Raw genomic sequence first — 283,000 nt, 5'->3', positions numbered from 1 at the left:
TTTGAAATCCCGGGGGCTTCAACCGCTGAACTCTGCTGTGATGCTGTCCTCACAATCCCAGCTTTGATTCGACTAGGTGTCACAGACTCCAAGGAGAAGGCTCCAATGCAGAACAAGGTCCCCCCCAGGAGGGAGGGGGCTCAGCAGGTGAGATCAGGGTGCCTGACTGTAGATTCCCATCCATGTATCTTTCCTGCAGAGCACCATGCCCCAGGGAAGCTTCCATAGACTCTCGAGCACCCCGGAAAAGACCAAAAACTTTATTCAGTCTTTTGGAAATGTATTGAAACCCAATTTCTCCCCAAATTTCCTTTTTTTGGGGGGAGGTGGGTAAGGGGTTTGAGTGTGGGTTGTGGGTATGAGGCCTACAGGAAAGATTCTGAAGTTGCAAAGGACTGAGGTTGGGCACTCCAAAGTGAAGTGTTCGTGTAGAGTTTTATTTGGGGATGGCTACACCCAGCTGGGCTTTTCCAGGCTTGGTGCTGAGGTCCCACTGTGCTGAGGCCTCTAGTCTGGGCTCAGGCTGCTGGGCCATTTCCAGGTCCTCTTGTTAATATGGGCTGCGCAGGCTGTGCAGTGCTAGAGTCTGGGCTGTGCATGGCTTCAGGAGGTTTCTGCTTTGCACACACCCTGGCTCAAACCAGCTATCTTCCCTGATCTGGGCTTCGAATGGCTGGACCTGCCCTTGCACCCCCATTTCTTGGGCCAACCCCTCTGGACCCTCAGCTCAACCCCACTGGTCCAAGCTCCAGCCTGTCCATTCCAGCTGCAAGCTGCAGGCGTCCCACCTGCCCGAGGAGCCTCAGATAGCCCCAGCCACCGGGATTTCAAAACCTCCTCTTAACTTCAGAACTGCTTCAAATATTCTTTATAAGAGAGCAACTTCATTTCCTTCCTTTCCTCAATGTCTCAATTTCCTCAATGTCTTTCCCCTCTTCCTGGTGCCGTGGGCCCCATATGCCCTGCCCACCCCCCACCCCCCGTTTTGCCTTGCAGGATAGCACAATCCTCCAGAATTCCTTTTCCCACATGCTTCAAATCTATCCTCAGATCCTGCCCCTCCCAGAAGCCCCCCTTCCCTGCCCAATGCTCCAAGAGCCTGTAATTGGCATTTCCTTCTGTTTCCTTCAGTCCCCAATGCTCCCCCCACTTTTTTGCATTCATGGCAATGGCAGGATTAGACACTCCGTACATGTGTATAGAATCTGGCCCCTGTGCAGGAGGCCATACACAGGCTGGTGAAGCTGCAAGGCCTTTCTCCACCCAAACCCCTCACCACCAAGGGTGGCTTGCTAGGCCAGGACACAGCTGATGGGGAGGCATTTGTACTGTCCATGCCAGGCCCCCCTGGGGCCACACCCAGGGCTGCACCCAAGTGCTTCTGGCTGCTGGGCTATATACATGGAAGGTTGGAGGCCTGGAAAGGCCTGGCCAGGTCCCTTGCCTCACACTGTACCCCACGCAGGGAATAACTTTTGCAACCACAAAGGTAGAGGTGACAAAAGAGGACGAAAAGTTGGACAAAGTACCCCCTGCCTGCTTTATACTTCCCATCACTGTTTCTTTGGAAATGGATGTGCCATATGGGATGAATCATCCCCCCCCACTGCTGTCCTAGCTGCCTCTGGGGGGGGGTCTTAAGGGTCATCCTGTCCCCATAGCCCCCAAACTACCCACTCAGGAGACCCCCATTCAGGAGCACAGAGGGGTCAGTGTCATCCAACATGCCCCGGCTTTGGCAGCTCTGAAAGTTTTTCTGCTTTGTGTCCTGACCTAGTGTCAGACAGTTCTTGACCCACAGACAGAGCTTTGCTTCCAAAGGTGGCTCCTCCACTCACTCTGACTTGGCAGACCCCAGTCCCAGCTCACAAGGCTTGACTTGAAGCTTCCTCCTCTGGGAGGGTCAACAGAGAGCAGCGGGGACCCTCTTAGACCAAGCCTGCAGGGTCAGAACTGGGAGTGGGCAGGGAGTAGAGGTGCAGTGGGGCCCCCCGGGGTCTGGAGGCTGTGCCCAGATGTACAGGTTTGGCTCCATTGTAGAATCTTCTTATCCATCATCAGACACGTTATCCATTGCATCACATGACTATGTGGTATGTATCTGCCCCATCTTGCAGGAGGCAGAACTTTCATCTACGAAACTGGGAGGGAGGCATAGCACCAGCGGGCCATATGCCCCTTGGGACAGGTGCAAGGATGCCGGCCATCAAGAAGATTTTTTTTTTTTTGGTGTTTTAGGGCCACACCCAAGTGGTGCTCAAGGGTTACCCCTGGCTCTGTGCTCAGAAATTGATTTTGGCTCAGGGTACCATATGGGATGTCAGGGGATCAAACCCATGTTCTTCCTGGGTCAGCCATATGTAAGGCAAATACCCTACCCCTGTGCTACCACTCTAGCCCATCAAGAAGATCTTGAAGTGCTAAGTCCACTACCCAGATCTGGTGGCTAGTGGGACTGACTGGCATTTAACCACAATCAAACAATCAAAGGATACTACAAAGAAATTTGATCAGGTGTCTAAAGTTAAAAGAGGAAGAAAACATCTCAGAAGTCCAATTTAGTTACAAAGTTTGGTCCCCAAAGGAATGGGGGATCTGTTCTCCTTTGGGGGGGTCTCTGATACACTCCCCCCCACCCCCTGCACACCTGTGCAGGGCTCTGTTTTCTCTGAGTCTCCTTTTATGTCATATGGTCCAGTCAGCTTCCACGCAGGGGGACTCACACAACAGGCACCTGGTAGACACAGTAGAGAAATGTTTGTCTATTTTCTTTTGGTTTTCTTTTGACACATAAGGGGACCAGAGCAGGCCGGGGAACTGATTGTGCAACCCTTTCCTGAGGCCTGAGCATGGACCCACCCCCAGGACTTATATATCTGGCCCCCTTTGTTTGGACCTTACTCAACTAGAAACATTTCTTGTGCTCTGGGCCTGATCCTGGAGGGAGTGTGACTTCTCTCAGGTCTCTCTTTCTCAGGGTGTCCTTTTTCTTCTATTTGAATCTCAAGTAAAAAAATCCCAAGGTGCAGTTCTATGAGGTGGGCACTCTCCATGCTGCATACATGCAACTGATGATTGAGGAACCCAAAATTTCCACTTGGAACTTTCAACTTAAAGCTTTAAGTGCCTCCTGCCTCCTGCGCTAAGGCTGTGCTGCCATCCAGGAGCTGGGTGGGCTTCCTTCAGGTTCCCTGCCATTCCTTCTCAAATAAAGAATGTTTCTGTACTGAGGTCTTAGTAGGGTAGTGCTATGCCACCTCTCTTGGGCTTGACTCCAAAATTTGCTCTCTGGTGGCATGGAATCTAACCCGTCGATCCTTGTTATCGCTAGTCCTCAAAGATCTCATCTTGTTCCCAGATTTCCTATTCTTGTGTCTACTTATCATTCTCAAGAATTTGAGGCTACTGGAATACAAGTCCCTTATAGAGCTCTAAGACAGGCAGGACAAGCCCACCAGACAGAACCCTAGGCCAAGCCACACAGTCAAAAAGGCCTGGCTGGCCCATGGGCCATTTGACCCAGAGTTCTGCCCCTGAACTCCTCCTTACTTCCAAGATCTTCAACCTTTGGTTTACTCTTTGTTTTTTCCTCCTAGGTAATTTTGAATGCTGAATTCCAGAGAAGCTAAAAAGCAAATGCATTCCGTAACGGAAGCGTGGGACTATTTAGCAGGAAGTAGGCTGCTGTCTCTGCTGCTCCCAGGTGGTCTCAGGCTTTGCTATTGATCTTCCAATCCCTGTAAGGATTTTTTTTTTTAATTCCTCCCCTTTTTGTCTTTTTTCGGTTTTGTGTTTGCTTTTTGGCTTTTATGCTTTTCTTTTTTCATCCCTCCCTTTTTCCCCTCCTTGCCAGTTGGAGGCTCAGCTTTCTTAAGCTGAGGCTGCGAGGAGGGGCAGGCAGGACCCAGGAGAAGGCAGCCGAGGTGCAGCAGCTGCCGGTCACATGGCCCCGGCGCTCCTCCGCCTTTGCTCACTGTCTCCCCTTTTCAGCAACTCTCAGGACATGCACCCGGCTTGTCCATCCTCTCCCTGGCAAAGCCCTGAGCCTGTGGAGGGCAACACAATCCATCTGGGCCTCCAAATGGTAAAGTTGTAGAACATAGGACCTAGCAGAGGCCCAGAGGGGCGAGGCGAGGAAATTGTCTGTTCCACCAAGCAGTGGGGACTTGCCCCTGGCTCCTCCTCATGTCCCCACACGTTTTCCTTTTGCTCCAAATGACCTGCCAGTTCTCCGGCCTAACACCCCGTGGAATCCTGTCTTCTCCCGGCCCCTTGGATCCGCACTGCTGGCCTTGGTTCCTCTGCACTGACTCCAAGGAGGCCCAGCTGCCTTGGGAGCTCCTGCCAGCCCCAGATTTTTTGCTGGTTTTGCTGTGCACATAGTGGATTGGGGTCTGGGACAGGTGGAAACAGGAGTGAGGGCTCCTGTCTCCGTGTGACAGCAAGATAATGTTGTCCAGCAGCTGCGCCCAACCCAAAGCTAATTCCCCACCCCCTTCCAGAATGTCTTCGACAGCTTTATGTCCAAGACTCGGTCTGCACTGACGTGGATCCTGAGCAGTAACAAGAATGCAGACATGGGGCTGGAGAGATAGCATGGAGGTAAGGTGTTTGCTTTTCATGCAGAAGGTCGGTGGTTCAAATCCCAGCATCCCATATGGTCCCCGGGGCCTGCCAGGAGCGATTTCTAAGCATAGAGCCAGGAGTAACCCCTGAGTGCTGCTGGGTGTGACCCAAAACAAACAAACAAACAAGGATGCAGGCATCTGGTGAGTATGGTCCCGGGGCCCTGGGGTGGCCAAGGGCCTTACCCATCAGCCTTGCCCATGCTCCTGGGGAGGCGACTTGGGGCCCTCAGCCAAGTAGTGGTGGGTGGCCTGAAGCAGGCCGGGAAGGAAAGTACATGCCACATGAGGATGGCCCTGAGACCAGAGTCCAGGTGTTGGGTTGTAGCATTAAATAATTAACGATGGATCTGGATGGTGAAGGATTTCTCTCTGCCATCCCAGGCCACGTGGCTCTGCAACCCCCATTCAGCCGGCGGGTCTGGGGTCCAGGAAAGCGACGGGAATTGAACTCACTCACAGGCAGGCATCAGGAAGCATCAGCTTTATTCATGCCCTATTCACCACATGTGTGTGGCCTACTTATAACCTTTCAAGCACTAGTTATTCTTGGCCCTGCATCTTAACTCCTTTCAGCCATCTTCCTTTGACCTCCATCCTGGTCAGAGACCAAGAGAGGCAAAGAATCTAAAGCCAGTTAGCCCAGCAGGGAAGACCCTAATCCCCTGGCTCCAGGGTTTATCTACCTATTCCAAGACCCCTCCCAGCAATGGGCGGGGTCTTGCAGGTAAGGCCACACCTAATATTCAGTTCCCAAGACCCCTCCCAGAAATGGGCGGGTCTCAGATAGGTACACCTAAATCCAGGGTGGAGTTACATTGGGTGGTCCCATTTGGCAAGTGGCTGTAGCCCCCCCCCCCCCCCCCCCCAGCAAGCACTGCTGGAGGAGGCAGTTCCCGCACTTCCTTCGGGCACTGCTGTTTGTCAATGAACGATTCTGTATGCAGCTTTCACTTAACATGGAAATTGCTAAGGAAATAGAGGGTTTTCTTCTGACTGGGCAGTTCTGCCTCATTCCTGGCTTTGTTAGCAGAGAACCCACCTAACTGCTGAGCTTAGAGAGTCTGCAGGGGAGAGTTCACCCACACCCTTCCTCTCCCTCTGTGTCTCTCTCTTTCTCAATCCCTGTTTCCCTCTCTCCCTCCCTCTCTTCTCCTCCCCCCTCCCTCCCTCCTCCCTCCCTCTCTCCCTCTCTCTCTCTCTCTCTCTCTCACTCACTCTCATACATACACATATACTTCGTGGAATCTGCTCTCTTGCAGATACACACAGATACATCAACAGCCTGAAGTCTGTCTCTACAAAGACACATGCGTGCACACCTCTCAGGCCTTGTTGGCTCTGTCCAGGGCGCACCCCCCCCCCCCCCGCCCCGCAAGCCCAGGGCAGGCAGCAGGTGCCCGAGTGCTCAGTAGGTGCGAGGTGGGAAAGGCACTGGGACCGCAGAGAGTGCCCTCCCTGAAGCTGCCCGCTCATGCCCAGGGATGGTGCCATACACTTTGCCATGGGGGGGGGCAGCCCAGAGGGGAGCCGGGCCGTGCCTATGTTTCCAGTGTGCTTCATGAAGACTAGGGATGCTTGGGGACCAGCCACACATGCCAGCAGCCAGGGAGAGTGGGAGCTGGTGGCATCCCTAGAAGGAAGCAGGGACCGCCATGTCCCCAGAGTCCTGGAACCTCCTCACGAGGGACCGGGGACCCAGAGACCCTGGTGGGTTTGGTCCCCTGAGCCCTCCACACCCAGCTCTTTCCACGGAAACAGCTTCTGCGTCGCCTGCTACCCTGACCCCGTCCTTGCGCTCGCGCCCCGAGACTCAGTAAACGTTTCCGTTTTTCTGCTGGGAGGTGGGAATCCAATTTACAGTTTAATCTTCCACACGCTGAGAGGGGCTGGCAAAGGCCCGGCAGAGGGGGATGTCACTTGGCGAGGTGGGGTCCGAGCCTGCTGCTGCCACTATAGCTTGATTCTTCCTAAGTAGCAAACTTAGGGAATTTGTGCCAGAGCCTCGGGACAGGCTGTTGAAGGAGCAGGGAGACGCCTCGGGATCCTGCCTTCCCCACCCTCTACTGCTCAGCAGGGCACTGGTGCCAGCCTCCTGGGAGTCCCCACCAGGCCCTCACAGCCCGTGTCCTGCTGCAGGCCGAAAGGGGAGGACCCATCAGAGCAGGTGAGCAGCTTGGACAAGGTTGTCTGCCTGGAGTCGGCCTGACCATGCTTGCATGGGTGTGGGCTGCCACCTGAGTCACGCCCTGCTCACTGCCATCACCCACATGCTCATCTTCTGCTGTATGAGTCCCTGCATCCATGGACCCACCTCCCCACCGCCCCACCTGTCACCTCCCCTCATATCAAATGCCCCCCTCCTGCCTCATGCCACCCTACCCCTACCCCATGGGTCCCCCGGCCTTGCCCCCAAGTGACACCCTTGCAGCACTGTGCAATCTGGACACATGGGCTGGAGGGGTCATTCATTTTCGGGTGGGCCCTAGATGTAGCCAGCCAAGGCCACTTTTGGAGATGCTGGAGGAGGTGCCCTGGGCCCAAGTACTCTCAGCCTGGGTAAACATCAGCCAGAGTCTTTCCCTGGGCTCATCTCCCAGACACATGGGCATAGTCCTGGAGGAGGGGGTGATGCTCCAGCATACGGGGATAGTCACAGACAGGTATTATGGGCACAGACAGTAGCACAGAGGACTGCATGGATACATGGATGGGGATGAAAGAATGAAGCAGGAGAGGGGCTCTTTGGGGCCTCAGCCTCCCTTGCCTCTCCTGGCACCCCAGCACACACGGGGACTCCAACCTAGCTCAGCATGTGTCCCTTGGTGCGCCCCAGAGAGAGGGCCATGGGGGGCTCACGGCACGGTGCTCCCTCCCAGGCCTGGCCTTTCTGTGGGGACTCCTGATCCTCCTGATATGTCGGCGTTGGAAGCTGGAGGAGGAAGAACAGGCCATGTATGTTTTGGTACAAATCATAACAGGTGAGTGTCCCAGGGCGAGGGTGAGGATCTCACCGAGAGTGCCTCTGATTGCTCCCTCTCCTGCAGATGTGTTCCACGACCACCATAGGAACTGGGAGGATGGGTTAGAGCTCTGTGGTGTACCCCAAGACCCACCCATATCTGGGAGGAGTTTTGGGAACCGGATAATAGGTGTAACTACCTGCAAGACCTCCCATTTCTGGGAGGGGTCTGGAAAAGGATAGATAAACCTCTGAGCCAGGGGATTCGGCCCTTTTGCCGTTTCTCTCTTGGCCCAGCTTGGCTTCCTGGCTTTTGGATCTTTGGGCCGCATGGAGCCCAAAGGGAAGATGGCTAACGGGAGATAAGATGCAGGGCTAGCAAAATATAGCTGTGCTTGAAAGGTTGACATAGGCCACACACCTGTGGTGGCAAGGGCATGAATAAAGATGATTCTTCCTGATGGCTGCGTGTGAGTGAGTGATTTTACCTGGGCCTGGAACTCGCCGGCTGCATGGAGGTTGCAGAGCCATGTGGGCTGGATGGCATCCTCCACCATCCAGCCCCATCGTTAATTATTTAATTCTACAGAGCTCCACCCCTATGTGGTTATTCTTCATGTTCGGGACACCCTGATCCCCCCAGAGAACCGGTGAGTGCCACAGACGAAGCTCCAATCCCAGGAACAGGATGGCTCCAACCTCCCACCTCCTCCAGCCCTACTGGGCTGCATAGTTGGGACTCACCTCATGCGCTGGGAAGGGTCTGAGAAAGACTCGCCTAAGCTATGAATGCACGTGCCCACGTGCCTGCCCTTGCCCACAAGCTGCCTTTGGTTGGAAGCTTCAGAAGCTGAGAATGTTGAGGGATCATTCCTCCGTGGCCGAAAATGTCTCAGTGCAGGGTCCCTAGCTAAGGGGTGTCCAAACTGCCCCCTCCCCAATCCGCCTCACGACTCCTGGCCTTTGTCCCTCTCCTGCAGGAGGCACATGAAGCGGGTCTGGAACCAGGCCGTGGAGTTCCTGGCGTCCAACGAGTCTCGGATCCAGACAGAATACCACAGGGTTTTGGACCAGGACATGCTGGTGTGGAGATGGACTAAGCCTAAGATCCCAGGGGCTGGTTCCCAAGTGCTGCTCACTGGCCCGGACGCACCTTCCTGGACGTGCCTCCAACTTGACCAGACTCCAGCTTCCTCAGGGGATGGATGCCCAGTGGGCGCTGGTTGGATCTGCCCTTCCCGCAAGAAGCAGCAGAAGGAAGGGCTGGGTTTTTCCGAGTGGGAAAGGTGGAGCCTTGCAGCCCTGCAGAACAAACGTGTGAGCCTCTGGGCTGAGCTGGCCCCCAGGGAGTGCTGGCAGGGCCGTGTTCTGCGGGTGGAGGGGCGGGAGCAGCTTGTCCATGTGCCTTCAGAGGTTGTGGCCCGGGAGCTGGGGGGTAAGGGAGAAAGCCTGCCTGTACTCTGGCGGGACTGGGGGCCTCGTGTTTCCTGAAGGGGGAGAGGTGCTTATTAAAATCATCCCTGGAGGAGAACTTTCTAGAAACATCTGTCTCTGGCAAGCAGGTCCCTGCAGCCGGAGCTGTGGGGTGGAGCAATTTAGAGTAAGCCCAGGATAGAACAGAGTCCAGGTCCTGCTCAGGGGCCGGGGCTTGCCTTCCCCCCACACAAACACATCCCCTGGCCAGAGGGACAGGAGAAAGTCCAGAGTGGGCCTCAAGAACAAGGCAAGAGCTGAAGGAGAGGGGGAGGATGAAGGAGAGGGGGAGGATGGAGGAGAGGGGTGATTCCAGCTCAACCTCTAAGCTGCTTCTGTTTCTTGCTTCTCCCAGACAGCCTGAGAGGGCCAAACTCCAGAGCTGAGCTCCAGAGAAGTGACCTACATCATTAAGAAGGGGCCCCCAGGGTGTCGGGACTCAGCCCTGCATCCTTGCTGGACCAGGCTATGAGTACCAGGAAACAATAACCCAAAGAGTAACCACCATGGACAGGTGAGGTCCAGGTGAGGTCCAGTTGGAGCCACTGAATGCAGCCACTCTCTGTGCACTCCTTGTGCACATTTCTTCCATAAGAACCACTCCTCTTCTTAGCCAGCACATGCGCAGCCCCCACTCCGACCCAATGCCCCTCCTTCCTCTCTGGCTTCTTCCCTCATTTCCTGACCATTCTATTTCCTTTCTTGGGGACACTTCTGCTTCCACTTCCTCTTGGAGCTCAGTGACCCGGCACCTCACAGCCCTCTTCCTATCTTTATCAATCAGAAGTTTCCCTCTTTCCCCGCACCAAGCAAGCTTGGACGAGTGCCTGACACATAGTAGGTGCTCAAAAAAATTTGTTCAATGAATGAATTACAGCTTTTCCACCTCATGCTCCCTGGTCTGATCTTTGCCCAATCAGCCAGAGTCAGGGAAAGCAGAGCTGCAGGGAAAGGAGTCCTGCCACAGGCTGAAAGGGGAGGATCCATCAAAGCAGGTGAGCAGCAGCTTGGACAACGTCACCTGGTGTTGGCCCCGGCCACACGAGGGCGTGGGCTACAGCTTGAGCCACACCCTGCTCTCTTCTGTTACCACGGTCATCATCTTCTGCTATATGTGTCCCCCCACCCATGGACCCGCCTCCCCACCGCCCCACCTGTCACCTCCCCTCATATCAAATGCCACCCTCCTGCCTCATGCCACCCTACCCCTACCCCTTGGGTCCCCCGGCCTTGCCCCCAAGTGACACCCTTGCAGCACTGTGCAATCTGGACACATGGGCTGGAGGGGTCATTCATTTTCGGGTGGGCCCTAGATGTAGCCAGCCAAGGCCACTTTTGGAGATGCTGGAGGAGGTGCCCTGGGCCCAAGTACTCTCAGCCTGGGTAAACATCAGCCAGAGTCTTTCCCTGGGCTCATCTCCCAGAGTCATGGGCATAGTCCTGGAGGAGGGGGTGATGCTCCAGCATACGGGGATAGTCACAGACAGGTATTATGGGCACAGACAGTAGCACAGAGGACTGCATGGATATACATGGATGGGGATGAAAGAATGAAGCAGGAGAGGGGCTCTTTGGGGCCTCAGCCTCCCTTGCCTCTCCTGGCACCCCAGCACACACGGGGACTCCAACCTAGCTCAGCATGTGTCCCTTGGTGCGCCCCAGAGAGAGGGCCATGGGGGGCTCACGGCACGGTACTCCCTCCCAGGCCTGGCCTTTCTGTGGGGACTCCTGTTCCTCCTGAAATGTCGGCATTGGAAGCTGGAGGAGGAAGAACAGGCCATGTATGTTACGGTACAAATCATAATAGGTGAGTGTCCCAGGGCGAGGGTGAGGATGTCACCGAGAGTGCCTCTGATTGCTCCCTCTCCTGCGGATGTGGTCCAGGGACACTACATGGACTGGGAACACGACTTAGAAGTCCTGTCCTACCGAGAGTCACTTTCTACACCACCATTCCATTCCCCAGTTTTTCAGGGTAATCATATGTCCAAGAGCACATGTAGCTAAATAAGACCTGAAAACCTCACCCCAGCTGACAGCTGGGACCCCCGACGAGAAGTCCTGGTGTGTATCCCCTCTTCCCTTGACTTTCATGACAGCCACTTGAACCTCATGCATGCCTCGGAGTTCTCGTTTATCCATTCATCCATTCAACAAATATACATTGAGTGTCCAGCAAGGTCAGGCCCATTCTAGAAACTGAAGGAACAGCTATAGTCAGAAATGAAGGGGATACTGGCATTTCTGGGAGGGGGAAAAAGCACCCGCTTGGAAAGAGAGACAGACAACCAACAAGGAAACAGATGGACGAGATACATCCAGATAATGATAAGTGCTATGAAGAAAACAGAGGCCAAAAAGAGGGATGCGGGTGAGAACAGGAGAGGCAGCTGCACAGAAGAAAAAGGTGCTTAAGGACAAGCAGGAGGATTTCTCCTGCACGAAGTGATGAGAGACAGAGCCAGGGAGACAGAGGCTATGGTAGAGGCAGCCCAGAGCCTTGCAGAGGCATGGCAGTGCCCAGAAGGAGGACGTGAGAAACAGCAGAAATAGAGCCAGGTAGCAGCCCCTCCAGACTCTAAAAAGATATCAGAGGCTGCCACTGGTCCTGCCATAAACCAGGAGGTAAAAAACAAGGGCCAGTGAGTGACACAACCCTAGTGTCCTCACACCCTCTTCTCTCATCTGCACCTTCGCCTTTCCTAGATGAATCCCTGCCACAATAGGGAAATATTTGCTGTGTAAAATTAGGGAGAACTCAAGGCAAAGAAAAGACAACAGGGGAGGAGCAGGGCCAGGAAGACTTGCCTTCCTCCTGTCGTCACATCCTGGCTTTGTAAAGTGCCAATCGAGAGGGCTGGTAGAAGCAGTTAGGGAAAAGATAAAATAAATGAGCAGGAGACAGTGGGAAAGTGCCTGGACATCTTATAGTATTGTCCACCAATGGTAAATCAACAAAAGTTTGTTTGAAAAAGGTCAGAAGTAGCTAAAGAGAGAATGATGTATCCAACCTTACATGGGTCAGAGAAATGGATCACTGAAGGTAGCATTCCAAAGCAAAACAGGACACATAATGCTTCCAAACAAAGGAGGGCTCTTGCCAGCAGTGACCTCAGGATCTGAACAAGGCCTGTGAGATGAAAACTGGGGACACCCACTGGGGGGTGAGCTCTGAGAAGTATGACTGAGCAAGACTTCTGGCAGACCTGTACTGAGAGCGCTATGTGGGGGAAGCTTGTAAATCAAGCTTGTAAAGCTTGAGATCCTTGGGCAGGTAGGGTCCTAGGCACCGAGCAAACAAGAATCTCTTTTGACCTGCCCCAGGGACTCCACCCAGACAACTAGCTCAAGTACTCTGTTCACACAAGCTCAAGCAAGATGTTTCGGGATAGGTACGGGTGTTTTCTAGTTCAAAAGTGGGTCTAGATGGAAGGGGGTCTGTCCCTTCCTCAAAGCTAGGTCAGCAGCTCACTGCTCCCTTGTGAGCACAAGGGGGGCTCTTGGCTGCAGTGAGTAAAGCGGGCTGTTTTCTTTTGGGGTTTCCTCCGTGGAAAAAGAAATTGAAGTCTGCTATAGAGGCATTAAGAGCCTGAGCAAACCCTACAATAGTTCTAGGGCAGAGAGTGCCAGGGTTGGGCCAAGGGTCTGTGGTGTCCCAACACGGTGGCCCAGGTGGGATGAGCTGTGGCCTGCAGCTGGGCACCGGCCAGAGTCTTTCCACAGCTTGAGCTAAACCCAAGGCTTGGAAGTGTACACGGAGTGGGCCAGGGATGGTCAGGGGGACAGGCAGTGAGGGAGCTCTGACCGCAAGCACCACACCTACAACTTGGGGTGTTCCAGGTCCAGAGGTCTAAGAACATGTTTTTAATGTCTAAGCACGTTTACAAGGTGGGGCTATCACACCCCTCAGTCCCTCAGTTACCCCCCTTCCCCGAACATCATGCCTTGTCTAAGCCCCTCGGTTTGAGTCGTCCCGCCCACAGACAGTGGAACCAGCAGATTCTGCTGTGTCAGAAGCATGGCAGACATCTTGGGCCTTTTCTCTGCTCTGCTTTGGCCTGGGATTTTAAGCCCCTTGGCTAAGCATAGTCCTGCCAAATGTGAGTTTTTTTCTCGTAGATTTGACTGCTGTTCCTCACATATGGGACCCTGCAGACCCAGACCTGGAGGGTTAAGACCTGAAGGATAAGGTGCATTTCCAAGCTCCCTCCTCTCTGCCCCCCTCCTTTGCCACCCTCTCTTCCTTCCCCTCCCACCCCAACCTCCTTGCTTTTCTTTTTCCAACATCCAGAAAAAGGGGTCGTGGGCACCATGAGATCACCAGACCACTTCCTTCCTAGACTTGCCTGCGCTCCCAGTGACTTGGAGGGCAAAGGAGAGGGAAGAGAGTCCCCTTAATAGGCAGTGGATTTCCCTGTGTGTGTATGGGGTGGCATATGCCCTAGACCCGTCTCCTCTTCGGTAGCTCCCCTCTTTCAGCACTCTTGACCTCTCCTGGGGGATCCCTTGCCCTCTCTCTCCTGGACTTTGTTTCTTTCCTAGTGCTGGAGCTGATCTGGCCTGTCTTGCTTCTCCCAGACGGCCTGAGAGGGCCAAACTCCAGAGCTGAGCTCAGAGAAGTGAGCCTACATCATCAAGAAGGGGCCCCGAGGGTGTCGGGACTCAGCCCGGCATCCTTGCTGGACCAGGCTATGAGTACCAGGAAACAATAACCCAAAGAGTAACCACCATGGACAGGTGAGGTGATTTCAGTTGGAGCCACTGAATGCAGCCACTCTCTGTGCACTCCTTGTGCACACTTCTTCCATAAGAGCCACTCCTCCTCTTAGCCAGCACATGCGCAGCCCCCACTCTGACCCCAATGCCCCTCCGTCCTCTCTGGCTTCTTCCCTCATTTCCTGACCATTCTATTTCCTTTCTTGGGGACACTTCTGTTTCCACTTCCTCTTGAAGCTCAGTGACCCGGCACCTCACAGCCCTCTTCCTATCTTTATCAGAAATTTCCCTCTTTCCCCGAGTCAAGCAAGCTTGGACGAGTGCCTGACACATAGTAGGTGCTCAATAAATATTTGTTGAATGAATGAATTACAGTTTTTCCACCTCATGCTCCCTGGTCTGATCTTTGCCCAATCTCCCTTTGTATCACCCGTAAAGAACCCTGTCCCATACCCTTCCCCATTCTACTTTTGAAAACCCAACCCCACAGCCAAGCCTTACAGTATTTCTGCAGAGGCTCTTAGTTCATTATTCTAGAATTAGATTACATAGAAATAAGACAATGATATAATATGTAAGGTTATATATTATAATAATCCCATTATTCCCTTTTCCGAAAATGCCATGGCAGCTTGTCCCAATTTGTAGATCACTAATTCTATGCCACGCATGGCTCTACCCTCTGCTACCCCGCCTTATGCTCAATTTCAAATAAACTCTGTGAGCCCCCCTACCCTTGATGCTGGACTGGCTTCTGGATTTATCAGGCTCAGCCTAGCTCAACCTGTGGCCTTGGTTTTTTATGTTTTGTTTGTATCTAGTCCTGCACTTGAGCTAGAAAAAGGTTGCTCCATTATAAAAGACTCAAATCCAGCTGGGTACTTCTCTTTGCAGCCAGTCAGCTGCTCCTTCACTGGCTCTTTCTTCCTTTGGAAGGTATAACTTGTACCCTTTAGCCATACCACCACCCTCCCACACTGTATCACACCTGCCAATGAAAAACTTGGGCCACCATTAGCTCTTAAGTTTCCTCCCTGGCACTCCCACCCCATGCTATCTTGTTTATATTCCACTCCCAACCAACAAATGTGCCTTCTTCCTTTGAAAACACTCTCCTCCACTTGGGCCTGGGGCTCCCCTCCACCCCAGTACATTGCTAACTTATTATCCCCTGCCTCTCCCGAAAGCCTGCCAATGAGCTGACCCTTTTCATGATACATGAACCTTCCCTACAATGTGACCCTTTTTAAGGATCAATCAGAAATATTGATTGTTCTCTGCACAAGAACTGTTCTGGAAGGATCTTTTCAGATCTACAACGGCCTGCCCATGAACCCTCCTGGTTTCTGTCCACTCTTCCCAGAGCAACTGGCTTCTGGCTCCCATCAGTCTTCTCAATCCTAGTTCCCAGACATAGGATTCCTTCTGCAACCTGTTTCTTTTTCTCACACGAAGAAAAGAAACATATCCAGTCCTATAACAGAGACGCCAGTCTGGAGGGCTTGAATACCCCCCCCCCTTCTTTACCCAACTCGGAATTGGGTTCTCCAGATGAAAGAATGTAGAGTGTGCTTTCTTCCAGTCTTTCCCAGATGAACCTATCTGCAGTTTCATGACCATACATCTGTCTTGAAAACATAAATGGCATCTGAGACCATGGGCAGCCAGGACCATTGTCACTGCGGTCAACCATGCTATAACCCATCTCTCCTCGTCCATTCCCATGTTCCATCACACGCAGGCAAGACTACATACATCCCACTTGGGGCTGCTCTGGTGTTTCAGGGATTCTACTGTTTCACCCCACCCACCGCCACTTCCAGGACTGTCCTTATGTGGACAACTTCACATACAAGGATGTCTGTGTTAACAGTTCTCAGAAACTGCTTTGAAAGGTTAAATACTTGATATTGCTAAATGCATTGCCAAAATACAATTCCAGCACCCCCTCCCAACACAGAAGTGTAGGACAGGGAAGAAACCTTTCTAGCCCCAAAATCAATGGTCCTAGCCCCCCCCCACTTGCACGTTTAAACTATTAGATGACTTCTTCCCTCTTCTCAAACCTTCCTCCAGCTTCCTCTACCTTTACCGTTACAGAGGACATCCACCCACTCACAGCCACGTCCTAGCCCCTCTTTCCCTATGACACCCTTGGAGCCCTTGGCCAAGCTACCTGAGTGGAGATCAGTTTCATGGCAAGTATGAGGAAAGGGAGAACTAATAGGACCCCCCTCCACTCATACTTTCCACAAATAATTATTGAGTTTTTAGTGTGTACCAGGACTAGGCAAGAAAGGCTGAACACAGGTGAGCTCAATCTGAAATATTAGTCTTGGACAAGACCCCCCTCCACTCATCTTTCCACAAATATTTATTGAGTTTCTAGTGTGTACCAGGACTGGGCAAGAAAAGCAGGAAATGGGTGAGCTGAATCTGCAAAATCAATCTTGGACAGGAGAGATACATAATCCCCCAAATTAAGTGGCTTCACACTACTAAAGGGACTGCAAAATGGGGTTCACACAGCCACTCGACAGCTGCCCCTGGTGCAGGTAGCCTGGAGGTGTCCCCAACCCCAGAGAATGACACTGACTCTGAACCTTGAACCATGGACATGTTTCCAACAAACAAACCCCCTCCTGCTGGGGAACAGAGACTTGGCCAGAGTTCAGGAAGGTGCCAAGTGGAGTGGCCATACAGCCAAGGGCTTGGGTGTGTACAGATGTGGTTTTATGATTGCTTTCATTTCTAGCAACATAAAAAAACCAAGGAGGTTGTTCCCTCATTTTATCTCTCTTGAGCCAGGACATGGGAATTCTAGGATGTGCCAGGGGAAAGGAAGCAGAGACCCACCACTGCTTTTCTGGTGGCCTTCCTGGATTTCCACCATTTACAAATGGAAACTTTCCCTTTGGCACTCAAACTTTTCCTCCAAGTCAGTTGGACAGAAAAGGAGCAGCAGGGCACCCTGAGGGTAGGCAGAGGCCAGAGTGGTCCAGCTATGACCTGTCAGTCCACTCTCTAAATTGCAGTTCACTCTCTCTAGATGCCAGAGTCTTAGGATATAACCTATAAACCCTTGTTCATTAAATTAGGTTTCCAGTAAAACCTTTTGTCAGAGTCTTGCCTGCTCGGCCTCTGGCAGGCAAAGGCCTTTGGCATCAGAGCCAGGCTCATGCCACCTCCTTGCCCACCAAACCTTCCTTCCTCCCTGGAGGCCTGGGGAAGGTTTCTTAGCTTTCCATTCACTGATTATCTTTTCTTGTAATCTGAGCACTTTTAAGCGAGGCTTAGAAAGGATGATCCTGAGGCCAGAACAAAGCCACTGAGGCTTGGCCACTGGCAATAGGCCCATCTTTTGTCTCTCATAAATTACTCATGTGTAACAGGTAACAAGGGCCAGAGTTCTGGCCAAGCCAGCCCTGGATCTTCCAACCAAATTCGCTCACTGCCCAGAAAGAATCACTGACCTTCAATCAGGGACTTCCCTATTCCACCTGCTTAGAAGGGTTTCCCTGTCTCCTGGCATCATCCTGCCCCTCCCCCTGTCCATTTGCTGAAGTCTGAGATCCATCAGGTGCCCTTCTCTTTATAGCACCCATCAATTCTCTATTGGAGGCCCTTCAAAAAATAATTTAAGGTCCCCACAAACTTCCTCTGAATCCCACCCCCATTGGGGATCCAGTTCCCCTTGATTTCTAACCTGAGCTCTGTGGTGTGAGGATAGAAATGTTCAATAAATAAACCTATTGAGCAATCCCCCCTCCAAAAAACATTGGTCGTCATTCTGACGTTTCCCTTTAGCCTTTCACCCTGATTACCAATACTAAGCTTTTGTCTCTCAAGAGCCTCAGGTACTCGCCCAAGCCTGGTGCCCAAAACTTTGCATGTGTAGTGAAGAAGTTCTCACTAGTCAACTTGTCTGGGACACCCCCACACCACCGAAGGACTTCAATTTGGAAAGTCTACAAATACTCTCCTTCCTAACTCCTTCAGAGAACCTTTAACAGAAAAGAGCCAACCTGCCTTGGAGGAGAGCCCAGCTTTCAGACACTAAACAAACACCCTTCAGTCAACTGATGATGATGATGGGTTGGGGGGGGGGGGGAAGACTTCTGGATCTTTTCTCCTGGACAAGCCTGTAGCTCCAGCCCTGTGTGTACCCTTCTGAGGAGTCAGCAAGGGGTCCTTCCTGGTGCAGGCTGATGCAGCCCTACGGCATAAATGGGCAGAAGTGCCAATGGAGATAGTGAACAAGGTATTTGGTGACCCTGTTCAACCAGCAACTTGGGAGTCTCCCTCACCCCTTCTTCCTGCAGGAAGGCAACGACCTAGAAACAGCTGAATGGATTGGGACGGGCGGGGGGGGGGGGTGTGTGGGTGGGAGAAGAGGGTGGGAAACACCTTCCAGTAGTCCCCAGCACTACAATGCTAAAGTCACTATTGAATGAAGAAGCCCTTTTCCTGTGCATCTTCTCAACTCCCAGCCTGCCTCAGAGAGGTGCAAAAAGTTTTCTGAGACGATAGGATGAACCAGCTTTACCTTCATCAGACCCAGGCTGACAGGTTCTGTGAGAAGCTTCAGTGGGTGTTGAATTCTCAAACTGGAACCAGCTGCCTGAATTCCACAAGCCAAGGCCCAGGAACCAAAACGCAAGGTCTTCTCTGAGAACAACACACACACACACACACCCACCCACCCACCCCCGCCACAAGCCAGACACTTGCCTAAGTGGAAAATCAAGGTAGAGCTGACAACCAAAGAATGAGGAGAGTGGGGCAAGGGACAGCATCACTCCCCTCAAAAACATGCACCAGGGAGGGCATCTTCCCTTCTCGATAGTTCTAATTCCTTCCCACCCTAAATCTGTGCCTGTTAGCAGGGAAGTAAACACTAGAGATCTTAAAAAGAGCTGGTTGAAAACTCAGTTTGGGGGTGGGGGTCGCAGGGGCAGGTGTGCACCTGTGAAATGGGGTGGGCATGAGCTAGCAGATTCCCCAGAGTCCTGGCTTTGGGCAGGGCCCATCTGCACTGGAGCAGCTGCTCCCGGGGCCCTGCTGTCCCTCTGCTTGCCTCTGGAGACAGGGCCCCTGGCATGTGCATTGCCTGTGCCTGGGGCCTGAAGGCAGCCAGCCAGCATGGCGTGGCCCTTTTTCTTCCACGTTTGGGTTTTGAGCATTGCTTAGCCAAGAGACATCTCAGTGCACTTTTTAAGCTATCATCCCCTCCTCCCAAGCCGCCTAATTAATATCTACTGTGTGAATTATTTATCGGCAGCAGATGTTCAAGTTAAAGAGTGCTGTGCACAGATCCTTGGTGAATCCATTTATTTTAACCAGTTTACGTATTTACTACAAACCAGATTGGAGCTTTGCCCCTCTGGAAGCCTCATGTTTCTATGAGCCTCTGAGTGTTTGCGTTCTGTCAGTTTTAGCCTCACCCCAAGTCTTTTTTTTTTTTTTTTGGTTTTTGGGCCACACCCATTGACGCTCAGGGGTTACTCCTGGCTATGTGCTCAGAAATCGCCCCTGGCTTGGGGGGACCATATGGGACGCCGGGGGATCGAACCGCGGTCCTTCCTTGGCTAGCGCTTGCAAGGCAGACACCTTACCTCCAGCGCCACCTACCCGGCCCCTCACCCCAAGTCTTGACCTGCACTCTGACCATCCATCCCCCCTTTCCCTGTCTGACCCAAGTTATCAGTTCCTATAGGAATTCTAATTGTGTGGGAAAATAATGGCAACCTGTTGTCCCCTCTCCAACCTGAAAATTCAATCAGACCTGGGGAGAGCCCAGAGGCTCCTGGTCACTCAATGGGTTCTGGACATGCTGATCCAGGCTTCAAAAACAGTTTCCTCAGGTGACACCTCTGAAACACTGTCAGGGCAAGGGCTGCAGCACCCACCCCCATCACCCCATTCCTCCCTCATCTCCTTTCTCATTGGTGCCAGCAGCACTTTGTGGGGCTGTGAGCACCTTCTCTAATTCCCAGTCAACTGAATTGTTGGCCTGCCAAACACTGGAGGCAGACAGAAACATTTTAATGGTGGTAAAGTGTTTTGTGATGAAGGATCCAACAGGGAAGGGCATTCTCAAAGGAGACTCACTGTCTAGGTAATGGTCAAAGCTGCACCTCCTTAGTATCTGCTCTGTCAATGTGAGCTATTTCTCAGGCACTCCCTTATGGATCTTTGTTAACTCCTCACCCCATTTCCCCTGAGCTCTGGGATGCCACTTCTGGAGAGTCGTTTAGGGATCTTTGCCACCCTGTTCCACCCTGGGGTTGTGTCAGTGTTATCTCAGGATGGAAAGTTGCCTTTGTCCCCTGGATCCAATCTTTTTATCCTCAATCCTATCCCATAACACCCTTCCAAGTTCCACCCCTAAGCCATGGTCCAGAATCCTATGATTGGTCTAAGAACAGGGTCTGCAATCTTTAAGACATAAAGAGCCACTTGGATTCGTCTGAAGGAAAAAAAAAAAACCTTGGAGCTGCAAAACCATTGTGACATTTAAAACAAATATAGAACTGCCTATTGTTCTTTAAGTTAATGCTATATATAGGATTGTGCAGTTAGCTGTTGATCTGAAGAAAAAAAGATCTTTTTCACTAAACAATGTAAAATATATTTGTGAAAATTAATATCCTATTAAAACATTTAATTTACCTGTCTAGTGAGATTTTTGCCACACAGAGTGTCAGGAGGCAGAGGAGGTAAGTAATACCGCTCCCTGTGCCCTGCTATCAGAGCCTCTGCAAAACTTCAAAAGAGCTGCATGCGGCTCTGGAGCCACAGGTTACTGGCCCCTGGTCTAGAATATCAGGTTCTGGATATTGGGTTGACATAGTTCTTGACTTGATTTCCCTGAGAGGCCTGGGTAGGAAAGAGCTCAGAGTTAATTGTTCTTCTGTGGCATGGAGCCCCTGGCCACTTTTGAGGTGACTGTCAGTGTCTCAAACCATCAAAACTGACAAAGGTCCAGACTTACACTAGTAAGACCTTTCATTTTGCAATGAATGGCAAACAAATATATCACTGGTATCCCCCATAATACTCAAGGACAAGTCTTTATTGGAATCTATTTATAGGACTCTCAAAACCCAATTTTTAAAAAATAGATAGGGGGGACATTGTCTCCACCTGATTTCCTATCCTTAACATTTTCTTAAAAACTTCTACATTTACCACAAGGAGAACCCTAGACAGTTGCCGAAAGACACTTTCAAGAAGATGCACAGGCTCAAAAAACAATTCACCTATCTGGGTGAAAATTGATAAATATTGGATAGCAGGTAACCTAATAATTTGAGGGAAAGGCTATGCTTTTTTCTATAGAGGACAGCCCCCAAAAGAAACAGTTCTATTACATCTCATCAGAAGTTGACATCTCTGAAACTCAGGCTATTAGCTTTTTCATCACTTTAAGGAGGAAAATATTTGAGCAATAATTGGAATTTTGCTTGTGTCTAAATTATACTCAGAGGACCAGGTCAGGCAATGCTGTGTGCAGTGTGGGGTGTCCCAAGGAGGGAGGATCCAACTTGAGCCATCCTAAGAAGGCACAATGAGATATGATCCTCCCCTATACATAGGCTAAGTACCCATCATGTGCTTTATATTTTCCTTCCCCAAAGGAGACTTCTGGAGCCTGGAGAAAGGATTCAGAGCTTTTCCCTGGGCAGAGCTTCAATAAGGCTTTGAGATATCTGGGTTGCAGCAGCTCAGCCTTGGGCCAGTCCAGAAGAAACTATCAGTGTGACCTCAAAGATGACCATCCTCGTGCCTTATCATCCATTGTGTGCCACCAACAATGAGGGCTCCTCATCTCAGCCTCTTCCAAACATCTTGTCAGGACCCATGGGTTAGGGAATTCTCAGATATGCTATTTTAGTGTAAGATGACACTCAGCTATTAACCCAAAACAAAGGCATTTTCTCATTTCCTCTTTCCTTTGATATATAAAAGCCCACCTGGATCTTACTCCACCTTGCCCCACCTGGTTGAATGAGTATTAGTTTAATAAAAAGAGAGGCAGTTCTAGCTTTTGACTCAGGCAGGGACCATGAGGTGAAAAGTCACTGACTTCATGATTCTTTCCTGACTAGCTTGGTTTATTAACTCTTCACTGCTACCCTACTTCTTCAGACCTGTCCCTCTGGGGTTAGAAATATGGTGTGTGGGGCCGGAGAGATAGCATGGAGGTAAGGGTTCAAATCCCGGCATCCCATATGGTCCCCCATGCCTGCCAGGAGCAATTTCTGAGTGTGGAGCCAGGAGTAACCCCTGAGCACTGCCGGGTGTGACCCAAAAACCACACACACACACACACACACACACACACAATGGTGTGTGAGGTGTTTTCACATCTCATCGATTTTTGAAGGCCTTGTCCTCGCTAATGTATTTGTCTATTATTCTTGACCAAATTCATCTTTTGGGAGCTATCAGTGGGCAAATGGGGATGCCGTCCTCTAGGCTTGGCCTGGAGCGACAAGGACTATACTTGGGAAGAAGAGTTCTTTCAATTTCATATCACTACAAGGAACTCAGGGACAGGCCTGGGACATGGGCAGATGGATCAGAAGTCCCAATTGCAGCTTTATCTGTGTTTAGTCTAGTGCCCTCCTGAGGCCACCTGAGACCTTATTCTATAGCCAACATGGCTGTCCCAGCACTGAGGGGCCTCGGAGCCTGATATCACACAAGTCTTGTCACACACAGGTTTTTTTGCCTTGAGGACCAAGCGTTCTGCCAATGTCCAAGCCCAGCCACCCCTGGGGAGAGCACAGGAAGGTGAACTCTGAAATGCAACTTCAAGTGGGCCTTTCTCCCTGTCAGAACAGGACCACTTGTCATTCATCTCAAAAGCGCTTCCTTTTCCCCTTCAATCTCCTGGGGCCAGACAGGAGAGGTGGACTCAGACCTTCGTTAACATTCTATCACCCACTCTTTCAAGCTCATCAGGCAAGGAGAGGCCCTTTTCATATATCCAGGAGGGTAATAGGAGATTTATATTTATCTATATAGCTCATAGGCACCCCATTTTCTGTATCTACCCAGAAAACCTTGGTGTAAAGGAAGAAGGCTCTGTTCTTAAAAGTTATGGCCAACTTCTTTCACAGTATGAGAGTTTTGGCTCAGTCCCAACTCTAGTAGTTAAATCTTGTACCTCTTGGAGCACCAGGATTTCACTTAGTTCCCCATTCTTTCCATATGCTTTCAACCTTCAAGGTAAGTAATGCCAACCAATCTTATGCCAGGACAAGCCCAAGAATAGAGAGGTTCCTGAGGTGAGATATTTTCTACCCAAATGTGTGCCTCTAGCTTACACAGACCCACCCATAACACAGTCTTATCCTCAGCTAATACCCAGCCTGGCCTGCACTCATGTGATGATGATGCTGGGGGTGATGTCAGATCCCAGGGCAAGTAGAGGGCTTATAGATTCAAACCATAAGGGGTGTAACTTCAGGGAGATAACTCAATTTATTTGAGGTCAGAGTGGGATACTTAAAATGTGCCTCAACCAGGTTATAGGGGTAAGTAGGGTATGTGCTCTGTGTGTTTAGGGCATTAGGGGAAATCTGGATTTCTCTGTGTTCTTTGTATATTTAACTCAAGTGTGCTCCAGCCTCCCAGGTCTCAAAGGATGAAGACCCATGAGGTTTGGCTTTCTATGCCAGGCCTAGTGCTTTATCTTTTAGGGAGGCTGCCCCCAAAGTTTCTTCTCATCTTCAGGTTATTGGCCAAGGTGAAGATTTGGATGTTCAGAAGCCAAAAGGGATGCTGGATTCTATCTAGTCCTGATGACTGGAAACCTTTGGAACTCAGGGTCAGCTTTTAAGGTGTTCATGTTTTCTGGAGGACAACTCAAACTAGTGTGATGATCTTAGCAAGGATCCAGTGCAGGCCCTCCATTTCCCCCCCCCCACTCCAACTGCCCATTCCAGTCCACTGAGGTTCCCCAGACAGGTTATCTCATCTCCAAATGTATAGTAAAAAACAGCTGGTTGATACTTATATAATTCAAAGGATTCTCCCACCCTTTTTTCTTCTGAAACCTCACCCCCCCTTTTTTACAGTGTTCCTCCACTAGCCCAGACTTACAAGGGCAAGATTAATACCCTACCCCTCATCTGATCCCGGGAACAGGGTGGTGGGTGAAGATCTCTGAGTTAGCTAGGGACTCCCACAGGAAACCCACCATCACTTCTGTTCAGCCCAGTCTGAGAACTCAAACTGACTCCAAGCCCACCCCTTTCTTCCAAGAGCAGTGAGGGAGGACAGCTCAAGCTCACAACAACACAGGGTATTTGAAATCAGGAATGTCTCTGGAAATCCTTACGTTGGTCTTCACCCCACCCCGAGCAACGGAGTCTAAGAAGGAGGCTACCCAAAGGAGATCTCAAAGAGAAAGGACTGAGGCCTGGGTTAGGGTATCCAGTACTGTGAAGGGCGGTGCATCGTGTGGGCGTGGCTCGGCGAGGGGCGGTGCTTGGGTGGGCGTGGCTCTCCGAAAGCTCATGCAGCTGAGTAAGGCTAGTGCTGAGAGTGGCGCTTGGGTGGGCGGGGCATCACCTTGGTGGGTGGGGCTCCACCTGGTCCCTCCCATTCCCGAGAACTCGTGGTCCTTCAGACTGCGCAGATGCTGGGAGTGGAAGGCTGGCTTCCTCTTAATGGTTCTTAACGGTGGCCTGTCTGTCAGGGGGCATCCGAGCTCAAGTAGAAGGAGCTTAAAGGATGATTTCTGGAGAGGAGGTTCTGAGGCTGGAGGAGGCCAGGGTGGGCAAGTCTGGCTTTTCTGCTGGAGAGAGGCTGGGCTGCTCTTACCAAGGGCTTTTCTATTCTCTGCCTTGTCCCCCTAAAAAAAAGTGAAGACAGGGTCTCTGGAGTTAGGCCAAGTTTTTGCACCTCAGGGCGGCAGGGTCTGAGCAATGAACGAAAGCAAACAATGGTTTCCCCCACCCCACCCCATGTGGTGGGAGTGTTTTGAAGCAGGGATTTGCCAACTGGATCTCTTTAAAGTTGTGCTAACTGCAGTCTAGTCTAAGGATGGGCTCCTGGAAAGGGAGCTGGCTAGTCCCAGTGGGCCCCTCGGAGGCCTGCAGGTCTGTAGAGGAAGCAGAAGGGAACACAGGGACCCAGGGCACAGACTGCAGTGTGCCCTTGACAGAATCAGTTTCCTATTGTATTGAGGGGACATGGCACTGGAAATGTGGGAAAGTAGTGAACTTTGACCAACAAATCACACTAAGTGATTTTGAGCAGGAGTGGTGAGGTGGACGACAAAGTCCCCTCAACAGTATGGATGCTTACCTCAACCACTGCTCTAAACCCATCCTTTCCCAAGGCTCTTGTTAGCAGCCTCAAAAATTCAGTCCTGCCCCTCACCCCTGCAAGAAGTGGGTGGCCTGCATTTCTCTCCAGTCTGTTCCAGTCGCTAACTATCACAAGATCCACCCTCCTTGGCCCTTTGAGGCCCCTGCCTCCCACTCTGGCCCGCTTCCCCATTAGATTCCAATTCTAGCTGCAAAGAGAGGTCAGTGAGATGCAAAGAGAAGCTGAAAAGTAATCCCCTTTTCAGTGTGCTAGGTTCAAGCAGAACCTGGAGGAAGTGGCTTTTAATAAGCTGAAAGTGGTTGCGACAAATTTCTGGCACACTCCCACCACCCCCACCCCAAATCGTTCCTTTTCAATTGCTAAAGACCTTTTAAAACTTGTAAAGTAAATTGACTATTTCTTGAGGCAAACAAGAGGTGACTGAAATTATACCGTTTGTGTTAGTATCAGTCCATTAAAATAGAAAGTGCATCACCATCCACGTTTTCATCAACGACCCCAGTTCATCTACTTGCAGAAACCCTCTTACCAATCTCCCACCAAATCCATCTATGACAATTATTATTCTCAAAGGAGGTCATGGTAAATTGCAAGGAATATGCCTGGAAGAGGGAAGGGAGGAGGGAGAAGTTTGTTTTGGCGGAGAGAAGACCAACTTTAGAAAGTTCCTTGATTAGAGGAATGTGCCTTTAGAATGCAGGTGTGTGTAGTGCTGATCTGCAGGGCCAGAGATAAGGAAAGATGTTAAAAAAACAAAAACAAAAACAAAAAAAACCCAGGTGGGCTGCTTTTCCTTGGAGCCTGTAGCAAATTCAACTGCAAATTAGCAAGAGAGAGCCACAGAAAGAAGTGTCTTTCTGGTTGCTAGGGGCTGCCCTACTACTAGCTGTAATCTAGAACATGCTAGGCCAGGTGATTTGTTCTTGCTTTTCTTGCCTCAGATGTGGTTGGGTATGTGCGTGTGTGTATACACAAGTGTAGGAGAACAAAGCCATATTGAGGAACCACAGAAGGGGGGCTGAGTGTGGACATTCACACACACAGATTCTCGGTGCCGACCAGATCACCAGAGACAAATCTGAACTCCGTGATGTCCCAGTATCCTTGGACAATAAGGCTAAGAGGCTGGGTCTGAGACTTGAGTAATCGGGAGGGGGTGGCTGGACTGAAAGAGCAGAAGATACCTTCGAAACCACACAGGTGCCTAATGTCTGCTAGAAAAGCAGTCTCAGACTTGGGAGGAAAACTGGGATCATTAGTGGGGAAAGTATACATTGGTGAAGGGATTTGGGTTGGGACATTGTAGGCCTGTGAGGTCAAACTCAATCATGAATAACTTTGTGACTCTCTCGTGGTCATAGTTTTAAAAAGGAGAAGTGTGGGGGCTGGGCCCACCCTGAGGACTTCAGACTACAGAGAATGGCTGTTAATCTGGATTCAGCCCAAAGCAAGCCCTTCTCTTCCTGTGTCCCCACCACCACATAAGCAGGGCCAGGAGGTCATTGGTATAGGAACCAGGCTTGGCTTTTCTGCTGGCTTATTCTTGCCACGAAAACAGGTGGTTGAAGTATAAGTCTATGTCCAGAAGGCAACTTGAAAGGATAGGTAGGGGCCCAAAATGATGGAAATCTTTGAAGAACCTTGTCATCTCACAATGTTTCTGGTTGGGGCCAGTTGAATGTCTCTGTAGTTAAACCCTTAACACAGAACTACCAACAAGATCTGATCTTGAATGCACTGGGATACTTCACAAAGTTGGAGGACCAGACCTTGTAACTCCTTGAGTGAAGGGGCTGAGTGAGGGTGCCTGCAGGAGGGTACAGGCAAAAACACCCTGCTGGATGGAGGATATACTGCCCCCGATGAATCCCTGATTGGCCCCTGGGACAGAAAAGGCCGTTAAAAACCGTTAAGACCCCAGCCTTCCACTCTCAGCATCTGCGCAAACAGTCTGAAGGACCATGAGTCCTTGGGAATGGGATGGACCAGGTAGAGCCCCGCCCACAAGGCGACGCCCCGCCCACCAAAGCCCCACTCTCAGCATAGCCTTACTCAGCAGCATGAACTTTCAGAGAGCCACGCCCACCCAAGCACCGCCCCTCATCGTGCCACGCCCACCTCAAGCACCGCCCCTCACAGTACTGGACACCCTAATCTACCCTAACCCAGGCCTCATTCCTCTTTAAGATCTCCCTTGGGTGGGTGTGTAAGAATCAGCCTCCTTCTTAGACTCCGTTGCTCAGGGTGGGGTGAAGACCAACGTAAGGATTTCCAGAGACATTCTTGATTTAAAAAATTCTGCTCAGCTGGGAAACGCTACCCCAGATCCCCTAAGCATAAGGAAAAGTCTCTGAGCGCCAGTGACCCCAAAAACAGAAAAATGAAAAAAAGAGAGAAAACCCAGTCTTCAGATGTATTGGTCAGTGGGGTCAGTAGGGAACAGGAGCCCTGAGGGGATTAGGGAGCTTGCTCGGACCTTACAGCTGGCTGTGACTATCGAACGGGATGGCCCCAGAAACAAGGGGCCTCTGGTGGACCCAAGGGCAGAGGAGCAGGCTGGCCTCCCAGGAAAGGGCATCTCTGAGTGGTACCTGGATGTGCCTGTCACCGGAGGGGGCCGTGTTCTGAGTGTGTTTGTGGGGCATGAGCATAGACCGAGTGGGGAGCACTCGGAGCACCCACTATTACTCACCGGCTTGGATGGCCAGGAAGTTGTAGAGTTCATGCAGCAAGGCCAAATGATGACCAGCTTGTCCTTGGCACGTGCACTGCCTGTACAGATGTTCAAGTAGTGGTCATTTTCCTTTGCTGGAAACTGGACAGAAATGAACTGAAAAAAAAATGCCAAGAAGACCCAACTGATTGCTCTTTACGGCCCAAGTAGAAACAACCCAGGATATGCCATGCCAGGCAACGAAGGGATAAGTCCGACCACCTGGGCCCTGATGGTCTCTGTTCCCCCGTGGTCTTGGCCAAGGCTCTTTGCTCTTCTGTGACCTTGAAAATTCCCTTGGCCAGGCTCTGCCATAGCATCTCCATTAACCAGCTGGAACAGGGAGGTGGTGGCGTGTTAATTAAATCTGTAGATGATACTAAATCAGGAGACATAGCAAATAACAGGGAGGACAGAGACCCAATACCAGGGAACCTGTGAGGTTAGTACCCCGGATTCCCTGATGACAGAAGGCAGACACTGCAGCTATCATGGGGGAACTGGGTAAGGCATGGCATTTCCACCTCGAAGGCCCCTCCTATTTCTAGAAGGTTTACATACACAACAGTATATTTATAAGCTCGTTTGTCTAGCTGTCAATCCCCCCCCCCCCCATCCTCTGAAAAAGGGCTTCTTTCTCTTAGATCCTCTTTAGGCTTAAAAAATTGGTCACACAGGGTTTGGATTTTCCTCCTCGAATTCTCAGGAAATGGAGCAGCAGTGCTGGTAGAGTGGGCTGTTGGCAGTTGGCCCACCCCCCAAAGCCAATCAGGTCAGCACCTTTGACTGTTCCTCAGAGTCATTACAGAGAATGAATCAGGCAGGTGAATCCAAGCAAAGGGCTTTACAGCCTTTTTCTCCATCTCTATTTCCCTACTCCATCCTGTTATGTACACTGTACATAACGGGTTAGTATGAAGAAGAATTGTTAGTATGGCTGCAAACATGGGGGCGAGTAAGCAATAGCCTTGAGAACATAGAGATTTCTTGCTTAGGCTTCTTTTAGCAGAACTTGGTCTGCCAAAGGTGTCTGAGCAAGCCTGCAATTCTGTTCATGAGTTTTTAGGAAACTGTTCCTATTTCAGGGCCTACCTTCAAATGGCATTCTCCTACAATGGATTAATTCAATTTAGAGTGAACCTTCTCTAATAAAAGACATTAGGATGAGAAAAGTGCTCTGTGGTTGATGAGAAAACTGGTGCCACAATGTTGCTCGCCCTTAATCAGGATTCCAAAAACTCAGTAATAAGTTTTGATCAAATACTCAGGATTGTCACACCATGCAAAGCATCCTTGACCCAGGCATTGGCTGGAAAAGCCAGCATCTCATTAAAAAGAGCACAAGATGTGGTGACCTTTTAGAGGTACCTTGATTGGACCTTCGAACCCATCACATTTCAAACAAAATGGGCTCTTCTTTCCACCCGCCATCTTTGATTATAGTAGTTGACTCTACCCAATGTGGATATCTACTGCAGTTGGAGCAAACTCGAGTCAGAAAACCAGGACATTATGGGAATTTGACAGCCGAGGAAGGCTATGAGAAACTTCCTTCCTGCACCAGTGCTGATGGGGTTAAGGGTTCATCGGCCTGTGGGAGACTGCTCTAGCCTGCATAAAATGGATGCTATCAACCTTAACCTCTGTCTCTGTGGAAAGTTCCACTGAGCTGCATACGTGACTGTCGGAAGGTTCCTAGCCCATGAGCAAATAGGAAATCTTGCAACAACATAGCCCCTTGTGCTAACCACAGGGCCATGAGGCCAAGGACAAGATAATATTTCCTTATATGTCTCTGATTCCGGTCGAGCTAAAGATTGCTAGGATCAGTCATTGAGTCATGCCTTCCCCTTTTTCCTTTCTCACCTCCTTTGGGCTGTGCTTACCAAGGCACACTCTATCCTTTTTCCCTTTTTGGCCAAATACCTGTAGTAAGCATATAATTGGTGAAAAGCTTGTTTGAATTGACCAATGCTTGTATGCCCCATAAGTTTAATGTTTAGTACCTTTATTCATTTTTGGTTATGTGCCTATGCTTGGAATATAATTGGATAAGAGATGGTTTGAAATGACCAATAGTTTTTGAGACATACTTCCCCTTGTATAAAAAAATATATAAGCACTTGCCTGCTTAATAAAAATCGCCTTTGATCAGATAAAAGACTTAGGCCTTCTTTCTAACCTCTACAGATTTTTCCACAGATATTTCAGTTCAGGTCGGCTTCAGTGAACCCACGAATAAGTTTCGGCATTCATCCCCTTCACCCTGCTGGCCGGGGTCCCCAGAAAGCCGCATCGGCCAACATGGGGTGCATTTCATGGAGACCCTGAGCAATTTAATGACTCAAATTGTTTTCTCTATGGGCGTGGCAGTTAGGTAGTCACTATTGCATTGCTTTTTTTTTTTTAAATATGGAATGCTTCACAAATTTGCATGTCATCCTTGCGCAGGGGCCATGCTAATCTCTATCGTTCCAATTTTCGTATATGTGCTGCCGAAGCGAGCACTGCATTGCTTCTTAAAACAAAGGACCCCAGCAGGATTATTCTGGGGTTCTAAGAAAAGAGGGAACTATATTTCTATCTTGATAAATTGCAAAATGTCTCAATTCCACATCTCCTTCTACCACTGTTCCCTCTGGCACCTGGCCTTTCAAAGGCAACCCAAACAATAAAAAGAAGAAAAGGAAGTTTGCTTTTCCACATCTTCTGAGGGTAAACACACACACACACACACACACACACACACACATATTCTCAGGTCTTCCACAGGTGGGAGTGAATTAGAAAGTCTCACACGTTGGTGGATGATTTTTATGGCCTTTCCTGGAAGTGTGACTATAAGGTGATACTAGCTAAAATCTCTAAACAAAGGCATAAAAAGCCCACCTGAATTACCAGGACCTTCCTCACCATAGTGAATAACGGATAATAGATAATGAATTTTTATTTTTTATAATAAAGAGGGAGCAGTGCTGATATGGGTTTGGCAGAGAGAGCACATGGCAGAGAGAAATCATGAAGTAAAAGTAGAATGATTCCCGTGAATCTTTAACTCACTGGCTTGGTCTTATTTCTCTGCCACTACCCTGCCTCATTAAACCTGGCTGCAAGGGGTTTAGAAACATGGTGCCTGGGGTGGGGGTGGGGGGGTTCTCACCACTCATGGATATTTTTATTTTACACATGCCTATGAGTTGACTTGAGTGATCTCTGTCGTTTCTTTAATGTGTTCCTGAGAAGAATCCCAGACCTCTTTATGTAATAAGACACATGCATGCCACAGAGGGCTGTCGCTAGCCCCTTTGGTTTATTCTGGAAACTGTACTTGGGGGTGGGGGATATAGGAGAAATTTATTTTTTATAAGCACAATCTGATAGCATAATATTCCACATCAGAATTAACAGGTTGGAGGTTGTACCCAAATGCTAACTCCTGGGCGGTGCTCTGAGCTATCTGTGATGTAGCTGGGATAGCCATTACACTACCACCAAACCCCCTTGTCTCTCCCCTGCTTGCTTTCTAAGCTAGGACAGCAGTATAAATAGAATATGGTGCGGTGGCCTGCTTATTTTACAGATGAGGAAACTGAGTCCCAGAAAGTTTCTGTTACCCAATCCTACAGCCCTCCCTTGCCTTTCTGCCTCACTACAGATACCTTCCTATAGGAAAGATACTCATGACTTCCTCCTGGCTTCAGGGCCTACACTACTTTTTCCAGAATACATTTCAGAGACAAGCCTGCCAGCATCATATTTAGACAAGGCTGCAGGAAAAGACAAACCCGTTTCCTGCTCCTCAACCTTGCTCCCTGAGCACTGTGACTGGGTCCTATAATTCAGCAGGCCTAGTCTCCTAATTAAACCTCACATTGGCCACAAATTCTGCAGCAGGGGTCATGCCACAGAAGCAGATCAGAAACTGCACACACCCTCACTACTATCCCAAAAGACACCAGGAGAGAAAACTGGTGCCACAATGTTGCTCGCTCTTAATCAGGATTCCAAAAACTCAGTAGAAAGTTTAGATCAAATACTCAGGATTGTCACACCATGCAAAGCATCCTTGACCCACGCATTGGCTGGAAAAGCCAGCATCTCATTAAAGAGAGCACAAGCGTGTGGCTTGATTGGACCTTTGAAGCCATCACATTTCAAACAAAAGGACAAAATGGGCTCTTCTTTCCACCTGCCATCTTTGATTATAGTAGTTGACTATACTCAATGTGGATATCTACTGCAGGCGGAGCAAACCCGAGTCAGATATGATGGGAACTTAACAGCCAAGAAAGGCTATGAGAAACTTTCTTCCTGCACCCATGGGGCTGAGCTAGGAGCAGCTCCTGGTGACCTGGGCCTTGTTCTGATCCTTTTACAAATGAGGAAACACAAGGGAAAGGGACCCCTTAGAGCCCACCAAGACTGAGATAAGAAATAAAGTGTTAGGACTCCCCATCTAGACTATTCTTGCATCCCCATCCCTACAACATGGCTTTTCATAAAAGTCCAGAATGATAAGAGCTAAGGTGGTCTTCTAATGCTTCTAGATATGGAAATTCTTAACTTTTCCACGTGGAGGGAAAGTCAAATCCACTGAATGATCTGCCTGTCACTTGCGTGAAAACCCAGTATCTGGGATTGAGATTTTTAGTTCTTAACTCCTATGCATGCTGGCCAAGCCCTGCAAATGCCTGTTCCCCACTCCTGGCCTCCAGTTCCACAAAGCAGATGAGAAGTGGCCCAATGAGCATAAAGCTTCTGGTGACAGTGTGACCCCTAGTCAGTCATAGCTCTAAGGACTCCTTAGCCAGCAGGGGCTTATGGAAACCCTATCCTTAGTCTGTTGTTAGAACTCTGCAGGGTGATAGAGAAATTGAAGACCAGGAAACTGTTTCTAACACAACTGGCCTGGAGCCGGGGAGAAAATCGTCAGAAATGGCATGGCAGAGACTATACAAAGAGAATAAAACAGGCTGAAGGTTTATATAACACAGTAAAAAAAAAACTCTTTCTTGCTCTTCAGGGGGTCTTAACCACATGGAGTTCCTGTACTCAACCTCCGGTGGTGCTGGTGGTGGGGGACACACCAAATCCTTGTAACTTGTAACTCAGGTGCCAATGTGGGCACTTGTTCCCCAATTTTTATTTTTACAGTTCCTGCTTCTGGAAGCCAGCATATCTGATCCTCTCCCTCAAACCCACTTTCCCTTGAACAAATCCTTAGATGTGTCCCCACCCTTGGGCTCATCTCATGTGATCCTTAACAGACTCCATGAAGGCCTCTGTGTGGACTGTCCAGAGACAGGTTCAAGGTCACACAGCTAGTCAGTGCCAAATCCAAGACCTGGACCCAGGACGACTATTTCAAGATCGAAGTCTTTCTCAAAGCTACCCCATGTCGCCTTACTGAATACGTCTCTGGCTTGTCTTAAGTTAAAGGTTCTTCCCTGTTTCTGACCTCCCCTGGTTCAGAGAATCCCAGAAGAAGGGAAAAGGGCATGCAAACGCAACTCCACAGCAAGGGCAGAGGGCATGAGGGTCCCTGAGCCAGGGGATCCCAAAATGGCCCTGCTGGCCTCCCTCCCCTGACTTTTTATTGCCATCTTTGATCCCACAGAGCAAGATTCAGGCCTTAGCTCAATGCCTGACTCTGCACACCCTGCCCAGCTCTGACTCTGGGTCCTCCACAATCTGGAGAGCAGGGTCTGTCACAGGATCAGTAGAGCTACAGAGACGGCTGCAGCTGGCAGGTCTCCCCCAACAATCCCCCCAGAGACTATTCCCAGGTGGCATGGCACCTCTCTTCCCAAGCCAGCCCCCATCTCTATTTGTAGGCCGTTGAATGGTAGATTGTGCATTCCACAATCCCCAGAGGGGAAGAGGGAATCCCATGCCCTTATCCAGGTAAGACAAGAGATGCTTGTCCCCCAATAAATAAACCACACACAGTTAGGAAGGTACAGCAGGCCCGAAACTAACACTGCAAACTATTCACCCACAAGCTAGTAGCTCCACCATGGGGAAACACAAGCCTAGGAAGCTCCCAGCTCAGGCTTCCTGAGTAGCTTTTAATGAGATCAAAACAAAGCCCTCACCTCACCCCTAAGGGGAGGGGAAAAAAGCCAGATGAGAAGGCAATGGGGGGAAACAAAACCGAAGGAAAGGAAACCAATTGAGGACTAACTCAGAGGCCTCTATCTATACTCTGCCAAGGTGCCACCATTACTTGTCACTCAGTGAAGTCCCAGGGGCCTCTGTGGTACTTCAGAGAACATGGTTTAGCCAACATAGAGCAAAGACACTCTCAGAAATGACTCTTTTGAGAGGATGCTCCCAAGACGGGATCATACGTAGGGCTTTGCCATTCTCCAGGTACCCAAGTCCCCCTGTGGTTGAACATGTCTGAGGGATTCACCCTATTCTTCTAGTCTCCTCAGATCACTTCTCTTTTCTATCTCCCTGGACTTTGCTCCTCCTCTCACCCACATATCCCAGTCAGAGAAGTCTAGTCCTTGAGGGGTGACTGAGCTTAGAAGGTCCATAAAGCATCTGAGGAGTTGAGGTGGGGAGATGCAGGTGGGGGGGCACTTAAATCAGGGCAACTGTGAGGAAGCACCTGACCAGGTCCGCAATATCCTCCTCCTTCCTTTTTCAGAAGGGATCGGATGGGAGGATGTAGAATTACAGGCCTGAAGATGGGCTTGGATGTTGGATGGAGGCCTTTGTTTTTAGGCCCCGGCCACGTGGCTCCATTCCCCATTAACTGGGGGGGGGGGGGGGCGGGGGGGGGGGCGGGGGGGGGGTGGTCTGGGTCCAGGAAAGCGATGGGTATAGAACTCAACTCACAGGCAGGCTTCCAGAGAGATAACATCTTTATTGCCCTGGCCAACAGATGTGGCTGCTAACCATTTACGCATGCCATTCTCAGCTAGCCCTGCATCTTACTTTCTTTCATCCAAGTCACCTCCAACCTCCATCCTGGCACAAGACCAAAAGGCCCTAATTCCCTGGGTCAAAGGCCTTATATAACCTTCCCAAGACCACTCCTTGGAATGGGAGGGGTCTTGCAGGTAAGGTTACAGGTAATATCCGGTTCCAAAGACCCCTCCTAGGAATGGGCGTGTCTCAGGTAGATACATCTAAATCCAGGGTGGAGTCACAGGAAGATGCCCATACCAATCCAAGAGCAACCATGTACCAAGGGACCCTTCATCCCCTGAGAATATCCTCCAAACTCAACAGGGGCTTGATTCTTAGTTCAGAAAAACTCCCCCAACACTTCAAGGCAGCCTGGTTTCTTTTGCAACCTAATTAGTTGTCTTCTTCCTCCCCAGCCTCCTAAAGTTCTGCCAACAAACTCCCCCAGGCCATTCTGATGCCCCACAAGCCAGCTGGAGGCAGCCACTGGGTGCCCCTCCAGAAAACGTATCTTCGAGGGTCTCCCATGGCTGCCTGAGCAGCGTTTGCTCTTGTCTGTCACCTCAACTTGGACAACTGGGCTGTGGGGAGAGCAGCACTCATCCCTGTCCTCTGGCTCACACCCAAAGGTTTGGGTGGGGGGCAGCAGGTCATTCCTTGGTTCCTGCAGTCCAGCTATGCTGTCCTTCATCCTTGCACCCTGCTGTTCCCTGGGTGCCTATGCAGGAAGAGTGGGAGAGAGGAAGAGAGGGTACTTGATGCAGCACCCCCTCCCCGAGTCTCTGTTCTCCGGGAGCTTACAGTCAGGTGAGGGTACAAGACAAAAGACAGCCTAAAAAGAATAAAGCCAAAGCATTTTTGGTGACCTGCCCTGCCCTGGGGAGCTGCAGGTTGTGAGGCCTCAGCCCCTTCCCCCAGATCTAGACTATAGGCCTGGCTCAGTCTAAAAGGGTGATGAGTACTGACTCAGTGCCTCCATATTTTCTTTTTTCTCATATGACCTCCCACCATATTAAGGAAGGGGTTTAAAATACCTAGGGGTGGAGCCGGAGCAATGATACAGCAGTAGGGCATTTGCCTTGCATGCCGCTGACCCCAGACAGACTGCGCGGTTCGAACCCCTGGCATACCATATGGTCTGTCCCCCAAGCCAGGAGCAATTTTGAAGTGCATAGCCAGTTACCTGTCATCTGAGGAGTGACCATAAATTGCCACCCAGAGGCCAGAGTGGACCCCAGAATATACTACGGCTCAGGAGGACACCCTTCCCTGCCCAAAGAAAGAAGTTAGAACTTCTTTCCTGCTTCCAGTCAGAGTGGGGGAGCCCCAAATCCCAGTCTCTCCTTCTGAGGCCCATCAGAGGCCACAGCCCTTTGTCCTTCACTCTATGATCAGCCACTGCTCCCTGAAAGTGTCGCCTTTCTTCAGTTTTCCTCCCTACACACCTGCTCATGGCTCCTCTGGCCTTGCACAGAGGAGCGCATGCAGTAATGGGGTGAGGGAGGTCGAACATCTGGATCTATTAGTCTGAGTGCACCCCCAAAGCAGTTTTTGCTTGGCACTGCTCCTGTTCTCATGACAAATTGCAGCGTGGGGTTGCTTTGAGTAGGTTGAAAGGGTCCGTGCTGGTCCGCCACACATTTAGAGACCACGACAACCCCAAGAATGCAATTAGCAAGGGCAGGTTTATTGACCGACTAGTTAGGGCTGCGGGTCTGCCAACAGACAGAGGACCAGAGCCCCACACAGAAAGCAAGAGGGTTTTTATAGGATTTGGGTTCGTAGGTATAGGGGGGTATGCAATGTCCAATCAAGAGTTCAATTTTAGGTTTCTTCTCCTAATACGGCTCAGGGTTTGGAAGGGGTGCTGTGAAGCAACTTCATTATTGCACATTCTGACTTAGGTTGCCCTTCCTGCCAGATGTTTGATGGTCTGCTGATTGGGGTGGCACCACCTTGTGTCAGGAATATTTTATTGGCACATCACACATCTTATGATAAGGGAGAACCATCCTGTGTCAGGAACATTCTGTTGGCACATCACACATCTTATGATGGGGGGTGGTGGACAAATATCAGAACTTTAGCAAGAGTTCAGCAAAAGTTTACTTGAGCAAGAGTTCAGCAAAAGTTTGACAAATTATTGCTAAGAGGCCTTTTCTATTTACTGATAAATTATTATTATTATTATTATTATTTTAGAATTTTAATTATTTTATTTTTTAATTTTTTAAATAATTATCTTTATTTAAACACCATGATTACAAATATAATTGCAGTTGTATGATTACAGTCATGTAAAGAACACCCCCCCACCAGTGCAGGATTCCCACCACCAATTTCCCAGATCCACCTACTCCCCACCCCACCCCCTACACCTGTACTTGAGACAGGCTTTCTTTTTCCCTCATTCATTCACATTGTTATGATAGTTTTCAGTGTAGTTATTTCTCTAACTGCACTCATCACTCTGTGTGGTGAGCTTTATGTCATTAGCTGCACCTACATGGGGAGATGGGGGGAAGTAAGGGTTGGGACTGAGGCAGTAAAATATTAGAAATGAGCTTTGTAGGGCAATATCAAGGTCCCAATACATGGTGGCTATTATGGATATATAGAATATATGCACACAATACTATCAAAAGAGAAAAAACTTCCACTGACTGTCCCAACATAAACCAGTGCTAGAATAGCCTGCCCTTTTCCCAAAGCTCATTCCATTAGTGTAGGGAGAGATAGGGGGAAAGCCTGTTGACCCCTATAGAGTCAACCTAGACCGGTGCCCAGGGAATAACTGAAGTCCAGGGGACCAGCAAGAGCTGGTCTCCTGAATCAAGGAGGAAACTGCAAGCCAGATGTCTGCCCGCCCTCCTCCCCATGCACCTCCCCCCTGGAGTACAGAGGGAGGGGGGACCTGAGGACCACTAAGAGTCCACCTGAGCCCACTTCTGGCCATCTGAGCTGGCACCCAGGGAAGGCCTGGAGTCAGGGGAAAAAGACAAGGATGGCTGGGGGCCTGCCAAGCCTCCCAGCACTCCTCAGGCTAGGGAGAAAAGGCTCTGGTATGGGGCCTCCCCAAACCCCATACCTGGCAAGAGCTGGTCTCCAGAATCAAAGAGAAAACTGGAAGCCAGATGGAAGCCAAGCCCCCCAGCACTCCTCAGGCTAGGGATGAGGGCCCCAGTATGGCTCCTCCCCAAACCCTATACCTGGCAAGAGCTAGCTGTTTCCTAAGTTTTAGATTATTAGAGGAGCCATCTTGACTTCTGTAAATATGGGGGTGTACTACAAAATTAGTCCATTGGTAAGGCTGTAGATTGCTTTTTACAATGTGCAGAAATGGAATTCAGGGGTTACAAGATAATCGCAGTCTCGAAGCTACGCTCCAAGGCCGCGCTTTTCGGGTGTGGGTCCTGGAGAGATTACAGTCCTTGGTGTCTGTAGGCCAGGCTGGCTGCTCAGCAGAAAAGAGGGAGAGAGCATGTGTGCTGTTCTTTATAAGTCTCTGGGCTCCCAATCACACGGCAGGAATTGGCCCCACCTTCGTTGGCCGGGGACATCTTACCGGGTGTGGGTCCTGGAGAGATTACATTCCTTGGTGTCTGTAGGCCAGGCTGGCTGCTCAGCAGAAAAGAGCTATTTACTGATATATTATTCTAAGCAAGCTTTTCCTAGGTGGTTCTAGATACTCTTCTCTGCATGTGAAGGACACTGCAGAGCCATTGCCCTTGTTTCACATTAACTCGAGAATTCCCCTACCCCTCACAACTCCAGGCCAGGATCAAAGAGAACAGAAGCCTTCCAAGATGGCTGCTCCCCTCTCCCCTCTTCCAGCCTGGCCTCCTACATTTACTGCAGAGTACTGGAGGTCCTCGCAGACTCTTTGCTGAAAAGCTTCTTAGGTCCTTCTGCCAACTTCCAGGTGCTTGTTCTCTAGTAATATTTATTTCCAACTCCAAGCCCCTTTTCTCATCCCTGCCTATCTTCACAGGAGACCTCAACATTTATCCTTAGGCTCTCTGCTCACAGGCTCCTGGAGCAGGGGTTGTGGGGCAGCTACACCCGCCTCTACATCGTAGGACTGACTGACAGAACCACAAACTGTCGGACTAGGATAGACTGATAGGAATCCTTCAGAGAGGGTGGGTGGGACCTGTGTTGTAGAAAACCGCACCAAGATTCTTGGGCCTTCGCCAGAGCCCTGGGAGATCTGGGAAGGGAATGTTGAAGGGGAAAGGGGCGCTCATGGATTGGTTTGGCGAAAGTGTGGCCAAGTAATGGTGGCATGTATGCTGGAGGGGGTTGGAAGTGCTCTGTTCCTGCAAGGGTGTGTGTGTGTGTGTGTGTGTGTGTGTGTGTGTGTGTGTGTGTGTGTGTGTGTGTGTGTGTGTGTGTGTGTGTGCGCGCGCGCGCGTGTGTGCGTGCGCGGTGGGTGGGGGAGAAAACGGAGTAAAAACCAGCCCATGCCATGGGGTATAGGATACAGCTGTGGCCAGGCTTTGAACTCCTCTGGGCCAAGGCTGGATGGGGAGGGTAGGGGTGGGGTTGCCACTAATTTGTGGCCTTTGAATGACTACTGCCAAGAAGTGGTTTGAGGCAGGACTTTGGTTATTACTTTGGTGTGACTTGGTGCTCCTGTGGCAACTGGTATCTAATGCAGTTAGTCAGGGAGGTTGGAGGGAGGAGGGGGTAATGCAGAATTATCTCAGGAAGGGAAACCATGAGCTATGAGTTCCGGGTAGTGGTAATGGTGAGTGAGAGAGCCGGGGAGAGGAAGCAAACAGACTGAGGATGTGGTGGTAGGTAGGAGAGGGGGGATGAAGCCCCGGGGAGTTTCATCAGCTCAAATAATCAGCTCACAAGAGTGAATCAAGGAAGGGGTTTCACAGTATTGAAAGGACATCATGGTAATAAACACCTAATCCCCTACTAACCATTGCCGAGGAACCAGTCCTGAGGCTTCTGCATGGCCCCCGGGCAGCACACCCTAACTTGGGGAAGATCAACGTCCGACCTGGAAAGGACAGGAAGTTTTGCCTGTTGGTTTGTGGACCAGACCTGGCTGCCAGGTTTCATCTTTGCCATCTGCTGACTTTGGCACTAAAGCACAGCAGGTTTGGGTTCTGTGGGGTGGGGCTGAGGTGTTCTTTTAAGCAACTCCTTGGGAGAGAAGTAAAGGGTGCAACTGCCCAATGGGACACAGGGCTGGCTGTAGCTTGGGTGGGCTATGTGGCCCGCCAGTGCCACCCTTGAAAAAACCTTTAGCCTGGGCAAAGAAGAGTGTGTTGAAGAATAAGCTGAACTGGGGTTTGGGCCGGGGGGGGGGGGGGCGGAGTGTGGAAAGAGGGAGAAAGGGGAGCTCCAGTATGGTTTGCTGGATCTAAAGCTGGACAGTATCCAAGACCCAGAGACCCAGAGCCTGCAATTTCTCTGATCAAGAGGATCAGGAAGTCATGGCGTCCTGTAGAAAGACTCCTCAGGCCCGAGTGTCTGTTCCCTCTGTGCACACACACCCACACTCATATACAAGCACACATATGCACCCACCTCTGGCAGGGTTCGTCTCGAGCAGAGACGTGTGTGTGTGTGGGGGGGGGAGGGGGGGATTGTTACAGAAGTTCTTCCCAGGTGAGAGGTCATGTCACCTGCCCCTAGATATCTGCTTCCATTTAAAGATTCCCATGGGTGGGGCTGTGGGAATCCCTCCTGCCCTCGCTCCCCACCAACTAGATCCCATCTTATTTCCTGAGCTGGTGCCTCTCCCAGGTCTGCCCGCTGGTCACTGAAGAGGCAGCAGAGAGGCCCACTGGTGGCTTGGGAAAGGTCTGGGACTGAGGGAGCCTCCCCACAAGACAGATGGGGCCTCATCTCTCCTCATGACATCCATGGCCCCTGGCAATCCCAGGAACTCATCACAGTTCAGCTCCTACCTCAGTCGCCATCTCTGTGGGTTCTGACCTAGAGGTGGCCTTCCTGCTTGCTCTCCCACAAGCAGACCAGACCCCCTCTTGCATCATTTCTTCATCCCAACCTCCAGCTCATCTCGGAGGCCACTCTGAGGCCAGCTGGCTGACCCCAGACCAATCCCCCTCCTCACCTTCTCTCTCTCCCTCTCTCTGGGAAGGGCAGAGGTGCAGGAGCAGCCCCTGGGCATGACCCTCTGGCCAGCAAGCAGAATGAATAGGCACCAATTGCCAAGCATCTTCCTGAGCACTTATATCTCACATGACAGACATTGCAACAGATGTTGGGTGTTGGGTGCGCACCAGGCAGGCACCCCAGTCCCCACATCCCTAACCATTGCTTCCCAGCTCCTACCCTCTGGTCTCCACAAGCTCATCTCTAAAGGGAAGGCTTGGTGTATTGAAGCCTGGAAAAAGTCAATGGTGGGCACAGATCCACCCCAAGAACTGAAGAGGCTGCTGGCTGCCAGTTCCCCGAAGTGAGGCCAGGCAAGCCTGGAGGCGGCCACAGGTTTCTCCTGGAAGCAGACGAAGCCCCTGCGCTCCTGATTCTGCAATTCTTCTGCCCTTGCATCTTCTCCCTCCTCATGTATTGGATGGGCCTTCCCGGGCTGCCAACAGTCCCTTTTAACATTGGTGGGTGTAAAGGAGGGGAATTCCAGGAGCCAAAGGGTGTTCCAGAACCAAGGGGCAGGCCCAGGCTGGCTACCACACTGCACGGATGTGCCCATGGTTATCCTCGGGCCCCTTCTGTCAGCACCTTTGGGGAGCCGAGGTTTGAGCTCCAATACCAGAATCCACAAAGGCATTTGTACCAGAGTTGTACCAGAGTTTGTGGCCATAGCCACAGTCATGGGGAATCTAAGCAGGCATGTTTCCAGGGAAAACCATTTGCTTCTTTGAAGACTGAAATTCTGGCCCTGGCCCTGGGCAGCCAAAGTCCTTCCTGTTTGAACTTTTAGTTCCTCTATAGCAAGTCTTTTTGTGTGCAAGTCCTAAAGCAAGACTGTCCCTTGTCTCCATCGCCTCCTGACTGCCTTAGCCCACCACACCCATACTCTACCCAAAGTGGACCCACAGGGCAAGATGGAGAAAGGAGGAGAGGATGGGTCACCCCAGAGTGTGCCCAGCAACCAATAGGGTCAAGGCGTTTTCCTTGTCAAGTGGGAGCTTTCATAGAAGCAAAACTTACTCCTAGGTCAACTTTCCAACTCTCCAAGGGTGGGTGGTCCACATCTCTCGCAGCAGAGAGAAACAAACTAAAACATGCAAACAAAACATGGGTGGAAAAAGGTTCTCTCTCGGCTGGTGGCCAATCCCACCTTGGTAGGAGGGGGGAATAAAATGGAGTGAGATGTAGAGAGATTGCAGTGGGGAGCGGCTGCCTGCAATTGTTACCAAGCAAGCCGGGCAACAACAAAGAAATAAAAGCAGTTGATAATTAAGTACATAATTGTACACACCACTTGTTAATTAAGCCTTTACTTCCAGAACCTGACAGAATCTGCTTATAAGGTGGTAACGTGAGGGAATGAGGCATATGGCAAGCCATCTGCATTGCCAGCGCTTTGCTGATGAAAACTTATCTACCCTTCCTCCCCCCAACCAAAAAAAAAAATAAATAAAACCGAATGAGATGCTAAGCAGAGTTTTCCCAAAGCTGAATGATTTATCTTCATTGTGTGGGAAAGCGAGTTGGTACGGTGTCGAGGACGTGTGAAGAAATGTTGGGAGCTGTTGCAGCCTGGGCTGCATTGGTGGCCGCATCTCCACGCGCCTAGGGCCTCGACTGTGGGGAGGCGCCTGCCAGCCGTGTTTGGGGGAGTCTCGTAGCTTGGAAAGCTCCCCCTAGACCTCAGGGAAGGGGCATAGACAAGGGGCTCAGGGGCACAGCAGCCCTTGTCTCTCAAAGCCTGTTTCCTCAGCTGTAAAATGGAGATGGATGACTTGCATGGGCAGTGGCCCTGGCTGGTGGAAGACCCGGATGGATGATGCCGAAGTGGATTGAACAGTGGGAGAAGTGCCATGGGGGGGGGGGGGGGGATGGAATAGTCAACCATGAAGCTGATGCTGGCAGCTGGAGCCTCCCCTCAGCGTTAGCCCCGGACCCATTTTTCACACAACATGAAAAACACTATTCCCACCCCTTGCCTGCCCCATGTGGATTCTCCTAGGCGCCTGGGGACAGTGAAGGGCCAGTAGCAGGGTGAGGAAGGCGAGCCCCATGCCAGTCAAGGAGTTTGATTGTTTCCCTCTCATACTCAGGAGCTCTACGAATGAGGGATGGACTGGGAAGGTGGGGGACACTCACGGTGGGGAGCTCTGGGGGTGCGGCCTGCAGCTGACTGCTGCTTGAACATGGACTTAGTGAGGTCCAAGAGGGTTAAAGACCCCCGCTCCTCTGTCTTGCGCCGCGCACGTTCTGTTCGGTGCCCAGTGGTCTGGCCCTGAGTGGCCAGGCGGGCTCGAGGCTGAAACGGGCTCTTGCCCTCTCCCTCCTTGGGATGTGGGTTGTTTGTCCTCTGCCCGCCTCTCGGTGGGAGGTCGTTCCTCCTAGCCCCCCAAACTGATCGATGTGGTGGTGTTGCACTCTCCTGGGCCGGGCCTAAGCCGTGCCAGATGAGGGACGAGGGACGGACATTCCTGGCGAATGGGACAGATCTTCTCGCTCTGCCAGCGGCCCCTCGCTTCTTTCTCCCTCCCCGCACCGGGTGTGTCGTGGTTGGGCGAATGGGTGCAGAATCCGGCCGGACCCCGCTCTCTTCGCTGAGGCCCGGGTTCCTCTGACGCATGCAGCAGACAGCCCTCTCATGGTGGTCTTCTCGAGCCGGCCCCCTCTCCCCCCCACCATGCCAGAGGTGTAGGGGGCCCGTCCGGCCTTATGCAGTTGCCGCATTTTTCTCAAATGCACTGGGAACAGTTCCAAAATAGGCCATATGTTAGGTAACAAATTAATACTTAATAGATTTTAAAAGCTAGATACTATTCTAGACGACCACAAAGAATGAATCTCAGATCAAGTCTTGTTTGACCACCAAAAGGTCCCCGTCCTTGGTTACCTACCTTCCTGCAGAACTCGGCAATGTCCTCAGGGTTCAGCACCTCCAAGCTGCACTGCTGCCTCAATCACAGCTCGGATCAAGTCTTGTTTGAGACTACCAACAGGCCCCTGTTTTTGGTCATCTACCTGCAGAACACGGCAATGTCCTCTGGGTTCAGCACCTCCAGCTGCTTTGCTGCCTCAATTGCAGCTCGGATCAAGTCTTTGACCACCAACAGGAGGCTGCACCAGGAGGGGAGGGAGGGCAGAGATGCCCGGGGCTGATGCTGCTGCACTCACCTCCATTCTGATGACCAGGACCAGCTCCTGCGGCTGGTTCTCTAAGAATTTTCTGGGTTTTTGCTCACTTGGGTTCCCCATCTGTGAGTCGAAAGCAAGTCTCCTCAGGCGCCTGCGATGCGGCTCTCAGGGTCGACCGGGGTGAGGTGGCCGTCGAGGTGGGTTTTGGGGGCTGTGGGTGGGCGAGAGCAGGGGAGCACGGTGTGGGGTAAAGCGGGGCAGGCGCGCATCGTCAATTTTTGGAAGGGATGTGGCTCGAATCTAAGACTGTCACGGGGCTGGAGAAGATAGCACAGCTACCACATGCTCGGGGAAGGACGTTGGTTCAAATCCCGGGAGTAACCCCTGAGCTGGGTGTGATCCAAAAAAACAAACAGAAGAAGAGGGTTAAAGAGATGGAGGCCACGTTAGCAGGCCTGCTCCCTTCTCTTCATCTCACCTGCCGAATGCAGGCTGAGAAGCCGGGCACCATGAGCCCAGACGAGGCCCTGTCAGGTCATATAGTTCAAAGCATGGTGACTTATGCACGTGAAGTCTGTGCCCAGCCCAATGCTATTCTCTGTCTAGGATCCTGGCAGACCCACCTTTCTCTTATGAGAGGGCGTATCCTCCAGCTCCGCTGGGGACTTGGGGCCCTGTGCTGACCCTGGATGACTCTGAAGGATTTTTGACTTGCTAGGGATCCTCTGTCTGGGGCCACCTCCCCATCTGCTCACAGTCCACCCCGCCCTTCTCCTGATGCCTTCATCCAGGATGAGGACCCTCTTCTGGAAATGAGGGGATTGGGGATAGGGGCTAGTTGCTGTGGGGGCTAGACAAATGAATGTGTGCCCAGGATGGTCTGTGTCCTGGACACAGGCTAAGTTTGCTGTGCAGCTGATTCAAAGGGGGCAGAGGGGGAACCATAGCAGGATCCGGGGAGGGGCAGATTCTCAGAGGTGGCAGTTCCCAGCTAAAGAGGGGAGTCCTAACTGTAATCAATGGTTAAAATGGACAGAGAAAAACTTATGGTAGAAGATCATAGTGCTGAGTTCCTACCCACATGCCCCCCCACCCCACCTCGAATATGGGGTGCTTGGTAACTGTCTCTGCCCAGTCCCGTCATCCACCAGGAATGTACGTTTATCCTGGTAGCCTTGTAGCCGATTCTAGAGCCCCCGAGATGGGCATGTATAGAGGAACTCTGATGCCTTCAGAACCCAGGAAGGAGAGAAGCGGAAGAGAGCTGGCAGGCTGCTGGGCTGGGTGCCCCCTGTGCTGAAGAGAGGCTATGGAGCTTGTTCTTTTCTCCAGCACCTGCCTGTGCCCAGGTCACCCAAAGCCCAAGCCAGAGCCCCACAACCTCTTGCTAAGCAACTGTCCCATCTTGCCAGATCTTCTCAAGTTCCTTGGTCATGATGTAGGTCTCTCTCTCTCAGGTCTGCTTCAGAACAACACATATACATTTGACAGGGCTGGTCTTTCCCTGAAAGCTTGTTAACAAAGATACTGTCCTCCTGGCTGTTGCTCTCTCTCCCTCTCACCCTTTCTTCATTTTTCTCTCTCTTGAAACTGGGGGAATTTTCGCATGTGTGGGTCTTTGGAAACTTGCTCTTGCAGAGGCCTGACCAGGGAAAGTGGGGCCTGGGGCTTGGAGACAAGATTTATCAAGGATCCCCAGAGAATCATAAATCTTCCCCAGCATAAGGAACATAGTTCAAGATATCTCTCAGGCCAACTGAAAGGCACGAGTGCCAGCTGAAGGGCTTTAGAAGTTCCCTGGGAGAGCTGAGCTGCTGTCTTCCCATTGCCTTTACCCAGTCTTGTATCTGAGTACCTCCAACCCCAGGCAAAGGGGTCTGAAGCGGAGGAAGATGGGGGAACACCTTTTTTGGGGTTAATAGTTGGCTGACTCCTGGAACGTCATCTGACTGCTTTGTGAAATTTTTTGGGGGGTGGTCCACAGCCGGCAGGAGTTACTCCTGGCTCTATGCTCAGAAATCGCCCCCAGCAGGCTCGGGGGACCATATGGGATGCTGGGATTCGAATAACTGTCCTTCTGCATGCAAGGAAAACGCCTTACCTCTGTGCTCTCTCTCCTGCCCCAGCTTGGTGAAATTTTCTGCCACCACTATGCAACCTACAGATCTGCCAGGCTATAGGGGCTGCGGGAGTCAGGCCGAGCCGAGAGGGACCTCACCATTCCCCTACCAAGTCTAGGACTCATAAACTTATATTTAAAAAATCAGAGCATGAAGACACCCCTGGCTTGAATGGGGCCGGGTGACAACTGATGGCTGGTTGGGAGCGGGGCTGGTGGCGGCCAGGCCGTGCTCCGTATCCAGACACTTCTGCTTTTTCTGAAGGTTTTACTCAGCTCCCAACAGCTGGACCTGCCTGCCTGTGAGTAAAAGCTACCTTGAAGGAGTCTGCCCAGTGGTGAATTGTCTGATGCTGATCTTGGTTCACTGTCCAGACCACGTTCTTCAACCCTGATGGCACCTGAGCTTCCTAGTACCTATTAATAAACTACAATTCCTCTCTCTCTCCTTGTGTCTGTTTTCTGCGCCAACCCACCATGCAAGCAGCCTCCTTCTGACACACCATCCCTGGGCAGCACCAGCCTGCCACATAGCTGGGATAGAACACCCAGGGCACATACACATATATACACATATATATGCACAGGTTCTCGAAGGAGCCACAGAGACAAGGGTGTGGCTGAAGCAGAGTGCTCAGGAGGGCACCAAGCCTGCCAGGCAAGGTGGACAGAGCAGGCGTCCTGGGGCCAGAGGGCCAGAACGGTGAGTAAAGCCACTGGGCTGAGAGGTGGAGAGAGTGTTATTACCAAGACAGCCCCTCTGGGTAAGTAAAGAATGAAATAGTCGAGGCTGGAACAATAACACAGCAGGTAGGGCATTTGCCTTGCATGCAGCCAAGCTGAGTTCAATTCTTGGCATCCCAGATGGTCCCCAAGCCTGCCAGCAGTGATTTCTGAGCACAGAACCAGGAATAAATACCTGAGTATGGTTTGAAAAGAATGATCAAGAGTCTTGGCCTGGGGTCAGGGATGTGGCCCAGGGGTCCACATGCCAACCCAATTCCTGGCTCAAAGTTGACAGCAATGAGGGACAGAAAAAAATGGATCCTTGGCATGGATTAATGTCTAAGATGCAAAGAAAAATGGTTTGGAATATTAAAATTATAGATATAACGCTATTAGGAGCATGATTCCGAGTTTATGAAAACATTATTTATATTGATTTATTCCCAGAGCCATCAAGACTCCTTGAAAATAATTAAAGCTGACATTTCCATTGCTGAAGCTAAATGTTGATATCATATAATGAAAATTGTAGGCTCTACATGGGCTGTGCTTGAGGAAGCCTCACAGAGAATCCCTGCATCTGGGGGCCCCCCAGTATTAATCAACCCGTCACCAATGGGCAAGCTTCCAGGCTCCTCAGCTAGTGATCTTGGGCCAATCCCTCTTTCTTTGGCCCCATCAACTGCCATCATCAAGACCCCAAGGACTCTCAGAGGGAAGACTGAGGCAGCACCTGGGCCTGAGCAAGCTGAGGCTTAGCCTGAACCAGGAGCAGATAGGACAAAAAAGGAGGGGAGAGAGGTAGGGATGGAGAGAAGGGAGGAAGAGGGGGAGGAGGGGAAAGGGGAGTGCTCTCCTGTATACAAGCATGTGTGTGTATGTAGGAAGAAAGGAGGGGGAAGATGGCCTTGCCTCTTGGGAAATTCCCCACACTTCTTTATTTTTTCATCTATTTGAGTCCCATTCCATAGTGCTCAGGGATTACTTCTGATTCTTTGCACATTGATCATTCCTGGGGTGTCGGGAACTGAACTGGGGTCAGCTGCAAAAAAATTTGCTGTGGGATAACCAGGACCATCCAGCAGGTCCTCATCCCTGCTCTGTCTTTCATTTTGTTGCTTTTTGGTTTCTGAAATCACACCCGGCCGTGCTCAGGGCTTACTCACTCCTGGCTCTCACTCCTGGCGGGGCTCCAGGGACGAAGTGGGGTCCAGAAGATGAAACCTGGGGCTGCCGTGTGCAAGGTAAGTGTCTGCCACACTGTGCTATCATGTCCTATCACTGCAAGTCTGCTCTGCACCTTCTTTTTTGCCCAGGGACAGGCATCTGGTCTGTGCCCTTAGTACCCACACGATGGCCTGGCGGCCAGGACCTAATCTCTAGGGCTCCATATGTGTCTGGGGTTAGCTCCTTCCCTACAGACAGTTGGCCTGTTGGGTGGGTGGATTGAGGAGCAGATCTGGGAGCTCCTCTGTGCCATGACAGCCTCTGATGGCTGCTGGGGTCTGGAAAGGCTAACAAGCTCAAGGAGGTAGCTTGACCTGAGTTTGGACCTTCACAGCATGCCTAAGCCAGGGTTCTGGGATCCCTTTACAGCCAGGCTTCCAGAGCTGCCCCCCTCCCCCCATCCCTCTCTCCCAGATGCTCCTGCTGAACTCTGCACTGTGAGGCTGGGAAGGATTCAGGCAAGGCCAGGAGGTGTCAGTTTTGAGGCAGGAAGGGCAGAAGCAGCAGTTTCTGGTTTGCAGATGCTCCTGACATGTCAGTTCTTTTCTTGCTGGGGCAAATAAGTGTGGTTCTTCAGCCAGAGCCCCAGGAAGCTTCCTGGTGGCAGGAGTAGCCAAGGATCAGATCAAGCATTGGGCCTCACTCTCAATGCTCGTCCCAGAGTTCCACTTTGTGCATCCCTAGATAGTCTTTTTTTTTTTTTTTTTTTTTGGGCCACACCCGGCAGTGCTCAGGGGTTACTCCTGGCTGTCTGCTCAGAAATAGCTTAGCTCCTGGCAGGCACGGGGGACCATATAGGACACCGGGATTCGAACCAACCACCTTTGGTCCTGGATCGGCTGCTTGCAAGGCAATCACCACTGTGCTATCTCTCTGGGCCCGCATCCCTAGATAGTCTTGCAGACATCACCCCACCACAGATTCTCAGTTAATAATGCCCCTCCTGCTGGCTGTAGGGGACCTGATTTTTCATGGGCCCCCCCTGGAGACAGTGAGTTGAGGCTTCTTGGAGAGGCTCCTCTTCCTGAGGGGTCTCAACTAGAGGCAGGAAGAATTTCAGGATTACCCCACACTTTGCCTGTAGGAGAGATCCTGTTACCCAGGGGGACAGAGGCAGGACAGGGCTCCCAGGAGTAGGGTAAGAGGGAAGATGGCATGGACTATGACCCTGGTTAAAGCAAAAAAGGATTTCCCCTAAAACTGGCTCCCAGATACTCCCAGTGGTTCCCCAGAACAACCCAGCTCCCTGCCACTGCCCCACACTTGGCCACAGGAAGTGAGTCCCCGGAAGGCACAGGCACTGGGTCTGGAAGCCTGGGGTACACACACTTTGGTGGACTTCATAGATACCCTTCAGCTCTTCCTCTCTCCTCACCACTTTCCATATTCAAGTCTCATCATGGAACTCCCCACTGTAAAATCACCCCTTGTGCTGTTTTTTTATTTATTTTTTATTTTATTTATTTATTTATTTTGGTTTTTGGGCCACACCTGGCGGTGCTCAGGGGTTACTCCTGGCTGTCTGCTCAGAAATAGCTCTTGGCAGGCACGGGGGACCATATGGGACACGGGGATTCGAACCAACTACCTTTGGTCCTGGATCGGCTGCTTGCAAGGCAAACGCCGCTGTGCTATCTCTCCGGGTCCAACCCCATGCGCCGTATCTCTAAGCTTAGGTGAACGAGTCTAAAGTAGGGCCACACATGAAATAATGCAAACCAGGCTGAGGGTGAAACACATGTAGTCTGGCAGTCTTTTACCTTGTATGGAGAGCCAGCTGCCTGCCAGAGCTGCTGGATGGGACAGTAAGGACAGATAGCTCAGGCTATCCTGAGCCAGTCCCACCCAGATTTACAAGTCGACAATCTCTGTTTTGGGGTATATCCAAGTTGTAAACAAACATACAAAGGAACCGGGGGTGATCTTAGTTTTAGGTAAAATAAGGTGCAACCTAACACCCCCCAAGGCCGCAGAATCCCTGATTCAGGGGGCTTCTGGGAAATGTGATTGGGAGTTCTTCTGCTGGCCCCTGCAGAGAGGGAGGTGACAGCCACGAGGAAATGGGGAAGTGAGGGTTAGCCAAGTCTCCCACACCCTCGGCCAGTCTCCCCATCCCTGCTCAGTGCTGGGGGTCCCTGCAGTCACTAGGGGATATGAGCAGCAGCCATGTGGAAGACAGCTGTCAGATGAGGGCCAAGGCCACTGTCGAGGCTTCTTTTTTTGTTTTGTTTTGTTTTCGGCCATACCCGGTGACACTCAGGGGTTACTCCTGGCTCTATGCTTAGTGATATCTCCTGGTGGTACTCTGGAGACCATTTGAGGTGCTGGGGCTTCAAATAGGGGCTCAGCCATGTGCAAGACAAAAAGTTTTATCCCCTGTGCTTATCTCCCCAGCCCAGAAACATGGTTTGTCAAAGACCCTGTGCTCATAGTCACACTCGACCAAAATTATTCTGCAAAGCTGGACATCCACATCCCAGGTCACCCGGCATTGAGGCTGAGCTACCAGACCTCTGCCCATGAGCACACTGATCAGAGGTGTGCCCACGTCAGGCCCTAGCACCAGTCTCCTGGTAGCAAAACATAGCTCATAGCCTGGCACCTTGGCCTCAAGGGAGTCTGGGGAAGCCATCCTGGGCGCTGTAGTGGGAGATTAGACCTCAGAGTCTGGGGGCATCCCCCAACTTCTTAGGGTCTGGGTGACCAAATGGAAAGGCAAACCACCTCCAAACCCCAAAGCTGAGACCAAAGGAAGGGCAACTAGGAAACGAGATCTGTGGGGCACCTGGGGACCTGCCCCCAGGTGGGGTGCTTATTCCTTGCATACCAGACCCCCAGCAATGCTTCTAGTGTTTGGGGAGTGCTTGTGGATTGGATGAGCCCTCGGCACAGTGAAATCGCCGGGCCCATGGGCTCAGCAAAGTCTTGTGGTGAGGCCTCATGTTGGGCAGCCTTGCAGAGGTGTTAACATCCTGTGACCTTACAGACAGGAGAAGGCTCCGAGTCCGAGAAGTGGGGGGTGAGCACAGATCAGAACAGAACAGCCATTGTCTGTCAGGTCAGGAGGAGCAGTGCATGGACCACCCGAGAGGAGCCCACCACCAGGTCCCATAAAGTGCTGCCTGTTGGGCCACAGACCACATTCTGCCTGTCAGTCTCTCACTGGGGCAGGAAAGACAAGGAACAGCCCAGCACACAGAAGGCCTCATAACATTGATGCCCCTGGGGTGTGTGTGTGTATATGTGTGAGTCTGCGTGTGTCTGTGTCTTTGTGTATGTGTGTTCCTGAATGAGCATATGTGTTTGTGTGTATGCATTTATGTATATGTGTGTAAGTCTGTGTGTGTGTGTATGTGTGTGTGTGTGTGTGTATGTGTGTGTGTGTGTGTGTTGGAGGTAGGAGCAGACCGGGTGTGTTGGCCTCACCCTGCCCAGAGTTAAATCCCATCCTGAGCTTCTCCCCTGGTCGGTGTCAGTGATGGTGCTAGTGTGTGGCAGGATGGATGACAGACAGACCTGTTCCCCCACACCAGATACTGCTTCCCAGGCCCCAGACAAGGCCCCAAGCCCCGCAGCCCCCAGCCATGTTCCTTCCTGAGCATGGAGATTACTGCTCCTTGACGTCCAGGTACAGTGCTGGGGGGACAAGCCACTGACCAGAGGAGGAGCCATACATTTGTGGTCCAGGGAATTGAGGAAAGTGGCAAGGTGCAGTGGCCCACAGGAGCCAACCAAAAGAAACAGTGCCCAGGCTGCCTTCCAAGATGCCTTCCTGGAGGTGGTGACCCTAAGCAGAGTTTTGGGTTGAATGAAACATTATTGGGACATCACGCAAACAGTTCGAGAAAAGTAACTGCCATTCAAATAAATAGAGAGGGTTTGGGGATGAGAAAGAAGAAAAAGAAAGAAAGAAAGAAAGAAAGAAAGAAAGAAAGAAAGAAAGAAAGAAAGAAAGAAAGAAAGAAAGAAAGAAAGAAAGAAAGAAAGAAAGAAAGAAAGAAAGAAAGAAAGAAAGAAAGAAAGAAAGAAAGAAAGAAAGAGAGAGAGAGAGAGAGAGAAAGAAAGAAAGAAAGAAAGAAAGAAAGAAAGAAAGAAAGAAAGAAAGAAAGAAAGAAAGAAAGAAAGAAAGAGAAAGAAAGAGGGAGGGAGGGAGGGAGGAAGAAAAGAAAGAGAGAGAGAAAGAGAGAAGGAAGAAGGAAAGAAAAGGAAGGAAGGAAAGAAGAAAGAGAGAAAGACAGAAGGAAGGAAGGAAAGAAAAGGAAGGAAGAAGAAAGGAAGGAAAGAAGAAAGAAAGAGAAGGAAGGAAGGAAAGAGAAGAAAAGAAGGAAGGAAGAAGAAAGAAGAAAGACAAAAGAAAGAAGAAAGAAAGAGAGAGAGAAGGAAGAGAGCAAGAAAGAAAGAGAAAAGAAAGAAGGAAAGAAAGGAGAAAGAAGAAAGGAAGAAAAGAAAGAGAAAGAAAGGAGAGAGAAAGCAGGAAGGAAGAAAGAGAGAGAAAGGAGAAGAAAGAAAGGGAAGAAAGGAAAAAGAGGAAAGGAAGGAAAGAATGAGAAAGAAAGGAGAGAGAAAGCAGGAAGAAAGGAAAGAAGGAAAAAGAAAGAAAAAAGAAGAAAGCAGAAAGGGAGAAAGGAAAGAAGAGAAAGAGGAAAGGAAGAAAAGAGAAAGGAGAGAGAAAGCAGGAAGGAAGGAAAGAAATGAAGAAAAGAAGAAAGGAAGGAAGGAGAAAGAAAGAAGGAAGGAAAGAGAAAAAGAAAGAAAGAAGAAAGAAAGGAAGGAAGGAAGGAAGGAAGGAAGGAAGGAAGGAAGGAAGGAAGGAAGGAAGAAAGAAAGAAAGAAAGAAAGAAAGAAAGAAAGAAAGAAAGAAAGAAAGAAAGAAAGAAAGAAAGAAAGAAAGAAAGAAAGAAGAAAGGAAAGAAAGAAAGAAAGAAAGAAAGAAAGAAAGAAAGAAAGAAAGAAAGAAAGAAAGAAAGAAAGAAAGAAAGAAAGAAAGAAAGGAAGAAAGGAAGAAAGAAAGGAAGAAAGGAAGGAAGGAAGGAAGGAAGGAAGGAAGGAAAGGAAGGAAGAAAGGAAGGAAAAGAAAGAAAAGAAAAGAAAAAAGAATACAAGAGACTGGCCATTGGCCCTGCAGAGTCAACCTGGACTCAATCCTCAGCACTCCACATGGTCCCCTGAGTGCTACTGCTGTAAAATCACCCCATGCTCCTTATTTCCAAGACCAGGTGAACAAATCTGAATCAGGGTGGCGCATGAAATAATCCAAACCAGGCTGAAGGTGAAACATGTGTGGTCTGGCAGTCCTCGTATGGAAAGCCGGCTGCCTGCCAGAACTGCCATTTTTATTGAGTATAGAGGCCACCCCAGGTAGGACAGCTATCCCGAGCCTGTCCAGCTTAGCTTTACATATAAGACAATCTTTGTTTTGGGTGGAATTAAGTTGTAAACAAACAGATACAAAGAAACAAAGGGATACACTTTGTTTTAGGTAAAATAAGGTTTAACCCAATAACTGCCAGGAGTGATCCCAGAGCACAGCCAACAGTAAACCCTGAGCACAGCCAGGAATGCCCAAAAAGTGATTAAAAAAAAAAAAAGACAGAGAAGGGGGGGGGTCTCTATCACCCTAGAAACCCCTTGTGCCCCTTTTTCCACCCACTCTCTCCCAGGCCCCATTGGGCCTCTGCAGGGTAGCAAGGGCTAAGCTTTCTTGGGCACAAGGGAGGTGGGAAGGGAAGAGATATAAAACAAGGGAGGGGTACAGAAGCTGAGCGTAAGCACCTGGTGTGGCCCCAAGTCTCTTGTCAGGGATCCACCTCCACCTGGAAGTGGAGGACAGTGAGAGCAGCAGGGGCAGATGGGAGTGTCAGAGAGGGCAGTGCCCGCTGGGAGCAGAGACTTCATTGTTTGGGTCGAGTCAGAAACGAGTCAAACAAGACCTCAGGGTCTGAGAGCCCAGAGGTGCAGTGGGACATGGTCGCAGGAACCGCCCTTCGCCTTGGTGCCTGCAGACTTTGAGACCTGGTGGGGCCACATCTGGGTTTGTATTCCAGCGTGAGTCCCCCACCTGGAGAAGCATGGAGGCCCCCGGGGACACTGCAGAGGCCTCATTGGGACGGTCAGGGCAGAGGCGTCTGTGTGCAGAGAGGGAGGACGGCAGCTGTACATAGCTTCCCCGGGAGGAGCCTGGAGCCCCAGACAACAGAGCACTGGGTGTGAGCAGGCAGGCAGCCAGCAGGGCACGAATGATGACTGACAAGGGAAAGGTGTGATGGGGCCCACTGGGGGCCTCCCCCTCCTCCCATAGCAGCCCTCCCCAGCTCTCAGGGGTGAGGACATGCAGAGGAGGGAGCAGGTCCATCCCCCACTGGGGGCCTCCACATTGCATGCAGCGCTGGCCCCACACTCTTGTCAGGTTCATTGCTGAGCAGTTCCTCTCGGCCTTCTTCCAGCATGTGTGTGTGTGTGTGTGTGCATTGTGTATGTTTATGCATATGCACCAGTGAGCATTGTGTGTATGTGTGAGCGTGTGTGTATGCAGTCAAGGCTCCGGTGCTGGGACTGTAGGGAACAGCCCCTTTGGCAGTGGGGAGTGTCTCTCCCCTCTGGGTTCCTGTCTCCCAAAGCCAGGGGAAAAGAGAGAGGTGGCAGATGGTTTGCTGAGGTGCTTGCTAGGACAGGGGTTGAGGTACTTGCTTTGCACATGGTTCACCCAGGTTCGTTCACCAACACCCCATATGACCCTCAAGTCAGCTAGGAGCGATCCCTGAGCACACAGCCAGGAACACTGCCTGCTGTAGCTCCAAACCAAAACCCAGATGTTTTGTGAGGTAGCGGAGGGCCAGGAGGAAGGGGCAGAGTCAGCAGGGCCTCTTCCTCTTCCTCCTCCTTTCTTCCTTCTTCTCCTTCTTCCTCCTCTTCCTCCTCCTCCTCCTTATTTTTCTTCTTCCTTTTCTTCCTCCTCTTCCTCCTCCTCCTTTCTTCTTCCTCTTCCTCCTTTCTCCTTTCTTCTTCCTCCTTCTTTCTCTTCCTTTTTCTTCCTCTTTCTCCTTCTTCCTTTTTTCTTCTACTTCCTCCTTCCTTCTTTTTCTTCTTCCTCCTCTTCCTCCTCCTTCTTCGTTCTTTTTCTTCTTCCTTCTGCTTTTTCTTCTTCTTTCTCCTCTTACTCCTCCTTTCTTCTTCCTCCCTTCTTCTTTCTTTCTTTTTCTTTCTCTTCCTCCCTCCTTCCTTCTTTTTCTTCTTCTTCCTCTTCCTCCTTCCTCCTCCCTTCTTTTTCTTCTTCCTCTTCCTCCTCCTTCCCTCTTCCTTCTTTTTCTTCCTCCTCCTTATTCCTTTCTTCTTTTCCTTTCTTCTCCTTTCTTATTCTTTCTTCTCTTCTTCCTTTCTCCTTTTTCTTTCTCTTCCTCCTCCTTTTCCTCCTCCTTCTCCTTTTTCTTTCTCTTCCTCCTCCTTTTCCTCCTCCTTCTCCTCCTCCTCCTCTTCCTTCTTCTTCTTCTTCTTCTTCTTCTTCTTCTTCTTCTTCTTCTCCTCCTCCTCCTCCTCCTCCTCCTCCTCCTCTGACTTTGTTTTTGAGCCACACTTGGCAGTGCTCTGGAGTTACTCGTGGCAGGTTCAGGGGCCACATGGAATGCCAGGGATCAAACCCAGGTCAGGTCAGCTGTGTGCAAGGCAAACACCCTACCTGCTGTGCTATCACTCCAGCCCTTCCCCCATGAGATCTCTAATTACATCCCCTTTTCTCTCACTGGGACCCAGGTTGCTAGCAGGGGCCCAGGCTCCCTCTTTGCAAGAGTCAGGATGGTTTTCCAGGCTAGCAAGGGAGCCCCAGTGGCTCAGAAGCTGAGGCCACCCTGGCAGCTTCCCTGTCATACCAGAGTGGGATGATCAGTTCCCAGCTTGCAGCCAGTTTTGTAAAGAGAAGAGAGAACACAAAATGGCATGGGAGGGAGAGAGAGAGAGAGAGAGGGAGAGAGAGAGAGAGAGAGAGAGAGAGAGAGGGAGAGAGAGAGAGAGAGAGAGAGGGAGAGAGAGAGAGAGAGAGAGAGAGAGAGAGAGAGAGAGAGAGAGAGAGAGCCTCAGTTCACAAAATTTGGTATCTACTGCATGGGTACTAGGACCCCTTGGCGAAGGTGTTTCACAAAAGTCTGAAGAAAAAAAAAACAAACCCGGTCTGACCCCAAACAGAAAGGCAAAGCGAAGAGCCCAAGGTCACACGGCAGACAGGAGTGGGGGCCGAGAGGAGGTGTCTGGGCCGAGGCTGACTCAGAGCTGACTGGGCCACACCTGCTGGATGTGAGCAGAGGAGGCTGATGACTAAGCATGACTAAGGCTCATCTGATTCTTTCATTTTGTTTGGGGGCCACATCTGGCAGTGCTCAGGGCTTTACTCCCGGCTCTGTGCTCAGGGGTCACTTCTGGTAGAATTTGAGAGACCCTGTGGGGTGCCTGGGCAGCACTCTACACACTTTACTATTGCTCCAACCCCCAAGAGTCACTTTAAAGCAAATGATTTGGGGCTCCCAGGGTTGGATTGCTCTTGGGGGGAGAGGAAGGGCTGGTGGTGAGAAAGAATCTCTGGGGGTCTCTGGGGCACAGGTGCATTTGGTCACAGAGTTGAGAGGCTGTGAAGCTCAGAGAGGGAGCAGGAACCAGGCCCCCTCTTTCAGAGGGCCGGGCTAAGCTGAACCTGAATGGTGCTGTCCTTGTTTGTGGTGTTATTTTTTTTTTAACACCTCTCATTTATTAAGAGCAGGGCAAAAGAAGTCCTTTTCCGGGGTGATGCACAGTTGCCCCCTGCACCATCCCTTGGGGAGGGTGGGGTGTCTGAGGCGCTTTTTAAGCCCTCACCACCTCATCACCCCTACCTCACCTCTTCAGGCAGGAACTGAAGTCTTAAGTCCTGTCTCCCCTGGTTTTTCTTCTAAGGACAAGGTGCCAAACCAAGAGAGGGGGTGCGAGATTCTGACCGCCAGCAGGGGATTTGCTGAGCCCCTCTTATGTTCTCAGGTCCATTTCTAGGCTCTAGCCTCTGCCCCCCTCTGGGCTCCAGATCAAGCCCCCTGCAACCCCCCACCCTGAAATGACCAACAATTCACAACAGTTCTAAGTTGCCAAGAGATGCCCGCCCCCTCCCTTTCAACCATTCCTCAGGTCCCCTCCCCCAGTTGATCCCGAACTCTGAGCCCCTGAAGTGTCTGGAAGCCCCCAGCGAGCGTGCTCCATAGGGGCCTGGATGGCTCCCCAGAACCTGAGTATATTTGCTTCTCCATTTCCTCCTCTTCTCTCTCTCATCCTTGTTCCCTCTTTAACCTTTCTCTTCCCCCTCTCTTTCTCTCCTTCCCTTTCTCCTCTGACCCCTCTTCTTCCACCTCTCCTCCCTACTTCCCTCCTCCCTCTTTTTCCTCCTCCCTTCTTCCTTCTCTCTGTTTTCTCTCCTTTCCTCCCTCCTGAGTGCAAGTGGATTGATCCAGATGTGAAGAGGACTCCTTGCCCTCTGCCCTGAAAAGAGGGGTCAAGAGACATTTTGCTCTCCACTGGCCTCAGCCAGACCCCCTCCCAGGGATGCCCCCTTGAAGGCATTCTTCCCAATTTGGGGACCAAGTTCCCCCCACCCCCGTCTGGGTGCCGTTTCCCAAAGCCTCAGCTCCACAGAGAGACAGATGTCCTGGCAGCCCCCAATCCCAGAAGCTCAAAGCCCCTCTGAACTCGCCCTCTCCCTTTGAGGCTCTCGAGGTACGTCCTGCAGCCTGCAGCTCAGGGGAGATCAGGCGCAACCACACCCCAGCACCCCAGTTAAGTGCAGACTGAACTCACAGCCCCTCCGAGCGCTGGGGCCGGTGAAGGCACTCAGGGCACTGCAGGGAGAGTTAATTGCTCCGGAGGCCGCGATGAATTCTTCATAAAGCTGGAGCCATCTGTGAATTATTCATCCTCCTCCACGCGGCGAGAGAAACGCCTGGCTCAGCCGATGGGCGCCCGGCCCGCCTCACTGTCCCCCTTGGAGACTCACCCTTCCAGGCCCGACTGGCCCAACTTTCAGGGGGGGCCCAGTGCCCTGCCTTACCTGCTCTCATCCTGGCAACATTCTAGACTCGGGGTTGCCACTGTGGTCATCCACCAAGGTTCGGTCCTAGCTCTTTACACCCCGGCTGGTGGCAGCGATCTGGAAGACGCTTCAGGCATGGCGAGTTACTCATGCAACTGCAGCCATTCACACACGCATGTCCGGTCACACACATATACATATATGCATTCACCCCTACACTCATACAGTTACATACTTTCACAATACAGACTACTTAATACACAATACTCACACATTTCACATCCACCCACACCTACATTCGCACACACCGATATACATGCTCATACGCATAGGGGATGGAGGCTGCAAGTATCTAGGGATGCCCCACTCTCCTGGCTCTGTTTGTGGAGGTAACTGGCCCTGGGGTACTTGGTAGGAGCAAATGGAAGACACTTGGTCCTGAAGGTTGGAAACACCCCAGTTGTTCCTTTCCCAGACCATGAGCACAGATAATGTCCCAAGAGCTACTCCAGCCTTGGCAACGACTTTCCTTCCACCCCGCAGCTGCCCACACTCTTTATGTGTCTGCTGGGGCTGGGTCCTCCTGAGCCCTGCACAGCTCCAGCCACTCCGAGAGTTGGGGGCAGGAGTCACCCCTGGGAATGCTCATGCCTCACCCAGCGGGGTACATGGAGCAAAGCTCCCATCTGCCCAGCCCTGCCTGTGCTGTGTTCTTCTGCTCCTCGTCCTCCTCCTCACCCTCCCAGACAGGAGCACCCACCAACCAGCCTGAACCCGTGGCTGCCTGGCCAGCTGGGGTGCAGGGCCAGGAGGGAGGTATAAGCAGGTATGAGGGCAGAGTGCAGGGATGGGGTAGGCCCCCCCCCCCTCCTGTCTGGCTCCAAGCATACTCACTGAGCTCAATGAACAACCTACCTTCCTGGGAAACTGAGTCTGAAGGAGGAGACTTGTTGAGAGGGTAGTGCTCACCGCATAGGCGCCCTCCCTGCAGAGACCCTCATTCCCATCTCTCTGCCCTTGACTCACTGCCAAGTTCCCTCGTCTATCCAGCAGGGCTCCAAGTGCCAGCCTTGGCGTTGGCTTGACTGGAGGGGGTGTGAGTTCATATTTGGATGCCAGTAGGCAGAGTTTACCTGGTGTCCCTCGATGCCCATCTCAACTCAGCAACCAGGCCATCTGGCTACTTGGTGACAGGCCTGAGTTTGACAGTGGCCAGAGTGAGTGCTTCGAGGTCCAGCTGGAGCCTACAGCTGACAAGGACCCTGCAGACACCTCTGCCTCCTGCCCCCCCCCATCCCACACCCTCCAACGCTGAGGCACACGCCTCCATTTATGCCCAATGGCTCCCCCCAGGCTCTGAAATCAGCTGCCTCATTCTCCTCTTTTGTTTTACCTTGAAACTGGTTCCATCCCCTTCCCAACCTCCCCCCCCCCCCCATCTACCCCAGCCTGTGTGCCTCTGACCTTAAGGAATATTTAACCACCTGTTAAATGATTTACCCCATCGGGGCTCAAAAGCTCAGGGCATCTCCTGGGCCTCCTCGAGAATTAACTAGAGCCATAAATCAAAGCGACGTTTGAGAAATTTCCAGCTGCCCCAGACAGCAGCAGGCAGTGGCTCGGATGCAGACAGGGGAAATGGCATTTGGGGGGTGGGGGGGGACACGGTTTTTAGAATGGAAAGGCAGGCAGGCAGGCAGCAGCCTCTGGGCCAGAGCAGGAGGGCAGGGGCAAGGCAAGTCCAGGCCCTTTCTCCGGAGGCTGCCAGGTGGGCAGATACGTGGCCCCTGGTATTTGTGTCAGAGATGCCACTCTCATGGATACAGCCCCCCATGCTGGCAGAGCACTCGCCCACCTGTTGTCAGATCCACTGATTTCAGAACAGCGCAAGAAGGCTGGCAGCAGGAAAGGGCCCAGCCGACCCGACAGGAGTCTGAGGTTCTCTGTGCCAGCACGGAGTGACAAATGGCACTGGACACAGTGACCGGGCAGCCACTCAAGCTAAAGAACATTGGAAAAGGACTGGATGATGCTGTGTTCAGATTCTGGGTGGGAGGCAGGTAGGCAGGAGCCATTAGCCCAAAGCACAGCCAGGTGGCACCCAGTACTGATCAGGAGAGATGAAAGTCCTCACTTTCTAAATCCCTCTTCACAGTGTTGGGAAATAGCTCGTCAGGCTGAACAGAGGCTTTGCCTGCAGAAGACTCAAGCTGATCCCTGACATCACACATTTTCCTTTGTGTAAAATTACCCCACCGTACCATATCTCCACGCCCAGATAAACAAATCTGAATCAGGGTTAAGCATGAAATAATCCAAACCATTCTGAGGGTGAAACTCATGTAGTCTGGCAGTCTTCTACCTCATATCTCCATCATGCCTGCAAGAACTGCCATTTGGTGGGGGGGTGGTCACACCTGGCAGCGCTCAGGGGTTACTTCTAGCTCTATGCTCAGAAATCGCTCCTGGCAGGCTCGGGGACCATCTGGAACACCGGGATTCGAACCAACGTCCTTCTGCATGCAAGGCAAATGCCCTACCTCTATGCTATCTCTCTGACCCAGAACTGCTATTTTTATTGAATACAGAGACCACCCCTGGGTGAGCAGTAAAGACAGATAGTTCAGGCTATCCTGAGCCAGTCTCATCCAGGTTTCCAAGTAAGACAATCTCTGTTCTGGAGTAAATTCAAGTTGTAAACAAACATACAAAGGAACCAGGGATCATCTTTGTTTTAGGTAAAATAAGGTATACCCTAACGCCCTTGAGCACCATCAGGAGCAACCTGTGAGCATGCAGCTAGGCGTGAGTCCTGCTGAGCCTGTGGTTCAAGCATCAAACAAAAAAAAAAATCAAATGAAAAACATATCAGTAGGCCCCATTTAATAGATAAGCAAACTAAAGTTGACTAGACTTGCCATGGTCATGTCAAGTATCAGAGCCAGGGACTCAAACCCAGATCAATCTGGTTTCCAGCTCTAAGCTTTTCTTCCCCACCACCAGCTCAGCCAGAGTAAAGACACAAAGGTCACTGGGCACTGGATCACGGGCTGAACTCCCAGGGGCTCAGCCATAATCTCCCGAGGTCCTGACACCTTGGAGAGAAGTTTATTTCATCTCTCTGCTAACAGAGAAGACACCACGGTCCCTCAGTCCAGCTTTTTGGAGCAGAGTGGTGGGGTCCCACATAGGGACCCTCTGGTCCCTCCTGACACCACATACAGTCTCTGACTGCCCTCCACAGCTCTGTGCAAAACTGCAGTGGAACCTGCCCTACAAGGCAAGAGCCAGCTCCTGACCTGCAGGGACAAAATCACACACACACACACACACACACACACACACCACTGCCAGACAGTTGGCAGTGGGCCTCAGTGGGCAGCCATCCATGATTAGCTCCCAGGCAGCGGGGGCAAACCCACAGCAGGGTCTTCAGGGTATCAATTTATGGACTCACCCACCCCTCTCCACTGATTTTGAAAATAAGGCAGCCTCCCTCTGTCCAGATTCCAGGATTGAGGAGGGTCTTCCAGGCGTTTGCAGGGGAAGGGCTTGAAGTGTTGGGGGCCTAGAGTTAAGAGGCTCACGAGGATCCAGGCACTGAAGCAGGGCAGTGTCCCTTGTCCACTTCCTAGTGTTTGGCACCTGTGTTACTGGACATCGTGGGACAGGCCTGGGGACAGCCTGGACAGGACACCTGCAGCTTCATAGCCCTGGAGACAGGAAATGTGGCCAGGCCTCTCCTGCCACGGTGAGTCCTTAGGTCCTGCCAAATTCCTTCCTCGGCTGCCCAGCTCTTGGGGGGTGCGGTGGGAGAGCCCACAAGGCTGTGGGGAACCTAGACTTATGTCAGGTCTGGACTTTCCCCTCAGCCTCTAGGTTTCCCCATCTGCAAAGTGGGCACGAACCAGCCCTGGGCTGTGGCTTTTCAGCCCTGGGGGCTCCTGTGAGGCCAGTGACCATGGAGGCAGGTCCCTGTGGTGCCACCTCCCTGCACCAGTCTGCTGCTGCCCATTTATTCCAATAAGTGTCTTAGGAACCTGGCTTAGAGATCCGAACTGGCTCTGCGTGACCTTTGTTCAGTCTGGGGTTCTGGCCAGGGCAGGGCTAGACAGACAGGGCCAAGTGGTGACTGGGTTTCCCCACAACAGGATCCTGGGGTCAGAGCTCGCACTGAGACAGGCTTGGGACTGGAGTGGAATTGGGATTGACTCCCCAAGAAAGAGATTCAGACCCAGGCCAGGGTTTACTGTGAATGATTAGGGGCCAGGTTCAGCTGAGTGAGGCACGGTGGTCACTTTATGAAGCTGTTCAAGGCTAAGATCAAGAACTGGGGGCAGGGCCTGGAGAGATAGCACAGCGGCGTTTGCCTTGCAAGCAGCCGATCCAGGACCAAAGGTGGTTGGTTCGAATCCCGGTGTCCCATATGGTCCCCCATGCCTGCCAGGAGCTATTTCTGAGCAGACAGCCAGGAGTAACTCCTGAGCATTGCCAGGTGTGACCCCAAAAAATAAAAAACAATAAAAGAACTGGGGGCAGCACAGCATGGATTGGTGTTGGGGTGGAGCGCCTCATGGGCCTGTCTCAGCCTCAGCCTCCATGTCTATGAGGAGGGAGCCCCCAACCAGGTCCCTGCAACAGTCCCAGGACACCCTGCTCTGAGGGTGCCAATGGTCATTGCTCACTCTGCCAAACTTTCCTGTGTCCTCACAGCAAATAGGGAAATTGAGGCAGTCAGCATCATGAATAACAGGGATACTTAAATCCAGAGTTTCTCCTGGGAACTTGGGGAGACCAACCCTGTCCCACAGATGCACTCCTGATGAGCAGGACCCTTGTCCTGAGATTCTGATGATGTTTTTTTATTTTTTTTCATACCCAGCAGTGCTCATCCAGACCTTACTCCTTTGCTCTGTGCTTAGGAATCTGTAAAGTCTGCCAAGCTCCCGAGAAAAGCAGCGCCCCCTGGTGTCAGAGCAGAGCACAGCTCACCTGGGAAAGGGTGAAACCCAGGGGAGGGTCCCTTCTACCTGTCGCCCCACTGGCCTCCACCCACCCCACTCAAGGCCCCTCAACTTTCTTCTGGCCACCAGTTTTTTTTTCCTGTTCAGAGCCTCTCTCTATCCCCGTGGGTCCTGACTCAGAATGTTGGGGAGAAGGGGCACAGAAAGTAAGGATGGAGTGACAGGAACAAATGCCAAAAGTCCCGCATCTCTAGCCATCAAAGTGTGTGTGTGTGTGTGTGTGTGTGTGTGTGTGTGTGTGTGTGTGTGTGTGTGTGTGTGTGTGTGTGTGTGTAAGACTCGCGGCCAAGGGGATAATGTTAGAAGCTTCAGGTAAGCCTGCTGCTGAAGAATGAGGCAGGCCAGGCTGCGGGACCCAGGCCAGGAGCCGGTGTGGGCCCCAGACACTGGGATCCCGCTGGGAGAAGATAAACGGCCAGATGGCAGGAAGAAGCACCGGCTGCAGCCTCCGCTGGGAAAATTAATTAAGCCTTCAATTAGCTCGGGCCTGCCCCTGTCTGCTCCGAGGACACCCAGGGCCCAGCTGCCCTGCCCAGGCCAGGGGTTAATCACTCACCCTGCAGGGTGAGCTCTCTGCGGCAGCCAGAGTCACACCTGCCCCGAGCCAGGGCTGCAGCAGGAGGCAGCGGTGGGGGCCCCTCCCTCCAGCCCCTTGGGAGATCCAAGATAGAGCAGCTGTGTGAGGAACCTGCCTGCCCTGGGGACTGTGTGTCCCGGCTCTGTCTCCTGAAAGGATAAAACCAGAAGCAGGCTAGAGTCTGTGGCAATGAGGTGTAATGGTTAGGCACAGGAGGAAGAGCTCAGACCTGATCAGGAAACAGACCTAAAGCTGACCCAAAACTGACCTGAAATTGACTTGGAACCCATTTCATCAGGACAAGCTTAGGGAGGCAGGGTTGGTCTCAGCAGCACCTCCTACAGGTTAGGAGGGAGAAGAGCAGCTCGTAATTGTCCAGGAGAACAGAGACCAGGGTCAGATAACCTTGGGTTGGGTTGGGTTGGGTTGGGTTAGGTTGGGTTGGGTTAGGTTGGGTTGGGTTAGGTTGGGTTGGGTTAGATTGGGTTAGGTTGGGTTAGGTTAGGTTGGGTTGGGTTGGGTTGGGTTGGGTTGAGTTGGGTTGGGTTAGGTTGAGTTGGGTTGGGTTGAGTTGGGTCCTCCAAAGCAGTGCTCAGGGCTTCTCTTGGCTTTGCACTGCCAACCAGACCCGACAGTTCAATGACCAATCAGTGGTGCTAGACTCCCAGGGCCACCCATGGGAGTATTGTTGGGTCCCGTGGTGCTGGGGATAGAATGCAGGTCCCAGTACATGCCAGCTCACTTCCCTGACTGCTGAGCTGTCTCTAACTTTTGTTTTATGGGTGAACATCTGGGGGCCCAGAGAAAGCAAGGAATTGATCCCAAGCCACACAGACCATTCAGGGCAGGAGCAGCAGAGAATCTTGGGCCTGAATCTCTAAGTCTGTAAATAGAGAGAAGACTGACTGGGACAGAAACTCGCACCGTTGGAGCTGATGGAGTCCACTGGAGATACTGGCTTCTGAAGCGGGTCACTTCTTGCCTCATGCCTGGCAGTGCCTGAGAATCCACTGCTCAGTCCACTTCCACGAGTATGTCCCCTCCTCCTGATCTGTGCCCTAAGTCATGTCTTTCAGCATTTAGTGGCATGAGAAGCCACTGAAGATGGCAAGGCATGCCCTTCCCACCACTCGCCAGGGAAGGCTTGAAGCTGGTGTCCAGAAGCCAGTATGCAGACCACCCAGGGAGCCACAACAAATCCATATTTTGATAATGAGTCATAAGAACCTGTGTTTAAATCAGCTTTGGGGTGTGTGGTTGGAAGAAAGTATAGTAGTTAGGGTACCTAACTAGCATGCACCTACTTGAGTCGACCTCATGGTTTTCTAAGAATTACTCAATGCAGTCCTGGAGGTCCTAGCCTGGATGGTGCCTTGGATAATCCCTGGTACCAAAGGACTTTTGAGCTGTGTCTTGGGGACCTTTCATTGATACACTGGCCTAGTTAGTTGAGGTTCACCAGTGGGGCTCCCAGAAACCCTTAGCACTATGTCACATCAGAAAATCAGTTTTCCTCTCTGGGAGGCAACTTAAAGGGCTGAAGCATACGTTTGTCTGTTTTGTTTTGGGGTCACACCTGGTAGTGCTCAGGGGTTACTCCTGGCTCTGCACTCAGGAATCACTCTTGTTTGTGCTCAGGGGACTATATGGGATGCCGAGGACTGAGGCAGGTCAGCTGCATGCAAAGCAAATGCCCTCCCTGCTGTGTTATCACTCCAGCCCTGGAGTATATGTTTTGCACATGAGATCCTGAGGCTTGATCCTTCAGCATCACATGGTCCCCTGAGCACTGCTAGGAGTGACCTATAAAATTGCAGTTTAAAAAAATGCAAGGTTGGAGTGATAGTACAGCAGGTAGGGCACTTGCCGTTGCATGCAGCCAATCCAGGTTTCATCCCAGGTATCCCAGAGTTTCCCAAGCTCCACTAGGAGTAAACCCTGATCAAAGACCCAGGAGTAAGCCCAGAGCTTACTATTGGATTTGTCCCCCAAACAAAATAAATCAAGTAAATGTTCCTTGTAAGAAGTATTGGTGTGGACTGAGGATAGCTCAGTGACAAAGAGCCTGCCTCACCAGGATGAGGCTGAGTTCGATCTCCAGGGCTACCCACATGCCACAAGTATGATTATTTCCTGTTATTTGGGATCACTAGCATCATGACAGTGTTCCCATCTTCAGTACACTACCGCCAGGGCGTGGAAGCACTGCAACAGAAGATGTGGAGCACCACGGGCAGGAGAAGTGCACCCCTGGTGAGCACAGAAACCAGAATGTGTGCGAACTCCCCATGTCAAGAGGTCGAACTCAGATGAGCATTCAGCTGAGTGTTCAAACACCACAACCTGCAGGCTGGAGCAATAGCACATCAGGGAGGGTGTTTGCCTTGCATGTGACTGGCCTGGGTTTGATCCCTGGCATCCCGTATGGTTCCCCTGAACCTGCAAGGAGGAGTTTCTGAACGCAGAGCCAGGAGTAACCTCCAAGCATCACCAGGTGTGGCCCAAACAGCCCCCCATCCTTCAAGAAAACAGCAATAGAGTAACCCTAACAGCAGCCAAAGAGCAGAAAGGAATGGGATTTAAAGAAAATAGCATCAATACTGAAAAGTGTGCAGAGCCTAAGTGCACTGCTCCATGTAGTGTGCAAATTGTGCATCTTGATCTGCAAATTGTGCATCTGTTTGATCTGCAGGAGATCAAGAGACAGGGGGCAACAGGCCTTCAGAGAGCCCCTCGAGGGGCTGGGATACTATAGTATATGTATGGCACTTGACCTGAGTTTAATCCCCATCTGATCCCATATGATTCCCCAGGTCCTACCAGGAATCATTCCTGAGTACAGAACCAGGAGTTGCCCCCTGAGCATTACCCCATAAGGTGTGGCCCCAAAATAAACAAAAAAGGGTCCTGGAGCCTCTTTCAACTTACCCACCTCCTGAGAGACACCAACCTCCTGACTCAGAAAAGTTGAGAGCGGCACAGCCTGTTTTTCAACCGTAGGAAACAGAATTTTGCTGCCACTTGCGACTGGCTTGTTTTGTGTGATACTGCTCAGGGTCAGAATCTGTGCAGTTGGGCCGGAGCGATAGCACAGCAGTAGGGCGTTTGTTTTGCACACTGCTGACCCAGGTTCAATCCCCAGCCTCCCATATGGTTTCCTGAGCCTGCCAGGAGTAACCTCTGAGCGCCACCAGGTGTGGCCCCAAAACAAAAAAGCAACCACAAAAAGAGAATTCACGCAGTTAGGACTTGTTTCTCTCCACATACCAGTATCCTAGCAGGTAGTTGTACAGATTGTCTTCAGCCGATGTGGGTGTGCAAAGACCCTATTGGGGTCTTTTCAGCTCCCGGAAACCCAAAGAGGACAGCTGGGAAATTCCCTTCCTGGCACGATGTCTCCGCGAATGCACACTCTTACCTTCATGGGCCAGTTGGATCTTCCTCTTCTCCGCTGGGCCTGCTAGCATCTCTTGCCAATTAAAAGCAAACAAAACAAAACGGGAATATCTGTCTTTTCTGTATCGAGTCCTGGCATGCTGCTGGATAGAAGTAACGCATGCTGCCTTTTAAATACTTGATTGATGTGTTTAGATGAGCAGAATTTTAAACTGGAATAATCTAAGTAAGCCTCTTTTTTGTAGGAAAACTTGTCTTGTGTCCCATGTCCAGGGGCTCTTAGGCACATGAAACCTTAAAGAGCACAATGACCTCTTCCAAGGGGACAGCTGCTCCTGCCATCGCCCACTTCCACTTCCTCTCAAGAGAGAACGGGTGACTCTGACCTGCTTCTGAGTCCTTTTGTGTGCTGCTGGCAGATGTCCTTGTGGGCAACTTCTCAGCCTGTTCCTCCAAACCACGTGTGTTGAGGCCTGGTCATGTTGGTACGAGACCCCACACCCCATCACTATGATTGGCTGAGCTGAATGAGTGCTTGTGCATAGTTGGCTCAGCTAGATGAATAACACCCAGGATTGGCTCAGCTGCACCCAGTAGAGTAAGTGAGGAGGCCCTCTGGAAACCAGCACTGAGCGAGAAGAGGACAAGGTTTGGGGAGCACAGGCTGCCTTGGGCTGGGCTGGGCATATCTGACCCCATACCCTGGGTGCCAGAAAGCTGGTGTATAGAGAGACAGACATACAGGGCAGGGTGTGGTTACAGACACGGTCACTACACAGCTACATTCCCACCCCTGGGGAACTCGGGGCAAAGACATCAGGCATCTTTCAATACCACCTTTTTTTTTTTTTTTTTTTTTTTTGGTTTTTGGGCCACACCCTGTGACGCTCAGGAGTTACTCCTGGCTATGCGCTCAGAAGTTGCTCCTGGCTTCTTGGGGGACCATATGGGATGCCGGGGGATCGAACCAAGGTCCGTCCTAGGCTAGCGCAGGCAAGGCAGGCACCTTACCTCCAGCGCCACCGCCGGGCCCCTCAATACCACCTTTTTTTTTTTTTTTTTTTTTTGGTTTTGGTTTTTGGAATCCACCCAGTGGTGGCGCTCAGGGGTTCTTCTGCACTCAGAAATCGCTCCTGGCAGGCTCAGGGGATCATATGCGATCCTGGGGATCAAACTTGGGTCTGTCTTGGGTCGTCTGCATGCAAGGCAAATGCCCTACCGCTGTGCTACTGCTCCGGCTCCTAATACCCCCATTTAATGTTCGTCCTGCTCTTACACCAGGAGAATCTTCCTTTGTTGTTGTTTTTCGTTTGTTTGTTTTTGTTTTTTTTGCCAGTGCTCAGGGGTTACTCCTGGCTCTATCCTCAGGAATCATTCCTGGCTCCGGGGACCTTATGGGATGCAGGAAATCGAACTCTTGTCTGCCATGTGCCAGGCAAGTGCTTACCTGCTGTGCTAATACTTTGGCTCCTGAGAGAGTCTTAACTGAAATGCTATTATCATCTTAAATCCTCTAGCAATGAACTCTCCCCTTTCAAGATGAAGGCACTGAGACTTGGAAGCTGGATCCCAGGAAGACAAGGCCAGCACTGAAGCTCCCATCTCTAGACTGATCTCTCTTCAGCTCAGTCACACAATACCTGGTGTCAAGTTCTTTCACCTGTGTTCTGCAGAAGCTGGGGTGCAAGTAATGAGCTCCTGGGGCGGGGAGGCAGGACAGGTAATCTAGCTCTGAGGACATGTCAAACAGGATGACCTTTCCTGCTCACTTTTTAGAGCGCTTGCATTGTGGCATCCACAGAATACAGAGCTTTTTATAAAGGGTGTGTTCATGGTGTGTTATGGAACATGCTGTAATGGGCCACATTTCTTTTTGTTTTGTTTTGAGGTCACACCTGGAGGTATTCAGGGCTTACTCCTGGCTCTGCACTTGCGGATCACTCTTGGCAAGCTCAAGACCATATGGGATGCCAGGGATTGAACTTGGGTCAGCTGCATGCAAGGCTAGTTCCCTACTCACTGTGCTGTCTCCTTAACCCCTCAGAGCCACAATTTTCCTCCATGCTCCAGTGTCACCCGCCTAGAAAGCTGTATCCTGGCAAATATCACTTTAGGCTGTCCCCTGGGTGTGCAACCAGTGATCTCTGATTGGCAGCAAAAGCTATTCTTCTAGCAGTGTGTAGGGCATTTGCCTTGCACTTGTCAGACCTAAATCCAATTCTTGCCACCACCATATTGTCCCTCAGCATAGCTAAGAGTGATTCCTAAGAATAGAGCCAGGAAGAAATCCTGAGCATCACCGGATGTGGCCCAAAAAACAAACAGAAACAAAGAATCTTCTAGCTTTTAGTCAGCCTTTCTGGCAAAGAGCTCCTAAGCTAAGGACTTTGAACTCCCCTGGGAGTCTCCAAATATATGCATGCAGAAAAAGGCCTTTAGCTGCTTGAATAGGTTGACTTTTGGGTCTCATCTCAGGAAAAGGTATTTCTGCTGGGAAAACCAACCTATTAACCAGAATTTTCTCCACATTTGACCTCCAGAGGACTGACTTGGTCAGCCACACCAGTGATGTTGAATGATAAGGACAAGGAAGCAGGTAGAATGAGGTTAGAGATATGGCCCAAGAGAAGGAACTATCCTTAGGTATGTGACAAGGGTGGGCCTATGTGCTACCTAATGACCTGAATAACCCAGACCCTGCCCCACCACCGAAGTGGCCAAATAATACAGAAGCCCAGACATCAGGAGATCGTCAGGGGCTGGAGCAGTGGTGCAGCCTTGGACGAGCTAACCTTGGACAGACCACGGTTCAATTCCTGATGTCCCATATGGTCCCCAAAGCCAGGAGCAATGATTTCTGAGCACATAGCCAGAAGTAACCCTGAGTGTCACCGGGTGTGGTCCAAAAAGATCGTCATCTCAACAAACTCAACCCTGCTCTGAGGCCCATCTCCTTTAAACTCCACGAGAAAATGTTCATCACATCCTCTTTGTTAAAAAGACACCCAAGGGAACAGTCTCTGTCCTTCTGAGGACCCTCCTTTGGGAGACCCCTCCTTCTGCCTGGGAGCATTCCTGCTTTCTTTTCCTTCCCTCTCCTTTCAGTAAAATAACATCTTTTCTCACGTTGGCCACTTGAGCTCCAGTCTCCTGCTTCTCATCCTGGCTGCAGCTTGAGAACAAACATGTAAGTGCCTTCCTATTGCACAAGGATGCCTCCGCCTCCCCTACATCTCCAAAGGAAAGAGTTCTGAGAGCTTCCAGGAGGTTGGGGGGTGAGCATGTGGGGTGCTGGAAAGTGGAACCCTGAGAGGCCTACAGCCCGCACCCCTGCCCACACACTTGCCCTGGCAATGCTCCCATCCGGCTGCTTCTGCCTTATCCCCTGCAGTAAGCCAGTAATCCAGTGACTAAATTCTTTGCCAGATTTCTGTGAGCCACTGTAGCAAATTAATTGCAGCCGAGAAGGGAGCCTCGGGGACCCTCTGACTAATAGCCAGTAGATGGAACGAAAGAGCCTGCAGAGCCCCAGAAAGGGGGCAGGGTTGGAGGGCACCTGCCTTGGTGGGGATTTGCTTGAGGATAGAGCAGGAGAGCCCCAGTTAGATTGAGACTCCTCTAGGGGAAGGGTCTGTTTTCTAATCCTGCTTCTAACTAAGTGGAAGCACCATCCCTGGGCCAGAGTACCCCTGAATGATGGACTCTAACTGATGATGGACTTTAACTGGTGGGCCTCACCACTTCTCCCTGGGGTTCAGGCACTATCACCCCAGAAACTGGTCCTCAGACCCAAATTTGTTCACCAGCCCTTTGCAAAAAAATACACCGAGGAAACCTGGGTTTGATTCCTGGCTTCTCATATGGTCTCCCGAGCCTGCCAGGAGTGATTTCTGAGTGCAGAGCCAGGAGTAATTCCTGAGCACCGCTGGGTGTGCCCCCAAACCAAAAAATAAATAAATAAATAAATAAATAAATAAATAAATAAATAAATAAATAAGTAAAAATACACCAAGCAACCGGCAAAGGAGAGAGAGGGAGAAACTAGAGGGGCTGGCTACGGCCAGGCTGCAGAGGTGTCCAAGGAGCCCAGGACCCTCGCCATCATGGCATGGGGGGCTGGGAGCACCCCTAATCCTTGAGGGGCAAGGAGAGAGAGGCCCAGGTCAGGTGGGTGTGAAGAAGGTCCAAGGTGCTGTCAGCCCAGAAACATGCCTTCTGTTGTGCTGTCCCCTCTGAAGACTGCCATGTGGCCTCCATTGGCAACACCCCAAAGCCACAATCAGGTGTGAGCTGGCCTGGGGGGGCAGTGATTGAGCAGTGGAGAGAGGACCAGGCTGAGGGGAAGAGATGGTGGAGGTGGGGAGATGAAAGCATAGCCTCCAAAGGGAGGATGTGAACGAGACAAGAAGGCCCAGATGGGGGAGAGAGAGCAGGGAACTGGGAGCAGCATTGCTCTGTCCAATCCTAGAAGCCGGGGGTGGCAGCCGAGGTCCAAACCCCTGGACCCAGAGCATCAGCGACTCCCACCCTGGGCAGCAGACACGTGGTGAGCCCCAAGAGGCCAGGCACTGCCCCGCCCCACTCCTGCCAGCTCCCACACATCTGGTGGGTGGGTTGAGATCATTGCTGCAGACCCGCCTGTGATGTGAGCGCCCCTCCCTTCCTACCAGCCTCGAGTGCCTGAAAGGTTGGAGCATAAATCAATGCCAGGCGCAAAAATCCTCATTGAAATTCGCCAGGAGAACCCCGGGCAGGCCAGGGACCCTGGATCCAGCTGCTCTCTGCAGGAATAGTTGCCCCCAGCCCCACTGGCCTTTCACCTCAGAGCAGACACTCATGCACTGAAAAAGAGAATTCTAAAAAGTGGGTCTGGGCTTCTCACATATTGCAGCCTGGAGACTCCAGCCCTGGGCATGGGGCTTTATCCCTCCAGGTTCTGTGCAGGGGCCTCTACCCATTCTGCAGAGAAGTAAATTGAGACCCTCTCAGCCGGCCATCACTGGCATCTCTCTCCCTAGCACTGTAGTGAAGACTTAAGAGGAGCTGCCTTTCCAGTTCACTCCCAGCACAGAATGAATCCAGAAAGCCTGAGCAGGCAGCGGAGAGAAGGCTGAGGCTGAGGCTGGGAAATGCATCACGGAGGGCGGCAGCTGCTGTAGATCAAAGCCTGTTCTTTCCACAGCTACATCATCGTTAGCACAGGCAGGGGCGGGAGCGCTGGGGAGGAGAGAGGCACTTAGAACCTGCAGCAGTCCCTGATGGAGGGGAGGAGGGTGGCAGCCCTGTGCATCGAGCCAAAGATGCCCCACCCCACCCCGGGACGGGTTCCAGGCCTAAGATATGTGCCAGGGAAGGCTTCCTGGAGGAAGAAGCAGCCGAGTCCTGAGAAGGCACTGCTGATGTCCACTCTTTATTAGGGGAGTCTGCACCCCCGGGAGCTTAACAGAAGGACAAGACACCTCCAAGAAGTCTTGAATTCAAATTCATCACGAAGTGTCCTTTCACTGAGAATATAGATGGGCCATCAGGGAGGGCTTCCTGGGGGAGGTGGGCCTAAGCAGCACTTTAAAGGGATTGGGTAGGGCGTTTGTCTTGCATGCAGCAGGCTGGTCATATACCTCTCAGTCTAACATCAGTCCATGTTGGTGCCTGCCTCTTCAGCAGACTCTGGACTCTCCAGCTACTTCCTCTAAGGCTAAGGGCGGAGGGCAAAAGGCTAAAGGAATCCTCGATGCTTAGGAATGAGAGAATGAATGAATGAATGAATGAACAAATGGCATTGCTCTCATGGTGCCTGGTATTGGAGCAGGGTATGTGTGTACTTGTAAGAATATGTGTAATTGGGCCCGGAGAGATAGCACAGCGGCGTTTGCCTTGCAAGCAGCCGATCCAGGACCTAAGGTGGTTGGTTCGAAGGTGTTCCATATGGTCCCCCGTGCCTGCCAGGAGCTATTTCTGAGCAGACAGCCAGGAGTAACCCCTGAGCACTGTCGGGTGTGGCCCAAAAACCAAAAAAAAAAAAAAAAAAAAAAAAAGAATATGTGTAATGGGGCTGGTGAGATAGCATGAAGGTAGGTCGTTTGCCTTGCATGCAGAAGGATGGTGGTTCGAATCCTGGCATCCCATATGGTCCCCCGAGCCTGCCAGAAGCAATTTTTGAGCATAGAGCCAGGAGGAACCCCTGAGCACTGCCGGGTATGACCCCCCCCAAAAAAAAAAACAAAACAAAAGAATATGTGTAATGGGGCCGGAGAGATAGCATGGTGGTAGAGCGTTTGCCTTGCATGCAGAAGGATGGTGGTTCAAATCCCAACATCCTATATGATCCCCCAATCCTGCCAGGAGCAATTTCTGAGCGTAGAGCCCTGAGCGCTGCCGAGTGTGACCCAAAAATCACACACACCGAAAAAAGAATATGTGTAATATGTAGTGGGTAAATGTGTTTGTCTGCCTGTGTGTGGCAGTGGGAGTCACAAGTGTGCGTTAGTGTAGGTGAGTCGATGTGTGCCTGAGTGTGAGTGTGTGGGAGTTGTGTGTGAATGTGTGTTTTAGTGTTTGAGTGCATATGTGTGTCTGTGACTGTGCGTCTGAGTGTATTGAGTGTGAGTGTGTGTGATTGTGTGATATCTGTGTCTATGTGTACATGTAACTGTATGTGTAATTGTGTGTATTTGTGTCTAAATGTGAGTATGTATATATGTGAATGTGTGTGATTGTGTAAATGTGCAGATGCTGAGGGTCAGGGAGCCAAAGGCCCTGGAGACCTTGAAGCATGAACAGATCCCGTTGGTTGTGCCAGACTGGAGTCAGCTGGAGAGCAGGACAGAAGCTCAGAATCCTTGAGCTTGTTTCTTCAGGGGATGAGACATGTCAGGGAACAGGAAGGGAGACAAGGAGTCGATGGAGGGGTTGATGAAGGCTAGGTGTCCTAGAACTGTGGGGGTGGCTGGAACTTGCAGGGGGGTGGCTGGGTGGGGTGAGGTAGAAAACACTAGGCTGGAGCCATAACTCCCAGCCGAAGTACCCCAACCCAGGGCCCTTTTCCATCCCAGGTTCTGCAGAGCTCCTGCTCCCTGCTTCCTTACTCTGATTGCCCAGAGTGATTTGTGGGCCTGACAAGTTGAATTGTGGGTAAAGCTTCTGTCCAAATGGGGAGCAAATTGGATGTGCAGCTGCAGTGGGCAGGCCATCCATCACGGGGCCCCATCAACACCTTGTGGGCCTCACTGTGCCTGCCCAGGGTACAGGGCCTCTCCACTCGGCACTTCCAGTACTGAGGGGGAGATCCAGGTGGGAAGAGGTGGGGCAGAAGAGAACTGAGGTCCCACTGCTCAGAGGTCTTCATCCCCTGTCTCTTCTGCATTTCTTCACACCGCCTTTATGCTGAGCTTCACACAGACCTTCCAAGAGGACTATTCACAAGAGAGGAAACTGAGGCACATAAACCATGCATGCCATTTACTGCGTGGCAAAATCCTTTAGTGCTTGGGCCTGAGAGGTTGCAGCAGATAAGGTAGCTTATCTGCCTTGCATCTCCCTGGCCCCGGTTCTATCCCTGGCACCTTGTATGGTCCCCAGCACCACCAGGAGTGTTCCCTGAGCATAGCCAGATGCTGTGGAAGAAATAAATAAATCAAAGAAACCAGTACTTTCCTGCAAGGCAAAATGTCCAAGAGCAAATCATCAGTTCATTTGGGCAAAACTCCAAGTTCCTGGGGATGATGCCTCGGCAGAGATATTAGGGTCCATGTGGGAATAAACCCCAGATACCCCTAAAGCTTAGGCTCTACCTCAGGGACTCAGCGCAGGCACAGGAGCAGCAGGATCTGAAACCAGGTGTCTGCTTTGTCCCCTCCAGCGCCCATCAAAGTTTCAGGGGCAGGGCACCTGGTCCAGGTAGGTTAGACCAGGGGTGGGCCCTGAAGCCAAGAGGCTTCTCACAAGCCATCCGGACCTGGATTGAGTGGAAGAGATGAGCTAAGCCAATCAGAGAGAAGAAATCAGCAGCTGAGGTTGAGAGAGCCAATCAGGGAACAGAGCAGACTGAGCCTGTGGACCACTGTGACCTCATCTTCCCCAGAGCCCAGCTGCCTGCCACTCTGACTTCCCTGCTACCTCTCCCCCAAACTCAATGTGTGTGTTAGGATGGGGCCACTGGCTCTGAGTGCCCTCCTCTGCAGCCTCCTCCCTCATCCCCTGACCTATTCAGCCATGACTCACTCACTTTTCCTCAGGAGGGCCGGGCTCAGGGCTGAGTGTGGGACTCAAAGGCAACCTAACTTCTTACTTTCTCCCTCTCTTTCTCTCTCCTCCCTCTCTCTCTCTCCTCTCTCTCCTCCCTCTCTCTCCTCTCTCTCCTCCCTCTCTCTCTCCTCTCTCTCCTCTCTCTCTCTCTCTCTCTCTCTCTCTCTCTCTCTCTCTCTCTCTCTCTCTCTCTCTCTCTCTCTCTCTCTCTCTCTCTCTCTCTCTCCTGAGTCATCCCTGCCCCAAACAGTTGTCCTGCTGCCTACTGAGCATGGAACCAGCCAAGGGAGGGACTGAATGCCATGAGTGTTTGCCTGCATCATACCACCAGGTTAGGTGTGGCCAGGGACCCCTCAAGTGTACATGTGTGGTAGGGTGTCTAGGAACAACACTGAAGAATTGGTGCCACCCACACCCCATGAGGAAAGTTGTTTGTGTGTGTATGTCACAGGGTCTCCGAGTTCCCCCAATCTAGGCTGCAACTAGTTCTGGGCCTGGAAACCCCTGTCACCACCATGCCTACACCTGGGCTCCCTTGAGAAAGGGGACTGGATCCAGGACAGGACTGGAGGAAAACGTATGCCTTAGGCAGAGAGCCAAAGGAGCTGGAGCTGGCTCTGCTCCACTTCTGCCTCCCAAGCCTCATGCAGGTGCATCTGGTTAGCAGGACTTACCTCTTAAGCAGAACCCTGGGTCACAAGACTGGAGACAGCTCTTAGTGGAGCAGTGTGAAGGAAGGAGAGAGCTGAGCACTAGCCCAAGGGTGGAGGCCAACTCCCACCTGCTCCGTGGCCCCTCCAGCTGACCTGTTCCATCTCTCAGAGCCGGCAGGACTAACCGTCCTGGGTCTAGCCTAGGGAAGTCATGTAAACATGGAGCAGTTGATCTGGCCAAGAAGGGTCAGGGCAAGAGGCTGGGAAATGATTCCACAAGGGTGAATGTACAGATACATGTGTGAGCGCATTACATGCAAATGAGAAAGCAATCTATGATCATGTATGTGCACAAGATATGGTGGGACAATATCTGTATGCAGGTACGAGGCATGATTATGAGTGTGTATGAATGTGTGAATGTGAGGAGATGGTTCATGCACAGATTACATCCCATCACCCAGGAATGTAACCTGCAGTCTTCTCCCTTCCTTCAGAAAAAATATTTTGTTCCCTGCATCTGTCAGGAGTGAGTGATTCCTGAGTGCAGAGCCAGAAGTAAGCCCCAAGCACCACTGGATATGGCCCCAAAACCAAAAACAAAAACAAAAACAAAACACAGACTAGTGTAGCCCCCTTGAATCCCTCCCTACTCCCTGGACTGGAGAGTCTTTGTTACCTTTTCTTTCCCTTAAATAATTTCACTTCAATCCCCACCCCACGAAATAAAGAACACAGATCAAACTCCTTATTTCTGATCCGGCCTTATGCTTATTTAGATAGGACAATTTGGGAGGTTGCTTAATCTTTCTGTGCCTCAGTTTTCTCATCTGTAAACTGGGGGTAATGACCACACACATTTCTGTCAGTGAGTGGTTGTGAGGGAAAAAATGATAATAAATGAGTTAGCACCTACCCAAAACTGGCACATGTAAATACATGTGTAGAATACATGTAAGTAACGTGGGCAATTATTTTTAATCATTCTTTTTTTTTTTTTTTGCTGCTTTTGTTTTTGGGTCACACCTGGTGATGATGCTCAATGGTTACTTCTGGCTCTGCACTCAGGGATCACGCTTGGCAGAGCGCTGGGGATCATATATACCAGGGATCAAAACCAAGTAGACTACATGCAAGGCAAACAGCCTACCTGCTGTACTATCTCCTCTGCAGTCCTATGTTTTTCACCATTCTTAGGTCTTAATGCTCCCAATGTGAAGCCTTTTTGCTCATACAGATCCTGTCTAGAATGTCCATCATCCCGAGACGTAATGCACGTTACCTGCTAGCCTTCTGTTGTATGGAAAATGTCTTCCCTCCATCCCATAGAGACCACATTCAGGCAGAGCTCTCCTGTGGTACTTTGCCTGATAAAAAATGCCTCCTTCCCAAAGATATGTTCACTTCCCAATACCAGAACGTGAGAGAATTACCTCATTTGCTTCTCCTGAGAAGAGAAGCTTGTTCTGGGTTATCCAGAAATATCATCACAAATAGCTCGTACGAGAGATCAACCACACTGGAGAAGGTAACATGAAAACCGGGTCAAGAGGAGTATGGCGGTGAGCCCAGGAAGGCTGACATTCAGCAGCTGAGAAAACAAGGATGAATTCTTCCCTGGGGCCTCCAAGGGGAGAAAGCCCTCCCACACCCAGATTTCCATGCACAAACCGTAAAGAAATACATTTCTGTTGCTTGAAGACACCCACATTTGTTGTAAATTGTTGCAGCAGCTTGAAAAACTAAAACTAATACAACCACGAGTACCCAGTGTTCTTAACAGACTTCTTATGCCAGGTGGAGAAGGCTGTATGCCAGGCAGTTGAATCAAAAAAAAAAATAGAGGTGAAGGGTAGAGAGAGGGTCTTACGTGTATGGTTACAGGGAGGAGGCAGAGCCCTGGGAACAAGCTGAAATCTTTTGTCTACCTCTCCTGGTTCCCTACGGGTCACCCTGGCAGGCAGCCCTCCTGGGCCTTTTCAGCGACAGAAGCCAAAGCTAGTCCCTTCTTATATAAGCCAGCTTGGACTGATTTTCTGTCGCTTGCTACCCAAAGAGTTCTGAAGTACACTCTCACACAGTAATTACCAAGCGCCATAAAAATAGCTCATATCTTTGACCCAGTAATGCCAGTTTTCTCCCCTCAGGAAATTTCTGTGTAAGGATAGTCACTGCGGTATGAAAATACAAAAACAACCTATAGCCGTAACCAGAGGACACGGAGTCTGAAATCATGGGACCAAGCCATTGGGGGATATTTTACAGCCACTCAAAAATCAAGTTTTTGTGCTCGTTGTAAAATGTTAGGTAAATAGCAGGACAGAAAAATATATTCCTAGGCTCAAAAGCGGCACATATAGATGCTGTTATGTGTTTGCATATACACATAAGCATATCTATAAACAGAATGAGTCTCACTTTATTTTTATTTTGCTTTAGACCCTTTCGAAAGAGAGAAAACAGGACACATCCGGTTGGCATCTCATGTTTCTCTGCAGGCCCCCCCCCCCCCTGCATCCTTTCCTCTCCCAAGGTAACTTGGCATCATTCCTATGGATGGTTTTAAACATTTACTACCTTTCTATGTATGCGTAAATAATAGATAATATTTGTAAATGTTTTACATTATAATAAATTGGAGATTTTCTGCAACTGTTCATTTTCCCAGCCAACAATATGTTATGCATTTATCCATCTTGAGCACATGTAATTCATTTTAACTGCTGTCAAGATTTCCATTTCTGAGCACCTCACACTCACTTATCCTTTCTCTGGTTGGAAAACGCGGCGCTAATGGACAATACATTTTCCCCGCATAAAATGCCACCGCTCGTTTGTTTGCTCGAGTACATGGTACATATGTAAAGATCATCTCCCGGGATTCACACCTCAGCGCAGAGCTGGGTGGCAGGAGCTCAGCGGAGTCTGCACTAGGCTCAGCTATGGCAGCCCAGAGAGTGAGCCAGGTCCTGCCTCCTTTCTCCTGCATCTAAAGCCATTGGGGAACTGTTCGTAAGTGGACAGTGCAGAGGGTCAAGGACACCATTGATCATGGGGGACTCGTGAGGCATGTGGGGTACATTGCCCCTCCAGCTCTGCAGGTCCTCCGCTGCAGCTCTGCTCTCCCTGTTCATTGCCTCTGCCCAATCTGCTGCAGTGTTTGCCTCTTATGCCTCTTGAACTACACCCAAAAGTAAGCAGTGGCTTAACAAATCATATGTATTTTCTTCTTTAGAAGAAAGAGACTGGGCCCGGAGTGATAGCACAGCGGTAAGGTATTTGCTCTGCATGCAGCCGGCCTAAAATGGACCTGGGTTCAATCCCTGGATTCCCCTATGGTCCCCCGAACCTGCCAGGAGCGATTTCTGAGCTCAGAGCTAGGAGTAATCCCTGAGTACTGCTGGGTGTGGCCAAAAAACACAACAAAAAAAGAGACCTTTAATGGGGGGGTGGAGGAGGGTCTGTCTTTCCTGCTTTTAGAAATTAACATCATACACACACACACACACACACACACACACACACACAGCTGGCAAGTTGGGTCAATCAGAGCTCTTCTCTGTCTTTCTTTGACTGGTGCGTGGGTGTGGAGAGAACTTGGTCTTTCTTCCTTTTTTATTTTTGTTTTGTTTTGTTTTGGGGCCACACCCAGCGGTGCTTCTGAGATAAACCTGTCTCTGCATTCAGTGATTACTTCTGGTGGTGCTGGAAGTGGGGCAGAGACCATATGAGATGCCAGAGATGGAACCCAGGTCGACTAAGTGCACTTTACCTGCAGAACATACTATCTGTCCAGACCCTAACTTGTCTTTCTTCCCCGGGGCCTGGAGGCAGGAAGACCCAGTTCCAGTCTCACCCAGACCAGCATTCTGAGCCTAGAGTCTAGACACATGTATGTTGAGGAGAAGGAAAGCAGTGAGAGTGGAGAGAGAGCTGTCAGCAGCCAAGGGGCCCTCCCATCACTGACCATTCCTTCCTTCCTGTCTCAAGTGAGTGACCCCAGCTAGGTGCCGCCTAGTGGGAGCTGACTCACATACTATTGGATGCAAATTTTTCCAAATCCATACTAGGCACCAAATATTGTTTAGAATCAGAAACAAAGAACTGCAGTGGTTTGAAACTGTGCTCAGGATGGAAGGTTACGTACACTGGCTCATTTCCCTGAAGGGTTTTAAATCACACAGCCCAAAATCTTGAGCCCTAAGCCAAGCTAAGGCCTATGGGAATGATGTCTCAGAGGTGGTGGGGAATGGGAAGGACCAAAGAAGGGGGTTGGGGTCTCAGGGAAGTGGAGGCCTGGCAGGAGCTTTGGCCTCTATGAAATCACGGAGGATAAGGACTGCACAGATGTATGTCCTACTGCCCAGGACTGGCAGTCTTTGGGGGCACTCACCCATCAGGTTCAGGGGAGATCTCAACACTCTGGCCCTTTACACCCAGTGATACGGAGAAACCTGTTCCTGGCCCTGGAGGAGGAAGGGGAACATATCTGCACTGGACCCAGATCTGCTGACCCACGAGGAGATGCCAGCTAGAGTGTCCCTCCCCACCCACACCCACCCCTCAGCTGGCACATCCCCTTCTCTCTTTTTCTTTTTTTTTTTTTTTTTGGTTTTTGAGTCACACCCAGCAGTGCTCAGGAATTACTCCTGGCTCTACACTCAGAAATTGCTCCTGGCAGGCTCAGGGGACCATATGGGATGCCGGGATTCAAACCACTGTCCTGCATGCAAGGCAAACGCCTTACATGCCTTACCTCCATGCTATCTCTCCAGCCCCACGTTCCCTTCTCATGCAGGCTAGAAGCTTCAATTAATGATCACATCCTTGAGCAAACACAACTCCATTTTTTTTTTGTTTTATCATTTTAGCATGTTGCGATTTGAGCAGCCCAAGAAATTAAATTAAAAACACCAAGACTCAGGGTCAAAGCCCCAGCCGCTCTGGCCCGCTTTTCATCTCCTGTTAAAGATACATCTTCTGATGGCTTTTGTCAGATTATTCGGTATAATAACCCAGAACTCGTGGCCCGCTGACCCTCGGCATCCCCTCTGTGTGGCTGCGGAAGAAGCAGCCACAGGCAGCCAGGACTGCTGACTAGCTCAGAGCAGAGATGGACGAGTTAGACAGAGTCTGGGGGAGTGAGGGGGGCCATGCAGGACCTGAGAACTGGGTATAAGCAGAGCTGCATAGACAAAGGGCAGGACCAGGAGGGAATCCAGACTCCACTGGCACTGGTCTTACCTCTCATGTGAGTTGATAAGGCATCTGGAGTGCCAAAGCAGAAGTTTCCCTAAGTCACATTCTGTGTCAAGGTTAGAACCCACATGTTCCAGTGCCCCACCTGTCCTCCTTCTTTTGGACACCTGCCCCCATCCCAGCCTCAGTCACCCAGAAAAAGAACTGTGTCTGGCACGGAACTGTTCTGCCCTGCCCCTCCTTTTCTCAGCATTACCAGTGGTGGTTGATGGTACCCCAAAAGAAGACTGGCCCCATCTTTGCACAGACCCTGGCCTGATGGGAGAGGCAGTCTCCATGTTTGTAAAGCTTCTTCCTAGTGCTGGTGGAGACACTGCCCTGAACTCAAGTTAGCTTCACGGGGAGAGAGAAGGAAAGAGAAGCTGCTAGAGGCTGATTGACTCAAGAGAGGTCAGAGCAGGTGAGTGTCCCACATGATACAGGGGAGTCACACGGACCTGACTATACACATGCCACTCTGTATACATTCAGAGCCTCACACTCATGGGCCTTATCAAGGCTCTGTGGATTTGATATGCCTATGGTGCAGCACGATCGAACAAGCCTACCGTAGCCAGTTGGTCTGAGAACGGGGCTCCCAAGGGTGCTGCTTTGGAACCCACCACAGCTCTAGCCTAGCTGGGACTCCTCAGCAGCTGTTCCACCTGTCCCACGGCCCTAAGGGCCCTGCCTGGTCTCCCACTTCAGTCTCGGCTCCTTCACATACACCAATCTATATTTCTGTGGCTTCTATGGCTCACCCTATGGGTATGCAGGGAGTAAGGCTGGCCTGAAGGAAACACACCCCACCCTCACTCGGTTCCCAGGGTACCCAGGGGCTGGTGGAGTCCCTAGGGGTTATCTGAGTCTCCCACCCCACTTCTAGCCTCCGGCAGCAACAAGTCTCCCTCCCTCTTGTTATCAAGGTTTGGGCATAGCAGAGAGCTTGTGGCCCGGACTCTGAGATAGGGATGGGGAAGCCCTGCTGCTTGGATTCCTGGGAGCTCCTGGACCTGGCCACTGGGCAAAGGGACGACACCTGCAGCTACCATAGGGAAGGCCACGATCACCACTGGGTCCCAACTGGGGTGCAGGGGACCATTTCTCATCTTTTTCTTAGTTTTTGCAGAGCAGGGGATGGAACCTCAGGAAAAGCAAATGTTCTAGGGCTCAGGAAATGGGACAGACCTGCAGACAAGAACAAGTTCCAGAAAAGGGGACCCCTGGGTGCCAGCACTCCTCAGTGCTGGGAGAATGTGCACTGTAACAGTTTGGGTGGTGTATAGACACTGGCCTGCCTCCTCCAGGGGACTTGAGGTTCCTTGCTCTGCAGTGGTGGACATCTTGGGTTCCCTCTGTCTGTCTTCACATCAGCCCGCGTATCACCCCCCATCACCCCGGCTCTCTCTGGGATGCAGACTGACTGGGTCCAGCTGCAGGTGTGTTTCTCTCCCACCTTCTTCCTTCCCAGGGGACAGACAGGGGACATTACTCCCTGGCTGACATCTGAGTAATCAATCAGTGGGGTCAGGCTCGGCTCCTCCCCCTGCTCAGAGCAGCAGCACAATTCAGGTCTGAGGCATCCGTGGCACTTGGCTGACACTGACTGTTGTTCAAAGTCTCTGTGGGGTCCAGGTGATAAGATACACACACACACACACACACACACACACACACACACACACACACACACACCCCTGTCTACTAATGAGGCCTCGGCCTTGCTTCCTCACACTGACAGTCCTGAGGGAGAGGTTACTGAAAGCCAGGCTTCTCACTGCAGAGAGCTTCCCCTGGGATAAGACTGGGTTGGCCCCCACACCCTCAGACACACTTTCTCTGCACATTCAGAACTCCACAACCAGCTGTGGGACACACATCTCACAAGCTGTGTCTCCTCGGCTCCATCAGCTATTGATCAGATAAACTTGTCACTTGTTTTATTTCATTTTCCTACTTGGCTTTTGTCTTGTCGGGTCTTAGCTCTATGCCCAGTAATGCTCAGGGGATTATGTGATAACTAGAAATTAAGCCCAAGCAAAGCAAGAGTTCTCTCGCTCTCTCTTGCTCTCTGTCTCTATCTTTTTGTCTCTGTCTCTGCGTATCTGTCTCTCTGTCTCTGTCTGTCTGTCTCTGTCTGTCTATCTCTCTCCACCCCACACTTTCTCTCTCTCCATCCTTCTGAAATCAGCATTCCCAGGTTCCAAATGGTTCCTCCATCATTCAGGGCCTCCTCTCCTCTGAGGCAGGGCCTGGAGCAGATCAACTCGGCTCTCCTAGGCAGCTTTGTAGCACAACTTCAGGATTAGCTGCCTCTCCTTGCTGGCCTCCTGCTGCCATCCAGAGAGCAGAAACAGGCTCGGAGCTGGCCCAAAATTTTTATTTTTAGAGACTCAGGCTGGAGCTGCTGCGGTGCCGTGCAGACGTCACTGCCGGCCGCCACCGCCTCCATCTGAAGCCAGAAACAACGGGACACAGGCCACGGCCACGCAGCGGGAAGGATGCTTGTGATGGTAATGGGGAGGATTTGGGGAACGGGATGGCAGTGTCCAGTGCTGGGCAGCCTGGTGCCGCCTCCAGACCAGATGCTCCATTCTCTGCAGGGGGAAGGTGGAGGAACCTGGGGTTTAGGGAGGAATCAAAGTCCCCCCTGGAGGGATGGGGAGGCTGGGAACAGGAGGTGCTGAGGGCCATGTGGAGAAGCCACAGGCCCCAGGACACCCCCTAAGCCAAGCTCCCTGGGCATAACCCCAGCAACTCTGGAGCCCACAGGCCGTGGTGCAAACCCCTAGCAGGAAGTAACAGAAGTCAGACCTGGAGCTCTGAGCTCAACAGCCTAGGGACATTTTAACCAGCAGGTGCAAGAAGATGTCCCGGATGAGGGGCCCCAAGGGAGACCCCAGGAGGCTGCAGGGCTACCAGGGGTAGGGGTGGAAGATTGTGGCTGGAAAACCTCAGGTTTCTGCCTCCTTGTTGCCATCAGAGACCTTGGGAAGAGAAGTTTGCAGGAGAAAGAAAGGCAAGACGATTCTGGAAAAGCACTGTGCCAGTTTGGATCCCTCCCTCCCCTCCACCAGGGTCCTGAACACTTCTATGGCCAAAATCCTGTGAGCTCAGCAGGGAAACCAAAGGCCACTTTTTTGAGTCTAGAGAGGAGAAAAGGACCATCAGGAGCAGATTCAGTCTAGAGGGCTGTGTCCCCTCTGGAAAGCTTTACTTGAAGACCAGTGAGTAGAGGGAGGCATCTGTAAGCAGGAAGAGCAACAGGCCTGGGGTAAAAATGAACTTGGGGGTCCAGAGAGATAGTATGGAGGTAGGACATTTGCCTTGCATGCAAAAGGATGGTGGTTCAAATCCCAGCATCCCATATGGTCCTCTGAGCCTGCCAGGAGTGATTTCTGAGCAGAAAGCCAAAAGTGCTCCTGGATTTGACCAAACCAAAACAAAACAAAACAAAAAAAAAGAATGAACTTGGGAAGTTGGAGGACTGACAAGGAGGTACTGAAACCAAAAGAAAGAGCTGGACAGAGAGGAGCAGAGGGCAGGGGGGCTGGGCAGGGAGAGGGGAGGAGAGGGTGGGAGGGATCCATATTCCAGAAAGGACTTGGGTGCCCATCTGAGAGACTGGGGTTCCAGCAGAGGGACTGAGCAAAAGACAGGATCAAACTTGGGTTTAGCAGAGAATGGGTTGTCAGGAGCATGGAGCTGGGGACTGAATCGAGCCTCTTGGGGACAGAGAGACGGAGCCCCATGTGTGTGTGGGGGGGTGCTGTTCTCCTGCCAGGCAGAGATGCCAAGGTTGTTTTGGAATATATTTAGGAGAAAAACAGAACTTGCTGATGATTCGATGTGGAATGTGTTCCAGTTAGCGTCAGTGACATGACACACCTCCCCAAGACAGGCGCCTGGAAACAGCCGCAGCCGTTTTGGACTCCTGATTCTGCATCTTGATCAGGCTCGGAGGGAGGCTTGCTGGCCCCGTGTGGCATCACTCAACTCCTTGACCAGCCTATGGGGATCACTGCCAAGATGGCACAGGTACTGCTTTTGTGGTCCCACTGGCCAGGCCAAGATTCTTCGACATATGGACCTCTGGCCAGGATCCTTGGGTTTCTAATGGTGTGGCAATCAGATTTAAAGAGAGAGAGAGAGAGAGAGAGAGAGAGAGAGAGAGAGAGAGAGAGAGAGAGAGAGAGAGAGAGAGAGAGAGACCAGAACAATAGCACAGTGGTAGAGCATTGACTTCAGTTCAATTCCCGGCATCCCATATGGGTCCCTCAAGCCTGCCAGGAGCAACTTCTGAGCATAGAGCCAGGAGTAATCCCTGAGCACTACTGGGTATGGCCCCAAAAAACAAAAGCATAAAAAAAAAAAGAGTGTTCCCTGTTCCGGAGTGAAATATCACAGCTAGGGCTTGCCTAACATGGCTGACTGGAGTTCAATCTCTGATATCCCATAGCGTTTCCTGAGCACTGTCAGGATTGATTTCCAAGCACAGAGCCAGGAGTAACTCCTGAGCATCACAGGGGCACAAAACAAAACAAAAAAAAGTGAGGGGGCTGGAGAGATAGTGTGGAGGTAGGGCATTTGCCATGCATGCAGAAGGACGGTGGTTCGAATCCCGGCATCCCATATAGTCCTCTGGGCCAGCCAGGGGTGATTTCTGAGCATAGCACCAGGAGTAACCCCTGAGTGCTTCCGGGTGTAACCCAAAAACCAAAAAAAAAAAAAAAAAAAAAAGTGAGAGTTCCCATGAACCAAGGTGGCAAACAGGAGACTCCTGCTCCCTCCTAAGTCCTAGAACCTCATTCCACAACCGATCCAAGGGCTGGGCCCATTGGCACAGCTAGGGAAGGAGTGAAAAAGGCCACTTTATGTTTAATTGCTGAGGAGCAGAGAGGTCTGAGGCATTATCAGTTGCTGGGGAGAGTGATGCAGGCTGGAGCCAGCTGGGGACTGTTTCTGTCACATCATGTGGCCTCCTGAGACTGGGTGTCCCTCAGGTTGTTCCTGGCATGGACTCTGCTTCTTGCTGCCCATGGAGATACAGGTAGGCAGTGACCCTCCAGCCCAGACCCCAAGCAGCCAGCGCTGGAAGTGCTCCCAAGAAGAAGTCCTTGTCCCTGGCTGAGAGTACCCCAGAGCAGGGCCTGGACCTCAGCCTCTTTTGGGTCCTGCTCTGCTTCTGGCTCATGTCCCTTGGGTCACTAGAAGCTTCAGGCCCCTCCAGGCTGCAGGCTACTAGGACCAGGCCCTCCTCACCCCGCCAGGGGCCACACAAGTTCTCCTGGGTCTTTGTTGTGGCCTGTGAGGCTCAGAAGCCTGTGCTGCCTGGAGGAAGCGCATTTACCTGGCTCCGTGCTCCAGAGATGCCCAGGGCTGGCTGAGGTATTTTGGGGCAGAACCTGAGCACAGACACCTGTAGCCCCCAACCATGGCATAGTCCACAGGGCACCCAGCACCCATGCCACAGCAGAAGGGACCTCACGACCTTCGGTAGGGCCTCTAGCCTGGCCTCTCTTTCCTCATTTGAAGAATAAGGAAATGACTAAACTGATGGGAAGAAAGAAGGGGATGAGGTAGTGGGAAAGCAGACAGGAAATAGAGGAGAAGTGAATGGAGGGACCTGTGGAAAGCAGGGGAGTTCTCAAAAGTCAAGACAAAGGGAGAAGACAGCACTCTTAGATTGAGGGTACACTGAGAAAGGGGTGAAGTGTGAGAGGAAGGGACAGGGATAGGGTGTGGCAGTAGGAGCAGGAATGAAGTGTCAGAGATGGGTTCAGAGGTGAACTGAGAAGAGGGAGCAGGTGGGCTGGGGCTGGGGTGAAGTGTGAGGGGAGGGAAGGAGACAGACTGAGGCAGGAGTGAGGTATGAGGGGAGGAGAGGAGACAGGGTGGATAGGGCAGACTTCTCTCCTTTTATCCCAGCTCTGAGGTAGGAAGACAATGAAGTCTGGCTGCCTCCTCTGGGAAACATCTACCTTTTCATTTTTTTGAGGTAAGAAGTAAAATAATGATCCAGGGAGGCGCTGCTGGACTGTCTTTTTAAAATAATCCTAACGAAAATGTGCCCCTGGGAGCCGCCAATCCCTCAGGACAGTTAAGTAACAGCCTGGCCCTGGTCACCAAGGCTCCATTGCCCACAAAGTTCCCTCCCTGTTCTTTCTTCCCCAGGGACACAGGTTTGTGGTAATGAGTCATAGGGCAGAATAACTCACACACATGTGCGTACACAACACACACACACACACACACACACACACACACGCATGTACAGATCATCTCATAAACATTCGCAGGCCTTCACTGTGCAGAGTCCATAACACAGCTCCAGGCAGGGATACTGAGGCACAGCCCCTTCTCAGCTCCTCTCACCACCCACCCAGTGACCCCAAGGGGCTCGTAGCAACAGAGAAAAATTCTCTCACACCCCATCCCCAATGCAAACCTGTCAACTTTTCCCCCATTCAGAATCAGGCTGAGTAAAGCTGCCCTTGGGCAGAGCTTGGCATTAGGAGGCCTCTAAGAGGTGCCGGCATAGGAACAGCCTTTTGGGGGGGATGTTCTTAGGGACTACCTGTGTACTGAGCCCCCACCCCCCAGTCCTGGGACACACTTTAACCCTTACTTGTCCCACCACCATGTGGATCAAGTTTTCTGGACCCACTCAATTAATATAAAAGACTCTCACGGGGTGGCCTGCTCTGGGCAGGGACCTGTGAGTAACCCCAAGAAGGAAATCCTCCCAGACCATTTCAGGGTCTCTCCCTCCCTCGCTCTCCCCCACCTCCGAAAGCTCAAAACCCACTTGTTGGGAGAGAAGGTGAGTGTTTTACTTTGATGCTGGAAGATCTCTGGAGAAACCGGCGCTGTTAGAGACAGATATACAATTTCACATAGTCCTTGAGCGACCCAGTCAGAGCCGGACCCTGCACCTTCACCCTCCATTGCTGGACAGAACACATCCCACTGGCCTACCAGGCTAGATCCTGACCCCGCTGTAGCCCAAGGAGGCCAATTACAGGCATATCCTTGGCCCTTCCATATTGCTCCAGAACAAGAGATGCAGTAGCGTCTGTCCTGAGGGCCAGACCAGGGACGGCCATGAGCCTAGGGTCTATGGTACTTCTGCTGTGTTTCTCTTGGGAAGGGAGGCCTAGCCCAATCCCAGCCCAGGTAGATTTGTCCTGGCCACACATCTGCATTGCTGCTGGGAGCACCTGCCCGGCTTTGAGAACCTCCCGCCCAGACAAATCCCTCCTGCTGGCCCAGCCTCATGCTGTGGAGTTAAATGAGTAGAAGAGAGCGTGAGGGACTTTTGCTTTTATTTATCCACGTCGGTATGGTTATGAATGTTTAAAAGCCCCTAGGGATTACTTCTGTAATCATTTTCCAGGTTTTGAGGGAAAAGGAGCAATTCATCTGCGGTGTGAGCAGCGATTATCTCTTCAGCCTAGCACACCGTTATTGTGCCTGTGCCTACTGTGTGCAGGGCATGACTGTAAACGAGCGAACCGCCATCCCGACATGGAGCCAACGAGGGCCCACGTGGCCCAGTGTTCCTAGGAATGAAAGCGTAGGGGGCAATTAGTCCAGGGAAATGCCGGAGAGAAAGGAACATTTGTGTTCAGCTTTCGAGCACCCCAGCAGAGAGTCGTGGGCAGGGGCTGAAGCAATCCGGCTTCTATGTATTTTATTTATTTTCATTCTTGTTGTTAACCAAACTCAGGGCCTCACACCGACAAGGCAAGTGCTCTACCTCTGGGCTCCATCCACAGATGGAAGTTGCCTTTTCGCTTTTTGTTTTGTTTTGCTTGGGGGCCACACTCAGCTGTTCTCAAGGTTTACTCCAGGCCCTGCACATTCATGTCGAGGTGTCCCAGGTCTGCGGTGAGACCATGGTAAGCAACATGCAAATCTAGCCAAGTGTGTTTTTGTCCTGTGCAACTTCTTTGTTTTATTGTCACACTTCTGCATTCAGGGGTCACTGCTGGCAGACTGAGGGGAGAACATATGGGGTGCCCAGGATCAAACCAGGGTCAGCCACATGTGAGGCACTTGCCTTACCCTTTAAACTATCTGTGTCATGTGGATATTTGACACAGGGGCAGTTACTAAAAGTAACCAGTGGGCACGACTGTTTTCAGACAAAGTGGTGCTGGGTCTTATTATTTTTGTTTCACATTTCAAATATTACTTTGGGGCCCCACTCCTGGTGGTGTTTGGGAGCTTCTTCCACATGGCAGCACCATATGGTATTTTGGGGGACCAATCCTGGGGCTCCTACATGTAAGACATTCGATGCCCTCCTTAGAGTCAGCTCCCAGTTCCTAGCTTTTACTCTTTAAACCAGAGTAGGACTGAAACTTGGCCTACTCAGGATCCCTTTTGCCTGAGAAATTCAACCCGGACAGGCCCTGGCAGAAGCACCTGCATTCATTATGGGTTTTGTTTTGGATTAATTTTTTAGTCATTGAACTTTTGAGAAGCCGTGGTTTTGTGTAACACCGCCCCCCATTCATGACTCCATTTAGGATTTAAGCATCTAGTAATTGGAATGGCCAAACCCATAGTACAGCAGGAAAGTAATTTGTCTTGCATGTGACTGACCTGGGTTCTATCCCTGACACTACATAGGTCCCCAAAGTCCCATCAGGAGTGGTCCCTGAGCACAGAACCGGGAGTAAGTCCTAAGCATTGCTAGGTGTGGCCCAAACTCACCACCCCCCAAAACTAAGACCCACAGACTAATTTCTTTTACCAACTACCCAGCAAGCAGATTCACCTGCTGCAGGGCTAAATTCTGAGTGGAGGGAGCAGAGAGGCAGGACTGGGGGTTCCGAGGCAGGGACATCAGCTTGCAATCAATGTCAGATCCCTTCACGATGATTGCTTTGGAAGTCTGCACATTATGGTGAGAAATAGCCGTTTGTTATTCCCGTATTCAGATGTGGTCTTTATCTTAGGGTGTAAACGATAAAATCTACAAAGATTCTTTTACTCTAAGGAAAGGATAGAAAGGACAATGCCTTACACCTGTTCGCATGACTATGAACTGCACCCCAAACCCTCTGCACACTGGTCCTGCTACCCAGGTTCCTGAGCCCCACAAGGCTGCCCCACAAACCCAGCAGAGATGACCCTGGCTCTGGGAAAATGGTTCAGGAATCTCAACTGCCATGGGCCAGGGGGGTTATGGGGAAAGCAGGTCAGCAATCAGCAGATGAAGGAAGATGTCAAGAGGCCAGGACTGCCCAGGACATTCAGCAAGGCTGAAGGGAGAGTGCCTGGGGGGACCCCAGTTCTTGAATCTGGGGCATGAGGGTTTACAAAGGCCAGATGACCTAACACCTACTATTCTAGACCTGGCCCCTCCCAAGCCCCTGGTCCATCACTCTACTGAAACCATGTCCTGGGAAGGACATCTAGTCCCTTCGCCCCATCCCTGCCCCTTATCTAGTGTAACAGCCAAGTCCAGAGGGAGTAAAGGCCTCCAAAGTGAGCAGAAGCAAGAGCATACAATGAATGAGTGCCACCAGCCTGCAGGCCTCCTTGATCCTTGTCCACTTCAGGTGCACCACACACTGTCACTGACCTGTAAGCCCCATTCTGGTTCACACCAAGAGGGGCTTTCATCAAACTGGCCCCAATATTTCTGCAGCCTCAAAGGTCAGAAGTTGGAACAAACTCCTACATCAGAGCTGTCAGCTGCAGTGAATCTCTGATCAGTGCTGGAGAGAGCTCTTTTGTTCTGGAAATATAATGGTGTGTGTGTGTGTGTGTGTGTGTGTGTGTGTGTGTGTGTGTGTGTGTGTGTAAGTACATCCAAACTCCTGTTCTTAACTAGAAAGAATGAGCGTAGGAAAAGCATGTGATTTCGATTTGTTTGGGTTTTGGTTTGTTTGTTTTCGGGCCACACCTGCAAAATCAGGGGTTATTCCTGGCTCTGAACTAAGGAATTACTCCTGGCAGTGCTCAGGACCATGGGGTGCTCTAGATGAAACCTGGGTTGCCTGTATACAAGGCAAACACCTACCCGCTGTGCTATCACTCTGGCCTGCAGCATGTGATTTTGGAAGCAGTGGGTGGTCTCTCTCCCTTCCTTCCTTCCTTCCTTCCTTCCTTCCTACCTTCCTTCCTTCCTTCCTTCCTTCTTTCCTTCCTTCCTTCCTTCCTACCTTCCTTCCTTCCTTCCTCCCTTTCTTCCTTCCTTCCTTCCTTCCTTCTCTCTCTCCCCTCTATTGCTAGCTCTCCCTTTCCTCTTTTTATTTTCTCCTCTCTTCTCTTCCTCTCTCATGACCTCCCCCTTCCTCTTCTCTGTCCTCTCTTCTCCCAGTTCCTTCATTTCTCCCTCTCAGTCTCTCTCTCTTCTCTCCTCCTTCCTGTCTGTTTTGCCTCTGGACCTCTCTCTGGACCTCTACTTCCCTCTGTCTATCTCTCCCTCTGTCTCTGTCTCCCTCCAGCAGAGGTTCCAGGCCTGAGTACTGGCTCTCTGGGTCATGGTCAAAGATATTCTCACAAGCATGTTCAGGCCCCATGTGACAGGTTCAAATATCTCCTACTTGCTCTGCCTCAAGTGTCCAGAGCCAGCTGGCTTTGCAGATGTCAGGAGCCAGGCCTGTCTCTCAGCTGGGAAGCCCCTGAAGGGCCGAGAAAGAAGGACTTGGCCTGCATGTGGAGCCTGGGGCTGGCAGAACCACGAGCACACATCTGGGGCAAGAATTTACTGGGGAGGGGCCGGAGAGATAGCATGGAGGTAAGGCATTTGCCTTTCATGCAGGAAGTCATCGGTTCGAATCCCGGCGTCCCATATGGTCCCCTGTGCCTGCCAGGAGCAATTTCTGAGCCTGGAGCCAGGAATAACCCCTGAGCACTGCAGGATGTGACCCAAAAACCAAAAAAAAAAAAAAAAAAAAAAAAAGAATTTACTGGGAATCTCCAGAACTAGTTTGCAGGGATAATGGGAAAGTCTGGACTACCTGCACACAACAGGGCTGTGTGTGGCTACAGATACTGGAGGTACTGGGGTGTCTGCTCCCCAACAAGGAGAAGAGGATGCTGAGGGGCCGTGGTTTGCCAGGCAGCCCAAAGAAACTGCTTTCCTGACCTTGCAACCCTCTCCCTACCCTTTTCTACTCTACTCTACTCTACTTTCTTTCCCCTCCTCCTTTTCCTTGTCCCGCTCCTCTTCTTCCTCCCCTCTTCTTTTTCCTCCTCCATTCCTCCTTTTCCCTTCCCTCTCCTCTCCATCCTTTCCCCCTCTTTGCCCTCCTCCCACTCCTTTCTTGTATACTCCCATCCTCCCCTCCCTCCTCCCTTTCCTTCTCCCCTCTTTCCCTTCTCCATTTCCTCTTCCCTCCTCCTCACTAGAACCCAAATTGAAGTCTCCAGCAGTGCAGGGAGGGTGAAGTGACTAAGTTGTTGGGGCAGGCCCTCACTTCTCTGAGGCACTGAGGCTCCTCCACCTCGCCGAGAGATCAGGGATCCTGGCGGGTGGCCTGCCCCCATGCCTCTGCTATGGCTGTGATTGACGTTGCTTCTCTGCCTGTCCAAGCAGTAATTAGGATCCTTCCCGTATCAAGCCACCGCTGTCATCATCATCCACCGCTTCTAATCATGTCTCTCGGTGCTGTCAACCCCTCCCTCTCTCCCTTCAAGCAGGCGGAGGGGTTGGGCCCACTTTGAAGGCTCTGAACCCCCGAGGCTCTGACTTGTCTTTGGGACCGACTGGTCCTAGGTGCAGAGAAGGTCCCTGTCTCTCTGCAGGGTCACCAGCCCCTCTACCCCCCCCATCAGAGATATCTTCATCTGAAAAGGACACCCTCCACCTTCCTAAGGGGACTCCCAGCAGGCAGTTGTGCTGACCTCAGCTGCCCCCACTGCCCTGCTGGTCTCAGGGCTGCCCCAGAAACTGCATTTCCCAGATTTCTCTCCCTAGCTGGCTGGTGAGGAAGGGGGCCTGGGGTGCTTTTTCTGTCATGGCTCCCCATCTCCCCATGGCCTCAGCTTTTCCAATTTGGCCTGTCCATGATTCTGCTTCTAACTTGAGCCAGCCCCTTAACCCTGCTGCTCCCCGGGGTGGCCCATTCGGTCCAGGCACCATTGTCCCTTTCTCTCAGCCTCCATAGTGGGGAGCCTGCAATCTTAGGGTCAGTGTTGGGAGCCCCCTCTAACTGGCTCTGCCTACCACAGTCCCCCATTTGGCTCAAAAGGTCCATTCCTTGCCAGGTTCCTTCATGACTAATATAGCAGCTTCAAACATTCAAATGTTCAGCCCAGCACCATGGTCATAGTGCGTGTTCTATCCTCCTCTGTCTTCTCTGTCTCCTGTTTCTTTTTCTATCTTCTCTTACTCAGCAGTAGCACAAGCCTCACTGTCTACACAGGACCATCTTGCTTCCCTCCATTACCAAATCCTTCTTTAAGTCCCTACTTCCAATCTTCGGTCTCCATCACCAGGGTCACCTTCCACTTGCCCGTAGCCATCCAATGGGGCTCCTGAGTGCTTTTCATTCTCCACATTGTACCCACATTGATCTTTGAAAAATGAAACCCAAGGACTCAGGAAACAACGCAATGAGCAGAGCACCTGCTTTGCACACAAGAGACACGGGTTCTATCCCCCACACTGCATGGTCCTCAAGCCCTGCAGGGAGTGAGCCCTGAGTAGAGCCAGGAGTTGGTCCCTACTCGTGACTGGGGTGTGGCTCTCAAACCAAATCAAACAAAAACAAAACTCAGATTATATCCCCCCACACACATATACCTGAATTCTCCCAGGGGCTTCCCATTCGAACCCAGATTTCTGTCCAGCATGGTCAGGACATGCTTGCTCACATGTAATGTCACCATTTCTGGACCCATGAGAAGATATGGAAGTCTGGAGAATAACAGGAGATGTCAGGTTTGGAAAACAGAACTGAGGTCTCCTCGGGCAGGAAGAGGCTGTGCATAAGAGGCTGGGGAGGAGGGAGAGTTCCTGGGAGTTGAACCTACCATTGCTGAGCTGAGGGGACCTTATTTTCTTTCCATTATAGATCCAATGAGCTTGAGAGACAGACAGACAGACAGACAGACAGACAGACAGACAGACAGAGAATCTGACCACTCTGCTGTTTCCTCCTTGTTCCTAAAGAGAGGGAAGGCAGATACTAAGCAAAAGTGGCTTTTGGGTGCAGCATTATCTAGCTCCCACCTCCATCTCATCCAGTTGATTCAGACGTGCACCAGCCACAAATCCCTTGAGGTCAATGTCATTTTTTTTTTTTGAGCCCCATCTGACAATGCTCATCAGTTCTGTATTCAGGAATCATTTCTGTGGGCTCAGGACCATACAGGATGCTGGGGATGGAAGTCTGCTTGGTTTCATGCAAGGCAAGCACCCTACCCATTGTGCTATCTCTCCAACCCTTCTGTCATTTTCTAGAACATTTACTTGCTCCTTCTTGCCTCTATAGTCTCTGTCAAAGCTGCCCCTTGCTCAGAAGTTTCCGACCCCAGTGCCCATGGCTCTCTGGCTCCCTCTGCCTTCCCTTCAGGAGCAGTGGAAGTACTGGGGCTGTTGTTAAGCCCCAGTCACTTGGTGGATGATCCAATCCAGATCCATCAGGGTAGCTGAAGAACCTGGGGCTTCTTCCCCCAAGGGAGCACCCTCCTGGGGTTCCAGTCATACCCTCCCATAGCCCCCCCCACTTTTGGATAGTCCTGGGTGGCACCAGAGCCCAGTTTCCATCCATCCCTTCCTCAGTCATGCTTCCTCCTACACTCACTTTCCACCTCCCTACCCACCAGCAGCTGCAAAATTTCAGCTGAGAGCATAAAAGACAGGTGCTTGTCTTTGGCTTTCTTCTCTTTAGAAGAAAAACAATGAAGAGACAAACCCTAGAAAATCAAGTGGGGAAGAAAGAAAAAAAAAAGAAAAAGAAAAGCCCAAAGCCGGAGAAATGTGAAATCAGCGAATTGAAATGCAGGAGATGAAAGTGGGTCTGTCGGGTGGAGCCTGTCACACCCGCGCTGATAATGACAGTGGTGATGGGACACGGGTGGCGGCTGCCGCCTGTGTGACTTGGCATCAGCACCCCCATGCTGCTGGCTCCCTGCTGGGCTTTGGCCTGGTGATACCCCCAACCTCAGCTCAGACAGGAGAGCCTGGGGTACAAGGGTATGGGGGCCACTCTTGCCTCTGTCCCACTCCCTCAGCCTTATACTATCCACTCTCATTTAGCAGAAAGCTCCCCTGTGGGGTGTGAGCCTGTGATTTGTAGTAAGAAAATACAGGGCCGGGAATGTGTGTGTGTGTGTGTGTGTGTGTGTGTGTGTGTGTGTGTGTGACCCTGGGTTTGATCCCCTGCGAGTACAAAAATAAACACAGGAAGAAAAATGTCCTAGTCTTCACACAAGGGTTCTAAACGCTGGCACTAGCCCGAGGCTGAGAGCAAGGAAAGCATCTTCTGTTCTAATTTCTCTTTGTCTTTCGTGGTTGGTTTCTGGAACAGCCCCTAAGATGAGAGATGCATCTTGTTGTTCCTAAGCCTCTTTGGACCTCACCTGAGGGGGACAAAGTGCCTTCCATGAAGCACCTGGCTCAGCTCCAGGGGAAACAACAGTGTGATGAGGGGGGTTGAAACTTTCACCCCACATCCTGCCTTCCAGGGAGAGGTATGGTGCTGGGGATTGAGCCCAATATATTAATGGGTAATCCACTGTACCAGAATAATGATGCTCCAATAAAAGACCAAAGAACAGTGCTGGTTAGCCTGGGTGTTCTGCATCCAGTTCCATGGGGACCAGGATGGATGTTACCTCCCAGACCCATCCTCTTTGCCCCCTTCCCTTGTGGTCCATCGTCTCTTATATGACAGAAGAAGCTGCAAGAGTTTACAAAATGTTTCTCCAACTATCTCTCTGGAAAGTTCTCTGACCCCGATGAGGGGAATGAGGGGAAGCACAACTGGTACTCTCTGTCCTGAAAGACTTGCAGGAATAAGGCCCACGCATGGGGCTCTCTTGTATGAGTCTGAATCTCTGGCAGTGCACAGGGTCCCCTGGGGCTACTCCTGAGCACAGAGCTAGGACTAGCTCCGAGCATGGCAGGACATTGGCCTCCTCTCTTCTCACTGTCCCCCAGAGGGAAGGGGGATGTCAGGTGAGCAGCTGGAATTGGTGTTTGAATTGGTGGGGCACCTTATGGGGTTCAGCTCTTATTGTAGAATCTGAGGATCTCTGGAACCAGATCCAATGATAGGACTTGGTGGGGTTCTACCAGATTCCTGAACACCTTCAGGGCAGAGGGCAGTGGGGCCTCTTTACTGCTCCCTCAGGAAAATTTGAGCCCTCCGGAATGACTTTCTGTTCCTGTTTTCTTTGTCTTTTTCTTGTTTTGGCTTTCTGACTACACCTGGCTGTGCTTTGCTCCGGGAGCCCTATGGGATACCAGAGATCAAACCTAGATTTACCCAGTGCCAGGCAAGTGCCCTATCTCCTGTGCTATCTCTCTGGCTGTTGTCCTGTTGTCAGGGCATCCAGGCATGGGTTCCAAATGAGTTAAAGTCTGAGGCCGAAGGGAAGAGGATATAGAGGAGGCTGATATGAGGCAGGGAAGAAGCCATTCAATTCCTGCTGAGCTGTGGGATGGGGTGTGGGGCTGTGTGGAATGGGAGACCGTTTAGGGAAAGCAGCCAGCACATCTCTCAGCAGGAGACAAATGAGAGTAAAAGAGGGCTGGGGGCCCCATCTCTGGGATCTGAGTGGAACCCTCAGAGCATTCAGGGCCTGAGAGAGCACAGGGAAGGTCGGCGTGTTCCTCCCAAATTGTGACCTCAAATGAGCTGTTTCCATCAGCACCCACATCGGGAGTCTGCATGGCCTCACAGACTGAGTTTTATAATAATAAAGTGGGGCCTTCTTGGCCTGGTGCTGAGCCAGCACTTGGAGAGAAATAATGAGAGCTCCATGGGGATCTGATAAGACCAGAGCGGAGTCTATGATAGGTTCTTCTTTCAGAGGTCCCTCCCTAGAGAATGAAGGACGTGCTGTTGCACCAATAGAAAGCCTTCAGTGGTGCCTACCCATGCTATCTTCTCCACCCTCCATGTCTCCATTATTGGGGGGCTGAAAGGTGTATACCTTGACTGGGGGTATCCTACAGTACTCAGAGCTTACTCCTGGTTCTGCACTCAGGGATCACTCCTGGTAGGTCTTGGAAAATTATTTGTGGTGCAGGGACTAAGCCTGGGTCAACCACATACAAGGCAAGTCATGCCTTAACCCATGCACTAACTCTCCTGTTGTCCCCAAATTTGTCTTAGCTCCCGCAGGGCAGGGCCATCCTTGAGGGCCATTCAGCCCTGTTTTGCTTGAGTCCCTTGGAATGTGGGGTAATGATCCCAGAGAAGCAGTGAATACTCTGCTACTCTGGGGACAAGTGGAAATCTGTCCTGCTTCACGCGTGTCCTAGGCTGTGGCCTAGATTGCTCTTGGGTGCCCGGCAAGGCCTGGATTCGGGGCCTTACAGATGTCAGTACCACGGACAGCGCCTACTGGAGTGAGGAGTTATCCTGGGAAAACAGTCTAGCTCGCTGCAGCTTGGAGGGACTTGGGTAAGGAATGTCCGTGCCCGACTCCCTCGCCTGGTAATCAACCATTCTCAGTGCCCTGCATGGAAAGGCAATTAAAGCAAGAATTAAAAAGCCATAACATCATTTAAAATCCAATAACACGGCTGGCCTGAAACGTGTCCTCTGTCCCAGGGGGCCTGGAGGTGGGTGTGGAGAGGACGGAGGGATGTGGCAGTGAGGGGGAGAAAATGAGACGCAAAGTGGGGAGCTGGTGCGGTGCCTGAGAGCTGATTGTGTCTCCCCCACCGGCTGGTACCCCTCCCCTTAGCCTAAATGTGTGCCTTTGACCCTGACCTTCCCAAAGGAAAATATTGGGGACAGTGCAACCCTTGTCTTGCACTCAGCTGACCCAGGTTTGTTCTCCGGTACTCCATAGGGTCCCCCAAGTCTCGAGGAGTGACCCCCAAGTACGGGAGGGGGTGTTTGCCTCAAAACAAAAACAAGCCAAAACAAAGAAAAGCCAGGGCTGGAATGAAAACGCAGTGGGTAGGGTGCTTGCCGTTCCTGTAACAGACCTGGGTTCCATCCTTGGCATCCCATATGGTTTCTCAGACACTGCCAGAAGTAATTCCAGAGTGCAGAGTTCAGGTGTAACCCTTGAACATCACCAGGTGTAGTTCAACTCCCCTCCAAAAAAAAAAAAAAAAGGAAAGTCTTTCTGTTCCTTCATGCTACACACAGTGTTCACTCCTGTGGTTCCTCCCTCCTTGGAGAAGAAGCAGAAAGCCCACAGGGTCAAAGTGAATGACAGAACTCAGCCTCCACACCCAGCTGGCGATCACCCACTGCTCACAGACCAGCCCTGTGCTCCTCCCCTGGCCCCCTGTTAGTTCCCCTCTAACCCAGCAGGCCATCCCTGAAATGAGAGCATTAGAAATCAGAACCACTGTAGGGGAAGGGTGAGGGTTCATGTAGCTCAAGGGCTTCAACACAGACTGGCCTACACAAGGTCCTGAACTTCAGCCTCAGCTCTGCACTCTCAGCTCTGTCTTCTGTGGACACCCCTTCCCCCACATCATTCCCTGGAACCAGGCAGTGCCAGGCTCCTGCTTGGTCTGAACCTTCAGACAGAGTGTCCCCAGCACTACTAGGGAGCCCTCTCCCCAAAAGTCAGGACCCTCCTGAGCCTGTGGAAGAAATACAAAATGAGTCTGACCACCCACCCTCCCTGTTTTTGTTTGCTGTGTCTAAAATGATTCCTTAGCATGCCTTGGTGGAAAAAGCCCTGAATTTGCTTTTCGCTCCTAAGCAGCCCAGAGAACGTGTAATCTACTGAGATGCCTTAACCCTTTTCACATCAATAAAGCGCTCCAGCAGGTAATCTTCCTGTCACACGCTGACTGCCTTGATGGGGCTTGGAAGTGAGTCGGGATACTCGGCTTCCTTTCATTCTCCATCGTCCTTAGGAAAATCCTAAACCGGGAGGATTCAAGTTTGATTGGAGCTGTTCTTGCAGTTGATGCCTCATGTCCCTTCGGGAGCATACACGTGTCTATTTTAAATAAATTCTTCCCTTTCTTCCTCTCTTTAGAAAAAAAAAACCAACAACTGCAGATCTTCTCGGAGGATAGCTTTTCTTTAGAGTAGAATTCAGAGCTGACAGTCAAACACTCATGATTAAATGAATCACCTCTGTGATGGGTCCAGTCTGAGAGATGGTGAGGTTCTGCAAAGCCCCAAAATGCTGGGACTGGGCTTTTCCAATAACTTTGTTGCTCCTGCAAGAAAAAGCAGAAGCAGGAAATCAGGACAGCGGCAGCCAGGGCAGAGGGGTGCCCTCTCACTCCTCATCTTCAGAGCTCTCAGTGAGGCCCCTTTTAAGATTTAGGTAGTGGGGGCTGGAGAGATAGCATGGAGGTAGGGAGTTTGCCTTGCATGCAGAAGGATGATGGTTCGAATCCCAGCATCCCATATGGTCCCCCAAATCTGTCAGGAGCGATTTCTGAGCATAGAGCCAGGAGGAACCCCTGAGCGCTGCCAGGTGTGACCCCCCCCCAAAAAAAAAAGATTTAGGTAGTGCAGGTTGGCACATATCAAAACCACTCTCCAAACCTGGAAGAGTAGTACAGTCAGGGGGGTTGGTAGCTTGCATGTGCCTTGCATGTACTTTGCATGTGGTTTGATTCCCCAGCATCTCCAAGCCCCACTAGGAGTTATCCCTGAGAGCAGAACCAGGAGTAAGCCCTGAGCACATGGGATGTGGTCCCCAAACCAAAACGAACCAAAACTGCTCTCTTCAAGTTCCTCCATTTGAGTCCTAATCCTGTGAAGAGGCCCTGGCTCACCCCCCCCCATCTCAACTGGAACGTTAAGATGTGCCCATTTGGTCCCTGAGGATATGAGACACTAGACTAGGTAGCATGCCTAGGTCCCTGCTCAATTGGCATTGATGAAGGTGCAAGAGCTCTGAGAAGACCTGAGCAGAGATCTCAAGAGCCACAACCTCCCTCAATTCTTGGAGCAGTCTCCTTGTGCTAGCCAGGCCCTCCCTACACCCCAACATCCAGTGCTGGTTCTTGCCCACAGAGGAAGCCAAGTCCTTCCCCCTTTGGAGGCTTCCTGGGTTGGCAGGAGGGAAACCAGACCACGGCTGTCAACAGCAGAAACTGCGGGTGGCCCACTGCTCCCATTAGCAGCCGCTGGCAGCCCCCCAAAACCGAGATTTGTCAGCCCAGCAGATGTGGGGTTTGCTGAGGCAATGGGAGAGGAGAAGTTTGGACAGCCACGTCCCCGTTCCCCGAATCTACCCGAGACTGGGCTGGCATTTAAAACCACATTGGCTGCCGTCCACATGGTGGAAAACTGCTACCCAGGACTTTTCTACTTCAACATTAAAACACAAGCTTTTCCTGACCGCAGACTTTCTTCCTGGCTGCTGAAAACCTGCTGGCTGTCCCTCACCTCCTGTTCTGAGTAGTCCTGAGCCCTGGGGTCAGAGGTGACCAGTGCCTGCTCAACAGAAGCTGGAGAAAACAGAGCCATTTTGGCTTCTGTGTAGCCTCCTTTCCTAGTCCTGAAGTCATTACTTCCATTGCCATCTGCTTTCTCTTTGCATACACCCCTATCTCCATAAAAATATAAAAAAAAAACCTATTTAATACTCCATTGAAAGGTGACCTGGTATCACCAGACTCAAGGCACAAAAGGAACAGAAGGAAGAAACTGTGGGACAGGCCAGCCTAGGATCACCCCTATCCCCACCACCACCACCACCTCCATCACCACCATTCCCTGCTCTGATCACTGCCTCCGTCCCTGGGCAAGAAGTTATGTGAGCTCTTCTGGAGGTTTTATAGCTGCAGCTTTGGTGATAAACCCCCCATAAATAGACAGGGAACCCAGAAGCAAATGGTGACTGGGACGTTTCTGGGAGCAGATTGGCTGCCCGGGGAGTATCGACCGGGAAGCGGGCAAAGCCATCTTGTACAGCTCAGCCCGAGTTGTGCTTGGCTGTCAATAGTGGCCGAGTCTGAGATGAGAAGGAAAACATTTTATCGGATTGTCTGGGGCCCAGGTTGTCAGCTCATCAAGCGCCCATCGAAAGGCCTCACCGGGAAGTGGGAGATGCGGGGATGTTGATTGCATCGGCCGGTGACATGGGAGCACACAGGAAGTGCCTGCTGGGTGCTCCGAGTTCACCTGGGCCACTGCTTCACCTCTTCTCCATGCACTGTGTCCACTCTATGGGCTTCTTGCTGCATGGTGGCTGCTGGGTATTGTTCCTCCACAAGTTATCTGTGCATAAAGACGATCCTGTGCATAGAAGGAAAAATAAATAAAACCTATGCATTGAAGGAAAAGAATAAAAGCACCTCACAGAGGTGCCAAAGCCCCAGTCCCTGGGTCAGAATATTGTTGTTGCCTAAAATACATCATGCATGTGGCTTGCCCTAGATTTAAATGCCATCTCCATCCGATTGCAATGCTGCTCCCCAGTTTGGCCCTGCCTATCTCCACCTCTGAGGGACATCTAGGTCTTTGAAGGAGCTGCCCTTACTCCAGTTCCCTCACATCTCCATCCTCCTCAGCTCTGGGAAGCTGATGATTTTGCCTCCCCTGTACCTTTGCTTCAAACATTTCAAGGCTTTGCAATGTGCAGCATTCTCTCTCTCTCTCTCTCTCTCTCTCTCTCTCTCTCTCTCTCTCTCTCTCTCTCTCTCTCTCTCTCTCTCTCTCTCTCTCTCTCTCTTTTAATGTGCAGCATTCTCACCCGTTCTGGGCAAACAGACCTCTGGAAACTTTTCATGTGTCATGTTTATGCCATCTTAGAGTAGTTTCACTGTTTTGGCTCCTTCTTCCTCTAGCCACCATCCTCAGCCTCTTATAAGGGAACCTTCTAGAAATAGGTGGGGTCTTTGAGGTGGAGCTACCATGCCTTATCCAGGTCGCCCATGATAGCTGCAGTGTCTCTCTGTGTTCTGTCATCAGGGAATCTGGGGTACTAACCTCACGGGTTTTCTGGTATTGGGTCTCTGTCCTCCCTGATATTTGCTACATCTCCTGATTTAGTATCATCTGTAGATTTAATTAACACGCCACCACCTCCCTGTTCCAGTTAATGGAGATGCTATGGCAGAGCCTGGCCAAGGGAATTTTCAAGGTCACAGAAGAGCAAAGAGCCATGGCCAAGACCACGGGGGAACAGAGACCATCAGGGCCCAGGTGGCCGAACTTATCCCTTCGTTGCCTGGCATGGCACGTCCTGGGTTGTTTCTACTTGGGCCGTAAAGAGCAATCAGTTGGGCCTTCTTGGCCTTTTTCTTTTTTTTTAGTTTGTTTCTGTCCAGTTTCCAGCAAAGGAAAATGACCACTAATTGAGCATCTGTAGAGGCAGTGCACATGCCAAGGACAAGCTGGTCTTCATTTGGCTTGTAACTCAAGCCTCCCTCCTTTCCATTTTGTTTTGTTTTGTCTTGTTTTGTTGGAGGGGTCATACCATGCACTGCTCAGGGCTGACTCCTGCACTCGGAAATCACTCCTGGTGGTGCTCAGGGGACCATATGGAGTGCGAAGGATCTATCTGGGCCTGCCATCATCCCCCCCCCCTTTTCAGAAGCACTTGGCAAGACTATCACAGAGATGCTGTGAGAGCTGTGTCTCTGGGAGAGAGGACCGAGAAGATGGGGTCCCAGTGAGGTAGTTCTGAAAGGCCGTGGCTCAAGAGCGGTAGATGTGGGGCCAGAGCGATAGTACAGCTTGCTGGCACTTGCACACAGCCAACCTGGTTGGATCTCTGGCACCCAATCTGGTCCCCTGAGCACTGCCAGGAGGGATTCCTGAGTGCAGAGCCAGGAGTAAGCCCTGAGCACCACCAGGTATGTCCCCGTCAAAAAATTTTTAAAAGAGCTGCAGCCATGAGTGCAAGAGAGAGAGACTGTGTCATGTGTCAACGTGTAGTGCTGATACAGGGGCCCCTCTGCCTGCACCCCTTTCCTCAGGACCCAGAGAGGCACGCACCCTGGCTTGCCTCCCTTCCACTCCATGCTGCAGTTCTGCAAATCGCTGGCTCAGAAATGTTGAGCCGTGGGAGCAATCCGGCTAATGCTCTCCATGCCCAGAGCATTGATCCCGGGTTATTTACTGTGCTCGTACCCGCCCCGCCTCTCTGCAGGCTCATTCTAGGTTCTGAAGCTCCTAATCATCTCCCAGACGAAGTGTCTTGAAGGCATCTCTGGACCGGAGCCCAGGCAGGCCCTGCAGAGGCCGGGCGCTAATCTCAAAGCCCCAGAGAGAAGGGCGGTGCAAAAAGGCTGCAGATCTCTTCTGCACCTGGCAGAGGGCCCGGCCCAACACCTGGAGCCCCCACCCCCGATTCCCCATGGTGCCCCAAACCAAAGACACAGGAGACCCACCTGCACTTGTCCTAGCTGGTCAACTTAGACAGGGTTTGGGAAGAGATTGGCAGGCATGAGGGATATAGCCCAGGTCTGCGAGGGCCTACCCTGCAGAAACCATGTTGCCTATGCTCACTCCTGAACACAAAGGTGGAAATGCACACACAGCTGACGGCTGCCACATCTGAGCCCAGGACCAGTGTGCTAATGGCTGCACGGCCTTGGGTCCATGGTTCCTCCATGGCATTCCCAGCTGTGAAACGGAGTCATCGCCACACTGACTTCACAGGTCACGTTGAGTTCTCAACGTGCTAGCTGACTGTGATTTATTCCATAGCAAGCGCCTCACATACTCCAGATGCAGTTAAGGTCAGTGGTGAAAACATTTTTTTCCATAAGCCCCAGAAAAAAATAAATATTTTCGGGGCTTGGGAGATAACTCGAGGGGCTGAGTGCATGCTTAGCCTGTAGGAGGTCTGGATTTCATTCCCACAACCACATGGTCCCCACTTGCCACCCTTTATTACTGCTGGGAACAAACCCTGAACATTGTCAGATATGGCCACCTAACAGAAACAATCGTCACTTTAAGGACTGAATGTCTCTGCCACACTATCTGGCTGCATTGTCCTAGACTTGGGGCCCCCAAACTATGGCCCGTGGGCCACATAGGACTGGCCTAGGTCATTTATCTGGCCCGCTGCTGACTGTCCTTAGCAGCCAACTCATCACAGGCCCACAGAGCGCCTGTGGGATGTACACCACACTATCCGACTCCCTCCTTCTCTCTGTCTCTCTCCTCCTCCTCTCAGTCTTGCATAGGTGTCCTCAACCTATAGGCTGTGGACTACTATTGTTCATCTTTTAAAGCTATAGTCTGGCCCTCCAACAGTCTGAGGAACAGTGAACTGGCCCCCTGAGGGCCCCTACCCTACACCTTCAGATACCCAGATACATAAATGAAGGCACCACTGTATCCTTACAAAACTTAATGGACAAAGGGCCTGGAGTCATAGTACAATGGGTAGGTCATTTATCTTGCACACTTACCTTAATCCAGGTTCCATCCCCAACATCCCATATGGTCTCCGAACACACTAGGAATAATTCCTGGGTGCAGAGCCAAAAGTAAATCCTGAGCACAGCCGACTATGACCCAACCCTCCAAAATCTTAATTAATAAGTTGATTTACATTTTTTTGAAACTTGCATGTCACTCAAAACTGTACCTTTGATGCTTTGAATTATTAATAGTTTAATATAATAATTGATTAATAATTAATTGTTTTTTTAAACCAGACTTAGTTCACAGGTTAGAGCCAAATCAGATGATAGTCTTACTTCAAGCCAAAGTTGATCCCTCAGCCCCCATATCTAGGTGTGGGAGAAACAGACACAGATGCATCCAGCTCTGCTCCCAGGGGCTGTGAGGGTCCCTCCTGGCACTCCTGCTCTGAATGCCTGGAAGGCCTGTGACTCTCCAGGCTCCCACAGGCTCAGGTCAGGGCCAGCAACTGTATCCAGTCCTCACCCAAGCTGTGTTCCTTCCTCTGAGATGAATCTCAGACCTTGCAGAGGAAATGCCTCTCCCCCAGTCCCAGGCAGCCTGCATGGGCTCTGACCTTACCAGAAGCCCTGAGGGCAGCTTGCTTCAGAACCCATTAGGAGGTCTAGCTGGGCTGGGGGCAGTGCTGCAGTTGGGTCTAGAGAACAAGACAGGTCAGGGACGTGGGATAGGCAGCTCTAGGACAGCCCTCAGCTTCCAGCAGTTTGAGGTCACACTTTGGGAAGGAAAATAAAAAAACTCTGAAGTCCCACCCAGTTCCCCAGGAATGGCCTCAGCCCGCCAGGCCTCCCCATGACTGTTTCATCCTCACCCCACTCCCTCCAGTCCCGCACCCATGCAATGCTTTCCTCATAGCCTCCCTCCACAGAGCCACAGGACCCCCAACTTCTTCACTCAAATCTAACACCTGCTTGGTCTCTAAGGGCTCCCACTCTCCAGACCCACACAGGAGCCTTCTGCGAAGCCCATCCTGCACCCTACCCCATGCCTGTGCCCCCCAATCTTAAAAGTCATACTCCCTTCTCCTCTGTGCTCACCTCAGTCTCAGGTGCCCAAGAGTCCCTGCAAGTGTAAGCCCAGAGGGAAAAAAGGATGTTTTCAGCTCTGTAAATGGGAAGAGAGTATTCATTTATTGGGGTGCTGAGGCCTCGTTAGAACATGCATGTCGGGCCCGGAGAGATAGCACAGCGGCGTTTGCCTTGCAAGCAGCCAATCCAGGACCAAAGGTGGTTGGTTCGAATCCCGGTGTCCCATATGGTCCCCGGTGCCTGCCAGGAGCTATTTCTGAGCAGACAGCCAGGAGTAACCCCTGAGCACTGCCGGGTGTGGCCCAAAAACCAAAAGAAAAAAAAAAAAAAAAAAAAGAACATGCATGTCATAAAAAAATTATTTTCTCAGGGATAGTACAGTGGGTAAGGAACTTGTCTTGCATGTGGTTGACCTGGGTTGATTTCCCGTACCCCATATGGTTCCCTGAGCATTGCCAGGAGTGATTGCTGAATGTAAAGCCAGATGTAAGCCCTGAGCACCACCAGGTGGGCCTGAAGACAAGAGCAAAACAAATATTACTTCCTCTTCAAAATCTTTTCTGGTAAAAAAAAAATGCACATCATAGTCCCTGGGCAGACCCAGAGATGTCATGCTCTGGAAACAGTTGAATTTATTGCCTCCTTATCCATTTATAAACTCTGCATGACCTTCCCTCTTCCTGCCCTGACTTTACTTTTCAAAACTTTTATTATAACACCATGATTTACCAGGTTGTTCCTAATACATTTGTACCAAGCATTAAATGTTCAACACCAATACCACCAACACCAACACCAGTATGACCTTCCTTCCCTCCATCAGTATCCCCAGTTTCTCATTCATCATCCCTCCCATCTCCCCTTGCAGGCACAAATACACTTCATATTGTTTGTTACAACACAAAGGCAGATGGAATTATCAAAATATAGATCAATAAAAGTCAATTTAGAATGAATGTTATATCTCCATGGTGATACCAAAGTCAGTGTCTAAGGATTTACTGGGCCGTGGTTGGTGCCAGCTGAGCCTGCTGTGTTACTGTTTAGGCTCTCTGAGCTTGGTGATCTTCTGTGCAACTTCCTCATCAGATTTGCTGTGATCCTACTGGGCTGACACTACAGGAAATTTTGAGATGTCTCATGGCCACACAACAGGTTCTAACGATCTGGAATAAATTTGGTGGCTGTGCAATTTGATAAGGTTCAGTTGTGGAGCTGGGCTGTTTCTATGGGAGGGTATAGAGTGTGGTGCTGGGCTACTGTAGTTCATGAAGAAAGGGGAATCTGCAACCCACCCATTCTGAGACAGCTCCAAAGTTTTCAGCCCAGAACAGGCTGCCTGGGGAAAATTGGCAGCCATCATTTTCTTTTGACTCTTAGGAGAAGAGCTGGGCTAGTTTCCTGCCAGGAAGATGACCTCCTTCTCAGACTAAATTTCCCATTGTTCCACTTGGCCCTCTCTCTGAACCTAACGTGACACAGGCCCCTGGATCCCACCTAACAGGCCACCAAATCCACATGACATGGACCCCTGAACCACAGTTGACACATGTCTTTGACTTCTGGAGCCCACACAGCTCACTGGCTCTGGGTCAAGACTACCATCTGTGCCACCGGGAACCCATGAGTTCTCTCTCATGAGGACTTTGGGACAAAGCCTGAGGCAAGTCTTCCTCTTTGGGGGTTGTGGGGGAGGCACAACCTGCTCAGAGTCGGCTCCAGCCTCAGCATTTGGGGTTGCACCCAGCAGTGTCAAGGAACGAACCTGTGATTCCCACATGCCAAGCCAGTGCTTTAGCCTTCAGACAATCTCCCTGGATCCAGACAATGCTCTGCCAGGCCCACCTGAACCCCATAGTGAGAGCAGGCTTGGAGCTGCTCAGCACGTATCTACTGCTTACAGAAAAAAGCCCAGCCGAGTCCTGTTGGGACAGAAAACCATCAGCTGGGTGGGGCTCGCCCACCCCCAACCCCTACTATCTAGAGAAAGAGGCATTCCAGGAAAGCCCTGAAGTCCCTTTCCTTGTATCCAAGAGCTTCAAGAATCCCAACTGAGAGCCCAGAGCCCCCAAAGGTGCGGTCAAAGGTTAATGGGCCCCAGGAGGGATATAAGGGCCTGTGGGTTCAGCAGGACATCAGGCAGAGACACGGCGAGACCCTCTCAGACCACACCGTGAGTAGTGTTTTTCTAAAGTGGGGAGAGACTGTGAGCAGGAGGGGACCTGACCAGGCACACCAGATCTTACAACTGAAGGCCTGAGCTGAGTCCCTGGAAGCCGGAGCACAGGCTGCAGGAACTAAGCAAAGGCAGAGCCTATGACCCTGCTGGCCTTGCTAGAGACTCTTCAGGGACAGGTCTTGAAGGCTTCGTAGGAGCAGGAAGAGGAGATAAGTTCCTGTCTGTAACTGAGGGTCCAAGGGCCTAAGCCCAGGGAAGGCAGCCCCGCACCCTGCACCCCAGTAGGAAGGCTCTGGGAAGATAGACAGTCCTGAGGCTGCATCTGAAAAACGAGCAGTCATCCGATTTTGCCTACTTTTTGTTTAAAGTTGTTATTGATTTGTTTGGAACGAGGTTAGCATGAAGACTAGCATGAAAGGGGTCTATGGCTCCTGTGTTTCTAGAAGGAGGGGCACCAGACATGAGCTGGGCTTCACCCATAGGGAGAGTGAGCTAAGGGGAGAGTGAGGGCTGTGGGGAGAGGGATAAGAGCAGCATATCTCTCTCTCTCTCTCTCTCTCTCTCTCTCTCTCTCTCTCTCTCTCTCTCTCTCTCTCTCTCTCTCTCTCTCTCAAAATCTTCCTGGGTTCTTGCTGGGCCTTGGCTCTGACAGGGGCTCTCAGCAGGTCTGGTTCGTGACTGTCTATGGCTGTAGCTCCAGGCGCACTTCAGTGGGTGGGAGTGGACAATGGACAGGCAGCCAGGAAGACAAGGAAGCTCCTGCTGGCCCATGGCGATGGCTGTGTGTACAGGGCAGAGGCAGAAAACAAAGCCATCCCAGGCCTTGGTGCTTCTCTCCCAAGGAAGAAGGGCTGGATCTGCAGAGAAGTGATGGTGGTGGTGGTGGGGAACAGTTTCCCTCAGGGGTCCCCTGGGCACTGCACCCTGCCTCTTGCTCAGAAGCTCTGAGTCCTTCTCTCTGTGCTCAGGCTGTGCTCAGGCAGAGCCATAGTCAGCTGGGCTGCATCCATTCCTTAGTTATCCTCATCTACTACCACTCAGTGGTAGTTTTAGTCACAGAGGTGCCTCTTTTGTAGAGAAAAATTACCCAGTGTCCCCTAGAAATCAACCTCCTTTTAAGCAAACAGACTGTGCTCCCCATTGTTCCAGAAGTCACTATGCCCCCCCATATCATTCCAAATCCCTGAAGGCAGCATTGCCCACCTTGTGATCACTACAGGGTGATACATGAGGTCTCCCCTCCTCTCCTCCTCCTCTGAGCCCAGAAGATCCAACTTGTAAGTAAATAACTAGACTGATTGCTCCCCAAAGTGTTTGAGGAGGGGGTCTGGTGGCCTATCCGGACTCTTGGCCAGTATTTTCAGCCCATAGAGGTGTGGAGTCAGGGATCTCTGTACTTTCCAGCTGAACCCCACATACCTCCCCTCACCCAGAGAGGCTGAGCTAAACAACCTGCCCGGCAGAGGTAGGATGACCTTGGGTGTCGCCATTGTCTAGTTCCAGGATGGTGTCCCGCAAAGCCATGGCAGCGCTGTTGCTTGTGCACATGGCCACCATGCTGGCCTCACAGATTGAAGCCTTTGTGCCCATCTTCACCTATGGTGAACTCCAAAGGATGCAGGTAAGGACGCCCCTCTGTAGGGGTGGGGGCTCAACACCCAGCAGTGCCTGGCGAAAGCACCCAAATCCCACACCCTGTCAGTTATGCCAATGACATGGAGGAGATATCTAGCACCCATCCCTGCCATGCCTGGGCCCTGTACCCCTTCCCTAAGGCCACACGCAGGTGCCAGCGATCCCTTGAGATCCATCTCCCTCCCCGTGCATCCTTTTAAGAAAAGTTCTAATTAACAAGCCCACAAATATTTGCAGGATCTCTGCATACCTGCCCCCTCTCTGGGGAAATCGAAGCCCCTCCTGTCTTTGGGGCAAGGGTTTGACACACAAAACCTCACGCATAATCAGCAACAGCCAGGGTGGAAGCCATGTGGCCCACTGAGTAACGGGTTCAGAGGAGGGAGAAACCAGGGCAATACCGCAGGCAGGCGTGAGCAGGGAAAGGAGAACCAGACCTGAGGCCTGGCAGGAGAAGGTGGGGCTGAAAGGAGCAAGTGTCCAGAGCAGGAAAGAAAGGGCCTTTATCGTCTCGTGTCAAAGCAAGCTAGGGGATTTGGGGCTCCTAAGCAGGGTCTGGGGGACCAGATGGTGCTGGGATCCAACTTGGAGCTGCCTCCTGCCTCTTGGGCCTCCTCTCTAGGAGGAGTCAGCAGATGTTTCTATGGAGTCCGAGGTTTGGCCGCTGACTTCGTATGCTTCTTAGCTAAGATATGGAGGCTGCCAAGTGGAGGGTCTGCCTGCATTTCTCTGCCATTGACAAAACTAATGTCTCTCCCTCCTGAGACGGAGGCTCCAATGAGGATAAATGTTGGAGTCAGGCTCAGTAGGAGGTCTCGGGACCTGGGTTCAGCTTCTAGAGCTCCAGGGCTGACCACCTGCCTGCCCCATGAACCCACTCAAGGGCCCCTGTGCAGGGCCAGACACTGAAACAACTAGGAAATGGGAACTCCCTCCAGCCCACTCCTTCACCCCTGCTACCTCTCAGAAAGGCCATTATTTGTTCTAGAATCATGGCCTTGCACATCAGGGCCAAAGCTGAATCCCCAAGAGCAAGGCTGAAAAATCACCCAAAGAACACAGGGGTCTGTGGGCTTGGCCCCCGAGACCCTTCCAGCAGGACTTAGTCAGGATTTGAGCAGAAGAGAAACAGTCAAATCCAGCCCAGTTCAGATGCCAACTGGCAAGATGGCACCGAGGCCATTTGACTGGAACCTGCTTTGCAGTTTTTCTCCTCCTGATCACCAGCCACCAGGATCCTGAGGACGAAGCTGTGCAAACCCTCCCCCATAATTCATCTCCCCGGCTTGCTCCTATAAATCACCTCCCAGGGACTCTGCGCTCCCCGGCCACCCCACGGCGTGCGTACCAGCTAGCCTGTCTTGCCACCTTTTTTATAGGCTCGCGGCTCCAAATACCACACTGCCACACTTCATATGCACGGAGGCGGCCATTATTCTCAACACTTTAGCTTAATTAACAGTAACAACCTGGGAGCAATGTTCAAACCATATAGAACTGAAAGGTTCCTCCCCCAGCTCAGATTGGTGGGCAAACTCTGAGGGTCAAGGGTCAGGGGTCATTCTCCAGCATCCCCAAGTCTAAGACATTTTGTGCCAGAGGCGCCTGGGGAGAAGGAATGCTGTGGACTGGTAAGCAGGCTAAGGGAGGGTGGTTCTGTGCTCTGTGCCAGGAGAAGGAGCAGAACAAAGGCCAGAAGAAATCTCTGAGTGTGCAGCGCAGAGCCGAGGAGTCAGGCCCCCTGGGCCTTGGGGACCCCACAGATGGAGAAGAAAGCCCCATGATCAAGGTGAGCAGATGGAGGTGGGGTGGGGCAACGGATGATGCAGAGACACTTGCGGGGGTGCTTGCCTTGGCCAAGCTCGGAGCATTCTAGAACTGGGCTTCCAACACGTTTCCACCCAGGTGTCTGGGGAGTAGATTAAAAAGCAGGATCTGGTTTGTGTTAGGACAGACTGTAGGGGGAAGGAACAACTGGGGACTCCCTGCGGAAGCTGCTGCAGTAATGGGGGGGGGGGGGGAGAGAGAGAGAGAGAGAGAGAGAGAGAGAGAGAGAGAGAGAGAGAGAGAGAGAGAGAGAGAGAGAGAGAAGCAAGTAGGATGTTTGCCTTACATAAGGTCAACCCGGGTTCGATTCTCAGCATCTCATGTGGTCCTGAGCCTGCCAGGAACAATTTCTGAGCTTCTGAGCACAGAGCCACATATAATCCCTGAGTACTGCCAGGTGTGGCTCAAAACCCAACAACATCAAAAAGAAAGAGGGGGGGGGATCAAACTTGCTCCAGGGATCAGGGGTGGCACAGGTTGAAATCTGAAGCCTCCAGCTGAGAGAAGAGCTCGGGGATGTGACCGATCATCAGAACCAAGGAGGGCATGGATGGGGCCCCAGCTCCTGCATTCTCCTCTCACTGCCTCTGTGAACCCAAGCTCAGATGCAAGTTGGGGGAGTAAAATCAGGGGATTAGGGTGACCCTGGGAACCATGAGTCTGTAGGACAGCCAGGTGGGGACAATACCCAGGTAGGTAAAGGAGTAGTTAGGGCTGCTGACACCTACAGACATGTGTAAGTTCATGGACCTTCAGGCCAGGTGGGTGAGGGGGTGGTTGTGGCTTAAAGATAGGCCCTAGGCCTGAGCGTGGGGAACTTCCCTGAAGAGGGGCTGGGAGGGAGCCATCATTTAGAGAGAGTGGACACATTAGGACATGCTCCGGACTTGCAGCAGGGCTCTGCCAGCTCAGATTTGTGGACCAGAGAGGGACACTGTGTGTGTTTATGGGGGTGCAGGTACCCTGTCCTGCCCACCCACCCTGGGCTCTCTGCAGTTGGCATAGGGGTGGTCCCAGGGCACTGCCCTCCAGATGCCCTGAACAGGGCTCCAGGCTCCAAGGGGTCGCTCCCCAGTACACGTTACAATGTGACCTCTCGGAAGGCTGAGTGCCCCCTTCCCATCTCCCCAGAACCAGATATGCAAACCAGGATGTCCTTCCTGGCTCATGGGGTTCCAGCTAGCCTTTTAAAATGAAGAGATGTGATGTCTGTGTGGACCCCAGCGCTGAGACCTTTCAAAAACTCCAAGGACCTTTCAAACAGTTCAAGCCAGTACCTTCCCCATCTCATAGGGGGTGGAGGTGGCCTGGGTCTCTGTGGTTCTCAGGAAAGCAGGGACTCCCCAAATCTGCCTATGGACCTGAGCAAAAAGACCACCGGGCCAGGGAGTAAGGATGGGGGAGCAACAGTTAGTAAGACTTCTCTCCATAGAGTGTCTCCTCCCTAGTGCCAGGAGAGTTATCTTGTCCTCACTGGGCAAGAGATAGGCCAGGCTGAGGTCAGGCCAAGCCAAAGGAAGCGTCTTTTTCCTCCAGTTTATCTGTAAAGCAGGAGTAAATAACACAGCCTCTTTGTCCTCAGCTTCTTTGCCTGCAAAACAGAAGCAGCTAGAGTCTCCTCATTAAGGGGTGATGGAGAGACTTAACACAGCATTGAGAATGTCCCCTATTTTGTTCAGGAGGGAGGGAAGGGGTTCTGTTGTTGAGGGGGGAGGAAGGGACTTCATAGACATCCTCCCCTTCCCATCCAGGGCCAGCCCCTCCAGTTAGATTGGGAGGGAGGTACAGAAGGTGGAGGACCCCCAGAGGACAGGGTTAGGGGGTCAAGGGGTGATGAGTCCCCCCACCGGCCGCCCTGGACCACCTGTGGGGCTCTCAGAGTCTCCCCTCCTTGTTAACGCGGCCTTATTTCACAGCTGACTGCTCCCGTGGAAATTGGGATATGGATGAACTCCAGGCAGCTGGAAAAGTACTGGGCCGCCCTGGAAGAGCTGCTGAGCCCAGTGCCACTGTCCACCCGGAACGGTATGGGGGGCAGCGCTGGCCGTGTTAATATTCCAGGAGCACATCTAAGTGGGTTTGTTTTTCTGCTGGCTCCTCCTGCCAGCCGGGCTGTCTCCACAGACTGAGCCTGATGGCAGGTCTGGTGGGTCCATGCCTCACTTCAGTCAGGGCCATCTCAAGGCCCCACCATGGTGGAGAGTCAAGGAGGGCATATCCCGGATCAGACATTGCCTCCCTGAGCACTCCTGGGCCCACTTCTAATGTTCACAGCAGTTTTGCAAACCCCAGATCCAGTGCTCCATTTGCCTTGGCTTAGTTCAAGGTCTGCAGCCCCAGTTCCTTGAGCAAAGCTTGATCTCTTCTAACAAACAGCCACTAATTACTTCTCCAGTGCCCTGCAGGAGTCAGGAGCAGTGGAGGTGCTGAGCTTGGGCTAGAGGTTAAATGACTGGCCCTGGGCTAGAGGGAAAGGGAAGGTGGAACACCCAATCTAGCCCCTGCCCTCCATGGGGGTGCCTCCTCCTCCTCCCCATCACTCCTCCCCACCTGCAGCTTTGAAGGAACTTCCTCCTACAGACCTGCCCACCTTCCTGAGCTTCATGCAACCCCCCCCACTATGCTTTTCCCAGCAGCTGAGTGATGCCCACTCAGGGAGAAGGTGCACAGAGCTGGGGGACCCTCCCACCTAAGAGAGGACCCTGAAAAACCTGCAGGACCCACCAGCTAGACTGGAAGAAAGATGCCCTCTCCCGAGCAAACACCCCCTTCCCCACCAGCAAATAAAGTGTGAAAGCTACCGAAATGGCTCTTTTATTTAATATTTTCATTTCCGAGTGTCAAACTCGGGTCAGACCCTCCAGGAGTGAAGGAAGTGCAGCAGAGTGGGCCCTGTGCCTTGCTCTGGGGGAAGGTCTGACTTCATTCAAATACTCAAAATGGGAAGTTTGCATTGGCCCTTCTGGTAAAAGTGAGGAAACCAGAGTAGGAGAGATTAGAGTGGGTAAGGGCGCTTGCCTTGCACACAGCTGAGATCTGGTTCAGTTCTCGGCACTCCATAGGGTTCCTCGAACCCCACCAGGGGTGATCCCTGAGTACAGAGCCAATAGTAAGCTCTCAGCAGTGCTAGATGTGGTCCAAAAATAATATAAAAATAAAGGAAGGGGGAGGAGTGTGGAGGGATAGCACAGTGGGTAGGCCAGAGGTCTTAAACTCAATTTACCTGGGGGCCACAGGAGGCAAAGTCGGGGTGATCCTTGAGTGCAAAGTCAGTAGTAAGCCTTGAACATTGGGGGTGTGACCCGAACAACTAAAACAAAACAAAACAAAAAAAGATTCCTCTAGGGCAGGGCCACAAAATGTTGTACAGAGGGCTGCAAACAGCCCGCGGGCCTCGAGTTTGAGACCCCTGATAGGCGTTTGCCTTGAACACGGCCAACCCAGGTTCAAACCCAAACATCCATAAGATCCCCTGAGCCTGCCAGACATAATTTATGAGCACAGAGCCAGGAGTAACCCTTGAGCGCTACTGGGTGTCCCCCCCCCCCAAAAAAAAAATAAAACATAAAGAAAGGCAGCCCAGTCCCAACTGGTGTGAGTAGCTGAGTGTGGACCAGAACTCAGTCTTGATTCTGAAGCCGCTTACAGCAGCCAACTAGCAGGAAGCGTAATGGGCCGAGAGTTTAGAGGCGCTTCCAACCAGCCCTTTTACCTCAATGAGCCTTTGCAAAAGCAAGGAGGTGATATCTGCCCGGAGACCTGGGGACCTAGCACCAGAGAAGAGTAAATGACTATCATCATTACCACCTTGTGACTGGATGCTCCAGCATCCTCAGAAAATTACACAGCCAGCCACTTATTTCTGCCTTCTCAACAAAATCGGATGGGAGCTTTTATTCTAATTTCATTTTGCATTAATGAATGTTCATTTATTTATCAACCAGCGCCAGAGTGCACTTGCACCACCTCCATCTGTGGTTTTGCTGGCAGTTGGACCCAGAACTCCAACAACTAAGGGGTAGAGTGGGGAGCCCTGGCTGGGGGCCCTGACCCTCCGAAAGTATCTTCAGTGCGGGTTGCTCTGAATTACCCCCAAAGAACACCTGCTCCTTCAAGCCCTCACATGCTGCTGCCCCTTCCCACACTTTCCAATGCCTGTGCCCACCAACCCAAGCGCAGCTGTAGGTCCCAGGGCACGTTGCCAAGACACAACATTTAATGAACATAGCAAGGGTACAGAGAGGGGGCCGGAGAGATAGAACAGTGGTAGGGCGTCTTGCCTTGCAAGCAGCCAATCCAGGATAGACTGTGGTTGAAATTCCGGCATCCCATATGGTCCCCTGAGCCTGCCAGGCATGATTTCTGAGCACAGAGCCAGGAGTAGCCCCTGAGCACTGCCGGATCTGACAAAAAAACAAAACAAGGGTACAGTGGGCACATGAGCAAACTTAGACACAGGAATCTACAGGGTGTGAGACTGGAAGGAATGGGGTTCAGGACACCTCCCTACCCTGCTTGGACCCCCAGCCCTCTATTCTCTGCAATCCACTTCAAGGAGCAGGAAAATAAAACATTCTATCTCGGGGCCGGCGAGGTGGCGCTAGAGGTAAGGTGTCTGCCTTGCAAGTGCTAGCCAAGGAAAGGACCACGGTTCGATCCCCCGGCGTCCCATATGGTTCCCCCAAGCCAGGAGTAACCCCTGAGCATCTAACGGGTGTGGCCCGAAAAACAAAAAACAAACAAAAAAACAAAACAAACAAAAAAAAAACATTCTATCTCTTTCCACCCAGAGCACAGTGTTTGTTTTTTTGTGTATGTTTTTTTCTTTGTTGTTGTTGTTGTTGTTGTCTCTTCTTCACCCTCTGTTCCCATCTGAGACTGCCTTCCCCCTTCACTAGGGCAGTATGGCACCCCTGAGAGTTTATTTTCATGGGCCAGGGTGAGGGGTGACAGCAGCATTGAAGTCGATGGCACAGAGGGAAACGGGAGCCCCCAGGCCTGATGCCCGTTTTCAAAGGTGGAGCTAGACCAGGCACAGTACGTGGAGCCTGGCTGCTGCACCAAAGAGCTGTGCCCAAGGCTCGGCTCTGCCACCCCACCGAGTCGACCCTCACCTGGCCGCCTCTGATGTGCTCCTGGGTAATGAGCCACACAGGCGCCCCTGCGCCACATCTGTATGTGTGCACAGGACCCGGGCAGCCCGCTCGGATCCTTAGAAGTGACGGCTCCTTTCTTCTCTCCTTTCCCTTCTCCTGCCCAAGGTTCGATTTCTCGCAATCGGCTCAAATCATTCTTTTTCTTCAATGAGCTCCTCCAGTTTCCAGGGCAGCTGACTCGATAACTCACAGAACACGCACAGCCCCTGGAAGAAATTAAAATGGAGGCAGAGAAAATGCTGTGAGCAGTGCCAAGAGAAAATGACCACATTTGCACATAAGAGTCAGGAGACACACTCTTTTGTTTGTTTGTTTGTTTGTTTTTGGGTTTTTGGGCCACACCGTTTGATGCTCAGGGGTTACTCCTGGCTAAGCGCTCAGAAATTGCACCTGGTTTGGGGGGACCATATGGGAAGCCAGGGGATCGAACTGCGGTCCATTCCTTGGCTAGCGCTTGCAAGGCAGACACCTTACCTCTAGCGCCACCTCACCAGCCCCAGGAGACACACTCTTGGTTACTGCCATAGAATACCTACTTGAGCCAGGACTTGGCCAGGATCAGAGGAGACAGATACCAACCCCATGCCCATAAACCCATGCTGCCTCAGGAGGGATAAACATCTCCTAGAAGTTTGTCAGGCAAAACCTGTGAGAATCTCTCCTGCATAGCCAGCAATCTGGGGGGGGGGGGGTGTTAAATAAGGGCTTATTTTGTTTTGTTATGTTATGTTTTTATTGTTTTTGTGCCATACCTGGTATTGCACAGGGCTTACTCCTGGCTCTGTGCTCAGGAATCATTCCTGGCGGTGCTCAGGGGGAACCATATGAGAAGCAGGGGATTGAACCTGTGTTGGCTGTGTGCAAGATAAGCACCCTCCCTGCTATGCTATAGCTCCAGACCCTTAGAGCCCCCTTCTTCACCTGGAATCTACTTTGCACTGAACAGGACTACTGGGAATGGCAGGGCAACCTGTGCTGAGCCCCACAAGACGGAGATGATGAGGTATTTTCTCGGCAACCACGTCGGTGTGATTTTATAATTACGGAGCTCCATGGATTTGCCACGAAATTGAATAGTTAAAAGCAAAGAGTAATTGCCTGATATCTGTACTCTGTAATTTAGTATAATCTAATCATGGACAAAGCCCAAAAGAAAATGTTCTGAAAGCATTACATTTTTCTTCATACACAACTCATTATTGACATCAGGGAATGAGCAGATTCGATGCCACTAAAGGAGCTTTTTACCCACAGCTACCCAAGCGAGGGAGCGGCCAAGGAGAGCGTTTTGTGTAGTTGTCAGCATATTCTGAAAAGCAGTTGACCTCAAGACTCACAACTCGTGCTGGCGTGTCTCTGGGGCAGCCCTGACTCTGATCTACAGAGATGAAATGAAAAGGGAGCCCCCCCTGGTCCTCCCACCTTTCATTGCCAGAGAAACCTGTGGTGCTAGGACCAGCTCAGTCAAAAGCTCTGCCCTGGATGGCACCTGTTTTGTCCCTCATCTCTTCGATCACACTCTCTTCCAGTTCCTTCTTGATAGAACCCAACCAGGCCACACAGGTCAGCTCAGAATAGCTAAAAGTAATGCAGGAGGCGGTGCTGAGGTAGTTCAAGGGTAAGTGCAGGGTCCCTGAGCATCTGTAAGGGCCTGGTAAATGTGTGCAGGGCTTTTTTTTTTTTTTTTTTTGCAGGTGGAGGAGAATGGAACCCACTGAAAGATTTATGGCTGTTATTATGACCAGGCTCTGTGGAGACAGAGAGGTCAGCAGGCCACAATGAGGCAGCCCTCCAGGAAAGTGGAGCACCCCCAAAGCAGCCTCTCACCCTGCTCCATATGAGTGTGTGGTCGCTAAATAGATCTGAACTTTGCCACCCATTTTGCCCTTAATAACTCTGGAAGGCCAGCCACAATCTGAACTGTTCACCTTTTCAAAGCAAACCCATAATAGAGCGATGAGAAAGGAGGGGGACTCTGGGTAGCCAAGGGCTGGATGAAACTGGCTCCTTAGTCCATATGCCTAGTGGCCCCTAGTAGGGTAGGGAGGCAGCCTGTGAGGAGGCACCAAAAGGCCAAGGCCTGAAGGTAAGGGGAGACCTTGGTTATCAGTGTATAGGTGTCAGAATACAGTGTATGGATGTCAACATACCCCATTTGAACATAATTAGCCACAAGCCATCTTCACCCAAGCATGCAAGACCCTGGGGAGGAGTTTGTGAACGGAAGATGTGTGAAGTTATGGATTCAGGACATGGAAAGCCCCACTAGCTTTCTCAATCAGACTGTGAGTTTTCTCCTCCCAGGGGATGGAGATGGTGTCCCTGATTAGCAAGCAACTCTAAGTAACCTAGTGCTACAAGAAGGAGAAGGCCGTCAATGCCAGGAACCTCAGCTGCAGTGGAGGCTGAAGGGTGGAGGGTGGGACCAAAGACCTCAGCCTCGAGTGTGATTGGTTGCAGACTAAAGGAAAGACATGGTGGGAGGGAAATGCTGGGAGGGCTTCAGGCCATTAGGCCCTGATGCTTGTAGTCACAGCAGCAACCCCAAAACATAAGGGAGGCTGACAAAGCCCACACTGGGGACCACCACTGGGGGTGGCTCTAGTTCAGTCCATATTTTTAAATCGCCCTGAGATCCATTATGATGAAATAGACCGTAACTCTGTGAAATGCTGTACCGTTAACTTTGTTTAAGCATCAGTTTCAAGCCCTTTTAGAATACCCGGGGCCGGTACTGATGCCGAAAGGCTCATTCTTTATATATTGAAGTGCACAGCTGCAAGGAGTTGCACAAATGTTACCAACTCATTTGTCATGCAAACAGTGCTTCAGAAAGAAATAAAATGCTATTATGTGGTATATGTGTTAGGCAATCACTATATCAAATTCATGGCATTCCGTGCAAACACAGGCAGAGGCAAGGAAAACAACACTTGGTAAGAGAAATCGCACCACATGGGAGCAGCTAAGCCGGAGGAGGATTGGAGGGAGGGCAGCAGAAGCCTGACCAAGAGGGGCTGTCACTTTCCTCCAGTTGTGGTCAATGCCAAAAGTCCCTGTGCAGCATCAAGTGACAGGATTGTAATTAGGGGCCTTGCCCCAGGTCCCAGAAAGGGCAGCAGACAGTGCAAGGGAGGAAGGGGCAAGGGAGGAAGCTAGAGACTGGGGAGCCAGGGAAGAGGGGAGCTGAATTAGAGGGGCAGGAATGAAATGGAACCTACAAGGCTGGCAATAAATGCTTGGGAAAAGCAGCTGATGAGGGATGTGGACGGAATATAAAAGAGAAGGAGGCAGAGAGAAGACCATGAACTGCAGTTTGGTTTCATTTGCTACCTCTTCCCAAGCTCCCTGTAGGGGGTTCTCCACTAAGAACCTACTCAAAATCAGGTCTCGAGTCCTGGGTGAGCATCTCCACAGCACTGATCCTGCAGAGATAGATGTGGGTTAGGCATAACACATTCAGGAGCCCGTGCCAGGTACTGTCCTAAACACCTTGGACAGAGTGCCTTTTGAAGACACTACCCCCAGGAGGTCTCAATTGGCCAACAAACTGGAAACATTCCTTGGGTAGGACTACATATCTAATAAATGTTGGAGTTGGAATTGACTTTCCAGAACCCCTAGCCGGAACCGCAAGAGACACAAAAACTGTGTCATGGGGTAGGGAGGGGGTCTCTATTGGCCCATCAATTAATTCCCAGGCAGAGATGCAAAGGAGACCATTTTGCTCCTGTGGGATACAATAGCTCGTCTTCTGCCAGTTAAGAAGCTCATCCATTAAATCAACAAACCTCTAGCAGTGGTCTCAAACTCAATTTACCTGGGGGCCGCAAGAGGCAAAATCGGAGTGATCCTTGAGTGCAAAGTCAGTAGTAAACCTTGAACATTGTGGGGAATGACCTAAACAACTAAAACAAAACAAAACAAAAAAGATTCCTCTAGGGCAGGGCCACAAAATGTTGTACAGAGGGCCGCAAATGGCCCTAGGGCCTGAGTTTGAAACTCCTGCTACAGAGCGCTTGCCACCTGCCTGGGGCACCCCCTCAAGGGGCTAACGATTAAGAGATAAACACCCTGGGGCTAGCCAGGGAGATAGCACAACAGGCTGGGGCATATGTGCACAGATCTATCCTTGGTTTTTATGATCTTCTGGTTAGGCCCCCAAAAAGTGGTGGGAAAGGGGGTGGGGGATAGCCAAGGAGGAAGAAAGAGGAAGTAGAGTAAGGAAGTAGAAAGCGAAACTATTGATTAAAAGGGTTGGGGGACGTGGCAACACCCTGTGATGCACAGGGATTACTGCTGGCTATGTGCCCAGAAATCGCCTCTGGCTTGGGGGACCATATGGGACCCCAGAGGATCGAACTGCGGTCCATCCAAAGTTAGCGATTGCAAGGCCCTATTGTCTGCGCCACTGCTCCAGCCCCGATTGAAGAGTTTTTAAAAACTGTGGTCCATATACACAGTGGAATATTATGCAACCGTCAGGAGAGATGAAGTCATGAAATTTTCCTATACATGGATGTACATGGAATCTATTATGCTGAGTGAAATAAGTCGGAGGGAGAGAGGTAGACACAGAATAGTCTCACTCATCTATGAGTTTTAAGAAAAAATTAAAGACATTACTGTAACAAGGCCCAGAGACAATAGTTAAGGGCTGGAAGAGCCTGGAAGAATGGGCTCACAATTTGAAGCTCACCACAAAGAGTGATGAATGCTGTGAGGAAAAATAACTACGCTAACAACTAGCATGACCATGTTATAGAAAGAGAGAAGTGGAATGCCTGTCAGGAATACAGGTAGGAGATTGGGAGGAGGGAATTGGAGGCATTGATGGTAGGAATGTTGCACTGGTGAAGGGGGTATTTTGTTCATGACTGAAACCCAACTACAAACATGCTGTCATCATGGTGCTTAAATAAAGATTGTATATATTAAAAAAATTTTGAAGGGGGAGTATTCTGTTTATGACTGAACCACAACTACGAACATGTTGTCATCATGGTGCTTAAATAAAGACATTATATATTAAAAAAAAATTGAAGGGGGAGTATTCTGTTTATGACTCAACCCCAACTACAAACAAACATGCTTGTCATCATGGTGTTAAATAAAGATCTTATATATTAAAAAAAAATTGGTACCTAAAATATTACTGTGAAAGATTTGTAATTCACTGTGGTCAAAATAAAAATAAATAAATAATTTTTTTTAATTTGAAGGGGGAGTTTTCTGTTTATGACTCAACCCCAACTACAAACAAACACGCTTGTCATCATGGTGTTTATTAAATAAAGATTCCTATAATAAAAAAAAAGTGCAAAAATAAAAAAAACATTGGACCTTCCCAACATGGCGGCCTTGGTGGGGGGCCAGAAGCTGGGAAGGAAGCACGACCTCCTCCACATGGCGCCTCCCCACTGGGTCCGGCGTCTCCGACCTTCCCAACATGGCGGTCTGGACGGGCCGGAAAGCGCCAGACCGCCTCAAGATGGCGCCGCCGCGCCCACCTCCGACCTTCCCAAGATGGCGGCCGCGCCCGCCCGCCCTCCCCGTCATGGCGCGGGGCCCCGCCTCGCTCGGGCGGGCGCGAGCAGTTCCGGGTGCGGGGGGCGGCGTCCTTCCTGGCCATGGCCGGCCTGTCGGACCCCGAGCTGCGGCGCGAGCTGCAGGCGCTGGGCTTCGAGCCGGGGCCCATCACCGACACCACGCGGGCCGTGTACCGCAACAAGCTGCGGCGCCTGCGGGGCGAGGCGAGGCGCCGCGACCAGGAGCGCCTGCGTGGCGAGGCGTGGGGCGAGGCCCGCGTGAGGGAGGAGGCGCCGCTCCGCAGCCGACCGGCCGCGGGCCCGGCCTACTACGCGAGCCCGGGGCTTCGCGGCGACCTCCAGGCCTCGGAGGCCTCGGCGGCGGCTTCGGCTTCGGCTTCGGCTTCGTGGGGCGGGAGCCGCCGCCTCAGCTACCACCCCGCCCGGCCCGGCGGCCCGCTGAGGCGCCGCGGCAGCTCCGACGACGACGACGAGGATGCGCGGCCTCCTCCCAGGACCGTGTTGGGCCCGGGGCACCGTCGCCTGTGGGCTCCGTCCACGTCCACCAACCGCACCCTGCTCGGATCCGGACCCGGACCCGGACCCGACCCGCGGGCCCGGCCTGAAGCGGGCCGGAGGCTCGAGCGCTACCTGTCCCGGCTCCTCTTCTGGGCCAGCCTGGGCCTGCTGGTCGTCTTCCTGGGCATCCTGTGGGTGAAGATGGGCAAGCCTTCCGCGCCCCAAGAGGCCGAGGACAACAGTATGTCCTGGGAGGAGAGAGAGACACACACAGAGAGAGAAACAGAGACGGGGTGGGGGAGAGAGAGACAGAGGGGGAGAGAGACAAAGAGACAGACAGGCAGAGGGGGGGAGTGCCCCCACCCACCTTCTGTAGTCGTTTCTCTCTACATTGGTCCCTGTACCCCACTCTCCCCATCATCTAGTCTGCCTGGACACCCCACTTACTGGATGGAAGTAGTAGTCATTTTGCCCCCAGCTAACTTTAGCGAGCTTTTTGGACAGGACAGAAGGCAACTGGCCACACACCCCCCTTTCACAGGGTCCACCCCTGAAGGTGGACTTTTCTCTCTCCCCTCTTTGGATCTCTTGAGCATTTATTGTCAGTGTGGCCCTCACGGGGTGTCTGGTGGGGAACCTCAGCTTTGCAGTGCCACAGAGCCTACGGCCACTTGGATGCAAGTGGGCTCTTCTATGGTGGGAAGGAGATTCTGCCAGTCTTGCCCATGAGAATTGTGTGGAGTAATCTGTCAGGAGTTTAAATCCAGAATGAGATCCTGCTTGGTACACCTCTTGGGGTGGATTAAGACAAGGGTTTGAGGTGGCTGGAGAGAGAACACTGAGTGAGGCGCTTGCACATGGCCCCATCCACCCTCATTCCTAACTCTGCATAAAGTCAGACTTCTATCTAGGACCTCAGGAGTGAGCTCTGAGCTCTGAGCCAGGGCCAAGCCTGGAGCACAGCCAAGTGTGACCTAACAACAAACAAAAACAATGAAATGATCCTGTGATTGAAATGATCCTGTGATTGGAGTTTCTCTTCTAGCTTCTCTGCTGTCCAGAGTTTTATGACCAACGCTGCCAATAGGCAGCAGGATACTGTTAACCGCAAGGGAAACTTTCCCTGTCTGGCCCCTTCAAACCAGAAGCAACAAAGCGTTTATGAGTTTGCTGGGTGCCATGAGTTCACCCACTATCAGTGTTCTCCGCAGAGCCTAAATGTGGCCAGTACTGTTCCCAGCCCTGAGCCTTGGCTTTCCATTCCAAGCCAAACTGCCCAAATGCTGGAAGCTTCCAAATGGTCTTCACTGTTGCCATCCATGAACTTGTGCTCTGCAGGCCAGGCTCATGTGTTTGCCTAAGTCCTCCCCACCCTAAGAAGTCTTCACCTGCTATCAAAGTTAAACAGGCCTGGACAGACAGGGTGTTTAGCTATAGTCGTACAATTCTACTGTGAGGCTCTGTCCTAGATTCGGAGTAGCCCCTGTCTTCCCTCTCATTTACAAATGACCAAGATGACCTGTCCGTTGCCTTATTTGAGTTATAAGGCCCTGAGTAAAGCAGGAAGGTCCCATTTTATAGATGAGGGAACTTCTTTCCAGTGCACATTCATATGGGTTCCTCCGAGCGCAGGGTAGCTTGCTTCCCGGCTGGAATTAGGCCCCACTTTCTTAGTCCTCTCCAGGCCCCGTTTCACTCCATTTTCAGGGACCCTCGTTGCAGCTGGCCCCTCACTAGCCCTCCCCACTCAGGCCTGTCACCTGTTCCCCTAAATTTTGAAAGCAGTCCATTATTTGTCCTTGTTCCCTCCACCCACACTTTTAATATAGCCTTTGTGTTTCTTTCTTTGGTCTTAGTGAAATTGCTGCCGGTGGACTGTGAGAGGAAGACAGATGAGGTGAGTTTGTGTTGCTCCAAGGAGGCACGCTTTCATCAGGAGGGACACTCCTCCGGCCAGAGATCCCCTGAGGATTATTTGGGGGGTGGGGTGGGGGTGCTTTCAGTCATGGAGCAGAAGCCCGTTGTGTGCTGGGAACCGAATTGAGCTCCTCATACCCAACCCTGGACTGCTGGTGGGAGCCTCCATTCGCATCAGCCTCAGTGCTGGGGTTTGGATCTACTGGAGTCAGCTGAAGGGGGACTTGGTAGACTGGTGCAGGACCAGAGGTTGATGGTGTGTGTGTGTGTGTATTAGGAGCCCAATTCTGAATTCCTGTCAGGCTCCAGAGAGGCGGGTTGGGTTGGAACAGCAAACGGGGTTGTTTGAAAGGCGTTTGAGGTGGAATTAGCTCTCCTCTCGAGATTACTTATTTCGGAAGCTGGAAGGTTCCCACGAACAGTGCTTGGGGAAGGTGGGCAGCACGTCCATTCGCTGAGTCATGAAAACGGCATTAGAGGGGCTCAGGACAGGTGGAGAGATGAGGCTGTTGATTTTCAGGTCATAAGTCCTCCCAGGAGACGCCTTTTGCTGCCAGAGGGCATAAGTGCGTGGTGCAGTTATTAAGTGGGTGGTGCCTGGCCTTCCTGAGCCCTCAGCCCCCATCTCTGCAGCCTGAAGGCCTGGAAAGCAAGTGCGCGTGATCCTATCCTTGTCCCATTAGCACTGCGGGTCTTCCATCTCTCTGGCTTCTGCTGTGTCATAGTCGGGAATGTTTCGTTCTTTTCACTTATTGCGATCACCGGCCAGATACCTCGGCTTCCTCGGTGTTATGTCAGGGCAGATCACAGCTAATGGAAGCCTCCTTCCATCAGAAAGCTCGCAGTAGACAGTGAGAGGAAGTGGCCCAGAGATGGAGGCAGGAGGCAGCAAGGAAACTTTCCAAGGAAAGTTTCCAAGGCTGATCCCAGGTCCAGGAGTTGAACCCTGCATCTGTCGGCCTTCACCGCCCGCATTGGTCTCGTTTATCTTTTCATGAGGACAGGCCTTCCTGCGTTCCATTTCTGGGTCCTTGACCTTGCCAGATGTGTGAGAGCTACTGCGTGACGTGTTTGCGCCTGGCCTTCCTCTCGTGAGACCTTCTTGCTATGTATGCCTTGAGCAGTTGATGAAGGAGATAATGTCCCCTCTGCACCATGTTCTCCCAGGAGCTCATGGGCACTCTCAGCTTGGGGAGAGGGTGGGGTAACAACAGAACTAGAGTGATAGTATACCAGGTAGGGCCCTTGCCTTGCACGCAGCTGACCCACATTTGGTTCTCGGCATCCCATATGGTCCCCTGGGCAGAAGTACAGAGCATGGAGTAAGCCCTGAGCATCACGGAGTGTAGGTCTAAAACTCAAAAAGCAGAGGGTACAACCAGATCAACAAGAAACAGGCAGGTGAAGCTACATATCAGGCTTTCAGAGGTTCTTGCTGAAAATCTCACTTGGGATGTGGCTCCAGGCCCATCTGGAGCCCAGACAGGCACCAAGGGCAGATACAGGGGTCTCCCTGCCCTCAGCTGGCGGGACACCAGGTCGTGTCCTTCCTGTGTCTACACCTGGGTTGTGGCAGCCAGTGTGCCCTTTTCCCCACAGGCCTCCTTCTTGGGATCTTCCCGAGAGCACTGTTAGCTCAGTTTGGTCTCAGTGTCCCTGCGTGGGGCACAGTGTTCATTGCAACTATATTTTTTTCCTTGCTTGTAACAATATTAGATGCTCAGTGTAGAAAATTTGATTCTTCCACTTAGAGGTGATCACTTTTGTTCTCTATCTTGTCTCTTCTGTACGTTCAGAATCAGTGTCTTGCGGTCTTTTAAGTTACATTTACCACTTACTCTCATTAGAGATTCTTTCAAAGGACGTATTCTGAGCCCCTCACTCTGCTGGGAGGCACATGAGGTGTGTCACAGGTGTCTAAAACTCGGTCATCTCATCTCTGTTCTATACTTTGGAAAGGCTTCAGGTCCTCAGGCCTTCAAGTGTGGCCTGAGACCCTGTGGTCTACTGCAGCGCATTCTAGAGGGGCAACAAGAGAGCCCACAGAGTTGGGCCCAAGGGGTGGCAGGAGGGCCTGAGTGGCCAGCTGGGAGCTCCTCATTGCTGCCCTGGAGGTGCATTCAGAATCTCCATGAGGCTCCTCAGTTGCCTCAGCCACTCAGCTCTGCATCTGTCCTGTTGGCCACGCGCCAGATAGATCAAATTATTTTTTTCCCTCCAAATATCTTAACTACGTTAAATCCAGCAAAATGACAGGGACAGGGTGCCCGTATTACTGCTTACTTGGACGACTTCCCCTGCAGCTTGAGGTTTCTTGGAGGGCATCTGGTCTGAATGAAACAGTGGCAGAGCCGACACTCCACAGGCCAGCATGAGCTGGTGTCTCTCCCAGAAAGATGGGAGTGACAGGGCAGACTGGGGTAGTGGGTGCATGGCCACTATGGGGGTGGCAGCGCCTGCTGACTCTGCACTCACAATGCCCTCAGCCCTGGCACCCTGAGTTGTCTTCATGGCTGCTGGAGCCTTGGGTCTGCATGGCATTTCCTCTGCTTTCCCCAGACCCCACTCCCCTTGAACTGTCACTTTGTAGAACTGTTTTGGGTTTGCTTGAAAGTGTGAGATGTGGGGCCGATGAGATAGCATGGGGGTAGGGTGTTTGCCTTGCATGCAGAAGGGCGGTTGTTCGAATCGTGGCATCCCATATGGTCCCATGAGCCTGCCAGGAGCAATTTCTGAGCACAGAGCCAGGAGTAACCCCTGAGTACTGTCGGGTGTGACCCAAAAACCAAAACAAAAAACAAACAAAAAAAAAGTGTGAGACATGAGGCCAGAGCAATAGCACAGCGGTAGGGCATTTGCCTTGCACACTGCCAATACAGGACAGACCTCAATTCGATCCCCTAAGTCCCATATGGTCCCCTAAGTCAAGGGTGATTTCTGAACGAATGGCCAGGAGTAACCCCTGAGCATCACCGGGTATGGACCCCCCCAAAAAAAAAAATAAAGAAAGAAAAAGAAAGTGTGACATTTTCCCACCACTTAACACCTGAGTGTGGAACAGCCAGAGGAGACACCCCCACCCTCACCCCATGCTCATCCCTGTCCTGTTCCCTTTCAGTTCTGCCAGGCCAAGCAGAAGGCGGCCTTGCTGGAGCTGCTGCACGAACTCTACAACTTCCTGGCCATCCAAGCTGGTGAGTAATATTGGGTGTGCTCCCGAGTGCTCCCCACTCAGTCTGTGCTCAAGTCCCACAGACACACTCAGAACACAGCCCCCACCGGTGACAGGCACATCTGGGTACCATTCAGAGATGCCCCTTTCCTGGGAGGCCAGCCTGCCCCTCTGCCCTTGGGTCCACCAGAGGCCCCTTGTTTCTGGGACTGTTGTATTAAATAATTAACGATGGAGGTGGATGGCATCCCAGGCCACGTGGCTCTGCAACCCCCATCCAGCCGGCGGGTCCCAGGCCCAGGTGAAAGGTAGATTCAAGACTCACTCACAGGCAGGCATCAGGAAGCATCAACTTTATTCATGCCCTATTCACCACATGTGTGTGGCCTATCTCAGAACCTTTCAAGTATTCAGCCATTCTTAGCTACCCTGCATCTTAACTCCTTTCAGCCATCTTCCCTTTGGCCTCCATCCTGGTCAAAGACCAAAAGAGGCAAAAACCCAAAAGCCAGCGAGCGCAGCAGGGCAGACCCTAATCCCCTGGCTCAAAGGTTTATCTACCTATTCCAAGACCCCTCCCAGGAATGGGCGAGGTCTTGCAGGTAAGGTCACACATAATATCTGGTTCCCAAGACCCCTCCCAGAAATGGGTGGGTCTCAGGTAGCTACACCTAAATCCAGGGTGGAGTTACATGGGACCATCCTGTTCTATAGTCACAACCAGCTGTAAGGTCCGGGCAAGCTCCCTGATCCTCTCAGGGCTCCTGCTCCCCACTGGCCCCACTGACCAGCATATCTTAAGACTGGGTTTCTCGGGGGCCGGGTAGGTGGCCCTGGAGGTAAGGTGTCTGCCTTGCAAGCGCTAGCCAAGGAAGGACCGCGGTTCGATCCCCTGGCGTCCCATATGGTCCCCCCAAGCCAGGGGCGATTTCTGAGCACATAGCCAGGAGTAACCCCTGAGCGTCAAACGGGTGTGGCCCAAAAACCAAAAAAAAAAAAAAAAAAAAAGACTGGGTTTCTCTTTTTCTTTTTTCTGTTTTTGGGGTCACTGGCACTCAGAGACTTTTCCCAGTCCTGTGCTTGGGGGATCTGGGATAGCATTTCCCAGCTGGGTATACGTGAGTTCCCCCAAACTCTAGGAAAACTGCAAGAGAGGGGATTGTGTAAGTGGGGGGCTCTGGCATAAGAGTGAGGTTCCACCTGGTAGGATGAGGATAAGCAGGGCTGGGGGGAGGTTAGGGAGGACAGGTGCAGTGCAGAACTTCTAGAGAGGGGCAAACAGCACCCCAGGGCCATTGGAACTGGGGTTGGCAAGAATAAAATCTGGTTCATTTGGGGCACTTCCTATTTGTTCAAGTTAAGGTAGATTTTTCAGGGGCTGCTGAGTGATGGTGTTTCTGAAAAGTGAGGGTTGGTCAGCCAAGTATATTTGAGAACTTCTGGCCTATAGGAGAGATGAATCTCCCTGGCCCAGGAGTGTCAGGTCCCAGGCCTTTAATGGAGCCCACAGGAGCCAGGAACAGAGACCAGGCCTTGGGCAAGTCCCATGCCTACCTTGACCAGCCTGCGTTGGACAGGGGGATGGGAGGGCTGTGTAGCATCAGGTGCCCAGCTGCATGTGGTATCCTCATGAGTCACTTTCAGGCTTTGACCTCACAGTGCGCCTGGAAGGGGAAGAGTTGAGTCCCGGTGGGCAGCTCAGCTGGGATCTAACCGGGAGGAGGAAGCAGCCACCACCTTGCTTTGGGACCCCGCCTCCAGGAGGCTTCAGCTGGGCCTCAGCCATGAGTTTTAATCTTGTTCAAGGTTGACTCACCCTAGCGTCCCTCCCCAGCAACACACACAACGGGTCAGGGGCAGCCAGGCTGTGGGAAAAGTGGGGGAGCTGGTCTGGGATCACCCTGCACTGTCTGAAGGGATCTGTGTTTAAGCTTAGACACCCATGGGAAAGTATCTGGGGAAGGTCCATGGTGGGTGACTCTGAGCCAGGGGCCATAGCAGGCCACCAAGTCCAATGCCTGCCCACCCTGGGGGCTTTCTAGGAAAGGTGGCCTCTGGGCTGGACCTGAAGGACTGAAGTGGACTGACCAGAGACCCCGGCTCTCTGCATAACCCCTACAGCACTGCCCCAGGCCCTCCTTCCTCCCCGGGCATTTGCACATCCGTTACCCTCACCCCTGCGGGCCTGGCTCACTGCCCAGGCCCTGAGTCAAAATATTGGAGTCACTGCAGGGCCTGCGGCCGGCCGCCTCTTTTCCCAGGCGGGGTTTATTTATAGTGCCATTCCGGTACCTTCCAGAGCTATCTGTCTGATCCTTTTAGGGATCAATTGCAAACAGACCTTGGTATTGGGCAGCTTTTTAGTCATTTAATGCAAATCGCCACACTGCTTTGCAGGTCAGGTTTTAATGATCTGGAATTGATCCAAGCTAAGTGGCTTTTGATCTTGCTGCAGAGAGAAGATGCCCCGAGCTGAGCCCCAGCCTCATGCTCCCTCTCTGAGCCTTGGCGGGCTTCTGGCTGCAGTATTTTTTGTCTGTTTCACTGTAAAATTTTTATTTTCTCCTCCCCCTCACCTCTTCTTTGTGTTTGAGTGTGTGTTTTTTCCTCCTAGGTAATTTTGAGTGTGGAAATCCAGAAAAGCTGAAAAGCAAATGCATTCCCGTAACGGAAGCGTGGGACTATCTAGCAGTAAGTAGGCTGCTGTCTCTGCTGCTCCCGGGAGGCCTCAGGCTTTGCTATTGATCTTCCAAGCCCTGCAAGGGTTTTTTCTTTCTAATTCCCCCCCCCCCCCTTTTTTGTCTTTTTGGTTTTGTGTTTGCTTTTTGGCTTTTATGCTTTTTCTTTTTCATCCCTCCCTTTTTTTCCCATCTCTGCCTTAGTTGGAGGCTCAGCTTCCTTAAGCTGAAGCTGCGAGGAGGGGCAGGCGGGACCCAGGAGAAGCAGCCGAGGTGCGGCAGCTGCCGGTCACGTGGCCCCATCGCTCCTCCGCCTTTGCTCACTCTCCCCTTCCTAGCAACTCTCAGGACATGCACCCGGCCTGTCCATCCTCTCCCCGGCAGAGGGCTGAGCCTGTGGAGGGCAGCACAGCCCATCTGGGCCTCCAAATGGTCAAGTTGTGGAGCATAGTACCTAGCAGAGGCCCAGAGGGGCAAGGCGAAGAAGTGTCTGCTCCACCAAGCAGTGGGGACTTGTCCCTGGTTCCCCCTCACCTCCCCACACGTTTTTCTTTTACTCCAAATGACCTGCTAGTTCTCTGGCCTAACATTCCCTAGAGACTTGTATTCTTTCAGCCCCTCGTACCTGCACTGCTGGCTTTGGTTCCTCTGCACTGATTCCAGGAGGCCTGGCTGCCTTGGGAACTCCCTCAAGCCCCAGATTTTCTGCTGGTTTTGCTTTGCACATAGTGGGTTGGGGTCTTGGGCAGGTGGAGACTGGAGCGAGGGCTGACTCCCTGTGGCAGCAAGATAACGTTGCCCAGCAGCTGTGCCTAGACCCAGAGCTAATCGCCTCCCAACCCCCAACTCTCCAGAATGTCACCGGCAGCTCCGCCTCCAAGTTTGAGTCAGCACTGACCTGGATCCTGAGCAGTAACAAGGACGTGGGCATCTGGTGAGTGTGGTCCCTGGGCCCCGGGTTGGCCAGCAGCATAGCTAAAGGCCTTACCCATCAGCCTCGCCCATGCTCCCAGGGAGGTGACTTGGGGCCCTCAGCTGAGTAGTGGTGGGTGGCCTGAAGCAGGCCGGGAAGGAAGCCACATGCCACATGAGAATGGCCCTGAGAGCAGAGCCCAGGTGTTGGGTGGTCCCATTTGGGGAGCAGCTGTAGCCCCCACAAGCACTGCTGGAGGAGCCAGTTCCCGCACTTCCTCTCAAGCACTGCTGCCGCTGCTGTTTGTCGATGAACCGATTCTGTATGCAGCTTTCACTTAGCATGGAAATTGCTAAGGAAATAGTGGGTTTTCTTCTGACTGGGCAGTTCTGCCTCATTTCTGGCTCTGTTAGCGGAGAACCCGCCTAACTGCCGAGCCCAGAGAGCCTGCAGGGGAGAGTTCGCCCACCCCCTTCCTCTCCCTTCGTCTGTCTCTCTCTCGCTCAATCCCTCTCTGTTTCCCTCTCTCCCTCTCTCTCTTCTTCTCCTCCCACCTTCCCCCCTCTCTCTTCTCTCTCTTTCTCTCTCTCTCTCTCTCTCTCTCTCTCTCACTCACACACACACACACACACACACACACACACATACACATTCACTGCGTGGAATCTGCTCTCTCACAGAGATACACAGATACATCAACAGCCTGAAGTCTGTCTCTACACAGATACATGTGTGCACGCCTCTCAGGCCTTGTTGGCTCTGTCCAGCTGTTGCCCCTCCCCCCAGGAGAATGCACATCTGGGCTCCTTCTTGCCCCCCACCTCTGATGCCCAGGGCAGGCAGCAGGTGCCCGAAAGCTCAGTAGGTGCAAGGTGGGAAAGGCACTGGGACTGCAGAGAGTGCCCTCCCTGAAGCTGCCCGCTCATGTCCAGGGATGGTGCCACGCACTTTGCCATGGGGGGGGGGGGGTCAGCCCAGAGGGGAGCCGAGCCGTGCCTATGTTTCCAGTGTGCTTCATGAAGACTAGGGATGCTTGGGGACCAGCCACACACGCCAGCAGCCAGGGAGAGTGGGAGCTGGTGGCATCCCTAGAAGGAAGCAGGGACCGCCATGTCCCCAGAGTCCTGGAACCTTCTCACGGGGGACCGGGGACCCAGAGACCCTGGTGGGTTTGGTCCCCTGAGCCCTCCACACCCAGCTATTTCCACTGAAACAGCTTCTGCGTCTCCTCCACCCTGACCCTGTCCTTGCGCTTGCGCCCCGCGACTCAGTAAACGTTTCCATTTCTCTGCTGGGAGGTGGGAATCCAATTTACAGTATAATCTTCCACATGCTGAGAGGGGCTGGCAAAGGCCTGGCAGAGGGGGTCGTCATCTTCACGGCGAAGGTCCGAGCCTACTGTTGCCGCTAAAGCTTGATTCTTCCTAAGTAGTACATGAAGGGAATTTATGCCAGAGCCACAGGACAGGCTGTTGGAGGAGCAGGGAGAAACCTTGGGCTCCTGCCTTCCCACCCTCTACTGCTCCGCAGGGCACTGATGCCAGCCTCCTGGGAGCCCCCAGGCCCTCACAGTCCTGTGTCTTGCTGCAGGCTGAAAGGGGAGGACCCGTCGGAGCTGGTGAGCAGTGTGGACAAGGTGGTCTGCCTGGAGTCGGCCCGACCTCGCATGGGCGTGGGCTGCCGCCTGAGCCGTGCCCTGCTCACTGCCGTCACCCACGTGCTCATCTTCTTCTGGTGTATGTACCTCCCACTGCCCCACCTGTCACCTCCCCTCATTCCAAATGCCACCCCACCTTGTGCCATCCTCTTCCTGCCCCATGGGTCCCCCATCCTCGCCCCCAAGTGTCACCCTCGCAGCACTAGCGCAATCTGGACACTCTGGTGGGCCCTAGATGTAGCCAGCCAAGGCCACTTTTGGAGATGCTCACGGAGCTGCCCTGGGCCCAAGTACTCTCCGCCTGGGTAAACATCAGCCAGAGTCAAGGAAAGGAGAGCTTTCCCTGGGCTCATCTCCCAGACTTACAGGCATAGTCCTGGGACTATGTGGGAACAGTCACAGGATAGGTGTTATGGGTACAGGCAGCAGCACAGAGGTTCTGCATGGATACATGGATGGGGATGAAAGTCAGGATGAAGCAGGAGAGTGGCTCTTGAGGGCTCAGCCTTCCTCTGCCTCTTCTGGTACCCCAGCACACCTAACCCACCTAACCCACCTCTCAGCATGTGTCCCCTGGAGCACCCCAGAGAGAGGGCCGTGGGGGAGCTCACGGCACGGTGCTCCCTCCCAGGCCTGGCCTTTCTGTGGGGGCTCCTGATCCTCCTGAAGTGTCGGTGGCGGAAGCTGGAGGAGGAAGAACAGGCCATGTACGAGATGGTGAAGAAGATCATAGGTACGTGTCCCCCGGGGCGAGGGTGAGCATGTCACTGAGAACACCCCTGACTGCCCCCTCTCATGCAGATGTGGTCCAGGACCATTACGTGGACTGGGAGCAGGACATGGAGCGTTACCCCTATGTGGGCATCCTGCATGTGCGGGACACCCTGATCCCCCCACAGAACCGGTGAGTACCACAGATGCTCCAATCCCGGGAACGAGGTGCCTCCAACCTCCCACCTCCTCCAGCCCTACAGGGCTGCATAGTTGGGACTCAGCCCCAGTGGCCACTGTAGATCACTTCATGCACTGGTGAGGGTTCCCAGATAGCCTCTTACCTGGGCCACGCATGCACATGCCCATGTGCCTGCTCTTGCCCACGAGCTGCCTTTGGTTGGAAGCTTTAGAAGCAGAGGATGTTGAAAAATTATTACTCCTGGGTCCGGGCGGTGGCGCTAGAGGTAAGGTGCTTGTCTTGCCGGCGCTAGCCTAGGACGGACCGCAGTTTGATCCCCCGGCGTCCCATTTGGTCCCCCAAGCCAGGAGCGACCCCTGAGCATCACCGGGTGTGGCCCAAAAACCAAAAAAAAAAAAAGAAAAATTATTACTCCATAGCTGAAAATGTCTCAGTGCAGGGTCCCTAGCTAAGGGGTGTCCGGACTGCATCCTCCCCCACCTGCCTCACCACTCCTGGCCTTTGTCCCTCCTACAGGAGGCGCATGAAGCGCGTCTGGGACCGGGCCGTGGAGTTCCTGGCGTCCAACGAGTCTCGGATCCAGACAGAGTCCCACCGGGTGGCGGGCGAGGACATGCTGGTGTGGAGATGGACTAAGCCTTCCTCCTTCTCTGACTCAGAGCGATAATAAGAAGCCCAGGGGCTCGTTCCCAGTGCACCCACGGGCCGTCCATGGCCGCCTCAGCTGCCGGTGCTGCTCACTCGCCCGGACGCACCTTCCTGGACGTGCCTCCAACTTGACCAGACTCCAGCTTCCTCAGGGGATGGATGCCCAGTGGGCGCTGGTTGGATCTGCCCTTCCCGCAAGAAGCAGCAGAAGGAAGGGCTGGGTTTTTCCGAGTGGGAAAGGTGGGGCCTTGCAGCCCTGCAGAGCAAACGTGTGAGCCTCTGGGCTGAGCTGGCCCCCAGGGAGTGCTGGGCAGGGCGGTGTTCTGCGGGTGGAGGGACGGGAGCAGCTTGTCCATGTGCCTTCAGAGGTTGTGGCCCGGGAGCTGGGGGGTAAGGGAGAAAGCCTGCCTGTACTCTGGCGGGACTGGGGGCCTCGTGTTTCCTGAAGGGGGAGAGGTGCTTATTAAAATCATCCCTGGAGGAGAACTTTCTAGAATCGTCTGTCTCTGGCAAGCAGGTCCCTGCAGCCGGAGCTGTGGGATGGAGCAATTTAGAGTAAGCCCAGGGTAGAACAGAGTCGGGCCCTGCCCAGGGCAGCCCCCCTCTCCGGGGGGCTCCCCATGGAACTTTAGCCAGGGTACTTCATTGGGCTCAGTGTAATTCTCGGACCTCAGGTGACCGGCTCTCGTGGGCCAGGATCGCCCTCTTCACAACCACCACAGTCCCCTTAACCCAGCTGTTGGACACCCAACAAGGTTTCTGCGGGCAGGTGAGTGCCACAGCCGCACTGCTGCCCCCTGCCGGCTGCCTGGCTCCTCTGGCCTGAAGCAGCTCGAAAGTGGGGGCCTAGGCAGGAGCCGGCAGGTCAGACTATAGCTGCCCACTCCCGCCCCCATGGGCAGCCGGCACCCCTCTCTGGTCTGCTGGTATTCTGCTTCCTTAATAATGCTCCTGTCCCTCTCGTCTGAGCAATATTCTCATTTCCTGTGATGTCTGGGTAATCGGCGGGGCTGGCAGAGAAACCGCCTCGTAATCAGGCTCCAGCCAGAAGTCAATCCATTGCAACAGGCTTCAGGATCAGGGTTGAAACTTGGATAAATAAATGATGAAAAAGATGAATGTGCTTCTCGTCCAGGATCTTTTTCCTCTTCCTCCCCCCACTCCAGCATCGGAGCCGGAACTGTGGGTGGGTTAGGGGTCACCCCGGCTGAGCATGGGGCTTCTCACTGGGCCTCACTTCTCTGGCACTGCTCACAGATGCTCACCTTCCTGGGGGTACACAGAACTCATCCTGCTTCTCTCCCCTGGAGGGATCCCTGTTTTGCTCATCGTGGAAGAGTGGGAAAGATCTGGGGTGCAGCAGGCATTAGGGGGGTGCTAGACCCAGTGGGATCCCTTTAGCAGCATGAAGATCTAACTTCTGATCTGTGGACCTGTCCTTCCACCTGTGGGAGCTGGTGAGCATGACCTTCCCAGCTAAGCGGTGTGCCAAGAAGTATACTAGGGGTATACCAAGCGAGCCCCAATTTCTGCCCTGCTATTTTGTCTATGGGGGGGTGAGTTTTGAGCCATACCCACCAATGCTCAGAGTCCCTCCTAGCAGTACTTGGGGGCCAAGTACTTGTGGTGTCAAGAATCAACACTGGTCCACCTCACACAAGGTACGACCCAACTCAAAGGCCCCTGTTTTATCTATTGTAGTTAGACAAAATCTGACAATAATCGGGTTACTCCTGGCCCTGCACTCCCGAAGGGCTCAGTGGGCCACATGGGATGCCAGGGATCTATCCTGGCTTAGTCTCGTGCAAGGTAAACACCCTCCCTGCTGTACCATTGCTCCAGACCCTCTGCTGTGTTTTACCTAAACTGAGGGGAGACTTGGATAAAAATATAGAGAAGAGCTAAGGGGGCCCAGTCCTGGGGCACATGGAGGCTGGGGTTCCTCCCCAAACACACAGCTCCAGTCACAGGCTCCCTTTTTAGCCTCACTGATCCCACTAGGGTAGCACCGGGGGGCTGTGAGGGAAGGAGTGCCAAGGCAAGGCAGAGTCCAAGTCACCCCATGGGCAGTGGAGAAGTCGCCCCTGCTCAGTGCTCTGACACCTACCTGTCTCCTGGTGATCCACAGTCCCCGGGGCTCGTTGGAACCCATAAAACCGTGTTGGGGGAGGAAGGGGAAGCTGTACCCCACAAATCTCAGGCACAGAGCTTCAGGAGCTCTGCTCTAGAAGAAGGTAAACACGGCCATTTGTCACTGACTTATCATCCCAACTGCGGGAGCAGCTGTTCCCCCTTAATTAATACACCATTGACTTTGCGCCTCAGAACAAAATGCCATCACAGGAGCGGGTGTGTGGACTGGGATCCATTATCCTGTCGGCCTCCCCCAGTGGGATGGACAGGGGGTTCTTCTCTTGGTCCACCCAAAAATTCCACTATAGTCCTCCTGGGCGACCACCCGCAGAGAGTTCCAGAGACCCAGCATGATGCAGCTGCATGGTCCCTGCTGCCTAGTGCCATCCTCAGGAGCCCTCAGACATCCATGGGCCCAGGCCCAAGGCTTCATGGGGTGAAAAAGTTTGCCAACCAAGACAATGTGGCTGGTCTGCCAAGGATGGGCACAGGTAGGCAGGGAACTGGTAGATAGTTCAGATCTCAACACACACACACACACACACACACAAACAGATACCTGTATAGACACATTCATACACACAAACACGAAATACATGTATATATACACATACTATCACATATGCTCAACAGCCTGGAATCTGCACCATCTTGCTGCTTGTTCTCTCTCTCTCTCTCTCTCTCTCTCTCTCTCTCTCTCTCTCTCTCTCTCTCTCTCTCTCTCTCTCCTCCATTTTGCTGCTTGCTCTCTCTCTCTCTCTCTCTCTCTCTCTCTCACACACACACACACATGCACGTACGCACACAGTCTAGGGGAAAGGGCAGCCCCTCTGTTATGTAGCACCTCTGCCCACAGAATAAAGGACCTCTTGGGTGTTCTGCCCAGCTCTGCCCTTGCCCCTCTGCCCGAGTCTTCATGCACGACCTACCCACCTGGGCTCAGCTTCCCCCACCCCCCCACCAGACCTCCTCATGGCCCCATCCCTGTCTTCTTCATCCTCAGGGTGCCTCCAACATCAATTCCTCCAACTAGCTGACTCACTTGGTGGTCTCAGAGTCCCCAAGGCCCAGCTCCTACAAGCATGAATCTGGGCACTGTGGAGCCCCCAGCACTCCTCTGAGGTTGAAGCCAGACCTGGCAGCGTTTGGGTTCCTCTGGTCTCTGCTCAGACTCTGCTGTTCTTAAACCTGAAGGACGCACCCCTTGACCTCCTTGAACCTGGTACCCAAGGTTTTCAACCAAAACAGATCTCCCTGCAACCCTTCCAGGAAGCAGTGCCCTGAGGACTGAGAGTTGGAGGATCCAGCAGAGGGTCCATCTTTCTCCAGGGAACCCCAGATTATTCTCCACCAACAGATCATGACAGATAGAGCCACTGAGGTAATGAGGACTCGGGGTGCACTCTCGGGTGTAGGAAATACACAGTCTGATTGCTTGGCACCTCACGTCTTTTCCTCTGATTTATATGATCTTCATAAAACCTGGCTCCCAGCTCCCCGAAGCCTTGGACTCTCCTAGAGTTGAGAGCAAGCAACATTTTGCTGTGTCAATAGAGGTACTTTTGAGAAAATATCTGAAGATGGGAGCTGGTTGCCGGGGAAACCGACCAGTAGAGGTCCTGGTCCCACCCCCTGACCCACAGGGACAAACCTTCCAGCTGAGTTCCAATGGCCCCTGAGTCACCTTGCCTTGCACGCTGCCAATCCCTAGCACCCCTTATGGTCCCCGGAGTCCCATCAGGAGTGACCCCTTGAGCACAGAGCCAGTAATAAGCCCTGTGTATAGCTGGGTATATTCCCCCATAAAAAAGGAAGTCTGTCATATAAATTATTTGTTTTTAGCCATATACAGCAAAGAGATGTGGACTTAGAAAAAAAAGAGAGAGAGAGACTTGATGACAAAGAATCAAAATAAAATGCTCTGACAAGAAAAAATATAAAAGAAACAAGAAATGAAGCTTGGGAAGGTCCAAAGGGAAGGTCCTAGGCCAGGGCCTTCAGGCAGGTGGGGATGTGTGGGGTGGAGTCTCATTTTTTTCTTGCATCTCATTAGAGAATTGCACCCTTCTGTCCTTGATACTGATAATTCTGTCCTTGATCTAGTCCAGGGTTCCCTGAGTCCAATTCCAGCATCTGGATTGGGCCCCGAGGAGAGAGCTGGCACCTGAGAGTCCAGCCAGCTGCTCAGAAGAAGCAGAGCCATCTGGTCCTAGGCCCTTATAAGGGCTGGAAATACAGGTAAGAGCCTGGGGATGGAGCTGGGCTGGGCTGAGGCCTCTCGTGGGGTAGGGGGTGAGGACTGTAGGCAAAACTCAATAGCACTGCCCAGCCCAGGGGCCAGGCCTTGCCTCCCCCCCACACACATTCCCTAGCCAGAGGGACAGGAGAAAGTCCAGAATGAGGCCTCAAGAACAAGGCAAGAGCTGAAGGAGAGGAGAGGGGAGAGGTACCACTGGTGATTCCAGCCCAACCTCTAAGCTGCTTCTGTTTAGGAAGGAAGACATGGGAAAGTACAGTAATTTTCTTCAGTGAAAACACACAACAGAATTCCCTTTGCCTCATTCCCCTTGCAATTAAGCCCTTCTCTGCAAATGAAATGATTTGGTTTTCATGGGAACTAATTTAAGCACACTGCAAGGGCCGCTGAACTTTTTGATTGCAAACACCACCGTGCACAAAACAGGCCAGTATCCCCTGTCGTTCGCCCATCGGTGCAGTATCCCCCGTCGCCCACCCTTGGGTGCAGGTGCTCTGCCATCTACCTTGGGCTGCACCTGGCTCTGTTCTTATCTTCCAAACCCTTGTCCCTTCCTACCCCTCCACACTTCCCCCATCCATCACAGCACCTGAGGGCCTGAAAGGGGCCCCTAAGCTGCTCTGACTGTGCTGCTGCAGAGCCTCCGCTTCTTGTTTGGTTCGGTGTGGGGGACACACTTGGAGATGCTCAGCCTCTGAGCTGAGGGATCTGACAGGGTCAGGAAACCGTATGGGGTGCCAAGCATCAAACCTGGGTTAGCCATGTACACAGCAAGCACCTGCCTTTGCTGTACTATTGTTCTGGTCCCATGTCGTCTCCTATTCTCTCCTTCCCTGGGGACGGGGTGGAGAGCACAGGCCCTTCCTCCACTTCAGGCTGGCTTATGAGCACTCAGCAGGGAGCAGTGCTGCGGAATGCCAAGCAATGTCAGGTCACGCTGAGTAATGCGCAATACTGAATAATGCTGAGCAATGCTGAGTAATGCCAAAGTAATGCTGAGTGATGCTGTGCAAGGCTGAGTAATTCTGAGCCATGTTGAGTAATGCCAAGTAATGCTGAGTAATCCCATGTAATGCTAGGTATTGCTGAATAATGCCACAGAATGCTGAGCGATGCTAAGTAATGTCGAGCAATGACAAGTAATGCTGAATACTCCCACACAATGCCGAGTAATGCTGAGTAGAACAGGTAATACTGAGTAATGCTGAGCAATGCTAAGAAATACCAAGCAACGCTGAGTAACGCCAAGTAATGCTGAGTAGTGCTGAGTAATTCTAGTAATGCTGAGTAATGTGGAGCAATGCTAATGGCTGAGGAAGACACTTGTTCAGGGGGCAGGGTCTTGGTCATGTCCCAGGTATTATCTGTTCTGAATTCCAGACACCAGTGATATAGTAGCATCAGGAGACACAATGTCATGGGAACCCCCCTCCCCCACCGCAGCCCCCTAAACAAGTTAGGCTGGTCAGAACTGGCCAGCGTGGTCAGAAAGTGCTGAATCCAGGCCCATGCTGTTCCCATACTGTTGTGGTTACAGGATGTCATCGTTGGGGAGATAAATTCGGACTGCTTTTGTATCCTTGTGAGTTTAAAACTATTTCAAATGACAAACTATTACTCTGGCAGGCCTGGCACTGGACAAGGCTGGGCAGAAATGATGTCCATCTGTAGTGGCCCCATCACTCGCCTGGGGCACCAGCGGGGGTTGGAGGGGTGTTAGACATCCCCCTTCCCGGGATCTCCCCAGCAGCACAGCAACTGAGAGAAGGTGATGAGGCCTTGAAGATCTTGGGCCAGAACTGTCCAGTGTCCCTCTGGCCATTTTCCAGGGTGTGATGGGCAGAAGCAGTGTCCAGCCCAGTGGGCAGGTGTGGCCTCTTTACCCCCTACCCCTGTCTGTCTGGCCTGACCCCTCCTCAAACCAGGGAGACAAATGTGGGTGGGAACAAAGGTCACCACACACAGAGGACTCGAGTTTAGGATAGTGGTGCCTCTGCCCTGGGACTTGCCCCCGTTGGTTCTATTGAAGCCCCCCACTCCCCACAAAGCCTCCCTGGCATTGTGGCCCCGATTCTGTTTTGTACATACAGTGTTTGCAATCACAAAACTCAGCGGCCTTTGCTTAGAGGCCCCCTAAAAAAACAACTTTCACTTACAGCCTCCTCCGCTTCTAGTCTCTGTTAGGAGATACCTGTGAAGAAGGCTCCCTCCATCTTCTGGCTGCTAACTCAGGAGGGCTTCCTGGAGAAGGCATAAATCCATCTCCAGGGACTGGCAAGAGAAGAACTGCATTTATGTGGGTCAAGGGGAATTGAGGGGCTGGAGAGAGAGAGCATGGAGGTAGGGTGTTTGCCTTGCATGCAAAAGGTTGGTGGTTCGAATCCCGGCATCCCATATGGTTCCCCAAGCCTGCCAGGAGCTATTTCTAAGCACAGAGCCAGGAATAACACCTGAGTGCTGCCGGGTGTGACCCAAAAACCAAAAAAAAGTGGGGGGATTGAGATCTGAATTTCCAAGGAATGCGTTCTCCTACCTAGAGGGAGGAGCTGGTCACACTGCGCCCCAAGATAGCCACAGGGAAAGGATAAAAGGTCCAGACAGGATACCCAGACCTGTGGTGAAGAGGAAGGCAAGGGAATGTGGGGGCACGTGGCCTGGCTGAAGCGCATAGTGGCCAGCAGGGGGCAGCAGCACATGGAGGCAGGAAAACTCAGAGCGACATGACGTCACATACATGCCAGTTTCCCACCTGCTTTTGCGTGTCCTCACATCCATGCCAGTGTCCTCGCACACACTGACACCTCTCTACACACTACATGTTTGAGAAGCACAGGAACATTGTCAGCCAATAGGACACTGCAGAGCGATACATAAGACTCCGTTCCTATGGTCCTGCCTCAGACTGGGCCTGGGTTTTTTATTTAGGGTCACTGCTTGTACCTCTGAGAATCTGCTGGACAAGGCAGAGTGATGGCGCTGAGTAGGATCAGTCCTCCCCTGCCCGGTCTACATGGAGGGCCTCCTGTCCCCATTCGCTGCTCCCCAAGTCACCTGTACCCCCAAATATACCTACACCTCATCTATCTTCTCCCCATCTACCTGCACCCCAATCCACATGCACCCTTCAACCAGAGCCCATCCAACTGTCCCCTTTCCACCTGAACCCCCAAATATACCTATATCCCCTAGATTTCCTCCCCATTCATCAACACCCCAAACCCACATGCACCTCACCCACCTATACCCTATCAATTGTACCCCCAACCTACCTGCACCCTCAGTCCACCTACACCCCAAAATACATCTACAGTCCCATCTACCTTCTCTCTACCCACCTGAACCCCCAATTCAACTGTACCTTTTCTACCTGCACCCATTCACCAGTAACCCTCATTCACCTGTACCCCAAATGTCTCTGTTCCTTCTCTGGGGCAAGGAAGAGGCCCTAACACCTGCAGCAGGTGGATGCTCACCCCAACAAACACCCACCTCTGCCTGGCTGGCTTCTCTGCTTGGGCCATTGTTTTTAAATCAACCAAGATTAGAACCAATCGTCCTCTCTGACCTCACCTCCCCGGCCCTTCCTCTTCCCTGCCCACTTCCAGCCCAAGATTATGTTCCTTTTCATTAAAGCTGTGCCCTGTACATGAAACCGTGTAAACATGCCAGATGCAACAACTCCTCAAGCATCCCCATTGGCCTAATTGCCCTGTCCCTTCCCTGGGACATTCCTGTTGCCTCCCCGACTCTGTCCTGCTAAGTCCTTGACAACTTGGCAGCCCCCAGCATGTCTATGGTGCCTGTGAAAGGGTCTCCGGACATGCGTCCTCACTTTCTCCTTTTTGGGTTCGGGAGGTTCTGTGGAGGCTGGACCTAGACCCTGCATCCCCCAGCCCAGGAGAAGTGATGGAGGGATCTGGGACCTTTCTTCTAAAAAGCCACTTTGTGGAGCTGGAGTAGTAGCACAGCAGGTAGGCGTTTATCTTGAAATCCACCAACCCAGGTTCGATTCCTGGCATCCCAGATGATCCCCGGAGCCTGCCAGGTTTCTGAGCCCAAGGCCAGAAGTAACCCCTGAGCACCACAATATGGCCCAACCCTCCACTCCCCCCAATAAGAGCCTCTTGGCTCTGCCCAAACCTTCTCGCCTTGCTCTCCTGCTGAATTCTGTTATTACCTCACAACCCAGACCCAATGCAACCTCCTCTGTTCCCTCGGGAACCCCTGCACCACATGGTTGCCCAGACACTGTCAGAAGTGACCCTCAAACAGTGAGCTGGGAGTAGCCCACACACCACAGGAGAGGCCCAAATAATACCAAGCAGAGCCCTGGGAACTTCCTGAGGTGACCTGAAGTTGGGGCCTAGACCAGGCCCTGTGCCAGTGTCCTCGGGCCTCAGGCACTGCTCTGGGCCTTAGTGGCTGCCCAGCGGGAAGGGCAGCCGACTTCTCATGTTGCAGGCCTAATTTTATCTGCTCCCTCCAGACAGGCAGCCAGGGGGGCCCAGGCCAGGGGCTGGCCCTTCTCCTCTAAGCAGGCCCAGGCCTGTAAGGCTGCCTCCATGCCCTGACCAACTTCCGCCCTTGGTTTGCCCAGATGGCAAGTGGGTGCCTGGCTGGACTAAATGGGACCAGAGGTGAGACATGTGAGGCCCAGTGGGACCTTCAAAGCAGGCCTTCCTCTGCACCCCCAAATCTCAGGGCCTCTCAGGGAGATTTCAGGTCAGACCCAGTGCCTCAGTTTCCTGCATAGTGAAAGCTGAGGAGGACGGTGGCGCTTCTCTCCCCACAAGGTGGCGGGAGATGACCCCACAGTGAGACCGGAGCTCTGAGCCCCTCCAGTTTTGTGTGTGTCTGCCCCAGTAATCCAACCTTCGCTCCGGCCTCCCAGACCCCTTACTGTCAGAGTTGGCTCAGGGCTCAGGGTGAGCACCCAGAGCAGAGTCTTCAACCCCACCTCCCACAGCTGCTGGGCCCAGGCAGGGCTGGCCCAGGATGGATGGACGCGCCAGTCCGTATGGCCCAGCTCAGCAAAAACAGGGGTGGCGGTAATGGGCTGCTGGCCCCCAGCTGCAGCCAACTTCATTTTCTGCCACAATTAAATGATCGTCCGCCTTTGCTCACGCTCACTTATTCAATTACCTCGGTGGCCCTGAAGGACTCGTGGAGAAACAGCCATAAATAACGGGCAGCAGCTGCCCCCGGCTGTCATCCTGCGCATCACTCTTAGGCGGGCCCCTGTGAACCAGCGCACGGTGTGGGTACCCTTCCTCCCCATCCCCAGATTTCCCCTTACCCAGGCCTATGCTAGCAGATCCGGTCCCTCTGCACAGCTCCACCACCCAGCCCTGACTCTTGGGGACCCCATCCTGAGAAATCAGTGCAAGTCGCCGTGGCCTGGTGTCTTGGCCACCATGCAGCACCCCAGAAAGTGAGATGTGAGGTGACCTGGGAATTTTGCCCCCAGCCTCTGTAGGCTTCCAGTACATCCTGCTCCTTAGGGATCTGTACCTTTGTTCCCCCACCTCCTGAGCCCCTTGGTGTCCCATGCTTGTTTTGTAGCCTGTGGGCTACTAGACAACCTTCAAAACTCAGATTGGGTGCCCCTCCCTTGAAGTTCAGAAGTCTTCTCTCTCTCTCTCTCTCTCTCTCTCTCTCTCTCTCTCTCTCTCTCTCTCTCTCTCTCTGACACACACACACACACACACACACACACACACACACAGTCCCTCCTCCTGATGATCCCCCAGCCCCTCTCTGTGCCTGTGGAGTACCTCTGCCTCTGTGTCCCACAAACAGGAGGGTCAGTCCACCCTACCATGTACTGGGTCTGTCCTGTCATGGCATGAATCTGAACTCAGCACCGGGATTCAAGACTCCCTCCATCCCAGTGCAATAGCACAGTGACTGCAGGGGTTGGTCACTGAGCTATCACAGCATCCCAAGAATGACCCTATTTCACAGACAGGAAATGGAGTCTGCATGCAGAGAAGGTGGTTGTTTGAGGTCCTGTGTCAAGGGATCAGGGTGGCAGCCATATCCACCGTCACTCTCCCAGATGGGTCTCCATCCCCAGAGCAGAAAAACTGGAAACCTCAGGTCTTGGAATCAAGCCTCAGAGCATCTGAGCATCTGCCTCAGTCTCCACAGATTCCACTGCCCTGAGTAGGTGAAAGGCAAAAACAGGAAGCAGTGTCAGGGTCTAATTCCTCCATCCCCTGGGATAAAGTCCATAATGCCCTCCTGCTTTTTTTGTTTGTTTGTTTGTTTGTTTTGTTTTTGGTCACACCTGTCAGCGCTAAGGGGTTCCTCCTGGCTCTACACTCAGAAATCGCTCCTGGCAGGCACGGGGAACCATATGATGCCGGATTCAAACCACTGACTTTCTACATGCAAGACAAACGCCTTACCTCCTTGCTATCTCTCTGGCCCCGCCCTCCCCCATTTCTTCTGAGTTTTTAAGGTTAACAGTGGGTGAAAGAGATGACTTGGGCGCAGGATATGGCTGTTGGTAGGCTCTGGACTCAGGAGAAGCAGGCAGGCAGATGAGGGACGCCAAGGAGCTTTAGCCGTGGGGTGCACAGGACACAGTGGGATCCCCAGAGCCCATCCTCATTCATACAGCTCACCTAGTTGGATGCCCTGTCCATCTGCGAGAGCTGCCTGTAGCAAGAGGCTTGCTCTGAGGGATGCCTAAACCCTAGAAACATACAGCCACTCTCCCTGCATGTTCACACATGTGGGAGTACACATCTGTACATACAAACACATTCACACAGACACATGCTCACACCTCCCCAGATGTACACAGGCATGGGAGCTCATGATCACATGTACGTACATAGGCACATTACATACACTCACACATGGTCACTATTCATACACTTGTAAACATATACTAACACTCTCAAAAGCACATTTACTTCCACACAATCACACTAACACACACACACACACACACACACACACACACACACAATCTCCCTCACAGCACAAAAAGATTAACAGCAGAAACAAACCAAAAAATTGTAAGAGGAGCAAGAGAGGGCCACCGGAGAGATAGTACAGCAGGTAAGGCGCTTGCTTTGCACCCCCACAAACCCAGGTCTGATCCCCAGTACCCCTTGAGGACCCACAGCACCTTCAGGAATGACCCCTGAGCACAGATCTGGGAGTAAGCCCTGAATTCCACCATGTGGAGCCCAGAAATAACAACAAAAAGAGACTCAAGAGAAAAAAGAAAACCCAAACTTGACACAGAGATAGACCAAGACAGCCCTAGCAGAGCAAGGCCCTGAGTTCAAGCCCCAGCACCACTCCCGTGCTTGGTAGCCGCCAGTGTTTTCCACAAGTAAAGGGGGACACATAGGGTGTGGGACACATAGGTCTGAGACACATAAGGTGGTGGCTGCTTCTAAAGAAGGATGAGATGGAGGGTCATGGGGGAAGTAAGGGGTAACCCCATGCTATGAGGGTCATTTTGACCAGGCAAAAACCTCTATGTTCCCAGGCAGGGCAGAGGAGAGGAAACTTGAAGACACCAGGTGTGGGGAACTCCCAGTCCCAGTACAGCCCCAGCTGTGAAAACCAGAGCATCAAGGCAGGAGGTGGGGGGAAGCTGGAGGCCAGAGAAGTTCATGCATGAGCCACTCATTCATTCATTCTCTCACTCATTCATTCATTCACCAGACATGTGCTCGGCGGCTGGAGTTGTGCTCTATGGGGGCGACCCAGTCGGGGGCCGAACAAGACAGATCACCTTCCCAATGGAAGGGACACCTGCACAAATTCTTACCCTGCCAGCAGAGCACAACTGCCTCTGGGACAAGGACTTCCATTGTCAGGAGACAGTGGGCTAGCCCGACTGGGGCACCAGAGGCCACTACCCCCCAGCCGCAACCCATGACCTCCCAGCTCACCACAACCCCATCCAGCTCCCTGAACTCTTCAAGTTGTACAGAGCCAGAAGCTGCATGCAGGAGGCTGGGAAAGGGAGGTGGGGGTAGAGGAGGTCATCCCCTTTTTCCAGGACACGGAGTCCAGAGAGTTCAGACAACAACACTCACGGCACACGCCAGGCAGCCTGACCGTGTTCCCTGTGCCCTCTCCATGCAGTGCCACCCAGGGCCCTGGGCCTGGCACACACCCCATGGTCAACTATGCCTATTTTCCTGGGAGCCTCAAGCTGCCTGCCCTGTATGGTTGGGGACAGCCACAGGAGGGCACCCCAGAACCCATGCAGCCTCCCGCTGGTACCCAATGCCATGGCTGCCAGCACGTCTGTGACATCATGAGACAGGCCGGGTGCTGTGGGCACCGTCTGGGGGTGGGGAAGGGACAAAGGCGAGGAGACCAGGGCAGGAAGTCCTGACGCCCCTGCCACACCCCCAAATAATCTAACCATGATGAGAGTCCCGGACACTCCCTGCCCGCCTCTCTTCCTCCCCCACCCCAACACCAGCTGACAGCTGGCCATGCCAGCCCCTGCCAGCTCTTCCTGAGAGTCAGCTGACCTGCCCGCCCAGGCCATCCCCTGCCCCCACCGGATATAGCCGCAGAGGGGCCTGGCCCAGCCTCAGTCAGTGTCCAGAGAGAATAGAGTGGCTTCCTGACCCCTGGCTCCACACCTTCCCGGAACCCCCAGACAGGAGCCCTGGTGAGTGTGGTCCTCAGCTGGGCTGGGCTGGGCTGGGCTGGGGAGGCTGGGGTGTTCTGCAGAGCCTTGATGGGTCCGGAGCCAACGGAGTTCAGGAGGAGGTGGTCTTCAGCCATAAGGAAGGCCCTTTCATCCTCCAAGGCACAAGGGTCCGAGGCATCTTGGCACCTGCATTATGAGGGGTCATGCGTGCATGTGTCCGTGTGTCTGTCTTAGCGTCCATGTGTCTGAGTGCAGTGGGAGGCTGGAAGCCCTCTGCACTGCCCAAGTCCTGTCACTTGCCTTGTTCCTTCCCCTCGAGTAACCCCAGCTCTCTTGTTCTCGGCTGTCCAGTCTCTTACTTTGCCCCTATGCCGGCCCTTCCTGAAAGTGGGGTAGGCCTGGGCTAACTGCATGGAGAGGTTAACCCTTGAGGGAGGCAGCTGTCCCGTCCCTGGAGCGGGGCAGCACCCCAGGAACGGCGCGTCCTGTCCCGCTGCCCCACCCTTCCGCTGGACAGGGCCATGGGGCTAGGTGACATCAATCCGCAGCCACACAGCAGGGTGCTGGTGGATCACTAGTGTGGATCCTGCTGTCTGGGCCACGGCTGGATCTTTCCTGATATGAAACTCAGGTTTTCTGGAACTTGGGGGTCTGAAACTTGCCTACCAGAACTCCTCTCCTAGACAGGGCCCCAGATGCTGTAGTTTCCAAGAAACACACACACCCCACTTAACCTGCTGAGAGGTTTGTAGGAGAAACTTGTGTCTGGGGGGTTTGCAGATAAGGTCAGGTGCCAGGTTCCTATAGGTGTTTGGACCGTTCTGGGTCTTAGCGGGTGTTTGGAAGGTGTCGGGGTCAGTGTTTGGATTGTGCCAGATCTTGGTGGGTGTTTGGACTGTTCTGAGTCTAGGTGGGTGTTTGGAAAGGTGCCAGGTTGGTACTTGGACCATGCCAGGTATCAGTGGAATTTCGGACCATACCAGGTTGATCCATGGAATCTGTGAAGGCAGAAGCATTTTGGAGTTATTCAGGGTTCTCACAGCTTAGTGTCATTGTTCCCCCAACACTTCCAGCCGTCAGCTTCCAATCCCCCTGGCCGGGAATGTTGTTCAGTTTGTCCACAGCAGACAGATCAGCCCATCTCCCAAACCCCCCCAAAGTACCTGTAGAGGGTCCCCCTCTTCCTCCTGGAGCTGCTAGATCATAGGGTTTGCAGCACCGCCAGGTCAGACAGGGCACAATCTAGATAGGGAAACTGAAGCCTGGAGAGGCAGGATCAAGGAGCTTGAGGCAGAGATGGTCTTGTTTCCTCTTCCCCCACAAGCAGGTTTCTGAGACGTGAGTCCTCAGTGCAGGCCGGTGCTCCTGGGCCCCCCACCTCTGCTCATGGCTTCCTCAAAGCCAGCAAGGCTCTCCCCAGGCTGGGCAGGGTCCCTCTGTGTCCTGCCACCAGGACATATAGCTCCTCCTCAGCTGCCACAGAGAAGATTGCTCATGGGCTCTCTCCTTGCCCGAAGGGTCTGCAGTTGTGGTTTTGGGGCTCCCTTCCCCTGTGAATCAACTTAGGCATCCCACTCCCTAGATCATGTCGTATCCAAGGCAAGAACCAAACCCCTCTCCCAGCCCCCAGCCAGACCAGCTTTAGGAAAAGCAGGCAGGTGGCACGGCAGAACAGCCCACTTGGGCTTTCTTAGGGTAGAGATGGCAAACCGGGGTTCAGGACTGTGTCCCCAGATGGCTGCCCCCACCCCCATACTTGCAGGCTGCATTGGCTGGAGTTTCAGTCCCTGGGCAGTTCTTGCATGTCCGCTGCTGCCCTCTGCTGGCAAATCCTCTCTGTGGCCTGACACACCCCAGCCCCCCCACACCTAAAAAAACCTACACTAGCACACGCGCACACTAAGACTTGTACACACACACACAGTCACACATTCAGCACGCTCAAACTTGTACACACAACTACATTCACACACTCAAGCACACCCAGACTTGCGTGTATACAGCCTTACACTTACACACACTTAGACCCGCACACACACACCCCTACACCATTCATACACTCAGTCACACTCAGACTTGCACATGCGTGCACACACACGGACACACACACACACACACACACACACACACACACACACACACATCCTTGTAAACCTTTATCGTGTTTTGACCTTAAAAGGTTCTTTCTTCTTGAAGCCATAAGGCAGTTGTGCTAAGCACCCGCAGAACCTGCTATTTCTGGCTCCTGGGCCTCTTATGTAAAGGCAGGTGCTGGTCATATTACCTAAGAAAAGGTGGGAACGTGCGGGCTGGCGTCAGAAGCTGGGAAATGTGCGAATCCTGGGGCTTTACAATATCCTGATCCTGTGGGAAAGCTTCAAGGCGGGGGTCCTGCCTGAAGGGGGCTGGGAGGGATTTATGACCATCCTGCCCAGGTATCCCCCGATGCTGTCCAGGCGCTCTGTTCCTTGAGTCATCCCAGTCCCATGTGTCTCCCGACCTGACAACAGGCTCAGAACATTGTCAGCTCTCTTTCGGACATTTGTCGAAGGCTGAAGGGCTTCTGAACTAATCATCGCTCTACCATAATCACACATTTGGTCCTCAAGGTGGAGCAGCGTTGAGAGATCTTAGATGGTAACAGGGAAGTGGTGGAGGGAGGGAAAATCATCTCACAGAGGCTCCCATCAGCTTCGAAATAAGTTTCTGCTACTGGGGAAGATGAAGTACTGCTTCGTGCTTCTGGAAGCCTCATCTCCCTTGAGAAACGGATGTGCCCCAAAGCCACATATGTCACTCCGGCTAGGAAGGCAACGAGCGAACCTACCCATGGGCCCGGGAGGGTGGGCGCCATGAAGGCAGAGGGTTCTGAAGTCATTTCTGAGAAGGGATTTTTAAGAATCAATCCCTGTCCCCAGCTCCCTCCTCCCCTAGTAAATATCTGGCGTCTTCCCTGCATGGATGACCCAAAATGATCCAGAACATTCCTTACCTGCGAAACTGCAGATGCCTCCCACCCATTAAGACTTCAGCAGTTGGAAATGGTTCTCAGAGCCTCTCATCTCTAATAGATGAAAAAATGCTCCCCCGAGCATTGCGACAGCGTTGACTGGTGCTTGTACCAAACCTCTGGCTCCAGAGGCCTGTGAGATCTCACTGGTGCTTGAAAAAAAAAAAAGAGCCAGGTTGTGAGAAGATGCCCTACCATTTTCTCTTGCTACAAGCTGCATCTTCATGGTCTCCTCCGTGCTGGGCTCCCTCCCCCACAGTGTGTTGGCCTGTGCTCCCAAAGGATTCTACACCCAGTGAGCTCAGGTGACATCCATCTCTGGGGGTGGGGGAGGCTGCCTGCTCAGGCCATGCCAATGTCACTTTATGCCTCTCCCTGCCCGAGCAGCCTTTCCTCTGTTCTCCTGACCCCTCCTGGTGCCCTTCCCATCTCCATACACTGTGCCTGAAGCTGCCTCTGCTCAGTTTTGTCTCTCTCCCCACCCCCAGGCTGCACCCACATCTCTCCCCATCTCAGCCCATTCCTGGGCCCCTCACACAACTCCCAGCTCAAGTCAAGGGCAGGTGTTCCCCTTAACCAGCCCCCCTTATTTTTGTTTTGGGGTTACCCCCTATGAAGCTCAAGAACTATTCCTGGCTCTGTGCTAAGGGATGACTCCTGGTGGGATTAAAAGGACTTTCTGTGATGCTAGGAATGGAACATGGGTCAGCAGCATGCAAGACAAGCAAGTACCTTCTGTGTTCCCTTTCTCTTCAGCCCCTCAATAGACTTTGGTATCTGTTGACTGAAAAAACAGATGATGATATGCATTGGACTCACATTTTTGCAGAGCCCAGAGTGCACCTTAGCTTTCAATAATGAGATGGGGGATACCAATACTCCCTTGTAGTACAAAATCCTTTCATCAGTTCACCTCATTTGGGGGGGGAGGTACACTTGACAGTGCTCAAAGCTCAGGGATCACTCTGGCAGTCCTCAGTGGACCATATGTGGTGCCAGGATTGAGCTCAGGTTGAGAACCAGAGATCACACAGCATATAAAATGTTTGCCTTGAACTCGACTGGCCTGGGTTCAGTCCCCATATGGTCCTCCAGAAGGACCACCAGGAGAATTCCAGAGCATATGCGAGGGTGGCACAAGAACAAAAATAACCCCCTAAAACCCAACAGCATGGCCGAAGAGATAGCGTGGAGGTAGGGCACTTACTTTATGTGCAACCAAACCAGGATGGACGGTGGTTCGAATCCGGCATCCCATATTGTCCCCCCTGAGCCTGCCAGGAGCGATTTCTGAGCACAGAGCCAGGAGTAACCCCTGAGCACCACCGGATGTGACCCCCCTCCAAAAAAATACAACAACCAACAGCAAACCAGGGCCAACCACACCCAAGGAAAATTGTACTATCTGTTACCCCCATTTTTTTCTACTCATCACCCACTAATGGGCTTATGACCAGGAGCTAATGACCCCAGTCTTGTGAGTTCTATGTGTCACGTGCTATATTCGTCTGATGAAATCAACTTGGGGAAAGAATGTGTCAAGGAAGAGAACATTTGTGGAACAAAAATATTTTGTTTGTGAATAGACCAAGAACATTCTTGAATAGAGAACATTTGTGGACAGATAATTCGCTAACAGATAACATTCATGGGCAGAGAACATTCGTGAATAAATTATTCGTGGACTAAGAACATTTGTGGACAAAGATCATTCATGGGTAGACAATATTCGTGGACAGAATGATTGTGGACAGAGAATATTCTTGAACAGACAGAACATTCATGAATAGAGAGAGGACATTGTGGACAAAGAACATTCTTGAACAAACAGAGATCTTTCATGGGCAGAGAACATTCGTAGACAGAACATTTAAGGGGAACAGAACATTCGTGGACAAAGAATATTCTTGAACAGGCAGAGAACATTCATGGACAGAACATTCATGGACAGCACCATCTCTGTTCAGAGAACAAGTCGACTATTAAGATGAAAGCCTGGGTGGGGCAGCCTTGAGGCTCATTTAGACAATGTAGAAGCTACCGTTTCTGTGACCGGCCTTGTAGGACCTCGGCCAGCTGTATCCAGGTGGGGGACACTCCCTGACTGACCCGAACCCAGATTAGCCCCCAGCACCCACATCTGCGGCAGGAGTGGTGAGAGCTCATGGAAGCATCTTTTGCCATCTCCATGCACTCCAGGTGGTCACAGGGAGAAGGAAGAACTAATGACAGTAGGAAGCTGCCAGGTCAGCCTCCCCGGGCTGAGGGGCAGCTTCTGTCGCTGGGTCTGGCCTCACTGGTATTGTCAGCTGTCCCAACTCTGGGCCCTGCCTATGACCCCACTGTCAAACCAGGGACTGTCTGGCTGCCTGCTGGCTGTCACTCACTTTGTGGACTGATGAGTGACACAGACACCGAACAAGCCGCCCGCAGCTGCCCAGCAGGGAAATGAGCTCTTGAATGTCCTGGAAGGTCGCCCAGAGCTATTTCATTAGACGCGACCTAGTGACGGGGCAGGAAGCCACGAGCCTTTACACTATGTGCTCACTATTAGGGGGAACAAGACAATGTGAGTCTGCCTGGGAGAATCAGTGCCCCTCCACACCCTCTGAACCCCAGGAACTTGGGGAGTAGGCAATGGGCAAGGAGGTGAGGGGAGCAGAAATGGAACTGGCCCTATAACAGTACTTGAGGGAGTCCTGTGGCCTTATCTCGGGGCACCTCATCTGCCACCCCAGCACCGGTCTAGACTCCTAGAGTCAGCCCCAGGATTTGCACACAGGGAAATCCTGAGAGCTAACACCAGTGGGAGGAGCTGAGCCCCGGCACTTGGGCACTGAGACAAGGCTGTGGCCATGAGCACGTACCATAACTCAGAACTGCCGCCTGGTATTCCTGCCTCAGACAGAGGGTGGAAGTATCTAAAACAGCCTAAGTTCCTGACTCCTTTCCCAGTGCTCTAAAGAGATGAAAGAAGGCTCTAGGTCAGGGGCCTCAAACTTGCGGCCCTCGGGCTTACGGCCCTCTGTACAACATTTTGTGGCCCGAGGCCGGCCTTCAAATATTGCAGTATTCGCGATTATTCCCTTACCGAATAATCGCAATAAAAATCGCATTAGTAAGAAAAAATTTCATTAAACATTCGCATACCCCAAGCAGTTCCATTTGGGGTATGCAAATGTTTAATGCGATTTTTTTCTTTTCTTTTCTTTTTTTTTTAATTTTTTGTGTTAATTATGAGAACAAAGATGCAAAGAAAGAGGACAAGGAAAAGTTACAGTGGAAGGACAATCACCCATAACATAATTCTCAGAAGAAGTCCCCTTGCTGATATCTTAACTTTGAACTTTCAGCCAAAGAACATTAAGAGAGACAAAATAGAATACATGTACAATTACTTTGTCCCTCAAGTCCCCAGATTGTAACACAATATAATATTTCTTAACAGCACACAGGCAATCTAAAGCCATAAAACTTACATAACTCCTTAAACATTAGAGGCATAGTATTTTTTACATTTCCCTGTACATGCATATTAGCTTAAGTTAACCTCAAATTTTAAGTGTTTTTTTTTTAAGGATTAGAGTCAAAGGAGCACAGTAAAAACGGTGATAGAGTGGCAACTGTTGTTTGCATAGGCCCACCAAAATATGAGGGGCATGGAAAGGAATAACCTTGGCCTAAATACAAAGAGACTAATGCGATTTTTTTTTTTTTTGGTTTTTTGGGCCACACCCGTTAGATGCTCAGGGGTTACTCCTGGCTACGCGCTCAGAAAGTGCCCCTGGCTTGGGGGGACCATATGAGACACCGGGGAATCGAACCGTGGTCCTTTCCTTGGCTAGCGCTTGTAAGGCAGACACCTTACCTCTAGCGCCACCTCGCCGGCCCCTAATGCGATTTTTTTTATTGCGAATATTTGGTAAGCGAAATCCCTTATGTGGCCCTGCCTCACCCCGACTTTGCCTCCTGCGGCCCCCAGGTAAATTGAGTTTGAGACCCCTGCTCTAGGTCAAAGTGTTGAGCACACCGTTGCATGCAGGAGGCCCAATGTCAATCTCTACCCAGGACCATGAGGTGTGACCCCTGAGCACTGAGTTTGGAGTAACTCCCAAGTTTTGTGGCTCAAAAGCAAAATGAAAAAATATAACCAGGGCTCAGAGACATTGGTCTAAGACTCCAGACAACAGCACAAGTGACTATTACATGTGGCAAAAGAGAGGCCTGGAGTGATAGCACAGATAGCATAGAGCGACAGCACAGTAGGTAGGGCATTTGCCTAGCATATGACTGACCCAGGTTTGAGCCTTGGCATCCTATATGGTCCCCTATGTACCTCAAGGAGTAATTCCAGAGTGCAGAGCCAGGAGTAATCCCTGAGCACCACTGGCTATGGCTCAAAAACCAAGGGGGGAAATGGTCTGGACTGAGCAAAATCTGACAATTGCAATTGGGAGCATTATTTCCTTGTCACTCCATGGGAGGAGAAGGGATAGAAATGTTCTGTTTTGGCACTAAGGGACTCACACAGTCCCCAGTCACACCTTCACCCTACCCTGCCTGGTCATAGTGTCTTCCCTTCTCCCCTTCCTGTCCACAGCACGCAGCATGGGAGGAGGTGTCAGTTATTAACTAAAGATGACCCTGTCAGGCAGAGTCTCAGTTTCCCCACTTGGGCCGAGAGCAGATGTTTTCAAAGTGCTTATGGCCACAGGCAGATGCTCCCCAGGACATGGGCAGGTGCTTCCCAGGCCATGAGCTGTCTTAAGGGTCCTGTCTCTTTGTGAGATCCTGGGACCATCTTGCCCCAGATTGGTGGTAGGTGTTGAATTAAATAATAAATAAGGCCCTTTGGATGAAGCTGAATGGTGATGGGAATGAATGGAGAGGCCTTTCTCTGCCGTCTCAGGCCACGTGGCTTCAATCCCCATCAGCCGGCAGGTGTGCAAGTTCAGGTGATCGAGGCGGGTAGAAAACTCATCCACAGACAGATTCCAAGAAATATCAGCTTTATTCATGCCCTAGCCAACATGTGTGGCCTATAATCTTAAACCTATGTAAGCATGGTCTTGTCAGCTTGCCCTGTGTCTAGCTTCTTTCAGCCATCTCTCCTCCAAACTCCATCCATGCAAATTCCCTTTTGCCCTTCTGGCCAAACCTTTTTGTTACCTACCCAAGATCCCTCCCAGAAATGGGAGATCTTTCTTGTAGGGAAGGTTACACAGGAAGAATGAGGGGTGGGGTTACAGTAGTTGTATACTCAGGCTGGAAATGGAGCCAACTGAGCCCAGCTTTGATGGTCGTGGAGCCCACCTGGAAGATGGAACAATCTGTGTATGGGTAAGGAGCAGGCAGGCAGGGTCTGGCAGGGCATGAAAAACAGGTTGGGAGCCTTGTCCCAGCATAGCCAGTGACATGCAGAGGGCTTAGCTAAACCCCATTTCCTGGGCCTGGTGCCTGGATCAGAGGCAACCAGTATCCTTGTAGTGCGGCGGGCCACAAGCTCTGAGCCAATTCCCTTGCTGAGTTCAAATCCTGCTCTCCCCCTTCTTGAGTCTCGTCTGCTCCTCTGTGAATGAACTGAGGTTCCCATGAACTTCACAGCACCCCCAATAAGGCACCAGTCGACTATTCTGCCATCAGAGCATGCCCAGAACTAGGTGGACTGTACCTTGTGTTGTGTTTGTTCCATTGTTTGTTGGCATTCCCAGTAATCGAGGTGACACCTAAAGATGCCGGTGTTAGGAGCATGTAATACTTGGATGGGTCCTCGGCCTCTATGTGCCCATGCTATAGCCCTCAGAGCCGTGTCCCCAGTCTATTAGTGCTTGTTCTCATCTGTGCTCACACCAGCCAGCATGTATGTGAGAGGGGATGAAAGGCACTGGTAGCCCACATGATACCTGAGGGCCAGCCCTTCTGCATGGGCCAAGGTCAGGGCCTGGCCTAGGGGGAATCCAGTGTGTGTGTGTGTGTGTGTGTGTGTGTGTGTGTGTGTGTGTGTGTGTGTGTGCCAATGCCCAGTTCCTTCAGGAGCAGCCACAGTGCTTTGGTATCCCTCTCCCTGGGGATGGGTGAATGGGCAGAAGCTGGCCCAGCAGTGAACCTGGTCAGAGAAGAGGCACAGGACCAGTGCATGGCTACTTTCTGCTCCCTCCAGTCCTGACCCTAACACACACGCTATGCTAAGCCTACATGTTACCAAGACACTGAGATCAGGTCTAATATGCAGGCTCAAGAGACTGACCCAGCCCTGAGCTGAAGCCCAGGACCCCACACACACAGTGACGTCCCCACTGATGTCTGCAGTCTCAGGGCCCTGCTGGGAGCAACCCCTGTGCTGGGGGCTTTGCCGCTGTCCCCTTGAACACGCATACCAGGCAGGATGCGCAGCTAGCCCTGCCTGGTTTCTGCTTGCCCCACATGGACAGGCCCAGCTCAGGCCTAGCCCAGGCTTCTGATGCCAAAGGTATCAAAGGCACAGGCAGGAACTTTCCTGACAGCCACTTTGTGTGGGGGCTGGGTGAAGGGCACCAGAGGGTTGATGGCACCAGCTTGGCCCAGGCTGGTGGGGCTCCTGAGCCTGGATCCCGCAGAGCAGAGAGTATTAATAACCCAGTGGCAACAGGACCCCTGCAGGAATGTTCCCTGGGAAGGGACAGGTGTGGCTGGGCACCTCCCCAGGCCTTCTTCGAGACAGTCTGAGCTGGAGAGGCCTTTCCAGTCAGGAGCTAAGCTCACCCAGGGCCAGCCAGCCTGCCCTTGAGGAAGGAGAAGTCGGCCAAGGAGTGCTGGCCTACGTGTCCAGCCATCTGTCTCAGGCCTCCCTCACAGAGTGATAGTGGCAAACTTGCCCCCACCCTAACAACCAGGTGTATGGGGGTGGGAGAGATTGGGGACAAGACCACAGTGGCAAGGATGCTGCAAACAGGATGTCATGTTTGGGACAGAGACAGTACATCAGTCAGAGAACTTGCCTTATAAGCAGACTACCCAGGTTCGATCTCTGGCATCTCATATATTTTCCCAAACGCCTCCAGGAATCATCCCTGAACACTGCCAAAGACAAAACCGAAAAAAAAATTCAAACTCAAGAGGCCAGAGCAGGTAGGTAGTTTGTCCTACATATGAGAGACCCAGGATTGGGCCCCGAACCCTCTCAGAGTACACAGCCATTTGTGGCCTCCAAACAAACAAATAAAATAAAGTAACTGCTTAAGTGAAGTGTTCTTCTCAGCTCTCCCCGCAAGGCAACAACAGGAACAGAGTCTTATGACAGATTTTTCCAGAAGAAATCAATACCTTATTGACAGCCTTGTTGGACCATGGGTGGGGACTGAACAAATGAACCCCCTGGCCCTGCACTGCACCTCTCACTTACTCCTGCCTCCCCTTGCTTTCCAGAAGCCCAGCCCAGAGCGTGGCCAGGAGACTGCAGTGCAGAGACAGACTTCACGGACGCCCAAACCTCAGGCCCAGCCCAGAGCGGTGCCTTCTTATCTCGAGACTTGCTGTTGCGGGTTGGCGGGGAGCCCCCTCCCCGAGGAGAAGCATGGTTCTGCAGAACGGCATGGACCCTGGGCACCCGGTGCGTCTCGAGCCCTTCCTGCACCAGGTTGGGGGGCACCTGAGCGTGATGAAGTATGACGAGCACACGGTGTGCAAACCCCTCAGCTCCCAGGAGCAGAGTTTCTACGAGTCCCTGCCCCTGGCCATGAAGCAGTTCACCCCGGAGTACAAAGGTGAGCACACACAGTGGGTAGCAGCACACACACACACACACACACACACACACACACACACAAATACATGAACACAAACATGAACACACATGGGCCCATCCTGGAATACAAAAGTGAACACACACAGTGGGTAATAGCCCACACACAAACACATGAGCACACACAAATACACGTGGGCCCCCCAGAGTACAAAGGTGCGCGCACAGAGTAGGTACCAGCACACATAAACACACACACACACACACACACACACACACACACATACACACAGCAACCCAGGACAGGTGTGTACCCCCCACCTAGCTCCTTCCTGGTCGTGGGGAGGGTGTGGTTGCCATGGAGATGGCCCCTCTCCTGAAGCCTGGCCACCTGCACTGGCCTCTCCTCTGTGCTCTGCAAGCACCCAAGCCTGCAGTGGATGGCCTGTTTGGTGGCCCTGCAGGTCGGCCCCGGCCTCGGGGATAAAGTGACCCCAGCCTGTGCAAGGTCCTATGACTAGAGCAGCTGGCATGGGGGCAGGCTCCTCTGGAGCCTCCTTCTGGGTGGATTGGGGACGCCCCGGGCCTGGGTCATTTCTGTCAGCATCCTGAGGGTGCTGAAACTGGGCATGAGTCTGCAGTGAGGCAGTGGTGTAAGTGCAGTGAGTCATCATGAGTCTGCAGTGCTCCTTGGTCTGACTCTTCACAGGGCCTTCAGGAGGGAGGAGATGGTGGGTGACTTCAGTAGGGCCCACGGGCAGCCCCATGGATCCAGGGAGAAGGCAGGTAGGCTTGTTCCCACCAACTCTGGGTACCAGAGCATCAGGACTCTGGGCTGCAAGCCCCTCACTAGAGTGAGTGTCTCTGAAAGGACAGAAGGAATGGCTGACCCTGAGCTTCTGCCTTCACTGCCCATGTGTGTGGAGATAGGCCCTGCCAGGCGCAGAAAGCAGTGCTCACTCGCACCTTCTGTGCAAGGGGTGAGGGACCCCACATCCGCGTTTCTCAGTGTGACCCAATCAATCACCCTTACCAGAAAAGCAGGTGTGTGTATATTTGGGGGGAAGGCTCTAAAAGGTGTTTGCAGGCCCCACTCCAGGGGAACCTGAGCCCCAGCTGGGGTCAGGACGATGCACAGAGCCCCAGCAGGATCTCCCCACTGGATACCGCTACCCCTCAGCCAGTGCGAGCACCCAGGTCTGGCACAGAAATGGGCTTGCAGCCACCAGCCTCCTCCTTCTTCCCTGATGGGCCTTAGAGCAGGTTGGGATTTCCAATGGGGCTCTGACCCCTTGTCAGTCAGGCATGCGCTCGAACTGATGTCTGTCCTGTCACCACTGGATTCAGGCAATTAGTTGTATGGTTTCCTCTCGCTCAAGCTGACACCTGCCAAGCGTCTATGGGCAGGTCGGAGGGTGGAACAGAGTCTGCAGTGCCACCTGCCTCACTTTCCCTCCATTGTAGGGAGACAAGCACTGACCCCCTCCCTGTGGCTCTGAAGTGTGGCCTGCTGTCCAGACCACCCACCCTGCCTCCCTCTCTAGATCAGCCTGACCAGGTGCCACAGCCTGGAGCTCCCCCAACTCGATAGGTTAATCATAGATCTATATTGACTCATCAGGGGCCAAAGCACCACAGACAGTTTTGCTTGCGGCTGCTTCAGCCTCTTCCAAGGGCATCGGTAAGAGGCTGGTGCTTTTTAACAGGTCAGGAGGGGCTCCCCAGATAGACCCCACTACCCTGTGGAGGTGGGGTCTAGGCATAGCCCCGGGCATGGATGATGCCAAATGCACTGTTTGATGGATACAAAACTACAGTGGGGGAGACGAAGAATGAGGCCTAAATCCTCAGTACAGGTTTTCTTTGTCATTTTTTGGGTCACCCCAGGTGGAGCTCAGTGGTCTGTGGGGTTGCTTCCTGCACTGTTTGGAGGAACACGGGGACCCGAATGGGTCTGGCCTGTCCCAGAGCCGGGATGCAAGGACCCCTTTCCCCAGGACAGCTTACCCCCACCTGGAGCTCAGCCTGGATGTCTTCCAGACTCCTAGAGCACAGCTGAGCCTAGGGCTTGTGTTCTGTCCCTCCCGAGCCCCCTATCTGCTCTGGGCCAGCAGGGATGCCCTGCTAAGGGCTGCCGGCTGTCCACAGAGGAGCCAGATTCAGGTCACCCACCACGAGCCAATGACGTGATCTCAGGAGCTTAAAAATAAACATATGATGGAATTCTCACGAATGTGGCAGAAGCTGTTTGGCTAAAATAAAATTGCTATGAGATTTGGGACTGGTTGGTTATTGTAGTAAGCACTGATCAGCCTGGTGAATAGGGTGGCAGGTGGAGAGGGCAAGGGGGATGTGTTTGAGCAGACAGGGGTGTAGTTAAGTCCTCCCCCCACTTTTCAGGGCTGGAGCAATAATAGAGCAAGTAGGGTATTTGACTTGTACTTGGCTGATCTGAATTCAATTCCTGGCATCCCATATGGTCCCCTGAGCCTGCCAGGAGTGACTTCTGAGAGCAGGGTCAGGAGTACTCCTGGGCACTAGGGTATGGTTCACCCCACCCCACCCCCAAAAAGACCTCCACTCTTCCAGCCTACAGTGTCTGAAGTCTCTGCCCCCAGCACAGGACGCAGATGACAGGTGCCTCAGTTTGGCCAGTGTGGCCACTACTAGGCTGCAAGACAAGAGCATAGTCACTAGCTGGGCGACTCTGCTGTGGGGTCTGGCTGCAGGGCAGAGCGGGCAGACAGACCCATAGAGACAGACACGGGCAGCTCAGAGGCCGGAGGCAGACAGGGCAAGAGGACAATGGTGTGTCTGGCTATGCGGCTCTGACAATATGAGGAATGGAAATGACTTTGGGATTTTATTGATTTGGGGTTATTTGCACCCCTGCTCCTGTCTGCATTTAGACACTCTGGCGTGATGAGCTCAGGCAAGAGCTGGTTGAGTTGGAGCGATAGCATAATGGGGAGGGCATTTGCCCAGCACACTGCTGATGGGGTTCAATCTTTGGCATCCCATATAGTTCCCTGAGCACTGCCAGGAATGATTTCTCAGTGCAGAGCCAGGAGTGAGCCCTGAGCACTGCCAGGTATTACCCCCCCCCCCAAAAAAAAAAGCCAGCACAAACAAAAAAAGAACTTAAGCCTGGAATAGCGAGTGAGTGAAAGTCAAGGGCACAAGTGTCCCAGAGATAGTGGGAAAGGCTGGGGGTCTTCCCATGACCACATGAACGTATAAGGCCCCTCTTCCTGAGCCCCGTCCCCTTGCAGCCAGAGGTCAAACTTCCTGAGGGATATGTTCTGGGGTCTACAGATGGTCACTTGGGACAAGCACAATGACCCACACTGAAGACATGACTTAAAGGACGACAATGTCCTTGGGTGTCTAGACTTGCCGGCCTCCGTGCGAAGGAGCCTGTGGGGAAGAGGGGTTGGTCCGAGCCGCTGTGTGCAGTTCCGTGGCCAGAGCAAATGAGCTGGGCCCCAGCAGGACTGTCCCTCATCCACACATGGCTGAACAGTGCCTGACAACACCCCCGGCTCCCCAAAAAGTCCCTGGCTCCTTGTAACAACAGCCTGGCCCTTCTGCATCTGCGTCTGCTAGGCCACGTCAGCTACCAGCATGACCAACCTGTGACCTTGAGAGGTGACTCCGGGCTCAGGAGTGAGCCTGGGGCAGTGTAATGAAGAGGGTGGACACAGTGGAAGAGGGACACCGACCTGCCCTCTGCCCCTGGTGGTAGAATATCTGGGGGTTAGGGGTATGCAGAAGGAGGGGTGGGGGCTAGTGCTCCAATGCTGGCTTTAGGGGACACATCACAGCCAATAGTTCTGCTACTTTGAGGGCGAGGATTGAGCTAAGGAAATGCAGTTACCTGAGAAGCCTAAGAGAACTGACTGCGAAATTTCTGGCTGCAAAACTGGGGCCCTAGGAATGTGAAAAGGGAGGATGGGTGGAAGGAGCACCTCTGGGCTAGACAGGGAAGGTCCCCAAGGAGTGACTTAATTATGGAGCAGCCCAAGAAGGAGCAGTGGCCCTGGGCACCCCTCCAGTGGGCACAGAGACGGCCACTGTGGCTGGGAAGGTGATCCCGAGAGTCTGGGAGGAAATAGGAACTTAAAAGCAGGAATTGTGTGTCCCCCACCTTCTCAGAGAGAACCCCCCCAAGAATAAGAGGGAAATGGGCCTCAGTTAAAAGGATTGTTGACAGTGCTCCTGCAGTCAGGCAGTGCTGGAATTGAACCCAGGGCCGGACACGTGCTAGGCAAGTGCTATACCAGCTGAGCTACAGGCTAGTCCTGAACTGGGAAGGAATTTCTTGAGTGTGTGTTATAGAGAGAGGAGTCCATGCCTGTCAGTGCTCAGGGCTTCCTCCTGGCTCTGTGCTCCCTGATCCCTCCTAGTGGGATTCAAGGGACTCTATGTGGTGCCAGGAATGGAAGTGGGTTGAGGGATACAAGGCAAATGCTTTAACCCTTGTATTATCTCTGTGCCCTTTGAAAGGGTTTTCAAAGGGCCCCACAGAATCACAAGCAGGAGAGGGGAAGTGAGGGTGTGACGCCCAGGGGAAGTTGTGCCGGGAAAATCACCTCCAGGCCCCAGCCACAGCAAAGCTGCAGTGTTGAGAGAAATGCCCCAACTCCCCCCACATCTCCTGGCAGCTCCCTTCTGGCCAAGTGATTGGCAGCAGAGGCCATCAGAGCACCACAGGGCCACCCCCTCTCATGGAGTCAGCTGGGGACATGGGGTGGAGGAGGACTTCAGGCATAGGAAGGAACTAGAGACACCATGTGGCTCTCTACTGGGCCACTAGCAGGGCTCTTGTGTCACCAGACACTGGAACCTCTGGAGGAGACACCCGGATAAGAAACTTGGACTCTGGCACCAGAGCAAGAAACCCAGGGCTCCCAACCAGGCCACAGCTCCCTGTCCTGGGTTTCTTCACCCTCTTCACAGCAGTGGAGGGATTAGGCCTGGGAAGTGAACCCCAAGACTTGGGCTGACCAAGTCTTCTCTTTCCTGCCACAGAACCATGATCACATACCAGAGGCTAAGCTAGCAGCTGAGACATAGGGAAGGGAGTGATGGAAGACCCGGACCTCTAGCCATTGAGGATTCCTAAAGAGGCCGGGCACACAGAAGCATGGGGTTTGGGTGGCTGAGAAAAGGAGGGAGAGGTGGGTACCCCATTTCTCTCACTGTAACTCTGAGATAGGAGGAGCCTCTGTCAAAAGGCTTGACTGGGCAAATGTGACTTAAATGTTGGTGACTTAAAGGGCTGGTGTGTTGGCAGCAGAGAAAGGTCAACACCAGCCTGAGGCTCTTTCTGCAGGCTCGGTGACTACTTTACTAGTGGATCAGAAAGGGTTTTTGCAGACCAGAGAGGGGAGGGTGTTTGCCTTGCACACAGCCGATCCGGGTTTGATCCCCCACTATCCCGTGTGGTCCCCCAAGCCTGCCAGGAGTGATTCCTGAGCGCAGAGACAAGAATAACCCCTGAGTACTGCTGGGTGTGGCAAAAATGGGGGATGAGGGAATCAGGGCAGTCCCACTGCTTTTCCTTGAAATGTGTGTGTGAGTGTGTGTGTGTGTGTGAGTGTGTGTGTGTGTGTGTGTGAACGAAAACTGGTATCCCTAAGCTCACAATCAAAATACCATCCGTGCCCTCCCTATGCCCCGCAGGCACCATCACCGTGCAGCTCCGCAGAGATAGCCTGGGCCACCTCAGCCTGGTCGCCAACCCGCTGAAGGAGAAAGGGGGCCCATTCCAGGTCTCCCCAGAGTCAGCAGCCGTGGCAATATGGCAGACACTGCGGCAGAGCACTGGAGGGGGCGCCCGGCCCCTCGCCCCATGGCAGCCATCGCAGCTTACACATTCGTTCAAGGAGAGGTGAGGGGGGCAAAGACTTCGGGGGTCAGAGACTTCAGGGGGGCTCAGAGAAGGCGACTGCGGGGCGCAGACCCAACCCTGGCAGGGTCAAAGCAGAGACCTGCAGAAATCCCTGCCAGCACTTATTCCAGCTGCTGAGACCAGGCAATGTCTGTGTCTGTTTCATTGAATACCTATTTCATCTGGACCCTGAAGTGCCCCTGGGGGCCCCATAATAGTTGGCAGGAAGGAAAAGCCTGGTTGATGGCTCTCAGAAGGCCTCAGCAGGGACCTGGGGCCCGCACCCACCAAGGGGTCTCCCACACTACCCGTCATGTTAGCAGACCTTCCCCTTGGAAAGGGCCCCTTGGGGAGCTTAAAAACATGGATGGGAAACAAAGGGAGTTAAGAGGATGAAAGCACCTCCCTCCCCCGGAGCACCCGGCTCCTCGGATCTAATTAAGCTGCTTGGCTCAGTGACAGGAAGTGGCACACATTATCTCCCTTTGGCAGATGGAGAGCCAGGCACGGAGGGCAGGAGTGAGGGGGCGGCAGAGCCCATGTCCCTGCTCTCCTGACAGGGCACAGACTACCTGGAGTCCCGACCCTGTGCCTCCAGGCAGGGTGACTGGGCAGGAAGGGCCCTCAGAGGCAGCCCCAACGCCCCCAGGGATGGTCCCTCTTGGAAGAGCTTCTGCCACCCTCACTGCTTCCCTTCCTACTGCAGCCGGACCACAGAGCTCCTGAAATCCGAGTTCCGTCTCCACTCCCCAGTGCCCACTCTGGAGGGGAAGGAGGCTGAGGAGCACCAGGCCCAGAGCACCTGCAATCCATGGGGCCTGCACTGCCACCAGGCACACCTGACCCGCCTGTGCTCCGAGTACCAGGAGAACAAGCTGCAGCGTATCCTTTCCTGCCTGCCCCTCAGCTGGGTACCCCTGGGGGGAGAGGTGGGGTAATGGGCAGGAGGGCAGAGGTGGGAAAAGAACACACAGGCCAAAGGAGGGATCTGGGGGAAAAAAGGCACAAGCCCTCAAACCCAGGGTCTTGGGAGATGGTCCAGCAGGAAGGGTGCTTGCCTTGCCATGGCCAACCTGGGTTCCATCCTCAGCATCCCTTATGGTCCTCCCAAGAACTGCTAGGAGTGGTTCCGGAACACAGAGCCAGGAGTAAACCCTGAAGATGCCCCCAAAACAAAAAAAAACAGAAATCAAATATTCCACAAGGTAAGGAAGGGTAAGGAAGTCAGACTGAGTTTAGGGGTGCCCATGGCCATGCCACCTGAGTGGACAGGATAGCCTGGGTGAGGATGTTTGGGGACAGAGAGGAAACAGGCAAAAGCCGGGGGCTCCCTATACCCCCAAACTGTCTTCTCTTCCTGCAGATGTCTGCCCCAGAGCTGATGGGGAGACATGGCAGTGGTTCCTCCCAAGTAGAGAGGGCTGATATCTTAGGGGAGCCTGCCACCTTCTTAGCACCCCCCAAATTGAGACTTGCAATGCGCCTCTGTCACTGCCTGCGAATGGGTGGCTGCCTTCGCAGCATTCACCAACGCACATCTGCAATCCTAATCCCTCAGAAGCTTTCGCAGGATAATTACTCCGCGGAAATTAATATTCCTATTACTCATCTCCGAGACGAACATCAGCCCACTACTTCTCCCCTAAAAAGGTATCGGCCCATTCGGCGTTCCCAGGCTTCCAGATTTTTAGCCTCATGATTTTCTAGCATAAGACGTAAATTGGGCCTGGCCTGCCAGGGATTTCACGCCTGCATTTAAATTTCAACCTCAGAGTGAGAGAAAAAGCGAGCGGGAAAGAAGCTGGCACACACACACACACAAGCTCCCCCGAAATAAACGGCCTTATTAAGGCAGCCTGCAAAGCTAACACCTTGAATGCTTAATCGCAAGGATGGTTTTATCTGGAAGGAAAGGAAGGAATGGGTGGGGTGTGAGGGGTGTGAGGGGTGTGAACACAGGCGGGGAGCCAAGATTCTGCAGCCAGCAGCAGGGGGTGCTGACCTGGTCTTGGGGAGGGTATGGTCTCTGTACCCCCAGACCTTCCCTTAACTCCATGTGACCAGGCTTCCTGCTGCTGGAGAACGTGGTGTCGCAGTACAAGCTGCCCTGCATCCTGGATCTGAAGATGGGGACGCGGCAGCATGGAGATGATGCAACAGAGGAGAAGAAGGCCCGCCACATGAAGAAGTGCGAACAGAGCACCTCGGCCCGCCTAGGAGTGCGCATCTGTGGCATGCAGGTGGGTGGCAGAGATCATCTGGCCTTGGGGTGAGGCTCCCCCCCCCAACTACAGCCCTTGCAGAGCCCTGAGCTTCCAGGAACCCTTGGGACTAGCCAGCTCTGCTCTCTCACAGGAAACACACATTCTGGGTGATGACACCTGGGCTTCTGGAACATCTTCCATATCTTGGGCTTGAACATCTTACATATCTTGGGCTGGGAACAAGGCTCAAGGGTCCAGTGCGCATGCAACCACGGGACTTCTTGGGCCCCAGGCCTGCTGGGAAAAAAAAGAAAACGACCAGTTTAGGTGGACCAGGGGTTGGACCACCCCCACCGCCCCGTGAAGTGCAGGGAGCTAGTCCTGGCTCTGTGCTCAGTAGTGACTCTAGGTGGTGCTTGGGGGAACTGCAAGGATTTGAATCAGGGTTCAAATGGGCAACCTCAAGGCAAGACCCTTATCTTCTGTGTTACCTCTTGAGCCAAAAGAGATTTTTAAATTAATTTTGGGGGTCCCCATGACAGTGCTTTGGGGTCACCCCTTGAGGCTCTGTGCTCAGGGATCACTAACTCCTGTCAGTGCTTGGAACACCCTATGGGATGCTGGGGACTGACCCCTGGTGGACCATGTGCAAGGCAATCACCATACCTGCTGTACTATCGCTAGGGCCCTGGATCTCAGGGTATTTGCAGCAGAGACTTGGCCCAGTGGCCATGTAGGTCCTACCTGTGTTGAGAGCAGAGCTTTGCTATCGGTGTGTACGGGACATGGAGAAAGAAGTCAGACAAGTGGCCATGTGCACTGCAGGCTCCTTGTTCCCCGGAATAATAACGCTGTGCACACAGACACTTGTACACACAGGGACATGCAAATATAAGCACACACATGAACACATGGACATGCACATGCACACACAGGAACAAGCACATGTGTATGCATATACACACATGGTACATACATACAAATATTCACACAGCTTAGTCGAGACAATGAGGCAATCGTCTCTGAATCCTCAGCAGCCGCTCATTCCTCTTCCGCTGCCTTCTGCTACCTGTTCTGCTTAACAAAGTGGGAAGGTTTGTAACCTGCAAAAAAACGGTTAATTTTTTATGGCCCAGACGCTCCGCTTCATTTTTCTGCGGCTCTGATGTGGCTTATGGCGGGGACTGCTGCAGAACAGGCGGAAATAAACTTTCTCCGTTTGCTCACTTAGAGTCTCGCGACTCAAAGCAAAACCAGACACCGATTTGACGGTAAATGTTATAGCTTTCCTTAATTGAAACTGCCACCCCTTGAAGCTGGAAGTGGAGTCTATAAATTTGCCGCACAGCTGTCCCCTGGAAGGCTGGGAAGGCAGTCCTCTAGAGAACAGAGGCTGATGATTTGTGGTGTAAATGGAATCTCTCTCCGGACCTCAAAACCTCCGGAAATTGATCTGATTTATTTGGAAAGTGAGGCCTGTCAAGTCGCTCTGACGGCTAATTTAGCAGCCCGTCTCCAGTCCTTCACAGCCAACCCCAGGTCCATCATCTCTCTCTGATTTTTTTTTTTTTCATAAACACAACATCTACTCTGAACACAAGGAAGAGCCAACACTCGGTCTTGGCCTTCTTCTTCCAGGTCAGGCTGAGGGTGCCAAGTCGCCCTCTGGGCATGCTCTCACCTGCTGTTTATGCCATATGAAAGCAGGGGGCAGCCACCAACGTTTCGCCCCACTCCCCACCTACCTCCACCAGCATCTCTTCTCCATCAGCTCCTTCCTGGTGGCCAAGACAGGGAGGAGAAAGGGGCTGGAGCCAAGGAGAAGAGCCATCAGCCTCTGTGAGTGGCTGTGAATGTCCTTCCCAGCACTGGCCCCACTTTAGAGCCATAAGTCCTTCCTGGATCCTATCCACAGTTGTTCGAATAACCCACCACCCTACCACCACAGACATTTCTGTTTCTGTTTCTTTTTCTTTTTTGGGGGGTGGGTGGGTGGGCGTCACACCCAGCAACGCTCAGGGGTTACTCCTGGTTCTATGCTCAGAAATCTCTCCTGGCAGGCTCGGGGGACCACATGGGATGATGGGATTTCGAACCACTGTCCTTTTGCATGCAAGGCAAATGCCTTACCTCTATGCTATCTCTGCAGCCCCAACATTTCTGTTTCTTGAGACTGACTCAGCAGAGAAAAGACTTTGTAAACTTTGCCTGGGAAATTTTCATCTAGTTGACACTCCAAGGCTATCATTGGCCGCGATTTCCAATTCCTGCCCGGGTTTGCTAATATTTGAGTTGAAAGGGGGCGGGAAGCCAAGATTTAAAACATGACATCTGGGCTGGTATCTCCAGAAATTCTCAAGAAAGGAGACCCAGACTCTTGCCTGGCGGGTGGAGGGTCATCTTTGTGGGCAAAGGCGCTTTTTCAGCTTGAATGCCTATGAAAGGCTTGCGCAGAAAGCATTTTTAAAATGTAAAAGCTACAGCGCTGCTAGAGGTTTTTAGTTTCTCTCTCTCTCTCTCTCTTTTTTTAAATCATCTTTCAGTTCATTTCAACCATGCTTGCCTGGCGTGTCCGGAAAGCTGTTTCTAGATTATGTTAGCTTGTAACACTGTCGTTGTAGCAGCTGCAATTTTTTCCTTCACGTCCTTTATTTATTTTTTTTTCTCTCTCTCTCTCTCCCCAATGCCAGGTTTATCAAACTGATAAGAAGAATTTCCTCTGCAAAGACAAGTACTACGGCAGGAAGCTCTCTGTAGCCGGCTTCCGACAGGCCCTCCAGCAATTCCTCCACGATGGGACACGCTTACGGGCAGAGCTGCTGGAGCCTATGCAGTGCCAGCTCCGGGCCCTCCTCTCAGTCATCAAAAGCCAGGCATCCTACCGCTTCTACTCCAGCTCCCTCCTCATCATCTACGAAGGCCAGGAGCCCCCGGACACACCACCAGACAGCTCAGACAGCCCAGACAGCCCGTATCCCCAGGATGCTATGCAGCCAGGCCTGGGCAGCTCCCCCGAGGGCCTGGCCAAAGTCGCCATCCGCATGATTGACTTCGCTCACACTACTTACAAAGGCTCCTGGAACGAGAGCGCCACCCACGATGGACCCGACCAGGGTTACATTTTTGGCCTGGAAAACCTCCTCCAGGTCCTGCAGAATATCCAAGAGAGAGCCAGTGAAACGTGTTAGGCCCATCTGGGCCATGCTAGGATAGAGAATTCAAAAGGGACCTAATGATGGCAAGGCTAGTCTAGATGCCCCTTCGGGGGGTATTGCAAACTATGGTCAAATGCCATAGCTAAACATATCAGGCTGCATACATAGCTGCTAAAGAAACACATGCGGGACGGCCAGCCTGCCCGGCCCAGCCCAGCAACCCTCTGAGCACCTGCTACAGAGATTTCCCACTACAGGGTGCCTTGAATTGTGCTGAGTGCATAGCAGCCGCCCATTCTCAGGAATGAAAGTTCATTAGATGCTTCCGTTCCTTACTGCTTCCATGATCACTGTTCCCACTGGCCTATATTTCATGACTGAGTCTTCCGTATCCTAAGACACCTTTGGGATGTCTGGAGGGATGATTCGTCTCTAAGCTGCTGTGGTTCTGGTGTTTCCAGCAACGTGGTGGTGGCTGGCTCTGTCCCTGGAGTCTGGCAGGGAGGCTCTCAGCGGTAGCACCAGGACAAGCAGGAGTTTTGTGAATTTCACCTTCTGGTGGCATCGAATTGAGCTATGACCAAGACCAGAAGTATCTGGAATAGTCATGATTCAGTAGAGTTGAGAGAACATAAAATTAAAAAAAAAAAATTAAAATAAAATGTTGGTTAAAAAGGAAAGCCAGGGTATAGCAGATAGCTAACCGAGGTTGGATCCCCAGCATATGGTCCCCCGAGCACCACCAAGGTTGATTCTGCAATGCAGAGCCAGGAGTAAACCCTGGGCACCACCAAGATGTCTTTAAAAACAAACAAACAAACAAAAAAGTAATGAGAAACAAGCTCTGCCCATAACTCCAAGTACCCTACATTTATGCTGAGCTGGTCTGCAGATAGGATGGTCAGTGGACACACATGCCCATGCACACGGCATCACAAAAAGACTCAGGGGCACTTGCCTTTAAAGCTGCTTTGTTGCTGCCGTCCTCACACACATGAGGCACACACCTTACTTGAAGAAGCATGAAGAGTGAGTTCATGAGGCCAGGGCTGACTGCTCCCACAGGCTGCTGAGCTAAGCTGCAGGGAGCAGGAAGCAATCACCAACATCGCTCACCTCCTCAGGAGGTCATTTAGGATGAAGCCAGACACCTCAGCCCGTCTCGCCTACTTTGCACCCAGGTTCATGGACATGGATAACCAAGACCCCCTTTTATGCTCATGGAGAAGAGGGTCTTGAAGACTTCAGATGCCTTGCTGAAAACACTGATTCTGCCAGATCCTGACTATGAAACGCAGCTTCCAGCGGGGTGAATGGAAACCTATCTGAACGACACTCTCAGCTTTTATTGTCTTTGTTGGGGGGCGGGTGGGGAAGGGGAGCCTGGAGGACTCAGGAAACCAGGCACAAGATGTTTACAAGACCTGTAGATGCGTGAATATATGGAACAAAGAGCAAACCATTGTAATGAATTCTTTCTTCTGCAGAGTGGAAACCTATTACAACGCCCTGGAGTCCGGCACTGAGCTCCATTATCCAATTAGGGAAATAAATTTGTTAATAAAATTGCTGAGGTCACCAGTGATTATTTGGTGTGCCTTATTACCCTTTCTGTTTGTTCATTCTGCTCGTCACTTCACGTGGTACAGTTCTGATTTATGGGCGGCTGGAGGATGTGGCAAGAACACTTCGCTGATTTTGGGGTGTCTTTTGGGAAATGGAGGTGGAGGCTTGGGCAAATGAACTAAGAGATGGTGAAATAACTCCCTGCCTCCTGTGAAGCAAGGACTAGGCCTGTGAAGCAGAGAGAGAGGCCCTTTCACCTGACCCTTGTGCCAGGCAAAATTAAATCATTTTGAACTCTCATGGCAAATTAATCACCATCCAGGTACCCAAATCCATACTAATTCCATGAAAGTGTGGCCTGGATGATAAGCAAATTTTGCTTCACTGGGGGGCTGCATCAGAAGGAATACTAAGCAGGTGGACTTCCCTAATCACACCTGGCCTGGATAATGATGCCATTGATCTGCGTATGCAGTACCCAGGGTGCAAGGGGCGAGTAGAAGCTTATTGAGTGGTGAGAGGGAAGCAGCTGAAAACCAAGTATTTGATAAAATGGAACCCGAAACACTGCTTTTTCTAGGTCACTTTCTAGCCTGAGAACCTGGAACCACATCAACCAAGTCCCCACTGCCTTCGCCTCCTTTTTCTGCCACTCAGCCCTGGGGCTGCAAGACCTGGCTGAGAGCTCAAGTGGGAATTCACAGCTGGAATCAACTTTTCCAAGCTGCCCACTCACATCAACTGTGCTATGATCTCACTCGTGGGCTGCTTCCTTACGTCTCATGGGCCCATGTGATGCACCCTCCCAGCCCCATCAGTGACTAATTTCCCCCTATGATGGCTTTTTTTCTTCCCCTAAATTCAGGGGGGGCCAGCCCAAATTTCAGTTTTCCCCTGAATATCTCTCCTCCCAAAAGTAAGCTTGTTGTGAAGGACAGGAAGAACTGTATTTGGATATTGGCTTTACTTTAGTTGGTTTTTTTTTGGGGGGGAGAAGGGGGCATGCTCTGATTCTGCACTCAGGGGTCACTCCTGTAATGCTCAGGAGGCCATTTTGGATGCTGGGGATCAAACTTGAGTTGGCTACATGCAAGACAAGACCTTGACAGCTGTCCTGTCTCTCCAGTGCCCCCTGCTGTTGGTTTTAGGCTGTGTTTGTGGGACTTCAGAACTCGGTGGGGGTGTCACTGTGGTCCATAATCTTCTGTAAGGCTTTGCAGATTTGGCCACTTGGCTAAAGGAACCACCCAAATATCACAAATCTGGGCAGAGGGAGAGTAGAAAGGTATAGTAAGAAGGGAAGACCAGGGCTGAGTGTATATTTGATCTCTCTTCAGTTCTCTTAGGAACGGGGAATTTTAAGTATCCACTTCCTATTGGCACCTATGGCTTCTCTAAGCAGCTGCTCACTGCTGGTCTCTGTTCTGGAGGAAGATGCTGCTCTTAGGAGTGTAGACCCTGGCTTAGACAGCCAAAAACTATGCTCACAGGCCAGAAAGACAAGCAGGGAAGGTGCTTGCCTTCCACATGGCCTACCTAGCTCAGTCCATGGCACCATAGATGGCCCGGTGAGCATAGACAAGAGCACAGAGTCAGGAGTAAGCCCTGAGCACTGTCAGGTAAGGCCCCCAAACCCTCATGCAGTTAGAACACACACATAAGAAGCCATGACTGTGCCTGGTGTCACCTGTGTCTGTGGATGATTCATCCTACAAATGAGCATGGAAATGGGTTTCCAGGAGTAGAGTGACCACAGCAGCTGTGGGAGGGGGTGAGGTGGGGGTTAGGATGGGGTTCAGGATGGGGCTAGGTCAGTTCACTCCAGAGACAGTGGGGTTCTTGTGGTTGAGTGAAGCAAACATGGAGAGATATGGGGTGGGGTGAGGTCAGAGAGAGTACAGGGGGAAGGCACTGACCTTGTACGTGGGTAATCTAGTTTCATCCCCAGCATCACATATGTTCTCTCCTGAGCCCTGAGTACAGAGAAGGAATAACCCTGAGCACCACCGTGTGTGGCCCACCCCTTCTTCCTCCCCCCTCCCCACAAATAAGAAAAAGAATAGAGAAATGAAGTGAGTTCAGATGTTGCCCAAGTTGTTTATTCACTGGTACATGATAAATTCTTTATTCCGTTCATCCTCCCTTCCTTCCAGCAAGCATTCTGGAGTGTTTAGTCTGTAGGTCCAGGATTAGGCCTTAAGGAAGGAGGGAGGGAGGTGAGGATCGTGGTACTATAGGAAAGAACAATGACTCAAGTGTAAAAACTTCAGAGAAGCATAGGGGGCATCCATAGGGCAGACTGCAAGGGACACAGATGGGGTGTAAGAGATACGCCTTGAAAGGGAGACAAGCCTGGGACTTGAAATGGAGATAGTGCAGCAAGTAGGGTATTTGTCCTGCACATGATGACCCAGATTTGATCACTGGTATCCCATATAGTCCCTTGAGAACTATCAGGAATAATTCCTGTGCATAGAGCTTCACTGGGTATGCCCTCAAAACAAAATGACAAAGATAAAAACTAAAAATATTGGACTCAGTCAAAAATGGGTTCTGGATGGACATGCAGGGACTGGGGAGAAAGTATTTTGCCTGGGTAGTCAACAGTGGCCCATGTGGCCAGGGGACAGAAGCTTTGAGAGATGGAGCAGGGACATTGGGGGTGGGGGGACCTGTATGACCCCTCTCTCTCTCAGGTCCTCCTGCCTGGGGCTCGGCTGAGCCTGCCCACCTACCTGGGGAGATCTTGTTTTGTTCCTGTTCTATTTAGTGCTCAGGGCTTACATCTGGCTCTGTCCTGACAGGTCTTAAAGCCCAAGTCAGCCATGTGCAAGGCAAGTGACTTACCCTCTGCTCCCTCACTCTAGTCCTGGGAGCTCTTTGTTTGAAGGAAGAAATATGCAGGTCTGAGTCAGGCCAGCTACTTCAGTCCACAATTCCCAGTGACCAGCAGCTGCTTATTACACTCCCCAGGAGGACTGGGGAGGGGGAAAAGCTCCCTACATCCTGTGACATCATGAATGACAGACACCACCAACTCCAGCCACACAGGGTGCAGACTGGGTGGGGACAAGGTGGAGAAAGCTTTGTTCCATGTCGTAGAATCTATCACAGTATTATAGTAGATATCTAAAGAGACAGATGCAGATTGGAAAGATTATTATTTATTTATATGGCTTTGGTTTATTTTTGGCTTTGATCTTTGGGCCACACTTAGTGGCACACAGAACTTACTCCTGAGTCCTGGCTCTGAAATGGGGAATTACTACTGGTGGCATTTGGGATTGAGCCTGGGTCAACCGTGTGCAAAGCAGCTTACCTGCTATACTATCACTCCTGCCAAATTAGAGAGATCAGAAGGAGTGCCAATTTTTACATAACATGGGAAATCCGACTGGCTAATGCCAAAATGGATCGAGCCCTAAATGCAATTCAGGTAAGATATAGGATATACCAATTCGATGGGTACACATTTATTTTGCACCTACTACATGGTGGTTGTGAACATATGTAATTCTGTATTCATGTAAACATTTATGCATTGTTTCTGTGATCCTGTTCCTTTCTTGCTCAAGCAACCAGGTCGCTCTGCTCTTCTGTTCTGGTCCTAACTTTATGATTTATGACCTATTCATCTTTGTGTAGCTCCAGAATGGGGACACACAGAGGTCCCTCCCGTCTCTAGTTACCGCCTTCTACTCCTAGAGCCCTGCTCACTGGCTGCCTACTGGCTTAGGGTGGTCAAGCTATACCACAAAGGTTTGGTAAGAATAAACCATTTCACGTCTTTTTTTTTTGGTGTGCTTGTTATTTTTGTTGAATTGGGTTTTTGCACTCAGAAATTACTCCTGGTGGGTTTGAGGAACTATATGGGATGCCGGGGATCAAACCTGGGTCAGCTGCATGCAAGGCAAATGCACCCTCACCACTGTGCTATGACTCTGGCCCCATCTTGTCTCCTAAGATCACAATCTAGATGGATTCCTCACTGCTGGAGGGAGAAATGCAGGAGTAGGTGGGGCTGGCAAAACCAGTGGTCTGGTCTGACTCAGATCCTTCTCATCATGGCTTCAGACCATGCAGTTGCCCAGAAGGCTCTTGTCTTCTTCCTTTCTCAGTTTCCTCTTCTCTCCCACCAGAACTCAAATCTTACCCTCAAAGTCAGGTGCAGCAGGGAGCGACCTTTGACCAATGGCAGCAGAAGACTGCATCCACCTGCCATGTCCCTCAGCCATCACCCTTGTCCCCAAGAAGGAAGCTAAGGAGCAGACTGGCACCACTTCCCCACCATGCAGTGTCCTCTCAGCCTACCCTGCAGCCATCACTCTTCCTGCTCGTCGATGCCTCTCAGACCTGCTGGGAAGGACAGGATGCCACCCAGCAAAACTAATGGCAGCACCATCACTCAGGTGTAGCACCCCCAAATGATCCATGATCTGATCTGGGCTTTGGATTCAAATCTGCCTCTCTAATGTAAAATGTAAAACAAGACGAGGGAGAGCAGACAGAGGAAGGCATGGGTGGTTAGGTGGGATTAGAGGGAAGGAGGCCACCGTGAATGGAATAAGATGGGCACTAGCCAAGCCAGGTGACCTGTGCCCAGCGCTCAGAATGCCACCTGCTTCCAAGCTGCTCTGATGTGACATCGGGCAAGCAACCCCGAAACCCACTACGCCGACTTCCCACTCCAGCTGAGGTCCTGGGAAGGGGCACATACATGGGACAGGGCTGGAGTGGGGGATAGGAGTCCTAGCTTTGTTCTCCAGATTCCTTTTGAGGGTCCTTGGGGTCTGTTGGCAAGTAGCACTGGATGTAAGGACGGGAGAGAGGGGCAGGTGCTGTTGGGGCTTAGGGGAGGGGCCCCCATGACAGTCACAAGGAGCAGATCCCAAGGGCAGGGAGCCAGATTCTCTGCAGAGATGAGGGGCTCTGGATCTCTTAGGCTGCACTTAGCCAAGCCCCCAGACCCCCTCAGAAGCCCACCTGGCCTGGAAGTTAAAGTCCCCTCCAAAAAAAAAGCAACGATGAGAAACCACCCCCGCACTGCCTGCACACGGGAGCATCCATCCCCGAGTCCAGACCTTCTCCGGGAGGCAGAGCCGGGGACGGCAGCCAACCACTTCCTCTGCTTGAATAAGTTGAAAGAAGAAAAATCAGGCAATCGTGCGCTACAATACGGCTAAGTATTTAATTCCTTTTTAATGTTTACATTATTAACACCAGCATTACAAAACGATATTTTTTACTTTCAAGCGATTCAAATGTGCAATTTGGAGTCTCAATTACTGGCATCATTATAACTTGAAAAACTGAAGCCCTGCTCCATCCCTCCTTTCTGCCTTCCTGATGGGGCCTTGTTTTCATGAAGTGAGATCAGGGATGCCAGGAGCCCAAAGACCCTTTCCAAGTCGAGACGGACGGGGGTGGTCATGTACCCACACAGGGATGGCGGTGGGGACCCTTGGTGAGAGCCAGCAGGTGGGATTTACATGGTCATCGTCTCCCCAAGGGAGCCGGGTGATTGACTGACAGGCCAGCGTGACCAGACTGGCCCTAGCTACCCACAAGCTCACAGACAGGGCGAGGAGTGGGTGGGGAAACTAGGTGAGGAAGGGGAGCACAGGCCCCGTTATGGGGGTGGGGGGTGATCACATGTGCAGAATCAGCCCTATGCAGGCTCTCAGGTGGACATGGCACTGCAGGGAACATGCAGCTATCCTGAGGGTGCTGGAGGAGTGGAGAGGGCACCACTGTCTGCCAGCTGTGCACCAACCTGGTGCCACCCAATGACCTTGGCAAGTCCTTAGTCTCCTTGCCTTGTAGAATATGAAGACATCCAGGAAATAAATGAGTTTAGCTAGAGAGATGATGGTCTGAGGAGAGAGGCTGAAAAGGTGATTTAGGGACCTTTAATTACTAATTACCGAAATTAATTATTTAATTACTAATGACAATGCTGGCAACCTCAGGGAACACCCTATAGGTGGGGTCATGTATTCACTCTGGTATCTGTCCCTCTCCCAGAGAAGACAATCCAGAGGTTTTTGCATTAGTTACTCCAGGCTTCTTTGATACATAAAAACCAGCTAGGTTAGATTAGCAGATAGTCTATTAACATTTGCCCTTCTTCCGGTGTTTAATGGCTCTAAGCAATAAATACCTCCGAGGACAGTCACGGCTCTCAGTCCTCAAGGCTGGGAGCGTCTGACCCCTTGCTTTTCTCTTTTATGTCTGTCTTGTTTTCTTAATCCTCAAGGCGCCCCAGCTTCAGGCCCGTCCACCCGGGGCTGGTCCCTGACAGCGCCTCCGTTTCCACTTCTGTAAAGCTTAGAGTGATAACTTCTGTCTTAATCTTCTATTAACGTATTCTCAGTGAGGCAATTTGGGTAGGCAGTCAGAACAATGTCAGTGTCCAAAAAGACAGGGTAGGAGGAGGTAAGGCGCTTAGCAACCCAGTTTGGTCCCCAGCACCACATTTGGTTCCTCCAAGGACGACCTGAACACTTCGAGGAGGGAGCCTCAGTGCTGAAATATCAGTCTATGGCTAGAATCCTCAGGAGCCCATATAGGAGGTGAGGTGAAGGGGCAGAGCTGTGCTGAAATACAGCCAACACTCACACCCTCAGTTGTTTGTCACTACACCCCCATTTCAGGGTGGGGAACTAAGCTCAGAGGGACTCATGGCCCCTAGGGTGGATGCTCAGAAGATCTATCTAGAAGCACCCCCTCCTCCTATGATCAGCACCCCAGACCCCACTTCAGCCCCAATTCATCATTATCAGCCAACACTTTGACTTCATCTCTCCTTGAAATTATTTTGTTAATTAAAGGATCTATTGGCACTACTATCACTCTGTTTGCTCAGCTACTGTCCCCGCTGAAGTGTGAACCCCTGGGGTCAGAGTGCTCATCCTGCCCCTCTAGCATCAGAGAGAGCCCAGGACCCTCATTTCTATGGTCTGTACAGTCACTAAGGGTCCTGCACCCCAACGGGCCTCAGATGTGGCTAATGCTCTGTTTCTACAGTCTTGGGGGAAACGAATTGGAAGGGTATACTTAGCAGTGCTCAGAGTTTAACTCTAGCTCTGCACTCAGGGATCACGCCTAGTGGGCTCAGGGTACCACATGGGATGCTGGGGATAGAACCTGGGTCAGTCACGTGCAAGGCAAGTGCCTTAACTGCTATACTATTCTCTGGTTTACTATTATCTTAAAATTCTGAGTAAGTTTTTAAACAAGGAACTTCATATTTTTATTTCCTATTTTTGTTTTTGGCCACATCCACTGGCCCTCAGGGATTACTCCTGGTTCTGCACTCAGATATTACTCTTGGCAGGGGCCAGAGAGATAGCATGGAGGTAAGATGTTTGCCTCGCATGCAGAAGGTCGGTGGTTTGAATCCCGGCGTCCCATATGGTCCCGAGCCTGCCAGGAGCGATTTCTGAGGGTTGAGCCAGGAGTAACCCCTGAGCGCTGCCGGGTGTGACCCAAAAACCAAAAATAAAAATAAAAGAAAGAAATCATTCCTGGTAGACTCAGGGGGACCATTTGGGATGCTGGGAATCGAACCTAGTTCAGCCACTTGCAAGGCAAGAGCTCTATCTGCTGTGCTATCATTCCAGCACACATTTTCATTATCTGTTAAGCTTCTGAAAATTAGATAATTCTAAATGATGGAAGATGAGTGGGTGAGTGGGTGGATGGATGAAAAAAGACAAAAAGATGAATGGATGGAAGAGTGAGAAGGAAAGGAGGAAGGCATGAAGGAGGGAGGATAGAAGTAAAGGAGTGAGGAAGGAGGTAGGAAGGGAAGGAAAGAGGGAGAGAGGAAGGGAAATACCATGTTACCAAGATCTGTCAGACTCCACAGTCGGACTGTTAAACCACCGAGATGAACCACAACCACAATGACAACTGGATGATTCAGAATCAGCTGCCATGGGGAATCTAGAAGACTGGTCTGTGGCTTCAGGCATCCTGTCATTCTCTACCTCTTGCCCCAAGTGCACTTTCTCCTGCAGAGGACATGTCCCCCACCCTGCCAGCCTGGGCAGCTGTGCTCCAGGCAGGTGTTCAGCTGTGGTGGGACCTCAGGCAGTTACATGGCCGTGGGGCACCAGGCATAGCACAGGGGTGCCTGGGGCTGGAGAGTAAGTAGATAAAACCTTTGCTCTCAAGAAAAGAAAGAACAAAAAGAATAAACAAAACAAAACAAAACAAATACTCTGCTGTTGGGGTCTCAGAGGAGCCATCAAAACTATGAGGCTAGGCCTCAGAGATGGCTTGGAAGAGCTGGAGCATGTGGCTTTTATGTGGGAGCCTGGGGTTTGATCCTGGTACTGCAGGGTCCCCTGAACACCCCTGGACATACCCTCCCCCAAAAGAACTATGTGGCTGTAAAAACAGCCAACAGTAAGGCTGGAGCAGAAAGGTATTACTGGGGGGCATCACATGATAGGTTTTCATCCCCCTCAACTACCTCAAGTGGACATCGCTGTATTCACCTACTGCAAGTGGGCATCAGACATCCTAAGTGCCCAGAGGGTCTCATTAATAATTCTCTTTTGGTGGGCGATGGGGCTGGACTACATCTGGTAATGCTCAGGGGATCAGTCCTGGCAGAGCTCAGAACATGATCTGATAGCACAAATCCCAGTCTGTTGCATGCAAAGTAAAAAGTGCTGGGAACTATCTCTCCAGGCCCTCTACTGATGTTTCTGAAAATTCAACTCCTTTTTCTTCTTTTGCTCTCAGGCCTACCCCAGCCTGGTTCTTGCTCTGAGCTCCTTCTCAGAGCTCAAGCTTCAGTCCAAATCCTCTTCAGAAGCCACTTTCACCTTTCTCTCTCCAGACCCTTCACAGCTGAGTCATATTACAACTCCCTATCTCAGCCTCTCCAACACATAAACAAAAGCTCAGTCACTTTTCACTTTGTGTCTAGGCGCAGTAGTTTTCCATCTCCCCTACAAATTAGATCTGGAATCTCTGGATCCACCTCTGCAACAGATAGTGAGGAAGAAAGAAGAGGTCTGGGGGAGGTCAATTGGAATGCAAAGGATGGGTCTGGCTAAAATAAGGATCAGAGCTGGAGAGATAGTACAGCAGGGAGAGACAGTACAGCAATAAGGTGCTAGCCTTGCTCACGGTAGACTCAGATTCAATTCCAGGCATCCTATGTGGTTCCCTGAATGCCACCAGGAATGATCTCCAAGTGCAGAGGCAGGAAGTAAGCCCTGAACACTGCTTGCTCAGGTAAAGAAAGATAGTGAGTGAAGAGCCCGGAGAAATAATACAGCGGTACTGTGTTTGCCTTGCACACCCAGGATGGATCCCGGCATCCTGAGACTGCCAGGAGCAATTTCTGAGCACAGAACCAGGAGTAACCCAAAATAAAAAAAAATAGTGATGATGGGGGGGGGGCATCCAAAAGATAACTTTTGGAAAAAAAAAACTGGGACATTCCACATGACGCTACAGCTGGAGATAAGAGACAGCATGATCAAACAAGTCTTTCCCGGTTGCATCAGTCAAACTTGTGCCTCCCGGCCAGACTTGGATAGGGGTTGGAGAGAAGAGCCAGAGCTAAGGAGCACTTTGGAAGAATTAATGGCAGAGAAGCAAGTGGCAGTGACTGGTGCTGGAGGGGAGGAGAGGGGGAGGGAGAGAGAGACAGAGACAGAGACAGAGAGACAGGGAGAGAGACACAGGGAGAGAGAGAGCGAGAGAGAGACAGAGAGAGAGAGAGAGAGAGAGAGAGAGAGAGAGAGAGAGAGAGAGAGAGAGAGAGAGAGAGAGAGAGAGAGAGAGAGAGAGAAGGGGTTGGGCTGGAGGCCCGAACCCTTGAAGTGTGCTATTTGTTAGATGAAGTCCAAACACATCTTCATCGAATAAAACCAACCACCTGTATTTACATGCAAATGCATCCGTTTATGCAAAACAGGAAAAAAAAACCTCCCGCAGGAGGGATTTTTAATCTGGAGCTTGTGCAAGTCATTGAGAAAGAAGCAAAAGCTGTCCCCAGGGTGCTGCGCGTCGGAAGCACCCCTGGAAGCGAGTTCTGCAGGAAGGCTAGCAAACAGCAGCGCAGAGAATAAGGACCAGCAGCGCCTCTCTCTGGAGATGCGCAGGATGCTCCCAGGACGCGCATGCTCACTCCGCCCTGCCACCCCGCCCACCCGGGCATCCTGCCCCGGCCTCAGTGCGCATGCGCCGCCCCGCCCACGGGCCGGGACTTCCGGGGCCCAAGATGGCGGCCGCCCGCTACCGGCGTTTCCTTAAGCTCTGTGAGGAATGGCCAGTGGACGAGACCAAACGGGGCCGGGACTTGGGTGCTTACCTGCGGAAGCGGGTAGCACAGGCCTTTCGGGAGGGAGAGAACACCCAGGTGACCGGACTGTGTGGGTCCGCCTGCGGCGGGGAGGCGGTTGGGGCGAGAGGGAGGAATGGACAAGGCTTGGGCGGAGTTTGCGCATGCGCTCTGCGCGCCCTTGCCCCGGGCAGCGGCCTAACGGCGGGGTCTGCGCATGCGCGCGCTTGCCCCTGGCAGCACAGGCGATATGATTCCTTTGGCCTGGGGGGACTGCAGAGAGGACCACCCAGCCCTGTCTCCCCGTTGCACGCTTTCCCCACCCGTCACACCCGACTGCATCGTGAAATCACCAAAGAGGCTCTTGGAAATAGCCGCGATGGCCAGAAACTCTTAATCATAATTCATGAGTTGAGAAGGGTTTTCTCTTTTTGGGGGGGGGGGGTAGGGGCCACATCCGTCGACGCTCAGAATTTGCTCCTGGCTCTGCATTCAGGGATTATTCCTGGCGAGTGTCAGGATCGAACCAGGGTTGAGTCCATGGAAGACAAAATGCCTTACCCACAGCACTGTCTAGCCCACCCGCCAGTCTTCCTTTTTTTAAAAAAGTGTTCTCAGGTGGTTCAGGGTTAGAACCCACAACACAGATTGCTTCTGGTCATAGTTTTAAGGTTCATTGCACCCTCTCAGTATGATTGATCTTACGGTGTTGGACACAAACCGAGCCGACTCCATTGCCCAGTGGTTGGGACCACTCTGTACACTGGAAGTGGGTCCCCAGATGTGAAGAACAGTCCTGTATCATTGCTGGCCTTCATGCAGCCCCCTGAATTCCCTAAGTCATAGAACTTGTATTGGACGCACTTTGTGTCTGCATGGTACTGTGGAAGCAGTGACGAATTCCATGAGTCCTACCCACATGAAGTTTATGGGTCATTCTAGTTCAGGATCCAGAAAAAAAAAGGCAAAGGTAACAGTGGAGGAATACTGAGATGGATATTAAATGATAGAAAGGTAATTTTAGTAACGGTAGGCCAGTATGTGACTTAAGGCAAGATGAGCCAACTCTGCACCCTTGGGCATTCCAAGAAGGGCCACAGTCCAGGAAGCAAGTGTCCAGGCATGTTTGGAAACAGTGGTAATAGTGTTGGGAGGAAGTTTTCCTGAGAACTGAGGTCCGAGGATGAGCATGTGGGGGCTTAGGGTGCCCTCCAGACTCCTGCTAGGAGTTGCACTTTGCCAGGAGCCCTTGGGATTGCGGTGAGGGAATTGTAATCATTCTGGCTGTGTGTGATGACTGAGTCATAGGGTAGGCAGGAATAGTTGCTGGGAGGCTGGCCCAGAATGATGGCGCTGGGGTCAGAGTGTCATCTGGAAGGGACCAGGCTCAGGTTGCAGTTGGAAGCTTGCGTCAACACAGCTTCCAAAGAATTTGATGCGGGTGAAGGGAAAGAGGTATGAAGGTTCCTACCAGAATTGTTTGTGTTCAGAGCAACTGAGCTTTTGCCAGTTAAAAAGATGAGATGAGAACAGGTGGGGTGTGGGAACATCTTGAGTCTGGTATTAGACACCTTAAGCTTTTCTTGTTTGCTTGTTTCTTGTTTGGGGGCCACACCCTGCAGTGTTCGGGTGTGAGCATTACTCTTGGCTCTACACTGAGGAATTAACCCTAGCGGTGTTTGGGGTACCATATGGGTTACTGGGGTTTGAACCCGTGTCTACCACTGTAGCATCTCTCTGGCCCCGAACTGATTTAAAATTGGAAATGTCAAGGCATCCGCCAGTGGTTAGATTAAAGTGTGAGCTGGGGCAAGCAGTCAGATAAGAAATATAATGCATAGCCTGAAGGGGTGACTTGCAGGATTTGGCCATGCCAGCATAGCCAGTACACATTTTCTTTTGAAACTTAATCCAGCAAAACTGGAACACGGTGGCATCATTGAAACTAGGGTGGAGATTGGAGGCTGACCGTGTATCACAAGGTCTCTGTTGGGAGGAGGGCAGCTCAAACTACTCTTCAATGCACATCCCTGCCCAAAGTCTCAGACTCTTGAAGGCCAATGTCCTGTTCCCTCCCAGCTCTGCCAATTCATATGTGTCTTCGGGTGCTGCTCCCCATGTCCTTTTCAGTGGAGCTTCCCAGGAAGAGATGAGCCATTTGTATCTTTCTCAGTAAATGTGTGAATGAATACATAAATAAATGATTGGTTATGGCTCATGAGGCAAATTATCATCTGAATTGAGTTGCAGATGTTGCTGGAGGAGACATCCTAGTGGAGGAAAGTGAGGAGGGAATCCTGTGTGCGTCTTGAATAGGGACATTCGCTTTGAACGCTTACTGTGTGTGTAGAACTGTAGGAGCTTATGCTCTTCTGCCTCTTGGACTTGATGTGGGAGGACAGCACAGGAGGGCCAAGCTTGGTCTTTGCAAGGTGTCATCCTGTGCATAGTTCTACCTTCCTATCCTTTATAGAAGGGTCCCACAGTATAAGTCATGGTGTAAGTGTTCGTCTTGGCTCTGTGGATGGTTCCAGAGTGGCTAAGGAATGCCTCCTACTGGGATTCAGGAACTTGGTACATGACTCATGGTCATTGGCAGCTACCTGATCCTGCAGTCATCCAAGAGTGCTCCTTGACCGTTCCCTCCTAGCCCTTGGGTTGCAGTAGAGAAGAAAGCCAGGCAACCTCCTCTTGGCCCTTGACTTCATGCATCTTGACAGTAAAATTGAACACTGGACAGAATTTTACTCAGTGTAATTCTAATTCAGCCGAGGGAGCTATTAATGGCCCCATTTTGCAGACCAAAGCAGGACAGTAGAACCAACAACCTATTCAGAGTCCCTGGCTGGGAAAGACAGTGAAGTAGAGTGCATTGCCCCCACCTTTGCTGCCCTGTTTCCAGATTACTGCTTCCCAGTAGAAAGGCCTCTTGCTCCATGGATTTCAGGCCGCACATGCCCTCCCTCCCTCTTCCACTTTTTAGGGATCACAAATAGTTGTGCAAAGAATTACACATCTCCCTGTTTACCCATCTGCCCAGAAGAGCCCAACTTACTAGAGAGCTAGCCCACCAAGCTGAAAGCCAGGGGGCAAGAGCAGCTTCCAGCTGTTTTCCCTCACGTTACCCTTTGGAGCATCTCACTGTCCACTCACACACACACACTTCCCCTCATCCAGAGCTGAGAGTGGGAAGCAGTGGTGCATTGGCCCCTGGTCACTCAGACCCGCATGGGTCTAGCTCCCCTTGAGTCTAGCGCCTGGAGACTCTACCACTCTCATGGAGCTTCATAAAGAGTCAGCAGTTGGGGGCTGGAGCCACAGTGCATCGGGGAAGGCCTCTTGCCTTGCATGCAGCTGACCCAGGTTTCATCCTCAGCATCTCATATGGTCCCCTGAGTCCACCAAGAGTAACCTCTGAATACTGCCAGGTGTGACCCAACACCCCTCTCCCCCAAAGAAAAGAATCGGCACAGGATAAGGTGGCTGGAAAGGAGCTGATCTTTCTGGTGAGTTTATTAAGTGCCCAAAACAAGTGGCCTAAAAGATCCCTGACCACACCCCAGTACCCTTCTACCCTTGCATTTCCCAGCTCAGGGCCATGGGGAAGGGGCTGGCGGCCAGAGAGTGCCTGGACTTGTCTATTTTTCCAAATCTCAGCACTTGCACCCAGTGGGCAGGAAGGACTTGACTTTGTTTTGGTTCTGGAGTCCTGTCTGGAAGGGTGGGGAGTGTCACAAAGGTTTGATGGAGGTCTGAGGTCTCAGTTGTCCGGGTGGGCCTCCAGCTGTCTTCAGTGACTACTGTGACAGTTTGCTACCTGCCATCTCCCAGTCACAGCCCCTGAGGTCAGGCTTGTGCCATTTTTTGTTCTAACAGGCATCTGTGCAGCACGGCTCTCCTCAGGGTTGGAGGGAAGAGAGCATCTGCGTGGGTCCCTCCTCCTTGAGAGCAGACCTCAGTGAGGGGCCCCGCTTTACTCATGGGCATTCTGCCCCATAGCCTGCCTCAGTGAAACTGTCTTCTTGGTGCCTCCCCGACTGACCATCCTACAAATGACTCTTGACTTTCAGGACCCCCACCCCCATCTCTCCCTGAGCACAGAGCTTGACTAGATTGTAGTTATTGGGATTCTTGCCTCAGGTGAAGATCCTGCCTGCCTCTCCTGGGTGGCCTCTCCCCACATCCCAGTCCATCCTGGTATTCCCCCAACCCTTCCCAGTGAGGGCTCCAGCTCTGAAGTCTGCCCTCCCTTAAGTGAGGGGCTCAGCACTGTGACCACAGTGGCGCTTCAGGCCTTGCAGTTTGCCCTGCCTGTGTTCAGTGTTCCCTGCTGCCTATCTGGTCCCCATAGCTTAGCCACAGCCTCTCCAGGCCCAGGCCAGGTGTTCCTGGTGTCTTGCCTCCAACCCCTGCAGTCCTCCACAAGTAGGTGCTCAAATGTGGTTTTGCTTGACTCTTTGGGAATCGCTCCCATCCAGGAGTGGACTCTTTCCAGAAGTTCATTAGCAAGTCATGAAAACCTTCCTTCATAGATCCTCCTGGCCCCAGTCCAGCTCCACGTTAATTAGCAAAGCAATTTGCCAAACCCTTGCCCCAAAAAAGTGCTTATGCTTCCCTTTGTGCGACTCCAGAGGCCGTTGTACCAATGGCTGTCACCACCCAAAATTCAATTTTGAAAATCAACATCAGTGCCTGCGGCAGCACCGATGTAGATTTGTATATATAAAAGTTTAATATGGTAAAGAGAAATTTACTGAACGACTGAGCAGGGGAAATGCAGAAAGAGCAAAAATAGAGCCATAAAGGACACTCTGTCAGTTGAACATCTATTTTGTTCACGTTTAGGGAGCTAGAGCTGAATTTTTCATAATGTCCCTCTGCTGCCTTCTGCAGACCCAGCCCTGCTTTTAGTCCTAAATGTCCATAATCTCATGGTGTGCGGATGCAAAAAATCGGGAGATTTAAAGCTTGTAAGTAAAGATACTTCTAGAAGGTGGGGTGCCTGCGACTGAGCAGATCTGAGTGGGCCGTAGGTGTGTTAAAGCTCCTGGGATTAGAAGAGATTCTGCCCCGTCCTTTGAAGTTGCACCCAGACACTCCCACTTGCTGAGTTTGGGGCAGGAATGACTTGGTTGTCTGGAAAGTGGCGCCTCCGAGGCCCCTCCCTGCACCCAGCTGCTTTCATGCCCTCTGCACTCGCCAGCAGACCGCAAATGAGAAGTGGGGTGACCAGTTCTGGTGGCTTCTCCCATTGTGCGGTTAATTCCGGGACCTGTCGTTCTCACTGGGCTAGGCGCTGTGGCTGCGAGGTTGATCCTGGTGATGTCCTTGCCACCTTGTGTGGCCCAGAGCGGCTGGAGTCACATTTATTTATTTATTTACTTATTTATTTATTTACTTGGTTTTTGGGTCACAACCAGCTGTGCTCAGGGGTTACTCCTAGCTGTTTGCTCAGAAATAGCTCCTGGCAGGCACGGGGGACCATATGGGACACCGGGATTCGAACCAACCACCTTTGGTCCTGGATTGGCTGCTTGCAAGGCAAACGCCACTGTGCTATCTCTCCCGGCCCTTATTTTTGGTTTTTGGCCCACATTAGGTGATGCTCAGGGACTACTCCTGGCTGTGTGCTCAGAAATTGCTCCTGGCTTGGGGGACCATATGGGATGCTGGGGATCAAACTGCCACCCGTCATAGGTCAGTGCATGCAAGACAAGCTCCCTACCACTTGCGCCACCACTCCAGTCCCTGGAGTCACTTTGTATTGTGCACACAGACCCTTTGCTCTTTGCCCCTTCCTCCCTCTGCACCCTCTGCCCTGCTGTTCTGTCTGGGAGGGGACTTGTAGGAGAGGAGGTGGCCTTGCTTTTCCTCTGGAGGGAACACAGGCGATGGCTGGGGGGCCTCTGGCAAGATCCCTTCCCATGGCTTTCTGGGGAGGGGGTCATCTGGTCTGAAGGTGGGATGCAGGGTAAGGGCATAAGGAGGAACATGGGTCAGGGACTGAGCTTAGACTGAGGGTGTCTGCAGGGACAGGTCCCAGTGAAAGGTCCTCAGTGAAGCAGGTGCCTCCTCCAATGGGAGGTAGGGGTTTGGTTTGGGGGCCTCACCTGGAGGTACCTCAGGGCTTATTCCTAGCTCTGCTCTCGAGAATCATTCCTGGTGATGCTGGGCTGCCAGGGATGGAACCCAGGTCAGCTGTGCACCCTCCCCACTGTACTTTTGCCCCACACTCCCCGCTCCATATTTGACCCCACTGAGCTGACCTGATCGCAGAGAGCCAGAGAAGGGGGTCACATGGGGAGTGAGGTGCAGCCACTTTGCATCTCTTCCTTGTTTCCTTGTCTTATACCCTACGCTCTCCCTCCCCACCGTCACCGGCTGGTACCACTGCTCGCTAATGACAGCTAACTGCCCTCATCAGGCCTGAGGCACCCCAACCCCTCCTGCTCCTCTACCTTGACCCTTACGGATCCCTCCACACCCCTCATAGCACGGTTGTGTAGTCTCTCTCTTCACCACCTAAGCAGAGACTGAGTGTCCGCATCCAGCCCTAACTGTCTGGCCATTGCCTCATGTCCCTCACACAGCCCCCAAGTTGGGAGGGACTATATTATTTTTATTACCTTTCCTTTGAAGAGAAAGGTCACAGCAGGCCTGGTGCTTCGAAAGTGGACAGACCTGAGTGACGGGGCCAAGCAGCTGCCCGGGAAAGGGAAAAGGGCCCTGACAGCTGAAGGCTGAGGGTTTGCAGGGGCCTTTGTAGCCAAAGGGGAGAGAGGTGGCTCGGATCGTTGTCCTCGATCTGAAGGGTCAACTGTGCTTACATCAGCATGTCCTTGTTCTGAGGAAACGTCCTGAGGAGACATCCTGAAATGCGGTGACTTGAAGGGGTGCAGGCCACAACCCATTCCTGATGGGTCAGAAAGGGGTGCAAGCAGAGAGGAGAGAGTGAGAGCGCCAACGTCATGGGAGGTTTTGTCTGTGGGAAGCCAGGGACGGTGGAGTGGGGGGCCTGGTGCTGGAGGTGAGCCTGTGTGGTGGGGCCCTGTTCTCGCACCTGGACACTGTGTGGGCTGTGGAAGCAGGAGGCAGCCACTCTAGAAGGACAGAGAGAACTGGCCAACAAAGGATGAGATGCAGCTATTTTTTGAGCCTCTAAATCAGTCTTTGATACTTGCTGCTCGCTTTCCTTTCCAGCCTGTACTTCTGGTACATGCGCTGGGTTATGCATATCCTGCTGAATACCCAGTGTTCAAAACGGCTGCTCTGGTCTTGGTTATTTGGTTTGGGGGCCATACCTGGCCACGCTAGGGACTATGTCCAAGTCTGTACTTGGGGGTCACTTCCAGTGGTTCTCCAGGTAGTGCTAGAATTGATCCTGGGCCTCCTGCATGTAAAGTATGTGCCCAGCCCAGGGAGTTTTCCCTCCAAAATGCAGGCTGTGGAATTGTGTTCCCGGTGGACTTGCCCACCCCAGCTGATTGCCCCATCCGAGTGGCCAGCTGGTCGTCTTTCTCTTTGCTCTACAGCGGGGGGTCTCATTGGCCATGCACAGAGGCAGAAGTGGAGCTGCCTTATTAAAGCGCTTAGCAAATGTTTTATTTATGTTCTGCCTTCTTCAGGAAAGGATTTCAGTTAGAAAAATTCATTTGAATTCTGGGGAAAAATCTAAAGGAGAAAGTTTTGTTCTGGTGGGCTTTTGAGAATTCTTGGCAGAAAGATAAATAATAACTAGGGCAGAAGGAAGAGAAAACTAAAAAGGGATGTGAAAGGGAAAGGCACCTCCTCTCCTTGCTTCCAGAAGCCCTGGAGTTCCTAGCAGGAGCACTCAAGTTTGGGGGACCAGATTTCTGTGTTGCCCACTTTCTATCTGCAAGGTTCCGGGGTGTGGGGCCTTGTCCTTTGTAGCAGAGCCTCACTGGGCTCCCCTCTTGGTCTCCTTGAATCCCCTCCTCATCTTTATGTTCTTTCCTGGTGAAAGTTCAACAGCTCCCCACTTAGCACAGATGAAAGCTGCTCAGATGATTTCTTGCCTTTGCTTTCATAAAAGGTTCTTTATTTAACACATTTCATATTGAAGCTCTTGTGGGGCCGGGAGATAACTCAAAGGGCTGGAGCACATGCTTTGCATACAGGAGCCGTGGGTTCAGTATTCCCCCCACCCCCCACATCCCCATACTGCCAGACTCGGTAACACTGCTGGGTACAGTCTTGGTTGCTGCTGGAGAGGTGCTCAGAAAAGGAGGGGGAGCATGTTTTTTTCCTCTGATCCAGATTCTTTTTCCTGCTGCCCCTCCCCCTTGTGCTGGCCCCATCCTTTCTGCTCCCCAGCTCCATGTACCCTTCAGAACCTGGCTGAGTCTCCCTCCTGCCATCTACTCATCCCCCTGACCATGTGGACCCCCAATTTTCTCTGCCTTTCTTTTGTGATCTCTCCCACTATAGCTCCCAGAGGCTCAGCACAAGGGTCACTGCTGGATGGCATTTTCTACAGGTTGGGGCCCTGAATTTGGAGTGGGGCTGGGGACCTTACTTCACAAAGCTGATTACTCATGTGGGCACTGGAGGACAAATTTGCCTGCCCAAACATCCTACTAAAGATGGGGCTTCCAGAGGCACAGACATGGGGGGTTGGGGGTGGGTCACGCATCTCATGTGCCTGGGGCTCTCTCTTTGTCTTACAGGTCCAGGATCCTGAGGCCTGTGACCAGATGTATGAGAGCTTAGCGAGACTCCATTCCAACTACTACAAACACAAGGTGAGTGGAGCAGCAACAACCACTCCAAACCCATGAAAAGTTGGTTATTTATCATACTTTGTATAGAATTGTATTGGTTTTTTGGGGGGAGGGGATTGGGGTTTTTGTTTGTTTGTTTGTTTATGGGTCACGCCGGCAGCACTCAGGGGTGCTGACTCTACGCTCTTCTAGAAATCGTACCTGGCAGGCTTGGGGGACCATATGGGATGCTAGGATTGGAACTGTTGGGTTTTGAACTACCGTCCTTCTGCATGCAAGGCAAACGCTCTACTCCATGCTATCTCTCGGGCCCCAGGGCTTTTTGTTTGTTTTATGGGGTTTTTGGGTCACACCCAGCAGCACTCAAGGGTTACTCCTGGCTCTGTGCTCAGAAATCGCTCCTGGCAGGCTCTGGGTACCATATGTGATGCCAGGGATCAAATCCAGTAGGCTGTGTGCAAGACAGACATTTCTACCTGCTGTGCTATCACTCCAGTCCCCAGGATTGTAGTTTTGCTCCTTTGACATGTAACTAGTAATTTCTAGCAAACTGATGAAGGTGCCCGGCTGAGTAAGGTGCTGGTTGGTCATCTTAATAGAAGCGCCAGCTGGTTCCAACTAGCATCCATGGTACGCCAGTCTGTGGAGCTCAGGCGTCATCGCCCACCCGCTTGCTCCGACAGCATTGCTCTTTCTCTGTCCTTGTGATAATTACAGGCTGACAAAGTCCTGTCAGAGTGGGGGTTTCTATCTGATAGGACATTCATATCTGAATTTCCTCAGTTCTGACGTAATTACTGTCAAATTGCATTTAGTATTGCCTTTCCCCAGACTTGAAAAACATGTCCAGTCACTCCATAAATGCTTATGGTGCAAGTTCAAGTGTCCAGCCCACATAGTATGAAATAATTCCCCTAAATCCTCAGAATTGAGGTGTGTTTGCAAACAGCGGCCTGGACACCTCCTGAGAGCTTGTGGTAAATGCAGAGTCACAGATCCACTGAATTGTAACCCTCATTTCCCAAGCAGGTGGACTACTTGCTTACTGGGATTGGTAGCCCCCTAGCTAGGTAACGGGGTCTTGCCATGTGGTCTTGGACCTGCAGGTGGCGCTGCCCTCTATGCCAGGCCTCTGGCCCAGAAATACAGTCTGAACTGGATATCCAACCCTCCTCCAGGATGGTCTTGTGTGTGTGGGGGTGGGGGGGGGTGGGGAGGGGGGTTTCAGAGCTAATGTCCCTGACCTCTCTTCATCTCTTTCTCCTTGTGCGTAGTACCCTCGGCCCAGAGACACGAGCTTCAGTGGCCTGTCCCTGGAAGAATACAAGCTGATCCTGTCCACAGGTATTGAAGCCACAACCCTCTGTTCTGATTGGGTTGCAAGTTATGCAGTTTGAATGACCAAGGGGAATTGTCTAATAAGACAGCCAGGCTTGATAGAAAGTCGTGTGGAAATAGCCCAGAGGAAATACCGAAGCTGTGGGGCTCAAGCTTCTTGACCGTAGGATATAGCGAAGGTCAAAGGCATTATTTAAAATAGAAAAATCCATCTTTAGAGCTTTCACATTCAAGGGCTGGGCAGCAGGGAACAGGGGAATTGTATTTGCCAAATGGAAGTAGTTGAAATCAGGATGGAAGGAAAATGAATTTATTTTTATGGTCCTAAGGGGGCTTTATAAACAATGAGGGTTTTAATTAAAACAAAAAACCATTCAATAACCATCTATGGGGATATCCGCCTGAGAGCTATCCAACCTAGAGGGACAAAGTATGTGGCTTAGACAGGGGTTCAACTAGCTTGGTTTGGAAGTCATTGATAGGCCCCAGTTAAGGAGAAAGGGGCCAGAGAGATAGTACAGTGGGTGGTGTACTTGCCTTGCACACAGCCAATCCAGATTTGATCTCAGCACGATCTCTCTCCTAACCCCCAATACTACCAGGAGTGATTCCTGAATACAGAGCCAGGAGTAACTCCTGAGCACTGCCAGGTATGACCCAAACCAAAATAAATAAATACAAGTCAAGGAGAAAGAGGAGAATTTGCTTTTCTGCCTTTCTTTTCACCCTTTCCCCCCATCGCCATTGTTACTGAGGGACAAACGGGGCAATGGTGGGGTGGTCTGGGTTAAAATAGGCAGGTTCTGGAATATTACTTTTTTTTTTCTTGGTTTTTTTTTGTTTGTTTGTTTGTTTTTTTGTTTTTTTTTTTTGGGGGGGGTCACACCCAGCAATGCTCATGGGTTACTCCTGACTCCATGCTCAGAAATCGCTCCTGGCAGGCCCGGGGGACCATTGGGATGCTGGGATTCGAACCAATGACCTTCTGCATGAAAGGCAAAGCCTTACCTCCATGCTATCTCTCCGGCCCCGAATATTACATTTTTTTTTTTTTTTTTTTTTTTTTTTTTTTTGGTTTTTGGGCCACACCCGGTAACGCTCAGGGGTTACTCCTGGCTATGCGCTCAGAAGTCGCTCCTGGCTTGGGGGACCATATGGGACGCCGGGGGATCGAACCGCGGTCCGTCTCCTAGGCTAGCGCAGATAAGGCAGGCACCTTACCTCCAGCGCCACCGCCCGGCCCCGAATATTACATTTTTTATTGTCAAGGATATAACATATAAAAATAGACTAACCTTTTCTGGGAAAGTGTGGCCTTAAAACATCTGCCTTCTGGTACTCTAGAAATTTCTTTCATCTTAGCTGCTTAGTTAGCAGCTAAGCTGTAGGGATTTGATCTTCCAGAAAACTTCAGAACAGATTAAAACCCAGAGGTGTCACCTGCCATTGTGTGTCAAATGATCCTATTTTTTTTGTTTGTTTTTGTTTTTGTTTTTGGGCCACACCCGGCGGTGCTCAGGGGTTACTCCTGGCTGTCTGCTCAGAAATAGCTCCTGGCAGGCACGGGGGACCATATGGGATGCCAGGATTCGAACCAACCACCTTTGGTCCTGGATCAGCTGCTTGCAAGGCAAACGCCGCTGGGCTATCTCTCCGGGCCCCAAATGATCCTATTTTTATTACGATGCTCTTTGGAAAACTGGGGTGGAGAGATTTTTTTTTTCCAATCACAATATTTGCCATTTTAAAAATACATTCTGCTGCATACAATATATATGTTTATATATGTGTATTTATATATTATAAATACAAACATCTTCCCCTGTTCCTGGGCCCATGAAATTTACCTGCATTAGTGCACAGTATCATTACAAGGACCACAGAAAATTGTAAGTGAACTTGAAGTTAGACTGGAAATAAGTTCTAGAGGCTCAGCTTCTGCCCTTTGTTAATCCTCAGAGATGCCTGAGGACTCAAGAACAGGTAGGCCCCAGTGCAGGAGGGAATGATGCAAGGCTTCCCACCTTAGGCCTAAGTGTTCAACTTTGGGAAGTTTGACAGCACACCTCAAGTTTTCACTGCAACGACAAATGCTTCCTCTCAGGAGACAAGGTACCTGCTTGACAGTGGGAGAGTTACAAGTACTGCTGAATCTGGGGTGCCTACAGTGTTCGTCACATAGAGTCCCAACAGTGTCAGGTCCTGGAGACTCTTCACAGAGGTCTCATGGCTCATAGGTGGACAGGGAAATCCTGTATTCCAACTGTTGGAAACCACAGGCCCAGAACAAGGGCTGGAATGGGGCTTCTGGTGGTATGATATGTGCCCTAATGTAGTCAGGAACCCACTGAGTCTGTGTGAGGTGCCAGGAAGTACCTGAAGTGCTTGACTATTGCTTTGCCTGAGGACACAAATCCCAACACTGCTGGGTGTGGCCCAACAGTACAAATAATTTAAATTGTACTTACCTTTCTGTTGGGGAAAGTTTTTTTCTTTCTGTCCTTTCTTTGAGGTGCCAGGGCTCAAACCCAGGGCCTTACACATGGCAAGGAAAGCATTCTTACACTCAGCCCCTGCCCCAGATCTTCTCCAGAAGTTTCAGCAAGCAGAATTTAAACTATGAAATTCAACTATTTTATTTGGGGGATTTTTTTTTTTTGGAGGGGGGGGTCACACCCAGCAGCACTGAGGGTTTACTCCTAGCTCTGTTCTCAGATATTGCCCTTGGCAGGCTCAGGGGACCATATGGGATGTCAGGATTCAAACCACTGTTCATCCTGTGTCGGTTGTGTGCAAGGCAAATGCCTTGCCGCTGTGCTATCGCTTTGGCCTCTAAAAAGGTTTCTTAATTTTTTATTTTTAGGCCCCACAGGCAGTGCTCAGGGTTTACTCCTGGCTCTGTGCTCAGGAATCATTGCTGGTGATGCTCAGGGGACCATATGGGTTGCTAGGGATCAAATCTGGGTCAACTTCATACAAGGCAAGTGCCCTCCCTCGCGTGGTATCCGGAGCTGAAAAGCCACGATGCTGGAGACCCTGTGTGGATTATATTTACAAGTTAACCCCAGAACCAAGGATTGTCTGGCTCCAGATGCTCCAGACTGAGAAGCCCTGCTTTGATCTTTTAAGCAGGGCTGTCTGTGTGTGTCCATCCTAAAAACAAGGCCCCTTCCAGCACTGTCATCATCTTTGGCTTCATTTGATTTTTGAACCACCCCATAGGTAACCTGGGGGCTGTTCCTACTTGGTGCTCAGGACCAAACCCTGGCCCCTGGCAGCAGACCATGATGCAGCCCATTAAGCCATCTCTCTGGCCCCTTAACCAACATTTCTTGAGTGCCAGATAAGTTACCGTATTTATTTTAATCCTCATAGCCTTTGCCTTTGAGACAGGTTTTTTTTTTTTTTTTTTTTTTTTTCTTTCCCTCTTACCTAAAGCCTAAGGAAAAATAAATTTATATAAGGAGACTGCAGGGGGGAAGTTCTGGGCAGGGACTCACTGTCCCCTCCTGGTGTCTTTGCCCCCACATCCTGATGCTGAGCATGTGAAGCACATGAGGAACCGGAGACACTGCACCCTGGGTAGGGGGGTGGCAGGCCCATGTGGGAGCAGTGTGTGGCTCTGTTTCTGGGGAGAAGCATGCAGGCGCTGGAGCCTCTCAGAGATGGTACGGGGGTGCAGCTGTTAGGTTGTGTCATGTGCAGAGCCCGAGTGGCCCCTGAAGTTCCTTTCCCATTACCTTATCTGATTTGCTGATCAGAACTTGGGGCTCTGCTTCCCTTTTTCTAGAAACTACTTTGGGGGATACAAGGCCATGCTCGTGTAGAAGAGAGTTCACTGTCTGGCTTTTCTTCACCCCCTTTACAGACACCTTGGAAGAGTTTAAGGACATGAACAAAGGCATGTGGAAGAAACTGCAGGAAAAGTTCGCCTCCCGGAGTCCCGAGGAGAAGTACAAGGCCTGGACTCAGCCCTTATCTCGCCCACGCACCTAAGCACAGCCCATATGTTGCATCGGAAATAAAACTGCCCTGATTTCCTCGTCCTCACTGTTCGGGAATGACACAGAGTCTCAGACAAAGGGAGCAGCGTTGTGCACTGAAGAGAGCCTTGGCCCAAGAGAGCAGGGCGACTGGGCCAGCTCCACCGGGGCGGGGAGTCCCCGGGAGAGGAAATGCTGCAGCCTGGTCTCTGCCCGGGCCCAGGGCCGAGAGGGAAGGTGCTTCCTGCACAGCACAGCAGCTGCCCCCCGCCCCTCCACTGGGCTCTTGACTGGCTCCTGGCAAGGTTCTCAGGCTCCCTTTTGTTTGTAGGAGCTCCTGGGAAATAGCCAAAAATAGTAAATATTGAAAGAGGCATCCTGTGGCAAGCAGAAAGCATTGGGAGGCGGCATGGCATGGAATGGCCTGGGGAGGAGGAAAGGCTGGCTGGCCCGCCTTCCCTGTCTCCCAGCCCCCAAACCTCTGGGACTGCTCCCCAATTCTCCAGGATGACTCCCAGGTTGGAACAAGTCCTCTTCCCTGTCAGCTTGGGAGTCACGTTGGCACACAGACAAGCCAGGCAGGCCTGGGGCGTGGCTCGCTCACCTCATCACTTTGGGAAACCTTAGCATTTACTAGCAGGCCTTGGTTCCCTGCTCGTGGAAAGAATGGGGGCCCACAGCACCTCTTGCTGGAAGAAAGTTGAAATGTGTTTTGGGGGGCCAAGTTTGCTTTGTCGGGTTTTGGGCCAACCCAGGTGGTAATGGGGCTACTCTTCAATACATACTCAGGGTTTCCCTCCTGGTAGTGCCAGGGATTGAACCCAGGCTCTAAATGCTTGTATGCCATCCTCCACACCCTCTCTAGGGCCAACCTGGAGGTAAAGTGTATTCTGTACTTCAGTAGTGCCTGTGCACCTCTGGAAATGTGTAAAATGCGTAGGATTGCAACAGAAACCAGCCCTGCTGCAGGTCTGGGGGAGGTGACGGTTACAGGTGTGCATTCCTAGAGGCCTAGGTAGCTGGCCTTTGGGATCCGTTCCCACAGACCCCAAGCAGAAACAGCATCTCCGAATGGTCTAAAGTCTCTTCATTTATTTATGGAAATTAATATTAGTTCTCAGGTGAAAGGATTTGTAAAACACCAAAAGGGGAGGGGCAGTCAAAACTAGCTACTAGATACCCCAGCCTTGCCACTTGGGCCAGGCTCCTCAAGTGGAGGAGATCTTTGGGTCCCCAGTCCGGCTGGGCTGAGCAGGAGGCAACCTGGACCAGGAAGGTGAGGCGCGCACACCCAACCCAGCAGATGTGCGCACTGGGGGTTCCACGCAGCCCTTGGGGGTGCTGAGCACAGCCCCAGGAATAAGTTAAGTAAAAAGCCCTAAAGTCATAGCAACAGTATGACTGCGCCTCCCCCAGAGCAGGCGGCCTCCAAATGTAGTGCTTGGAACAGACGTGACCCTCTCCTGTCACCCACAAGGAGGAAAACAGAAAAAGCGACAGGCCTTTAAAAGACGTCTCCGGCTAAGGCATTAAGGCAAGCAGTCCCTGCCCCGATCGGCCTGGAAAGCAGGACCCTCGGCTCACTGGCTCCCCTCCACGCTGGCCAGAGCCAGACTTGGCCTGGAGGTGTCGAGCCGGGGCTGGGGCCTCAAGGCGGGCGCTCTTCATCTCCGCATCTGTCACACACATGCCGCGGGGGCTGCTGCTCAGCGGCTCATGCAGTTCTGGACGTCCACGAAGCCCAGGCGCTGCCGGCGTTTCCGCTGCTCCGTCATCTGGGGGGAGAAGTGCCAACAGGTCGGATGGGCCCGGCGCCTTCGCCACTGGCACTACACAAAGGCCGGAGCCCGCCCTGCTCCGAGGCTCCAGCTGCCTGCTGGGCGGCACTGGCAGCTGGCCCAGGCCCCTGGGGCGCACAAGGATGTGAACCCCAATCCCTCGTCCTCAGCGATGTGTCACAAACCCATGATTTGGCGCAGCTGGGAGAGCAGCCCACCCGGGAGGGGCTGCTGGTTCTATTTAGTCACTGCCGGATGCCGGGGGTGTTGGGGCGAGTTGGGGGCTGCCTCACCCTCATCCCCACACCTCACAGCTGCTGGCTGGGCCTAACTGCCAGGGGAGACAGACCCAGGTCCCCGAACTGAGACCAGCACAAGAGGAGACCCAGAGCCTCCCATGGCTGCCCCCCTACTCCTCCCCCCCTGCCAGGTCACACTGCCCCGCATGGAACAGGGCTCCAGAGTGGGGTTCAGCGAGAGGAGCAGAGTCCAGGGTCTTGGCCCTAGAGGTGAGGATGGGAGGGATGGGGCTCTAAGGATGCTATAGGTAGGAGTTTGAGGGGCGGCACGCTCTACACACCTGCTCCTTGAGCTCGTTGAGCTGGGCCGTGAGGTGGGACACAAGTTTCATGGTGCAGTTGAGCTTCTCCTGGAGAATCCGGATCTCATTCTGCTCCCCCTCGCCCTCGTTGCTCACCAGGGACATGGCCCTCATCCGCGGGAACCAGTCCAGGTTCTTGTTCTGAAAAGGACCCCGCGAGCCAGGCCCAGAAAACAGTAATGTGGGGGAGTCTTCCACCACACCCTGGACAGAACAACACCCCGGAGCCTGACCCTAAGACACAGCCAGAGTAGGCAGAGGGCAGGGAAGGGCAGTTGGCAGACTGACAGGACACCTGCCTGGACCCCAGTAGGCCTTTGCATTCAGAATCTGTCTCCTTCCCGCCTTGCCCAGTCCCACACCCCAGGAAGATGCCCAGTCAGAGGACAGGGAGGGAGCAGAGGCTTGGCTGGCACAGAACTGTGTCTGAGATGCAAAGGCCACATTTCCCAGCAGAGCGGGAGGGCAGGAGAGGGTCACAGTGCTGTCGCTGGTTCCTGCCGCAGCTGTGAATTCTCAGACCCACAGATAAAGCTGTGCTCGAGGACCAGTTCAAAATAGGGATTTAAAAAACAAGTCACACCCACGCACACGCCCCATATCCCCATAAACAGATATTTCCTCCGAGTATGCAATCTAATCTGGGCGGTCACTGGAAAAGGCGCCACCACGGATTGAATTCGGGGGTTCCCTTTGCCCTAACTGCTACTTCCCTCTCAGTGTTCTTTCACTGCTCTGGCTGCTTACAAAAATTGGACGGAATAAACCTGATTCCTCCCAAGTGTCAGTTTCAAGTCTTTCCAGCCTGACACCCACCAGGCCTAAGGGAAGCTGCCTCCCTTTTCACAGCCAGGGAGACACACCTCGCCCCGCTGTGGGCAGGTTCCCTCCCACCCTCCCCATCTGGGTGCCAGCCACGCAGCAGCCACGGCTGGCTGGGGCCACCCTGGCCTCCTTGCGGCTGACAGGCCCACTGTGTGGCGCGGAGGCGTGGGGGCACACCCTATGCTGCCCTGGCGGCCAGCCGGCTCCAGCTGCAACTCTGTTCCCTGAGGCCTCCCCTCGAGTGTCCACAGCTGTCCCCAGGCAGTGCACACCAGGCCACTTCCCCCGAGGCCCGCACCTTGATCATCTGGGCCACGTAGCTCTCAGGCCCCGTGTAATCTGTCTTGTTTTTCACCCGGACCAGCACGATGAAGTACAGATAGTTCCACATGTTGTGCTCGAACTTGATGTGTTCCTCAAATGACACTGTCTTGTTATCAAACTTATCCCGCTCCAGACCTGGGGGTGGATGCAGAGCACAAGGGGAACCAGGCAGTCTTGGAGGGCTGCCTGGTGGGTGACCCGGGCAGGCTGGGCTGTCCCAGCACTTGAGGCAGAGCTGCTGTGCGCGCACGTGCCGGCCTGCTTCTGCCTATTTAGGTCACTTCTATTTAAAGCCCCAGTCACTTAGCCCTGGAGATCCCACCTGCCATAGCTGCAGCCTCCGTGCCGGCAGCTAAGGACTGTGGGAATTCACGCCAGAGCTGGACAGAAACACCTGCTCCTTAACCTGCCCTGGGATGGGGGGTTAAGGAGGGGCTACAGGGTCCAGAGGTTGGACTGCCATTTCTCCATCTGTTGATGGAGAGAAGACCTCAAGAAAGAGCTTCTGTGCACCCTTCCCACCCTTTTCTATGCCTCGTGTGCGGTTCGGCCTGCACTCCCCACTTCTTGGATGAGCCCGGGGAGCGGGGCCTCACCGCAGATGAAGCATGTGGTCTTCAGAATCTCCTCCTTCTTCTGCTTCTCGCTCCGCAGGTCAGCAAAGGTGTCGATGATCACCCCGAAGATGAGGTTCAGCACGATGATGATGACGATGAAGAAGAACAGGAGGTCGTAGACCACGCGGGCCGGAAAGAGGGACTCCTGCAGGACGAGCAGGGGGCTGAGCCCAGCAGGCAGGGCTAGGCTGGGGTGGGGGGATGTCAGGGGAGCCAGCCTGGGGAAGGGAGCTTGGGGTGTGGGGCTGCGGGAGGAAACAAGCCTCCAGCTCCCAGGCCATGAACACAATGGAAGCGGGGTCCCAGCCTTGGGAGGAGTCCCAGCCCAAGACTGACTATGGGCTGGGAAACAGTGGGCTCAGGGTGGGTATGGGGAGCCAAAGTGAAGGGCCCAACTGAGTCAGGCCAGGAGACAGCTCTGCCCTTCCTCTGTTGTCTTCAGGACTAGCAGCTCCCACATGCCCCGAGCCAATCTCTGGCTAAAGACAAATGTTCTAGGGGGTGCTGGCTGGCCTCAGGCCTTTAGAAAGCTGACTCAGTTTCCCTGGCCTGCTGTGGGCTGGCCCAGGGCTGTCCAGCCTGACACTGCCCTATTGGGCATGCCTAGTTAGAGCTAGGTCCTGACTCTTTGGCTCTCCCCTAAGAGCACCCACAGGTGGGCCGGCAAACCCAAGGGACCCCTGACAGGAATGAGATGCAGGGCCAGGGGCACTCACATCTTTGGAGGGCTTGCGGAGGATGTCACCCACGCCACCGCCATTCCGAAGTCCATGGTTCATGACGGTGACGATACACATGAGCAGTGTGTCACAGGCCCGCTCCGTGTCTTCCAGCTCCTCGTCCTCTGCAGAGGAAGTTTGTGCTCAGAGCCGGGTCAGCCCCCTGGGCCTGCCCCTGCCCTTGCCACACCCGGCCCCCACAGCCCCCTCACCTTCCAGGATCTTAGGCACCGAGACCTCTGAGTCACAGTTCACGTTGTCACTGCCACACGTGCCCATGAAGGCCGCAGCCTCTGGTGTCATCCCCAGAGGGTTGGCTAGAAGGGTCAGGGGAAGGTCACCAGAAGGCAGTGACCATCTTCTTGGTCCTGTCCCCAGCATCACCCCCTCCAGGAAACCTTCCTTTGATGGTCCCTACTCTGGCTACTAGCGAGTGTTCTTCATGCCCGACACCCCCTGGGAGTGAGCCTTTAGGAAGCAGGGAATATGCATCAACCAACTGTAATAGGAATGGCGGGCCAAGGAGCCCCTCCCAGAATGGGCTGCTCCCCTCAGAATGCCCCAGAAGGAGGCAGATGGGTGAAAGCTGGAGCCCCAGAAGAGAAACCGAGGTAGGGAGGTGCACAAGAGAAGAGCTCACAGGCCCCCACCTCGGGAGTGGTTGCTGGGCAGCCGGTCCACTTCAAGGATGAAGTCATCCTTGAGGAAGAGGAAGCCGACAATGGAGAAGAGGTAGACAAGGATGAGGGCCAGCAGCGCCGTCAGCAGGATGGAGCGGCCGTTGCGAGTCACGCTTTTGATGACGTTGAACAGCGTCTCCTCCCGGTAGATGAGGTCAAAGAGCTGCGGGAATGGGGGCTTTGAGGGGGGCAAGGCCCTGCTCCCACCCCTCCCCAGGGCCTCCCTCAGCTCCCCTGTACACAAGCAAGTTTGAGGATTCCAAGAGGTGGAACCACATGACACATGAAGGAAGAGGGAGGCATGAGAAGGGCAGGAAGACCACACAAGGAGGGGAAGACGCCTCCTCTCAGGGACTTCAGCTCCACTCAACATGTGCATTTGTTCTGAACACACTTTATCCCCCCACTTATTTCACTAATCGGGAAGCTGCCAGCCATAGTGTCCAGATACTCTGGGGATGGAGGCACAAAAAAGTTCCAGAAATTCCCCCCAGATTATGGAACTGAAGAGGAACCAGGCTGGGATGCACACCCAGGTTCGCATCACCTCTCGATGGACAGCATGGGTTAGAAGGGGACCAGGAATTACCCCCGGAGTTGGCTAGAGTCAACTGCTCCTCACAGTAAAAGACTGAGCGAGACAGACAGACAGGCAGGCAGGCAGGCAGGCAGGCAGGCAGACAGACAGACAGACAGACAGACAGACCGTGGCTGGAGAACTAAGTCACCGCAGTTTATAAGAACCTCAACTGCCACCGTACCCTTCCCAACCATGGCACCCCCAAGAGTCTCACCAGGATGCTGTAGAACAGCTCATGAGCAAAGAGGCCCAGGACACTGGTCAGGATGTAGCCCACGTGGTATAGGAACTCCATGTCCATGACCATGGCCTTGTAGCCCCGGATGAAGGTGCCACGATTGCCCACAAAGCTCACCACGAACACGATCTTGTTGGTCAGCTGGGGAGCAGAAGGAAGACGAAGTATAAAGCGGGTGACAACGTTCTGAGCTTCTACCCCTGGAATGCACCCAGCAGGTGCCCAGTCCAGAAGCAATCAGCAGCCCGAATCTTGGTGCTGTGGTTCCCACAGATGTCACAGCAGTGAAAATGTTTGTATAGAGAAGGGCTCAGAGAACCAGAACAGGGGGGAAGCCTCATGTCCGCAGCTCCAGAAGAAATGGATATGGGGTACAGATGGGCAGGGTCAGAGATGGCAGCCTTTCATCCTTAGGATGAGTCAGCACTTCCATTGGTCAAGATGTAATTGTGTGCCTCTGACAGGGGTGAAGACCCCAGCGGTGCCCATGGAGGGTGCTGGAGCTGATCTGGGGCTTCAGGACATGGGCTGGCTCAGTGCCTGACGGCGGAGGGCAGAGTGACCTAACAAAAGAGTCTACCAGCCTCTGACCCCCATAGGCCAGGGATCTCACTCACATTGAGGGCACCCAGGATGTGGAGTGTGGGCCCGATGCCCAGGTAGTAGATGGAGCGCAGAATGAGTGCCACGATGAGAGGGCGGATGCTGTAGCGCCTGGTGAACAGCGCCGTGATGGAGAAGCAGATGAGGATCCAGAAGAGCAGGGAGATGAGGGGGGAGCCCAGCACGCCTGTGCAACGGAATGGGGTTAAGCCACATGTGCCACTAGCCCCCCCACATGTGCCTTGCAAAGTTCTGCTCCCCTGGACCAGTCCTCCACCCCTGTCCTCCAGGCCCTCTGGCCCACACCCAAGCTCAGCCAGTCATCTCTGTCCACAGCCCAGAGGACAGTACGGGGGACTTTCTTTCCCCTCTGCCTTTCTTCCCTTCATAGATCAATGGTGCACCCCCAGGCTAGGAATGCCCCAAGATGAAGAGGCTTGGTCCCTCACCTGTAGACGCACCCTCCACATAGGGGTAGAAGAAGGCGATGATGATGTTGATGAACACAGCCAGGTTGAAGGAGATGCTGCCCCACAGCGTCATGCGGCGGGAGAACCAGTAGATCAGAGGCATACCTGGGGGTGGGAGTAGAGAAGAGGGAGTCAGGGGGCCCCCCGGGAGCAGCATTTTCCCACTCCTGGAGAGGGGCCTTGCTGTCAGCACACGCTTCTGGCTCCACATGAAGAGACATGTGAGAGGGGTCCAGTGAGTTGGGGATGGGGTGCATAAGGGGCAACACTGCCCCTCACTGCCCTGCCAGCACTTCTGCCGGGGTACCCCACCTACCTCTCACTGCCCAAGTCCAACTCCTAGCTGCCCAGCCCCGCCCTCTTAGTATCCAGCCACGCCTCTCACCCTAAAGCTCCGCCCCTCAACGCCTTGCCCCGCCCCCTTTACCCCAGTCCCTTATTGCCGAGCCCCACCCCTCATTTCCAGGCCCCGCCCCCTATGGGCAAGCCCCGCCCCTAATTGACAGGCCCCACCCCTAATTGACAGCCCCCGCCCCATTCAGCCCTGTCTCACTTCGGAGCTTGCGCTGCCACTCCATCTCGTTGTGCAGGAAGGATGACTGGTCGAAGAAGTCGCTCACTTTGCTGCCCTGCTCGTCCTGCTCCGTGGTGGTGAAGAGCCGGTGCTTGGTCTCCTCCGTCAGAAACTGGCAGATGCCGGGCACCGGGAACACGATCTGCTCCATGCTGCGGTCCTGCCGCACGATCTATGCATAGGGCATGGGATGGGATGGGTGGGTGTCACATCTGCTCAACCCCGCCGTCCCCCCACCCCCACCCCACATCATGCTCCCAAGGCCGCACCTCGATCTGGGACGTGTGGTTCTCATAGTAGGCCAAGGGGTCCTCCTCCTCCTCCTGGGCCGGCTTGGAGGACTTGAGCATCTGCGTCAGCTGCTTGTTGTTGAGGCTAAGCTGTGATGGAGGAAGGTGCTGATGTCAGGCCCCTGCTACGACGCCTCCAGGCGGGCCAGAACCAACCCGGCCCATCTGGATACCGCACGCAGGGGTCTTCAAACTACATATTGTATGTATTCCCATTTTGTTTCTTCACTTCTAAAGAAGATATATGCAGTGTGCATAGAAATTTGTTCATAATTTTTGTCTTTACTATAATCTGGCCCTCCAACAGTCTGAAGGACAGTGAACTGGCCCCCTGTTTAAAAAGTTTGAGGACCCCTGCCAGGGAACCCTGTCCACTCAATTCTATAGGCCAGTTGCGATGTGACCCAGCTCTAACTCTCTGCTCCTAAACACACCTTAATCCCTAGCTTCATACCTGGCCACTGCGTGGCATTCCTGCTGACCTACGCCATGCCCTCAGCCTGCAGCTTTGCCCTATCCCAGGGGAAATCCAACTTGGGATCTCAGCAGGCCTCCTCCTGTGTGCCCATGTATGCAGAGACGCCACCGCCACCCCCCCCATAGTCCTGCCCTTATTTCTTTTTTTTCTTTTTGGACCACACCCGGTAACGCTCAGGGGTTACACTGGCTATGCACTCAAAAACTGGTCCTGGCTTGGGGGAACCATATGGGACTCCGGGAGATAGAACTGCGGTCCATCCTAGATTAATGCATGCAAGGCAAACAGCATTCCACTTGCACCGCCCCTCCAGCCCCTTGCCCTTATTTCTCAGTCTTCAGCCACAACTCTAGACCTAGGCCCCACCCCTCCAGCCAGATTGCTAAGCAGGGACCCCCACCATGGAAGAGATGCTCTCAGCCTCCTCCTCTTGGATGCGCTTCACGGGCTTCAGCAGGTGCTGCAGCTGTTTGTTGTGTCTGGAAAGCTGACGGAGAACAGAGTCAAGGGCAAGGGCAGGGCAGGGCCAGGCCGTGGGGCAGGGCCAGGCTGCCAGTGTAGGGCCGTGAGGGGCCGTACCTGCAGTGCCAGGATGTAAATATTGTGGCCCACTTCTCGTGGGCTCACCTCCGAGTTCTCACGCTCCTCCTCCTGCAGGTAGGCCTTCTTGATGACGTCCACCTGGGGGGACAGGCCTGTTTCAGTACTCCCTTCCTGCGGAGCAGGGCAGGCTGGGGCCCAATATGGGCTGCACACACCCCTACCAACCAGCTTCAGGGCCTTACCAGCTCCTGGGGCCTCAGGCTGATGAGGATGCGCTCAGCATTCTCACTGTCATGCCGGCTTTCCATCAGAGCCAGGAGCAGCTTGGAGGCGTTGTCCTGCAGAGAGGGGCCAGGCTACGGTGAGGGGGGCCCCACCCAGTTTCCTGCATCCCCTGCAACCCATTCATGAGGTGTTCTGGGTCCTGGCCTGCCTGCTCAGAATGGACAGAGCAGGCCACATAAATGTGAGCTCTGCTCATTTAACAGATGCATGTCACAGCCCTGCGACTGAACACGCAGCCCCCCCCCCACCCCCTGAATGCCACTCTCCTTCACGTGGCCCCACCAGGGACCCACCTTGAGCTGCAGCACCAGGTCTATGCGGTACTTGCACAAGGGGCTGATGTCGTTGAGAATCAGAGCAGTGATAATGTCGATGCCGTTGGACTCGTGTGTCACGATGCAGGTCTGGCAGGGGACATGCGGGGCCCTTTAGCGCTGAGACAGCTCTCCAGACTAGTTGGCAGCTTTCTACCCCAGCGCCCACACACACCTGGTTCTCGTGGCAGGGCCCCTGGCAGTACTCAGTGAGGGTCTCCAGGGTCTGGATGACCAGGCCCACATTGTCCTCATTGATGTAGAGTCCCAGCAGCCCCAAGCCCCCTGTGGTACTGCCGCACATGATGTCCAGGAACTGCAGCGTCTCGCACACCAAGTTGTAGTTGGTCTTGTTGTTCTGGCAGCGCAGGAAGTTCTGCAGAGCACAGAGGAGGGGCCTGGCTGGGACAAAGGATAGAGCCAGGGACAGCCCCGCATGGGGACCGAGGGTAGGGGCAGGCTCAGCAGAAGCGGACATGTCGGTGGCTGCCACACCTGTAGGTCGCGGTTGTGGTTCTCACACAACAGCTGAAGGAAGCGGAGGATCGGCTGCATGATCAGCACTGACGTGCCCATCTCGTTGCTCTGTGTGCGCTCGCTTACTTCGTGGCCAGGGTGCAGGCCGGGACCCAGTGAGAAGCGGGTCGGGGAGCCAGGCATGGAGAAGGAGGCCACCCGGCCTGCAGAGCGAGGCTGGTGAGGCCAAGGCATCCAGGGGCAGCCGCCAGCCACTGCCCCTCTATGCTACCTCCAATTCATCCCACCCACCTTGCCAGCCCTTCCTACTTCCTATGACCCCTGCCCTCTGACCTGCCCATCATCCCACGCTGACCTTTGGTGGCATTGGCCTGGTCCCGCTCCTCGCGGGGCTGACTGCCCAGATCACTCATGTTGACAGCCACCGTGGACTTGGTCTCCTGCTGCGCCCGCTTCATGCGGTCATGCAGCACCTTAAAGAACCGCTCTGATTTCTTATCGCTCGTCATCAAGTTGTAGAAGGATTTCTGGAGGGTGCAGGGTGCAGAGATGGGGTTGGCCACAGCTCCCACATGGGGCCGGCTCTAAGCAGCCCTAAGTGAGGTCCCCTCACAGGCTCTGTCCTGGCTGCAAGGACAAGGAGGGGTGCAGAAGAATCCCAAATACTCCCAGACAAGACCAAGATGGGAGAGACAGTGATCCCTTGCCCTGTTGTGAAGGCTGGGGTGGGGACATGAGGGTTCTTGGCTGCCACTGGCTTCCTAATCATTTCTGATCTTTTCCTGGCCTAGCCCCTCACAGCAAGCCCAGGCTCTCCAAAAATCTGGTTCCCCAGAAATCTTCGAGCTCAGCTAGAACTTCTGGGTTTCATTACCAGCAGACAAGAAATGCCCAGGTCACCAAGGGTCTCATGGCAGCCCGTCCACTTTTGATCCGCTCACCCCTCTGACCAAATCAGTCCCCGGGAGATCTGGAGCTGCCCACCATGTCCCCTCTCCTATCCCTGCTCTAGCATTCCTTCAGTCCCTGCTCTGAACTGTCACCAGCCAAGATGCACTCAGAATATGACTGCAAGCTTGGCACTTATCCCCTGAAGTCTTGCATCCTGATAACTGGGCTTTGCCTCCTGTGTTATGGAGGGGCCTCAGAGTCTAGAGCAGCGAAGGTGCATGGCAGAACCAAGCAGGCATTCTACGAAAATGCTGAGTTCAAGCCAAAGTAAAAAGACAGCAGGGAAATCACCTGCCCTGCACACAGTGAACCCAGGTTCCATCCCCAGCATCTGATATAGTCAGGAGTGATCCCTGAGTACAGACCCAGGGTGTGGCACAATTACCCCTTCCCCCCAAAAGAAATAAATGCCAAGTGGGTGGGGACCAATTATTAGAGAGCACCTCTAATATGGCTGACATGGCGCAGACCCTGAGCTGAGGAGGAAAAGGAAGAGGCAGGAAGGAGACTGGAGCAGAGGCTGAGAGGCAATAAGGGGTATAGTCAAGAAAGGGAGACAGGAAGGAGAAGAAAAGGCCCAGCCTGAAGGGAACAAGGGTGTGCTCCCACTCCCAGAACAACATTCCTGGATCCTGGCATCCTCTCCCCGCCCCATATTCGAACCCCAGACTCCCTCTCTCTGCACATCAGATACCAACTTCCCCCTGGATCTTTTTTTTTTTTTTTGATTTTTGGGTCACACCCAGCAGCGCTCAGGGGTAACTCCTGGCTCTATGCTCAGAAACCGCCCCTGGCAGGCACAGGGGACCATATGGGATGCCGGGATTCGAACCGATGACCTTCTGCATGAAAGGTAAACACCTTACCTCCATGCTATCTCTCCGGCCCCTTCCCCCTGGATCTTGACTAACCCTCCACCCCCTCCTCAGACTCCTCCTTTCCCCAAACTAGATGCTGGCCTCCAACCCCACCCCTCAAATGCCTCCTCCAAAGAAATCTGGGCACACACACACACAGACACACACAGACACACACCTGGATCTCAGTGTTGCCACCGTCCAGCAGGCGGATGGCCAGGCCAATACTCTCCTGGAAGATCTTCTCGTTCTTTGTGCTGGTGATGAGGTCACACACCAGCTTGGTGGCCCCCTCTTTGTCCAGCCGGCACTGGGTGGCCGCAATCGCCGACCAGTCTTGGTCCAGCCCTACGATGGGGAAGCCCACATGAGGGGGGGTGGCCCACTTGAGGGGGCCAGAGCTGAAGGGGAGGTGCGGGGACAGTAAATACTGACCAGTGCCCACGGGGTCGGGAAGGTCCCCCCGAGAGCTGGACTTGCGGTTCTGCAGGTAGTTCTGGAGCAACATCTTGCGCAGCTGGTTGCCCTGAGGATGGGTAAGGACCAGAGACCGTCTTTCACATCAGGGTCTACTACACGAAGGTTTTGGAACCTGCAGGCCAGGTCCTGCTACTGTGTGCCCACCTGTTGTCCGTCTGCCCACTGGCCTCCACTCTCTGACCACCTTCAGGCCTCCACCCACTCCCCATTCCATCTGCCCCTCACCTTGCCTCTGTTCCATCCATCCCACCCACTGCCCATGTGCCCTGCTGTGCCCCTGTGTGGCCAGCCCACCCACCCTGTTCACCCTGCAGATGGACACTCCCCCTGTCTGTAGGCCCACCCACAATTGTCCGTCCCCCAGGCACTCACCCTATCCCCGTACTTGCTCTTCTTGAGCAGCATCTGCTGCAGGGTCCGCAGCACCTTAACGCACAGCTTCTCCTCTGACTCCATGAGGTCCTTGGTGTGCTGGATCAGCCTGAGGGGACCACAGTCACCCGGCTGCTTGCCTGCCCCCCTCCAGCCGCTGTCCAGCCCCTTGCCAGCCAAACACCCCACTGCAGCCCCAAGCAGTGCTCACTTGGACAAGAAGCCCCTGCTCGCCCTGCAGTGCTCCCTTGGATAGGAACTCCCTACTCTCGCCCCACAGTGCTCACTTGGACAGGAAGCCCCCACTCTCACAGCGAACATAGGCGTCACTGCCCTCTAGGAAGAGCAGCTCAGGCCAGTGTAGCACATCCACCAGCACCGACAGCTCGGCTTGCACCAGGGGCTTCAGCCGCTCCTCCAGGGCATTGATGATGTCCTGGAGAGGGGGAGAGCAGGGCACTCACTCCCAACTCCCAGCAACCATCCACACACCAATGTCCCTGTCTCAAAAGGCCCCAAACCCACAGAGCCACCCTAAGCAAAACAGGGTTCATGCTCAGAGTCTCAGCTAGGGCTTCGAGCCCCAACTTCTCAGGGGATCTGGGGAAGGCCCACAGATCCTTCTCCCTGCCGACAAGACAGTGACACAAGTGTGGCACCAACAGGAAAATGAGGTCAGGAGCAATGGTCCCAGCCCCCTTAGAAAGACTCCCTTTGGCCAGAGTGATAGGACAGCAAGCAGGGCTTTTTGCCTTGCACATAGCTAACCTGGGTTCCATCCCCAGCATCCCATATGGCCCCCCAGAATCCTGCCAGGAATAATTTCTGACCGTAGAGCCAAGAGTCAGCCCTGAGTGCTGCTGGGTGTGGCCTCAAAACCAACTAAAGAATAAAAACAAAACCCCAGCCCCTTGCAGAACTTTGCCTCACCCAGTTCTCTTGCTGCCCTGGCCTGATGCCCGCCACCCCGGGGAGAGTGGGCAGCACAGCAGGGCCGCCCAGGCCATGCCCTACCCACCTGCAGTTTCTCAATGATATTCTTGTAGTCCCATTGGTTGGCCATGGGGGTGACGCGGGGGAAGGTGCGCGTGGTGGCCTTGTAGTTGGCGGCGTTGCGCTGGGCGGCCACCATGCAGCTGGCTCCACTGCTTAGCAGTACACTGATATGGGCGTCCAGGTCCATGGGCAGCGAGATGGCCCGGCCCTTGGCTGCAGGGATAGAGAGACAGGAGAGCTCCAGCAGCTGCGTGCTGGGAGGGCAGGACACGGGCACCCCCCACTCAGCTCCCACATAGACTGTGCCCTCTTCCCTTTTGGATGGGAAGAAAAGTTTAGATAGTTGCACCTTGATTCAGTCCTGAGCCCTCTTTCCTGAATTCCACCTTCTCTCCCTGTCCCCAACTCTCCCTCATCATCTACCCCAGGCCAGCTGCAACAGAGGAAACTCAGGGGACCCACCCTACAGCACTCGCCAATGACTCCACACAGAGAAGGAAACAGCTTCCCTCATGGCCGAGACCTACCCCCCAGAGGCACTCACAGAACTGGGTGGAGGAGCTCAAAGACAAAGGGTGCCAGCGGCCAGGTCAGGGACAGCTGGGAGCAGGCAGTGCCCACACACTCACCCACCATGGCGAGGGTCCGAATACATGCCTCCACGGAGCCCTTGTGCTGCTGCTGCAGCCATGGACACTCGAGCAGCCGTGTGGTGGACTGCAGAAGCTGCACCACGATCGTCTGGTGTGTCTGCAAGAGACACCCAGCACTGATGCACCCGCCAGCTCTTGACCCACACATGCACAAGCACAAATGCACACATACACAGACACAAGCACACACACGTGGTACAATAAGCCACGGGCGGGTTAGAGAGATAGTACAGCTGATAGGGTGCTTGCCTTGCATGTGCCCAGTTGGGATTCAATCCCTAGCACCCTATATGATCCCCCAGTTCCCACCAAGAATGATTCCTGAGTGCAGAGCCAGGAGTAACTCCTGAGCACTGCCAGATGTGACACAAAAACTAAAAAAAAAAAATATAGAAATAAAAAATAAAGGGAAGATAGTACAGCCAACAGAGCATGTGTCTTGCACATGGATGACCCGGATTAAATCCCTGGTCTCCCTGATGATTCCTCAAGTCTCACTGAGGGTGATCCCTTGAGCACAGAGCAGGAGTAAATCCTGAGCTTAACCAGGTGAGGCCCAAAAACAAAAACTGTTTTTTTTTAAAAAAGGCATTTGGGGGCCAGAGCAATAGCACAGCAGTAGGGCAGTTGCTTGGAATGTGGCTGACTCAGGACATACTGGGGTTCAATTCCTGGCATACCCCAAACCTGCCAGGAGCGATTTCTGAGCGCAGATCCAGGAGTAACCCCTGAATGCTGCCAGGTGTGGCCCCGAAACAAAAATAAATAAATAAATAAATAAATAAATAAATAAATAAACAAAGGCATTTTATTAGCCCCTTTAAGTTCCCAGTCGGGCCACTCTATGCACCTCTAAGGCTGCGTTTGGAGGAGACAATGGGACAGGCTATTTCCTGGGGGCCCTGCTCCCATCCACCCCAGAACTATTGGGTCTAGACTGAGAAGTGGCCAATGGGTGGACTCCATGATCGAAGTCAACTCACAACTGGCTCACATGAACAGACGTTGTGATCGTCCCTTTTCTCAGCCCAATCTCACCTGCAGAGAGGTGCTATTCTCAGAGAAGGGGGAACTGAAGAAGGCATTGATGGTGTCCAGAACCACCGTCAGCACGTACTTCTCCAGTGTAGTGTCAGCCACACGTTTTTCACGCTTGATGCAAACCTGCGATGGGAGAGTGTGAGGGGCAGGCCCCCCAGGAGGCGTCCCAAGCCTCCACCCACCCCACAATCCTGCCTCCCTCTGCCACCACCCATCCCGTGCCTGCCTCAGGCTCGACCCCGCTCCGAGGGACAGACCCGCGCCATGTCCAGGGTAAAGTTCTCAAAGAGTGTCCAGATGTGGTTGCTGGTATAGATCTCCTTCATCTCCACCTCCGTGTCCACGTAGCAGTGGTTGACGAAGTTCACGTAGGCCATCTTCACCTGGATAAGCCGGGGGTCAGGTCCATGGTCCCCCCAAGGTTTCCCTAACCTGCCAGCCCTCCCTCTCCTATGACCTGTATGGATCTGGTTCCCCTTCCCGCCTCATGGGTCAACCCTAGCATCCCAATCCTGTCGTCCCTTCCTCTCCTATGACCCCCTGCGGGCTGCCTGATACCTCAGTGATGCAGTCCTCGTGGGTCACCACGGACACCACGTCCTCGAGGGGCAGCAGGGACGTGCACTTGATCTCTGTGTACACATTCTTGCCCTCGGCACAGGCAGCCAGCAGGTCCACCAGGGAGATGTGATACATGAGGGGGCTGTGGTCCTCCACGCCGTCCCGAGCAGCCTTCATCATGTCCAGCAGATGTGCCAGCGAGGCTTTGTCATTGTAGAAGACGACCACGTCGTCGCCGGCATTGGTCAGCTGCAGGTAGGGCCACATGAGCACCAGAGACTGAGCTTCCTCCTCCCATTCCCGTGATCTCCTCAGAGTCTGGGACCCACCTCCCCATCCTCTCTGACACTCAGAAGACTCTCCCCTGCCTGGGGTGAGAGGGAGAGGGCAGTCCTGGCTCTCAGGGTCTCCTGCACTAATGTCATGGAAAGAATCCCCGCTTGGTATTCTACAGAGCACCCCGTCCAGGAAGGTCTCGCCAATCCTCTTCTATATTCCCGGAAAGTGTTGGTTTCAGGTTTTGTTTCATTGTGCAGCAAAGGGCCAGGGATAGGACCCAAGGTCTTGAGGAGCCATGTCCCAGTCCCAGCACCCCTATCTTTCTTGGATACAATTCTGAGTTCTCTAGGATGTGGCCTGAGCTCTGCTAAAGGCTGCTTTGACTGACACCTTCCCTAGTGCCCCCTCCCTGACTCTCCCTGGACAGGTCCCCCAACTGTGGGCCCCACGAAGCGCCCCTCACCTCAGTCATGACCATGTCCTGGCACTTCTTCACGTACTTGCCCTCGGCCTTGATGACGGTGTGCAGGAAATCCAGGTACTGTACATGGCGCCCGTGTGTGGCCAGCAGGTGCACGAAGTGCTGCAGCACTGCCTCGCTGATGTCTGAGCACAGCTGGTAGTTGTTCAGGAAGATGTGCTGCATGGTCTCTGCCTCCAGGAGCTGTGGGTGGCGCGATGAGAGAGGGCTCTGCCAGCCACAGGCCCCACCGAACTCCCCACCTGCCCACCATGCTGCGTCCTCCCTTACCCCCGGCGTGAGGAAGAGGTGAAGGTGTTTGTGCAGCAGCGCCTGGTTGCCGGGGTTCCCTGCACAGAATTTCTGCAGGAACTGGTGCGTGTAGCGCAGGATCTCCATCATCTTGGCATCGCCCTGGTGCCAAGAGCCAGAGGGTCAAGGGGCTGGGGCTACAATGGCAGCTCAGAGGGCTGTGCTCACTGTCTGGGCATGGGGCATAGAAAGGGAGCACAAGGTGATAAATCGTAAGTTCAGAGGTTGAGGGTCAGAGGTTGAAGTGAAGCTGGAGTGAGGGGGGAGCATGAATCAAAAAGTTGAGATCAGACCTGGGAGGGACACAGTTCGATTCCCAGCATCCTATGTGGTCCCCAACCTTCCAGGGGTGATTTCTGAGTTCAGAGCCAGGAGTAACCCCTGAGCACTGCTGGATATAACCCAAAAACCAGTAAATAAATACATAAATAAAGTTAAAAAAAATCTTCATTCTCAAAAGAAAATCTTCATTTGGGGCTGGAGTGACAGTGCAGTAGTAGGGCATTTGCCTTGCACATGGCTGATTCAGGGTGGACCTCAGTTCAATTCCTGGGGTCCCATATGGTTTCCCAAGCCAGGAGCGATTTCTGAGTGCATAGCCAGGAGTAACTCCTAAGCATCACCAGATGTGGCCCAAAAACAAAACAAAACAAAAATGGTTGAGATCAGGTACACTCTGGGGTGATGTCAGCATCAGGAGTCAGGGAAGCCTTGGACTTCTCAAGGTTAGTACAGGTAGCGGGTGGAGGGTCAAAGGTTAAGATGCTGTTGCATGGGGCCAGAACAATAGCACATTGGATTAAACATCCATTTGTACATGGCTGGCCCAGTCCAATATGATCCCCCAATATGGTGCCCTAAGTATAAACAGGAGAGTCAGGAGTAAGCCCTGAGTATCACCAAGTATAGCCTAATAACAAAACAAACAAACAAAAATAAACTCAAAAGATGAGGTTAATTTTGGAGTCAGAACCAGGATGGGCCTGGGGACAGTCTAAGGTAAGACGTTAGGGTGAGATGCTAGGGTCAGAACCAGAGGATTGAATTGCTTTCCTGGGTCAGAATAGAGTCAGCATGAGTCAAGGTGAAAGGTTAAAATGAAGCTGACGTTTGCTTTGCACGAGGTCAATGTAGGACAGACTCCGGTTCAAATCCCAGCATCCCATATGGTCCCCCAAGCCTGCTAGGAGTGATTTCTGAACGTAGAGCCAGGAGTAACCCCTGAGCGCTGCCGGGTGTGACCCCAAAAACAAAACAAAACAAAACAATATACCAAGTAAAATGAAATTGAGATGACCCAGATTAGGTCAGAGAAGGAGAAGGATGCTGGAGTCAGGGTCAAGGGGACCAGAGTGAGAGGCTAGAGGGTCAAAGGTTGAGATGATACAAGGACTGGATTCGAGGATCATAGTGTGGGGCAGACTGGGGTACTGAGTACGGCCCTCTGGGGTGCCATATAAGGGAGCTGGTGTCGGTGGGCACCTTGTCATAGGGGATCTGCAGCAGGTCCAGCATGACCTTGTGGGCATCCATGTTCTTGAGCAGCCGCTGCTGCTTCTTCCGCATCTGCTCGCCGACTCCACACATCCTGTTCAGTCGCTCCAGGATCTGGGGGGTGATGGGGGTGAGACAGGGGATCCCTTCCCCACTCCCAGGTTTCCCCCTCTGCCCCTGCCGAGCTCCAGCTCACACCGGACAGGAAGAAAGGCAGAGAAGCTGTGGCCCATGAATGAGATAATCTGGCACATCCCTGGTCTAGCCAGCCAGAGCAAGCAGAGTCCTGACAGCCGGGATGAAATTTGGTTAAATCTCCGCAGCTTTAGACTAAGCCCATCTGGGGCTTGGCGGGCTGCTCAATGCCCAGAACAGGTGGGAGATGTCTGTTCTGAGGGCTGGGGCCAGCAGGGCAGGAGGGGGCAGGAAAGCCACCAGCTCAGGGGTACAGACCCTGCCAAGGGCCCCACACTCACGCCCTTGACGATCTGGTAGTTCTCGCTGCTCTTCTCCCCAGGAGGTGGCTGGAAGCCTTCCTCATCCGTGGGCCTCTGGGGGTGCAGGACACGGGTCAGTGAGGCCCTGCCAACACACTCAGGGCCTCCCCTGCCAGTCCCTGCCAGCCAGCCACTCACCTCCTTCTTATCCGTGGCAGTGCCAGCCTCCACCTCCTCACCCTTGCCGCTGCTCTTCTTGTCCACCCACAGCTCTGACTTCTCCACCATGGTCCGCAGCCGGTCCAGCTCGGACTTGATCACTTTGTAGTTCTCCACGTCCTGGGCCGAGATCAGCAGCTGCACCTGGAGGGGTAAGCACAGGCTTGGCTGGTGAGACAGGCTACGCTGGTTCGTGGGCACACCCTGCCCCCATACATTGACCACACTACAACCCCTGTTCCTGGCACCTTTAATCTGCCACTGTTATCTGCACTGAGCCAACGCCAACTCCTACTCAATTTTTAGGAATTCCTCCCGGAAGTCATCGGAGATGACCACAGATGTCCCAGTATGAACTTCCTCTGTCTGCATCTGACTTCGATTACTTGTTGACTCCTGTCATCTACTGCTATGCCTTGGTCTTTGTTCACTCAGACCCTGAGCCAGGCAGAACAAAACATTCTGGCATTTCCAGGGATTGTCCAAAAGAGGGGTATAAACCCTGATCCCTGCCTTCATACCCTGGTTCAGTGGGTAACAGAGGACTGAGCCCTGGACCTCAATTTCCCCTTCCAAAGGGAAAGGAAATGGTCACACCACCCTGCAGGGTCTGCTATGAGAATGTCACTATAGTTTGAGGTTCAGTGTCTGAGGAGCAGTAAGCACTGCATCTTACAGTTGGCAGAGTCCAGTGACGGGGACTGACATCCCATTACGCCAGCTCACACCCAGTGCTTAGTGAAGACTGACTTGGTTGCTAAATGTAAATGGAAGCTCTAAGCGATTTAGTTTGAGGTAGCCTGATTTAGTTTGCAAAGCAGGCACTTAACTGGCGGAAAGGACTTCAGTGGCTAAGGCCTAGCCCTCCCTCCAAAGAGCTCAGCAAGGCTGAAGACCCCCAATGTCTGACCCAGAACCTCACCCGCCCGCACCAACAGAGAGCTCCTTCCTCCTTCCTCAGTTTTTTTATTTTTATTTATTTGGTCTTTGGGACATACCCGGAAGTGCTCAGGGCTTATTCCTGGCTCTGTGCTCAGGAATCCCTCCTAGCCATGCTTGGGGTACCATATGGGATGCTGGGAATCTAAATAAGCTCTAAATTGGCTTCATGTAAGGCAAATGCCCAAGCCTCTGTACTATCTCTGTGACCCCTCATTGTTTTTATTTACTTTTACTTTTTTTTGGTTTGGGGGTCACACCCAGCAATGCTCAGGGCTCATTTCTAGCTTTCTGCTCAGGAATCACTCCTAGTAGGGCTCAGGATGCTGGGAATCAAACCCAGATCAACTATGATCAACCAGATCAACATGCAAGGCAAGAGCTGTGCAGCATCACTGTGCTATATCTCTCTGCTCCCTGTTCCTCACTGTTCACCCCCAGAAAGGCAGCCTGTCCTCGGCCCCCTCCCACTTCCTGAGAGGACAGCACCTGCTTGAAGGTGTGCATGGCCTCCTGGCGCTGACTAAAGTGCTTGAAGAGCAGCTGCAGGGCCCCGGAGACGAGCGGCGCGTAGTTGTGCATGGTGAGGTGAATGAGAACACGTAGGAACATGCGTCCGCCCTCGTCGTCCACCTCCAGCATGCTGCTGGTCTTCCTGCAGAAGGAATAGGCCATGAGTGCACCCAGACCCGAGACATGCCCCACCGAGCAAAGGCTGGACCCACGGTCACAATGAGATCAGAACGGTGACCCATTTGGAAAAAGCCACTCCTTGGGATCCCCCCGAGATTCCTCTGGGCTCCTCCCAATAGAAATAGGAGCTTTTTTTATAGTATCCACAGGTGCCCCCAAGGGACTCCAGAGCAGAGGTCAGGGCCTGAACAAAGCTAGGGGTTGAGGGTGTCTTTCTTCTCAGCCACCACTAACCTAAGCACCACCTAGTACTTTCTTCCACAGGAAAAATAAAGGCAGTGCCTGTGACTTCATCACCGAGGACCATGGATATTTGGGCCAATGGGAAAGAGGGGAAGGCGCCTGCCTTACATGTGGTTGGCCTGCATTTAATCCCAAGGCACCACATTTAGTTCCCAGAGCCCTACCAGGAGTGATCCTAGAGTCAGGAGTAAGTCCTGAGCATTGACAGATGGGGCCCCAAAAACAAAAATAAATAAAGTTGCTTCCATTTTTTTTCTTTTTTGGTTTTTTAAGCCACATCCGGTGACTCTCGGGGGTTACTCCTGGCTATGCACTCAGAAATCACTCCTGGTTTGGGGGACCATATGGGACACCAGGAATCAAACCACGGTCCATCCTAGGCTAGTGCACAAGGCAGACACCTTAGGGCTTACGCCACCGCTCCGGTCCCTGCTTCCATTTATTTTTTCCTGCTTCCATTTTTTGTTTGTTTGTTTGGTTTTGGTTTTGGGGCCACACCCATTGCACTCAGGAATTACTCCCAGCTCTGTACTCAGAAATCATTCCTGACAGGCTCAGGGGACCATATGGGATGGATGGGATGCCAGGAATCAAACCCGGGTTCTTCCCAGGTTGGCTGCATTCAAAGCAAGTGCATTACCCAGATGCTGTTTCTCCGTCCCCCATTTTCTTTTTTTTTCTTTTTTTTTGGGGGGGGTCACACCCAGCAGTGCTCAGGGGTCACTCCTGGCTGTCTGCTCAGAAATAGCTCCTGGCAGGCACGGGGGACCATATAGGACACCAGGATTCGAACCAATCACCTTAGGTCCTGGATCGGCTGCAAGGCAAACACCGCTGTGCTATCTATCTGGGCCCCCATTTTCTTTTTTAAAGAGAGTGCACAGCAAAAGAGAACAGTGGTCAGGGCTCTGGCTCTGCATGTAGTTGACCTGGGTTAAAACCTAGGTATCCCATATGATTCTCCGAGCCCTGCCAGTAGTGATTCCTGAGAGCAGAGCCAGAAGGAAGTCCTGGGTACCACTAAGTGTGACCCCCAAACAAACAAAACAAACAAACAAACAAAAAGAAAGAATGAAAAAAGAAAAAGATTGCAGATGTTTTCCCGTCACCTCTGAGCTGTTAGCTGAAATCGAAGAAGAGCATTTATACTCCACCCTCCTCTGTAATGGCATTAATTACACCCGCCAGTGCACTCTGTTATCCAACGTGCTAATAGAGTCACATATGTACCTGCCACTTCAGAGCTGTTCTCATCAATATTTTGATAACCGTTTCCCCGGGCTTTGCTGTGTGAGTGTGGAAATGCAGCTGAGGGAGTCCTCCCTAGGAGACCTTTTCTCAGATCAGGGGGTTCCTGCCCTCCACTCTGTCATTCTAGTCTCTTAAATTTTGTTTTGTTTTGTTTTGAAACCACACCCAGCGATGCTCTGGGCTGACTTCTGGCTCTGAATTTAGGAATTACTCTTGGTGGGGATTGGGAGACCATATAGGATGCCAGGGATGGAACCTGAGTTGGCCACATTCAAGGTAAGCACTCTGCACTTAGCCCCTGTACTATCATTCCAGCCCCTAGTCTCTTAAATAAATCTCTTCTAAAATGTGTGTGTGTGTGTATATGTATATATGTGTGTATATATATACATATATATATATATATATATATGTATATAAACTCTGGGGCTGGAGCAATAGTACAGCAGAAAAGGCATTTGCTTTGTGTACAGCCAAAAGGTTCTATTTCTGTATCCCATAAGGTCCTCCAGCCCTGAGTGATTCCTGAGCACAGAGCCAGCAGTAATCCCTAAGCACTGCCAGTATAGTCTCCTAAAAAAACTAACTAAATAAAAAATGAATATAAAAATGGCGCCGCAAAGGAGTCAAGGCCTCCCTGGATGTCATTGGTATAGAGAGCTCACCCCACACCTCCACTTGCCAGGGTCATATGACATCTTTCCACTGAGCCCAAGTCCAACAGGTCCCTAACATGGGGCCCTAGTGTAGGGATCAGAGCCATGTCTGGAATCACTGTGCAGGGTAATGAAAAGAGGAAGGGGCAGAAGGAAACCCTGAAGGCCCCAAGAAGGGGTCTCAAGCCTGTGCATCACTCGTCCACCCCCACCTCAACCCTGGCCTCACCCCACTCCGAACATGGCCTCCGCCTGCTCCCCAATGCGGTCCAGGTTCATGTTGGCAGCTGTGGGCGCAAGAAGGGCAGGTCCGCATGCAGGAAAGATGGGGACATGAGGGCAAAGGGCTCAGGGACCCCAATCACCTCTTTCCAACCCGGACTATGTCTGGGGGCCTCCCAGGGTAGAGACAGAGTAAGGGTTGGGGGCAGAGTGCCCGGTCCTTCAGCTTTCCAGGTCGCTGCCTGTCACCGTGGGCAAATGTCTCCCCCATTTAGGAAACAAAGATGCCTCCCACCCTTTCTGTGGAGACTCAAGCCGACCAATGGGAGGTAGGACAGAGATGGGTGAGTAGCTGGCCCTGCAGTGCCTCCCTCCCTTGGGCATCCTCCGCCTGAGGAGTGACAGGGCATCAGCTCACTGGTGGAGTCGAAGGCGGGCGCGGTACCATCAGCCCCACTGTCCTGCATAGGAAACACCTCCACAAACTCTTTCTTGAAGACGGACAGCAGATAGGAGATGCGGTAATCCAGGCGCACGTTGAGGATGAACTGGGGGGTGGGAGGAAGGGAGAAAGCATGGGTGAAGAGCCAGGAGTATCCGGAAAGAACTGCAGCCCTGAGGGGGCATGGGATTCAGCATAGAAAGATGGACAGACACCCCCCAACCAACTTGTCCTTTTCCAAACAGACCCTGGAGCTCCTCAGAGGCCAGCTGGGGGACACTAAGGTTTATAGGGAGCCAGAGAGGCCACAGGGGTTACAGAAAGAAGGGTAAAGAACTGGCCCCCTCATCCAGCCCCTCCTCAGGGGTCACAGTCGGAAAGTCCCCCAGCCCCAAACGGTCTCAGAGCCCCCTCCTCTACATTCCCCCAAGCAAGCCCAGGCAGTCTGAGTCCCATAGGATCACTGTATTTCTGCTGTAAAACAGAAGGAAGGGGTGTCCTTTTCCCTCCCAGGACCCAGCCAGCCCTGCTGTGAGAGTTTCTGGGAGTACAAGCTGTGTCGCTGGTTTCAACATTTGTCCCGGCATTTCCATTCCATCCTGTCTTCACCTTACTATGGGGACACAGCTGGACTTTGGTGCCCACTAGGGATTGGGCACAGACCACACTACCAACCCCTGCAATCTGTGTGTTTGCAATCTGGACTGAGTTTGAGTCCCCGGGCCAGGCAGAGGCCCCGAGGTGAGGACCACACACTGGCATGAGACAGATGGTGGCCAGGAGCCTGGGCCGTGATCTGAGGGTACCCTCCAACCCGCCACCTGCTTCAAGACCTTCCTCCCACCAGGTGTGGCTGCACCTGCAAGATCTCTAGAATCTTCAACTTGGTCTCCATCACCACGATGTCTTCGTTCTCCCCAAACTTGCTCCTGTCCAGGGGCTCAGCCGTGCCAGCACCGGCAGGCAGGCTGGGGCCACCGAAGACGGACTGCTTGCGGCTCAGCACCATGGTGGACATCATGTGGCCCACGCCCTGGATGGAGCGCCGCACGTTCTTGCCTATAGGAGACAGGGTCGCTGTGACACAGGGCAGCAACGCCTCAGCCTAGGAAAGAGGCAAGGCTAACCCAAGAGGACTTCCTAGAGAAGGAGAGCTTTAAATCCGATCTGGGGGAATGTGGGGCAGGGCCTAGATGAACTATGGGTGAGATCAGCGAGAACACTCAGGTGGAAAATCTCGGGAGCAACATGAACCTAGCCTGAAGGAGGGCAGGAAGTCCTAAACATGAGGTGTGGATCTCTGCACACCATTTCCATATGTTTATGGAGCTGGGGGCGTCTGTCTCCGAGGGCAGGGTTTGCCTCAGCCCCCAGACTCAACACCCGCCCCCCGCTACCCCCTCCCTAATGGCAGCACTGTCTCTTTGCAGGCAGGGCTGCATCCCCCCATCAGAGTGTGTGGGGCCAGCCCACAGAGCCTCACTTCCAGGGTCGTCGTAGGTCTGCAGCATGGCTGCGGGGCCCTGCACACAGTCGATGATGCCCAGCAGGGTGCGGGTGAGCCGCAGCAGCTCGCTGAAGCTGTAGAAGCCGAAGTAGATGAGGTTGTGTGCCAGGCTGACCACCTGCGGTGCGGGGGAGAGGGCAGGGTCTATAGGTGTGTAGGCAGGGCTAGTAGGATGTGGGTGAGGTCAGTGGGTATGGGCAGGATAATGGGAAGTGAGCGATGCCCGGGCTGGGCTAAGAGGCAGAAAGGCTGACCCCGGTTCCTGAAGGAAAAGTGAATCTGTGAGGGCTGCATGAACCAGGGGTCCCGGAAAAGGGTGGGCAGACCCTCATGGGTTACTGATGGAGGGATGTCTGCAAAAGAGGACACAGAAATATAGGAAAGCAGGGGGCAGAACGTGGCAGGACCCCATCAGCCAGATGATGGGTGACCAGACCAGCCAGGAGGAGAGCGACTTCTCCCAGGCATCCAGGAGGAACCTCCAGGCCCATGGCAATAGTACATTGGAAAGGGCATTTGCCTTGCACGTAGCTGGCCCAGTTTTAATCTTTGGCACCCCTATATAGTTCCCTGAGTCCCTGTAGGAGTGATTCTTTTATTGTTTGTTTGTTTGTTTGTTTGTTTTCTGGGGGTCACATCCGGCAGTGCTCAGGGTTTCCTCCTGGCTCTACGCTCTGAAATCGCTCCTGACAGGCTCAGGGGATCATATGGGATGCCGGGATTCAAACCATCATCCTTCTGCTTGCAAGGCAAATGCCCTATCTCCATGCTATCTCTCCAGCCCCAGGAGTGATTCTTGACTGCAGAGTCAGACAGTAAGCCCTGAGTCAGGTATGGCCCAGGAAGAAAAGAAAAAGAAAAGGAAAGAAGAGAAAAAGAAAAGAGAAGGGAAGGAAAGAAACAAAAAAAGGAAAGGAAAGGAGAGGAGAGGAGAGGAGAGGAGAGGAGAGGAGAGGAGAGGAGAGGAGAGGAGAGGAGAGGAGAGGAGAGGAGAGGAGAGGAGAGGAGAGGAGAGGAGAGGAGAGGAGAGGAGAGGAGAGGAGAGGAGAGGAGAGGAGAGGAGAGGAGAGGAGAGGAGAGGAGAGGAGAGGAGAGGAGAGGAGAGGAGAGGAGAGGAAAGGAAAGGAAAGGAAAGGAAAGGAAAGGAAAGGAAAGGAAAGGAAAGGAAAGGAAAGGAAAGGAAAGGAAAGGTAAGGAAAGGAAAGAATAGGGCCAGAGAGATAGCCTTCTAAGCCTTCTAAGCAGAAGAACGGTGGTTTGAATCCCGGCATCCCATATGGTCCCCCGAGCTTGCCAGGAGCGATTTCTAAGCATAGAGCCAAGAGTAACCCCTGAGTGCTAAAAAGAAAAGAAAAATGAAATAAAAAAAAAAAAGAAAAAGAACGTCCAGTCTGGGAGCCATCTGTGCCCATAATCTCTTGTGCAAGCTAGGAGCACCGTGGGAGGGGACGTCACAGACCAGAGCACCCACCCAAGGGCTCCACTGACACCCAGAATGGAGGCAGCCAGGGCCCATAGGCCGACGCACCTCAAAGGTGAGCTTGTTCTTCTCCTCGTTGGCAAAGGGCACGGCCTCACTGACCACATTGTTGAGGTAGTCCTCTACGAACTCCATGGTGCTGGCAAACTTGTTCTTCTTATCATCCCGCGAGGCGTTGAGGTTGGAATCATAGCTGGGGGTGCAGACGGAGAGATGTAAGGGCTCTGAGGTGTCCCCACCCCAGCCTAGCCCACCTGGCCTGCCCATCTCACTCCTTGATGGTGATGGCCGTGGGAATCTCAGTCCAGAGGCGGGCAAACTTCACGGGAGTGACCAGCTCCTGGGGGTCTCGGTCCACGTGCACATGCAGCATCAGGTGGCAGAAGGAGGCGCGCAGGTCAAAGGGCAGCATCTCGTCAGCCATGCACAGAAAGATGAGCTCAATGCCTAGTTGCTTGGAGATCTCGTGAATGGCCAGGTACTGCCGGTCCAGGCACATGCGGGCAAAGAGCTTCAGCTGGTACCTGCAGAGCAGGGATGGGGGTGAGGGCATGGCATGCAGGCAGCAGAGCCTTAACTGGAGGAGGAATAAGAGTGGAAAAGGGGTGCCCGGAGAGATAGCACAGCCGCGTTTGCCTTGCAAGCAGCCCATCCAGGACCAAAGGTGGTTGGTTCGAATCCTGGTGTCCCATATAGTCCCCCGTGCCTGCCAGGAGCTATTTCTGAGCAGACAGCCAGGAGTAACCCCTGAGCACCGCCGGGTGTGGCCCAAAAACAAAACAAAACAAAACAAAAACCAAATTTAGGGCCGGGCGGTGGCGCTGAAGGTAAGGTGCCTGCCTTGCCTGCGCTAGCCTTGACGGACCGAGGTTCGATCCCCCGGTGTCCCATATGGTCCCCCAAGCCAGGAGCAACTTCTGAGCACATAGCCAGGAGTAACCCCTGAGCGTTACCGGGTGTGGCCCAAAAACCAAAAAAAAAAAAAAAAAAAAAAGAGTGGAAAAGGGGGTGAGGCCAGAGTGATAGCTCAGCAGTAGGGCATTTGCCTTGCAAGCATCTGACCCAGGACAGACCCAGGTTCAATCCCCAGTATCCCAAATGGTCCCTGGAGCCTGCCAGGAGTGATTTCTAAGCTCAGAGCTAGGAATAGACCCTGAGCACCACCAGGTGTGGCCTAAAAACCAAAGTGGAAAACGGGTGGGGCCTGGAGAGATAAAACAGAATGTGGGATGCTTGCCCCACATGCAATTGACTCCTGTTGGATCCTGGAACCCCATATGATTCGCCAAGTCTGCCAGAGTGATTCCTGAGGGCAGAGCTAGTAGTAAGCCCTGAGCATTGTCAGTTGTGTTTTATTTATTAAAAAAAAAAAAAAGAGTCGCAAAGGGCCTTTGCAGCAGTCATTGTAATAGTAGCAGCCTGGAATTAGGAGGATTTGCAAGTCTGGCCTTGCTAAGGAAAATGCTTTCTGGCTCAGCCAGGGCGGGTCATGGGAAGAGGGAGGGCTGAAAAGCTAGGAGAGGAGTCAGGTGAGAGGAAGCACAGCCCAAGGGCACAGAGGGAGGACAGGCTGAGGGGTGGGGGCAGGCTGAGAGAGAGAGAGAGAGAGAGAGAGAGAGAGAGAGAGAGAGAGAGAGAGAGAGAGAGAGAGAGAGAGAGAGAGAGAGAGAGAGAGAGAGAGAGAGAGCAAAAGGAAGATGAACAGCAGATGGAAGGTGCCAGACCAAGATGGCAGAGCTACAGAAAGGAGGTCGGAGGGAAGCTGTGTGTAAACTGCTTCCTGCCCAGAGCCCTGCATCACCCTCCAGAGGGGTGGCATACCTCGCCACTTAAAGGCTATGTGTCTTCAAGCTAGTTCTTTCCCTCTGTGCCTGTTCCCCAACTTGACAAAGAATGAGAACAGTCCCCACTTCACAGAGCTGCAGTGAGGCTTAAAGGAACGAGCGGAGATGAAATGCTCTGACAGTGCCTAGTATTAGAGCGAGCTCCTGCTAGGTAGTATCTAGTGTTCTAACTCGTCACATGTACCATTTGGAGCCAGATTTGGGCTCCTGGAGACCTAAGCTGTCCTGAGCTGGCCTCTGGGCTGCCTGGTGCTATTCAGATGATATAAATGTCCTTCACTCCACTTCCCTCTGAAGGCTGCAAGCCAGCAGAGGCTGGAGCCCACCAGAAGCCGTTAGGGTTTCTTTCAGGGCAGGGATTAGCTGAAGACTCCCAAAAGAAAGCCCTGTAAGACAGGGGAGAGTGGGTCCGGAGCAGTGGCACAAGCGGTAAGGCATCTGCCTTGCACGTGCTAGCCTAGGATGGACCACGGTTCCATCACCCAAGTCAGGAGAAATTTCTGAGTGCATAGCCAGGAGTAACTCGAGTGTCACCGGATGTGGCCAAAAAAACAAAGAAACAAAACAAAACAAAAAAAAGATAGGGAAGAACTGGGCACCTGTAGTAGCTGAGTACATTCTCATCATGGGCATTGCCGGCCCGCGCCTCCTGTGCCAGCTGTCGCACGCTTTTCTCATGATGTTCGTTATTCTTGTCGGTCCAAGTAAGCCAAACCTCCTCCTCTGAGTATTCGATGCTCAGGTACTCGTGGGACTGAGCCATCTCCTTCAGGGGCCGAAGCCTGCAAACCAATGTGGCGCCATCACCCGACGTGAGAGTCAGGCCTTGGACCCTACACCAACAGCTCCCCCAAACGCAGTTCATCTGCCTCCCTGCTGCTTCTGACATGAAACGCAGCTCCAGCCCCGCACTCCACACAGACCTTGAATCTGCGAGCAGGGGCTGCTGCTCATTCTCCTGTATCTCCCCAACTACCACCCTGCTATACTCTGGTTGGGGGCACGTGGTGGATACTGCAGAGACCAGGCCAGATCTAGCTGAGCTCAGTGCGCCCAAGCTCTAAGGCTGTTGGGGAGCCCCCTGTGGGGCGTGGGGGTGTTGTCAGTGGCTGCAGATACCATCTCACTCACTCGGTCTGGATGAGAATGTCACTGTTCTTGGGGTCTAGCACACACTTGCAGATGAGCTCCTGCGTGACGGGGATGGCAATGTGGTTGGACACACACAGGTCCGAGAGGTAGTCCAGGAACCTAAGATGGTGACCGCAGGAGTAAGGCTGGGGCTCCAGGCTCGCCCCCCAAATCCTTCTCCTCAGACTGCAGTATGCCAGCTCCAGGACAATTTGGTGCTCTTAGTCCCTCCCAGAGCATGCTGATGAGTGGGTGGGCTACCAGCTGCCTGGGGTAAGACACCTATGGGTAGCATTTGAGGCAATTGGGGGGGGGGTCCAGATAGGGGCTCTAGGTGTCAGGATAAAGTCAGCAGAAGTACAGGTAAGCTGGAAATATTCAGATGGCTGAATGCAGCTGGGAACTTCACCAGGAAAGGATCAGAAGGGCTATTTAAAGCCACCTGCTTGCCAGATATCTACCCCCTGGCCAGTATTGGGCCCAGTTTGGGAGGAGGCAGACAAGGGGCTTTAAAGGCCAAGGCCACGTGGTGGTTGGCCAAGTGAAGTAGAATTATTTCAACGTTACAGTATTTTAAAAACCAGCTGGGGCAGGAGAGATAGTACAGCTAGCAGGGAGGACATTTGCCTTGCATGTAGCCAACCTGGGCTTGATCCCCAGTATCCCATACAGTTTCTCCATATGGTTTTTCTGAGCCTGCCTAGGAATAATTCCTGAGTGCAGAGCCAGGAGTAAGCCCTGAGTGATGCCAGATGTGACACACACACACAAAGAAAAAATTAGCAGTGGAGGCTTTCACCCCAGGGCAGGTAGGAGGGGCGGGACTGGTGAAAGGGACATGGTTGAAGTAGGTAGGTGTGGCATTGTGGGCTTGGCATAAACAGGTGGAAGGAGCATGTAGGGCTGAACTGGTGGGAGGGCATGGCTGATTGGGTCCACTGGGCCAGTGAATGGGACCTGAGGGGTGGTCGGGCATAGTGCAAGGGGCATGGGTGATGGACACAGTGGGTGGGCCTAGCTGTCTAGGGGGCATAGCTGGTGGGAGGGCCAAAAGGCTCACCTGGGCTCCCGGTTCTTCCGCACCAGGCTGACAAAAGTCTCCACCTCTGTCTTGGTGATGTGCTTCTCCAGGAGCTTGCGGTTGTTGTGCAGGAGGGCAGTGATGGTGTCTTCGGCCAAGATGTCATAGCCAATCTGGGATTGCATCATCCCAAACTGCTTGGCGATGTGCTCCTGAGGGTGGAGGTGGGGCATGAGTCACAGAGAGCTCACCACGGCCCAGAACACTTCCCTAGTCTCAAAGACAGGCATCCCTTGGCCCTTGGAAGGTGGGGGAAGGTCTGGCAGGGAAAGCCAGCTTCGGCAAGAAGAGTGGGTGTATATAAAATAGTTACCTGATCCTGGATCTGTGTCCCACTGAGAAGTCTCAGGGAGGGACCTGCCTGATCTGCCAGGGAGGGCCAGCTAATAATTTAGGGGACCCAGAGGGAAGTGCAACCACAGCACCCTTTTCAGACCTAAGACCAATGCCCCCTGCCCCACACCTAACCTGGCACATCTGAGCCCAGGGTCAGGCTGCACACAGTATCCAGTGCATCCTTAGGACAGAAACAGTGCCTGGCTCACAGCACTTGGCTCGATGTTTTCATAATGAATGAAAGTGAGGGAGGAAGTGACAGGTGGCCAGCAGGGCTGGTGGCATGTCGGTGCTAGGGCAGGTAGGGGGGTGTCACCTGGTTCTTGCGGTAATCCTCCTGGGAGTGGCGGAGCACGCGATAGCACAGGCGGAACATGTGCTGGTAGGGGGCGTTCTTCTGGTCGGACAGCTCCTCCAGCCTCACCAGGGGGCCCTCGCCCCCCTTGTCCCGAAAAGGAGCCTTCAGAATGCCAAAGATCTGGGGAAGCAGGGAAAGTGAGCTGGGATCCCACGACATGTGCCCACACCCCTATCTCTGGGTCGCCAAATCCCAAATCCACACTATCTCTGAATCACCTCGACCAAACCAACTAACACAGAGCTGGCCTGGGACAGCCCTGTCCCTTCTCCCTTCCAGTGAGACTCCTGAAGCAGGCTCAGCCTTGCCTTCCCCCACAGGAATTCTAATCCCAGCTCAAAATCAATGTCTGGCTCAGAGTCTGGTAGAAGAGACAGAGGGTGGCAGCTATGAGGCGCTGAGCAGAGGAGGGTCAGACTGGAGGGAACAGATTAAAAAAGTCAGGCAAAGTGGTCTGAGGTTTCGCTGATGTTGGTTTTTATTTTAATGTATTTCATTTTGTTTTTGATTTTTGGGTCACACCTGGAGATAACTCAGGCGTTACTCATTGCTTTGCAACCAGGAATCACTCCTAGTAGGCTCATGGTACCATATAAAACACTGGGATCGAACCTGGGTCAGTCACCTCTAAGGCAAATTTCTATCACTCCAGCCCTTTATTATTATGATTTTTTTAATTTGGGGGTCACACCCAGTGATGCTCAGAGGTTACTCCTGGCTATGCGCTCAAAAATCGCTCCTGGCTTGGGAGACCATATGGGCTGCCAGGGATCAAACCCAGGTCTGTCCTGGGTCAGCTGCATGCAAGGCAAATGCCCTACCACTGCACCATCACTTCGACCCCCAGCCCTTTATTTCTTTTGTTTGGACAGCCAGGGATCAAACCCAGATTGGCCACATGCAAAGTAAATGCCCTTCCTATCGTGCTATAGTTCTGAACCATCCCACCCCTCTTCTTAAAGCATTTTAATGCAATAACAAAAAAATGTTCAAAGAAGCAGTGGGGTAGTGGGAGGTGAAAAAAATGTTCTAGAGGATTCTGTGCAATAGTACAGTGAATAGCATAGTTGCCTTGCAGCTGACCTGGGTTCAGTCTCTTGAGCACTATTAGGCGTAATTCCTGAGCACAAAGCCAGGAATAAAACCTGAGCTCTGCCAGGTGCATCTCCCTCCAAAAAAATGTTCTAAAACAGACCAAAAGTATAGAACCAACGAGAGGGAGGGGGCGGAGTGATAGCACAGCGGCGTTTGCCTTGCAAGCAGCCAACCCAGGACTTAAGGTTGTTGATTCGAATCCCGGCGTCCCATGTGGTCCCCGGTGCCTGCCAGGAGCTATTTCTGAGCAGACAGCCAGGAGTAACCCCTGAGCACCGCCGGGTGTAGCCCAAAAACCGAAAGAAAAAAAAAAGAAAAAGAGAGAGAGAGAGAGAGAGAGAGAGAGAGAGAGAGAGAGAGAGAGAGAGAGAGAGAGGGAGATCCTAAGTTGGATCCTTATTCAAAATAATAAATTAAAACAAGTGGTTTTCGGGGCGAAGCCAGGTGCGATTTCTGATGTAGCTAGCCAGGAGTAATCCCTGTTCATAGCCGGGTGTAGCCAAAAAATTCAAAACAAAAATAAGATCTTAAAAAGGATCTTTGAGGGGCCCGAGAAGATAGCACAGCACAGAGGACAGGGACAGCGGTAAGGTGTTTGTCTTGCACACAGCTGATTCAGGATGGATAGTGGTTCGAATCCCAGCATCCCATATGGTCCCCGAGCCTGCCAGGAGCTATTTCTGAGTGCAGAGTCAAGATTAACTCCTGAGTGCCTCTGGGTGTGACCCAAAACAAACAAGCAAAAGAGTTTAAGAAAAAAAGTTGCTTTTTTAGGCCAGGGGATGTGGTTTAGTAGTTAGTAGAGCATGTGGCTAGCATGTGTGTGTGTGTGTGTGTGAGGTTCTGGGTAGATTCCCCGGCATGGTATGGCATGGCATGATGCCCAGCACCACAACCTTTTTTAAGCACACATTCTGGCCCTGACATTCTGAGCTCAGACCCCCAGCCTGCTATTTCCTAGGCCTGAGCATTGAGCCCATTATTCCAATCACTGTGCCTCAGTTTCCCCAGGGGTGAAATGGAGATAATAACAGCACCTTTCCCAAGTCAGAGGACCAAATCAGTGACAGATACAGGCTACTTATGATGGTGCCTGGCACCTGGGAAAGGCTGGATAAACTTTACTTAAGTAATGTAGCTGGAGCTATAGTATAGCAGGTAGGGTATTTTCCTTGCACACAGATGACCCGGGTTCAAGCCTCAGCATCCCATATGATCCTGCAAGAATTGCCAGGAGTAACTTCTGGATACAGAGCCAGAAAGAACCCAGGAGCACCACCAGGTGTGACCCAAAAATAAAAACAAAAAAAGAGTTGATACGGGGGCTGGAGAGATAGCACAACAGGTAGAGTGCTGGCTTGCATGTAGTTGGTTGACCTGGGCTTGAACCCTGGTACCCCAAATGGTCCCTAGTCCAGGCAGGAGTGATCTCTGAGTGAAGAGCCAGGAGTAAGGCCTGAATACCACTGGCTGTGGCCCCCAAACAAAATTTAAAAAGAAATGATAAGCTGTGTTAGGGTGGTGACAGGGGTGGTAGAGACGGGTACTCTCAGGTTCATTGCTGATCCTAGTCCTGCCCACCTCACCAATGCCCATAGGCCTGCCCTCCCTCCTCTGCCCAGGCACCTGCTTGAGGATGTTTTGTTCCCGCATGAGCTTCTGCCGCTCGCGGTTGGGCTTGGTGACCATAATGTCCAGCACATTCTGTCCATTGTTGGGGACGTCACTGACGAAGAATACCAGGTCCTCCAGCAGCTGAATGACAAACCTTGAAGAACCAAATCGAAATGATGGGCATGAGTGCCACCATCCCAGTGCAGATGGCCCAGCCCCACAGTTTGCTCTCGGGATACCCTTCTGCTGTGGGAGCCCAGGCAGCCTCCAGAATCCAGCTTCACCTGTCCAAATATGCCCCTGCCAGGTTCCCCAATGCCCCTTGAAAGAACCAGGACACCCCCATGGAAAAGAGCAAGGCAGGTGTCTGCAGCGAAGGGATCTATGTTGGCAGCCAAACTCCTCAGAAGAGCTGTGTGACCTCAGCAAGTCTCCTAAACTCTCTGAGCCTTGGTGCCCTTGTCAGTAAAGCAGGGAACATGATGGCTCCCGCCATCAGTTCTGAGGCTGTGAGAGCATCGAAGTGGGAACCCAGGGTGAGTCCCACAAAGACAGTTCCTGCATGTATCCCCAGCACAGGTGCTGCCTGAAGCCCTATAACTCCTGCCTAGGAGACCCCTGGAGCGTAGCCTTGCTCAAGCCCACCTGCGATCATTCTGGCTGATGAAGCCTTCATTGAGCTTCTCCACGGCACTGGCCAGCATGGAACTGGCATCGTTGGCAAAATCCAGGTCTCGGATCTCCGAAACAGGCACCGACACAATGGCGAAGGCCTCTTTGTCCTCCTTGGTGGAGCAAGTGCCGAGCTGCGGGTGTAGAGGTCAGCAGGTCGCTCAGGGAAGCACTGGGCCAGCTCTGCAACCCCAGAACCAGGCCCTGAACCCCTTCACCATGCCTCTCCCCAGTCTGGACCCTGCCCTGGGCCGAACCATGAGCCGGATAGGCCGCTCCTCATCCACATCAATGGGCACGTTGGTGCTCTGGATCCACGTGTTGGTGCAGAGGTGGCGCAGCCGTACGTAGGAGTTCCTACAGGGGTGATGGAGACCCTCAGTGTCTTGCATCCATAAGGTTTGGCCCTCCCCATCTCCACCTGACTCAATCTAGTGGCGCCTGGGGCAGGAGAGCCACTGGCCCAGCCAACACACCAACACACCAACATGCCAACACGCCAACATGCGGGTTCTGTGCTCTGCCCTGCTCTCACCACTCTCGCTGCCTCACCACCCTCCCCAAACCCACAGCTCTCCAAATGCCAGGCATGTTTGTAAACTTGGGACCCAATTCATTTGGACAAATGAGGCTATTTAGACTACTTATCCCATTTAGTGTCAAGCTGCTTGCGTTCCGCCGCAGAAATACTCAGTGGCTTTGATTATGAAATATAATTACACTTCTGAATTGAAAACCACTCAGCATCGAAAACAAGCCAGCCCTCCCCCCCCACACCCCACTTCAAATTTCAGGTGAGGAACCTGAGCCTGGAGTAACTCTGAGCATTCTCTTGGGGGCCCTGCTGGTAGGCAGATGAGAGACTTCACAGAAGAGGAAATGGGGTAAGGTGACAAGAGGGAGAGACTTGAAGCGACAGCACTAGGAAAGCTGAAAGTGGGTAGACACCTGGGACCTCTTTGCGAGGGACAGATTTTGCATTTGGAGCCACACTAAGGGGCTACTCCTGCTCTTTGCTTGGGGGGGGGTGTTGTTTCCATCTCAGGAGTGCTCAGGGAATGTTGCAGTGCCGGAAAACAAACTAGAGTCAGCCTCATGCAAGACCTAAAATCCTGCAGTCTCACCAGTCTCCTCAGCTGGGGGATGTTTTGATGTTACATCTTTTTTTTTTTTTTTTTTGGGCCACACCCGGTAACGCTCAGGGGTTACTCCTGGCTATGCGCTCAGAAGTCGCTCCTGGCTTGGGGGACCATATGGGACGCCGGGGGATAAAACCGCGGTCCGTCTCCTAGGCTAGCGCAGGTAAGGCAGGCACCTTACCTCCAGCGCCACCGCCCGGCCCTTGATGTTACATCTTTAAGATTGGAGGCTCTCCAGGGTCATGGGGTCCCCCATGCAAACCCAGACAAACCGTCCTATGCCTGAGCTCCAGATCATCTGGGAGCACCTAACACAGTCATTCGAAACCTAAACACTGACACAAGTAGTATCCAGCAGGAAATACCCAAGATGCAGCACCCAGGATACAGCACTCAGCAGCAAGTTCCCAGGACATAGCGCCCAGGAAGTTGCAGACCGGCAGGAAATGCCAGGCCAGCACAAGGCAAAGGTTACTGGTAATCAGCTGCCCCTGGGCCTCAGAGCTCTGTCCACAAACAGTTTGCTCTGCAGGTCCTGGGACCTAAGAAACCCGTAGGACAGAGGAGAGGGGGAACAAGGAATCTAAGCATAGGGATCAGCTGTGCACTCCAGCCCACACCCACCGGGGCACGAAGGAGTCAGTCTTCTGCAGTGTGGTGGGGTCCAGCTCAAAGAGGGACGCGATGTCGTTGCCATGGGGAACTGCCACCAGCCTGTACTTGATCTTCTCCCCAGCGTTGCGGCGCCCTGTGCGGCCCTGGGCACTCTAGGGTAAGGATCCCATCCAGGCAGGTGATCACCAAGGATCCCACCTGAGCCACCTTCTCCCTCTAGACACCTGAGGAGTCCAAACCGACACCCCACTCTGGCATGACTCAGACCTCCCTTCCCAGGACCCTGGTCCTCACCGCTCCTGCTGCTTTGGGCTCAGAGGCCTCCCCTTTGTAGCTGGGGTTCTCCTGGAACAGAGATGCAAGATGTTCACGAGCAACTGGATGCCACCCACAAGACCCCCACCTCAAGCAAACTCTACTGCATAGGGCTGATCCACTCCCCAAATCCCACATATCTACAGTCACCAACGAGCACTTCAGGCTCTATCTTCCACATATGAGCCCCTTGCCCCAACACACAGAAACCCAGCATGCAGGGAAAGCATCCCAAGAGCTCTGAGCTTCGCTCACCGCTACCCTGCAGAGTCTTGAGCAGCTCCCAGCTCCCCATGGCACCCAGGACTACCCAGGAGGCATTTTCACAGCCAAGGAACATCTGTGGCCTAACTGCATGCAGACAAGCAGCAACCAGCGCACACGTAATCCAGTGTATGGCAGCATGTGTGAACATGCAGACAACCCCACTTCCCCACTCACCTCAGCAGCCAGGTAGTTGCCCGTAGCCAGGTGCTTGAAGCGGTACAGGCCGTTCCAGTGACCAGCACCTCCCCGGCAGGGGTCATGGTGGACCACCTGGGAAGGAGTGCAGGGTTGAGGGCTAGAAGGGACAGTCGGAACCTAGCGAGGTGTGAGACTTTGTTCCCCACCCATCCCAGAGCGCCAGGGGGGGGAAAATAGGGCAGGAGGGGGAAGGTTGGACCCCAGAAGCAGGCTCTGACCTCCACCTCCCAAAGGGCGTTGGAGCTGGTGGCTGAGGTGGCCGACTGGCGCAGCGTGGTGCGTAGAAAGACCTGCAGTTTCCCTCTGTACTCGTCACACGTCAGGAACTTCTCCTGCTCCGCATGGAACAGCCGCACCACGTCCCCCTGCATGTGGGAATATGGGTTCAGATGGGCCCAGAACCTGGTCCTTCACGTCATTCCAGATGTGAGGCAGACAGAGGGCAGGTGGGACCAGGACCCTCGGCCCAGACCCCCGACCCAGAGCCTCCAGATCCTGAGGCAGGACAGAGTCCACCATGTCTGCACCAACATCCTGTCCTGAACCCCATCCTCATCCTCCATCTTTAAAGGCCACTCTGAGATCACCCACTCCCTGCAGGCAAAAGAGCTCGCCAGCTCTGGGTGCCCATCGGCACGGGCTGAATAGGGGTGCTCTGGCCATTTATTCTGCTCCCCGCTAGACAGAAACTACTGTAAGTTTACAGGAACTATGGTCTGTTCTCCCCTTCTTGTTGGTTTGGTTTGGATCTGGGGGACCATATGTTTCCAGAGAATAAACCCCATCCTCACATATGCAAACCCTGTGCTCCAGCCTCTGCTCCCCATCTTCCCTCATCTCTACCACTTTGGACATAGAGAACACAGGGGCTCTACTCTCTCTCCCAAGCTGTGTGAGTGTGTGGAAGTCCCTGCATGTCTCTGGACCTTGCTGTTCTTTTGTACAACAGGACAGCTGTGCACTCCCCAGGAACACAGTGAGGACAGTCCCCTGGACTATGTGGAGAACCGCACATTTCCCACACGCCTCCATCTCCATCTGCTCTCCACCTGCGTGAGCACTTCCCAGAAACAATCTGCCCTAATCCTTGCACAAACACTCTGGGGAGGCACACCATTGTCCTCATTTATCCAGGAGGAAGAACTCTAGGTGGGGAAAGTGCCTACCAAGGACCCCCAGAGCGAGTGATGGGTGGGACATGCGTGTGTGCAACTGGACGGCCTCAGGACCTACATGCTCATGAGGATACTGTTTGTCCTTCTGTCCTGCGCAGACACCAAGCACCAGACAACATAGCTGAGTGCCTGCCAGAGCGAGGAAATGAGCGAGTGACAGGGCCAGAAGACCCAGCGCCTTTTGAATGACGGGACCAGGGAATGAATCCGTGAATGTATGCACAGGGTCAGTCACGGGGCAGAGCCAAGTGACGGCTGAAGAATGAAGGAATACAGGAAAGCAGTTACAGTGGCTGCATTACTGGGGGGGGGTGGGACAAAGCTGGGGGCAGGTCCTTCCCACACTGTCTAATCTCGGCAGGACAGCCCTGCCCTTCCGTTTCCAAGTGCAGCGGCAGAACTGGGGTGGGAACGTGTCACTTGAAAAGGTTTCTGGGAGGCTGTGGGGTGGCCCCCGGCGGGCGCGGCTGTCAGGGAAGGCATCTGATGGAGTGTGTCGGCACAGGAAACACGGGGTGTCTGGGGGGCCGGCAGAGGAGGGAGGGGAGTAGCCGAGAAAGGCCAAGGTGACAGAACAGTCTGACAGAGTAGCAGGCAGGGCTAGATAGGGGACACAGCAGCTTGGGCTGAAGGTTTAGGGGAAACAGGGGCTTCAGGCACCTGAAACCTGAGGCTGGTCTGCACAGCAGGTGGATGGACCCCACTGGCTGAGGAGCCCCAGCCCCAACCCTCACATGGTCCCATGGCAGGGTCCATCCCCTGCAGCCCCATTCAAGGAGCCTTTGAAACTGTCCCCTTTCCCTGCGTATGATTATCAGGGTTCTCTAAGAGTCTCCTGAGCACCCCACAAACTCTGAAGGCTCCCTACAAAGTCCATCTGGATCATCCGGCTTCCCCCCATATCTCATGTTATCCATAGGGTGGGAGCCGTCAAGATCCTGGGGGTGGGAGGCATAGTGGAGAGGAAGGAGTGCTCACGGGATGTGGGGGGATGGAGACCTCCAATCGTCTGAAACCCCCATAGTGAGAGAAAATGACACCAATAATCAGGAAGTAGGTTTTGAGGCTGGAGAGGAGATGGGACTAAGGGGCTGAGGGATGCCCTGTTGGGGAGGCTGAGCCAGAGAAGGGGTGTCTGGAGTAGAGGCAGAACTGGGGACCAGCTGGATCTTGCAGGTGAGGAGGCAGGTGGACATGTGGATATGTGGCCAGCGGGCTTCCGTCCTCACCCCTTTCAACACTTCCTCCAGGTGGTCCCGGAACTGCATGAACAGGTTGATCTTCCAGCTGGTGCTGCAATTCACCGAGTTGACCTGTGCAGGGCAGAGACCATGATGCCACTTGGGGCACAGGGCAGGAAGGCCAGGGTGTGGGGTCACACACTCGTAGGAAGGCCAGGAGCGGACGTGGGGCCGGAGGGCAGCAGCAGGAGGGGCGGCACTCACCTCCTTGCAGCCGGCGTTGTCGTTGAGCTCGTAATTACTGGCGTGCAGAGGCTGGCCAGCGTTGACAGGGTTCAGGATCACCTTGTCACCGACGACCACCTACCGGGACAGTTCGGATAGATGTGATGGAGCAGTCTCCGGGAACCAGTCTTCTACCCGCCACCACCTTAGACCCCAACGCACATTATCTCCATTGCTCCGAAGCTTCCAGAAAGGCTGGATGAAGAGCCAAGAGCCCTCGTTGCCCGTGGCGTCCAGTGTCACCCGCATGGCGTTCTTCTCTAGCAGTGCTGGCAACCGCTTGTTCACCGTCAGGTATTTGTTGCTCTTCATGTGCAGCAGCTAGGGGTGGGCAGGGCGAGAGGAGGGGGCACCAGGCCGCAGGACATTAGCCACTAAGCATGGGAGCACTGAGGGGGGTCTCTAGGATCTGGGTCTCAGCTTGTCACTCACAAGGTCAGACACAAACTGGCATTCAGTCACTCGCACAGTCACACAAGATCGATCCCATTTGTCCTGTGGAGCCTCACAAGCAGTGCTCAGGAGGGGCCCAAGTGGGCCCTGTGATGCCAGCCGTGCACCCAGGCCTCAAGATTTGCACCCAAGGGGCTGGAGAGATAGCACAGCGGTAGGGCATTTGCCTTGCATGCAGCCGACCCAAGAGGAACCCGGTTCGATTTCTGGTACCCCATATGGTCCCCCAGCCTGCCGGGGGCGATTTCTGAGTGTAGCATCAGGAATAACCCCTGAGTGCTGCTGGGTGTGACCCAGAAGCCAATCAACCAATCAATCATCAATAAAGTTTAAAACAAAAAGATTTTTCACCCAAACCCCAGATCTTCAGAAACCACTGGCAACTGCCATGCTGCAAACACCTGGGGGAACCCAGCCCCTCAAGACACACACGGCAGCAGTACTCTGGAGCACTCCCATCCCAAGACCTGCTCAGTGCCTGTCTGTCCACCGCACCTGGATCACGCTGCCGTACTTCACCACGTCTCCGTGCACTTTCTTGTTCTCTGTATCATTCTGCTTCTGCTCCATCTGTGCCGCATGCTGCTTGAACAAAGGGGTGTGTGTGTGGGGGGGGGTTTTCAAGTCCTGAATACCCCCCAAGCTAGAGGACTGGGCTGGGGCCCTGTGCTCTGCCCAGACAGCACCCAGGAGGAAAGTAGTGCCACTGCCTCCCAGCGACCCGGTGCCCCCAGGCTTTATCCTGCACAGATCATGTGCCCAGTCTTTCCCAGAGCAGGTGAGAGCACCCCACCCTGGGGACACTGGAACATGGAGGAGTGACCAGGGGCCCTTCCTGATCATTCACTTAAAGGCAGATTGCAGGGGATGCTGAGGGGTTTCTCCTGAGTTTGGAACCTTTGTGTTCAAGGGACCAAAGTGAGCCAAAGGCCAGGGGCCCTCCAGGACTTTCTGCCAATTCCCAGGGGCTTCAAACAGGCCAACCCCCCTTGGGGTTACTGGCTCTAATTCTGCCAACTGGGGCCAAGAAGGTGGCGCTAGAGGTAAGATGTCTGCCTTGCAAGCGCTAGCGTAGGACGGACCATGGTTCTATCCCCCGGTGTCCCATATGGTCCTCCCCAAGCCAGGAGCGATTTCTGAGCTCATAGCCAGGAGTAACCCCTGAGCGTCAAACAGGTATGGCCCAAAAACCAAAAACCAAAATTCTGCCAACTGTGCTGAGGAGTCTAGTTCCCTGGGGTCAGTGTGTGAATCCACGGACAGCTGCTTGGGATTAGAGTCTAGCTGAGTAGCTCAGGGCACTGCTGCCTGGGACACAGGCTATTCACTGAGCCATGTACCCAGTGGTAACTGTGCCAGGTTGAGGCAGGGACCCCAACACCCCACCACCTGCCTCCAGCACACTAATGATTCCCACATGAGCACGCACATCAAAACCAAACACACACACACCATCTCCCGCACATACCCACCTCCTGTGCACACACACACACACACACACAATTTCCTGCACACACATGGTGCCTCCCATGTCCTGCATACAGGCACGTACACACCTCATCTCCTGCACACACATAGACACAAACAGACACACACACACACCCCTCCCACATGCACCTGAAGCTTCTGCAGCAGCACCACATCTGCAATCTTCTCCTTGTCCTGCTTGCTCTGCTTGGCCTTCCAGTACTGCTTCTGTGCTGAGTAGCGGTTCATGGGGCATACCTTGAAGAGGCAGTCTAGGTGGACAAGGAAATTCTGCTCAGTCCCCAGAAAACTTGAAGTTCAATCTCCATTCCAGAGACCTGTCTCATCAGGGTATAACCTGAAAGGTATACCCTGGGCTACACACACACACACACACACACACAAACACACACACACACACACACATACACACACATGCACACGCACACACATACACACACACAGTGTTCTCTCTTGAACATGACTTTCTCTCTCATCCTAGACCATTTTCTAATAAATTCCTTTTTGGGGGGCCAGAGAGATAGCATGGAGGTAGGGCATTTGCCTTGCATGCAGAAGGATAATAGTTCGAATCCCAGCATCCCATATGGTCCCCCGGGCCTGCCAGGAGCAATTTCTAAGCGTAGAGCCAGGAGTAACCCTTGAGTGCTGCCAGGAGTGACCCAAAAAAACAAAAAATTCTTTTTTTATTTTGTTTGTTTGTTTTGGCTTTTGGTTTTTGGGTCACACCCGGCAGCGCTGAGGGATTACTCCTGGCTCTACACTCAGAAATCGCTCCTGGCAGGCTCGGGGGACCATATGGGATGCTGGGATTTGAACTACCATCCTTCTGCGTCTAAGGCAAATGCCCTGCCGCTGTGCTAACTCGTCAGCCCCTTTTTTTATTTTTTAGTTTTGTGCCACACCAGACCATGCTCAGGGTTAGTCCGGGCTCTGCACTCAGAAATTGCTCCTGGCAAACTCGGGGGACCATATGGGATGCCAGGGATTGAACCCAGGTCTGTTCCTGGTCAGCCCCATGTGAGGCAAATAGCTTACTGCTTTGTTATCACTCCAGCCCCTCTAATACAAATTTTTTTCTTTTTCTTTTCTTTTTTTTTTTCTTTTTTTTTTTTTTCTTTTTGGTTTTTGGGTCACACACGGCAATGCTCAGGGGTTATTCCTGGCTCTATGCTCAGAAATCGCCCCCCGCAGGCTCGGGGAACCATATGGGATGCCGGGATTCGAACCAGCGACCTTCCACATGCAACGCAAACGCCTTACCGCTGTGCTATCTCTCCAGCCCCCCCTCTAACACAATCTTTAAATGAGACAGAAGAGGGAGAAAGAGAAGGTGTCATACTGACACCTCCCCCAGGAAGTCCATCTACTCCTTCAGGCTGACCTGGAGCCCACTGTCACCATATCAATCCCACTGCCTCAATGGAGACTTTTTGAATAAGAGACCATAATCTGGTTTGTCCCAGGGACAGAAATCGTTATGGACACCCAGTGGGCAGGACAAGGACACTAGTTCCAGAGATGACCTGAATGGAGGCTGCTGGACACAGAAGTACCAGGACTTCGGCACAGTTTGAGCACCCAGTGAATGTTCCAGAAAAGCACTTCACAGTAAACTGAGGAAGCTGTCCCATCTGTAAGGCTCTACTCACACTTTAATCCAACCCTGGGAGAACAGGTCTGGAGCAGGGTCGCAGCAAAGAATTAATAATCCAAGCCAAGCATAAGGGTGATGAAAAATGCAGGATTGGAAGGCTTCCAACCTCGTGGTGTAGAGCCCGCTAAAACCAATAATTTTTTTATTTTATTTTTTTGGTTTTTTGAGCCACACCCGGTGGTGCTCAGGGGTTACTCCTGGCTGTCTGCTCAGAAATAGCTCCTGGCAGGCACGGGGGACCATATGGGACACCGGGATTTGAACCAACCAACCACCTTTGGTCCTGGATCGGCTGCTTGCAAGGCAAACGCCGCTGTGCTATCTCTCCGGGCCCTAAAACCAATAATTTTTATTCCCCTTCAATCAATCCATCGTAGACCAGGGGAGGGTCCAGTAATAAACAAAAGAAGAACTAAAAGCTAAGGTGAGTTTCTACATTTCAAAAGCCGTAGGAGAAGAGCGGGGGGAGCGAGGACTAAAGTCTTCATATTGGAATAAAATAAGGTGAGACCTAACACCATCTGCCTGCCCTTCAGTCTCGACTTTATAGGGTTTTGCTTGACTTTTCAGGTTTTCAGAAAATGTGTCATTGTCATTGGTGTACGCCTGCTGTGTACCCGCTGAGTGCAAATTCCACTTCCTAAGGGTTGTGTCGGGTTGGACTGGAAAAGACAGACAGGGCACGTGAAGCTCATCGCTGTGTTCCTGCCCCAGTCTGAGCCTTGAGCCCTAGCCTGACTCCCACATCTACCTGGCTCCCCATATCTGCGGAGCAAACCTGGAAGCCGGTACTTGGAGCCAGGGAGGGCTATGGGTAGGAACTCACAAGCCTGCCCACCATGCACCCCTAGTCTCACAGTCCACACAGGACCTGACAGGGAGAAAGAAAAGTGAGTGCCTCCCTGGGTGCCCCCCGAGATGCCCAGCCAGCGCAGCTGCCCTTGCTCCCCAAGGAAGGAAACTTGGAGCTTCTCACACCAGCCTGGGACTCCCTAATGCACCGGAGAACCACGTCCAGGTCCAGAAAATCGGGAGAACCCCTGGAGTGGTCAGAGGTGAATTATTTTAATGCTTCCCAAAGAACTGACGCACAGAACACCCTGCTGAAACAAGCCAGAGGGAAACCAGGGAGAGAAACCTCCTGGCTTGCACCCTCGGGGTACATGTGGGTTTCAGAAAAGGTGTTGGTTTGAACCAAGATTGAAGAGGAAGTGCCAGTGCCTAGGAGTGGAGGAGATGCAGGGAACAGCAGTGAGCTGAAACCACAAAGGGCTACCACATCCCACAGCCAAGGTTGAACCCAGAGCCAATAGCTTTCTGGAACTGGAACCCCACTGGACCAATTGCATAGAGCAAGAAACCCAAGATTTAGGGCCGGAGAGATAGTAGAATGGATATCAAGTGTGCCTTCCATGCACAGCAAACACTGATTCAATCTGGCACTGCACATGGTCCCCTGTGCCCACCAGGAGTGATCCTGAGACCAGAACCGGGGCCAAGGCCTGAGCATAACTGGTGTGGACCAAAAACATGGGGCTGTGCTTGGGGGCAGGGGATAAATAACAACAGCAACAAAAAAACAGACTGAGAGATAGCATGGAGGTAGGGAGTTTGCCTTGCATGCAGAAGAACGGTGGTTCGAATCCTGGTATCCCATGTGGTCCCCCAAGCCTGCCAGGAGCGATTTCTGAGTGTAGAGCTAGGAGTAACCTGTGAGCACTGTCGGGTGTGACCCAAACCACCCCCCGAAAGAAAGAAAGAAAGAAAGAAAGAAAGAAAGAAAGAAAGAAAGAAAGAAAGAAAGAAAGAAAGAAAGAAAGAAAGAAAGAAAGAAAGAAAGAAAGAAAGAAAGAAAGAAAGAAGAAAGAAAGAAAGAAAGAAAGAAAGAAAGAAAGAAAGAAAGAAAGAAAGAAAGAAAGAAAGAAAGAAAGAAAGAAAGAAAGAAAGAAAGAAAGAAAGAAAGAAAGAAAGAAAGAAAGAAAGAGAGAAAGAAGAAAAAGAGAGAAAGAAAGAGAAGAAAGAAAGAAAGAGAAGAAAGAAAGAAAGAAAGAAAGAAAGAAAGAAATAAAGAAAGAAAGAAAGAAAGAAAGAAAGAAAGAAAGAAAGAAAGAAAGAAAGAAAAAAGAAAGAAAGAAAGAAGAAAGAAAGAAAGAAAGAAAGAAAGAAAGAAAGAAAGAAAGAAAGAAAGAAAGAAAGAAAGAAAGAAAGAAAGAAAGAAAGAAAGAAAGAAAGAAAGAAAGAAAGAAAGAAAGAAAGAGAGAAAGAAAAGAAAACAGAGTCTGGCTTCCAGTGATCATAGACGGGTGCTCCCCAGGATATCAACAAGATATCAGGGGGGCAGAGCAATAGCACAGCAGTAAGGCATTTGCCTTGCATGCAGCCAACACAGGACAGAAGGTGGTTCAAATCCCGGCATTCCATATGGTCCTCCACGCGTGCCAGAGCCAGGAGTAACCCTGAGAGACATTGGATGTAACCCAACCCCCCCAAAAAAAAAACCCCAGGATATCAGGATATGCCCCCACTCTCAAGAGCACACTAGCCTCATTCTAGTCCACTCAGCCAAGACTTTTCAGTTAAATAACCAGGTCTCAGTAAAGAGAACCAGGAAGTGTGGATGCCCTGAGAACAAATCTAGCAGCCTCAGACCGGCCAGACTGCAGAAAACCGCTGAGAATCTGATAGGGGGTGGTCAGCGCTGCTGACATCAGTAAGAAAAGCCTGAGAATTCCTGCAGAGAGAAACTATCAAAAGGGACAGCTGGGGCCGGAGCAGTAGCACAACAGTAAGGCATTTGTCTTGCACACGGCTGACCTAGGACGAACTGAGGTTCGATCCCCCAGCATCCCATATGATCCCCCAAGCCAGGAGCGATTTCTGAGTGCAGAGCCAGGAGTAACCCCTGAGTGTCAACGGGTATGGCCCCAAAAGCAAAAAAATAAGGGACAGCAGGAATGGAGGGAGACAGAGAGAAACAGAGAGAGAGACACACATACATACATACATACACACACACACACACACACACACACACACACACACACACACACACACACACAGAGAGAGAGAGTCAAATGAAATTTCTAAATTTCTAGAAATAAAAAGCCTCAGTAACCAAAATTGAAACTCAGTGAACATATTAAAAGGAGACCAGACAGAGCTGAAGAATTCATGAAACCAAATCAGCCCTTACGGCATTGATACATTTTAATATATTCTAATTCCTTAATTCTAATTAAGGAATACAGCCAATTCCTTAAAGGATGGTTGGGCCCATTACGGTGAGTCTATGACCCACTGCAGGGTGGGAGCCTGAGCTAGACCCATAGCCCTGTAGGTGCCCAGCAGAAGCAGAAAGCCAGTAGGGTCCTTCCAAGTGCTTTCTCATAAAGGTACAAGAGTGGGGGGCCGCAGATATATTACACTGGCGCTGGCCTTGCACACAGCCCATCCTGCACCTCATATGGTTCCTCTATGTGACCTTTGAACACAGAACCAGGAGTGAGCCCTGAACACACTGAGTGTGGGAAAGAAGGAAGGAAGGAAGGAAGGAAGGAAGGAAGGAAGGAAGGAAGGAAGGAAGGAAGGAAGGAAGGAAGGAAGGAAGGAAGGAAGGAAGGAAGGAAGGAAGGAAGGGAGGGGAGGGAGGGAGGGGAGGGAGGGAGGAAGGGAGGGGAGGAGGGAGGGGGAGGGAGGGAGGGAAAAAAGAAAGAAGGGAGGGAGGGAGGGAGGGAAAAAAGGAAGGAAAGGAAGGAAGGGAAGGAAGGAAGGAAGGAAGGAAGGAAAGGAAGGGAAGGAAGGAAGGAAGGAAGGAAGGAAGGAAGGAAAGGAAGGAAAGGAAGGAAGGGAAGGGAAGGAAGGGAGGGAAGGAGGAGAAGGAAGGAAGGAAGGAAGGAAGGAAGGAAGGAAGAAGGAGAGAGGGAGGTAGGGAGGGAGGAAGGAAGGAAGGAAGGAAGGAAGGAGAAGAAATGAAGGAGAAGGAAGGAAAGGAAGGAAAGGAAGGAAGGGAAGGGAAGGAGGGAGGGAGGGAGGGAGAAGGAGGAAGGAAGGAAGGAAGGAAGGAAGGAAGGAAGGAAGGAAGGAAGGAAGGAAGGAAGGAAGGAAAGGAAGGAAGGAAGGAAGGAAGGAAAGGAAGGAAGGAAGGGAAGGAAGGAAGGAAAGGAAGGAAGGGAAGGGAGGAAGGGAAGGAGGGAAGGAAGGAGGAAGGGAAGGAGGGAAGGAAGGAAGGGAAGAAGGGAGGGAAGGAAAGGAAGGAAAGGAAGAAAGGAAAGGAGGGAAGGAAGGAGGAAGGGAAGGAAGGAAGGGAAGAAGGGAGGGAAGGAAAGGGAAGGAGGGAGGGAGTAAGTTTAAAAGTTAGTTACTACTGGAATCTAGGAGAATTGGTCTTTCACACAAATCCTCCCAGAAAGCCTGGCCCATGGGCGATTCCTGTTGAATGAATGAGTGATAGAAGCCTCTAAAAAGAGTGTCTGACCCATCTACATGCTTTCACCATGTTATGCCCTTTGTTCCAAGGTCTCTTTGCACCAAAGTACAGAGCAGAATAGAGAGGAGAGCCAGGAGAGTCAGCCCAGGCGCAAGCAGCAGTCACAAAGGCTAAGGGAAAGGTCTGGAATGGGAGGTCCCTAGAGGACTGTGTGTACAGGGAATAGAGCCTCGGTCTGTGGGTGAAGATACAGATGAGACATAATCTATTCCGAAATGAATTCCATTTACTGGCATTCCTGGACACAGCTACTCCAAAGCCTCTACACTCCAAAAGCCACTGTTACCACACAAAATCACAAACTGCCTGGTCACTCATAGGTTCTGCTGGAATGGGGAAGGCCTGGGAATATGCAGTTGGAAGGCCCATACTCCTCCCAAACCCTAAATGGCTGCTCAACCAAGGCTGCAAAGCAGATCCAAGGCCAGGACATAGTACTCACACAATTAAGCTTTGACAGTCAAACTCACACATACACTGCCTATAACTCAACAAATCTCGGGCCACAGAGAGTGTACAGAGGGTAAATGCTTGCCCTGCATGCACCTCACTGGGGTTTCATTTCCAGTACTCAGTATGGCCCCTGAGCACCACGAGGAGTGACCCCTAAGCACAGAGCCAAGATTAAGTCTTGGCACCACTAGGTATGGCCCCCACAGTAAAACAGACAAAAACGTTAACAAGCCTGGCTGGAGATGGGTACATCATCAATCTCGAGAATGCCATATGGTTCCTGAGCCCTGGCAAGAGTGATACCTGAGAGGCCGGAGCAATAGCACAGCGGTAGGGCATTGGCCTTGCATGCGATCGACCCGGGATGGACACAGTTTCGATCCCCAACATCCCATATGGTCCTCTGAGCCTGCCAGGAGCAATTTCTGAGCGCAGAGCCAGGAGTAACCCCCTGAGCATTGCCAGGTGTGGCCCAAAAACAAAAACAAAAAAAGAGTGATCCCTGAGCACAGAGCCAGAAGTAAGCCCTGAACTCAGCCGGATGTGGCCCAATTACAAAAAAAATAGTTAACAAGTCTTTCACTGCCTCCGCATTTAGACTTTCCTTGTAAAACTCAACATGGCAGGGGCCGGGCGGTGGCGCTAAAGGTAAGGTGCCTGCCTTGCCTGTGCTATCCTTGGACGGACCGCGGTTCGATCCCCCGGTGTCCCATATGGTCCCCCAAGCCAGGAGCAACTTCTGAGCGCATAGCCAGGAGTAACCCCTGAGCGTTACCGGGTGTGGCCCAAAAACAAAAACAAAAACAAACAAAAAAAAAAACTCAACATGGCAGACTGGTGCAGCTGGAAGAGGAGGTAAGGCCGGTGCAGTCCTGAGGAGGTATCCACAGTGGGGGTGTGAGTGTGAGGGGGAGACTAGGACATGGTGTGGGGGGAAAGGAGGGTAAGAGAGCTGCAGTGATGACACTTGGGCCTCTGAAGGTGACTACAGAGGATCATGCCTGTCGCCAGCCCTGCATCATCTACACACAGGTCGCCCACATTTCCTTTTTGAGATGTGGACTTTCTTGCTTTTCTACTTTCGTGCTGGGTTGTGTATTGGCACTTTCTCTGCCCTTAGAAAAGTCCACACTCCTGAGTGCTTCTCTCTCTCTCTCTCTCTCTCTCTCTCTCTCTCTCTCTCTCTCTCTCTCTCTCTCTCTCTCTCTCTCTCTCTCTCTCTCTCTCCTCTCTCTCTGTCTCTCTCCTCTTTCTTTCTCTCTTCTCTTTCTTTCTTATCCTCTCCCTCCTCACCCCTCTGAACCTCCAAATAAAATTTGTTTTGTTTTGTTTTGTTTTTATTTAAGAAAGAGGACAGGGTAAAGTTAAAGTGGAAGCCCAATCACCCATAAGCAGAATTCTCGGTAGACCCATCGATGATATCCCAGCCTTGATCTTTCAACCAAAGAAAATTAAGAAAAACAAAACTGAACCCATGTACAATACAATTAATTTGTCCCTCAAATCCCCAGTTGTATTACATACTATTTCTTAGCAGCACACAATATAATCCAAAGAGATTAGACTTATGTAACTCCTTAAACATTGAGGGCAAATAAAATATTTTTAACTTCATGGGGCCGGAACAATAGCACAGTGGTAGGGCATTTGCCTTGCATGTGGCTCGGTTCAATCCCCAGTGTAACATATGGTCTCCCGAGGGGCCGAGAGAGAAAGCATGGAGGTAAGGCATTTGCCTTGCATACAGAAGGTTAGTAGTTCGAGTCCCGGCATCCCATATGGTCCCCGAGCCTGCCATGAGCCATTTCTGAGCGTAGAGCCAGGAGTAACCCCTGAGCGCTGCCGGGTATGACACCCCCCCCCCCGCAAAATAAAAAACGAAAAACATATGGTCCCCTGAGCCAGAAGCGATTTCTGATTGCAGAGCCAGGAGTAACCCCTGAGCGTCACCAGGTGTGGCCCCAAAACCAATATATATATTAACTTCAAAAACAAATAAATAATTGAAGGTGACTGTGGAGGGTTAAAGGGCCACAGAAGGCTGATGGAAAGGCAAGTGGGGGCAGTGAACCAATCGGCTGATTTTCGTAGAGAGCCGTGGAGACAACACAGAGGGTAGGAGGTCTTGAGCCAAATTCTCCCATCCCAGCACTACAGGGAGTAGCTCTGGTAGCCCCTCAGCTTTACCAGATATGGCTCTGGGGCTCTAGCACCCCAAATCAAAGCACTGTTGCCTCAACAGGCCCAAGTTCTGATTCAGACCTGTGAAGTCTGTATGGCCTGGCAGTATCACTAGGAATGGCACCCAGGTCCTGAGTATGCCTGGGGAGAATCATATAAAAGGCATATAAAAAGGGTGGAGGGGTCAGAGCAGTAACATAGTGGAGTGCTTTCCTTGCACATGATCAACCCAGGTTCGATCTCTGGCATCCCATATGGTCCCCTTAGCCTGCCAGGAATGATTCCTGAGCACAAAGCCAGGAGTAAATCCTGAGCACTGCCAGGTGTGCATGCCCCAAAAACATTTTTTGGGGGGGTCACACCCATCAGTGCTCAGGGATTACTCCTGGCTGTCTGCTCAGAAATAGCTCCCTGCAGGCACGGGGGACCATATGGGACACCGGGATTCGAACCAACCACCTTAGGCTGCTTGCAAGGCAAACGCCGCTGTGCTATCTCTCCGGGCCCCCCAAAAACATTTTCAACCAAGGGCATTAGGGCTAGTGGTCGGCAACCCACGGATTACTGTGTGAATATTTGCATGCAGAATATTCTCAATAAAACTTATTGAAACTAAAAACAGTGTACCATCCTATGTATTTTCGGTTTTAAAAATGTGTCTCTCGAGGCTGGCACGGTGGCGGTAGAGGTAAGGAGTCTGTCTGCCTCGCCAGTGCTAGCCTAGGACGGACCGCGGTTCGATCCCCCGGCGTCCCATATGGTCTCCCAAGCCAGGAGCGACTTCTGAGCGCATAGCCAGGATTAACCCCTGAGCGTCACCGGGTGTGGCCCCCCAAAAAATGTGGCTCTCAAAATAAATTTCAATCGTGGTTTTGGCGAGATTTGGCTCAGTTGAAAAAAAGGTTGCCGACCACTGGCGCTAGAGTGATAGCACAACAGGTAGGACAGCATTGGCCTTGCTGCTACCAAAGCGGGTTCCATCCCTGGCATCCCATATGGTCCCACAAGCAAAGCCAGAAGTGATTCTTGAGTTCAGAGCCAGAGATAAGCCTTGACCATCACTGGCGGTGGCCCACAAATAAAACATTTTACAAAGGCAGCCAGGGCAGGAAGATACCTTGCATACAGCTGGCCAAATCCCTGGCACTGCACAGGAGCCCTCATGCACAGAGCCATTTGTAAGCCATTTGTAAGCCCTGAGGCCCACCCAAGTAGCCCCAAAACAAAAAATCAAGAGAGAAAGGAAAATGGCTGCAAGGCCGGATGGGGAGTCAGTGATGCTTGGATGGGGTTTGAGTCTGATGAGAAGAAAAAGGAGCGGCCATACATGAAGGTATGAGGGCAACGGCTAAGCATTTGCCTGATGTAGGAAACCTGTATTTACATGCATTTAGGAGGGTGAATAGGCTATGAATAGTAATGGATCATAGTTGGAAAGAAAGTTAAAAATGTTTGATGCTGGGGCCAGAGAGAGAACATGGAGGTAGGGCATTTGCCTTGCATGCAGAAGGATGGTGGTTTGAATCCTGGCATCCCATAAGATCCCCCGAGCCTTCCGGGAGTGATTTCTGAGCATAGAGCCAGGAGTGACCCCTGAGTGCTGCCAGGTGTGACCCAAAAACCAAAAAAAAAAAAAAAAAAAGTTTGATGCTGAAAACACTAGCTTATAGAGACACTTTCATGACAGAGAAGGAAGGAAAGGTCAGGAAAGGGAGGGGGCAGCGCCACAGTCCAGCAGACAGAACACTGCTGGCCTTGCACATGGCCAACCCCTGTTCTATCCCTGGTAGCCCATACAGTGTCCCAGCACTGCCAGGAGTAATTTCTGAGCACTGCCAGGTGTGGTCCAAAAACTCATATAATAACTTAAAACCAAAAAACAAAAAGTGAAAGGGAATGCAAGGGAAAAGAGTAAAAGTGGGTTGTAGATTCCTAGGATCATACACAGCAATGCCTCCCCAGGTGTGGTGTACCCCAAGACCCACCCATATCTGGGAGGAGTTTTGGGAACTGGGATAATAGGTGTAACTACCTGCAAGACCTCCCATTTCTGGGAGGGGTCTGGAAAAGGATAGATAAACCTCTGAGCCAGGGGATTCGGCCCTTTTGCCGTTTCTCTTTTGGCCCGGCTTGGTTTCCTGGCTTTTGGATCTTTGGGCCGCATGGAGCCCAAAGGGAAGATGGCTAACAGGAGATAAGATGCAGGGCTAGCAAAATATTGCTGAATGCTTGAAAGGTTGACATAGGCCACACACCTGTGGTGGCAAGGGCATGAATAAAGATGATTCTTCCTGATGGCTGCCTGTGAGTGAGTGATTTCACCTGGGCCTGGAACTCGCCGGCTGCATGGAGGTTGCAGAGCCATGTGGGCTGGATGGCATCATCCACCATCCAGCCCCATCGTTAATTATTTAATTCTACATCTGGCGCTCCGAACTTTGACCTGAATCCTGGACCCAAGAAACCAGCAACAATGGTAATATTTCTGCTTTTCAGTTTCATTTTGGCTCTTTTCGGGTGCACTAAGCCCAAAACACTGGGCCACGTGCAGCCATGTTCAAACATGGCCGTGACCCCTTCTAGGGAAAGAAGGGCAATTGAAAAAAAAGAGGTGAAAGCTTGCATCACCTCCAGCCCAGGCCCAAAACTAAAACTTTGTTACAAGAAACAAAAACCTGGGCCTCTTCAAAAACTTATTAAAAGTCTAAATTGGAAACGGAGGAGAAAAAAGACTGTATTAAAAATGGACTGATTTTCTGAGAATGACCTTTGGCTTGAATTTGAATTTCGACTTTGGAAATTTCGAACTAAACTTTTAGTTTAAATCACTTGGAACTTTAAACTTTCAAAAGCGCCCTGTGAAAATGTGGGCCATAAGCTGCTTCCAAAGTGCGCCTGGAGAAAAGAAAAGGCAGCGGTGAAGCCCCTCCAGCATCGGAAAAGCGGCTGGGCTGGGCTCGGCTGGAATCTCGGCTGGGATCGGCTGGGCTGGGCTCAGTTTGGCCCGGAAAAGCAAAAAACCTGGAATCCACCCTCCAGCGAACCGGCAGCGGGCGGCGAAACCGGCAACCTCATGGTCTACAAAACCGTCTGCGGGGCCTGAAACTGAAAGGACGCCACGTGGTGAAATCAGCGTGGGACAAAACAACATCTGAACTTTAAAAGTTTAAAGAAGCCACGTGGTGAGATCAGCGTGGGACAAATTAATCATCTGAACTATGGTTTTAGGTGTAGAAAATTAGTGGGTCGTTATATTTTACTCATAGTTGGTTATGGGATAAATTTTAGTTAGTTAAAAATAAAAATAAAAGGGAAGTAATTCAGTTTAGCTCATTTTAACATCTAATTTCTAACCACCTGCATCTTTGTCTTAAGTCATTCTCTTTATAATTTAAATGTGTTTTGTTTTCTTTCAAAGTTAATATTTTCAATTGCAAAATGTTTTACTGTGTATTTTAATGTACTTAGCCTGTTTTTAAAATGTATGTTATGCATGTATGCTGAAGTACTTGTGTATAGAAAAGTTATAGGAACAAATAGTTCCCCCAATATAGTTTAAAAATATAGGAACATGAAAGTTCCGAAATAGTGCTTGGTAAAAAAGCATTAATAGAATTTTAGGTTACAGGTGTAAAGTATATTTTGCAAATGATATGTTTTTAAAAAGGGCTGGTATATTAATTTTCACTTTATTACGTTGGCGCATGAAAATATTTAAAAAAGGGGGAAATGTGGTGTACCCCAAGACCCACCCATATCTGGGAGGAGTTTTGGGAACCGGATAATAGGTGTAACTACCTGCAAGACCTCCCATTTCTGGGAGGGGTCTGGAAAAGGATAGATAAACCTCTGAGCCAGGGGATTCGGCCCTTTTGCCGTTTCTCTTTTGGCCCGGCTTGGTTTCCTGGCTTTTGGATCTTTGGGCCGCATGGAGCCCAAAGGGAAGATGGCTAACAGGAGATAAGATGCAGGGCTAGCAAAATATTGCTGAATGCTTGAAAGGTTGACATAGGCCACACACCTGTGGTGGCTAGGGCATGAATAAAGATGATTCTTCCTGATGGCTGCCTGTGAGTGAGTGATTTCACCTGGGCCTGGAACTCGCCGGCTGCATGGAGGTTGCAGAGCCATGTGGGCTGGATGGCATCATCCACCATCCAGCCCCATCGCTAATTATTTAATTCAACACCCAGGATTCAGCCATAGGAAGATTTATAACAAAATAGGGAAGACCATCCAGTGGGTATCCGGTATGAGCAAAGAGAGGCTAGTCTATAAATGCTGCAGGTGCATAAAGGGTCCTGGAGGATGCATAGGTGGTTAAAGGAAGTGGCTACCTGGAAGGACGGTTCTTGGGGTGCAACTATCTGCTGTTTAGTTTGGTTTGGTTTGATTTGCAGTGCTGGGCAGCAAACCCAGCACCTCAAACAGGAAAGGCATCTGCTTATTGTGATGTTCTAACCATGTGAATAAACCACTGAGACAGGGCTGGAGAGATTGTACAGTGAGCAGAGCATATGCCTTGCTGACTCAGTCATGCTAGATTCAATCCTCAGCATCCCTTATGGTCCCCTAAGCACCACCAGGAAATGATTTTTGAGTGTAGTGTAGAGTAACCTCTGAGTATCAACAGTTGTGGCCTCCAAAACAAAACAAAACAAAAAAGCAAACCACTGAGACAGGTTTTCTTTATTTTGGGGGAATTTAGGGATCACACTTGGCAATGCACAGGATTTACATCTAGCTCTGCACTCAGAATCACTCCTGGAGGGGTCAGAGGAACATATGGGATGCTGGGGATCAAACTCAAGTTGGTCATGTGCAAGGAAGATCCCTACCTGCTGGACTATGGCTTTTAATCCCTCAAGCCAGATTTCCCCCCCCCCTCAAGCCAGATATTCTAAAACAGCTAACCTAGAGGGGAACAGGCAGTGAAAGAGACTCAGTTAGGGGTGCCACTGTGTTTGCCTTGATGCTAGTGTGCATATCTTGTGACTTTTATGAAAATAAAAGGTACAAAAATTGAAGCAGCTAATAAGCATGAAGACACACTCTGTCTTGTGGTGGCAAATCTGAGCAACAAGAATGAAAGCCCAGGGAAGCACCTTCACATCAGCAAGAGGGAAAGAATGGAAATGAGGCGACAGGTGACACGGCACTGCACAGAAAGGCACAGAAGAGCTTCTGCCAGCCCCACCCGCTCAAAACACACCCAAGGAAACCCTGCCAGAAGCCAGGAGACCAGACAGCCACCGAGTGCTCGCAGAGCCTCTCTGGCAGCTGCCCAAAATTGGAGCTGAGCAAAATAACCACAACAGAGAAATTGCTAAATTAACTACAGCTTGGGCCCAGGGCGAGGAGTGGAGTGGGAACACAGCGGGGAGGTTATTTGTCTTGCACACAGTCAACCCAGCTTCCATCCATGGCATCTTATATGGTCTCCTGAGCACTGCCAGGAGTGATTTCTGAGTGCAGAAGCAGGAGTAACTCCCAAGCACCACTGCTTGTGGGTCTCCCGTGCCCCTTGCAAACAAATAAACAAACAAATAAACCACTTACTTTTTTTCTTTTCTTTCTTTTTTTTGTTTTGTTTTTGTTTTGTTTTTTTGTGCCACACTCGGGAACGCTCAGGGGTTACTCTTGGCTCTGTGCTCAGAAATTGCTCCTTGGCAGACAAGGGACCATATTGGATGCAGGGATTTGAACCACCATCTGTCCTGAATCAGCCACATGCAAGGCAAATGCCCTACCTCTGTGCTATCTCTCCGGGCCCATAAACCACTTTTCTGCGCCTTTCCTATAAACTCTTATTAGGGTTCAGAACAATAAGACTCTTGCCTTGCACATCATCAACCTGGGTTCCATCCCTGGTACCACATATGGTCCCCTAAGCACCACCAGAATGATCCCTAAGTCAGAACAAGGAGTAAGTCCTGAGCATCCCCCACCCTTCAAAAAACAGAAAAAGAAAAGATGGGTCAGAGAGGTCAGTAGGCTGGAATGCAGGTTTTCGTGCAAGACGCTTGCTCAGGCTCAGCCCCCAGAGCACCTCGAGGAGCTATCCCTAAGCTTAGTAGGAGTATCCCCAAGCACCTCCCAGAATGGCTCCAAAACCAAAGAGAGAGGAGAAAGGGAGGGAAAGGGGGAAGGAGGAAAGGAAGAGGGAGAAAGAGAGAGGAGAGGAAGGGGAGAGAAGAGTAAGAGAAGGAAGGGGAGAAGAGAAGAGAAAGAAGGGAAGAGGAGGGAGAGGAATCGGAGAGATAGCATGGAGGTAAGGTGTTTGCCTTGCATGCAGAAGGACAATGGTTCAAATTTCGGCATCCCATATGGTCCCATGAGCCTGCCAGGAGCAATTTCTGAGTGTAGAGCCAGGAGTAACCCCTGAGTGCTGCCGGGTGTGACCCAAAATTCAAGAAGAAAAAAAAAAGAGAGAGAAGGGAAGAAGAAAGGAAGGGAAGGGGAAATGAGTGGAGGTAAAAGACCTGGGAGCCAGGAAATAGCTCCAACTCTGGAACCCACCCCATGAAAGAAAAGACACAAGTAAATAGGGCAGGAGAGTAAACAGTAAACAGGAGAGCATTTGTTTGCTAAGTGGTATATGCTACTACTCTGCTCTTCTGAGGAGCACTGGGCCTTACACCCTAACAGGAAGAGCTGAGACATAAGGCAGGGGGACATACAGCCAAGCATACACAGGGACCCCATCACCAGCCCCTTCTACAGCACCCCTCACCCATCTAAGCAGGTGAGTCACCACTACACAGTTTCCTAAAGACTCTGTAGCAAGGGTGTAAACTCTGTGCCCCCCCCCAGGTGAACAGGAGGGGCTGCCTTAATTCTCGAAGCCCAGTGTGAAGAGAGGGAGGAGGAGACAGCTGGTCAGCAGAGCTGAACTTGAAGCAACAGCCAAAAATCCCAAACTCCTCCGGCAATTGGAGGTCAGAGGTGGGACCCAAGTGGACCTAGACTAGAATTCCCAAGGTGTACAATGGAGGGGGGTGGAGTGGGCCCTGGCTGATGCAGCGGGCTGTGACCACAACCAGGAGTGGGCTTCCGGGATCTGCAGATGGAGACACACACACAATCTCAGGCCCAGGAAGTGTGTAGGAGGCAGAAGCAATGGGCCCAGAGCGGGAGACCCAGCTCCTCTCTGTCTTCGCTGAGCTGTGTCCTCCTTTCAAATTCAAACACGTCAACTTGTGCCCACCCAGTTCTCAGGGGATCACAGTGGGTCTCTGCCTCCCGCATCAAGACCCCAAAAGTCAGCTCTGGGGCACAGCACAGCAGGAAGAGGCTGGAGCCAGCAGCCCCTCAGCCCCTCTCTGAGCTCCTGAATCCTCATCCTGGCCAGGCCCGGCCCACAGGCTCTTCGAAAAGGAAGAGGAAGAGAAGAGAAGGAGTGGGAAGGAGCCGGAGGGGGAGGAGAAATCAAAGGAGTATTTGTTCTGCTAAGTGGCCTTTTTGTTGTCAAAAATTGGCCCCACACTCCTGTCTAACCCTGAGGCAGATCTTCCCAGGCCCAGCGGGCCACACCCAGCTCCTTGTCACCACCAGTCACACCACAGCCTCAGCAAACAAACACACAAACATGCCTGGAACACCAGGTATGTCCCAAAAAACTTCCCTCAGTGCCAACCCCTTCCTCAGGACCCCACCACCACCACAAGTGACCATTTATTTATCTTTCTCTCCCCATCTCTCCCCACTCCCCTCTCTTGTCTCCCTTCCTTCTCCCCTCTCCTCTTTTCTTTCCTCTCTTCTTCCCTCTTTTCTTCCTTTTCTTCATTTTTGGGGGATTTGGGGCCACTCCTGGCACAGAGCTCAGGGGTTGGTTACTCCTGGCTCTACACTCAGAAATTGCTCCTGGCAAGCTCAGGGGACCATATGGGATGCCGGGGATTGAACCCAGGTCTGTCCCAGCCACATGCAAGGCAAATGCCCTACCGATGTGCTATTGCTCTGGTCCCCTTTTCTTTATTATTTTTTTTATCACTTTTGACTTTTGGGCCATATCTGGTTGTGCTCAGGCATATTCCTGGCTCTATGCTCAGTGGGGGGATTATATGGGATACCAGGGATCAGACATGAGTTAGTCAGTGCCCCACCTGCTGTGCTACTCCTCTGGTCCCACTTTCTCTTTCTAAGTGCTTCCCCAGAGGCCATCTGAGTCCCTCAGCAAGGCCCTCACTCCTTCCCAGTGCTTCTGGCTTCTAGAGGTCCAGGCCCCATTACCCGTCTCAGCCAACCATGGGCCCTGATCTGAGCTGCACTTTCAAACACTGACCCCACACTTACATCCAGAGCCCCGGAGCCTAGATCAGGGCCTTCAGGCTGAGATCCAGCAGGGCCTTGGGGGTGAGTCACGTCTCTCCAGGCCCTGGAACTGCAGGGCTGGAAGTTACGGGTGGGAGGAAGCCCAAAAGGATCCTCACTCATTCTTCTGCTCTGCACTAGCCTGCCTGCCTTACTGGGGAACCCTCTAGGCCGCAGACACTGAGGATCAAATTACCCGAAATAATCCCCCCTGGGCACAGTCGGTGGCATTCTAGCAGAGGAGACATGACAAACAAACAATTAAAATACATAATTACAAAGTGTTTGTCAGGTCCGGTTAGGGAGAGCAGGAAAACAAGAAGCCTGGAAGGGGCCTGCAGGGGTGGAGCAGGGTTTAGGTCAGGAAAGTCCCCACAGAGGCTGTGAGACCTTAAGCCATAGCACAGCCTCTTCCACAACCACCACCACCACCATCCTGACACCCTGGAGTAAGAATCGACTAGGCCTAGGGAGCAAGTGTAGTGGTAGGGGGCCAGGGAGATTGCTCAATGCTTGTAGCACCGGCTTGGCATGTTGGAGATCAGGTCCAATGGCCAGCACCACAGTCCTAAGTTTATCTGGGAATGACTCCTGAGCACCACAGGTATGGCCCCAAACCAAAACAAACAAAAAGAAATTTTCATAAAGGGGCCAGAGTGACAGTATAGCAGGTAGGGTGTTTGCTTCATGTGCAGCCAATCAGTTCGATTCCTGGCATCCCCTAAGGTCCCCTGAACCCTGCCAGAGTGATCGCTGAGTACAGAGCCAGGAGCAAGTCCTAATCACTGCAGGGTGTGACCCTATAAAAATTAAAATAAAATAACTGGGAGGGGGCTGGAGAGATAATACAGTAGATAAGGCATTTGCCTCTTATATACAACCCAGGTTCAATTACCAGCACCACATACAGCACTGCCAAGAGTGATCCCTGAGCACTGAAGGCTATTATAAAAGTAAAGTGCATGGAATAGGAGCATTGATATAGTGGGTAGGGCAATTGCCTTGCACACGGCCAACACAGGTTCGATCCCCAACATCCCAGATAGTCCCCTGAGACCATCAAAAGTAATCAATCCCTAAGCACAGAGCTACATCCCTGAGCAATGCCAGGTATATCCCCCCAAACTCTGATAAATAAAAAATAAAGGGCAGAGATGAACGAAGGGCAGTGAGATAAGAGGAATAGCACTGAGGCCACTGTGCTGAGTGTGAGAAGAAACAGAGATTTGGAGAGGCCAACATAGAAAGTCTATGTAGGGACTGTCCCCACATCTCCATAAATGTCCAAGGTACAGCTCTCACTCAGTGCCCATGAGGAAAGCAGGGGCAGAACCAAAGATGTGGGGCCATCTCAGAACCAGGCCAGGAGGATCCAGCCCACACCCTGATAGCCAAGCAGTGCCACATCCAACATGCAGTCTGAGGTGCACTTTCGCCCCACTTTCTCCCCGAGCTCCCCTCTGACACAAGCCAGGCCCATCTCCCCCAAATATAAAGCCATGTGGAGACTCAGTGTCAGGGGCCTGGCATGTCCCTACCTGTTTTTGCCCCACCACGGCCCGTGTGATGGTCACGAAAGCCTCTCAGATCATCATTACCACAGGAGCCCCTTGTCTCATCCCAACCTCATGACAGGCCCGGGCCTGGGCCCACCAACCACAGGGCACAAGGCCCAGAGGCCCACAGAGCCAGGCCTGACCCCACCAAGCAAGAACCATTCTGTCTGCATGGGGCGGAGGATACAGCTAGGTCCATGGCTCCCACCAGGGGAAGAGACATCACACAGAACAGGGAGCTGGCATAGGAACCAGCTTCACGCCTGAGGGAACTCCCCTTCCACCTGTTTCCTTCGAAGACACCAACCACACGGACAAAGAAAGCCTTGTGTGTGGAGGGACATCCTGGGGAGAAGAGGGTGTGGCCCTGAGATGTGGGGTGTGGCCCCTAAAAAAAAAAGAATTGAAGGGATAGACTTGTCTGGGCCAAAATGCAGGCGAACAGCAGCTCGCAGAATCCACACAGAGGAACCTGCTGAGGCTCAGGGAGGTCGGGTGGCCCAGTCGGGAAGTCAGTTTCCAGAAGCCAGGGCAGGACATGGAGGGGTGATCTTACCTCGGAACTTCTTAGGGGGGTTGTCCAGGTCCCCAGCCGCAGGCTCCACCACACAGCGGTCATCCACCAACCTGGGGGACAAGGCAGTTCAGTCAGAGGGAAAGAAGAGCATCACCTCAGCATGCCTCTCTCAGGGCAGGGATCACCAAGGCATGAGGGAGATAGCCAAAGAAACTTCTTTTTTTTTTTTTTTTTTGGTTTTTGGGCCACACCCAGCAGTGCTCAGGGGTTACTCCTGGCTGTCTGCTCAGAAATAGCTCCTGGCAGGCACGGGGAACCATATGAGACACCGGGATTCGAACCAACCACCTTTGGTCCTGGATCGGCTGCTTGCAAGGCAAACGCCGCTGTGCTATCTCTCCGGGCCCCCAAAGAAACTTCTTCACTGGTTCAAAGCAATGTTTTGGGTGAGGGTCTGGCTCAACTTCCCAAATAATGGGCTCTGGGTTCAATTTCTGACACCTCAAGGGAAAAGGGGGGAGGCACTTTGGTGGTAGCTCTCTTGGAAGAGCAAAGACACCCCAGCCACAGAGCTGGGCTATCTGTCCCAGGCAGCCATGTGACCCCATCATCACCCTGAGGCCTGCTGTTCAGGCCTGAAAGGGCAGTGGGTGATTGAGGGAAAGATAGACATTCAGAGACCAAGAGGAGGAAATAGAGAGCTAAGAAGAGAGGGAAGCAGACAGTCAGATAGATAAACAGGCTGGAACAGAACGTTAGCACAGTGGGGTGGGTATTTGCCTTAATCACAGCAAATCTGGGCTAGAACTCCAGCACCCCATATGGTCCCTGAGCACTGCCAGGTCTAGCCCAAATCCCCACCAAGTCAGACCCATTTGGGGCTAGGGATTAATGGGACAAAATCTCGTTGGTCCACCCAAAGGTCTAAAATTCCCTGCTTCTGACCAAGCCTAAGGTTAATTCTGAATCTCTGGGGGCCAACCCAGCCATACAGGCACCTACCTCCCCACCCACCAAGCCTCCCTTCATTCCTACACTTCAAATTCCTCACTGCCATGCTAGCTGCCTGGGAAAGTGACAGAGCCCACCCAGCATTCCAGAGGCCCACGTTATTTTCACACTTCACAACACCCTGTATCTAAACTCTCACCGACTTCCCTACCAGGGTCCTGTCAGCAGTGCCATTTGACAGAGGAGAAAATGGGTTTGAAGGTTAAATAAATTTGCCTAAAATCACTGAGCTGATTCCAAAACCTCCTTGGGCTCCTCCCCTCCTCAGACTAGCTAACAAGGCCTTTTATGATCTGACTGCCCTCCACCCACTTCCTGGCTGGTCTCCCCACTTCCTTGGCTCTTTCGTGCTAAGTCTGTAGTTGGTTCCAAGGGTGGAGTTCTCATCACTACAGAGATGGTCCTTCCAGCCCTGCCCACCCCACAAGCCTCAGATCTAGCCTACTGCCCTCCATCACCCTTCCATCTTCTATCTTTCCTTGCTCAAGGAAACCTTCCTTGGCCAGTTCTCCCCAAGCCCCCCATGTAATGCCTGGATCTGGCATCTTCCTCAGGTCTCTACTATATTAACTTGCTTGGTCTACATTGTGAGCTCCTTGAGGACAGGACCCAATGTTTTCCCAATTGAGCAAACCAACTATTTGCATAAGACAATTCACAGCGATAATAATAGCAAGCCGGATTCTATTTCTAATGCTGTCCTGGATTGTTATTTCATTTCTAAATCTATTTGGTTTTTTGATTTGCTTTATTTTTCCTTTCTCACACTCCCCCAGAGGCCCACACCACCACCACCACCACTGGGTGGCCAAGAGTGCTGGAGATTAAGTCCGGCACTTCCTAAGCCATGAGCCTTCTTCCAAACCTTCTTTCCCTGAGGACCCTAAAAGCAGAGCAGTCAGTGTTTACTCTAATGTTTGTGTTAGACATAGAACCATCTTCCAGGCCTTGTTCCTTAGATTTTTTTGTGCAGTTTTTGTTTGGGGACCACATTGGCAGTGGACAGGCCTTACTCCTGACTCTGCACCTAGGAATCACTCCTGGTGGTGGGCTTGGGGGACCATAGGAGGTGCCAGGAGTTGAACCTGGATTTCTTCCTCCCCACCCCCATGCAAGGCAAGCATCTTATCTGCTATCTGTAGTGCTATCACTATGGTCCCACCTTTACTTATATTTGGGGGAGTCACACCCAGTAGTGCTCCAGGGCTCTAGGATCATTCCCAGCAATGCTGAACCCTACAGAGTGGGCCTGACCTGAGCTACAGCCAGTGATGTAGGGGGACAGAGGACCCTCGGGATCCTACTCTGGGCCTCCCACATGCTAGGTGTCTGCTCTTGATATTGTCTTTTTATTGTCTTGTTATTGTCTCGTTATTGTCTTTTCTGCTTCTTTGTATTTGGGGCCTCACCTGGCTGTGCTCAGGGATTACTCCTGGCTCTGCACTCAGGGATCACTCCTGATGGGGCACAAGGGACTATATATATATATATATATATATGGTGCTGGGGATCAAATCTGGGTCAAATTGCATGCAAGGTAAATTCCCCACCCACTTTGACTCCTCTTTTGCTATTATTTCCCTTTCATGGTCCAAGTGTGTGAAGAAATGGAACAATCTTCCTGGGGACACATGGTCAGCTTGCAACCAGGTTGTCGAATATGGGAGTGGAACCAGGGGAGGCAGGAGCAACTTGCCCGTCCAGGACCCTCTCCATTTCATTCTGTCTCCCCTACCTCCAGCTAGGATCAGTAAGTGCTCTACTGGTCTGTATTCATTTCCCCATACCTTAAGTTGAAGGCAATTCTGTGCTCTAGTAGAATTTTCCTACCCACCACCTGGAACTTTCTGGCTCCTGGCTCCCTCCCCTCACTTCCTCAGGTCAGGGCTCCAATGAACCATTTCCCAAACTCCCCTCCTGTGTCTTTTTACAAGCTGTTCCCACACTCCCTGGAGTCCAGCACATCTCCCCTGGCCTGCTAGAAGGGTCTATGGATGTGTCTGCTTGGTTTCATGCTAGACTTCCGGTTCCTAGGAAATACATACTTGGGTGAATTAAAGTGTTGTACCAGCTACTAAGCCAATGACAAGGTCCCTGCCTCAGGGAGTTTAAAATCTCCCTGGGAAGACAAGTCACATGCTCAGAAGAGTTAATGATATAAGGAATATGCATCGATGCCAACTGGTGGTACCAGCTGCAGAGTCTGTCCCAATTCAATACAGGGAGAGGTCAGTACTTAGGCAATCAGAAAAGGTGTGAACGAAGAGGCAGGAGCTGTGTGGAGCTTTGAATAATTCATAGAACTTCCTGTAAGACATTAATGAGTCAGATTAGCTGGCTTGCTCTCTGCAAAGCCCTGCCAGGGGATATGACCAGGAGGGATACATTTGGGGGGAGACAAGAGAGAGATGGCCCAGTCACATGGAAGTTAGGCCAGCTGCAGTGAGATTGGGATAACCACCAGTCCCCCTCATCCCCATGGACAGACCCAGTGAAGACCCCCTCCTCCTGGATTCCCTGTCTGAGATCAAACCCCGCCTCTCCAAGGACCACACCTCCACTGGGAGCTCCAGGTCTGGGCCACACAAGGGGAAGGAAGAGTGCAGATGCACATGCCTGGCATGCGATCCCTAATACCCCCTGGCATCCATCCGTATGGTCATTATGTGGCCGCCATCCCACCCCGCCCACTCTGGCAGAGCTTCTGAAACCCTGATGTTGCCAGGTCAGCCCCTTTGTAGACTCTGAATTCTTGGAAACAGAACATGTGGGCAGCAGAGGGCAGAGGAGCAGGGGCTTTGAGGAAGGCAAACAGAAAGGGTCTGGACTACGTACCAAAATAACCATATGGGAGGGAATAAAAAGCAGGGGCCACTGGAAGGGCGCTCCAAAGGAAGGTCTCTCAAGAACAAGATTGTTGGGTAACACCTTATTTTACCTAAAACAAAGTTTATCCTTGGTTTCTCTGTATCTGTTTCTTTACAACTTGGTTTCACCCAAAACAAAGATTGTCTTACTTGTAAACCTGGGTGGGTTTACTGTCCAACCCAGGGGTGATCTCAATAAAAATGGTAGTTCTGGCAGGCAGCAAGCTCCATACTAGATAGAAGACAGCCAGACTACAAGTGTCTCTCTCTCAGCCTGACCTGGATTATTTTTTGTGCGACCCTGATTCAGATTCGTTCACCTGGGCTTGGAGATATGATGTGTGGGGTGATTTTACACAAGATCAGAGATGGAACTTTGGGAGGTTTCTCCTGAATCACCATTGCAACCCAGCCATCCAAGGAGGGATCTGTGGTCTCTCCCCCAAGGAACTCTATTGGGTCAGGATAGCGGTTCTATCTTTCTATTTCCTTTCCAATGCGCAACCTCCACCTAGGTTATAGAGAAAGTTCAGAGTCCCTAGACACCCTAGAACCTCCATCACTTCTGCATCCCAAACTCCTCAGAATGGATTACCAAGGTGGGGAAAGGTGTTGCAGAAAGTCATTAACAGAGAAGCTGCTAAACCCTTATCAGATGGGCAGCCTCAGACCTGAGGCTAGAAGAGGAAGAAGGCCTGAGAGCTGCTGCGAAACCAGGCAGGCAGGCAGGCAGGCAAGATCTTTCGTTTTTTGTTGGTTTGGGGGGGGGGGCCACATCCTGAAGGGCTGAAGGACTGAATGTCAGGGAATCATGCAACGGGGGACCCCCATAGGCAAAGCATACTGTGCACTCCAGCCCTTGGAGCTAATCTCCCTGGCTCATGGCAGGATAAGTTTTGATAAAGAATGAGGCCTGGACTTGTTTTAAGGGACACATCCCAGTGTGGGGTAGGGTGGTTCAGTGGTGAGTGCCCAGAGTCCCCATCTGGCCACCCCCTGTACCAAGGCCCTGCTCACAGCCTCCCGGACACGCCCCTTCCCCTGCTGCAGAGTGAAACTCGCTGCCCGCATGCAGCCGTGGCTAATGCGGCCTCGCCCCGACCTGCCTCCGACTGCCAGGCGCTGCTGGGACGCTGGGCCCCTGCCAGGCCTGCCTGAGGGAGGCGGGAGGGCCAGTGCAGGGTGGGGGACGGGTGCCTACCGTGCCCGTGTCTTCCTTCCCTAGTGGGAGGGCAGTGCCCCGGGTATCCACTTGATGCAATCACCCCCCCACCCGACTGTCCCCCCCCATTGGGGACATCTGTGTTTATTAGACTAGCCCAGTTGCAGGTGCCAGGCTCGGCCTTGGGGCGTGCACCTGGCCCAGAAACTAAGAGCTGAGCTCCCCCAAGGCAGTGGCTGCTAGGCTTCTTTCTCCTCTTTGTCCCCAGCCCCCTGGCAGCTGGATCTAGGAAGGGCTCTTCTGCTAATCCACCAAGGTAACTGTCCCATTTCCAGACTTTTGCATGCACAAAAGCACCACGCCATTTTCAAGACCTGCTTGGGCCCATCCATAACAACAGCCATCAGAGGCTCCCAGTCAGGATCACATAAGAAAAGGGGCTGGAACGAAACAGTGGTGCAAACTGTGGGGTGTTTGCCTTGCATGCGCTAATCTAGGATGGACTGTGATTCGATCCCCCGGTGTCCCATATGGTCCCCTAAGACAGGAGCAATTTCTGAGCGCATAGCCAGGAGTAACCCCTGAGCATCACCGGATGTGGCCCAAAAACAGAGAGGGGGGGGGGCAGGACCCCCCCCAATGCTTGGGGCACACTTACATTCATAGTTACTTTTATGTCCAGTACCACCTTCCATTCTACCCCCTGTCAAGGGGCCAGCCAGGACACACAGTTGGTCAGCTGATGGCCCATATACACCTAGGTGTATATATATAGGTTCAATAAAAACTTTCTGCATGGATGTTGGCTATGTGCTGGGTGTGGTTCGACACACAGAAAACTTTCACTTGCTACACTCTGAACACCCTGAAGAGGAGAGTCCTGTCCTACATCTGTGCATCCACCAACTCCCACCAGCCCAGGGGATAGTTGGAAGTAACACTGAGAGCCCCACACCCCTCTATGAGCCATCCATCACTGGCAGGTATAAGACCAGCCAGGGCCCAGCAGGGCATCAGCTAAGCAGGCAGGCAGAGAAGACGGGGCTGTCCAGGACCTCAGGAGGAGCTGACCTGACAGCTCTGCACTAGAAAGATGTGGAGGCTCATGTGCCTAAAAGGCTATTGGGGACTGCACCCAAGTCTGATGGAAGGAGACACAGATGAATTCTGGGACCTGGGTGGCCCCGTCCTGCCCAGGTGGACTTTGAGATTCTGAGGAAAGCCCTGGAAAAGGCTGTGGGTGGGTCGGCACAGCCCAACAAAGCAAGATTAGATAAGGAAGCGGAAGATGGAGAAGTGGGACCCACAAGTCTCTGGAGTCACAGGAGCAAGTGCCACAGGCAGCAGAAGTGCTGGGGGACCCTGGACAGCGCCTTCCCAATATTGCTTGGAAACTGAGGCAGGGAAGGGAGAAAGGTGTTCAGGGCACACAGCCAGTTCCACACCCCAGGTGCCCTGACACCTGATGCCTAGCCCCAGGCACCAGCCACCACCCCTCAGATCTAGGCCAGACCCAAGGACGGTCACACCCAAAACAGGCAACACAGGCGCCTCACACATTGGGGGGCTAGAGGAGGAGAGGTCTGGGAGTCCCTTGAGGTGCCTGGTCCAAGACAGGAAAGAAATTCAGTTCTGCATCCCTATGAACATTATTTCACCTCTAACCTTTCTTTAGCAGAGATGCATCCTGCACCACCTGAGGGGCAGAGTATATGGAATTTTATTTATTAATTATAAACTTTATTGATTGATTGATTGGTTTGGGGGCCACATCCAGCAATGCTCAAGGGTTACTCCTGGCTCTGCGCTCAGAAATCGCCCCTGGCAGGCTGGGGAAACCACAAGGGATGCTGGGAATCGAACTGGGTTCCTCATGCAAGACAAATGCCCTACAGCTGTGCTACCTCTCTGGCCACGATATATGGAATTTTAAATCCAGTGTGGCAATAAGCTGGAGAGCTGGTCCAGGGGTTAGGAGCTTGCCTTGCATACAGCTGACCCAGCTTTGATCTCTGAACACTGAGCACATAAACAGAACAGAATAAGCTCTGAACTGCCTGGTGTGTGGCCCAAAACAACGAAAATAGAATTAAAACCCTATGGTTTGTGGCCCAAAAAAGGGCTCAAAGGACTGAGAACTGGCTCTTCGTGCATGAGGTTTCTCCCTAGCAAGGCATGTATGGTCTGGATCTGCTAGCCCCATCAAGAGAAATTTCCCCAGTCCTGCTAGGGATGGACAGATAGACCACACACACACACACACACACACACACACACACACACACACACACACACACACACACACACACACCAGCATGATCCACCCATCAGAGAACTTCAACTCTGGCAAGGCAGACTCAGAGACTGAGAGCATCTTCAGTGAGGAATGAAGAAGCCACATACATAACTAAACTCAGCCCCATAGAAATAAAAGTCCAGAGGAACCAGCACCTTAGCATAGCAGGGAAGGCGCTTGCCTGCCTTGCACACAGCCCACCTGAGTACAGTGCACCAGGAGCTATTCCTGAGAGCAGAGTCAGAAGTATCCCCTGAGCATCACCAGGTGTGGTTCTAAAACAAACACTAAAACAGAAAACCCAGGGAGGGGCCTGAGAGCAAAATCTCAGTAGCTGGAGCATATGTTTTGTATGTGGATTCTATCCTCAGTAGCCCATATGCCTCCCTCTCCAAGCTTACCAGGAGTAAGTCCTGAGTGCAAAACCAGGAGTAACTCCTGAACATTGCCAGGTGTGTCCCAAAAATCCAAAAACAAAACAAAACAAAAAATCCCAAAGATCCCAAGTAAGCCTGGGGGACCTGCCTGCACACGGGCCTGCATTTCTGCCTCAGAACCGGGACAGTCTGAATGTTGTACCTGCAGTGTGCTGCTTGTTGAACACACGCCAGGGAAAGGAGGATAAGGCCCTGGACAGAGAAGGAGTGCTGAGAGAGAGAACAGGCGGCAGCCAGCCTCGCCGCACACACCGGCCTGGCCAGACACAGGCCCCTCCTGCCCTCATTAACTGAGAACTGGGCTCTCAACCAGCGTGGCCTGACACGGTACCTGACACCGCAGAGCTTTCTGGGAAACAGCAGCAAAGCAGTCCTGACTACTGCAGAGTGATTCATCCTGGGCCAGAGATAGAGAGAGCACCGTGGGAAGGGCATCTGCCTTATATGCAGATAACCTGGGTTCAAGCATCCCATTTGAGCACCACCAGGAGTGATTCTGGAGTGCAGAGCCAGGAGTAATCCCTGAGTGCTTCCAGGTGTGCCCTCCCCCCATAAAAGAAGAAGGACGAGACATAAGAATCAAAGGGAGGAGCCGGAGAGATAGCACAGCGGTAGGCTTTTGCCTTGCAAGTGGTCGACCCAGGACCGATGGTGGTTCGAATCCCACCGGCATCCCGTATGTTCCCACCGTGCCTGCCAGGAGCGATTTTTGAGCACAAAGCAAGGAGTAACCCCTGAGCACCACTGGTTGTGGTCCAAAACACCCAAACAAGCAAGCAAGCAACCAAAAAAAGAATGAGAGGGAGAGACAGAGCAATAGGAGAGTGGCTAGGACGCTTGCTTGCATATGTCCAACCTGGGTTTAATTCCGGCCACCCTATATGGTCCCCCAGACCTTGCCAGAAATTAGAACCATGGACAAGTCCTCAACACTGCCATATGTGGCCCCAAAACAAACAAAATAATCAGATGGCGGGCTGGAGAGCTAAAATAGGGTAAGACTCTTGCCTGTCTTGCTACCCACCTCCCTCCATCCCCTGCCCTGTATATGAGCCCAAAGTACTTTCAAGGGTGATCCCTGAGCACAGATCCGGGAGTAAGCTTTTGAACCCTGATGAGCGTGTGGCTAAACATTTTTGTTTTTTGTTTTTTGGGGGGTCACACCTGGCAGTGCTCAGGAGTTCCTCCTGGCTCTACCAGTGGTCCTCAAACTATGGCCCGCGGGCCACATATTGTATTTGTATCTGTTTTGTTTCTTCATTGCAAAATAAGATATATGCAGTGTGCATAAGAATTCGTTCATAAGTTTTGTTTTTACTATAGTCAGACCCTCCAATGGTCTGAGGGACAGTGAACTGGCCCCCTGTTTAAAAAGTTTGAGGACCCCTGTGTCTACGCTCAGAAATTGCTCCTGGCAGGCTCGGGGGACCCTATGGGATGCCGGGATTTGAACCACCGACATGTTGCATGCAAGGCATACACCTTACCTCCATGCTATCTCTCCGGCCCCATGGCTAAAAATTTTTTTAAATCAGATGAAGGGGCCTGAGACTGTTCAGAGGTTGCTTCCCATGGACCACAGTTCGAATCCCTCTCATCATATCTGATCCCTAAGCACCACCAGGCATCACTCCTGAGCAAAGAGGATGTCTAGATGACAGCCTTGCTCGGAATGACCATCTGCTTCTCCTACAGTGTGCCTTAGACTGGGAAGGAGGACAGTGACAGCACTGGTAGGCACCATAATTGCCAGCCTTGTTATGTAAAGTCGAAGCTGCCACCACCACCATAACCCACTCTTTTTTTTTTTTTGGTGGGAAGGGGCATATCCAACGGTGCTCAATTTTTACACCTGGCTCTGCACTCAAGGAACACCAGTCCTGGCAGTACTTACAGGTCTATACTGCAATGTCAGGGCTCAAACCCCTTGGCCATGTGAAGGTCTCTTTGCCCTTCTATCAGTCCGGCTCCTAGGAAACTTTTATTAGTTTTTTAACGGGGAAGGGGATTCTGAGACTCAAAACCAGGGCCTCACGTATGCAAACTAAGTGCTCTACCTAGGGGTTGCATCCTGAGCCTGGGACATCCTCTTAGCCCAGTGCTTCTCAATTATTTTCTGTCATGCCCCCCTAGGAAGAAGAAAACATTTTCTGTGCCCCCCGCGCGACTGTAAATAGTATATTTAAAAAAATGTTAACCTGCAAAACAAAAATATATAAAATAATTTGAGTTAATTTTTTTATCAGAGGTGATGTCTGGATTAATGGCTCCAATGAGCACGTTTTGCAATGCATAGCTTTTTGAAGCGGGGTCTGAAGCAGGACATAGCAACTCTCAGCTCCAGAGACATACAGAAACATAAACACGGGGCTTAGCTTGTTATGACAGTGTTTGCCGAAGTCAAATGTGCCCCCTTTACGGAGCTTCAATTCCCCCTTGGGGGGCGTGACCCACTATTTGAGAACCACTGTCTTAGCCCTCAGTTTCTCATTCCTGTCCATCACTTACAGAACTTATAGAACTCTCTAGCCCATCACCCTGTCAGCTCTTGTGCTGGCTGTGTGTGCAGTGGGAAGAGATTTGTCAAGCAAATATACTTGTGTCTGCCCACACCTGCCACCTCCCCAGGCTGAGGTTGCTGTTTGCTGTCTCCTTTGGCTCTGGCCACCTGCTGTCCCTCCTCCATAGGCACCTGTGACTGGGTCGCTGTGCCCTGCAGGCTCCCTGAGCCTGGTCCCACAGGATGCCCTCTGTGGTGCCATCCCCACACCCTGGGTCCCACAGCCCCTTCTCTGTGCCCAGGCACTGGTGTAAACACCTGGGGCCAGAGGTTCCTCTGCAGGAAACTCGACTGCAGGGACCAGTGCTGAGAGCCCTGGTGTCACCCGGCCGGCACCTAGGAAGGCAGTGCCAACATCCAGAGACCCAGAATGGGCAGAGCTCTGCTCTTGGGGGCCCCAACTTCCCAGTCCCTATTTCCATGCTTGAGGCCCTAGCCTAGCTCCCCCCCCCCCCACCAAAGTGAAGTACACTGTGGGGACTCCAGTCCTGTGCTTGGGGCTGAAATCAGGAACCTCCCTGAAGCTGGCAGCAAAAAGCTGTAGGGCCCCACCCTAAAGCCCAGCACCCCACCCCAGCCTGACCCACCCCACAACCTCACTAGGGCAAGTCGGGCGGGGACATGGGGCTAGGAATGTGGGGCAGGGCAGCATGTGAGCAAGTGGGCACCAGAGAGGACCCCACAGTGGAAACTAGGGTCTGAGTCAGTCTTCAGAAGGCCGCACAGTCACCTCTGCTCCCCTGTCACAACTGCCACTCCCAATGCCCACATTCTCAAAACTCTGACCTGAAGGGGCCAGCTAACCACCCCACCCACTGCTGCTCCATACCAAGGGCACATGGTCTCCATCCTCACTGCCTCCACCATTAGAGAAACTAGCAGAGCTAGAGGAGAATCTGGGAGGGAAAGAATGCTGGGGAGATGTGGAGGAAGATTTGCAGAAGTCAAAGTACTGGCCTTGCCTGTGGCTGACCCAGTTTAATCCTCAGCACCAAACTGGGTCCCTGAGCACCCAACACAGTAGCACCAACCCCCTGGATAGGGCTTGAAAACTCCACACCCTCCAAAAAGTTCATGTCCCTCCCTCCCTGCCTATTTATTTTGCTTTTGGGGGGGATACACCTGGTGGTACTCAGGGATTAGTTACCCCTGGCTCTGAGCTCAGCAATCACTCCTGGTGGGGCTCAGGGGACCCCGGATGGGATGCTGGGGACGGAACCCAGGTCAGCTGCGTGCAAGTAGAGTGCCCTACCCACTGTACTATCACTCTATCCTGAAGATAACCGAGGAGGCCTTGGGCATGTGTGGGCAGCGCAGACTGCACAGAAGGGCAGGACATTTAGAAACAATCCAAATGCCAATAGGAGGTCAGTTTCGGCAACTCAGCAGCCCTCACATCCAGAGCTGCAAGGCCCTTTAATAATGGTGCGTGGGCAGGGGGCAACCTGCTTAAGATAGCCCCCCCCCAGGGGGAAAAATAACAGGCCATATGTGCTGTATGCCAGCGTTTGTAAATGTTTATCTGTGTATGTAAAAGGCATATATAGCTATGCCAGATATAGAATGTGACTGTAAGTCCCAGCAGTACTAATGTTAAGGCTTTGAGTTTTTCCAGTTTTCTCCAAAGAACATGCTTTAGCTTTTAATTTGATTATATATATATATATATATATATATAATCAAATATATATATATATTTTTTTCCCAAATCCCTGAGCTGCAGAAACTGGTCTTGCCAAAGTGGGCAGGAGCCCATCCAGCATCTCATTCTTCATTCCAGTGAAATCACAGTGAAAAGAAAGCCAAAGGCAGGTCTGCAGCAGCTGGGGAATGCGGGCTGCTGGGGCAGAGCAAACCCTGCAGCCCAATGGGCCAGTCTCAGCACCCCACTGGCTAGAACTCTGCCTTGATCGTCCCTAATTCTTCAGTCACTCACATGGTGCCCAGCACAGAGACAAGATGCGTTTGAATTACTTCATGAACGGCTGCCAAGAGACTCAGGGCTGGCAGGGTCCCAGGGAGGTCCCACCATCCACAGTGCCAACTTCAGGAGTGCATGCAAGTCACCAAGAACCTGATCATAAGCTGCCCTTGGCCTCCAGCCCTCAAAATATCAATCCACTTGGGGTGAGGTGACAGCTGGGGAGTGGAAGCTCCTTCACACCCCCATTCTCAGATGCAAACCGAGCTTGGCAAAGTCTTCCAGGCTCCAGGCAGGGCTACCCTTGCTGAAGCCCTGCAGTGAGATGGTGACAAGGCTGGAGGCCCAAGGATCACCTGGGCAACTGAAGCTTTCTCTTACTATACATTTCCCAGGTCCTGACCTTCATGCCCACCTCCTGGCAAGTGGACAGTCTGTATGGTGGTGGGCATGAAAGCCCCAAACAGGCCCTACTGGAGCCTGGGCTGGCCCAGCATGGGCGGGCAGTGGCATCTACTGCACCTGAAACCCCTGCAGCCAAAGTTCTGCAGAGATCCTGGTATAAAGAACTGGGGACCCCTCCCTGGCAACACTCAGCATCCATGTCCATTCTCACCCGAGGACATCATGAAATGTTTCACCTGCTCAGTGGCTCCAGCCTGAACACTGCTGCCTCCCACCAGGGTGAGGTGTGAGGGGTGAGGAGTGAGGGACTGGGCAGAGCAAGGGGCCCCAGCCAGCTGCCCTGCCAAGAACAGGCGTGGGCCTGCTCTCCCTGCCCAGCGAGGTCTCGACCTGCTGTGGGCTCCACTCCCCCAGTCCTGCCTCGGCTTCCCAGCCCAGAGTTAATGTACAACCGTCCCCAGGAGCTGTAATTAGCCCCTGGTTGGCCCCTGCTGCAGAGCAGGGCTGGAAGTTGAAGGCTCCCCAGACTCCCTCTCTGCTGCCCCCCCACCCCAATTCTTCTCAGGAGAGTCAGCTCCTTCATGCCCTGTCCACCCAGTCTCCCCCAATTCAATGCATCTGGCCCTGGCAGGTTGCCTGCTGGATGCCAACACTCCCACCCTCCCCTCCCCTCCCAGGACGATCAGCCTCTGGGGTTCTGGGACAGAGGCACCACTAGCTTGGGTGAAGAAAACAGGGGATTAGAGTTGAGGCGGCAGGAGGAAGATTCCAGAAGGATGAGCAGAGAGTGGGGACACCATAATGCCTCTCATACTTCACAGGGCCCAGATCCCCTGGGGACAGAAGTAGCTTCTCACCCAGAAGGGTTCATGGGGCTCAGGATGCTGCATGTTTTTTTATTCGTTTTTGGGCCACACCCGGCATTGCTCAGGGGTTACTACTGGCTGTCTGCTCAGAAATAGCTCCTGGCAGGCACTGGGACCATATGGAACACCGGGATTCGAACCAACCACCCCTGGTCCTGGATCAGCTGCTTGCAAGGCAAACGCCGCTGTGCTATCTCTCTGGGCCGATGCTGCATTTCTTTATTGGTTTTGTTTTACTTTGTTTTGTTTTGAAGCCACACCCAGCAGCACTCCCAAACTGAGCAGCAGACTGTAGGTTGAATCCAGGCCTGGACTGCACCAAGCCCATGGCAGCCATACATATCCTGGTCCCAGGCCTCCAGGACACTGCATGTCTATTTGGTTTGGTTGGGTTTGGTTTTGGTTTTGGTTTTATTTCACCCACCTGCCAATACTCAGAGCTTACTCCTGGCTCGGGTGCTCAGGGGCCACATGGGATGGATGTACAGGATAAAAACACAAGCAAACTCCCTACCCACTGTCGTATCTCTCCAGCCCCAAACTTTGTGCATCTGACAAATCTCAGGGCCGCTGCTACAGAACTAGAGAGTGAGGACCGGTCCCTCCCAGGGCTCAGAAATCTTTCCTGGACTCAGAGTTCTAGGCAGGACAGTAGCACAGCTGCACAGGGCCTCACCTTGGAGGCCCCAGAAGGAGGACAGAGCCTGTGGACACGCTGAATGGCTGAAGGGTGTAATTAATTAGTGAATCCTGGCACCCTGCCTGGCAGGAGATGGCCCCACAGAGAAGCCTCCTGCTATAAATCAACCGTTAACCCCAGCGAGGAGTCTGCACAGAGCAGGCAGGGCCAAAGCACGGAGGAAAAGGGGTTAACGCTGCAGGGTGGGAGGTGAAGCTGGCACAGAGGGCAAAGACACTTCACCTCAACCCTGGAGGGTGGGTCGAATTTACCCAGGTGGAAGCTGCAGGGTGGGGTGACGCAGGAACAAAGGTACAGAGGGGGAGTCGGGGTAGGTTCCAGGAACAGGAGGAATGTGGGGTGCCCGGCTCAGGGAAGTGACAAAAATGAAGTGGAAGGGCCTTCGCGGTGGCACAGCAGATAAAGATGATTTCTGTGCATGCAGCCAACCTGTGCTTAACACCTCAGAACTGCATTTTCTAAGCCCCACCAGGAGTGGCCCCAGAGCACAGAACCAGGAGCAAGCCCTGAGCACAACTGAGTGTGGCACCCCAAAAAAAAATGAGATAGGGGTTCAGAGAGGTGGCTCCGCAGCACAGCACATCTTTCTCATGCATCAATCCCTGTATTCCATCTCAGGCAGCACAGCAGGGAAAAATAGTGGGCCAGTTCATGGGTGCATAAGGGTGCCCAGTGGGCACGCAGGGGTTTCTGGAGATGTCTGTCAGGGAAAGGGTGCCTCGGGTAAAGGGGCTTTCCACCCACCAGCTCCTGTACCAGCAAAAGGAACTTTCCAGAGCAGAAGGGACAGGGCAGGAAGGAGGGAGAGGAGGGTGACAGAAAGTAGTGAGAAATGAGTAGCTCCCAGGGTAGAACAAGATAAGATGCATTGGCCTGATTCCTCCCACTGTGTTCAGCAGCAATCGTTTCCCCAAAGTCCCTATGCTGATACTGTTCTGACTCTAGGAGACAGACTTTGCCATATGCCTTCGAGGTGTCCCCAGACCCCTCAATTTCTCCTTCCTGGGTTATCAGAGGTGTCTGCTGTGGGCCTAGGGGCCATCTCTGATGAGAGGAATAAATAGACCTACTCCTTCCTTCCTTCCTTCCTTCCTTCCTTCCTTCCTTCCTTCCTTCCTTCCTTCCTTCCTTCCTTCCTTCCTTCCTTCCCTCTCCCTCTCTCTCTTCTGCGTCTGTCTCTCTCTTTCTCTGTTTCTCTCAACTCTCTCTTTCTCTCTCTCTCTCCCTCCCTTCTTCCCTCCCTCCTCTGTAGCAGGAAGTCAGGTGTGATGTAGGCCCCTCCAGTGGGGAACAGAGCAAGGCAGTCAAATCTGGCTGAGATCTAGCCCTGGGATTCCACCAGTCAAAGGCAAGCCTGGAGGGTGAGAGATAAGACAGGTGGAAAATGCTGGATTTCCCCAGCAGAATCCCCAGCTGGCAGGGCCAAGCCTACTGGGCCTTGTGGGGTTCCCTTCCCAACAGAGGCACAGCTTGATTCTCAGCAACCACTGCGGGAGACGCCAAGGAGCCAGGTGACTCCCACATCCTGGGCACAGCTGGGCGGAGGGTGCCAGGCCCTCCTCCAGGGCCCCCTGAGAGGACACACCTGCTGGCTGGCTGGCTGGCTGGCTGGCACCCCATCGAGGGTCAGCAAAGGAGGGTGATTTAGGGCTGGGTGTGGTGCGGGGGATGAGATGAGACGACTCAGATCCCCAGACTGAAAATGGGGCAGAGATATCAGCCCTGCCCAAGGGCCTGGCTGGAAGTAGAGAAACCATTGGAGAAACCGCTCTGCCCCCACTCCTCGCAACTAACCCAACTGCTCCTGCGAAGATAACCCCATTTTGCGTGTCTGTCTGTCTCTCTCTGGTTTTGGGGCCACACCCGGTGGTGCTCAAGGACTACTCTCGAGTGCTCAGGGGACCATGCAGTCCTGAGGATCGAACCCCAGCCCGACACATGCAACAGGCACTGTTCCAATTGAGCCATCTCACTGGCCCAAACCCTCTCTCTTCTCCTAACTCCTTCCCGGCCCTGAGTCCACTCCAGAGATGAGAGACGATTCCAGCCTGGACCCTGGGAGGTGGTTAGAATTAATTAATGTTTGTGAAGTGCTCCAGAGATCCTGGAGCCAGGGATCCTGGGGCGCCAGATGAACTGTGCAGGAAATGACAGGGCGAGGCAGGGAGAAGGGGGGGTCCGGCAGGAGAAGGAGGAGACAGGCAGGAGAAGGGGTCCAGCCGGTCAGGGACCTGGGCCGCCTCGAAGGCAGGGCTGCAAAGACAGTTCTTAGAGGAGGAGGCTGGAGGAGGGAGGAGAAATGGAGCAGAAAAAAGGAAGGATCTCTTCAAGGGGTCTCCGGGTCCCTAACTCTTTTCCTAACTGGGCTAGCTCACCGCCAACTCTACCCACCGCTGAGCCGCCCCATCTAGGCCCAGATGCCTTTCTCCAGCGCGAACCCCTGGCACCCACCTGCCCCGCCCAGGACCACCTGCGGAGGAAGTCTCAGCCTCTCCGCCCCTTCTTTAGAACTGGGGCGCAGGCTTCGCGGAGGGGAGTGCCCTGTGCTAATGCCTGTGCCAGCGCCCGCGGGGCGCCCAACTAACTCCTACCTGAGCAAACACTCATTTCCTTTCTCCAAGGATCCCAGGCGAGCCGTGCCCAAGCTCCTGGATTGCTGGGGATGCCCAGATCCTCCGTCGGGGCTCTGGGGGCGACTCTGTTCCTCTCCATGCACGCGCCCCACTCCAGCCCTGAGTGCCCGGCTCACTCACCCCAAAGTGCTGATGAAGCCATTGACTGAGCCCTCGGCGTACAGGGAGACGATGTCCCCGATGTGGAGGAAGCTGGACATCTCGCTCATGGCTGCGGCCCTCCGGGGTCCCGGGCTGCGAGGGCGCACAGGGGCGCGCGGCCAGGCTGTGCGCCCGGGACCGGGTGCGGGGTGCCGGGGGGCGATCGGGGCGGGCTAACGGCACGGCGACTCCCCAGGAGGATGGTGACACGGCCCGGGAGCCGGTGCTGCTGGCGTCCGGGGAAGGAGGTGCCCGCGTCTCGGCGTGCCCGCCTGCCCGCCCGCCTGCCCGCCCTTCCAGCCCGGCCAGCGCGTACCTGCAGCGGAGAAGGAAGGAGCAGGAAGTCTGAGGCCGCCGCCGCATACATGCAAATCCCGCCCGGGAGGCGGGGACCCAGCACCCCGCCCCGGCCTCCACCCCCAAACCCGCGCCCCGCCGCTGCCCGCCCGCCTGTCCGCCTGCACCCATGTGCGCCCTCGCCCTGCGCCCCGCGCCGCACGCTCCGGCAGGGACCCCGGGATCCCGGGCCCCACTGCTGTCGGAGTGGCCCGGGATGGGGCTCCAGCTCCCCGAACTCCCCAAGTAGCTTAGGAGGCTCGGCCGCCTTGGAAGGGGGCTCTCGGCCCTCGGGCTTCCCAGGATGATCTGCTGGCTCGTCGGTTCCCCGAAGAGCCGGTTTGGAGGAGCCAAAGCAGAGGCCACCCCGAGCCTTGCGCCCTGGGCGCCCACCCATCCTTGGCGAGGGGTTCCCCGGCCGGCCCAGAGCTGTCCTGGCCCCGCGCGCCCAGCTGCGCCCTATCCATAGCGCGCACAGACGCGCGCAGACCGAAGCCCTTTTCTGTATTTTTTTTGTCTCAATGTGAAAAAGCCCTTTTGGGTTGTTTCGAAAGCAGCTCGGGCTTGGAGGGGAAATGAAGCAAAAAAAAAAAAAAAAAAAAAAAAGGGTGGTTTCTGTCGGTGTTGTGTGTACGTGTGTGCGCGCCCCTGTGTGTTTTCTCTCCGCATTCCAGTGCGCAAAGCGATCCAACTTCCAAATCAGTTCAGCCGCTCCCTTTCCAGGAGTCGGCTCCAAAACTCTTGGCTCCTTTCCTTCTTTTATTTTTTTTTTTATTTTTATTGGGCCCAAAGTGACTTACAAATCTTTCACAGTGATATTTCAGGTACATCGTGACAATAAATGAGGGGTAATCCCACCACCACTGTTGTCCTCCCTCCACCCCTTGTTCCCAGCTTGCATCCCATATCTTTCTCCTTGACCAACCCCCCTCCAGAATGCTAGTGTAACTGGTTCCCCTTGTACAGCTTGTACTAGATTGGGTTTTTTGTTTTGTTGTTTTGTTTTGTTTTTTGTTTTTGGGCCACACCCGGCGGTGCTCAGGGGTTACTCCTGGCTGTCTGCTCAGAAATAGCTCCTGGCAGGCACGGGGGACCATATGGGACACCGGGATTCGAACCAACCACCTTTGGTCCTGGATGGGCTGCTTGCAAGGCAAACGCTGCTGTGCTATCTCTCCGGGCCCCGGGTATCCATTCTGTTGTCGTTGACTTTGGGTTTGCCACGCAATGTTCATAAGACTGTCTGGTCTTTTATTTTATTTTATTTTATTTTATTTTATTTTATTTTATTATTTTTTTGTGTGTGTGTGTGGTTTTTGGGTCACACCCGGCAGTGCTCAGGGGTTATTTCTGGCTCCAGGCTCAGAAATTGCTCCTGGCAGGCACAGGGGACCATATGGGGCGCCGGGATTTGAATCGATGACCTCCTGCATGAAAGGCAAACGCCTTACCTCCATGCTATCTCTCCGGCCCCTGGTCTTTTATTTTAAAAAGGACGATGGGGAGACTCGGGGTTGAGCTACCTTCACTAATGAATTGTGCCACGGAGACCCTTGGACACACACACACACATACACACACACACACACACACACACACACACACACACACACACACACACACACACCACTTGCCCTGCTGCGGGTCCCCTCCAGGCGTTCCAGGTCATGCCCCTTTCTCACTGACTTTCAATTCCGCTCCCGGAGGCTGGGAATTTGCATCCAGGTCCTTCCGTGTGAACTACCTGGGATGGGGCGCTAGTGCCAGCCCCATGCAATCACATTCTCTCATCCCGCCCTCCTAGAAATGGGGGTGCGCCTGTCCGAGGGAGGAGGGCACTCCATAAAGCAGGAAGGAGAGAAGGGAGAGGCGGCAGCGAAGAAACAGCTGCTGGGGGGGTGGAGGTGCGGAAGTGAAGAGAACCCCCCTTGCACCCCACTTTAGTACTGCGGAGACAACACATCTCCAGTTCCATTTTCCCACCAGCACCCCCAGGAACAAATTTTCCATCTCCCACCCCCCTCACTCCCCACCCTGCCCCATGTCCACACCTTCACCTCTAAATAAGTGAACAATACTTTCACCAAACAATACTTTACCCTTCTGACCTGTTGCAGCATTGCTATTTTCTGTTCTATTCCAGGGCTTTGTTGCATTTTGTTTCCTTAACACCGATTGTGCGCCACAAAATTGCCTTTTGAAAGGAACCAAATAGGTCGCACACTAGGAAAGACGTCATCCGGATTACTTTGCCAAAAGAGCAGAAAGAGATGATTGAAGCCCAGAGAAGCCGCTTAAACATCTCAAGGTCACACAGCAGCTGCCAGGCAAATGCAGCCCCGGAAGCGCAGGCCCAAGCTGACCCACAGCTCTCTCCAAGTCCTTTGTGGAGCCATCCGCACCAACCCCTGCAACAGCATTAGTGGCTTTTAGAAGTCACGGTGTGCCAGAGCTGTGCTGGTATCTGGCTCTGAAACGTTTGCATTATTTTGCTTGTTTTATGTTGCTTTTGCTGTGCCAGAATCAAACTCAGCTTCACATAAGCAAATTTAATAATAGCTCAACAACCGACCTCTGTCTACAGCTTTATTATGAGATACTTCAGATATAAGAATATTTAGGGCCCGGAGAGATAGCACAGCGGCGTTTGTCTTGCAAGCAGCCGATCCAGGACCAAAGGTGGTTGGTTCGAATCCCGGTGTCCCATATGGTCCCCCGTGCCTGCCAGGAGCTATTTCTGAGCAGACAGCCAGGAGTAACCCCTGAGCACCGCCGGGTGTGGCCCAAAAACCAAAAAAAAAAAAAAAAAAAAATATTTAAAAAAGTATATATTCTATTGACAATACAGTGAATGTCTTGACTCTCCCCTTCAGCTTTGTCAACTCACCAGATTTTGCAAAATTTGGTACCAATATTTGGGGAACGTTCCTCACCCAGACTCCATGGTACAGGGTTCCTCCTGACCCTTTGCCATTCCACCTGATTGTGCTGTCCTGGAGGGTCAGTGTTCTGTTCTGCAGTGTGGCAGTGCTCCTGCAGGGCAGTGCCAGGCAGCCATGCTGTGTCAAAGATGGAACTTGGAGTCTCTCCATTCAAAAAGTTGCTCTCCAGATCTTTGAGCTATTTCTTCATTCCCACAAATCACTTAAGAACTAGACTTCCACTCTCCCATCAAAGTTTCTTTGCACTCCTTCCAGCTATATTGCCAACCTCTGCAGAGATGGCCAGGATCCTGATGGGATCCTAGCTTACTTGCTTGCTTATTTTCTTCCTTCCATCTTTTCTTTCTTCCTGTCTTCCTTTCTTTTCTTTTCTTTTTTTTTGGGGGGGGGGGGGGTTTCGGGCCACACCTGTTTGATGCTCAGGGATTACTCCTGGCTAAGTGCTCAGAAATTGCCCCTGGCTTGGGGGGATCATATGGGATGCCAGGGGATCCAACCTCGGTCATTCCTTGGCTAGCGCTTGCAAGGCAAACACCTTACCTCTAGCGCCACCTCGCTGGCCCCCTGTCTTCCTTTCTTTCTCCACACCCAGTAGTGCTCAGGGGACCATATGGAATGCCAAGGATGAACATGTTTCAGCTGCATACAAGGTAAGTGGCCTACCTGCTTTCTCCACTGCACCCTTCCTTTTCCCTTTTCTTTTTTTCTTCCTTTCTTCTTTCCTTTTCTCTTCCTTTCTTTTTTCTTTTTTCTTTTTGTTTTGGGAAGGGGCTTCACCAGACAATGTTCTAGGTTTACTCCTGGTTCTGTATACAGGAATATATCTTGGCTGGAATTAGATCATATAGGATGTTGGAGGTCAAACCTGGGTGTAGTTGAACACGAGGCAAATTATTTTACCTGTTTTACTCTCTCTCCAGCCCATCTTTCTTTTTTATTTTTTCATCTTGCATTCCTTCTCTCCTTCCTCCCTTCATTCTCTCCTTCCCTTCCTTTTTTCCTTTCTTTTCCTCTCTCCTACCTTACTCTCTCTCTCCTCTCCTCTTTTTCTTTTTTCTTTTGTTTTTGTTTTTGTTTTTGCGCACCAGGCAGTGCTCAGGGGTTATTCCTGGCTCTGCATTCAGAAATTACTCCTGGTAGGCTCAGGGGATGCCAGGAACCAAGGCACATGCCCTAACCACTGTGCTATTGCTCCAGCCCCATTGTTTTTGGGTCACATCCAGACATGCTCAGGGCTCTGCTCTCAGGGATCATATATGTACTTCTGTGAATCAAAGTCAGGTTAGAACAAAGCAAGCACCCTATCCCTATCTCTTAGGTCCCCAGATTTTGTTTTTGCCCATTTAGATGTTGGTTTCTCACATGGCTGCACAGTGCTCTCTCTCTCTCTCTCTCTCTCTCTCTCTCTCTCTCTCTCTCTCTCTCTCTCTCTCTCTGAAGGCTTTTACATTTTATACAAATGCCATTTTCCTGTGTATACATTAAGAACTATACATTCAGCCATGAGGTAATGGCCCACTTTCTGCCCATGTCACAACTTGTCCATCCATGTTGTTGGCGCCCACTGACGTACTCTCTGGGCTTTAGCTGTCACCCAGTGTTGCAGTCAATATCCTTGTCTCCCTGTAAGCACATATGTCTCCAGGGCAGCTGTTGTTCAAACTCTGCACTGAGACCTATTAGTGGGTCATAAAAGAGACTAATAGTTGCAAGCCAACACTGAAAAAACCTCAGAATTAATTAGAAAAAGATCAGCATGCAACACATGTCATTAGGGTAACATAGAGGAAATCTGTCCCAGTAGTGGTGTGGGATATAGTCTCTGGGCTACAGGGAAAAATAGTTTGGAAAAATTCTAGAGGAAAACTGAGCTGGAACAGTAGCACCACAGGGAAGGTGCTGGCCTTGTCTGGCTGACCTAGGTTCCATCCCTGGTACCCCATAAAATCCCCCTAGCACCACCAGAAATGAACCCTGAGCACAGAGTCATGAGTAATGGCAGGTAAAATTTTAAAAAAATAAAATGGAAAAAGTTCTAGAAGAAAAACTTAGAAATTAGAAATATTAAAAAAAAGAAATTAGAAATATTAGATCGGAGGAAGGTACCAAATATTTCCCCCAAAGATTCTAACCAACCCTCTTGCCTGTCACAATGAAGGGGGCCTGAGTCAGACCCAAACCAAAAGGAGCTAAATTTGATGGGCAGGGCCTAAGTGATAGCATGGAAGTAGAGCATTTGTCTTGCATGCAGAAGGACAGTGGTTTGAATCCCGGCATCCCATATGGTCCCCTGAGCCTGCCAGGAGCGATTTCTGAGCAGAGAGCCAGGAGTAACCCCTGAGTGCTGCCAGGTGTGAACCCCCCCCAAAAAAAAAATTGATGTGCAAACCCAGTAGTTCTTCTGGGTAGGGACCATTCCTCAGTTCACCTGTCCTTCCCTACAAAGCCCAAGATAAGGCCAGGTTGACCCTTACAACTTTCAGGCACATTTGCAGATTGGAGCCAGAAAGATAGCACCAAGGTTAAGGAGCTGGCCTTGCCTGCAGCTGTCCCTAGTTCCATCCCCAGCACCACAAATGGTCCCCAGTACCACCAGGGTTCACCCTGAGCACAGAGCCAGATGCAGCCCCTAAATATAAAAAAGCAAATAAACAAACGTGCTTCCTTGTTCTTTCTCTATAAGATAGAACTTCTGGGGGCCAGAAGAGAGGCCAGAGAGAGCTCCACGGGCTGAGCATGTGCTGTGCATGTAGGAGTCCAGGGTTTGATCTCTGGCACCGCAAGGCTCCCAGGAGCAGCCCCCAGCACCAAATTAAAATAGTCCCTTTCCTGCCCTCAGCACCAAAAATGGGGGCCAGAGATAGTAGGTTGGATAAAGTACTTGACTTGCATGCAACTGACCCAAATTTGTATCCTTTACAGACATAGGATCCTTCAAGCATTACCAGAAGTAGGCCCACTGTACAGTGTGTACCCCCCCCCAAAAAAAAACCCTACTTCTTGTGAAGTGCAGACCAGGTATTTTTGGTTTTGTTTTTGTTTTTTTTGGGGAGGGACATACCTGGTAACACTCAGGGATTACTCCTGGTCATGCACTCAGAAATAGCTCCTGGTGGTTGGGCATTTACTTTGCATGCAGAAGGACCGTAGTTTGAATCCCAGCATCCCATATGGAACCCCGAGCCTGCCCGGAGCTATTTCTGAGCGTAGAGCCAGGAGGAACCCCTGAGTGAAGCTGGTTGTGAACCCCCCCCCATAAAAAGAAATAGCTCCTGGCTTGGGGGTACCATATGGGACCAAACCTTGGTCCATCCTAGACTAGCGCTTGCAAAGCAAACGCCTTACCTCTAGTGCCACCGCTCTGGCACCAAGATGTTTTTTTGAGGAAATAAGCCCACTGCTTTCCCATCTTAGCTTCGCTGCCAATAAACCTTAAAGCTATTTTTCGCCCTATCAGCACCCTTGGTTGCCCCACCAGTGACAGTGAGCACGGGGCTTCACGCTTCCATGTCTGCTGAGTCAGACATGCTCGCACCAGCGCTTGGCCTAGTCAGGTTTGTAATCAGGACGTGTTTGTACTCCTGGCACCAAGAAGCTCACAAGGGATTCCTGAAGCACCCCATCCGCTCCCCAGATGTCCTGTAGGGCTATGAGGTGAGGAGTGAGGCAGGACCCATTGGGCAGGACTCAGTAAGCACTTCCAACAGCTGTGGAATTGGACAGAATTCCAGTCACACCCAGGATCAGAGCCAGACTGTGGGTGTCCCCACTCAGATGTGAATTGTCAGGGTCCCCCAGCTGGAACTACCCCAAGCACTTACAAGGGAGAATTGAGGGGCTCCATTGGGGTCATTGAGGTCAAGCTCAGTCCAAGCCGGTAGCAAGCCCACAGCAACAGACCTGCCAGGTCCAGCCCTGACCTCAAAGACTGGGTGTTGCCCCATCCACCTCTTAGGGGAAAATAAATCAAATGAACAGTTTCCATCTGAAAGTGACAGGAAGTCCTGATTATAGGGGCCTCTCAGAGAGGAGACTGGGGACAAGAACTAGACTGGGGGAACTTTTCAGATCTGTGTCTTTTTTGTGGATTTTGATTTTGGGGACAGCCCTGCCTGTACACAGAGGTAACTCCTGACTTTGTGCTTAGGGATCACTCCTGGAGGCTCGACCATACATGATGCCGGGGATCAAACACAGCTTAAAAACATGCAAGGAGGGCCCAGAGAGATAGCACAGCGGCGTTTGCCTTGCAAGCAGCCGATCGAGGACCAAAGGTGGTTGGTTCGAATCCCGGTGTCCCATATGGTCCCCCGTGCCTGCCAGGAGCTATTTCTGAGCAGACAGCCAGGAGTAACCCCTGAGCACCGCCGGGTGTGGCCCAAAAACCAAAAAAAAAAAAAAAAAAATGCAAGGAGGAAAAAAAAAAAACATGCAAGTAAGTATTTTACCCACAGTCCGCGGGCTGAACAGTCAAACTTTGGACTGTGCAGATGTGTAATCTGTCATGAAAAGCAAATAGAATGGAGATGATTGAAGCATCTCCAGGGATGAGGGAGAAATATTCAGGACACAGCCCCTTCTCTCCTGTATACCCAGCCCAGCCAAGGATGCAAAGGATGGCAAGACAGTTCTCAGGCCTACCCCGGAGGTGAGAGAGAATGTTCGAATTTGTCTAAGGTTGCTGACTCTGACATCTAGGCTTCCCCCATCCAGCTCCCATCTGACACTACAAAAGTCTCTGGGAACCTGTGGGAGACTTGATTCCAGATCTGTGGGTGACTTTACACAGGGCACACTCTCTGGTCTCATTCCTCCTTGGAAAGAGGACACAGGAGGCTCTGGCTTTTCTGGTTTGGTGGTTTGTTGTTGTTATTGTTGTTGTTGTATTTTTTTTAGTTTTTGGATTACACCAGGCAGCCCTCAGGGGTTAGTCCTGGCTCTATGCTCAGAAATTGCTCCTGGCAGGCTCAGGGGACCATATGGGATGCCGGGATTCAAACCACCATCCTTCTGCATGCAAGGCAAACACCTTACCACTGTGCTATCTCTCTGGCCCCTGGTATTTTATTTTATTTATTTATTTTTGTTTTGTTTTTGGGTCACACCCGGCAGCTCTCAGGGTTTATTCCTGGCTCTATGCTCAGAAATCGTCCCTGGCAGGCACAGGGGACCATATGGGATGCCGGGATTAGAAGTATCATCCTTCTGCATGAAAGGCAAACGGCTTACCTCCATACTATCTCTCTGGCCCCGATTTGGCATTTTAATTTTTACTTTAGAGGCCCTATCTCAGCAATTTTGGGCAGTGGGGAGTGGGAGGAACCATGCAGTGCCAGAGATCAAATCCAGGCTTTGCTCACGCAAAGATATGTGGTCTCTTCAGCATCCCCAGGCCTCTCTCTGACTGTTCGTTAAGCTTATTCTGGATTTGGTGATCTTGATGGAGATAGGAAGGGACCCACCACCACCACCGTGCTCACTGTGTGTCTTCTGGAGCTTGGGGTAGAAGATAACGAGACATTCTGAAGGGCTTCTTCTGCCCCCCACTCCTGATCAGACATCGAAGCCAGGAGGCGTGGGGCGGAGCCAGGCCAGAGGCGCTGACTCAGAGCAGCAGCCGCCCAGCTGGGTCACCCGCTGTGGGTGGGGTGCCAGCCCAGGCCCGCTGGGACTCCCAGAGAATTCCTTCCCCATGCCATAAGCTGCCCTGGGCGGGCACCCCAGCCCACGGTAACCACTTTGCTACTGCCTGTACATGCTCACATGCTCACATGCTCTCTCTCTCTCTCTCTCTCTCTCTCTCTCTCTCTCTCTCTCTCTCTCTCTCTCTCTCTCTCTCTCTCTCTTTCTCTCTCTCTCTCTTTCTCTCTCTCTCTCTCTCTCTC

The 283,000-nt window shown here is 52.2% G+C and overlaps 5 protein-coding genes and 1 non-coding gene across 6 annotated transcripts; 4 read left to right on the top strand and 2 right to left on the bottom strand.

Moving 5' to 3' along the window:
- Positions 1–30,241: 30,241 nt before the first annotated feature.
- On the bottom strand, positions 30,242–30,343 carry LOC125996778 (U6 spliceosomal RNA). Its single transcript, XR_007491456.1, has one exon. It is a non-coding gene; the product is annotated as a U6 spliceosomal RNA (small nuclear RNA).
- A 79,141-nt stretch (positions 30,344–109,484) lies between these two features.
- MLN (motilin) lies at positions 109,485–116,444 on the top strand. Its single transcript, XM_049764796.1, has 4 exons — positions 109,485–109,601; positions 111,288–111,404; positions 113,359–113,467; positions 116,341–116,444. The coding sequence occupies exons 1-4, from the start codon at positions 109,485–109,487 to the stop codon at positions 116,442–116,444; spliced, it is 447 nt and encodes a 148-aa protein (XP_049620753.1).
- A 5,765-nt stretch (positions 116,445–122,209) lies between these two features.
- On the top strand, positions 122,210–134,949 carry LEMD2 (LEM domain nuclear envelope protein 2). The gene is made up of 9 exons (XM_049765256.1): positions 122,210–122,886; positions 124,502–124,542; positions 127,681–127,756; positions 130,349–130,425; positions 131,267–131,346; positions 132,916–133,061; positions 133,614–133,715; positions 133,784–133,886; positions 134,412–134,949. The coding sequence occupies exons 1-9, from the start codon at positions 122,229–122,231 to the stop codon at positions 134,560–134,562; spliced, it is 1,434 nt and encodes a 477-aa protein (XP_049621213.1). The 5' UTR covers positions 122,210–122,228; the 3' UTR covers positions 134,563–134,949.
- Positions 134,950–147,501: 12,552 nt separating this feature from the next.
- On the top strand, positions 147,502–169,804 carry IP6K3 (inositol hexakisphosphate kinase 3). The gene is made up of 6 exons (XM_049765265.1): positions 147,502–147,589; positions 157,986–158,323; positions 163,987–164,194; positions 164,901–165,076; positions 166,259–166,434; positions 169,089–169,804. The coding sequence occupies exons 2-6, from the start codon at positions 158,134–158,136 to the stop codon at positions 169,584–169,586; spliced, it is 1,248 nt and encodes a 415-aa protein (XP_049621222.1). The 5' UTR covers positions 147,502–147,589; positions 157,986–158,133; the 3' UTR covers positions 169,587–169,804.
- Positions 169,805–181,339: 11,535 nt separating this feature from the next.
- Positions 181,340–195,550, top strand: LOC125996347 (ubiquinol-cytochrome-c reductase complex assembly factor 2). The gene is made up of 4 exons (XM_049765292.1): positions 181,340–181,503; positions 190,113–190,187; positions 191,441–191,510; positions 195,373–195,550. The coding sequence occupies exons 1-4, from the start codon at positions 181,366–181,368 to the stop codon at positions 195,498–195,500; spliced, it is 411 nt and encodes a 136-aa protein (XP_049621249.1). The 5' UTR covers positions 181,340–181,365; the 3' UTR covers positions 195,501–195,550.
- A 1,643-nt stretch (positions 195,551–197,193) lies between these two features.
- Positions 197,194–273,917, bottom strand: ITPR3 (inositol 1,4,5-trisphosphate receptor type 3). Its single transcript, XM_049765302.1, has 58 exons — positions 273,817–273,917; positions 256,878–256,948; positions 237,805–237,926; positions 236,683–236,769; positions 235,897–236,055; positions 235,714–235,812; positions 235,498–235,581; positions 233,312–233,458; positions 233,070–233,165; positions 232,608–232,658; positions 232,323–232,465; positions 230,817–230,916; positions 230,533–230,693; positions 229,900–230,041; positions 227,137–227,298; positions 226,464–226,636; positions 225,404–225,523; positions 224,872–225,054; positions 222,701–222,952; positions 222,477–222,621; positions 220,925–221,066; positions 220,301–220,500; positions 219,418–219,547; positions 219,007–219,064; positions 216,424–216,589; positions 214,975–215,139; positions 214,816–214,890; positions 214,328–214,453; positions 212,825–212,947; positions 212,537–212,737; positions 211,792–212,043; positions 211,491–211,616; positions 211,231–211,356; positions 210,169–210,289; positions 209,562–209,752; positions 208,831–208,979; positions 208,544–208,652; positions 208,127–208,217; positions 207,870–208,039; positions 206,239–206,410; positions 205,902–206,086; positions 205,582–205,782; positions 205,386–205,496; positions 205,050–205,145; positions 204,844–204,945; positions 204,665–204,751; positions 203,766–203,876; positions 203,476–203,668; positions 202,902–203,027; positions 202,467–202,639; positions 201,826–201,990; positions 201,002–201,194; positions 200,564–200,668; positions 200,349–200,476; positions 199,612–199,777; positions 198,990–199,150; positions 197,846–198,007; positions 197,194–197,262 (listed from the first exon to the last, which is right to left on the bottom strand). Exons 1-58 carry the CDS (start codon positions 273,903–273,905, stop codon positions 197,194–197,196), a joined length of 8,013 nt encoding a protein of 2,670 aa, XP_049621259.1. The 5' UTR covers positions 273,906–273,917.
- Positions 273,918–283,000: the final 9,083 nt, after the last annotated feature.

Source organism: Suncus etruscus, chromosome 18 (genome assembly GCF_024139225.1).
Source record: "Suncus etruscus isolate mSunEtr1 chromosome 18, mSunEtr1.pri.cur, whole genome shotgun sequence".
Classification (NCBI taxonomy): domain Eukaryota; kingdom Metazoa; phylum Chordata; class Mammalia; order Eulipotyphla; family Soricidae; genus Suncus; species Suncus etruscus.
Note: the sequence above shows the minus strand (reverse complement) of the source record. Positions and strands in the feature narration are given on the sequence as shown.

Bases quoted from the DNA above. Each gene is read 5' to 3' on its own strand.
- IP6K3 (XM_049765265.1), top strand. From the start codon at position 158,134: ATGGTTCTGCAGAACGGCATGGACCCTGGGCACCCGGTGCGTCTCGAG. The intron at 158,324-163,986 runs GTGAGCACACAC...TATGCCCCGCAG, and splicing joins GTTCACCCCGGAGTACAAAG to GCACCATCACCGTGCAGCTC. The intron at 166,435-169,088 runs GTGGGTGGCAGA...CCCCAATGCCAG, and splicing joins TGCGCATCTGTGGCATGCAG to GTTTATCAAACTGATAAGAA.
- LEMD2 (XM_049765256.1), top strand. From the start codon at position 122,229: ATGGCCGGCCTGTCGGACCCCGAGCTGCGGCGCGAGCTGCAGGCGCTG. The intron at 131,347-132,915 runs GTGAGTGTGGTC...GTCTTGCTGCAG, and splicing joins AACAAGGACGTGGGCATCTG to GCTGAAAGGGGAGGACCCGT. The intron at 133,716-133,783 runs GTACGTGTCCCC...CCTCTCATGCAG, and splicing joins GATGGTGAAGAAGATCATAG to ATGTGGTCCAGGACCATTAC.
- ITPR3 (XM_049765302.1), bottom strand. From the start codon at position 273,905: ATGAGCGAGATGTCCAGCTTCCTCCACATCGGGGACATCGTCTCCCTG. The intron at 205,497-205,581 runs GTGTGTGTGGGC...GTCCCCTGCCAG, and splicing joins GGCCCTGCCACGAGAACCAG to ACCTGCATCGTGACACACGA. The intron at 201,991-202,466 runs GTGAGTGAGATC...TCTGCTCCCCAG, and splicing joins ACATCCTGGGTGCCCTCAAT to CTGACCAACAAGATCGTGTT.
- MLN (XM_049764796.1), top strand. From the start codon at position 109,485: ATGGTGTCCCGCAAAGCCATGGCAGCGCTGTTGCTTGTGCACATGGCC. The intron at 109,602-111,287 runs GTAAGGACGCCC...GCTCTGTGCCAG, and splicing joins GTGAACTCCAAAGGATGCAG to GAGAAGGAGCAGAACAAAGG. The intron at 113,468-116,340 runs GTATGGGGGGCA...CCCCTTCACTAG, and splicing joins GCCACTGTCCACCCGGAACG to GGCAGTATGGCACCCCTGAG.
- LOC125996347 (XM_049765292.1), top strand. From the start codon at position 181,366: ATGGCGGCCGCCCGCTACCGGCGTTTCCTTAAGCTCTGTGAGGAATGG. The intron at 181,504-190,112 runs GTGACCGGACTG...TTTGTCTTACAG, and splicing joins GGGAGGGAGAGAACACCCAG to GTCCAGGATCCTGAGGCCTG. The intron at 191,511-195,372 runs GTATTGAAGCCA...CCCCCTTTACAG, and splicing joins CAAGCTGATCCTGTCCACAG to ACACCTTGGAAGAGTTTAAG.